We start from the raw sequence: 255,502 nt of genomic DNA on the forward strand, positions 1-255,502 counted from the left end.
GCATAAGGAGAGGGGTGTCCCTTTTCTTGCCCCTGTGCAGCAAGCATAAGCAGGGGTGCTTCTAAGAGTGTCAAGGGGTTTCTTCCCTCTCCCTGTGGCTCACTAGATCAGAAAAAGCTACAGGCAGCCAGAGCAGAGCACAAAAGAAAAAAGCATGTAGATGGCTGGTTTGAAGATAACAAGTTCTGCCCTAAAAAGGGCAAGGTTGGCAACTGAGAGAAGACAGACAAGAGGGAGAGAATAGAAGAAATAATAACCTGCAAAACAAGAAAGGCAAATTCTACATGCACTGAAAAGGCATGGTAGGAGTAACAAATGTAATTGTTAGGAATGGCCAAAGTAATCCTGGTACATCAGCTTCCCAATTTATGTTTGACATAAAAAAAGCAAACAAACACTGATGTGTAGGCATTACAAGGATTTCAGAAGGGTTCCCTTGAGAAGAATACACGTTTTAGAAGGGGAGAGTTGCAGCCAATTCAAAACATTGTTAGACCTGGGGAAAAGTGTGTGCAAGAAAAGAAATAGGATTTAAATACCAAAGGCAAATGCCCTGCACAACAAATCTTCAGAACTTTGGTTTTGAAGCATCAATTATCAGACAAGCTGAAAACCCTCAATAGACAGCATAAGAGCAAAGTATGTCACATTAAATGATCCACCTGGATTCTGTATAGTGGTAGGATGTATATGGGGAGGTGGGGATTTTAATGCAGCCAGAAAATTTGAAGGAAGTGGATTTGAAATCCATCTCTCCATTTGCAATCTTGATAAAACTGGTTCATTTATAAGTATGTTTTAGCTGGGGTCTTCCTGGGTGGCACCAAAGGTGATTGGAGTGGCTTCTGACAGTGCAGTGACAGGCCAGGGGGCACTTCCTTGCAGAGTTTTTAAGCTGGGACCATTAGCAGTTTTCAAAAGACCACGGCTGAAGTATTTGCAAACTTTAACATTTAAAACAAATGTGAATTGTTTAATGGGCAAAAGAAGATGCACCAGTGCCTAAAAATGTGTGACTGAGGCCTTTTATAGTTGGAAAAGCAGCTTCATGTCAGCTGCTAGTTCTGTGTACAGATCTGGGGTGGTACATGTGGGGAAGGATTAATATTGACTAGTGTAGCCGATAGAAGCTGGTAAGTAAATCAGCAGGTAAATAAATTAGGCAGATAGGTTGGACTCAGTCCTGGAGGTCTTTTCCGTACTGATTCTGTGATTCTATAAAAAGAAAAAATAGATTTTGTTGTAAAAAGGAGTAACAGTAAATCAATTAGTCTATATAATATTTATGTCCCAATTGAGGGGGATATTATAGCTAATAGCTTTTTAGTCAAAGTAGAAGCTGACAGCAGTTACATTAAGTATTTTAATTAATGATAGAGTGAGCTACTAAGCAGTCCAAAAGTGTCATCTTTAAATAAATAAACCTGTATATGATGACCAATGTCTGATAGTGGTTCCCTATTTGAAAATATCTTACTAAAGCATTGCAAACATAAAATTAACTAATTAGATTTGAAATTTAAGAGGTTTACTTTGAATAATAAGTATTCCTTGGGGCACTTTTTTTCATCAAAACAAGTCTAATTCAGTATTTAAGGAAAAAACCTACTTAGCAGTTGGTTACTAAAGCTTAAAGATTTAAAGATAAGAAAAAAATTCATAAATAAGTGCAATTTTACTGACAGCATAGTTCCAGTAATAGCATGAGGCTCCTGAAGCACATTGTGTCAGAGGTGTTATTTAATGCAAAGATTCTAAACCAAATAATCTGACAGTGAAATCTGGCTTCAAACTAAACGGACTAATGTTAAAGCTTATTTCAAAAGATTAGGAATGTGAAAATGCACTAGAAACAGCAAAATTATAGGTTTTAAGAAAATATTCTCCTATTGGGAGTAAATCTCTGAGTGGAGAGCCATTTAGCTAGAGATGGGCTTCTGAAGGTGCAGAACAGACCTTGAGAAAAAAAAAAGAGATAAAGTTCTAAAAGAAAGGGGAGCAGCAGTGTAGGTGTGTGTGTGTGTAATTGACTGAGCATCTCACAGTGGTGGCAACTACATTGACAGAGAAAATCAGGTCAGTGATAGACCACAAGGTCTGAAATAGTCATGCTAAATTAGAGTGAAAGGCACCAAGTGTCTTGATAAGGACAAAAAATTAGAGAAACATGCTGCTCATAAGTGTGTCAGATTGCTGAATTTCTGAAATAAAAAACTTACAGTTAACCTTCTATCCAACATCCTATATATATATATATATGCCATGTAAGCATTTTGAGTAGCTTTAAAAACCTTTTGGCATTTGTATAATCAGACTCAAAATGAGATGGAGAGGCAGAATGATGAGCTAGCTCATTTCAAGCAATTCTCAGTAGTAGCACAGAGACATAAGTCCCAGGGGGAATTCTAATGGGAATAACCCATTATGGATAGGATTGGACAAATAGGGAAACCTGTTTTTTAATGTAATTGTGTATTAGATCATATTCCAAAGCACTTCTGAAATACCACCTGCTATTAAAAGTGTTCTTAGTCAATTATAAATTTGGAAACACTAATAAAAATAACATATATTTATAAAATACAGAAAGAAATAATAGTAATTTCAGACTTGGAGCAGTTAAATGGAATATTTCAGTTTAAAGGAAAACGTGACACTTACTATAAATAGATTTATTCAGGGACATGCTTTAAAGTTTTGCACAGTTTTATTTTTATAAGTACCATGTGTCTTCTGTAGGGATGTAGTCCAACGGGAATACTGAAATCACAATAATACTTTGCAAGTGATACAAGAACCTTATATTTGTGGCAAATTTTAAAAGCCAAGGGTTAATACAAAATAGTCCATAAATTCTTGGGTTTAGGTATGCCTCCTCTATGTCTTCTGAGACTTTGCTCCCTTTTCTCAGAAATACTAGCTTTTCACTAAAGCACTTGAACAAAATGTATGAGTTAAATATTTCATATATCAAGTTTCAGCTGTGTTTAGTTTTTTGTAAAGAACAAAGAATAATGGTGTGACTTTGTACGATTAATAGCTTAAATATTATTGTGTAATAGGATGCATTGTTATATATTACAGATATTTTATTGCAATATCAATAAATAACATGTTTTCCTTTAAAAAAAAAAACAACTACAAAATAATGCTTAATATGTCTCCTTCACTGGACTGAATTTATAGTAGATATTTTGTGGAGTTTGTGGTTCAGCATCTTTAACCTACTTAAAATAGTATTAAAATAGTGGGTTTGGACTCACTGACCTACTAGTTTTAGCATAATGAATTATCTCATATCTATAAACACACATTTGCTTCGTAATTCTCTTAATCTCAGGCAAATTAATCAGAGCTATATTTACACCATAATTTAGCAATACAGTGTTTTAAGGTTATTGAATGGAATAATTATCATCTCATAGTCTGGCACAATGCATAATCCTCTGTCATATCGAATTCTAAAATGCAACCAAGATTTCCCAAGCAACTTCATTATGTCCTTTAGTTTTAAGACTGACTTTATTCAGGTGTTTTTTTTTTGTTTTTTTTTTTTTTTGGTTTGTTTTTTTTTTGCATCATTTTGTCTCTTTAGACCTATCAGAACAGTTTAACTGTGGTTGCTTTTTGCACCTTGTCCCTTGCTGCAGAGAGCAGGGATTTGCCAGCATTAAGCACCTCAGCCTCTCGGTTCAGAGCCTGCCCCTCTCTAGACCCTCTGTCTGATCTGAAAAAGCATGAGAAATCTGTTCTGTGGGGTTGCAGCTTCATGATTAAAATGAAGTGATGTGGGTGGCTTGTGACAGAAATGCACACATCCTAAATGAACAGCAGTTTCCATGGGGATGTCTGTACCTGTAATAGCAGACAGTCACGTGTCATTTTTATTGCTGGAAATTCCTGTTTCTCTACAGCATTCTTCATAATTTTGTCTCGTTTCTTTTTTCAGCCCAACACTGTAATTAAGTGATTTGACATGGAGTTCTGTGATAATCCACTGAGAAGCTGAAAGACATCTCAGTTCACAAAAGTGAGGTTCATCCACCTTGCTCCCAGGTAACTTCATACAAAAATATCTGCTGTGGTGCTATCAAGATACATCTTTTAAAAGCAAATTATCATAGAATCCTGTAATGGTTTAGGTAGGAAGGGACCCTAATAGTTTATCTATATTTATATTTATATAAATATATTTATATTTGTCCAAACCCCTGCAATGAGCAGGGACATCTTTAACTACATCAGGTTGCTCAGAGCCCTGTCCAACTTGAATGTTTCCAGGGTTGGGTGATGTACCACCTCTCTGAGCAACCTATGCCACCCTCATTGTAAAAATCAGATTAATCCTGGTTGGTATTAAAGTAGATATATTGCAACTGGTAATTTTAAAACTTGTATTTGAGAAGGACGAAATTAATATATCGTTGTAGAGGTATTTTATTTACAGACGTTTGCTTTCTTTGAAATAGAATATTTCTATTCTAGATGTTAAATCTTAGGAGTAAGATTATACCATAATAAAGGTGTTTGCTCTTTTAAGTAATTTAAAGTAAATAAGGAGTATCTGCCTGAGAGAAAAAAGAACTATGTCTAGCTTGTGTTTATAGGTTACGATTAAAAATCTGAAGTTGGGGAACATACACCACTAATGTTGAGAGCAAGGTAGACTAATCTGCTTGCTGCTGATGAAAAATGCATGTAAAATCTGTAGCTCCGTGTGTGGAAAGCAGGACAACCAAGACCACCAGTTCTGCCAATCGGTCATTCACATTTCCCACTGTTTTCCTCTATTGTAGCAAAATGTGAGAAGCTGCCCTCAGGCCACACAAACAATGCTCTTTATTGATCTTTACTGAGGCATGATCTGGCATCTATGCGGAGACTGCCAGCCTCAAAGAAGTGCTAGTGGATGACATCTGGCAGCCTGGCTTTGCTACAGATAGATTTATGAGCTGTGAAAGATGGTCAAATTAACATCTTCTGCATTCTTGATAGGATTAGGGTTTCTGGGACATGCAGCCATTTGCATATTGCCCTGACTTACCACATCAGTATTGTGTTTGTGGCTCATTTTAATAGATTAGGAGGCAGTGGGGGCTTTCTCCCTTTACATCCCATGCTTTTCCAGTCTTGGCAGTGGCATGGCTGTGCTGGTTTACCAGACTGAACAGAAATCATACTTCTCGTTCTGACTTCTTCCAGCTACAACCTTAATGCAGCTCAAGAGCAGCAGCAGTTGTAAAAGCTGTGTTGCTCAGAGAAGGATGCTCTTCACTGGGGTGAGCTCACACAGACACACACATGAAGTTGAATGACTATGCATTTCTATGAGAGTCCTCAAAAGTTGTCCCTAGATGTTAAAGAGAGAAGATCTGACAGAAGCTACCTTTCTACACCCTCCAGCAATTATTGAAGGCCTTGGAAAGGTTAATTTACCAATAGAAACATAGCTGAAAACTCTGTTAGCCTTAAATCTCTGTCCCTTCACCCTCTCCCCATACAAGACTTAGACCACTTTTTTTTTCGTATTTATTTTTATTTTATATTTATTTATAAATTATGATCATCCAGTGTTGGTAAAATACAGTTTGTGTCTGTCACTAGACTGGAGATGGCTTCAGTTTGCTGTGTGTGTTGAGTGACAATGGCCACACATCCATCACAATGTCCCCCAGCTTTGGGGTGCCTGTGTGGGATAACTGGTTTAACAGCACAAGCCTGTGCTGAACAGGATTCCTGAAGTGCCATGAAAAGAGAGGCTATCCAACAAACCACTGTTTTTATTTACAAAGAATATTTATATGTACTCACTCCTTACCTAGACTGTAGTAATAAAAATTAAAAAAAAAACCAAACCTATAATTTTTCAGGAAATTACAACTTTTTCAGCCTTATCTTCTGAGTTACCTATGTCAGTTTTTTACTCTCACTTTCACTGATTTAAAATTAGCTGGTACTTCCTCTCAAGCGCAAATGACTTCTACTGCAACTGATGTGTGATGGAAATATTTTCATTAGCCTCATTCAGGGGTTAGCTCCAAATTTCCCACAAAAAGTCTACTCCACATTGGCATGTTAGTTTGAACAATTTGAAAGGAACTAGCACTGTTGAGAGTCCCACCATTCCATCAGGTTGGGGGCAGAGGAACTACAGAGGTGGAGCATCAGAGTCTGATCTGAGGCAGCAAAGAGTGTGAGAAGGCAATGAAACATCTGCACAGCCACTGCAGGTGAGGAGGACCTGTGTAAAAGGCAGACCAAGCTGTCAGTGATTACATTGTGGTATCATATACACCTATTTGTGTGATGCTATTTCATTAGTAAGCCATGTTTACTACATGGGCACATTAGAAGGAAGAAGGCAACCAATGCCAGGTGCTTTGGGCTCTCCCCCCCATCCTGGTGCTGGCAGAAAGGGCCAGGTGGCTCCTCTTGGTGTCCCAGTCGTGTTTTCCCCATAGGTGCCCCCTGTACACGGCTGGCCCCCACCCCAGGGTTACCTTGCCTCCCAGAAATGAAAACAGCAGCTTTATCTCCCTTGGGTATATAATAACTTCCTTCTCAAACCAAACTACTTTTTGTTTTCCGCTGCTGTTTTCCTACATGACCACGATGCTCCCAGCTCAGAGATGCCCACTGGAAGGAGCCGTCCCGTTCCAGCGCTGTTCCAGTGCCCGATAAAGCTGCAGGGAGCCCCGGGGCCATTGGGATGCTGTGCCGTGTCCGTGCGGCGGGGCGGGGGCTGCGGGCGTTCATTGGCCCCGTGCTGGGTGGGATGACATCGGCCCCGCTTCCCATAGGGCCTCCAGCTTGCCCCCATGTCTGCTGAGGGGAGAAAAGCATCACACTACACCCTCTGGGCTCCAATGAGAACACAGACAGCTTCAGCCAGGGATAAAAGAACTTAAAAAAAAAAAAAAAAACCAAAAAAAAAACCAAAAAACCTGTAGTCTTGGAGCTGCTATTAACGGGAGATGAATTGCAAGAGACCATTTCATGCCAAGGGACTTCAGAGAACAGCATCCCCAAGAGCCATTAGCTCTCAGCGAGTCTGCTGAAGCCCTTTGCTGTCAGGACAGAAGCATGCATACAAATTTTATACCATTTGTCTTTGAGCAGAAACAAAAGATCAGCTCTAAATCCTCAACATCTTGTCCCGACTAACACAAAATAATACTGTCATGTGTGGCTGTCTTGTTACTCTTTTCCAATCAAAAGGATACTGGTGATAAATTTATTCATAATTTTGGAAGGTTTTGCTCTTAAAAATAAAAAAAGAAGCAGCAAACACATGGAGTTGAGGCTATATTTATTCCTGTTAGTGCAAATCATGCTGCTACTAAGGATAGTGACTTTGAGAAGTGCACAGTACTTTTTTAAATTGAGAAGAAACACAGCTTTAAAAGGTTAGCCACTACACTTTCTTCTGCTTTTCACTAAACTAATTATGAAGATGATACATCTCATGCATTTTCTAGTTACAACTGCAGTCTGAAAAAAAGAAATTACTGTAGGATTTTTTTTATTCTTTTTCAACCAAGAATTCAAGCCCTATAGACATTTTGGGACCTAAGACTTTAATTTACTCGAGAGAATATCTGCTGGGTCCAGTAATCAGATTGTATACAGGCTCTGGAGAAAATTATTTAAGACATTTTTTTATGAAATTAAGAATGTGTGCTGAAGTAGATATTGCATACCATTTTGTATTTTAGGATTTGGATCTCTATAATTGAACCAGATTTTATCTTATGGATGTCCTTTGTTAAATAGATGTTTTAGTACTTTGAGAATGTGTAATAAGAAATTGGTTCTGTGTTTTACCATGACACTTCCATCAAATATTTTCTCATTTTATGCCAGTCTAAATAGAAAATAATGTCATCAGGAATGCAGGTTGAGCTCGGGCTGCACCTGCCGCCCCTCCTGTCCCTCCCCTCCAAAAAATGTGCATAATTTACCTGCTGAGGGCTTGAAATAAATTAGGCAAAGTATGTGCCTTCTGAGAGGCAGTGCAGCCTGTCCACACTTCACAAGGCACAGCACAGACTGGATGAGGCTAAGCCCTAAAATTATTTCTGAAGCTGTAGATATTTTATTCATACTTGTACTTAACAGATCCCTTCCACACAAGGAAGGAGTGTGAGGGCTGGGAGAGTTAATCTAAACTCTGTAATACTGTACAGTTAAAAGCCTCTTTCATGTAGCTGTGTTCATGAACTGAGCTTGGAATTCTTAAAAATCCAGATTATTGCAGAGGAGGGGATTTGTTGTTTGGCAAATTGACAAAGCCATTCACTCACCTTGTGTGCTGCTTTGCTTTACAGTAAGTCTTAGATAGGGTTCACAGCACAAGGGAGGCCTGAAATATTTAAGGGACAATTAAAGAGAGATTCCCAAAGATTTCAGGTTCCATTATCAAGCTCCTACTTGAATAGTTGCTTTTTAAATTTTTTCTTTTTTTTTTTTCTTTTTATTCTTTCTGTGCCTCTCCCTTATTTGTTAATAATCTGACAACTTTTAAATTGCACCACAAACCTCCAAAAACATTGCATGCCTTTGCAGACTCCCCCAGCACAGGCTGGTCATAAACTCAAATAGGAGACATCAGTGTCAAAATTACATGTGGAAACATTAATATGCAAGTACAGCTGGTAGAGCTGGGGGTTGAATTATGACTGCCTGACCAGATTCCACTTATTGAACCTCTGAATTCAAAGGAATGAATGAAGACTGAGAGAGAAAATCAGAATTTTCTAGAAGGAAGTGCCTAGTGCAGAACTCAGGAAAGAGTAATTCCTGTTGTGGACTGAAAAGACTGAACGTGGACAAAGTCTGGGGTCTGCAACTCTAGACCCATTGTGGGAGACACCCTGTTCAGACAGTGATGGAAGAGTTATTCCATTCCATTTATTAATTTTTGATGTCACTATACAGGAAAGGATTGCTACACACAGCAAGACAACTTACTGCCTTCTTTAACCTTGCAAATTAGAGTAACATCTTCTAATTGTTCCTTCAAAATCAGAAGGTAGTGAAAGAGAGATTAGTGCTATTTAATAGGATCAAAGGCTTTCTACATATAAAGAGAGCAATTAAAGCCAGATGCACTACTTGCATGCCAGATTCAGCACCACTGATTTTTCTTCAAAGGAAAATGAAGAAATGGTAGTGCCAGCTTTCAAGATTCTGTTGGAACCTCCAGATACAGATATGAACTCAACAGCCAGAGGAAAGAAAACAATGCAGTGTGCAATATGGCACAAACATGATTTTTTCCCTGCTGAAAACTTCCTTAGTTAGAGTCCCAGAATTCAACTTCCAGAAGCTAAAATGTCAATCATTTGGTTTTGTTTTAAGGTAGTTTATGCTTTTTCTTGAAAAAACTGCACTTTACGTCCTGATATGTCAGCTAGCAGCACCCTTGTGATCATAATCCAAGCAGCAGCTGCCTGTGGGAAAGGTTAATTATGCCAGCACCACCTTCCTCTGGGAAGGAAGAGTTTATCAGGCCAAGGGGATAAACAGGGTCTGGGCCTGGCCGGTTGGCCACACTTGCTGAGGACAGTCAGGAGGTGCTGAGGAGGGAAGGATGGGATGACAGGAGCCAGCCAAGCCAGGAACCAGAGCAGTGGTGAAGGGTGCCACAGCTGCAGTGGGACAGCAGAGGTAAGGGCTGGCTGCAGAGGGGGTGCATGGGCAGATCTGGGGGGTTGAACTAAATCCAAGGGTGGGCAGTGTAATGAGTGCATCTTGTGGAGCTGCCACAGGACTAAAAGGAATAGCTTCTGTTGGAAGTTAAGATCTTGGCTGCAAAATGTTTCTGGTTTGGTTGCCTTAGCTGGTGGTGGCAGCTGTTATCCAGTCATGGGAGAGGATGAAAATTTTGAGATAGGAAGTAAAAAGCCGTGGTCTTCCCCCTTAAAGTCAAATCTGAGGATCTCTCTATGGTTTCCCAGCCTTTGGGATCTGCAGATCAGCTTTTCAGTACAAAAACTGTGTATTTGTTTGCTATTCAGCACTAGGCTTTGGTGTTATTAATCACAGTAAATGCAATTAATACAGTCTCTTGGGTTGTTGTATTTTATTAGTTAGTGGTGCTAAAAGGAAGACTGAACTATTTTGGAGACTCAGGGAAATACTGTGATTAAACACAGAGAAAGGGATCCTTTTCTTTCTTCTCCCTCTTGGGTAAACAATGCATTTGTTCAGAGCTTCTAGTTGGGTTTTTAAATGCAGAGTGATGTGGGTAATCAGCTTGGTTGCCATGGTGATCCACCTTTGCATCTGATGGTGAGAAATACAAGCTCTAGCAGTACTACACAAAGCTGCTGTGCCAGGGCCATGGAAGTAAAACAAAGCTGAGCATTATTGTGAGGTACTGTGCAATGCTCTGGCCATCAGTCCGCTCTGTGGCTGCTGGGGTGACAGGCACATGTAGGAAAAGTGAGCAGTCATTAAAAAAAAATAGTCATCCAAGTCACATGCAGTGATGATGAAGCTTTTACATAGTGCTGCTGAGCTTTATCTAGCTATTTGCTGTAAAGGAAATCATCTTAGCACTAAGAGCTGCATGCAACAGTCCAGATCCTTGTGAGAGCCACTGGGCAGATCCTGATTACTTCTTAGTGGCCTTCTCACAGCCATCCTTAAAACTGTACAGAAAGGGTCTGCAACTGTTCCTGGTCATAGGCAGATGTCCAGGGCTGTGTAGGACCCCAGGCAGCTGAAGAAAACTTTAGTTTCCCTTACCAAATGTACCCCATTTTGTATGGATAAAGTATCTCTCAAAATCTTCATCCCCCCCTGATAAAACAACTTCCTTACTTCAACACTATGCCATTAGCTGTATGAAATATCATTCATCTCCTAAATCCAGTTCATGTACCTGGATGCTCCTGAGTTTCTCAATCTTTCTTTTCACAGCTGATTTCTCACCCAGCCCTGTTGAAGCTTTTGTCTGGAGATAGTTGACCAGCTATTCTGTGGGAAATAGGGCTGGTTCATGTAGTTTGTGAAACCTCTGTCAAGTGAGGTCTCAGCAGTTTCTTATTCTGGAATAAGTGAATAAGTGTATGGTTTTCTACTTGGGTGATTCCAGTGTAACTTTAGGCTTATAAAAATCGATTTTGGGGAGGGAACAGCTGTTTATGTCCCTTGAAAAACGTTAATGTACTTGAGTGCACGAGCCGTGCCAAGATGCTCTCACCCGGGTCAGTTACACACTGACAGCGCTGCAGGTGTTACAGGGCTTTGGAGAGACAAAGAATTACGCGAGCTTCTTGTCCCAAAATAATTAAGGCTTTATTGAAGAGTAAAAGAGGAGAGCGGACAGCGTCGGGGGCATTGGCTGAGGGCAGGCGAGGCCGGGAGTATCCGGGTGCGGGCCGGAGCGGCTCAGCCCTCCCAGAAGCCGACGAAGAAGCTGCAGAGCGAGTGCCAGCGCTCGGCGCAGTATGTGTGCGCCGGGTCCGCGGTGGGCTGCGCGGAGGGGCCCGGGCCGGGCTCGGGCAGCAGGCGCAGCTGCGCCTCGGGCGGCGCTCGGCCGGGGCCGCACAGCCGGGCGCTGAGCGGCGCTCCCGGGGCGCAGGGGTCCCGCCGCCGCCGCAGCCGGGCCAGGATCTGCCGCCAGAACTGGCGGCTGCGGGCGCCGAAGGCCGGGCAGCGCCGCGGCTCCCCGCGGTAGGCGCAGCTCCGCGCCGCGCCGCCCGCCGCCCGGCAGCTCAGCCGCAGCTCGCTGGCCCCCGCCGCCGAGCGCAGCTCCCAGCGGCACCGCTGCTGCTCGGGCGTGGAGAACCGCCCCGCCCGCGCCTCCTCCGCCTCCTCCCGGTCCGAGCTGGCGGCCCCCAGGGCGGCCAGGGCCAGCAGCGCCAGCGGCAGCCTCATCCTCGGCGTGTCAGCGACGGGGCGTCCCTGCGCGGGGCGCGCCCTCCCGCCGCATCTCCCGCGCCCTGCGGACACACGGACCGTGGCGGGAGCTGCCCCGGCGGGATCGCAGCCCTGGGCTCGGCCAGCCCGACCCGCGCCGGAGCGGGCTTGTCCCTCCAGGCTCGCAATCCCCTTTTAGTTCGCGTCCATCCATCCTTCAGCTCCGTCCCGGGACCACCCCGGCCAGGAAGCCGTAGCTGGACAGCAGCTCGCACTCGCCGGCTGCGGCATCACAGCTGCGAGCGGCATCAGACCCGGCTAGGGGCAACCCCGTCCTTTCCCCGCGCCCCCCGGTGCTTTCCGCCCTGTCCCGGGGCACTCACGGTGCGCTGTGCGGTGCGGTGCGGTGCCGGGCAGGCGTGCGCGGCGGCTCCGCGCTCCCCGGCTGCCCGCGGCACGGGGTTATCGATGCTCGGGGACTGCCCCCGCGGCGGGCCCGGCACGGGTTATCGATGCTCGGGACTGCCCCCGCGGAGGGCCCGGCACGGGTTATCGATGCTCGGGGACTGCCCCCGCGGCGGGCCCGGCACGGGTTATCAATGCTCGGGACTGCCCCCGCGGAGGGCCCGGCACGGGTTATCAATGCTCGGGACTGCCCCCCCGACGCCCCTCCCCGGCCGCCGCCCGTGGGGACAGCGCGGGGACGCGCCGGGAGCGCCGTGCCCCGATGGCACCGGCCCGCAGGAAATCGCCCGACACGGTCGCTCTTTGTTCGAGGAAGACGCACGCCGTATCACAAAACCATCCCGCAGCCCCGGCCCCCTTCCGAGGTGGCGAGGGAGTCTGGGAGCCGAGCTGGCATCCTCCGGGGGCGCAGGGACAGTGGGTGTGTGCCTGGTGCATGGGAATCCGTCTATTTCTGTTCCTTTGCAATTGACGGAGTTAAAAGGGACTCTCGTTTCTGAAGCAGAATATCCTGTGGATTATTCAGGATGATTTTTTTTTTTTTTTTTTTTTTTTTTTTTTTTTTTTGTATTAATGTGGTAAGAGTCTTCTCTATAGTGTGTGTTTTTAAAAAATACCAGAAGTTTCAAAAGACTGTAGACATAACCTTTGTTACTGCACGTTTGGGGATGGCATATCAGGCACCAATTTCAGAAATCTCTTTTTAGAATTAGGATCTCAAAACCGACATGTACTTTTGTTTCACGGGTGGTGATGTACTTTGCACATCTGTTCCAAACTCCTTATTGTTCTGACCCTGTCACTCAATGATAACCAGCTCCCTAGTTACCAGCAGCTCCCTGCTGCTCTCGCAGTATCAGATCAAGAACAGCCCTGCCCAGAAGGACTTGGGAGTGCTGATGGGTGCAGGTCTGGATATCACACAGCAATGTGCACTGACAGCCCAGAAATCCAAATGTGTCCTGGGCTGTATCCAAAGCAGCGTGGCCAGTAGGGTGAGGGAGGGGATTCTGCCCCTCTGCCCTGCTCTGTGAGACCCCAGCTGGAGCACTGCATCCAGCTCTGGAGTCCCAGCACAGGACAGAAATGGACCTCTTGGAGTGGGTCTAGAGGAGGGCTATTAAAACAGTCAGAGGGCTGGAAGACTTCTCTGAATAAAGGAGAGAGATGGGGACAAATTTTAGAAAGGCTCGCTGTGATAGGACAAGGAATAATTAGTTTAAACTAAAAGAGAGCAGATTTCAATAGATATAAAAAAGCAAATTTTTACAATGAGTGTAGTGAGGCACCAGAATAGGTTTCCCTGGGAGGCTGTGGATGCCCCATCCCTGGGCAAAAACCGAGGCCAGGCTTGATGGGGCTCTGAACAATCTGATCTGGTTGAAGATGTACCCAGCTCATTGAAGGGGGTGAACTAGGAATTCCTTAAAAGTCCCTCACAACCCAAACCATTCTATGATACTACTCAATGGATGAGAGGAGTTGATATTGACTCATTGATCTTTCTGTGCTGTAAGTCCTAAAAATGAGAGACTTCTGTAGAGTCTGAGAGACTGAGAGAATGACTGCTGGAGAAGAGATGGGATTCTGAGTCCTTCCTCAGATTCAGGGGAGGGGGAAAATTTTCAGGTAGCTTTCCCACTTCCTAACCATGTTGCATAGTTAGAGCTCTCCCTAGATGGTTGTTTGGAGCAGGAGAGAAACAACAGAGGAGAAAGGACCATGGGAAGGAAATAAAATATCTTAGGCAACAAACCATAGGAGAGGGTTTAAAACCAAGAATCTCAAGAGGGATGTACATAACTACCTGTGAAGGACAAGGCTGACCTGACTGCCAGCTGTGTGGCTCCTTTCTCAGCATGCCACAATGTGTATTTCACTTTCATGGGTGCTGAGGACTTCCCATGGGCTGTAGGAAGAATCTGGCATTTGGCTGAGGGCTGTGGGTACCATGAGGCATCATAAAGGATTGCACTGTGACTTTTAAAATCTATGGCTCCAGTGAGCACATGGCACATCATGTGCCTTAGCTTATTAGTTCACCAAATGTAGAAGTTGCTTTCAAATTAAGTTCTGACCACCTGTAATTGTTATATATTATTATTGAGATCTGTCTATTTTTCACATTCTTGCTGCCATTTATGCAGTGTGAAATGGAGTTGTCTAATATATTTGAGATTTTTTTTTTATAGTAGTTTATCCTAAGTGTATCAGCCTTGGAGGAAAACAGTACTGTGTGTTTTAATGAGCACATTGCAGTTATATTTTTTGACAATTTACTTTAAATCTCATATAAGTCATAAATTTCAGGAACTAAGGAAAGAAAATAAACCATAATGAGATTTCTCTAGCCTACCCATAACAATAACTAATCTTCCTTAATATTCTCTGCCATGTTGTCCTACTCCTGATACCCATATGTGCACACACATTTCCTTCCATGATTGTAACTTATCTTTTGCAGTAAAGCCAGTGTTAGTCTTCGATGCTCATTGATTATATATCTGAATTTTCTTGCACAAGCTACAATTTTCTCTCTTGGATTTGAGGGGGATACAGTAGGGGAAAGTCTTTCTTACATGACTAAAACCACTGCATCCTGTTGTTCTGTGTTTGCAGTTTAAATCTAGTTGGTCTGTGTTGTTAGCTGGGTTTTGACTGCTCTTTCCCTACTGTCCCCCTGTGTTAGAATAACTTTTATAGCCTTGATAGTAGCTGGTTATGGAGTTATCTTTGAAAACATGATTAGTGTGCACTGTGGCAGAGATACTTCCCCTGCCTCTGCAGAAACAAACCCCTGGAGAGTTAATGGGCCTGTCCATCTCAGCAAATGGAATAAGGAGTGTGCTTTATCATGAGAGCTCTGCAATGAGACTAGGCTGGGAGCAGTTACAGATGTACCATCTGGGATGTAATCTGGATGTATCATTGTATCCAGTTTAAGCATTCCTCTTCAAAAAAAAGATGAAGATCAATGAACTGAGTCTGTAAAAGAGCAATGAGAGTATCACAGACATAGAAAACTTGATTTATGATGAGGCAATTTAAACAAGGGGCTTGTTAACCTAACAAAGAACTGAGAAGGCAAATGTTAAGAATTTAATCACTGATTAAAGCTGTCTCCTTATGCATCTTTTTATTTCAGAAGTACAGATCATAGCCTTAATGACACTTTTCATTGGTCAATGAATAAATTATGCTGCTAGATTTTAACTCTGAACTGAAAAACCTGTTTATATTCTGTTTATAGGCCACTTTGCTGGCTTGGAAGATACTGCACAGGAAACTGTGTTAGAGCTTTGACTTCAGGGTTTTGATCGTTGAAAATTCAGTTGTATCAATCATTTGTATCAAACATTTGTATTTTATGAAAACTCTAGTCACTATGAAGAAAAATACTTATTTCTCTTATTCTAACCTCTAGGATTGTAGCAACAACTACAATGATTTCAGAAGAGTTTTGCTTTACAAGTGGAAAGTAGTCACAGTTTCCAGCCCTGTCATTATAAATTCCTTTTCAGAGAAGTTGGTAATGTAAACATTGTTTATGGTTCATAAACTGAAATTGTTTTAAATATACAAGACCATAACTGTGTTTAACCTTCTTGTTTGAGCTATCAGTCTTCCAATTTCTTGGTACTGGCTCAAGAGAATAACATCATGTTTAATGTGTCTGCAGGGAGATAGACTGACCTTCTCAATTACCTTCTAGATCCTGTTTAAAGCACTTCTCTACAGTTGTTTAAAGCACTTCTCTACAGTCAGACTGATGCCTCTGTCCAGGTTTTTGACATGTTTTTATGATGCTTCTTTCTTTCCCTGACAATAAAGTGCCACTGAAATTCAACCCAACCCTTTGTTCAAGAGGTCGTAGTTTTTTGCAAAATTATAGAAAACTTAAAGAAACTGCATAGTATTGATCAGGAGATGTATAAATCAATTTTTTATGATGAAGAATTGATTTGAAATTATCCATATGCCCACCCTTCAGTCAACAGATCGTGCTGCTGCTGAGTTTCTCTTGGAAACAAGGGCATTGCAGTTCTTCAGAATTATCCCAGAATACATTTTCTCCTCAATTCATTTGCTTTAACAGAAAATGTCCTACATATGTTTCCACCATCTTTTCTGTCTTGCATTGCCTGCAGGTTTTTCCAAGAGCTGGTCTGAGTCATTTGCCTTGTGTTCTCCAAGGCTGTGCTTCCACCCAGGTCAGGAAATCTTAGAGAACTGAGTTTTTGGTAGTGGTTCCTTTGCTCCACAGGAACCACTTTGTTCTTTGCACCATGTATATATTCCTTTCTTTAGCTGACTTGTGCATTCTCAACTCAGACTGTTGTCTTTCTGATTAGACATGCATAACTATATGCTATTTTATAAAGCATGTTATTTTCATATTTAGGAGGCCACCTCTTAAATGTTCTCTTCTGCAGTGTTTTCCACTGTGAGTGTGCTGCCTTAAAGATTGCCATGCTAATTCTTTACCTTCATAAACAAACTTAGAAAGCTTTTTAATTTCTTCTTCTCAAATGTTTATCAAAGAGCCATTGTTGTCCCCATTAGCAGAGAACTCACATGACCACTATTTCCTACCTTCATTCTTCACAGTGCAATGAATGAACTGACCTCAGTGTTGACAATGGCCCTTGTTGAGCTGGGTATGGGAGCTGCAAGAGCACCCCTACAACTCCAGGCTTTCCTATCAGCTGATCAAAACTCTAAGTCTTGTGAAAGGCTGAACTTCAGCTTTACATTTTCTGTTCTTTAAGCACATTTAAAATAACAGTGAAGAAAATCACAGAAGGAATTTACTCAGCTAGTACTACACAGAGGACTCCATTAGAATGTCAAAAATGTTCATAGAACTTATGGCTGGTCAGCCTATGGTCAGTTTGAAGAAGTGAGAAATACATTAGTCTTTGTTGTAGCAACAAGCATAGTGTAAGTCAGCATATAATGCTAAAAAGTACCTGTTTAATTGCAAACACTTTTATAGCTGAGGCTCAGAGACAGCAATGAGCATTTCTTTAAAGGAAATTATGATTTTTCTAAGTAATGCAGAACCATTAGGGTCAATAATCAATGGAATTAAATTATGTGAAAATTTTCCCCTGTACTACTATTCTGCATCCAATGTGGGGTTTTTCCAGGTTTTGTTTGGTCTTGTTTGTTTGTTTGTTTGTTAGTTGGTTTGGTTTGGGTTTTTTGGTTTTTTTTTAATACTGGGTATAGATTTCCTTCATTTTCTGTCAATGTGTTTCCTAGGAATGACTCTCATGACTGGACTGCAGGGGAGCAGGAATGTTGGAGCAACACTTAAAGAGAAAATATATATTTGGAGACATATGACTTGAGGCATTGTTTGAGCTCAGCTTGCACCACCCCAAAATTACACATTTCAGCTTTATAAAGTAAGGCATACTGAACAACAGTCAAAGCCCAACAAAGAATTTGCAGTTCAAATTTTGTGCCTGTCTAGCTTGCCTGTCACTGAAAGTTAGGCTTAAATTCACAAAGGGGGTTATTCAGAAACAAAATAAAATGCTGCTCCTGTAAAAAATGTAGTATATATTCAGATAAGCAACTGTTGTGCAATATCTGGAACCAAAAGTGATGGTAGTAGTGAGTGCAGTGACCTGTGCTGCAAATAAAATCAGTTTGAATTGTCAGATATCAGCTCAGCACAAAAGGCATCATGTTTTATCTCTATTCCCCTGTCCCTGGACTCACCCCATCTGTGCTGAGGTGATGCCTCTAAGGACCATCAGAATAACTTTTAACACACTTCAAGGAAATGGCTTCCACTACAAACATCTTTCAAACTACTTTGTACTTCTTCAGTAGCACAAGCTGTCAGCAATACAGTGAAACTCTAACCCCTTTCTTGAAAGAAGCCAGTGAACTGCCAAGTCCCCAGAGCCCTGTTGTTCCCAGTAATAGGGAAATGCCCTGTATGTTACCTGTGATGGTAACAGGTGTTTGGGGCTTTAAACCCTTGAAGAGTTTAAAAACTGTAGGCACACCAAGGAAGTGTCAATCTGGTGAAACTGGTACTTGGATGCACTGGTACTACCAGATAAATATTCTGAGAGTGGAAATTAGGGTTATTAATCACCACTATATGTTAATTGATTGTCACAATGTGGTTTGGCAGTTCTAGTATTCTGCTATAACCCAAAACATAAGAGGCAGTGTCTAATTACCAATTTCATCTCTTGAAACTCAGGTCTTTTATGTATTTCTCTCCTTCTGTTAGCAAATGTGCACCAAGAACATGTCATGATGTCATCTCTGATGATTAGGTTATCAACTTGAGCATTAGTAAATATTCTATATTCTGTGTTATTTTATTCACTCATTGATTTAAAATCTCTAACTGGTTCAGCTTTGTTACCAACAGCAAAAAATTGCAACTAGTTTGTTTGCACACTGGATCTTGTAATTCCCTTTCTCATGCTATCCTGCATCACTGGCATTTCTCCCTGTCAGCTAGTCAGTCCAGCCAGTTTTCCTATCACCCTGAAGAAGGTATCTTCACTTGGTTCAGTGAATTGCTCTAGACACATTTGACTTTTTGGCCTAGACTTCCCCTGACTGTAATGGCAGCTCAGAATTTACTCACATGTCTCATGCAAAAGTCATCACAAGATGTGAGAACATGAAATAGTGTGTATAGATTCCATTCAGCCAGCTCAGATTTAAATATGAAAAGAGTAAAATGAAGTGATGTGTTCTCACTGAGGGTGGGAGAAAAGATGAATTTAATCAGTTAAAAATCTATTAAAATGTTGAACTGCAGAAAGCTCTATGAAAATTTTCTTTAAAGAAAAAAGGGAACCTAGCAACAGTTTCTGCAAATTTTACAAATGAGATCTCACTACCTAAAGTAAACTAAAACTGTCTCAAGATGAAATTCTCCTCTTGTTGGTGAAGATAAACCTACATTTTCTCTAGCATTTTCATTCATTTAATTATGTGGTGGGAGTCTACAACCATAGTGATGAAACCACTGAGGTACATCAGAGTCCAGGGGCACTGGACTGGTAGTGGGTAATGTCCAGAAAGGCACTTTAACCTCCCAAGTTAAAGGGAAAAAGCAGTTTATGGAGAATAAAGACTTTTTCATAAAGAATTATTACTGATATTCAAGTGATTGAAGTATGCTTAATATGGTGTGTGTAGGTGCCTCATTTGAAACAAGAGGCATGATTTTGGCAAAAGCAAAGCAGCAACAGATGCTTCTGACAACCAAGTTGTGAAACAGGTTTCTCTCTCTGCAACCTAGTTCAGCTGTTTCTCACAGAAAGTTTAACTGAAATGTTAAGGCATCTGATAGGGAAAAAATGGAGGTGTGATACAACTGAGGTGTGATTTTGTTTTCCTTACATTGATATTTCCACTGGATTCTTCATTTGCTGAAGTTGCACATAACCATAAATTCAGCTACTTAAACTTTTGTATGACCACAAGAATTTTGTATTTATCTCAATTATATCATAAAGAAACAAGACCTGCAGCTGGTTGAGAACTTTGTAGACTGACAGAAGGAAAGAGAATGGGAATTACTTGAACAGAAGAGGCATTTGGAACAGAAGAGGCATTTGGTATACATTGTAAACCCCACCACCTGCACTTTGCTGCACTGAACTGGGCTTTGATTCAGACATTTAGGCACAGGCTAATAAGAGTGTTTCAAAAAGGTATCTGTGAGGTTGCACTCTTTTGACACCAGGGCTATTTAAAAGCTATTTTTAGGTCACTGTGATGTTAATGGTATGGTAAATGAGGTGCCATCAGGTATGGAAGTGAACTGCTTCTAGTCAGTGAAATACTTCCCATATACTGTGGTGAACCCATAAAGAGATATCTGGATTTGGTGATCTGAGTTATAAAGAGTGCATTTAAGGAATAGTCATAGATCTCCCTAAAAAAAGTCAAAACTTTACTGTTTGTGATTTATTTTGCCCTGCCAAGTCAAGAAAGTGTGACACAGAAATAGATAGCAAAGCCCTACCAAGTTTTTGCTTTGAAAGATATTTCTTTTGAATGGCTGCAATAGTGTAAACAGGAAATAATTTTGCCTCTCAATTTCTTCTGAAGTAAACCTTGGGTTATTGTAATAATTTTAATGTCTCTTATCACACTTGAACCTAACAATATTAACTGAATTTTGTGTAATCTAAAACAGCAGTTTGCCCTGTCATGGGAAAAATGTCAGTCAGAAATCACAGTTAATCAGTTAATAGCAAAAAGTTACTAGGAAAAATAAGTCTTGCTCATCTATTATTCACAGAAGTGGTTGATCTGTAGAATGCTTCCCAGTCCAGGAAAATAAAACTACATGGAGTATCAATATTTGTGTTATTAAATCATCAATAGTAGATGTAGTCTGAATAGCTATGTGGTGTGGTTTCATATGAAGTACCTTCAATAATATGCTACTGAAAATGAAAATAAAGAGTTGATAACATGCAATTTCTGAAATTTATTGCAGTCTTGATCATTACACTACAGTTACTGCTGCAGACCTTACAACTGTAAACTACTGTAATGTGTATCATCTGCATATCAGTAATAACCATTAGCAATTAGCAACAAACAGTTATTTCCAGCATCACTTACAAAAACCAATTTCAAATTGTTACTTTAAAAAGCTGCAGTAAAGACCAGGAATTTTTCTTCAGGAAAATGTACATTTATTTTCAGGTACAATCTGACCTATTAATGAAGCATATTTAAACTATAGCCACAAGCACTGACACAAATAGCTTTTTCCATTTTCAACACAAATATAGGTTCATAGATTGAAGCTGCCTTGCATTTTTGATTGTTCTTAAGAGAAAACATTATTCAATTATATCCATTGTTTAATTTCTGCTACCCCCTCTGCCCTTCACCATTTTCATCATCACCCTAAATAGTAAATCCAGCCTAATTCATGGGCAAGACAGCCCCCATAGCAGGGCAAATCTTGTGAGAAGGTGAATATTTCTCTTCCATTAATTAATTTTATCATTAATAATGAGACTATACACATACTTAAAAAAATAGTAATCTCATGTTCATAATAATTTCATGTGTGGCCTCGAATTCCAGAAGATGCTGGCCCATGAGCTGGAAGATGTGTGGGCAGGGACAGTTCACTCTCTGAGGGATGGAGCCAGCTGAAGCTCGTGCAACAGAAACAGAAGGGCAGCAGGCAGTGGGGGAGTCACACTTCAGGGCAGTATTTTGTCAGATTTATCTGTATCTCACCAACATCTGAATCCATGTACAGTTCATATATGATCACCTAGAAACTAATCAATGGGAATCAAAACAAAAAAACACCTTATATCTTTCTTAAGGTAGCACCAGGTTTATTTCAGGGTTGCTCTCCAGAGGAGGCATTAATTATGCTGAATGATTGTTGTTAAATGCTCAGAAGCACGGATAATCACTAAAAGAAAGGAAGTATACCAATGGCATCTCAAAGTTCTTATCTGTATTTTTTTTTTGCCTTCAAGAAAATATCTAAGGGTAGTTGCATGAAAAAAAAACCCACAGCCAAACATCTTAAGTTCAATGCTTCTTAAGGAGATGTTGTCATAGTGGAGCAAGACTAGAGATTATCTCCAGACCATTACTCTGTGCCTCTGCCCCAAGACAGGATCAGCATTGTCACTGTCATATGTGACAGAAGCTTACAGTCATTTCACTAGAGAAATGTCACAATTTGCCTGGGCCATCTACTCCAGTGCTTAATTATCCTTATTCTTAGACAGTTTTTCCAAATTCTTGCCTTGGTCTGCCTTACAGCCTATTACCTCTTGTCCTGCCAGTGTAGCCCACGAACAGATTGCAGTCACACCCAAGTATTCCCCAAGGATATATTCCTGAAGAGAGCAGGACAGCAAGAGCATATTTTCTCATAAGAATTAATGATGGGGAAAATGCATACAGGGACTTAAGGACTACACACGGTTTAAAATCACAGGAAGCAGGATCACTGGGAGAAGAGTCTCTTTTCTGTTGCTGTCCTTTCAGCACAGATCACTGTTCTGAAAACTATCATCTGTGCCATCCATGAGACAATGCCCAAGAGAACTCTTCAGTTGTAAGCATTCTTAATGTCTCCTTCTGGACAGTTACATCTTCATCATCTTCCTGAGATAAATCAAAGCAAATCCATCATAGGTGAGGGACAGAAAAAATGGGGTAAGGATGGTGGTTAGTGGAGCACAGTATTAAACAGTCAGCAGCAGAAACTTTAAATAGTGGACAGAGAAACAGATGAGATGCCACTGTATTGCCTTAATATCTGCTGGACCCTTCTACACACACAGGAATCATCATAAAGTTTTCCCAGTATTGTCTTTCCTGCAAGCCATCCAACACCTATTTGCTCTGCCTTTTGTTGCTCTTCATGTTTGCAAGTAGTGAAATGGGTTGACAGAGACGACCTGGTCACATTATTTTGTGGATCATCATATATTTCTACTTTCTGGAGGGATAGGCTGCCTGAACTATGAGTTGTTTTTACTTTGATCTGATTACCTCACTATTCTTAATACATACCTCAAATGTGATTGCAGAATGGGGGTGAACAAATGCATGGAAGATGTATAATGACTGTGAGAGTAGGGGTGAAGGTGACAATAGGGAGAGGTTGATGTGTGGCTGCTATGTGCCTTTGGAATGGACTCCATATGCCTATCACCCTTCTGTGGCAAGAGCAGTGCTTTCCCATCCCTCTGGATTGGGACTTTTGTTGCTGGGGAACTTAGATGGAGACAGGGAGAACTCTCCCTGTGTGGTGGCTGTGTGTGAGAAGTGTTTAATCACTCATCCCTCTGAAACAAGACAGTGGGATCCCTCACACTGACCAAGTCCTGTCTGTAGAGCATGCAACAGCTTCCAGGGATGGCTTTGCCTTGCAATCCAATTGCAAGATAGCTGGCACTTGACAACTCTTGGGGCTGCTGCCAGGGGCAGTCTGTGTCTGAGAAGCCACAACCCTCTTCTCCATAGACATCTCCTCACTGCTGTCCTCTCCCTGGAGGCTTATGGCACGGGGCACGGGCTGCACCCAGGCAGTGATGGCAGCAGGAGGTACCAGTGATGGGACAGCTCCTTCCCTCTGGCAGGTGGTGTCACGGTGATAGGAAACCAGCTCATTGCTGAAGTTGACCCTCTCCACAGGGGATTTGGGTGTGCCACAGCAGCAGCACCGGCAGCCCAAGAGGTTGCTGAAAGCCCTCCTGAAGTCTGCATTGAAAGCATAGATGACTGGATTTACTGAAGAGTTGGCCCAGCCAAACCACACAAAGACGTTGAAGGTGGTTTGGCCAATGCAGAGTGACTGTCCCTCAGGGTGTCCCTCGAGGCTGGGCTGGCAGAAAGGCAGCAGGCAGTTCAGCAGGAAGAAGGGCAGCCAGCAGCAAACAAAGACTCCCATTATGATGGAAAGGGTCTGCAGCACCCTGGTCTCCTTGTGCAAGGAGCTCCGCAGAGAGGAGCTGGGCTCCCTGCCAGCAACTGGCCACTGCCCCCCTGCCCTCTCAAGGGTGGAGATGCGGCGGATCTGGGCCTGGGCAATTCTGCAGATCCTGCTATAGGTGATGATCATGATGGCCACGGGGATGTAGAAGCTGATAAGGGAGGAGGTGATGGCATAAGCACGGTTCAACCTGACATCACAGCGGGGTGTCCCAGGCAGCCAGGAGCCTGGATCTCTAGTGTCCTTGGCTTTATGCCAGCGTAGCTGCACCGGGATGAAGGAGATGAGGATGGAGAGAGCCCAGGCCAGGGCTATCATGGCACAAGCAAGGCGCTGCGTCATCCTGCGCTCGTAGCGGAAGGGGCTGGCGATAGCCCAGTACCGGTCCAGGCTGATGATGCAGAGGTGGAGGATGGAGGCGGTGGAGCACATGATGTCGAAGGCCACCCAGGTGTCACAAAAGTGGCTGCCGAAGAGCCAGGAGCCTCCAGCCACCTCAGTGACCGCCTTCCAGGGCATCACCAGGACGGCCACGCAGAGGTCCGAGACGGCCAGCGACAGCACGAACGAGTTGGTGACCTTGTTGCGGAGGTGGCGGAAGCGCAGGACGGCGAGGCACACAAGCGCATTGCCCAGCAGTGTGCCCAGCACCAGGGCGCCCAGCAGGCACCCGGTCAGTGCCCGCAGCCCCCGCGGGCCGCCCTCCAGCGCTGTGCTGCCCATCGGGGCCGCTGCCCCGGGCTCCCCCGGCCACTCCTGCCGGCGGGACAGCGCCCGAGGCGGCGGCGGGACCTTCCCGGGGCAGCGGCACCTTCCTGGGCCAGCGCCGCCCGCGGGGGCATCTCCGCCCGCCGCCCTCCGTGCGGCTCGGGCTGCCCCGGGCTACTCACCCGCCCATGGCCGGGGCCTCGCCGCTCGCCTCCCGGCTGCCGAGGGACGGCGGTGCCGCCGGCACAGCCCCGCGCTGGGTCCCCCGCGGCGCCGGGACGGGGCGGGAGCGGCGCCGGGCGGTGCCGAGAGCCCGCGGTGCGGCCCCGCGCAGGGACCGAGCTCTGCCCAGCCGCGCCCGGGGAGCGCTACCCCAGCATCGCCCCGGGATTCCCCCGCAGCATCGCCCCGGCATTCCCACGCAGCATCGCCCCGGCATTCCCCCGCAGCATCGCCCCGGGATTCCCCCGCAGCATCGCCCCGGGATTCCCCCGCAGCATCGCCCCGGGATTCCCCCCAGCATCGCCCCGGGATTCTCCCCCAGCATCGCCCCGGGATTCTCTCCCAGCATCGCCCCGGGATTCCCCGCAGCATCGCCCCGGGATTCTCCCCCAGCATCGCCCCGGGATTCTCCCCCAGCATCGCCCCGGGATTCTCTCCCAGCATCGCCCCGGGATTCCTCCGCAGCCCTTTCCCAGCCCTCAGCCTGCACGTGTCCAGTGCCACGGGCGGGGCAGGACCTGGCGCTTTCCAGGCGTCTCCTTTTGGGGACCGCGATCACATCTCAGCTTGGTCAGCGAGCAGGATGTCGCTTCATGTCTGTTTATGTACACTGGGAATGCGCTCAAATCTGGCTGACAGAGCCTGTTTTCACCAAAATAGTATTGATCTGTTAATTTTTTGTTTTGAAGTTTTATGTAATGAAACCAAGAGCACAGAAACCTGAGATCTCTAGTTTGGATCTGCTGCTTTTTGGCAATAAGTTGTTCACAGCACCTGCCTCTTTATTTTTCAGCCAAAGGTGTCTTCTGATGTATTTCAACAGTCAATATTTGTAATTATAATAATATGCATATCGTTATATAAGTGTATATAATTACTGCACATATTTACAGCCTACATTCAATAAAGTACCCTAATGCCAATACAGTATAAACCTTCATTTTCAAAGAATTTGTATGGTAAATGTTGTCATGAGAAAAAACAGATTAGGACATGAATAGACAATATTAATTAATGTATTAATTAACATGGAAAGCAGGTATTTATTTTTACATTATGTATTTTTTTTATTTCTTTGCCTCTTAATTAAAACTATTCCAGACACTAGTTCCAATACAAATAATTTCCAAGCAGTAAGTATCTGATTTCCATTGTACTCTTATGATATTTCTGGTAATTAGTAGAGAGAGAGAAAATTTTTAAAATAAATCTTCAACAGCATAGCTAGCAGCTTACCCTGTTAAAAAATCAGGATATTTAAACTAAACTAGCTGGGTTGTACCATTTCATAACAGATTGTTAACATTTGGTCCTGGTTTTTTTTTAAGATCCTATTTTCTTTGTGCCTTGAACATGAGAGTCTTCATTAAGCAGCCCACTGTGTTATTCCTGCTATGATAATGAAAATTGGGATACATTTCTTCTTAATCTGTTTATCTGTAAGACTAACTCATAATTCAAACCATTGCTAGAGAATCTTCTCTAATTAAATATATACTTTGCTAAAACAGTAGGAGCTATAAAAATAACATAGGCTGGCATGTAAGAACCAACTTCACTTTTGTCTTATTTGGAGCTATCTGTAGCTCCACACTGGTGGATTTTGCCAACATTTGCAAACCACAGTTGGTCTCTGATGTTCATTCCAATAGTAAGGACTAAATCTTAGTTTGTGAGAATTATCTACACGCTTGCTAATTTGACTTGATACATTTACTTTTATTTAGCAATCAATAAAATGACCACAAAGGACAGAATATATTTGTGAAGGATTGTAAGTGGGACAGTAGCTGGACTTAAGGCAATATAGTGCTGAAAAGGAAAGAGCAGTGCTTTTGCATGTTCAGCAGACAGTAGTGCTGCAGGGCTCTGCAGCACAAGGTAGCCAGCATTCTCCATATTAAAATAACCCCGTGTGTCTCCTGTTCCCAGGATCACATTATGCTCTGTGAATATCTCTGGATCCTTTTTAGCATGCTTTATAAAGGAGAGTGTATATGATGATGCTGTTTTATGTGCATATCTATGAGTGCCCTACCTCAAAATTTTGTGACTGTTGATTGAAGTAAAATCTGACTGATCAATCTCAAAAAATAAACTTCTCATTGTAATTAAAGCAGGGATCTAGGTTGAAGTCAGAGCCCTTACTAATATCCTCACTGATAGGAAGATTGTAGTGTGGACTCAACCCTCACTAAACACAGTAGAATCTGTGCAGAGACATTGTGAATGCTCTTACCATAAGGAAAACATCAACAGACACATTCCTCTTCTTAGATACCAGAGGATCCAAGTGGAATATGTAAATGCTTAAGAAACTATACAGTGAGTCAGTGGCAAAGACAGAAATAGAAGCATTGCCCTGCTTTTATTCCTATATTGGGCCTGAAAGAGTGAAGTGTAAGCTTATGGGAGAGGGAGGAAAGAAAAACACAGGGGAAAACACAACACTGTGAAAATCACTGTGTGAAGTGAGTTGCAAATGCTGTAAGCTTTGATCTTAACTCTTAATTAAGAAATTAATAAATTTCTTGAATTTATCTTACTTGGGATAGAATAGGAAAGTTCTGAGCAAAATAATGGAAAAAAAACCCCTGATAATGGAATGGATAAACCCTGGAATGGATAAATCAGCCTCTCAGTGACTTCAGAAAATTTGCAACCTTGTTCCATCTTTGAAAAATATAAACTTATCCAGAGATGTTAACACATGTATATAATGGCTTGATGTTGTATGTTTTTTAAATGCAATCACTGCATTTAAAATCTCTCTCTCTCCAAGAAGAAATTTAAATAAGAATCCAAATCAGTTTCCTTCTCCTTACCCTTTCTTTCTCCTTGTCTTTGTTCTTCCTTGTAAAATGATGTCATCCTAGACTAAGTGCTCACATGTTTTATATGATTAAGAAAAGATTAATAAATTAAAACTGAGCCTTTAACTGTTTACTATGAGTGCATTTGGAGCTCATGCCTCAATCCAGCCCACTGATGTGCCAGCTGGACAATTGAGGCAGGTTAAAACTCAGTGCTCAAACAGGACATGATAATCCAACCCAAGGCTCAAGGTGCCCCCTGGAAGGGCACTGCCATTGTCATGTCCTGTGCTGTGGTGTCACAGCTGGCTGGGGACAATGAGCCTGCAGCAGGTGAATGGCAGGGGCTGCTCTGTGCTGGGAGCTGTGAGCAGTGCCAGTGCCAAGTGCCACTGATGGTGTGTGCTCATACAGACAGTGGCTGGAGGTTGCAGCCACATTGATCCAGTGTCAGCATTTCTGCTTTGTTAAGTGGATGTAAGACCAACAGTGTTTAATTAAATAGTTAATTCAATTTCGAGATCTTGTCCAAAAGGGGGAGGATTATTATAACAAATTTTGGGAAGTGGTGTCAGTTTTTAGTATGTGGTCTCACTCTGTAAAATGTATTGAGGTACTGATAAAATGATGCTGTGGCTAAGTTGTCTTCCTTGCAGTCTGAAAAGCCATTGATAGCAGGTGAATCAGAATAAACTGGGGTTTGTGATTGGCTCTGGTGACTTTATAGCCCACTGGGAACTGATTTTAAAAGTCTTGGAAAAAAAAGTCATTGAAGGCAATAATGTTACATCTGAAACCAGTATGATTATCTGTCTATCCATCTATTCATCTCTGCATAGCTAAAGAATATTTTTGTACATATATGTGTGTTTGTACACTTATAATCTTGGCCTTATATATTATATTCATGCTTTCAATGCTATGTGAGTTTTGTGAACTTGATCATATACTGAGACTATGCTAGCCTATTTGTATAGGGGATCCAGCATTTACTGCTGAAAATGGTAGTTTATTACAGAGATAAGGATTAGCTGTATGAGTGAACTGGAAGCTGATGAATAGTTACTTGTTTTAGAGACTGTCTAGAGAAGTTAGAGGAAGAATAACTAAATTGACAGCTAAGTATCAGAAGCATATTTAGTCTGCTCAGACTTAAGAGAAATAATTTGAATTTATGTCATCCAACACAGAGTCCACTCTGTAGCTCTTCACATATTTTGAAGTTAATATGGTTCTTTCAATTGTTTAACCATGAATTTTAGCAAATCAGTTTTTGAGTTTGGAATACCTTTAAAGTTAAGTAAGGATGAATAAAAATTATGTAATATCCAACCAAATTACTCTTCTGGGAAAAGGGCCTGGCTTCTCTTCCAAATAGAAAGGCCAGAGATATCAAATTCACTTTTTGGGAAGCCAAGTATTACTGTATGAGAGCTTATGAATTCCAGTCTGTAGGGGTGCTGTGATGCTTTCTATGACCTAATTTGGAGAGACTGTCATTGCAATTAGGATTCCCTTGTAAGGGTATTAGGAGAACAAAAACTGTAGGTAAATGGCTTTCCCACAACACTAACTGGTGTCAGAGCACAAGGGGTACTCAGCTGTGAAGATGCCACCTCTTGCTGGCTGGACCATCAAGCAGCTGAACTGATTTCCTAGAGAGGTTAAGGGAAGTTGCACTGTTTTTACCCTTCAAGTCTCACATGAAAGCACATATGTTTTCTAGCACCTAAGTACTTAGTTTGTAAGTGCTTTCAGAGTTCTTTGGTATACCACCTGGATAACATGACTGTTACACTTTTAAAATTATAGGATTGCTCTGATTTTTCTTACAGATACTCGTCAATTTGAGAGAAAGCTTTGTTTTCATTACTGAAAAGATTAGAGCAAAAGTAGCTGTCTTCCCATCATGTCCTCCAGTTTACAATTGACATAAGGAAAATATTCCCCTTCCCAAGACTAAAGAGAAATGCAAAATACATGACATTGCTATAGTAATCCATACCTACATTATTTTAACTAATGTTTAACCTAGGTTAAGGTAACCAAGATGATGTGAATGGTGTTCACCATTTCAAAATACTATCTCTGTATACTTTTATAACTGACTGTTATTGCATTTATAAAACCAGCTTTAAAATTAAGATTAAAAGATCTGGTCCATCCCATGTTTCTAATAGAGGCATACACGGATCTTGAAGAATGAAAGATTCTTGAAATTCACTCTTACCAACTGTCTGAACTGGCAGAACTGTTTCCAAATTGTACTTAGATCCCTGTAGAAATTATTTTGTCTCTAGTTATGACGATATATTTCCAATATAGCAGAAAAATTATGTCTTTGCTTTGCTTCAGGGCATGTGAATTTTAATTAATTAAAAATAAATGTGCATTTTCCTTACTTTTTTGCCCATATCCCCACAATGTATAAATAATTTTTGAGAGATGATGTGCACTAGTTTCAAAGGACAGACTGCAAATGGATTTTCTGTCTACATCAGGCAGTGCCCAGCACTTAGAATTTAGAAGTCAAATTTAATCTCCAATCAACATGATTTGGCTTTAAAGAATTTCAGACAGCCACAGCACTGTTTCTTGTTTTGTGTTCATTTATTTCAGAGATTTAGTGACAGAGCCTATGAGCAAGCTGGCAAACTTTCTAGCACCTGGGTACTTGGTAGGCTGAATTTCAGTGCTTCATAAGGACTATTTCAGTGTCTCACCTTGTTATGAGTTATCAGAACTGGTTGGGCTGCACAGCCACACTACAGGGACATGAAGCACAATTGCTTCCTCAAGGGAAGATCCTGCCACTAGTAAGGCTTGGTGCTTGGAAAACTTGTGTTTGAGGATTAGCAGTGGTTCAGTACAGAGAATATCAGCAAGGCAGAAGTGATGCCAGGAGGCAGATAAAAGCCTTTTGAAGGCTTCACAACCCTATATTCGCTCCTCTTCCTCTGAAGATTCCACAACCCTATAATCTATCCAACACATATTTTAAAGCAATCTTTGGATTCTTCTCACTCATTTGACAGCACAAATTTTCTGTTACCAAAGTTAGGGTGTGAGCCCATAACGGCAAGCCTGATTTACCCACTTACTGCAAGCTCATGGCTGGACCACAGCATGCAAATTAACTGGGCATTGATGCTCAAGGATAATTCCAGACTTGTAGGCACAACAGCTAAGGTTCCACAGCCTACCCTTACTACTTTGGAAATTGATTCAAATTCAATTCTTGTTCTTAATATGCAAATTAATCTGGGTTTCCCCAGACTTCTTGCTGGTAAAGGCCACAGAAAATGCTCACAGTAAAGATCACTAAAAACTACTTGGAAATTATCCCTGGTCAGAAGCAAATCCAAATCTCTTGATTACAGTTTTGCCCCAGAAGTTCCAACAGCTCATACACTTTGCCACCTAGCGCCTCATGTTCCTTCTCTAGCAAAGGCTGAGCAAATTCATGTTTGAATAAAAACCAGATAAACAAAAGCCCTTGTCTGTAGTATATGCTTCTTTTCCTGTGGTAGAACGTGCCAAATATCAGTTGCACTGGCTATAGCTTGATTGCATGATAGGTACTTTCCTTGAGACACTCCTCTTTAGACTGTGGAAAGGTCTTTTTCAGTTCTTCCTTGATGCTCCATCTATGGAAACAATTACACAGAGAAATAGAGGTAGGATATATGATTGATTTTTAAGACTGAGTCAGGATAAAATAAATGATGCCCTTAGAAGTGAAAAATGGGAAGTGTCCCACTGTCACACTGCTCAGCCACAGCCATCTAATAGCTCCATTTACAGCAGTGCTGGTTGGGACACTTCACTGATGAGCATAACATGAGAAACTTTATAGAATAATTCAGCAACACAAGCTCTCAGCAGTGCTGCCTGGAAAATAGCTCAGGATATGTGTAGGATGCAACATTGCATAATTAGAAGGTGGTATTTCTGTGTAGTAAATACACGCCTCTTCGTTTTCTTCTCATTTCCCTCATTCCTGTCCATCCACAGTGGCAAATGTTGCATGTTGGTTTGTACAAATAGACAAATATTTCTCAGCAAATATAATTCACAAATGTCCTTAATAAATAATACACTTTAAAAGTTTCTCCCCTTTTGCACTGCCTGTGATTAGTTCTACTCCTACTGGCTGTGCCTGGCTGCGGCATTTCCTGAGGGATTGTCTGCCAGTTTAGTGCTGCTTAAACACACAGCAGCAAATTGAACCTTACCCTTTCCAACTTTCCAACCACTCCCTCTTATTCTGTTTGTCCAAGATAAGGGAAACTTGTTCTTTTAAGGATAAACTCCTTTTTATTATTATTTAGGGCCTGGTTCCACATTCCCAAGCAGTGCTTTGTAAATGGAGGTAGGCAGCTCTTGCTTTCAGATTCCTGTATCTGTATCTTCTAGCTTCATGTGCTGCGAAACCAATGGAATTGCTAGGACAGTAATGTCAAAAAAAAGTAAAAAAAAAATAAAAAATTAGGTTATTTTTCATCTGTGAGTAAGATCAATTCACACCAATATTGTCACCAAAATCTGTTCACTTAATTGCTCTTGTACATTCTGAGACAATTTCTTCAGCTTTCTACGAGAGGTTTGAATATTTCTATGCTGGTCATATCTCAAGAAAATAATTTATAATAAAATCCAGTTAAAAGCTTTCATCTGCAAATAGTCCTAAGCCTCTTTCCATTCTCACTCTGTTCAGGAGGAAAGACTCTTTCAAGTTTCATTTCAGTGGACTTTTTTTTCTCAGAGGACTTCTCTTGCCAATAAATTTATTTTCAAGAGTATCCAGGACCTGATATTCAGTCTTGGCAACATTTTAGAATCATGCTATATATTCTTATATAGCATCTGTAGGTTCAGGGCAGATTAAAATCAGATCAACTAGATTATTCCTAAATATTTAATGTGAACTCATCTTATGAAGAGAAGGTGTTTGGAGAATACAGAGATAGATTCCTGTTCTCACAGTCCCCAATGTGTATTACAATATTATTATTAAATTTATTACAGAATATAAATCAAATATGACTTGGCAAAAAAAAAAAAAAAATTCTCAAGAATCATCTTTTTTTTTTTCTGCTTTTGGTTTATCAGCCATAGAAGTGATTTTATTAGTATTAATGACACAGTAAGCAAACAGCGCAAGACCAAGACAGGAATTTGTTGTAATCACCATAGGTGAGGACTAACAAATCTTTATCAACAGCATATTAACTTTAGACAAGTAAACATTCTCATTGCAAGTGACTGTATAAGTTGATAGGAAAAGTGCAAAGTAAAATCCCTGCAGCTGAATGAGCTCTCACAAAAAATATGTCCTGCTCTAGGCTAAGAACCATGCTGCTATTCTGCCTAAAAATCAGAAAGTTTTTAAAACCTTCAAAACCAGTTGGGACTGAATATATGTGATTCAAAATTAGTGAATGGAATATGTAAGAGAATAATTGTTCTTAGTCCTCTAAACCCCCTATACAAACCCAAAAGAGATAGGTGGAGACCAAAATGTTCTCAGGGAAAGGAGAAAATGTCTCAGATCCCCTCCCCATTACAGTGAACCCCCCTTTCACTTCATCCCAAAAATATGCCTCCTCTAATAACACAGAACTACAGGCTGAGAAACATGAGGTCCTGTGTTGCCTGTTGACACTTGCTCCTCCTGCTTCATCTGTGTCTGTTCTCTGCCCATTTTGTTGCATCTCAGAGGGTGAATTTGTACAAAGAGAAAACTTGAAGTCTCTGTGAACACATCACGAGGTTTCTGGCAGACATAGAGACTGTGGATCAGGTAAGTGTCTAATTGGTTAACTGGATAGAAAGAGGAAAGCAGAAGACTTTTGGATCATAACAGAAGTGTATTTTAAATTTCTTTCATTCATTTCTTCTACACTGTTAAGAATCTGTGTGATTACAAATATGTTTTGGATGTGGTAATAAATATTTCTGTTTGTTTCTATTTTAACCTGGTTTCAGATGAGGGTGATTTCTAGGTAACTCTCTGCCCATATGGCTTTAATGACATTTAAACCAGGAGCATTTGGATACAATGGAGTCTTTGACTTTTCTGTATTTTGATGGTGATAACCAGAAGGAAACAGAAGTTATATATAGGTATGTCATCTAATTAGCCCCGTATGGCAGTGGGAAACATGGAAGGAGAGTCTTCCATTGACTGTCAATAACCTGGAAAGGCTCCTGGTGCCTAACAGAGCAATGACAAGTACAGCTTAGCCCACAGCAATGCTCAGGGTGGTTTTGGCACTGTTTGAACCACCACAAGCATAAACATACACAACTCTGAAGAGCTGAACTGCCTTAATACAGGTATAGTGTGTTTGCTCCACAAGCAGTGTAATTTAATTCTAGGACTGCAGCAGGACTGGGAATGTGCCAAGGAGAAGCTTTCAGTGTGCAGGAGTCTGCCAAACAACTTAATTAATTGTTAGTTACACTCTGCAATAAGATCTTGTCCAGAGGGCTTTGTATTAGAAGTGTAAACAGCTATTAGTGGGGTGCAAGATGTTCTTTCCAAAGCAGTATTTCCAAAGAATTGAAAGCCTTAGGAGTGAACTGCCAGAGATCCCAACTTTATGGCATATAGAAGAACATCTGAGGTTTTGGGAGCCCTAGAGTACAGCTCTTCCTATACAATGATTTGAGGAAGCCATTCCATATTTTAATTACAGAAGTAATGAAACTGCTCTGAGAAATCATCAGCTTCATATTGGTTATGGGTGTACCTGTTAAGTGGGTATTTCAATTAGCAGCATTGACTGGCACAAGAGTTAGACTAATATTTGAGTCCTTGTTATGTTGTTGTTTTGGTAATCAGAAGTTAGTGATGGATATTGGCTTACTAGTTATTGCATGTTTTTTACAGACTAGTATTGTTTCACAGTCTTTGGGAACAAATTATAAATTACAGTTTCCTCATTAATAATCTGCTATTTAGTCCCACTTCTTCTCTGTGGATTGCTCACAACATTCTGCAGACTACCTACTCATCCTTGCTCATTCAAATCAGACTGAGCTGAACTGGCTGAACACTTGTTGAAGATGGGAAGTGGTGAATAAATTCCTTGCTTTGTTTTGCTTGTGTGCACACCTTTTGGTTTACCTGTTAAACTGTCTTTATCTCAACCTATGGATTTCCTCATTTTTACACACCCCCATCCCACAGGGAGATTGAGTGAGTGGCTGTGTGGGCCTTAGCTGCTGTCTGGGATTAAACAACACCAGTCCTGGAGGTGGAAATCAATGCAAATCCAATGAACCTAATGGTGTTATTTTGTGAACACAATGTGCTTTGGACCCCTGGCATAATTGCCAACTATCCCTGCTGCACTGACTGAAATCAGTTCAGCATAAGCCAGCCCTGTGTTACACCTTCAGTGCCAGTCATTTTGCTTAACTTATTTAATATTTACTGCTTTGCTGCTGCTGCATTAATGAAACCACTGAAGTCTATTCAAGGGTGACATTGCCAAAGAGCATCCCAGGCAAACAATGGACACCTTGTTGAGAATGAACACAGACACTTTGGATCTGAGTGTTTCCTTAAACCTGAAATCCTCACTGGTAAAGGCAAGAGAGCCTCCACAGCATCCAGGATCTATGCTCACTCAGCAGGCAGAGTGACATGTGCCTGAGATGACCCAAATCACAGTGGAGAACAAAAAGCCTACCATCTTAGTTACAGCAAAAACCTTAATTAGAAAGCTCTAGCTAACAAAAAAAGCTTAATTAGTTAATCTTTGTTAATGGTTTCTTTTGACCAAAGTAGGACGCAAGTGTCTCCACAAGCAGTTCAGCTGCCATGTCCAAAGGATAGGCAATTCTGGAAATATTTATTGGCATTTTTGCAAGCAGCTGAGATCAATGGTCCCTCACTAGGCACAGCTGTAGCTGGATGAGGCTGCATGCCTGCTATCAAGATAGTAAAATCAGATTTGAGATCCCAGCCCTTTGCCAGTTACTCAAGTCAAAAGGAGTGAGATCAGACTTCCTTGTTGCATGTATAACACCAGTGTTGCACACCTGACCTCAAAAGCACAGTTACAAGATGAAAAGAAAAAAAACCACACTATTTTTTTTAACTTAAGCAAAGCCCAGGCTTTGTGTTACAAAGCGCTAACAAGAAGTCACAACACAATGAAATGCATCAGCTCTTTATTTAGGTGAAGAATCCCAATTTTTTGTTTTCCCAAGTGCGCACAATTTTTAGTGGAAAAAAAAAAGAAATGTAAAGAGAGGCTGTTCCTTGCCCGCGGAGGGTCACAGCTCCCTGGGCATGCCCCGCTTGGCTGCCTTTAAAAGCAAGGCCCTCCACCACCCACCTTAGCGGGTGGGGCTATGAAATGGAGAACTCCTTTGGCCGAGGATTTCCAGGAGTATGCCACTTCCCTTGTTACCAGCTGTGAGTATTTGCTGTTGGAATGCACAAGTGATCTGTTGGGTGTTTTGTGTTTGTCCAGGATGAGGGGTACCTTACGAAAACAAGCATGGGGCCTGCACTGTTATTGCTTTTCCAGGGACTTGAAGCCCTTTTGCCTCTTGTTTTGCGTGTCACTTGTGGCCTTGCTCCCGTGCTCTCCTGCCGGGCCGAAGGGACTGTAATAACTTGGTTTTTCTCTGAGAAACGTGGTGGGACCTGTAAATGTTAGCCTGAGGAGTTATGACATCCCATCCCCTGCTCAGGAGAGGATTCGCCCCAGGATTTCGAAGTGCCGGTCTCATTTTCCTTTTCTCCCTGTCCCGTTTCCCCAAAGCTCAGGTCGGTCCTGTCTCATCCAAAAATCGACGCCACCCTGCCTGTCCCGTCCCTGCCCTGCGCGTCCCCCGCGCCCACAGCTCCGCTCCCCGGGCCCTCCGCCGCCCTCCTCGGAGCGTGGGGTGTGCAGTGCGTGTGCCCGGCTCCCGGCGAGCCGGGACGGTTCCTCAATCCCGGCCCTAGCGGCTCTGGGGCAGGGACGGAGGGATGAGGCCGCCGGGCAGGGCTTTCGCAGCCGCGGCACATCGGCGGAATGCGGTACATGCTCCACACCGCGAGCCTTTAGGTGGAATACGGTAGCGGGGACGGGGCCGCGGGCTCCGCAGCGCCTCTGGCGGGGTAGGGGTGGCATCTCTGTGGTTCCGGGTGCGGCCCTGCCGGGAGGCCGAGCGGGCGGGTGCTTCCTGCCCGGCCTCTCTATGGTGACTTTCCGGGGGGAAGGGCCGGCGCCGGCGCCGCGCGCCTGCGTGTGCCGGGCCCGCCCGCCCCCGCCGAGGCCGCTGCCCGACGCGCAGAGCGGCGCCGGCTGCCAGCGCTCGCGGCGCCGCCGGTGCGGAGGAAGGCGCGCGCCCCGGCCCCCGCCGCGCCCCCGGGGCTCCGCGGCGGCAAATGGTGGGGCCGGACGATGCCGGAGCTCCGGGCGGCGCAGCCGTGCTTCCCGCGGGCCGGCAGGAGGCGGCGGCGGCGGAGGAGGCGGCAGAGGAGGAGGAGGACGGGGAGCGGGATGGGAGCCGGGGCTCGAGCCGGCGGAGCGGCGGGCCGGGGCAGGAGCGGCTGCTGCAGCGGTACCTGGCGGCGCTCGGCCCCGCCGCGGCGGCGGGTGGGAAGCGCTGCCCGGAGAAGCCCGCGAACGGAGCCGCCTGCGCCGTGGGCCCCTGCGGGAGGATGACCAACGGGGACGTCGGCTTCCTGCTGCCGCCGCCGCAGGAGCCGCCGCCGCCCCCTCGGGCGAGACGGGATGAGCCGAGGCCAGAGGAGGAGGAAGCGAAACTGCAGAACGGGGGCTTCCTCCCCTGCCCGGCGGGAGATGTCCCCTCGGGAACCGCCCTGGAAGAGCCGCTGAGGAGCTGCCGGCTGCGGGGCGAGGCGGAGCGGCGCGGGGGGGCGGCGGCCGAGAGCCCCTCGCCGCCCCGCAGCCCGGGGGGCGACGCCGGCAGCCGGACCCGCCGGGACCGGGCGGAGCCCGCCGTCCTGCCCCCGGCGCCCCTCGGCTTCACGGACGTGAACCTGAACTCCCGCAACACGTACGAGGTGAGCCGCCGCCGCAGCGCCCCGGAGCACCTGCCCCACGGAGGGAGCGCGCCCGCCGAGCCCGCCCCGCCGCCGCAGGAGCCCGCGGACAGGGCCCGGCACCGGCTGGGCATCGCCGGCGCCGGCAGCAGCTTCGCCGAGTTCTTCACCAGGTAAAGGAGGCGGCGGGGCCGTGGGGGGTCTGCAGGAGCGGGTCTCGGGCAGCGGGCTCGGACTGCGGCTCACACGAGAGCGGTGCCCACCCTGACGGGCCCTTTCGCTAGCGAGCCGGTACTTTTAGGGCAGGATAGAGGCTTTGGACGTGACAGTAAGGTGATAAAGGCCCTTTTACTCCTACGAACTACATGGACTTCAAACTGGAATTCGCTTCCTTTACCAGGGCATATCACTGAATGATCACAGTGGTACTCATTAAACTTCTTGGAGAAGAAAGTGAAAGTTGTCGGTCGTGGGAATTGCAAAGTGTTACATAGCGTTTGCTACTTGTTGAAGCTGTAGATAAGAGTTTGCTTATTTAGTTCTAAGTGTATTGTTGAAAACTTCAGGGACTCTGCTTTGTGCTTGAGTTGACTTCTGTTAAGTTTCTAGCACAAAACCAAAAGCTGTGTGACATCCAGCTTTGGCGCCTAGGATCTCTGCTGCATTACTCTCTTTTTAGCATACTGTACAGAAGGTGCAGCTGGACTATAATAATTTATAGCACACTCTGTATTACCTTTATTATGTTTGAAGTGAAGAGTTTAATTTCCAGTAGTTTTAAGTGTTCAAAACAGAGGGGTTTAGTTGTTGTTCAGGTCACTCTGATAGGACAGTAGGTCTATAAGTGTTTTAGGATGACAGAATAATATTAGTCTGTTAACTGAAGAATTGAGATGGGATAGGTTTGATCTCAAAGTGAGATCCCAAATTGAGAAATGGGCTCCCTCTGCCAGCTCTTAGGAAAGGAGGAGATGGATCCTTGAGGATAAGGATAGTAGCAGTTGAAGAATAAGTTTGGTGCACCCACTTTGTTTCTGGGAAGGACTGAGAGGTGTCCTGCTGTTCCTACTATTTCATATTAGTGTTCTTCCCTTCCATGCTTTTTTTCTTTTTCCCTGTGTTACGTGGACTGCAGTATATTGTATGAGAGTAGCTTGGTTGGAGCATGGTGCTAATAAGGCCAGGGTTGTGAATTCAATCCCTGCGTGGGCCAGTCACTTAGAGCTGGACTTGATGATCCTTGTGGGTCCCTTCCAAGTCAGAATATTCTGTGATATTATCTTCCTTTTGCCTCACTACTTGAACACATTGACCAATAACATTTGTATTGTTGCTTTTTGCCCCAAATCAATAATTTATTGAAATTCTGGAGCATTTTCCTCATAGATGCTATGCTTAACTCCATGTGGCAACTAAGCACCATGCAGCTTCTTGCTTAACATCCCTTCAACCCCCTTCACCCCTGGCCCCAGTGAAATGGGGAGGAGAATCAAAAGTAAAACTTGTTATAGTAGTAAAAATAATAATATAAAGAAAAGAAGTGATATACAGCACAATTGCTCACCAGCTGTTGATTAATGCCAGACCCTGTCCCCACACACTGATCAGCCCTTTCTGGGTAACTCTCCCAGTTTGTTCTGCACACTAGATTTTAGTGTGGAATCCTTTTGGCCATTTCAGATCACCTGTCCCAGCTCTGCTCCCTCCCAGCTTTTTGTGTACTTCCTCTCTGGCAGAGCATGAGACACAAAGTCCTTGACTTAGAATAAGCACAACTTAACAACAAACAAAACATCAATGTATTATCAACATTGTTCTGGTACTGAATCCAAAACAGTGCTCTGTACCAGCTTCTAAAAAGAAATTAACTCTATCCCAGATAAAACCAGGACAATAGAAAAGTCTGAACTTGGTGTGCAGTAGAAGTTGTCAATGTACACTGATATTTGCTGGTTCTAGTGAAGGCTTGGGTAATAGATGAGAAAGTTTAAGTGCTTCTATCCTGACAAAAGCTATAGTGCAGACACTCAGTGAAAGAGTGACTCTCAGCAAATCCTATTTCACAGTGCCTCATTGGCCCAGCTGGCTGCTTTGGTGCATTTGGCCTGGTGAGCAATACTGGCTACCTTCAGTTCTGCATATACATCCATAGAAGAGCCTTAGTTACAGCTGATTTAATCTCATCTGCCAAAATGAGATTGGCTAATGAAAACGTCCAATGATTTTACTGAAAAATTCAAGCTTGTCTTGCTTGGTAGATTCATCTCTAGATACATAAATACTAGAGTGGGTAATATTCATTCTTATGAGAAGTGGTAATAGAACTTTTATAACTTTTTCAGTATAATGTTCTTGTCTTCTGAGCTGATATTTCAAAAGCTTAGACTTCTCACTTTTATTTTAAGCTGCCCAGATTCATTCAAATCTGACAGTTGCCAATGTAAGTAGGTTATCCTGTAGTTCTTAAGAAGAGGATATCACTAATGAGAACTAAAATGGTATAAAAAAATTGTCCTGTGTTTGAATGTTTGTAGTAACTCTACTTTCTTGTGAAGTTCTGGGGAGAATTTTGCTTGTATTTTTGAATGTGCACAGACTTGTAATTGATGTTGCTTCCCAGAGTTTGAGTTGTACTGAGTGGCTGTGTACCCGAGAGAGAACAGTTCGTTTGTGTTTTGTCACTGTGTAGCTGCTCCAACAATGTAAAAAAAAAGAAAGGAAGGTACTGGATACACAGATACTGTGCTGCACAGATAGCCCAGCAACCTGGAGTATTTTATGTAGGATGTTTTGCTTGTAATGCTCTGTTGAGTTTGCAAACTGTCTAAAATTTGATATCTCCCATTGTGTTTTTCTAATAGCCATAATGATAAGGAAATTCTTCTAAAAGCTGAACATTTCTTGCAATTATTTAATTAAATAAAGAGAGAAGGCAAGGGGGAAGTCCTACTGCCTTCAGCTTTATTGTAATTGCTGTGACTGAACAGTTTGATCAGACAGATCTGGGTTAGGAGGCTGCTGTTTCCAGCTGTTCCAGCTTGTTCCCAGCTCTTCAGTTATCAGACTGACCTGCTTCATAGTTCTTTGAACTAATCCATGTTAATTGTCTGTCTTCATTCAGTGAACCAGAGATAAAACTGATGAGGTGAGGTGGGGGAAAAAGCAAGCAGATGTCATCAGATGCATCTTATCCAAACTCTGTGACAGGGAGAGTGGCTGTGCCCTTGAGATTGTCATTAATAATTACTTTAAGATCCTGGGAAAGTTTGCATTGGTGACTAGAATCTTTATTTCAGGTAAGTATTAGGTATGATATATGGCCCTGGGATCTTAAGTTGTATTTGTGCCAAATCATTAGGCCTGTCAAATCAATACTAACAACTTTTGACTGAAAAATAATCGGTTTTGCTCTGCTTCTTGTTTCTCTCCACATGTGAAGTGGTATGCCACAAGCAGATCAGTGTGTTGAGCCAAGTGTTATGGCAAGGAAAATTGCATGGCTGTGGTCACTTGTGTCCACTGTGCTACTGTTTTGGTCAGAGCAATAAATGGCTTTTTGAAAGTCACCTGTCACTGCTTTGTAGTCCTGTGTATGATTCATAATGCAGTCATATACAGGCGTTGTTCTTATGGTTTGTGGTCTTACACAGCACCTTGCAAAGGCAGTGCTCTGTCCTTGGGTTTTTGGCTCGCTTTTGAGTAGCCCCAGTGGGTCACTATTGGGTGCAGAATGGTTCAGTGAGCAGGAACATTGCATGGACAGTTGAATTAAAGCCATGGTGATTACCTTGACTGCAGTATGCTCTAAATGTGCTGCTTTGGGGAACAGAGCAGAACAGTAAACCAAAAAGGTCAAGCAGCTGAGATAAGGACTTGGTGTTTCTGAATCTCTTCTAGAGATGAGTTCTTCTTCACAGTTCTATAGGTAGGTACCAGGCATCTTTTCAGCTTGTGTAGATATTATACCTTTCTGAATTGTGTATTTGCTAGACAAATTTAGGTATCTGGTAGTTGGCAAAGTTTCTTATTCCTGGATTCAAAGCTTGCTGTTGACAACAGCAAGTAGTAGAGCACCATTTTCCCAAGTACTTGTGTTCCAGTATTCACCTAAGATTCACAATGAAATTAATTCATAACTGCCACTTGTAGGTCTTTGGGGTGTGCTGTGAGAAATAAGTGTAAGGGGTAATAAGCATGTATAGCTAGTTGGCACACATATTCTTATGGAAACTGTCTTTAGTCTCATACTTCCTTCACTGCCCAGAGTGGTTGTGTTTATTTTCCAGAAGTTTTGAAAAATATTCACTTGTGGAGATGTTGGAAAGTCAAAAGAAGTCAGTGTTTGTAGGCACAAAGCACTAAGAAATCAGTGAAGCTCACATCTTTGTCCCCCTCATTGTAAACACAGCCCTGTGATTCCAAGAGCAGGTAGTCCTTCAAAAGCTGCTAATCTTCTTGCCTTTACAAATGTCCTTGGCAGAGACTGTGGAGGGTTGCAGGGAGGTTCACTGAGTATTGTTGTTCAGTACACAGTAGTGTCTCTAGCTCTGTAGTTTATATTTCAATTTATTACTAAGTAGCACTTGCAGCTTTTTGCACTTGTGAAAGTTTTCTCTTAGAGAAAAGCTCTGTGTTTGTAAAGCATCGTGAAACTTCAGGGGATGTACTGTGCACCTGTAGTTTTCACATTGCTCAGATAAAAAAAAAACAAATGAAAAAAGTACAGATATACTGTCAATATGTTGGAAAGATAATTAGAGAGAAGAGTTAGGGGAATACATAAAAGCTGCCTGCCGAAACCATGAGGGCACCCTTCACCTTTCTGTTTTTGGATGCGTTGTTTTTGCTTTCTGTTTGTAATCTTGTAACCTAAGTGAACAAATGGATACATATAATTGAATGAAAGCTGACTGGAGAAAGAAAGCAGGAGTGCCTGGACCCAAATCTGTAGGTAACTTCAAACAGTTCTTTTTTCCTGGGTTAGAGACATAAGTAACTTGATAAAAATAGGAAATGGCATTTATATTATCATATTCAGAAGCTCCTCTGTAGATTCTTCCTTCATGTTTGTGAAGAATGATTTATTTTGTGAAGTTGTGTTGATGCGTTGGGCAGTTTCTGGCTTTCAATGAGTGTTTCACCATAGATAAGATGCACCCATAGAATCAATTTGGTTAGGATGTCTAGCAAATCAAAGTTAAATTTCAGGAGTTCAAGCAGTAGAATGTTATGATTTAATTCTGGATAGGTTTCAGAAGGCCACGTTACTCCAATTTCTGTCTGCAGGAAGTTTTTCTCCAGATATCCCCTCAAGGAAAAAAAGCTAACTGAGTAGATGTCAATTCTAAAACCTTGGAGCCATATGTATAGTCTTCATCAATCTATAATGCCTAATTATTAGCAATTTTTCTACTCTCCTTGTGGATAGTGTAATGGACAGTGTTATAGTCTATGTTGGTGCATTTATATCCACTAGGAGTTTTGTAATCCTAATGTGAGTTTTCATGAGGTATCTTCTCATTAAACGAGTGCTGTAGTTTTTTTGTGGAGGAGCTGTGCGGGTTTTTTCAAGGCAAACAGCTTAAATTGCTGTTTTGTGTGCAGCAAACTGTTGGCATCATAGCTTGTTTTGCTAAGGAGTGTTCTACAGAGGCATTTAAATTTAATCTGAAGGCATCTTCTCTCTTCCCCCAGCCCTTCATTTTGCAGAAGGTCTTTTCATTCCTTGGTCTCTTCTGCTTATTTGGGGTCACAGGGTTTCTTACAGAGTATATTAAAAGTATTGTGACAAAGTGAATGGGACCACTCTTCTGAATAGGCTATGCCTGAAAGAAGAATGTTTTACATGGGAAATAACACCCAAGGGAGATCACTTAAATCACAGCTGGCCTCTAAGAAAATGATAGTTTTATGCTTTTGCTCTCTTGGCTGTTCAGTTATTCATTAGGTTATTTTGTCCTGATTGCTTAAGAATAAAAATAGATTGTAAGGGTTTTTGGTCACATTTCTTTTGCGTGGATGCAAAAATTGTTACTCCTCAATTGTTACTCTTTTTCAATTCCTACTTTTCAGTTTTACTACTGATATGTTTATGATACAAAGTCTGTCCTTTTTTATCATAATTGCTCTTGTTTGTTGTTCAGCTGGGAAAGGACTAGGTTTATTCAACTGGGGGTTGGCATTGCTTTAAACATCTCTGTGTGTACATCTGTCTTTTTATTATTGCTTTCTAAAGAAGTGAGGCGTGATTTCTGCTTCATCTCTCTGGTACTGCAGCTTGTGTTGCCCAGGTTCAGTCAAACCTCTCAGTTTAAAAATCCTACAGATTTTTGAATGAAGTCTGAACACAAGGAGAGCCTGCAAAAGAGACTGATAATTTGGCCCTATATTTTCAGAAACCAGTCAGCTGTGCAAGCCACCTGCAGAGCATTTTGCTTCTGGCTCGATATTGGGGTTACAGTCTGAAGAAGAGTGTGGATGATGTGTGGCTGAACTTATGACTTCAATTAGTAGGAAACTAGTTTTCATGGTCATAGATGAGTTTATTCTTTCAGAACTTCTGAGAGCCAAACACTCAGACTGGTTTTCATCTAAATTCCTTTCCTGCTTTCTTATGGCCTGACTGAAAATAATAGCTGTAGCCTAGAGGAATACTTTCTTACAGTTTTTTCTCTCTTCTCCAAGGTACTCCTTTTTAAAGAAGAAGCTATGTTCAGTTTCCATTGTTGTATTGGGAAGTTTTATTTAATGTGCTCTTGGGTAAGTGAAAGAGTGTGTTTTGATCATGTAGCACAATAAAACCTTCCTTGTTGGCTCCCCCTTGCCCATGACATTCGTTGTTCTAAACTTGCTGAAGGCCAGCTGTAGGAATAGGCAATCTAAGCTTGGCTGTGGTCAGGCCTCAGACCTTGCAGAGCTCTGTCCTGTCTGTATTGCTTCCTGTGCCTAATGCATTCATTAATGTGGGATCTTGTCTGTCCTGCTGCTGGGCAGTAATGAAGCAGTTTGTATGCTGGATGCCAGAATGCTTTAAAACTCAAACAATCCAGTTGCTATCAAAGGTATTTGTGTGGTTGGCATCTGTCTACCTTAGGGAACTGGGGTAGCTTGGTCTGGACAACAGGAGACTGAAGGGAGACCTTGTCACTCTCTACAAATACCTGAGAGGAGATTGTAGTGATGTGGGTGTCAGTTTGTCTTTCCAGATATCATGGTAGGATAAGAGAAAACAGCCTCAAGTTGTGGCAAGGGAGGTTTAGGTTGGATATGAAGAAAAGCATCACTGAAAGGCTAGTCAGGCATTGGAACAGGCTGCCCAGGGGAGTAGTTGAACCACCATCCCTAGAGATGTTTAAAAGTCATGTAGGTGTGACACTCAGACATGATTTAGTGGTGATCCTAACAGAGCTGGGTTAATGGTTGGATTCTGTTATCTTTGAGGTCTTTTCCAACCTAAATTATTCTCTTATACTAGATTTTTTTTGTTGTAAACTGTGTTTTGCAAATTGCTCCCTGATCCTCAAATTCTCAAAGTAGTGGAGTGGTAGATTGGGAAATTTCTTCATCATTTTAAAAAGTTATCAGGCAAAACTGAATTAAATCAGTCCCCTGCCTTCTCATATCAGGTAATAGATCAATTCTTGAGTTTTGTAGTATTTCTGCAATTAATCATTGAAGCAACGACACAAAATATATTGTGAATTGCTAGTTGCAGCTGAAACCCAATGTGCTGAGTGATTGCAAAAGTACTACAGTAATACCTTGCTTGTAGCGCTACATTGTGCAATCATATAGTTGACAGGCACTCTGTCAGGCACCAGAATGGAAAAATATTAACTGAGGCTTAGCCAGCCTGGTCAGAGTTGCAATCACCCCTGGGAGAGTCTTCAAAACAAAATTCTGCCCTGTGTTTGAACTTACAGTTCACAGACTTGTAGGCCATGTCAAAGACTTTGTCTTGAAAGCATACAATGTATAGAAACATTTGAAGTATGGGTGTAGTGACTGGCCTGATAAAGCTGGTGAGTTTTGCCTTAACTGAGTCACTTCTAGAACAATTTCAGGTGGTTTGTTTAATTAAGTTGTACTTTGTGAGATATCTTGGTGAGCTGATTGAAGAATTTGCTATTGTCAGAAAACAAAGGAGCTGTTTCGTCCCTGCTTCTGGTATTTCTATGATCCTCTGTGAGCTGCTGTAGCTCATTAAGCTGGAGAGTGAAAAAATGTTGATGGTTTTCTGTGGGACTAGTGAGTTGGATTGACTTGGAAGGTGAAGAGGGAACTGATGCAGCAGAAGGGATTGTAGGACATGTGCAAGGAGGAGAAATGGGCTTCCCCATTATGTGGGTTTGTGGGAGGGAGGGGTCTTGTTTCTCTAGCACTGTTTTGCTTGGAGTATGTTGCTTGTAAACTGTGACTTTGCTGGAGTAGGTATTACTGGCCATACAAAAAATGCTAGAAAATACAGATACACAGAATATCTGTGGTCAACTGTTAAAAATTCTCTACTTCTCACACTGTGATCTAAAACCTTATTTTAAATACTGTGGGTAAGTGACATTTGATCATTATTAGAGGTGATTGACAGATTGACCATAGTGTTTGGTGTAGTGTCAAAATAGCTTTATAACTGGCTTACCAAATACCAAGATAATAGAACAGTTCTGGCGTGAAGCTCTGTTTTGCTACTTCACTCTGAAAAGTAAAGGCTAATTCTCTTCCTTTATTTGTATTAAACCATTCTGAAATTTAACCCTGTCAGTTACCTTGCTTATGTGTCTGCTTGTTTATGTGTGTTTTTGAATGCTTGAACTGCTTGTAAAGCTGACCTGTGCAAGGGCTCTTTGTTAGGACTATAATGTAGTCTGGTAAAACATGTGAGTGATCTGTACAAGGTGTTCTGTAATACTGCTAAACATTTCCAACTCTTAAAACTTCCCAAGTGTTTGTGTACCTGCAGTACTGCCAGCATTTTATAAAGCCACTTTGGGACTGGTATCCACTAGGAGCTTGATAAGAGAGTTGATCTGATTTTGTCTCATCAGTGCAGTTCCATGATAGATCTGTCAATCTTTCTGTCCTCTCCAAGACACCAGAAGCCACCTCCTTCTCAGCCTCTCACTCTTTAGCAGATAGTCCTTGATAGTTCATTAAATTTCAGGTATACCTAATTGTAGCCAAGGCTTTAGTTGACCACTAATATAAATGGAGACATCATACTTAATTTAAAAAAAAACCTACAAGCTTGGTCTTGCTGAAGGTGGTTGTTCTGGGTAGGATTCTTATGTTTCCTTGTTTTTTTTTTTTTGTTTTTTTTTTTTTTTTTTGTTTTTTTTTTTTTTGCAGGGTTGGGAGAGGAGAGAGGCCAAAAGCTTGTTGGTATAGCACTTAAGACTGCAGGTTTAGAGAATTACAAACATTGAAGCTCCTTTGGAGTGGGTAGTTTGGGATATTCATTGGGTTGTCTTGGTGCAGAGAGAAAGAGGAGATCTTTACATCTAGAAGGTGCTAAAACTGGAAACCTCCTGTTACAAATCTGTGGTTGGGGTAATAAAATTGAAAGAGAAGCTTGTATCTATCTGCTTCTTGTAGCAAAATGGTGGAAAATATAAACTGTAAAATTGGTTGGGTCACATTTCTTCAAATATAGGTCAGAACTTTGAAACTTGTGCTGAGAGCAATCATAAGTGTGTTGGATCAAAATGGGCTGACACTTGAAGCCACTGAAATTAAAAATGTAGAATGCCTGTTGCTCTGCAGGCTTTGTAAGTGGCTAACCAAGAAGGTTTTATTTCCTTTCAATGATTCATTATTTATGCTTAGAGTTAAGTTACCTTTGTTTGTGCATGTAAATTATTGAAAAGTCCTGTTTAAAGCAGAGGGGCTATTTCTGCTTAATAAAGCAATGTTTTTTTTGTCTGCTGTTATTTCCAAATTATTGCACATGAGACCTTAACAGAAAGGCCAAGACTTGAGTATGGAGAATTCTGCTATGTTCTTAAGCAGCTTTTGTATTTTATGCCTGGTAAAGAGATGCCAATATGAATGTAATAATTCTTGTTATGTACTTGGCTATAGTAATGACAGAATGTGGAATTGCAGACTTGTAGAGGTCTTCACAATTTGTTCTAAAAGTATGGTTTTAAGTAAAAATTACTCATTTTAGTGTTTTCTATCTGTAAAAATGTATCTATAGCAATTCCTGGAACATGCCTCTTCCAACTCCTTACTGATACAGCTCTCTGCTTAAAGATTGCTGGGTAAATAAGTAATTTCCTTATCAGCTTGTCTTTCAGCTAATTCAAATTTCAACAAGTTTCAAACATGCACCTATTTTGTATGCCTATGAATCTTATTAAAAATTAGCATGGGGTGGAGCAAGAGCAGGTTCCATGTACAAGCAGAACTCCATTCTTTGTGGAGATGCAAAGTAAGTTGTTTTGTAATACAAATTCAGTTTTTAATGAGTTTTGTTACTTCATTCCTTTTACACCTTCTGAGGTTTTCTTGGAATCAGTAGATTTTTAATGTTATTACGGAGAGATTTAACTTCAGGGCTTTTAACTACATTTTTGTAACTATTAAAAACACAGAAAATGTACTGGTTTTTTTTTTTTTTTTTTTGTCCAACTTGATCCTCATTTATAGCATTACTTCCACATTGGATTTCCTTTCTAAGCCTTTGTGATTCTGTGAGGAAAAGCTATATATGATAGAGTAAGGATGTTCTTGATGGGATGCTGATTCCTTCCTGTTTGTGCTTTGCTTCCCTGGATTTAAAATTATGCAGTTGTTTTATGCAGTGTTTACTAACAGGTACTAGATGCTTAATCAAAAGGAAAACCTAATCAGCCCTCACTTCCTCTGACAGTTCTCATGGCTTTCAAATGTTGTTTTCTCAGCATAACAACTTCCCTGTTATCAAAGCTCTTGAAAGATGGATGCAATGAGAAGAAATGATTGATGATGGAAAATGACAGTAAATCAGATTGTTGTGTGTAAAGTAAAAGTCAAAAATATTTTGACAGTTTTTTTATCTAAAAAAAGCAATTTTTACAATGCTAGTATAACTTGAGGTCTCTTGAGCTATTTTATTTGTAAATTAATGAGTAAACATTTTGAGTAAGCTCAAAGTTATCTTGTAAGGATGAGAAATCAGAGAATAGTAGTTTACCTTTCAGCATTGGGATATAAACATGGAATTAATTTATTTGTAAAATAATCTAAATTCTGACAATTTTATTTTGCAAGAAAATAATTCTATGGTGCCACACTGTGTTTACCAAGGATGCCCATAGTTTAGTGGTTTTGTTTTGTTTTCCCTCCCTGTTTTTTTTGTTTTATGGGTTTTTGTTTGAGTTGTTTTTCTGTGTGTGTGTTTTTTTTACTTTGGGTTTTTTGTTGTTTTTTTTTTTTTGTCCAACATAATGCAGTATTTCAAATTAAATTTAATTACACATTAAAGTGAACTGTAAGGAAGCATACTTTCCTCATGCATAGTAATGATGATCACATGGTTTATGCTCTCCTCTGAGACCACTTGAATTTTGCTGATTTTCTGTAGTGCAAAATGAATAAATTAGAGAAAAGTAGTCACATTTTTATTATGTTTTATACTGATGTTCATCCTAAAAAGCTCAGGTGTAGCATCCAACCCCCTTTTACACCTGAAACCTGCCTGTAGATTGCTGAAAGCATCAGAATATGTGAAGCTTGAGCCTGTGTATGGAGTTCTAATGATTGAATGATTGGCAAGGAAATCTACTTGAGGTGTTGCTGGGATGCAAAAAGCAGTGGAATAGTGATAGTTTGTGGCATGCAGTGGAGTTGTACAAAGGGAAGATCCATATATGTTATCTTTGAAAGAGCTGTAGCAAAATGATGTGTAGCTTGAAACTAGATTAGTTTAACATTTTTGATTAAACAAAAGATTCTTGTCAGACTCTTGTTCTTGTGGAGAGGTGACTCAATTATACCTAGAGGCAGAGTGCTGGAGGGATATCTACCCTGGAGCCTTTCCCACCTCCTGATGTTTGTGGTTGCTGCTGTTCAAAGCACTTCAGCTTTCTTTGAGTGGGTGTTGTGCAAATGTGGTTTTGGATAAAATTTAAGATCAAGGTTGAAGTAATTGTCTCATATTTTCCAGTAACTTCCTCTAAATCTTGGAAATCTGTCATACTCTTGAACTGACCTATAGTTAGTTTGGAAATCAGAATGAAGGTTTTTGTGTTGAGACTTTTTTTTTGGGGAGGAGGGGAATCTAAAACACCAAAGTAAATTTAAAAATTTGCTAAAGTATCAAGTTCCACCGATCCCCTTCTGAGACTTAAATCTAATTGCATTTAGGCTACACTAATTAATCTTAAATAGCAACAAAAAAGTGATTTAAGAAGCAAAAGTGGAGTGGAAACAATTCATTAGTAGAGCATAGTGTTAATGGCACCTTTAGAAATGGTTAATGTGTTTGAATTGCTGTACCACCAGTATGGTGAAACTTGCACAGACTATCCCGGGCACAGGCAGGAATAGTTGAAGCAAGTCTGTTAAAAATAAGGGAAAACCCAGCAGTCATAGCTGTCATTACAGCTGTTGTAGTTGTGTGATCACAGCCCATAGGTTTTTGTTTAACATAATCCAAACCATGTTAGCAATAGATGTCTCAGTCTGTGCCAATAACTTCTCATTCTGTGGCACTTCATTTGGCTTTCGAGCTCTTTAAGGCACCTACTGAAACATTTTGGAGTGTCATTTGAGAGTGTTAATATGTGTTATATAAAAGAAGCAGGGAAAAAAAATCATTGCAGCTTTCCCCTGGGCTTTTGTAAACCAGAGCTTAAATCAATGAACTAATTTAATACTTCTATCCCATGGGTCCCTGCAACAGAAAGAATTGTTCAGTTCTAAAGTGTAGGCTTTTTAAGGAATTTTGAGGTTTTCAAATGGATTTTGAGATTCTGTACCAAAATGCCATTGACTTTTCAGCCATTTCAATAGTTGACTCTTCCCAAGACCAGTGAGACTCATGAATATTCTAACCAGCAACAAATACATCAAATCTAGTGCACTTCCTGCAGTTCAGTGAATGCAACTTGTAAGCATTCACAGATGCTGTTCCTTAACAAGGCTTTTGTAAGGCTTTACTGCTGTCAAGAACACATCAGATGTGATACTGTTAGCTGCCAAAACAATGTATTAAAAAGTGTCCTTCCATTTTCAGCAAATTTATTTGTAATCTCTCGTTAATTTATTTTGGATTAGAATTCCTGTGTGAAGTTTATTCTGACATGATTCAAAGTTTTACCAGCTTTTTGCCTTCACAAGAAACAGACTTCATTGAATATGTGCTCAATAAAAATAAAGCTTCTTTCCTTCCAGACTACATTCTGGAAGGTTTGTTTTAATATTTTGTTTAAAAAAAAAAAATTAAATTTTGTGAAAGCCATGAGCATGCCTAAATTTTTTGTACGGAAATATTAACTAAAAATTTCTTTGTTACACATTTTTTCCCTTTTAAAGACCTACCAGTTTCCTGGTTAATAATGAACCAGCTTTGATACAGTGACAGATTGCCATCAATGTTAAATCATCTTTTCACTTCTGTGTAAGGTAGAAGCAACTACTAAGTTTCCAAGTAATCCTGGTGGTATTCCATAGTATACAGAGACTGGATGCTTATTGCTACCCATGAATTCAAGAAAGGTACTCCAGAATGCACCTTCCTGCATGCCTGCTTTTGGGGGGAAAAGTCTTCTCTAACCAAGTTCAAATACAGCTGTTACAGATTTAAGGGTAAGGCTGTGGGGTAGTGCAGAGTGAGTGTTGTCTTTAGAAAACTTGTGTTTTGTTGGTTCTTTGAATGCTCCTCCATCCCTCCTGAAGACAATGTAAAGCACTGTGAAAAGTGTCCTTATGAAATGAGCCTTTGTTATCCATGTAAGCACACTTTTTTTTTTGTCTTACTGGGTGGATCTCTTAATTTCACTGATGGTGTGCAGTCCTGGGATTGACTGAGGATGGTATTTTTTAAAGGCATAGGTACCATGGCTAGTCTTTTTCAGTGTTCCCTCTTTCCAGGCTATATATCAGAAACTTTGTTTGGAGCTGCTGAGTGCTTCCTTTGCTTCCACAGGGATGGACTAAGATAGTACAAATTTCTCTGATGGGGACAGAGTTGTGGGATGTGGGGATCCCAACCAATGCTTGCTAGAACAATTTGTATTAATTAAACTATTATTAATAGCAACGACTTGATTCCATTAATGGCAATCAGTTATTCCCAAATGTGCTTTCCCAGTAACTGGCTTGGAACATCTGGGAGACCTCTGCAGAAGTGGTACAGTGTACTGGGACACCAACAGATTCTATCTGGGCATTCAAAAAAATCTCTCATGGTGTTCTCTTTCATCAGGGGTATGTTTGTAATCCTGTGCTCCCTGCCTGCCTGTGGCAACTGCTGTTTTCTTGAATGCAGTCTTTTAAATTTTTTTTACAAGCTGTTGATGATGGTAGTTTGTGGCCTCAAATGGAGTGAAGAGAATTGGTGTTGTGAGTTTCTTGATTTTTCCTGGATTCCATAGAACCACAGTCTTAAGATTAGCAGTTTTTGGGAGGCTTCCATGCTCTATCAGCACCTACTTCTCCATCTCTCCAGTTTGCTGCTGGCAAAATCCTTGACTACACACAAGTTGACAGTCTGTAGAGTTCATTCATACAAACTTGCACTGAAGGGATTTTTGACAGGCATTTGCTTGTTTCCCAAATAATAAAAAAACATTCTGGAAACTAAAAAGATAGCTTGTGTTTGAAGACCATACAATGTCTTACAAACACTAACAGTTCCTAATTGTAAAACTATGCTGCCTGGCCAGAAACCCTGACAGCACTGGAATTTGAGAGCTCTGAGCACTTTTCAGACAGATTGTGGTTGTTGAAGCATGCTCCTTTTATCTGGGCAAAGCTGAGAGACGTTTGCTGTGCACAAATGCAACTGCTTTCAGTTGAAAAGGAATTGTATTTTAAAATACAGCAAATACTTTTAAGTGAAGAATAAATCTCTGTACAGAAGAGTGTGAAGTTAACTAGTACACTGTACAAAAACAGTGTACCAAAAGCACTCTGCTGTTCTGTTCCCTGAGGTCAGCTGGTAAGCTCCCTGAGAAATCACCTTACAGGCTACTGAGCTTTTAATCCCTTTGTGTTATGAGTTTCTGGAAAGTAACTTTCCAGTATTCAGAATAAATACATTTCTTTCAGGTTTAAAGCACTTGTAGTAAATGCTCTGTGGGAACTTGTGGTTGGAGTCAAATAGTACAGCTGAGTATCTGACAAGTGGTCACTGACAGGGTCTTGTGATGGTTGGCTTTCTAAGAAGTAAGAGCAGCACAGTCATCTGCCTCTGATTGTAATTGCTTTAGGCACTGGTAAAGGTTATCTGCTAAACTGAAGCTGTGTGATTGTTGCCTGGTTTTCTAGTCCATGCTATGAAAGTTGGAGGTATGAAGATAGGTAGAAGTAATAATTTACTTTTTTAAAAAATTCTCTTAAGTTACAGGGCGTTTTTAAGCTGTTGTCATTTCAGTCTCCAAATAAGTCAGGAAGAAACACTTAAAGCAAACCCCAAACAAAGGTTTGAGAGTCTGCTGCTGTTTATATTTAAGAAAGTGCCTGCTATTACTGAAAAAAGCTCTGATATTGCATAAAGTAGTTTAGAGGCAGAGTGTTAAATACAAATATTAGCATCAAAGCACCTGTAATGAAAGATGCTCCAGTTCAAATTAATTATTTGAAAGTAGAATGCACTGTGTTTGCTGAGTAGTAAATCTCTGAAGTTCACCCAAGTGGTAAACTGGTAGAGAGATGGAAGAAATGTAAGTAGGCACAATATATTCTGTTTATATGCTTATAATAAACAGAAAAAAACCCTCTTCCTGTCTTTTCAGAAACTTTTTCACTAAAAGGACAAAGGAACTCAAACCTGCTGTCCAAAGCGCTCCTGGTTGGAAGTTGTTTGGGAAAGTCCCACCCAGGGAAAACCTTCCAAAAGATTCCAAAATTATTCAGCAGGTGAGTAAACATCACACAACTCTAGGTAGGAAAATTGTATAAAATAACACACAGGTACTGCATTTCTCTGCTGTTATATCCACATTGGTGTTATATGACCACAGGGTGCTCTGAGAACACTCTTTTGTATAAATAACAATAGTTACTAAGGAATTTGAGTTTTATGATTATCTTGTACATTCTTCAGTACATCTCAGTACTTACAAAAAAATACTTACAAGAAGGTGGTATGTGTTCAAAAAGCATTTAAGCTGTTTTTGTCAAGATAGAGCCTGCATTAATTTGCCTTAAAATTTTGTCTTATTTAACATGGTATGCTTCAATCTGACTCATTTTTTCATTTTTGTCCTTGCCTGGAAGACTTCCTATGTAGGTAACTTGTGACAAATTGCTTAGAATTCTGAAACATGTCATCTTCTGTAAATTAAAGTTTTAATCTCAATCAAGATACCTTGTTGCAAAATAATACTGGAAATTAACTTTGATTTTGAGCTACTGGAATTCTTCACAAAGATTCCTCTGTCACAAAGTTGCACTTCACTATAATTGTTCCTGTGGAATCAGTCTTTGATAAAATAATGCAAAAATGTCAGTCTTCAAAGGTGAGCAGTTGATAATGTATCATTAATGTAATGTTAGCATGCAAACCTGAAGCTGAAAGATTTGTTGACATAAGAAATATGAATATCCCCTGGTTGGTTAAAACAGTAACTTGAATCTCTTGAGGGCTGCTTGCTCTGTCTCCTTTCTTAAATTCCAGATAAGCTGATGTGTTTGGCAGGTGCAAATGGCTGTGAATGAACAGTGTTCAGTTATCTCCTAGGAAGAGCTCTGTGGCAAAGAGGGCCTTTTGAGAGCAACCAAAGTGAAAAACGAGAGGATCTTTTTGAAGGACTTGAATGCAGGGGGACTCGTGACACAGTAAAATGTTGCAAGAAAATGATGAGATTACAGAACGTGCAGTCTTGTGGATTGAAACTATGTGACCTTTATAGGTCCCTTCCAACCCAAATTATTCTGTGGTTTGTACGGTGAAGTAAACTGAATGCTTCTTCTACATTTTCAAATAAAATTTCCTTATTTGAGTGGTTTTCCTCTTTGAGTGGGAGAGGGCAGGCATGGTAAATCCAGATGTCTCTTCCATCCTGAGAAATGGAAAACTGCATAATATTACCTGTCATCTGCTTACTGTTTTCTAGTAATGAAGATATTTGTTCTGGAGACCATGCTATGATAGAATGGTTTGGGTTGGAAGGGAGTCCTACTCTCCCTGCTATGGGCAGACACCTTCCAATAGACCAGGTTGCTCAAAGCCCTTTCCAACCTGACTTTTAACACTTTCAGGGATGGGGCATCCACAACTTTCCTGGGCAACCTGTTAAAGATGAGATCTGAAGAAACAGTCCTACTTTCTTATTCTGTTGTCCCTCAGTGATTGTATTTGTTTTAAACTATATTGTTCCCATTTTTTAACTCCTCCAAAGTATCAGAAAAGCAAATGTATTACAGCAATGTATTATCTTTAACCATGATTGAGTTGCTCCTAGTCACGTGATTTGTGCTATAATGTTTTCCAGATTAGAGTCACTGTTGGATTTACATAATCTTGAGTAAAGTATCAGTAATAGCTAATAGTTTTAGCTTTCTATTTCTAAAGCATGCATGCTCTTCAGATAAAGCCTCATGAGCTAAGAGATACAGTTACCAAAGGGGCAACCACCTTGACAGTATGCTCTGCACACAGTTAGAGCTACATACCTGAGGAAATTTGATCTGAAATTGAGAAATGACCCTAATGTCTCCATAATTAGCAGATGTCAAATGTCTTGCAGGTGTGTTTAAAATTTACTATCTAGCTCTTTGTGCATATGACTTTGAAGAAGAGCTGATGGTTTCTTTCTTGAAAAATGTTCAAATTTGCTAAGCTGGTGATGGGTTAGAATGAATATAGGCACACTTGGTATTGAAGATCAGTGGGGAACAGCATCTTCACCTCAAATGGCTGGCGGTAGTCTCTGGACTAATTCCTCACTACGCAGGAAATGTGAGTGTAAAGAGTATAAGGCCTTCAAGAAGTTGACAGAAATATGATTAAAGCTTGTTGTGGTTTGTTTGCATGCAATTCTGTGAACCTCTCAGGTTACTTCATAACCTACATGGAATGTCTCTCCAAACTTGCACTTTGACTTTCTAGATTGGATTGGAGGGATCAAATATGACTGAAACAAAAACCCCACATTTTTCCCTATTTTTTTTTTAGCTCTTGGTGGTCAGAACCATGGTTACTTCTTGTTAGCCAGCTTTTGTAAAATGAACTTTAGGTGTAAGACTACAAGAAGGTAGGAAATCTACCTGTGAGGGAGTTTATGGTAGTTTATTATTAGCCACAAACATTGCCATTCCTGAACATTATTTTTCATGGTTGGACACGGTCCTTTCACTTTACTGATGCCGGTGGCCAGCTTTGGGAGGGTGCAAATAAGCCCTTGATTAAGGAAACTCAGTAATGAGTCAGCATCCTGCATGTAAAATATAAGATCTTAAGAAGCTCTGTTGCAAGAAAAATTAACTCACAACAGGAAAAACTTTGCAATTAATAGGGGGAGGAAGTCTTTAGGATAAGGAAAATACTCACATCAATGTTTTATGGCAATATCATGTAGCATGAAGTACCTTCTTATTAGTAAAACTGAGAAAAATTGCATCATTTTAGATTTATAGCCAAAAGATTGGTAGGGCTTATGTGCCCCTTTTGGATCCTGGCTGAAGGAAGCCTCCTTTGTTCTTTTTGTTATGGTAAGGATGATGTAGTAAGTTGCTGATTACATTTAAATGAATGCTTATGTCCTAGTCACTGTCTATCAGCTAGACACTGCTATGTGTGCCTCTCCAGAGAAGTCAGGTAGCACTTGTAATATCTTGAATTTCCTCCAAGAAAATCTGGAAATTTAATTTGGGATACTATTTCAGACATTTTTTAGATGACTATGCCAGCCAGCTGTGCCTTCAGAGACTGCCTAATGAATGTTATTGTAAATGCTTTCCTTGCAAGCCTCTCAGCCCATGTAGAAGATGCTGAATGTTTTTTGTGGCACAGCAGCCTGCAGGATTTGCTGCTCAGTCCCTGCAGCTGCGCCGCCTTGGGCGAGATGCGCTCGCTCAAACTGGGTCAGAGGTTGAAAGTTCTTGGCAGCTGCATCTCCCCACTCGCAGCTGCTGGCACGCTCATCTCTCCTTGGATTTAGAGCTGCCCAAGCAGGATGTGATTGAGGCCAACTCCTTTGCTGGACATCTCCTTCCTCTGGGCTTCTTTCCTTCACTGTTTTTTTGAAAAGGGAAAACAGCTCCCCAGAACTGCAAATGTCAAATGCATTTGATGGTTTTAGGAAGTGCGCCTTTCTTCATGAACTGCAGCTAATAAAACTAGCTATTATAAGAAGTATGTTGTCATTAATGATCAGTTTGGTAAATTCTTTTCAGTCTGTACAGAAATCTGCTTTAAATTAGACTGTTGAAATACTTTGATGCAGAAGCATTTAAAGCAGAAACAGACTTGTGGGTTGATATATAACATTTTGGAATGTATTGACTAAAGTCCAAGTTCTGTTTAAAAATGCAAACTCAATTTCAGTTTTTATTCTTATTGTTAAAGGAAAGAGCTTTTAATCTACCATAAAAAAATTCTGAATATCAAGTCATTAAGTTTAGATTATTTTATTAAAGCAGACTTGCATACTTTTTATTGATGTGTTTAAAGCAGTATGGTGGGTTTTTTTCCTAATATGTCTGAATTGAACTTAAAATATGCAATTACACATTGCAAAAAAACCCCCAAGCAAAATATACAAGAAATTCACTTTATCAGCACTTTTAATAATGCTTCTCTCAGTGGCAGCCTTAAATGAAGTGGAAAAAAAGAGCTTCTTTTCTACTTAAATCTGCCACGCCATTAAAAGCTTGCAGTGATTTTAGAAATGACTGCTTATTCAGAAGTGAACCCATCTTTTCCAATAGCTGTCACCCTGTGTACAAAATGGAAGGTTTTAATCATAGACAGTCCATTAAATACTAGTTTTGACTGGGTCACTGTTGTACATCTAACCTCTGAAAATATGTTAGGGTGGCTTTGAAATCTTTTCTAAAAAGAATATTTGTGGGCTAAAAAACTCAAGTATCTTCACTTGCATATTTTTCCAATGTAGTTATCTCCAGTCTGAGATCTAATGGAGAAATTGCAGTCATTGATTCGGCTGAATTCCCGTGGTCTCCCAGGGACGAGGGTTTTCAGAGGCTTCTCTTCAGAGGAACAGATGTGTTTTGAATCAGTTTTTATATGACTCAAACCTTTTGGCTTGCAATATTAACTCTTCCCTCCAATCTTAGTTGTTAGAGTTTAAAAGTGCTCTTAATGCTTATAAAATGTGTAAGTGTGTTTGTAAACAAACTCAAGGACTGACTATCTCAGAGCAGTTCTGAATGCTTTTTTACAGGAGTGGTTCTTAAGCAGATTGTTATTTAGAGGTCATGTTGGCTCACCTTGCACTACTACTGGAGAATAAAGACAAGACTTTTGCCTGTTTGCCAGATACAGGGCAGAAATACATTGGTAATAAACTGCCTTGAAACAAGGACAGGTAACAAGTGGAGCTATTGGGTCTTACAAGGAATCTGTAACACCTGAATAACTATTTGCCCTACCAGAAGCAGTGAGAAGGCTGGGATGGTTAGATGCTCTAGCAGTTCAGGTTCTCAAGAAATGCCCCACATCATTCAATTATCATATGTGTGGTTAGTAAAATATTTGTTCTAGAGGACATTGACAGTCTCCAGTGTTTTAGATTTCTTCGGTGATTGTCTTGTCAGTAAAATGGTAGTGAAACTGGTAGGACCTCAGAGTGACAGATGCTTTTTTTTTGTTTTGCATAAAGGCCATAAAATACAGTTCAGTTCCTACTGTCAGGATATCCCAAGTTGCTTTGACAAGGGAAACTTGTTAAGGAGAACTTCTTACGATATGCGTTCTATGTTAGTGGCACAAATGCATCTTCAGGGGAGCACCTTACTCCCTGAAGAGGGATGGGATCAGTGTTTTTAAAATAACATGGAAGTATTGAATCTGCTGGTGTGAATTCTTCTGATTGCTGTTTTTTAAAAAAACAAAGTCTTTAAGGACAACTACAAAGAGTATTGAAGCAATTGTTCCAAGGCTTAAAAAAGAAAGCTTAGGCATACATGGGTATGCATTTTCATTTCTGTTCTTGAAAGTTGCTGGATTTGGAGGAAACAAATAATATAAATTGAGATAATAAAAATTACAGAACTTATTTTACTTTGATTTGGTGGGACACGGTATTTTATTTTTTGGTCTTCTGGATTCTCTCTTTGTGGGATCCCTCTCCTTCTATTGGGCCTTTGAATTTCTTTAGCCAAGCATGATACATAGGATTTTTTTTTTCTTCTCTCAAAGAACTGAGCATTTACAGGTTAAGCAGACATGCTGCTGAGCTTGAGGTGCTGAGAAAGCAAAATCTTCATCTAGGCAGGCTGTATTGAATTCCAAAAGGATAGGCTCAGGTGGTAAATCTGCTGGCTTTCATGGACATTTATTTAAAGTGTGAGATTGTGGGGGGTTTTTTGTTGGTTTGTTTTAATATAAATCTTATACTTCCAAGGCTGGCATGGTACTTCAGAACTGAAAAGGAAATATAGTATGGTAAGAGAGAAAAAATCCTTTAAAATGGTTTCTATTATTCTGAACACTGCAGATATGTTCTGTTGAATTCATTATAAAAACCTTGTTTTCCTTCTTCCAGGCACTGTAATTCAAGGCTTAAAAACAGTGAACTTTGTTATCTCCTCTACACCACCTCTTTTAGCTTGACTTATTTTTCCATTATAAAACCAACTTTGACTTTTGGTTGGAAATGTGCAGAACAGTGGTTGAACAGGGTCTCCTGTAGCTGGGCTTGCTTTTATACCTGGTTGCCTTGGCTGCTGAGTGGTGCTTAGAATCTTATTTAAAATGGACGTGACTGTTGCTCAAAGCATTACAAATGCATCTCTGTTCTCACCAGCAGAGCTGAGATATAGACCATTTTTGAGCTTTAGAAATACGAATGATAACATGGGGACAATGTTTTGTTTTTCCTTCTAACAGCATGTACCCTCCAAGGCTGTGGTTGTCAGTCTAATATCTGTGAGTGGTGTGTACTAGGGGGACACAGGATGTATCAGGGACTGCCTTTGTCATGCACCTGAGAAGCACCATGGAAAAAATCTCCCTTGGGCAAGGGGACTGATTACTGAAAATATAAAACATCAATTAAACCAGAAAAACAATCCAGTCGATGTCTGTACAGCTCTTGCACAAGTGGGAAGTCTTTGTATATGTGTCTGTTTTGAGGGCTGGAAAAGGAGGAGGAGCAGACTCATCCATGTTTTTTCAAACATACAAGATAAATACACGTAAATTTAAATTTGGACTTGCATGTTGCTATTTTGTAATGATCTTTTCCTTTGTATATTCACTAAGGCTCTGCTTCTGTTTTTCTTATTAGGATGACAGTTCTGGCAGTCTTGCATCAATATCTGCTCTCAGTCTATTAAACACAGGGGTATGAAATTTAATATATACTTTTTTTAGTTGTTTTTGATGCCATGCATGGGACTGTGTAGCACTCATTAAGATGGTACAAACATCACATTTTCACAGTAGCATGAATATTTTATGACACTAACCATCAATTCATTAAAAACCATTAGTAAAATAAACAAGTTTCACATGTGAATCTCACTAACATCTTGAAGTGATAGAGTATTATTGTTTATTGTTTATATTGCATGTTCTTGAAAAACAAGAAATAGGTAATCATAGAGCTTGACAGTAATTTAATTTCTATGTTTGCTGTGCCTCATTGCTTAATGGTGAAAGTTGCTGAAGGCTTAATTTGTAATATTTCTGAACACCTTATTAAATTTGAAAATTGATATACTAGAATCTTCTTTCTGTCACTGAGCCACACTAGCTATTAACAGTGTCTCTTCAGAACTCCTGATGCTTTTAGTCACTATTTCTGGTGTGAAATTGGAAAAGTAGAAAAGTGTAGCTATTGACACTTCTGTTATATTTTACATTATCTGTTTGCTGTGACTGGGATCCTTCTGAAATTGAGAGTGCCCATTACGCTGTAAACTTTTTATGTAATTCTGCACTCTGTGTTAAACATGAATGGCACAAATCAGTTTTTTTTGTTCTGTGGAACTGTGAAACAGAGGAGTCACATAACTGCTGGTTGATTCTGCTGCCTGTGGCTCACATTACATGGCCTGGCCACTCTCAGCATGTGTTTATAGGGCCCAGGGCTGGTGGCTTCTTGTAAACAAAAGAAGATGAAACTTGATGCACCTTATTAAATATTCAGCTGAGGAAAAAAATACAGCAAACAAAGAATTGAAGGTGGATGCTGTTAACTTTGGAAGACTGACCTAGAAACTCTTACGTGTCTGTTTGGTTGTCCTTTTGTACTGTGTGAAGACTAGTATTTTCTTCTCCATCAATACATCTGTTCTTCCTATTTCACCTGCAAATTAGGCAAGAATGTACTGTTCTGCCTGTCCTGACAGCATCTGGAATTCTTATTTTTAGGAAAATGTCTACTTTATGACTCACAGAATTTTTCAGTGACATCTACTCTTGCTATAGACACTTCTTTGTTTATAATCAAATTGTAGCCAGTGCTAGCTCAGCAATTGTAGCATTTATCCAGGAGGCAACATGCATGCTGATGTAGGACTATTCATTAGCAGAAATTCTTCTTATGTGAATAGAATCACTCCTAGGTGATTCTATTAATGCTTCTATTCTTGGATGACCAACCTTGATTCAAATGAAGGCATATAATATTTCTGATTATATGTCTAGTTAGCTGTGCAACATAATGAAAATAATTATATAGATGTTTCACAGACCCATCTGCTCCAGTCACATGTGTGTAGAAGGAAGAGATGTTTAAAACCATTTGCACAATAGATGGCAATCCCCATTCTGTTTCCTCAGCAGAAGTCACAGTTGATTGAATAAAATCTGTTTTAGTATCAGATTTAGCATTGGAGAGGATAAAGCATTTTAAAAGAAACTGTCATACACAGGATGTTAATTGGAGCATTAGTATGCCTTGACATCTTCTGATAATAGAGGCAATCCTTAAGATAGGGAAGTTTATTCAGTGTTGCATTCTTTAGTTGCATAAAGTCTCTACACATCAGATGCCTTTTTCCTCCAGCATACCTACAGCATAATTGGATGTGTGGTGTTTTGTCTGTATAATTGGTACTGTGAGAACTTCCATAGTCCTTGTAACCAAAGGCTTTTTCACTCATTCGCAGGAGTTCAGCTTTTGTTGTTGGATCATAAATAGATCAGACTTAATTCCAGATTCATGTTGAATTTTATGGTTGGTGTTTATTCCTTTACAGCTGTATAGTTTGGGCTCTGCAGATGCAAGTTTGTAACTAACACTGAATCCCTGTGTTCTCACTTAGCTAAATACTTATCCCCAGAAGCAATACTGGAGCATTTTTTTAGTGTTCTTTGCTGTGGTGGTAGGGGGTGGGGTTTTTTGGTTTTGAGTTTCTGGTTTTTGGGTGAGGTTTTTTGTTTTGTTTTAAGAAGATACTATTTGAGATATCTTTATCTTCTTAAGTAATGCGGTTTATAAGCAAAGGATGTTTTCCCAGCCCCAGTTACCTGTCTGTAGGTTAATAGGCTTATCTGTATCTCTGCAGGAATAAATACCAGAAATGCAAGTCCCTCCACATATCAAAGCACTCTTAAGTATATTGTCACAGTGTTTTTCAGGAAAAACATGCTTTAAGCTTATTACTAGGTTAATTATTAGCAGTGGATAACAGGATGCAGTTCCAGACTTAGTAAGAAGATAACTGGTTTTACTTTTTATTAAAGCTGAAATTAGTTTTTCTTTACTTTGGAATTATGCAGTGTTCTGGAATTTTCAATAGATGCCTGATATGTTGCAATAAAGATTTTTTAAAATAACCTTCTCTAAGCTTGTGAAGCCATTCATGTGACCCTTCCAAAATATTTTTATTTACATATACAGGTTTTACATAGTCTTGAATCTTAGCTGTCAACTGTTCTATCTTCTGACACATGCCCTGCATGTTAAGCATTTGACAAGACATTTGACTTTAAATAGAATTTTTACCTTGTTATGGGAGAGTATTAGCTCACATCTTTCAAAGTGAAATTTTATGTAAGCTCAAGCTTTTTAGATTCTGCATGAAATGTATAGTTAAGGCTATTGGATTCTTTACATGTAGTCATACAAAATATTCTAGAAAAAAAGATACTTTATTGAATGGCTGTGGGATCTAATCTTCAAATAAGTTTCCTAGAGCACAGGCTTCTTGAGGAAAAAGCCTCTTCCTTTGGAAAGTTCTGATACTTTGTAATGCATTTCAGTATGGGGAATGTGCAGCCATGGGAGCTTGAATCTGAGGCTGTTTTGGTCTCTGTTCTGCCCTTTTCTAGTAACATTTAGTTTTCTTTCTCTGCCCATGTGATCTCTTTTTACAAAACCCAACTCTTCATGTTGTGTACTTACTTTCAGAAATGGAGTTGTATGATGGGTTCTGCCTTTTGTGAAAATCTCTGTTGAAGAATTTTTGATTTTTTTCTTTCTCTGTTGCCTTGGAAATAGCGTATCAGTTCTTAGCACAGGTGATAGCTGGAAGCACTAGCATTGTTCCCATGTATTGCTTGTATTAGAAAAGGTAAGAGCAGCTTCTTTTCTGATGTATGTCTTGCAGTGCTTTTTAAAATATTTTTGTTCCTTTTTAAAAAAACTTGCATACAAGTTAGATATGTAGAGATGTTGAAAAGGTTGCTGATGTTTGAGCTTCCTCAGCTCTGACCACTAAATGAACTTGATTTGGTGACTCTTGTTACAAGGAAGAGTATGGAAGTAAGTCAGAACTTCTGCCAAGCATAGGAGGGTTGGCATTGCTTTTATACTGCAGCCTGGGTGCTGATCTCTGGGTGTTATCACAGGATACATTCTTAATTTATGAATGTGCTGGAGTGTCATGAGGTATACAGCATGACAGGAGTACTGATATTTCTGGTTTTAAGTAGAATGAAATAATTTTAGGCTTGAGAATATGTGTATTCATTCATGTGGTGAACACTGATTTTTTGTTTTTTCTCATGCTTGTGTAAATTACAACATAACTCTACCAATCCTGTGTCCAGTCATTCAAGATACTTGTTTCAATGTGCTGAATGATGTTGATGTATATTATTCCATTAACTTGGCAGTAAATTTGTATTTACAGTAGTGAAAAAGAAGGGAATTTGAGATTTGAGGTTTTCATCTGGCTCTGTTTAGCCTTTTTCTTAAGGATTGTGTCATATTTCTGTTCTATTAAGTTGCTGTTGTGATAAAAGGATTAGAATTCTTTCTTTCTCAGAATTGTGTGTATTGAAGGCAGTTAAATATTTCTTTCAAAGTAGGTTGCATGTTTTAACCTCAGAGGAAGGAAATTCTATGAAACAGATTTGTAAAGATAAATACTGGTGTATTGTCACTGAGTATAGTGTAGGTGGTTCTGGCTAATGTGGGTGTGATGGTGCTGTTGAAGGCCTCAGGAATGTGAGGTGTACTGGATCTTAAGGGTGGCTGGAATCAAGAGGAAGAAATGGAAAGAGACATTCTTGGTTAGTGGTCTTTGTAGTTATTTTTTTAGTGGTGGGATTTTTAATGTCAACTTTACATATTACTTAAATATACTTGTGCACTAGCTAGACTGGGTGGATTATGCAGATTTCTTTCCTGCCTGATCCTGGGATGCTCAGTTGAAGTATTGAACTAGAATAGATCAAAGCTGATACAAGGAACTGCTTTCTCATTCATCTTTACTTAGCAGTCCTGAAGAGCTGCACTGTTGCTATCAGCAATTTCAACTTGTAGTGTTTGCTTGTTGTTTTATTAAGTAATGTTAAAATATTTAATATGAAATTATTAGTGCATCAAGCAATATCACGCATACTAGTTTGGAGTGAGGCTGAAAGTTGAAATTTAATTTGTGTCAATAATGTTGTTTAGGAATATGAAGCACGGACAGGAAGAATGTATAAACCCCCACCCCCGTCAGCAAGACGTAAAAATATTGAGTTTGAACCACTTTCAACTACTGCTTTGATTCTGGAGGATCGACCAGCGTAAGTATGATTCTGCTGTAAACTGAAGCACTGAATTTTAGGTACATTTCTGATGAGCTAAAATTCACAAGTCTTATGTGAAAGAATCATTAGGTTGTTCTGTCCCACATAATAGCCTAACAAATATTTCCAGAAGAGCCTTTAAGTATATCACAGTCTATATGAGGAATCCTTTCTCACTGTAATGGAGCCACCAGTTATCTACTGGATCTCACAGCTCTCTGTGACCAGCTCTGGGCATCCTCAGAGTCTTCAGGAATTTTCTTGATTGATTTCTTCACTGCTTTCTCAGTGTGCACTTCCTTCTCCCTTATCCTCCTGTCCCCTGTTTTGGAAACTTAAAAACGTATTAGGTAGGCAATACCTAAAAGTGCAGCTGAAAGCAAGGAAACAGCAGATGAAGCTGTAACAAAACCCACATTTAGTACAAATAAGAATAGTAATGAAAAATGGGTAGTAAATTGGTCAGTAGTTTCAGTTATACAGTCTTCAGCAATTGGAAGGAAAGAGAAAGGAGCTGCTAAGGTCATGAGCTTGAGGAAAACAAATGGAGCAACGTTTTCAAATTGCATCATGGAAAAGCTTGTGATAGCACTGTTGAATATTTGCTCTAATTGCTTCCAATTAGGAAATGGAAAATAGAACATATGAGTGTTTCTTTGGATATTTTCTGTAGGAGTATAAAAGCTCATACTGAGCTAGAACAGAAATATCCTAATAGGAATTATGGATTACTATGAGTATTTGTTTTCATAAATGCATTATTTCTTTTACTGTGTGGTAGAAAGTAAGATGCAGTAACTGAATTGCTAATGTTTTTCTTTACTTTCATAGTATTGCAATTCACCAGCTAGGATAAATATGCTTTTACAAATCACACTTGTTTCAAATTGGAGTGCCATCCCAAGCATGTAGTACGTTTCCACAGTCTAACCTTTGAAAATATATTCTGCTCTCAATTTAATTGAAAAGATTAGTAAGTGATTTTTTCCTCCTTGTATGAGAGGAGACAAAACTTTTTATATATTAAAATGGCAAAACTGTTTTCTGTTTATTTTGGACCAAAGTAGACTAGAGATTAGGTAAGAGGCTGAGACCAAACACTGTTTTAATTTGCTTTCAAGTGAGTCTCCTTGGTCAAGAGGAAGTGTGTTTCGCTATTAGGGGTCCATTATGCAGCCAAAAACCAAACCCATTTTTATCTGGTGAACTTTTAGACTGCACCAAACTTCCTTAGCTTTAACTCTGACATCAGTGCTGATTTATCCTTTCTTCCTTAGGGAAATTTATCTTCTTTTGTAGGAGTTTTAAAGGGTTAACTACAATGAATAAAAACCTTTCCCATTTATTGAAAATCTATCATCATAGATTTCATATGAGCATATGATAAAAATACACATGGGCAGAAATGCATTGGAATAAATAACTATATGGTATATCAGCATTTCTCTTTTGTCACTCACTTGAGCATGATTCCAGGTCTTCAACAAATTTAATAACCTTACTTTGGGGGAAGCTCTAGGAGAACTGAAAAACAGGAGCAGCAAACATCTAGAAGTTCTCTACATCTGTTACTAGAACACTGGCAGTATATGGCAACCCCAAAGCTCACCTTAGAGAGAAACCAAATTTAATCCTGTTCTGAAATGGTGCAGAATGTCATTTGTGTGTATTGAATTCAGGAACAACTTGTTTTCAGAAATCTTCCTGCCAAGTCAGTGGAGGAGGCTTTACGTCATCGACAAGAATACGATGAGATGGTGGCAGAAGCAAAGAAACGAGGTATGTCAACTGCCAACAGTCACTGTAATTCCTCTCAACTCTGCTACAAAAATAAAGTAGGCGAGTGGGTACAGTAAAGAACCTCTTGTTTAATATCTGGGTTATTCTCTGGTGCATAGGGGCAGGCAGTTTAAAACAAAACTCAGTAATCAAATTGTTGTTCTGCTACAATGAATGTAGCTAGGTTCAGAATGCAACTTAACCTTTCATTTACTTTGTAACGAACAAGTTAATTTTTTAAAGATACTTGTGTAATGTGGTCACCTAGAAACTTTCTAGGTCTTGGACTCTTTTGTCCGGCTGTGTTGCTGTAGTTGCCACTATGAGCTGAAGTATAATAAAGCTGATTATTAAAGATCTGGTTTCTTAAGAATTTCAGATCAATTTCAGTGTGAAGAGAGATGAAAATTTTGGGGTTATTTTCCAATCTGCTGTACTTGTGTGAACCTTCTTACTCCCACTAGACACAATTAATTTAAAAAAACAGATCTGTAGCATCTGGTACTGTGTCAATCTATGAATAGTTGTTGAAAGGACTTTTGTAGTCTTGTGCCTAATATAAAGGGAATAAGCTATTTTAAGAATCTGTGCTGCATGTTTTACTTGGGCTGTTGTTAGAGATACAAGCTTCTGAACTGATTGATCCTCTTTGGATCCATGGCAGCTTACTTTGAAAGATGCAATAAGAAATCCAAGGCATTTGACCATGCATTTCACTCTGCTCTTGTGGTGTGTATCTTGTAAGTTGTGATCTGTGGTCTGTGTACTTGAGTAACAGCATCTTTGGAGGTTCAGCCATGTGTGGTGTTTTCATGTGTGTGCCCTGGTTTATTAACTGTTGTTACACACACAAAGCTTCAGTAAAAACTTGAAGCTGGTCAGCCATATCTGTTTATCAGGGAGGGCATGTTTACTCTCTTGATGTGTCCAATGCATGCTTAAATAGAAAATGTCTTGCAATTTCACAGTGGTTCTAAGTGGTGTAAGGAGAGCACTGCTCTGTCCTTCATTTAGCCTTTTTAACAAGAGGAATCTACAAATGATTTTTTTTTTTTTTTTAAAGAAGGCAGGACATTGTTCTCTTGTTCAGCATTGTGGCTTTGTCTTAGGTCTTTAGGTCCTGTTTCCAGAAAAGAAAATACAGACTCCTTTTAGATGGAAGCTTCATTAACATTTGAATAGTTTTGAAATTGATGTAGAATTGCACTTTTAAATAATAAAATTATCCATAAATATTGCTGCTTAGCTTAATAAATAAATTAAGCTCAGATAGAATATGGTATGAAAATCATAAGAGGAGAAACAGCGCTGATGATGTGCTTGCATATAAGTTATCCTGTGTACTGCAGAAGAGAACTGAGTTTTCTAGCCTGATTTTTGCTTGTCTGAATCACTGTATTTGAACAACTTAGCTTAAATTTAAAAATGTCCAGAGAAATACACTTGCAATCGACAGAAATAGTACATGCAACTGTAATTTGCCCTAGGTCTTTTAGACATCTAAATACTTGGGTAGCAGCTGAATAATTTACCTAATAATTTGTATACACTAATACAGAATTATTAACATGTTATGCCTAACAGAAATTAAAGAAGCACATAAAAGGAAAAAAATAATGAGAGAGCGTTTCAAGCAAGAAGAGAATATCGCTAGTGCTATGGTGATTTGGGTCAATGAAATACTACCTAACTGGGAAGGCATGTAAGTAAAGTTCTGCTGTGTAAATGAGGCAAGCGTGGCTTGTTTCTCCTCTGGAAACCGAGGACCCACATACCTTATTTTCCTTTTCTGTGTTGTCAAGAAGTCAGTTTTTGTTGCCGTGATGTAATGTGAGGTCATTACAGAGCAACATGAAATGTGCCTTCTGGGAGCTGAATGTTTTGGGGTTTTTAACATCAATAGAGATCTTTGAATATTGATTTGGTAAACAGTATGTTATTTTGCTTGCAAATTGCTCAGTGATTTTAGAAAACAAGATGTGCAATATGTGCCTTTTTTTCCCTTCTCCCTGCTTCTGTATATTAGGCGTGCTACCCGAAGAGTTCGAGAGCTGTGGTGGCAGGGATTGCCCCCAAGTGTACGTGGGAAGGTTTGGAGTCTGGCTGTGGGAAATGAATTAAACATCACTCCTGGTATGTTCCTAACAGATCACATGTTAATGCTAAGTTAAGTTGGTTATTTTCAAAGAAAAATGTAAACTTTCGTTAAAGAGAAAATAAATCAAGATATATTTCTTTCTGAAGAAATGTATTTTGGAAGGTTAGGAGCAATTGTGTTTACAATTAGGCATCATAGCCTCATAAATTATGGAAACAAGGTCCAAAACCTACTTGCAAAAACATTTAGTATTTTAAGAATTAAGGTTGTGAGCCACCCCCCAGAAAATAATTATGTTTAAAATTGAGAATTTGTAGATTTTCTTTCTTAAGGGGGTGAAAAGGTAATTGCTTTATTTTAAAACTAATGATGGATGAGTTGTAAGCATTCTATTCACAAAAATACAAATCTGAATTATTTAAAGTGTGATTTCCCTGACATAATTTGCATATTTACCACAGAATAAAGCACAATACAGTGCACACTGTAAAACTGTGTATAATGTGTATATCTAATAACCATCTCATATTCTCCTCTTGCCTCCAGTGATGAAACCAAGTAACCAAAGCTAAGAATGCTTAGCATGCTTTCATCTTGGATGGGTGCTTTTCTTACTACTACCTTGTTGGTTATTGGTTTTGTTTTTGTTTCGCTTTCTTGCAGAACTTTATGAAATCTTCTTGTCGAGAGCTAAGGAACGATGGAAAAGCTTCAGTGAGACAAGTTCTGAGAATGACATAGAAGGTGAGATCTCCTGAGTGCTCAAAAACCTCCTATTCACTTTTATAAACACATGAAGTCTCATAAGTTCCTCTGCAGTTTCAGCATCAAGAATACTTGTTAAAAGTTCTCAAAATCATTCCCTACTTAAATGTTTGCTGTCTTGTAAGAAGTCAGCAAGCGAGGGGCTTGGCCGTACTTACTGTGTCAATAAAAGATTAAAATATTGCATGTGCTATTTTCAAATTAATATTTCTTCTGAAATATCAAGACTTGGCTCTCATGAAACTATTAGATGAAATACAAAAAGAAGAAATAGAAAACTAAATTACAATACATGCTTTTGCTTAGCTCTTCTTAAATGGATTTTCCTTAATTGGTATCCCTTCTATCATTTTGGGAAAGAAAAAAGAATATCCTCTATTTTTTGGTTCTGAAACTGAGAGGTGAAAAATATGAAACATGACACATTTCAGATCCCACTTGTATTTCCTTGCCTGCCCATATGGCCTTTCCTCCCAAATTTATTAAGTGAGGATGTTAGCACTCTTTTGTAGGATGCAGTTTTTTCACTGGCATATTGCTGTCCCTTGTGGATGTTCTTTCTGTTAAAAATAGTATCAGTGATGTTTTTAATGTTGGATGTGTCCTTGTTATAAAGGTTAACTCTTTGTGTTGTTGACTGGTAATTTTTAAAATGTTGTCCTGTGATAGTGTCTTTTCCATTACTTTAGTTGTTTGCACTTGCCATACCCAGTCCTGACTAATTGCCTACTTTGACTCTAAATTATTTGGATCTTCCTTAGGGATAGCCCTGTGACTTATCTGAAGATTGTCTTGAGACAATTTATAAAATATTCTGTGTGTACGTGACTGTAAATATGCTTATCCTTGGAAAACATGTTTGCAGTGCTCCTTGGTCTGTGGAGTGGTGGTTTGCTTGTTTTGTTGTGGGAGTGTGGGCTCTCTCTGGAGGAAAGCTTAGATAATCTGTTTTTCTAAGAGGTAATTCCCTCAGTGGGATTGAAGGGAGAAGGAGCTGTTTCAATTGTGCCAGATGTCTTGGGAAATGTAGTAATAAGGGAAAACTTGAGTGATGGAATTTCCATCACTGAAAAGCAAGCAAGCTGACAGTGCTTTTTACTAATCTGTGGTAGCAAAGTCTGGAAGACCAACTATCATATTTTTGGAAGACTGGAATGAAATGCTGCTTTCCAAGCTTCAGCAGAGCAGGTTCTGTTTAGCCTGCTTTTCAAATTGCCATCTTCTGCTTTCCAGTTGGAAATCTTGTCTGATTTAAGCCCTCCAAAAGAGCCTTTTCCCCAAGTACTACCTGTCTTTATTTCCCACATTATCACTTTTTATCAGTTTTTATCATGTCCCTGTGGAGAGGATTGAACAGAGATAATTCAAAGTCTAGCAGAATTTCTTCTGGAGGTTCTTAGTTGAATGCTGCCTTCCTTGTCTTTATGTGCCTACAGGAGCTTTGTTCTGAAGTTTGTAGAATTTATCAGCTTTAATAAGTGTTGGTTTTGCTTGCAGATGCAGGTGCATCTGTTGCTGATCGTGAGGCCAGTCTGGAGCTAATTAAGTTGGATATATCACGCACATTTCCATCCCTGTATATTTTCCAGAAGGTGAGATGCCTTTGACTTTAGTTTGGACAGCTTTAAAATTCTGAATAGTTAAACAAGAATTACAACTGGCCAAATATGGAATAGTTTTTAGAAGTTGTTTGAACTTCTAAAATATATTTAAATGAGAATAAAGTAGAGACACTTAGTAATGCACTATGAGGTTCTTTTCTCCTTGAAAAATTGCATGAGATTCCTATTAATGATTATTGAACTACAGGGAGAAATGAGAGTGCTCTCACTGCTACAGAAATCTTGATGCATTCTGGTGCATCAGGCTTTATGATTTTTATAGAGCTATAAAATGTGCACCTACATGCATATAAAATAACATGCAATATCGTAATACAGTAACTTGTGCTACTACGAATTTAAAATGTCCATTGTCTCTGAAAAGGAAAGACCAACCTTGGATCTGTATCAGATATCCTTATTTTCTATTATGTATTGATTTCTGCTGAATTATTTTGTAGGATTATTGTTACCTTAAACATCTCAGAAGCATTTGTGGTAATGCTTGGAGTAAAGAAATGGTACTATTCTAGATATTAATAAACCAACAATTCACTGACTCTTGCATCTTAAAATATCAGTTTGCTCCTTTCCTATATTTTTTTGAAATTTTTTTTTTCTCTTTCTACCCTCTCTTCTTATTAGGGTGGTCCTTATCATGATCTCCTGCATAGTGTTTTAGGAGCATATACATGTTACAGACCAGATGTGGGATATGTAAGTATTTGCTGTGAAATGTTTATAGCATGACAAATAAGCTTAAGATGTCATGTATTAAAGTATATTAAATAAATAAGTATTCCAAACTGTATGCTACTAGCACTTAAAAAAAAAAAATTAAACTTTGGCAGTTACTTCATGGCAGTCACAATGATGTTCTTAGAGACAATTAAATAGTTGAAAATGTACTGAATGTCAGTGTTGAGTATCTGGATTGCATTGAAGATTTTAAATGGGTGTGTTCACAAGACATTATAGTTCTGATAGAGTGGCTACAGGAAAAAAACCTCTAAGATGTTAGCGGACTTGCAGTTAGCACCTCACTTGTTCTATCTTACTGTTGCTTCCCCTGTTGCCATTTCCATAGTGATGCTCCCTGCTTCACTACTGCACACCCTAAAACCACAAACTCCTTCTTAGTGTCTTGCTGACACAGAATAATCACTCTCTGTGAGTTCAGTGAAGATAGTTTTCAGCAAACATTACTGTGTTTAAATGCAAGCAAAAAAAAAACTCTATTAAAAAAACTGTCAAAAACCCCTGAACAAATCAACTAAATCTAACATCTTTCTGAATGGTCTTAGCTTAAAGAATCATTTAAATAATGAACAGTAATGAAGAGAAGGGATTTTTTCTTCTTGGTTCCTGGGGTATCTAAAAACATCTTCCACAAGCTCTAATACTTCGGGGCTCAAACACACTTGAAAAGTTTTAAGTCTCATGCAACAAAGCATTATTTAGTACAGGGTGTGTCTTCCTCTCTAAATCAGATATGCTTGGGACTCTGCATAAATAACTAGTTGGTTTTTCAAGTTCAAATGTTTTTAGGCCTGAATTCTGTCATCTGTGACCTCATTTTTGGAGACTCTCCCATGTTTTTTAAGTGAGATTACAAACTCTGCAGGTTCTGAGACTGCTTATTCCCAGGGTGGAGTTTCAAAAGCAAATAAGTAATTTTTCATGGATAAGTTTTCTCTTTTCCATTAGAAATGCAGCTAGCCTTGATATTTCTTAGCACATTTTTTTCATGTTCATATGGCAGTAAATGTAATGTAATCTTATTTCCACACCTATTTATCCCCCCAAAATGGAAAGCTGATAGACTGTTTCTGATGCATATTAATACTCTTTTCCCTAGTTGTTTAAAATACTGAGTGCGTAGGGTTTTTTTTAATGAGAATAGGCAGCATGAACGTTTAGAGACAGTGGAATAAAGATGATTGCAATTGGAATTGGCAAAATTATTGTTAGCATGATGGGTATTCAGGTCATCACTTAATTACAAGAATCTTGCTCTTCACTTTTATTGCAGGCTAAAGTGGTTTTGGGAGAGTAACGCTGGAAAAATGTAAACTTGCATTGCAGCTAACCACCTAGAAGTAATTTTATATATATGAAAAAATATGGTTTGGCAAGTGGAAAGATATGCATTGACTTTTCTGAAACAGAATTTTGTCTCGGTTCCAGTGTATCTGTCTGGGTCTAAACTGTCCCATATGTGAGGTCTTTCTCTGTGACTGCTTTTCCCATAGTTTAACAATGAACTTGAGGCCAGGTTTTGTTTCTCGTGAGCTCTGCATTCACCCTGTGGTTTTAACTTTCTTATATTTTGAGTCCTGAGGGCTTGTGATCATGAGACCTCCCAGAGTGCCTAAACAGCTGAAATCAAATTGATTGCATGCATAAAAATAATTTATCTACGTTGTTTCTATTCATCTGGAAATGTTATGCAATGGTACTTGATAAATTGCAAACTGTAAATGTTTCCATTTCCAAAGATGTAAGATGTACTGAACCTACTCACCTATATTTGCCCGATGCTTTTCCCACTTGAAGGTACAAGGGATGTCCTTCATTGCTGCTGTGCTCATTCTCAATCTGGAAGAGGCAGATGCTTTCATTGCCTTTGCTAACCTTCTAAACAAGCCATGCCAGCTGGCCTTTTTCCGTGTGGATCACAGCATGGTACGCACAGAGTTTTCTGGTTTTGGACCGCAATGTTCTTTTGACTTGAAGCATAGTTGTTTTATTGATGACTTCCTTTTGTTCTGTTGAATAATGGAGAACTTTAACCTGTGATTACAAAACTGAGAATACCAGGTACTAATCCATAAAACTCATTCTCATGTTTTGATTTCTGCTTTAGAAACATTTAATCGTTTTACCTATCCTAAGGAATCACATTGTGCTGTGTTGACATCCTCAGTTCTTGGTGGGGTTTGTGTTGGTTTACAGCCATTCTTTTGATGATTGCTTATGATGTGCTTTACTATCCCTACAGATGCTGAAATACTTTGCAGCCTTTGAAGTATTTTTCGAAGAAAATCTTCCTAAGTTGTTTCTTCATTTCAAGTCATACAGTCTTACTCCAGACATATATTTGATAGACTGGTGAGTTCATACAACATAGAAAACCTAACCTTAGAACTGTTGGAACATTTTCTGTTTTGCTATAGGTCTTTCAGCACTGGAAATAAAGCATAAAAAAGGCATTCAGTACATCTTGTGAAATCTGATGAACTGTTTTGTGTAACTGCAGTTCCTCTGGCAGGCTTCAAGCTTTATTAAAAGGCTTGTATTCAGTTCAAAAATGAGACAAACAGGAGTTCTGTGTGTTCATTTTCTTGTTGCTGCAGTTGTGTGACATACATAGGGGAGAGGAGAGGAGGTACTGTAGTAGTATGGTGTACTGTGATTGTGAATGACTTGATGGAATGAGCATAGTCAGCTACTGAAGGAAGTATGACTATAGGAATAGAGACTTTAAAGCAGTGGGAGGATGAAATTTAGGACCTGATTTGAAAAGGGTTAAACTTGAAAATACAGTGAACAATTTGAAATAACGAATGTTCAAAAGCAGAGAGTAGCAAGCTGTGTGTGTCTGTAATGGAAGGTAGTAGTGCAGGCACCCTTGAAGTGTGGTAGTGCTGTCAAATACAGAAATATCTGTGTGCATAAGGATGAGCTCCATCTAAATTTTTTTTATTTTAATGTGAACAAATTCGAAAATGTATCACAGAAATGTAGCTATTGATTTATCATTAGTATGTTAGTGGGATGTAGCACTCTATTGAGATGTGTCTTTAGATTTAGTTTAGGAAACAAATGATGAACAGAGCTGTATGGCTTAAATGGAAAGGTTAAGATCACAGTTGTGATCTTTGTGGCTGAAGTTCTTATGTGTGTATTATACTCTGTTCGAGTATGAAGAGATATGTCATGTCTTTAACCAGAGCTTTCTAAAGGAGATGGCATTCAAATGGAGGATTTTCTGTGGCATCAAAGAGATGGCTTTCAGAGTACAAGTTCTGGCTTTAAGAACTGGAGACTTGTGGATCATTGAAATAGGGGAAAAAATAAGAGTGTATAACATAACTTGTCATCTGCTTTCTCTGAACTAATGTAACTGAGATTTAAAGAAAGTTATCTTCTCATTTTTCTGAAATAAGTTATAACTCTTCTTTTTTGTTTGTTTTTGACTCATTGTAGGATTTTTACACTCTACAGCAAGTCATTACCACTTGATCTGGCCTGTCGTGTCTGGGATGTTTTCTGTAGAGATGGAGAAGAATTTTTGTTTAGGACAGGATTAGGAATCCTTCGGTTATATGAAGATATTCTTCTACAGATGGACTTTATTCATATAGCACAGTTTCTAACAAAACTTCCAGAAGATATTACATCAGAAAAGCTTTTTAGTTGTATTGCAGCTATTCAGATGCAGAATAGTAATAAAAAATGGGCACAGGTGAGTTTCTTGGAGATGTATATCAAATCTGACATGTCAGCACATGAATATATGGGGCACTTCTCTGCTTGTCTCTGCTAAGCTGTTTGTCTGACACCTGAGCAATGGGCACTTCCTTTCTAGTGTCTCATTCTAGAAATTGATCTCCATGCTAATATTGTGGTGGTTAATATTGCTATTATTACAACACTGGTAGTCTTCATATTCACTAAATAATTTACTTTTCCAGGTGTTTGCCTCACTGATGAAGGACAACAAAGAAGGGGACAAGAACCATAGCCCAGCACCGAAAAGCTAATGTTGAGGTCTACTGGAAACGTGGAAAACCACTTGATGACAAAGAAGTCTTCACATCACTTCTATGTGGAAAAAGCACTATAGAAAATGTGAAAATGAGATGGAAAAAAGACACAGCTCTCAGTGGAGTAACGAACTGATGAAATCTTCACCCTTTTGCCAGTATTAGTTTTTGCCATGGGAAGATCTGATTTCACACAGAATACTAAAATCTATGAAACTGAGAAGCGGGGAGTTCATACTTAATACTTTAAAAGAATCAGCTCAATGCAATAAACATTTGTAATAACTTCTGTTGGTACTTTAAACAAATTTTTGAGGCATAACTGTTTTTACAAATACCACAAAGGCACTTTTTGGAGGGGATGAGGGAAATGCTAAATCTTAAGGCCCCAAAACTGCTATCCAAACCAAATGCTTTGGTACAAACGTTACCTCCAAAATTAACAATTTGCAAGTATTGAGGACCAAATAAGGTGGTTTGGTATGTTTATGTGTAATGTGATTAAGATTTGGGAAGGGGTATTGTCTTATTTACTGGTTTGATTTTTGTTTTTTTAAGTTGCAGCTTCATTCTTCAGTATGGGCAAATGTAATTAACTCAGGAACTGTAGACATATTGTGCCCAAACCTAGAGCAAAAATAATCTGAATTTTAAACAGAGGTAAGAACAGGGCTGCTATTTTCACTGTACAGCTTTCAAAGCAAGTGGTGTTTAAGCATTTATTTTGGTGTATTGGTTGTGGAGTAAATGGAGTGGGTATTCTGTGAAAGGGTTTTGCCACCAGAAGTTCTATATTGCTGAGCCATTTCCAACTAAAAATACTTGTATGTGATGGTGAACACTAGAAAATGACAAGGCTATTGAAAGGCTTTTGTGTTCTCAAAGCAGCCACTTTTAACACTTGGAAATAATGCAAACACAGAATTGTTTTTGAAACTGTCTTTTTATTAGTGTGCAATACTGAAATCCAAAAATCATCTGGCTTAGTGATACTTAATTCTTTAACATCTTTTAACTGTGAGACAAGGTCATACTGTACGTGTCACAGCAAATATTTTCAAACATTTCCTGTTCTTGAAGATGTTGTACAACAACCTGTGGTTGTAGGGGACAGAAATTTAAAATGGATAGCACTGCAGGTGAGGAACACTTGCACTCTCTTGATCCGTTTTTGCTAATATTTAATGTAAATAAATTCCTTACATGTGGGTTTTTGTAACTGTTCCCTCTGGAAATCAAGTAAAAATTACCATTATGTATTTTTAAGTGCAGGAGGCTTCCGGTTGTCTGGTGTTTTAAAAGCAGAGTCTGCATAATCGGGGTAAAAATTTAGTGTGGTGTAACTTGCGTTGCTATCTGGTTTAAAAACTACATATATGCTACTCATAACATTACAATTTGAAATGTAAATGTCAGATTTTTCTTAACTTATGTATTCACTACTTTAATTGGATCCAATTTGTCTTATATTTTTGTGTTATCTTGTACAGTTTTCTTACTTTTCAACTATAAATCTGTATATAACTGTAAATAGAAGGATCAAGCCTTCCTTTAAGACCACTAGTACCGATTCCTGTGTAAATAAAACTGACAGCAGCCGCGGCCTGTGCTTCTTTCGCGTTGCTGCGGCCTGCGCGGGCCGCTCGCTCCGTGTGGGCGGGGCGGGGCGGCGCTGGCTCGGCGGGCGCGTCCGGCCTCCGCCGCCAGGGGCCGCTGTGGCCGCGCCGGCGGGGGGCGCTTCCGCCGCCCGCAGCACGCGCGCGCCGCCGCCATGAAGCCGGTAGGGGCCGTGAGGGGAGCGGGCCGGGCGGGCCGGGAGCGGAGGGGAGCCCGGGGCGGACGGGCGGGACGGGGAGCTGTGGCCGATCGCGGCCGTGCCTCCGCGGCTTTGGGGCTCCGGGAACGGCGGAGCAGTGCGGGGGCTGTGGGTGGGCACAGCGGCGCGGCGCAGGCTCGTCTCTCAGCCCGAGACGAGACCTTTCAGCGCCTTCCCGATAAACCAGCATAGAGAGGGAAGCTAAAGTTGAGCTGACAGATATTCCGGATTCACAGATTCACGGCATGTTCTCAGTTGGAAGGGGCCCGCAAGAGTCGTGGGGCCCAGCTAATTGGCTGGCCCATACAGCGAGTGATCGCACAATCTTGCTGTTATTCACACTGTGCTCCCGACAAACTGAGCTGAGGATTCGAGGAACCCCACACTGAGCCAGCCACTTTGTAAAGGGACACATCATCCCTAGCAGCCTTGCCTTCCCATACCCCTCGTAGGTGGTCCCTGCCCTGTCCGTCCCATCCCGAGCACCCTTGGTAAGTGTTGTGCAGGCTTGGCACGGGCCGCCCTCCGGGTTTTCTCCGAGCCCGGCTTCTCAGCCTACGGTGCTTCCCCGAGCTCTGGGCCCCGTAACTCTGTTCTGGTACAGCTGCTGGTAGGAGCCTTGCAGCGGGCAGCTTCGCCAGGTCCCTGCAGCTGCTGGGCAGGAGAAAGCCAAAGCTCATCTTGGGGAGGTGTCCTGCAGGAGGACATTTGCCCGAGGCTGTGGCCTTGGACATGAAAATTCCCTCAGGTATTTTATCATGTGCTGGAGAACAGCAGCTCCTTGCGAAGAGAACAGGGTTCTTGGGAGCACATAAGGAGCTGCACCCTAGCAAGCTGAGTGCCATACCTTGGGTGTCCATATGTCTAAAAGTGATGGACATAGGTTTTAATAAAAAAGTTGTCAGAGAATGTTTCTGTAAAACATTTGTCACAGTGCTCTCTTCTCAAAGATGTGACACAGTTGTGTAAATTTGAAGTTAACTGATGATACTGTTAACAAGAAACATATTGTTCAGTCCTGATAGAAATAGGAACTCAGATCTTAAACAGTGGAATAAATTTTGCAGACTGTTAACATGTCAGTGACTTGTAGCTTTCTGTTTGTTTTCTAGAGAAAAAACACAAAGCGAGTTCCAAGTTTTCGCAAGTTACTGAGAACTAGTCAAATAAAACTTGACAATAAATTAAAGAATAAACAGTACAAGCAGAAGAGTGCTGCTAAGAAGTATCGTAAAGAACAAAAGAAGCTAAGGGAGGCTGTCAGAGATGCTATTTCTAGGAAGCCTTTTCCATTGGAGGAATGCAAGAAGAAACAAGTTGGTAAGTGTTTGCTTAGGTATGGGAGTTACTGAATATCCTGCTGCTTCCTGTTGTAAAAGTCGAGAAAACAACACTTCATTTTCTGTCTACAAATAGTCACAGTTCCTGTTGAAAGAGTGGGAGACCTGTGGAAAATACAAAATCTGGCACCTAGAACTGTTGGTTAAAGATTGTAGAGATGTGTTTGCACTGATCATTATTGGATGTCATAGTAAAGGGGCAGTTTTCTGGGATTACCAAACCCACATGCATAAAGGTCAGTGAGCTCCAGGGAGAAGTAAGACATAAAATGGTCTCAAAAGTGTGGGCAGGGTTAGGTTTTCAAGGGTGACTATACGTATGGGATCTTAATCTGTAAACATCTTCTAAAATAGCTAGAAAATGGGAAGAAAAAGAGGAAGAAGATGCTCTTCCACTGGACATGATGGATGAAGATGACTTGAAATTAATGGAGGATCTGGCCCAAAGAGCATCCTTTTTAACCAGAGACCTTTCTTCTAAGTGAGTTGCAATGTCTCCTTTTCATACTAATTCAGCCTTGTGTGGTTAATATATAACTAATATGTAAAGTAAAGCATTTATCAGCAGGTCTCTTTCAGTCTGGGGTTTCTTTGCAGCTCCAGTTAAGTGTTTCCTCAGCCTGTCAGTACTTCAGTATTAATGTATTGTTGTGTAGTTGTGTATCAGTATATTCAGGTGCTCTGCCTGGCCTTCAGGATACTGTTTCTGCAGTGTTCCTTCCTAGGAGGTACCTGGCTGTGAGATGAGTAGCATCACTCACACTGAAAGAAGTACTTTATCTGTGAGCAGTCTTTTTTTCTATATAGAGTATACAGGACATTCCCTGGACTATGGACCACTATACATATTGCACTGCGAAGTGCTGGAAAAAGATAGAAAGGCTTACAGACATGTAAGCCATGTCTGTAAACACGTGCAACACCAAAACATTTGTTACCAGTTTTGTGGACCAAGGCATTGGGTTGAGTTCACAGTGATACAGGTAGAAAGTTCGTGCTCCTAGTTGTAGAGTAGTCTTTACAAATACACTTCTGCAGAGTTGTCTGGTTACATTGTTTAAATATCTTAGCTTGCCTTTTTGATGGATGTGAAAAGACTCTTTTTCTTAGCTGCTATAGGGTGGTTTTAATTAGTCAATACTGATTGTGCTTAGTAATTAATAATTTAGTTTAGTTTCAAAGGAAAGTAATAAATGGCTTTTATTTACAAAGTTGCAGTTGTGCTGCATGGTCTCTTGCTGCAAGTTCTTGAACTAGAAGAATTTTGCTTTAAACCTTCCCCTTTCTCCAAATTAACTGGGTTTGATATAAGATTAAAGTCTTGCAAAACTCAGAATTTATTGTGTGGTTTTATTTAGAGATATTTTGCAAAATGTAGTTCTTTGTGTGTTACCTTCATTATGCTAGAATGTTTTTAGAATGGTAGGAAAACAGTGGAAGTGGTTGCTCTTTTACCTGTTTTACTGTTACAGGCTTTTAGTTTCTTTCATAGTTTTCCCTTAAATTGGAGAACTTGTCTTTTCAATATGCTTTACTCTGCTCAGCTGCAATCTGTTTTAAAAACTTGTCAGATATTACACCACTTACAAATTGTGTATTCATATTAGCACAGACTAAATACCTACCCTCTTGTACACTTCTGTGTAGCTCAGGAGCATACCTGTGAAAGGGTGACACACCATGCTGTGTTACTGCTTTGTCATTGGAGAGAGGTGTGACACAGGCTTTGCCAGTGGGCAGAGCAGAACAGGGATTGTAATAGTGGTAAAAGCAGCCATGGAGTAGGATAGATAAAAATGGTCACTGACCCACTCATTGTCACATCTTGATTAAGCCTCACCTGGAAGGTCAAGACACAGTGAGGGAGAGAGAGGCCGTGGGACATGTTAAGGAAGGCTCTGGATCCAGTGAGAGGATCCTAGTCCTGCTGGTTGCTGGTGGAGTCCTCCATGGCAGGACTGCTTGAGGTGGTTCAATGGGTCTCATCCCTGCCAGGGCAGCTGCTCTGCTGTAAGGGAGCACAGAAGGGAGGAGGGACAAGTGGAGCAGCACCCTGACCTAGGTGAGAGACAGACACTTAATCCAGCTGGTCAGGCATGGCTCTTGTCTAATTACATGTCTGGTTCATTTAGTTTGCCTTGTGTTTTTCAGTGAACCTGTTCATGTCAAAAAACGAAAACATGAAAGTGTGATTGAAAAATATGAGAAGGTGCCAAGACGTTTGCAAACAGAGCCAGAAAAAGAACTCATCCATCTGCTCCCCATCAAAGACAAGAGTGGCATAATTCCTCAAGCTGTGGAAAAGCCAGGTAAGACACATATTTTGGAACTGGTATAGTAGCCAAGAAGTATATAATTTATTAGTTTAAAATTTCACAGTGTTTATTATGTGCTTGACACTAGGCACTCTGTTTTTGCAGTTCTCAATGTTGCACGTGATGAAGAAGAGGACAGAGAAGACATGGAGGAAGCAGAGGGTAACAAAACATTTTGTTTGTTTTTTTGTTTCTTTTTTTTCCAAATCACTGACATACCTGAAAAGTATTTTGCCATTCCCCAATACACTGAAGTGTATTTTGTTAAGGATGCTTTTGGGTATGTTCATTACCATGTTGCCACCAATACATAATCATTATACAAAGCTTGCACTGTTACCTGTTAGAATCTCAGGAATGGCTGGTTTCAAATTCTCTTTCTTCAAAATTATTTTGATTTTTCACTTAGAAGTGCTGCTTTGATTAAGTTCCTTTTATCCTTTGTGTCATATTTTCTAGTAAAGGAAATATTGGTCTTAGATAAAAAATTTTGATAACTCTGAGATCATTTTGAAATGCAGCTCAGGACACAGTCTTCTACAGGCTTTAAATGTCTATCTTTGTCTTTAAAATTTTTTATTTAAAACATCAATACCAGGAAACTGAGATTTTCATTTGCTGTTGGCTATCAAGTTAATGGTCATTTTCAAGTAACATTGTGACTTCTGATTCCTTACTGTCTAAATATAATCTGAAGTTGAGGAAGGAGTACTTGTAGCAAAAAAATACTCAGAAAATACAAATAAAACCAATTGTAGTTTTAAAAGAAAAAGTGAGTGGTGAATAATTTTATACAAATTGCAGAGCACTGCAGTTTCTTGGCATGGTTGGGGTAATACGTTGGGTTTATATGTTCCCACTATACTCAGAGAACACCGTGGGCAGATTCAAAAACATTTAGTCCACTTCTTTCTGCAAGCAAAAGATGTTGAAGTGGAGCCAAAATGAGTCTGTAGATTAATATAAAATCTAGCAAAGTCATTCTTAAAACTTCTTTGTCTGTGGAACTTCTTGTGTTACTCTCGTTTGGCCTTACCAGGGTACCTGTTTGGAATGCAGTGTCTGCAATATGGTGTTTAAGTGACTTTCCCTCTTTTCTAACTCTCACATCTGTGCCAGACTTAAATGAGGAACCCTTGCCTGTTCTCACTCCTGAGGAAATGGCTGCTCAAAGGAGACAAAAGCTGCAGGAGAGGAAGATGCACATAGCTGCCTTAGCATCTGCCATTCTCTCAGAGCCAGACAGTAATGTAGGTACATTTACTTAATCTGCATATACAGGTGTCTGTGTTGTGCACTGAGTCAAGAAACAAAGATCTGAATAAGCAAACAGTAGCAAAAGCACGAGAATTTATGAGTAGAACAAGGAAAAGGTCAGTGTTGTATCACTTTTGCTGTTTTCTGTACAAGCTACCTTGTTCCTTAATCATGACCCTTACGAAAGCTCTGATTTCAGGGTTGTGTCGGATAGTTCTCAATGCTTCAGGATATACTAATAAGTTTCTGTAATTTTGTCCAAGTTTGTAATAGCAGGATATTTTGCACATTCCTAAGACTGAAATTTTGTTGGGATATCTATCATTTTCTGGCTCTTCATGCAGTGCTAAGTAGAGTCTGAGTAACTGCTGAGTTAATGTACATTGTGCTTGTCCCTTGGTTTGCAGTTGATCTTCATCTGATGTCTGCCTATTTTCTTCAATCAGATTAAGAAGCTGAAGGAGCTGCGTGCCATGCTGATGGAACAGGATCCTAACGTGGCTGTGATTGTCAGGAAGCTGGTCATGGTGTCTTTGATGGAGATATTCAAAGATATTGCACCTTCGTACAAAATTCGACCTCTGACCGAAGCAGAAAAAGCCACCAAGGTGAAATATCAAATCTATTTATAGTGTATGTGAGTAGTTAAGGATGTTTTCAGCTGTGCCAGATACTAAGAATGATTTGTTTAATATGAATTTGTAGCTTTGAGCAAAGGGGACAAATGCATAACTACTTGTGGAAGCTTTGAAGCTGTGACACTTTCAGGAAGAGATGTTTTGTTTTTGAACCTTTAATTCTTACATACGTCCTTCAATAAGTAGGTGAAATGCAGATGGTAATGGAGGGGAAAGGTGGTGTCTGAAAATAGTATACCAAACCTGGGTGACTTTCCTCTTAAACCTTGGAATGTGGTCCTGCACTAAAGTAAGAAAGAAAGCAAATTATGCAATGTTGTCACCTAACTGGCATAGATTTCTATGAGATGTGTTCAACAATTTGATGAACAAATGCAGAGTAATTTATTTTCTGGATCTTGTTGTTAACCAACTTTTAGAAGGTTTTTTGAGTGTGGGTTTAGTGCAATTTAGAGTCATGGTTTTAAAATAACATCTAGTTGATAATGTTACTTCAAGCTCTATAAATGAGATAGGCCTAGGTGGAAAAAGCCTTTTGAACACATCCATAGAAAAATGCAGAAATATTTTATTTTTAATACATTTCTAGGAATATCTGTCTAGAAGAAAAAACTACTTAGATATCTGATATTTGTTTTAAAACTTTTTTTTCACCATTGGCTAATTTCAGTATTTAGCTCTCCAAATAAAATCTTATTTCAATTATGCTTACAGGTTAAAAAAGAAACACAGAAACTGAGAGAATTTGAAGAAGGCCTTGTAAGCCAGTATAAATTTTACTTGGAAAATCTAGAACAAACAATTAAAGGTAAAGTTAAGACTTCTCATTTTTTGTAGTAGAGGCAAAATTTTTTGCAGCAGTTTCCCTCCTCTGAATGAATGGTACCTTCTGTCTTTGAGGTAGCACTTGCATGAAGTACGCCTACAATCACTAAAAATTTAAATATTTATAAGATCACCATCATTCTGAAGAGTAATCCATAAAAATAATATTTTGTGCAGATTGGAAGCAAAGGAAGTTGAAGAAAAGTAATGTCATCTCGTTAAAGGCATATAAAGGTCTAGCAGAGGTAGCAGTGAAGTGTCTGTGTGAGCTCCTTGTGGCCCTACCCCACTTCAACTTCCACAATAATATTATTGTTCTCATTGTTCCACTCATGAATGATCCATCCAAAATGGTAAGTGATTTCCTGATTATTGTTTTGTGTGAAAAATAATTATTTCTGATCTTTATTGCACAATATCCAGATCTTTTGGCTGTATCTTTTCACTGTTTTACAGGCTGTGTACACTTTATAATCAGTAAATACCATGAGTATGTCTGTTACTACCTGTTGTTATAGATTTGGCTTTACAGAACAATTTCTGTGTTTTGCTTTTCAGATTTCTGAACTGTGTGTTGAGGCAGTTAAGAAGCTCTTTAAACAGGACAAGTTGGGCTATGCTTCACTTGGTGTAGTTAAAGTAATTTCTGGCCTTGTAAGGGGTAGAAACTACGATGTCAGACCTGAGGTGAGAATCTTTCTGTTGTACCTCACAATATTCTTCTGTCAAAAGTTACAAAAAATCCCAAATGTTAGAGTTACTGCAGCTGCTGGCTACAGACAAGTAGAATTTTCTCACTCTGTCAGACCACAGACAGTTCAAGATTAGGCTGAGACAGAGTGCTAGAGAGGTAGGGGGCAAAGGAAGGAGACTGGGAGGTGGAGATCAGATTCTGCCAGAGACATGGCTTAAGTCAGGAAGGGAGACTTGAAGTGAGAGGCAAATGGAGGAATGGATAGAAATGGACAGTGCTGGGGAAGGAATTGGGAGCAGGGATCATGAGATACAGATGTGGATGAACAGGAGGGGAGTAAACAGAAGAACCTTTGAACCAGCAAAGCCCACTAGCTGGAATGAAATTCAGGATTTCTTACCCTTAGTTACTCTCAGGTTGTCAATGACCTTTCATTGTATTTATTTCATTTAACAATAGGTATTAAAAGTATTTCTTCACTTAAGAATTAAGGAAGTAGAATTACAAAAAGATTCTGAAGACATTGCACCAAAGAAAAAATTCATGACTTACAAAGAGAAAAGAAAAAATCTTTCCAGAATGCAAAGAAAGGTACGACATCTGCTTTCTCATGCTCTATTTCTGTTGCTTTATGTAGCAATTTGTTCCAGCAGTGATTGCACATCTGCTGTTACCATTGTTAACTCTCAGCATCAGCTTTTGCATTGTACTTGAAAATTTATGAGGTTCTTCAGAGAATTTAATTATCTTCCTATTTTTTCTCTTTCCTGTGTTGATAATGCTTTTGATTGGTTGTTTCTGATAGGATGAAGGTTACCCTGTAGAATCACAAGGTGACTTAAGCAACTCACCAAACATGGAAAATTTGTTCTCTGGGTATCTTTTCAACCTGGATATTCAAACTGTTTGGAAACATTTAATCTGTTGTCTTAAAATGAACTGTATATTTTCAGTGGAGGAAAGCAGAAGAGAAACTGGAACGAGAACTCCTGGAAGCAGAAGCATCAGAAAGTAAAGAAAAGAAATTGAAGTTGGTAAGTAATTTGGAAACTATTTCCCTATATTAGCAGAGTGGCAGCTCTGAACCGTCTTCTAACTCTGTCTTCCTTCGATCCCAATATTCCACATTCAGCATTCCACATCTCTAGATCATGCTGTCAGCTAACAAACACTTTGCCTGTGACAGAGATCTAGGTTTTAGTAAACCACATTCTCAGATTAGCCAGGAAGGCCAGCGTAGCCATTCCTATTCCCTTCTGCTGTCTGCTCAAAGTGGTATTGAATCCATTGACAAATGTCCTCCAGGTGCCCTGTTCCATAGGACACTGTGTAGTGGTGTTACAGCCTCTCAGAGAGGCCTTTAGGCAAAGGAAGAGTGTGGCTGTAGCCAGGAGAGAGCCAGGGGCTGGAGAACACTGAGGTCTTGAGCTTTTCAGCATAAGAAGGGCGGAGATGGCAGTGCCAGGACTGATTTGGAAGGCCTGAGTGCAGACTTGGACAGAGAAAAGCCTTTCAGTTGAGTTTAAGTGAAGAAGAAATGTCTATTTTACATGATTAAGCATTTAATTTTGTTTTCTTTCCTTCAGCACACAGAGACCTTGAATATTGTATTTGTAACTTACTTCAGGATCTTGAAGAAAGCTCAGAAGTCTCCACTTTTGCCAGCTGTGCTAGAAGGTCTTGCAAAGTAAGAGCTGACTACCTTCTTTTGTGTGTGTTGGAAAAGACAGAAAGCACTAAAGAAATTTCTGTCTCTGAAAGGAATTTAAGCAGTGAGTCCCTGACAAACTCGCTGAAATTCTTTTATTTTTCTCTGCTGAAGTTTTCCACTATTTCCAAAACCATTTCAATGTGATTTGAAATTTCCCATGATAGAATTGATGTGGTGCAAATGCCACAGGGTGTGATGTGATTCCATTATTTTGTCTGATTATTTGCTCAAGGACACAAGCATATAGTTAATGATCTAGAAAAGCCATGGTTAGCATGTTGGGGGCTGAATTATTCTTTCCTGTGGAGATAGTAAATGTTCAGTATTTGATTTAGCCTGCTTTTATGGTGTGGACCTTGGCAATTCAGAACACTTTGAACTGGGTTTACAGATAATGTCTATATTTTAAAAATGAAAATCTCTTTGATTCAAGGTTTGCTCATCTCATAAATGTGGAATTTTTTGATGACCTCTTGATTGTCCTTCATTCTCTTATTGCATCTGGGGTAAGTTGAATTTTATTACAGTTTTTGTAAAATTACTTTCTCTTGGGTACTTAATCAGTTTTGTATTCTTAGGATTTAAGCTATCGTGAGAGTCTTCATTGCGTTCTCAGTGCTTTTCATATACTCTCTGGTCAAGGTAGGAGATTTTCAAAAACAAACTTTTGTTTAATATTGCCTGATAAATAAATGGAGTAAATGTGTTTATTTGGGATTATGTTTATAGGTGATGTTCTTAACATCGATCCAATGAAATTTTATACACATCTGTACAAGACACTGTTCAGCTTACATGCAGGTAATTCCAGATTCTTATTTTCACTCTTCACCTAGATAATATTTATTCTGTTTCTTTGCTATCAAAGCCTTTATGTAGCATAAATAAACTACACTTTTTAAAAGAGATCTGATTTCTGAGAAGATTATTGTCTGGTTTAACCTATGTTTTTTTTTCTCGAGTTGCACATTGCATTGCTGCAATACAAATACATGAATTGTTATTCCAGTGCATGGTAATAGGTTCTAATCATGTCATTTCATTAGGAAATGCCAAGTATTTGATCTTGGATAAGCATTTTATCCTGTCCTCAATTTCATTTTTTTTACTTCCTTATAATTATTTCTTTCAGTGGTGATTTAAAAATTATTATCTTTTTTCTCTAATTCTCTTTCCAATAAAGAAAAAACACTTGATTTTTCCAATATAATTCTAAAAATTATTTAAATTTAAATTCTGCTTTTTAAAATTTTCTAGTATATATTTCTGATTTTTATAACATTTTTATGTTCTAATTTAAATTAATTCTGAGAAGTTGAATAATTGTTGGCAAAAAGAGATTTCTAAAATTTGAAATTAATATAATTTTAATTAATTTCAAAAATGTGGATTCACTAGGAATGAACAATTAAGAATGAACATTCTGCAGTTCTGGATGGGTGAAAGACTAGATCTTTTCACTGTTTAATAATTTGTAGAGAATGATACAATGAATGCATTTTGGATTAAAACAGTAGTTGTATTTAATGATTAGATATTTTTGATGGAACAAGTATTTTCTTAGAAAAGAGCACAGAAACAATGGTACATTTTTTTCTGTTCAAAACTGGACTATTTTGACCAAAAAAGGCTGGATGCTTAGTGTCTGTATCACATGAGAGGTGTCTGAGGCTTCCAGCTTTCATGCTGTTCTCAGTTCCAGTGTCCAGCCCATAGCAGAGTATCCAGCTGTATGTCCATGGAGTGGTTCTTTATTCTTTGTATGAAATTCTGCTTTTGAGGTGGCACCAATGAGGACATAGGGATTGTGCTGCAGTGCCTGGATGTCATGTTTGCCAAGAGGAGAAAGCAAGTCTCCCAGCAACGAGCTCTTGCTTTCCTAAAGCGACTTTCCATCCTTGCTCTTCATGTACTTCCAAATTCCAGTGTCGGGATCTTGGCAACAAACAGGATATTCATGCAAGTAAGTTTGACTTGTTCAAATTTTTAGCTTACTGGCTAAAGGTTTTGGAATTTTTTGATAAAATGATTTTGTGCAGAATTTTTTAAAGCATCTTTAACAAGAATGATGAAAACAGAATATGCTTAAATGCTGCTGAAACTGAATGAAGTGGAATGAATCCTGAAACTAACTCAACCATGTTATAATTGGGTGAGTAATATAAACAACTCAGTTTCTGTTTTTTGTGTTGTAGACATTCCCAAGGATGGACCTCTTACTAGACAACGAATCTCAAGGCAGTGGAGTTTATCTCCCAGAATTAGATGAACCAGAGCATTGCAATGCCCAGAACACAGCACTGTGGGAGCTCCATCTTCTGCAGGTTTGTGAGTAACTCAGGGATTTGGGAAGTAGCAGCAGTAAATAGCTGCTCAATGTTTAGGTGCTTTATACAAGTGGAGAACAAAGGTCTTCAGGCTTATCTGTCAAATCTTGGCCCACATGATTGTATTCTAGCTGAGTGGAAGAGGAGAACCAACACAGTGGTATGGAAGGATAGGCTCAAAAGGGGATGTTGAACATCCCCTGTTATATTACCACACTGGTTCTAACTGCAGGTTGCCTTATTAGATTCCTTTGGAAACTTCTTAAATCTGTTCCCTTGCGGTCCAGTCCAAGAGGAACAGACATCTTGATCTGTCATTCCAGTCAGGGTTTGGAGGAGGCTTCCTCTGCCCTTTGGCCCTGTTTTCTGGAAGTAAGAATTACCTAACTGTGGAGAGTCATGCTCACAGCATGATAATGAGGAAATAAATGCATGACTGGGCATTCTCATTCACTTAATCCCACAAACTTACTGATTTTGAGGTACTCAGTTTCTAAAATAAAAGCAGATCTTCCATCTTATAGAAATGGAAAGAAAGATGAGATTCTTTACATAAATACAATATCCTTACTGTCTATCTACTGCTTTCATTCTTCCTTTCTTTCAGAGACATTATCATCCAACAGTGCAGAAATTTGCATCTCACCTTATTGCTGGAGCTCCAACTGAAGGCTCAGGAGCTCTTCCACTTGATTTGAGCCAAAGGTGAGTTATCAGAATTCCTTTTTTTCTAAATAGGCCCTGAAAGGAAGCTGCTGCTTATACTGTATTAAAAGAATTCCTAAAAATAATCTGTAAAAGTAAAGACTCTGATCTTCAAACTCTCTTTGTTCGTCTGCCAGTACAGAATGCAGAATGCTGGCTGCCTTTTTCTTTTTTTTTTTTTTCCCTTTTGAGACTTGTTGCCAGGGTGTGGCAAGGGTAAACATCTGAAAGTGCAGTGTGATTTCTTCCCTTGGGAGCAAAATATCTTCAGCAGCAGCTCTGATCTGAACGTGGATCAGGATCACTGAACAGTGGAAACTAGAGCCCAAGTTGCAATGTAAGGTCTGTAGTAGGTTAAAACATGAGGACAGCCATCAGACTAAGATCTAATTCAGCATCCTGTCTTTGTCAGTGCCTAGCAGCAGGTGTCTTGTGAAAAGTAAAACCAGGGCATACATGTAAAATATGGTTTGAGTAGGCCTCTGACAGGTTTCAGCCTGGTGGATTTCCTGAACCTGATACCATTTTCTGTTCATGGAGTTCTTTTCAAAACCGTTCAATGTCCCTTGAATCAGAGTACGCATTTTGCAAATACAGCATTGTCTGGTAAGGGTTCTGTGAGTCCACAGCCCCTTATGGCAAGATCTGCTTTCGTTTGTTTTGAACCTGGTGCCAGTTTGCTTCATTTAACAGCTCCTGGTTCTTGCTCTGGGAGCTGAAGTGCACAGCCTGCTCCATCACAGTCTTTCTTTGCCTCACAGGACTTGTCAGACCTCAATCATATCATACCTCCATCTGCTGTCTTTCCTGGATGGAGGGATCCACCTCACACAGGAGCTGTTCCATATTTTCCATACACTGTGTTCCTGAACTGTTGCAAATTTAAGCATTTCAAGGTGGAATTGGAGACTCAGTTGCAGTAATTGAGATGTGGATGATCTATGGATTTATACACTGATGTAATTAATTCCTATTGTGTTGATTCTTTCTGACTCCAAACAGCACTAAAGTCAAAATCCCATAAAGGTATCTGTCATAACACGGAGATATTTTTTCTCTAAGTGATAGTGGTCTGCTCAGAGCCTACTGTTTATATGCAGAGTTGCTTTTTCCAACACTAAATTTCATTTTACTGCTCATCTCCTACAGTCTGCAGTTCTCTGTCTGCAGAGTCTGTCTGCACTTCTCTACAGGTAGCTCATTCTTATTACTACAAATAACATAGTATTCCCCAGCTCTTTTTTGAGCATGGAAAGCATAGGTCCTGGAAAAAACCTTGTGGAAATATTTTTTGCCTTTGCAAAAAATAACCATAGACTCCTCTCCTTTGTTTCCTGTCTTTTAAGCAGTTTTTTCTGTGATGGTCCTCCCTGTTCTCCCATGGATGTTTTTTTCATAAAACCCTTTGGCAAGGAACTGTTGGAAATTCTGGCAGATTGTGTCAGCTAGACATCTTTACCTACCTTTTTTCCCCTTCCCTTTTTCTAAGGGGAGATATGTACAGATCAGAGCTCTGGGAAGACAACAGTTATCTTGTACGTATTTATACACATTTTACTTACTTTGACTTGCATTGTTTCCCAGCCCTTGCCTCCTGATCTTTTCCATCTGATGCTCATTACTCTGAGGAGTTCTCCTAAAGTGAGATGGAGGGGAAGGGTGGGTTTTGTGTGACACTGCTCTTGGGTTGATCTGTTTATCTAATGCCATGTTTCTTTTACTGTTTATTTACTATAGGTCTGCTACAGAACTTTTTGAGACATATTGTATGAAAGGAATGACCTTTAATCCTCCTGTTGCATCAGTAACACCCAGAAGAAAGGTGCTGTTCTCATCTCTCTGTGTCTTTTTTTAGCTATGTGACACACCAATATAACCTATATCTGCTGGCTCACTATGCAGTGTCCAGGCATTGGCACACTCAGTGTGGCTTTCTGCTTTCTATACTTTTTGCATCAAGTATATTTTTTTAACTGGCATAAGATAGGACTGAGTATAAGGAAGGAAAAAAGAGCTGTACAAATAGTCCTACCTCCCACAGCATCAGTTAACATAGCAAGATTAATATGGTAGCTGTTATTTTGCACTTTGCAGTGGTTCAGTGCAGATTTCTTGGCTCTTTTCTGTAATGATGAACTAATGTTTGTTCAAAAAGCAATAATAAAAAGCCAGCTCTTTCCCCAGGGTGGGCAGTTGCCAAGACAGCTGGATTTCCAGAGCATTTGATTTAGTGTGTGAGGGATACTGATCCCTGTTAGAGTCACTTCAGCTTTAAAGTGGAAATTTGAGGGGAACAAGAGTTAATGTAAAAAGAGGAGAAATGGGGGAAGTGTGTTTATATCCTCAGCACTGGATGTGTTCCAGATAACAGCCTCCATTAAATGTCCAGTGAGTGGTGTCCTTTAAAAAGTGGTAATTTTCCTTCTTTCTAATGCAAACATTATAACCTATTAACCTTGTCAATGCTCTACTTTGTAACTCAGTAGTCAGTTGAAGCCTTGAGAGCACAATTCTTTTTCCATTTTAGAGAAAGAACTTCTGAAAATGTATTTGTACTTAACCTATTCAGTTGATTTATAATGACTCCTTGATACGTGTGTCCTGCTAGGGAGTTACATAAGCAGCTCTGACAGAGCAAAGCTGAAAACAGCAGATGGGAGAGAAATTTGGGTAGAATAAGAAAATGCACAAGCTGATTTAGGGGAGCAGAAACAATGGAACAGCAAGATCACAAAGCATCCAATGATGGCTTTAATGGACCTAACTGGGAAAATTATCTTGGGGTCTTGCCTGCTCTGTGGTTGTTTGGTTCATTTAACAAATTTTCGCAGTATCTGAGTTTTACCCTCTGTGTCCTGCATGTCCTCTGTGTGCCAGGCTGCCAGTCCGTCAGCATCTCCCTGCTCTTGACAGAAGCTCCAAACTGGAGCCCTGTGCACCACTAAAGAGAGGCTGTCATTTCTCCATGAGTGCACAGAGTACTTGGCTCTGGGAATTTTAAGACTTTCACTGAGAAGTTTAGATCGTGCATGATCACCATCATCCTTCATTTGAGCACCAGGAAAATGCAGGGCTCCAGGTGTGGCTGGAGTTAGAAGGGTCAAGGGATTCCTTTCTGACTCACAACCTATGCTGTGAGCATTGTTGCTTTCATTGGCCTTCTGGTCAGAGATGCTTGATTTATAAATGTGTGCTGTCACCAGACTGTGCTTGGTCTGTATTTGTGAGGTGTGTTGAACAGGAGGCAGTGTGTGAACCCCCCAAGTTGGAAGCCATGGCTGGTGTGTAGCAGGTAATCTTAGGACTGTCTGACACAGCCAAGGGAGATTTCCTGCAGGCCAGGAGGAGTGAGCTGCCAATTGAACAAGTCCGATCTAGATGACTGGGGCCACGGGAGAGGAACAAGACTGCTAAACTAAGGTAGGCATGGAAAACATGTCCTATTTAATAATACAACTTGTATTTTGTAATTTTCAGGATACCTTCTTGCAAATGGATTCATTTGTAGATGAAGAACTAAACAAACAGCTTCAACAACACATCAGTGAGACTATTGCTCACAAACCCTTGGATTTTGCTAAGCACTTGAAATCATCCTTGGCATAAATGTAACTATCAATCAAGTTCACTTAGATTCTTAATTATGGAGAAAGATTGCCTGCAAGAAATCACCAGTCATCATAAAAGGAATACAAGTAGGCTTTTGTATGAATACAGAAACACATGAAAATGTAACAGCAGTTTTTCACAGTTATAGGCCTTTCCCCCTAACCACCAAGCCCCTGTTCAGGGAGCTGGAGAATCACATTGTTTGTACATTTAAAAATGTACAAACCCAGGTAATTTAAGAATTGTTTGTAACCATGCACAGTTGTATTTTTGTTCATGTATTTTTCTAATTTTTGTAACACAATATAGACGTACGTGTTTCTTCAAACACACTGGGTTGTATTGATAACTTAATAAATATTTTGAAAATGTTAACATAATATTGATTTTTTGATGTCTGAGTTACCTAGACACTTGAAATATGTATTGCATTTTTCCTGGTTTTCTTCAGATGTCTTTAACCATTTATCTCATCTTGAAATGATTTTGCATTTGGTGTTTTTTTCCCCTCTGATGAATCTTGATATTGGTAAATTAAGAATATTGAATTTCAGTTCTAAATTATCATCATGACTGAATGCTGTACTGCAGTGTCTTTAATAATGCATTGCTGTCAAGAATACTGGACAAATACAAGGTAAGAATGTTTCAGGATTTTGATAGGCAATTCTCTCCACATTCTTCAAATACTATTTATTGTCTGATTGTTTTAGAGTCCATTTTCAGCTACATGTTGGCTTTGCAAAGACCAGGTGAAATACATGAAGTAATTTAAAGGTGAGTAGTGTCTATGAATTCCATTGTACAGGGGAATGTAGTGGGCTGTCCCTGGCTGACAGCTAAACACTTAACACTTCTGTTGTGTTTAATCTACAATGTGATAATTAAGTTTTGCAAAGCTTTCCTTTAAGTTAGAAAATCTCTTTTTTTCTCTGGGGTATTTAGTCCTTTATCCTGATTTATGCTTCTTAGATAGTGTTACAATTAATTTATTTCTCTTGTAATACATGTTTTCAATATTGATCACACTAGTTTACCAACTTCCAAGTAATTAAATATAAATTTACAAACATTTTTAGAACAGACATCTGCATATTAAGATATTAGAAAATACCTATGTGTTTTATTATACATATAAAATACCTATGTATTATATTTACTATGGAGACTGCAAACCTGCATGCATAATACTGATGGTTATACACGTGTTTCTTTCTGCTTAGGCTGTTATTCCCATAGATTTTGAATAGCTCTTTTTAGTTTAGTTGTTAAGTGTTTGCAAATACAGATGTGATTTAAATTCTGCTGAATTCCAAGGGGGCCACTTGTCAATACCTTTGTCAGTTAAGGAAGGCAAAAACAAAGAATCAGCATCTTAAACCATTTATTTTTTTACAATATATACAAATACAGTTTATTCAAGTCAGCAGAGAGAAAACAGTCCAGGTGGAAAAGTCACTTTTAAAATTGTTCATTTTACATAGTTTCCAAACATATAAAGACTGGCACATAGTGATGTTGCATTGTCAGAATATTTTGACATGCTTGAAGAGGCAGAGGAAGACAACTGTACAAGTCATTGTGAAAGAGCTTATACATCTATTGGAGCAAAATCTATTTACTGCTATTTATTTTGTGTTTAATTTGCTAACTCTGCCAAATGTCTATCACTATTTAAGTTACAAAATATTTATCACAGACAGGAAAAGTTGCCACCATTGGTACATTTAGTGGGCTACCCTAAAAGTAAACTGAGTTTTATAGTGGAATAGTAACAGACAGTGATTAAAAACCAGATGTTAATTGAAGCATTTGAAGAGCAGAACACAGTTGCGTTTCAGAAGCTGCAGACTTAGCCTGTAAAGCTACCAGCAAGGTCTTCTCTTTTTGAAAATAAACTGTCAATGTAAGAGAAAGTGTTCTTGAAATATTTGGATATTTCCGTATTGAAGTGTTTCATTCTCTAAAGCCTCTGAGTTCTAGAAGCAGACACCTTTCTAAAAGTGGCTATTAATATTTGTAAGCAAGAAAAACAATCTCACTAGGCTTAAAAAACTGAGACAGTATTCTTCAGTGTTCTGGCTGCTCTTACTGGGGTCAGTAAGGCAGAACCAGGAAGCCCTTTGGGCGGCAGAGGAAGCAGCTCCTGCAGAGCCCCAGCTCCTACAGGCAGAGCAGCTCTGCACACACACAGGAGCTGGGACTGCCCAGCTTTTGGCTCTTACAGTCACACACTGCAAGCAACACGTGCTGCACAGGGAAAGGGTAAGAAATTGGCAGAAAAGTAGCAGTTTTTAAATAGTACAGAATAAAATACTTTTGTGGTTTTGCCAATAGGCAACAGAGCAGGAGAAACAAGAGATTTCTACCTGTGAAGTGTGCAGTGCAAGGCCTGCTACTGCTCAGAGGCTGCATGTTTCTGGAAGATGCTGATTATTTACATTCCTTTGTTTCAAACTTTCTCCTGGAAGCTTCTTCCTGTAAATAGTTTGTAATGTAAAAATGAATGTATTTTCCTAATTGATGTCCATACTCAGCCAAAAGCATGGAAAATGACAAAGCTATTTTGTCATTTTTGCCATAGGAATGTGTGGACAGATTCCTGCAGAAATAAAATCTGTGGCTAAACAGAATAAACATTCCTATTAGCATAATAACTTAGCACATGAAAGCTCTTTAACTGGACTTTCACAGAAGTTAACAACTCCCCATTGCTGTTTAATATTTCAAGTAGAATTTTATTTCCACTACCTGGAACTAGCAAGAGAAAGGGCACTGTATGCAATTCTTTCCTAAATTCACCCCGGAGTATCATGTTTCACCAAGAAAAGTTTACCTGGATATTTACCAATACCTCAACTTTAAATTGTGATGCCTGTACATTAATAAAAATACTGGAACAGGTTCATTAGCTTTACACAGTTCCAGATGTCTACAGGCCTAAAATTAAGGTTTTTAAATAAAATGCCAAATATTTTGCTGTTCCCTTTCACTGTGATAAACAGCAGCAAAAGAAAGTTTTGACTGTGATTGATGATGAAGATGCTTATATTAGTAAGCTATTCCCAAAGCTGGAAAAATTGTGTTAGCAGAAATAGTACAAAACTGCTGATTTTAAATGGCCACAGGACTTCAGGGTAGTGTCAGGCCTATGGTACACAATATGATATCACTACTGATGTCCCCTTTGCTTCCCCATGATTGTTTTTTTTTGTTGTTGTTATTTTTGTATCTGACAGAAAAGCACTAGTGGTGACAACATGGGTATAAGAACTTTCTTGTTGAATGCAATTCATTAGCAAGGGTGCCTGCCAGCCTACTGTGATACTACAGGTGATAAGAATTTTCAGAGCTGCTAAAGATAAAAAACCCACCCAATAAACCACACCAACAAAAACAAAAGAGCTAAACAAACAGGTAAGGGCAAACTGCAGGACATTAAGCATTGTTTTTAAAATGCCATAAAAACGACCAAAAGGAAAAAATTCTCAGTGGTGTCAAATTGCCCCATGCTAAAATAACAGAGAATGAAGCCAACATTTAAAAAAAATGGTTGTAGTCATTGAATTGTGCAGCAGGTTGATGTATTTCCCATAATTCCAAAGTATTCCAAAGCAAACTATGCATTTAAAACTATGTGTAGACTGTCACTTCTTAACATTTTCCTTGGGCAAGGAGAGGAGGGAGCACATGTCCCTCACAGGGGCTGCTCCTGTTGGAATTGGTAATGGGTGAGCTGAGCTGCCTGGGGGCTGGAGTTGGGTCATGTTGCTGATTTGCAAAATGCTGCTTTGGTACATAAGTTCTAGACTACTTTTGTGAAAGATGACTATGGAAGTGCATGGCCTCTGTGAGGATATGCCACTGAGAAGTTTGACTTTCTTCTATGTCTGTGGTTATTTTTCCTGAAAGCTGGAAGTGACCTCAAGAGGGCACTTTTTTACTTTGGTACTTTTTTGGCTACTTTAAATACTCTATTTTCTGTAGTGTATAGTGAAAGACTTCATAGTTTCTGATGACAGAATGCAGGTTCTGTCTGCTTGTTTATATGCCAGTTAATGACTTTTATTTCACTTTCTTATTCATAGTGAGGGCATTAGCTGTCATAAGACTATGCCTGTAACTTCTTTCCTGTGTTTGCTCTAGTGAAACAAAAACATGTGCAGAGCAGTTTGTTCCCCACAGACACATTTCTTGTGGGAGATCAAAGGGATGGCTGATTGCAGCAGTTGTTTAATTTGTGTCCCTGTAATGGATTATTTTAAATAACTAAACACATCAGTAACTCCCTTGGAGAGAAAAAAAAAAAGAGACTACCACAACTAACTTAACCCTCTGGGTTTAACAGACAAGTAAAAAGACAGTTCCTGACTACATGGAAAAATGTGGTTTGAATTCAAATTTTTGAAATGTTAATTACAATGCATTGTTTTGAATTTGGTCAGTACTGGGTATTAAACACCTTGTGCTAAAAAGAAACAATCAGAAAAGTTCTAATATTTTTTTCCTCTAAATCCAGAAAAAGATAAAAAAGTCTGAATTTTCTAAAAAGTAGTATATGATAAATATACTATACAATGGCATGTACTTTGAAACATGATAATAAATATTCTTTCTTTAAACACAAGCCTGGAAAACTAAAATTTATAAGAAGAAAATGTTGTTCCTTGCAAAGGTCTCACTACCAGTAAGGTGTATTCAGCTATTGTACATTATTTTGTTAATGTAGATAAACCATAAATAATTTCGAGTGTTTTGTGTATATTCTCCAAAGTTAAACAGATATGCAGAGGAAGTTACAGCATATTTAAATCTCTTTACAATCACTTAACACAGTGTAACAGTAATCATCAGGTCAAAGTGCGTTATTTTAATATAATACACATAAAAGAACACTCTGGTTCTTTGCCTTCAGATTCCTTAGAGGCAACAAGCTAAAATTATCTTTTGTTTAAAAAGGGGAGGGTGATGACACGTGTTTGTTTACAACACTCAGTCCAAGAAAACTTCTCCATCCGCCTATGGAGAATCTGCAGATGCGAAGATAGAGGAAGAGAGGAACCTTCCGAGAGCTGACAGGCATCTTTCCCATCTACAGCATCCCATCCCAGATTCTGGCCGTTAACCCAGCAGCATTGCCTGGGTTAAGCATGTGTAGCACAGGGCACACAATTGCTGACCAGTTCAGTCTGTAGCAGGATCCTTCAAATGCACTGCAGAAGGATTCAGTCATGTAAATTCCAGGTTTGGGTTTCAGAAAAAAAAGGAAATAAAAACCTAAACAACAAGAAGAAAGCCCAACAAAACAAACCCCAGCAAAACAAAAACCCAAACAAATGCAGAAGAGGGAAAGTGACTCTGATTTTCCCATAATTTACTTTGCTTTCCTTGAATTCAGATTGTTTAGAGGGTCTATAGCAGCGTGGAAATAAGCTATCAAATTCATCCCTTTCTATTTGAAATACCTTGCAAATGAAAACAGTGCTCGAACTCTGTTAATTTAGTGACTTAGCAGCAGCATTACAGTGCATGTCAAATAATGCTTAAATAATTAGATGTATATATTAAAAAAAAAAAAAAAAGTAATCTTAAATTTGCCATCTGTGGGGTGGAATTATCAACACTGAAAAAGATTTCTTCATTTGCAATGAGCTGCAGCTTCCCAGCTGCTGTCACAGTACTGTAGTAGCCCTGTGCAAGTGTCTGGTTAGTGTACAGTGCTGGGCAAGTGTGGCATTTGTTATCTCCATATAAATGGGACAGTCTTTGTAGTGTATTTCAGTTGTTTGAAGTCAAGCAAGATGGAAGAAATTGAAGAGATACAGAAAGGATAATGTAAATGTTTAAACATTTCTGGCAAAATTTCCACTGACAGAAATTAACGCTACAAACTTGTTCTAGCTAAAAAGAGATAACCAATCCTGATGATTTTATTATCGGGACATAAAAAAAAACAAAAAAGCTCTGCTGCTCACTTCCATTTGCCATGTCGCAGAGCAAAAGAGAAACAGAACATCACTATTTAAGAACAATTGTTGATAAAAATGAGTACTGCAAAATCAACCAGGATGCAACATTTTGGATTAAATGGACAGAGCAAGTGGGTAAAACTCCACCACTCTGATTCACTTGGAGACCTTCCTGATGCCACCGTGCCTGTGCACACCAGTGTGTGTGAGGCTTTTATGGATCATCCTGTCAGTCCCTGTACCTCACTTGGTTTGATCAGCTAAAGCTTGGAAGCAGGAATGCCCTGTGAGCAGTGCACTGGATGCCTCTCAGTGCTGTGTGTCATACCTGAGCAGCCTTGCTGTGGCAGCAGGGATGTCTGGACTATTCCATGATGTCACTGAAGGCCAAGGCGCAGGCGGCTCTCTCGTCCCTGCCCTGGGGACTGTCCTGCAGCGGGGGGGACACGAAGCCCCGGTACTGCTTACTCGACTTGGTCAGCTTCTTCAGTTCACTGGTGAAGGAGATGCCTTTTCTCTTGTCATCTCGTGCTGCCTGTAAAAATTTTAAAAGTTCATAGAGATGGTTTAATGGCTGCTTGTTTGCTGGGAAATAAGGAATGAATATGAAAACACCTAAAATACTGCTAAGCAGCCTCCCTTTAGGAACTCAGTGGCTGTGCTTTCATCCAGGCACTTCCTTCTGATTGTTCTGAATAAAATAATTACAAATTATGCATTGTTAAAGATATGTTTAGCAAATTTGGTAATCTGTGCTTATAATACCATTACTTTAAAGCAACAGCAGCTGTGGATTGGTGGTTTTCGCTGGAAAGGAGAACACGGCTCCTTCTCCCAGCAGGCATGTACTTCATTCCTGCCATTTTTTAAAGCCTGAGATAAAGCAACAGAACAACTTTTTCACTAGGCAGGAATAAAGGGGACTTTATTCCACTAGCTTTTAAATTCTGCCCATTTGAATGGTCCTTTATTATGACGGGGGACATGACATGCACAGCCAGAAGGTTTTGAGAAACAGAAATCTGTAGCAGATAAAGGTTGTTCTGGATTTGCAGGCTGTCAGGGAATCGTGTTGCTGGTTGTAACTGATGGAGTTTTGCAAAGGAAAAAGTAAGGGAGGTTCAGAGAAAAGAGGAAATCTGCTTTTTACTGTAGTCTGTCCTCTCCACCTGCACTCATACCAGTCATGTCTCCCTTGCATGGAAAACAGGTTCACACACCTGATCTGTAACACCTGCTGCAAAGTATTCTATCTTTTACCTGAACCTGCTCTTTGAGCTTAAGGATGAATTTTCCTGCTCCCTTCCACTTGCTTTGGGCTTGAAACACACACTCTTGATCAGAGAGAATCCTCTGAGATGGTTTAGATGTTGAAGACTTTTTGTTTGCTGGCTCTTTTGTCACCTCTTCCAAGAGCACATAATCACTTGGGTTTGGATTGCTCAAAATGCTGTAGGAGTATTTGGCTTTGCAGAGAGTCTGTTTAAAAGCAGAAAAACAAAACAAGAACCAAGACATTTTCTCAGATTCAGCTACTAAACAGATTCTTCAGCTATTGCTGAGAACAAACCCCAGCTTAGCTTGTTTAAAACCAACTTCCAGCCCCCATGTTGAGGTGGGCACGTGCCCTTACCTGCTGTATGACATCCTGAGCCGTGCTGAGGCGTGGAGCTTTGATCACGGTGCGTGGTTGCTCTGGGGAGACGTCGTGTACCTGAACAAAGAAGCTGTCATCCTCAGAGCTGATGGCTGCTTCTTCCTTTGCTTCTCGAAAGACATTTCTCTCATTTAAATTCTACAGAGGAAATGACAAATTCATTTACTTCAGAGAGGTGAATAACAGCTGGTGGTCACACAAGGGTTTTATTACATGGAAATTGGAGACTGCAGCTGCCTCAGCTCAATTTTTTTAAATGCACCATAAGAGAGTTTTGACAAGCCACTATTGCTAATAATAAATAATAATAATGCTAGCAAATACCCATGTTTTCCAAAACCTGTATCTGAAATTCCTTTCATAGTAGGAGAGGAATAGAGATGTTTGCAAAAATGGTCCCTTAAATCCTTCCCTTATGTATACAAAATGTTGTTTTGTCATGTAATGGTGCCAGTACAATGGGAGATGGTGGAAAGGGTTCTTTTCTTCCCTGTCCCTGAACTAAAGCCAAAAGAATTTAGAGAGCTAGAATCTGAGCGAACGTTTTCCTGTGGTGTGGAGCAAGGGGAAGGCTGCATGTTTCTCTCTCCCTTTTCAATGACTACTGCAGATTTTAAACAGAATTCCTCCTTGAAGCTTCTCTCAGAGAATGCATTTCTGTCCAATGCCTTGGAACTCTTGGAACACAGCTTGGATTCATAAGCTGTAAATATGGGCTCTGTATTGCACTCTGTCACTGGACCTTGTTTTTCCAGTCAGATTTGCAGCTTTTCTAGCTCCAAGCTCTGAGGTTCTGCTGCCTGCTGAAAGGCTCAAAATTATGGATAATGCTTTGAGGTACTCACATCACAGGACAGAACAGCATAATTGTCACCTATGGTAAGGCAGATTTTAGCCCATTTTCTGAAGGTATGGGGCTTGGCAGCGCACATGCGGCAGCACACACTGACAGAGGCAGTGCTGCAGTCAGTGGAATTCAGTAGGCTGCTATTTCCACAAATTTCTACCTTGTCATTTTTGTTCCAAATAGATATAAAGGAAACCAAAACGTGGACTTGAGTAATATAATAGCAATTTTTCAAATGGAAGCTTTATAAAAAGTTCTGTCAAAATAAGCAGAAATACATTTTTTTCAGTTCAAAGTATACCAGAGGACCTCTGTCACATATATATATATATATATATTTATATGTAAAATCTGTGTACTAAGCAAGCATTTTTATTTGCTGAACTGACTAAAGAAAGCACCTCTGAAAATGGGATCATTAAGTGCCTTTCTCCTGCTTCTTTTGTCTCTGTCTCACAAGCTTGGGCACTAGCATATTTTAAGCTGTAGATGCTTTGCTCATAGTGTAAACTGAAGTCATCTTCCTCCTTTAAATTAAAAGAAATCACCTATTTCAATATTTTAGCCTATAATTGATAATTTAATCATCCTTTGAGGCTTTTAGGCTTATTCTTTAATATTAAAGAAGTTGCTGCTATCTAAATTGATGGTGGTTTTCTGGTGTTCTGTTATCTGTGATCCTTTGGTATTATCTCTATATTAATTTCCTATCACGGCATAATCTAGATTTGCATTAAATTAGAACTATCACTCCAAACAGAGTCACTGTTTGACTGACTCATAATGAATAAACACCACACAGCTGATACTGGAGCTGAGATCCAGCTGCTGTCACACAGGTGTATAAAGTCCAGTTGTACTTCTCAAGAGTTAAGTTTGTTTTTAAATAATGCACACAGCATTGACAGTACTCACCAAGCAGTGAAACAAATACTGCACCCTTTTGTTTTGTGGTCCTAAGAGCTATTTTTTGCTACTTTGTAAATAATAATTTATCTAAAACAGACTTACTTCCTCTCGAGTTTTAAAGATAATTCTTCCAACATATCCTTCTTCTGGGAACCAACTGTTTAAAAGCTGCACTAGCCCTTCTTCAGGACCAATCACTCTCTGGAATGGTGGTTTCCTGCATTCACTCTTTTCTTTAGATATAAAACTTTTCTCTTCCATCAGAAAATAGTCTGCAGCGCATGACTCGGTGCCTTTTATGGTAGCTAAGAGCTAAGACAGACAACACACAACAATCAGAATGCTAAATATAAACACTGCATAATTAGTAGTTATAAATGAGAATGAATAAGGAAGCTTTAAGAATCAGACTATTCTGACAGTGCAGGCAGGATTTCTGATGTGCTATTTATTATTCAGCTATTTTACTCCAGGGTAATGTCCTGTTCTCTTTAGCCCAGCCAAGCAGTTCAGCTATTCCAGACAAGGCAGTACTATTTAAGATTATTTCGGTCCTTTTTGGCTGGCCAGAAAATTTATTCATAATCCCAGGACAGTACAGTCTTTTCCCACTGCTAGAATAACAATCCCTGCTGAGTTAACTGGTTTTTCTACTCATGAACTTAGCCCTCTAACTTTTACTCTCTGTTCCTATGGTGCCTCAGTTCAAAGAATTGTGCAGAAATGTTTGCCTTTGTTGTAAGGAGAACCCACTGCCCTTGTTGACTAGAAAGATTGTTTTTCTCATCTGCATATGCCCAAATATTAAAATAGTAATAGGGAATATGTTCTAAGATCATAAACCCATTCTCTGAAGTCAAGATTGGGAAAATTCCACGGATTATGTTCTATGTTCTGCATAATTAATGCCACAGCAATGCATTTCTAACAGCACTCCTTGCTATGACAAATGAACTGCAACAACCCTGTGTGTGAGAAGGAGAGGGAGACAGAGGTCCAGAAGGATGTTAGTGTGGATTCTGGCAATGGAGAGTCTGCAATTCAGCAGGAAGCTCACCTGATGGAGCAGCTGTGCAGCAGTGGTCCCTGCACTTACACTGAAAACAGTGAAAGGCTCCGGGCCTGGAATTCCATGAACTGTCACTTTGTAAGTCACAGCAGCTTTCCTTTCTCCCAGGCTAAACAACTGTTCAGACAACATTCAACAGGTTACTGGATGTTTTTACACAGTCATTTCTCAGTTGCTTAAAAGAAACTGTACACACAAGTCGTAAGGGCCTTGACAAAGCAAAGCTGTTCAGTTCATACATGGCTCTTTCTTACACTATGGATCAAGGCATCTAAAAACCCCCAACAAACCCTCCAAAAGCCTGCATTGTATCTTGAAGCTGAAGAGAAGGAAGAAAAAGGAAGTTTTCCAGTGGGAATACATAAACTACCACTGGACAAAGGGCCAGCCTCCATCACTCATTCCCCATTCTGAGCTCAGATATTTGGATTCAGCATACAGATTACTGAATTAAAAGCTATAGCTCTGTTTTAACCTCCAAACTATTTGTTCTTCCTTTCTATCCTAGTAATTCACCAAGATACAAGTTTGGCATGTATTCACAGGAGGTAATATCTGCAACACATCTGCTCTACACACAGGAGCTCAGAAGGTTTTATCTAACATTTTAGGAGTCAGCAAAATGATAAAATACGTGTTTAAAGTTGCCAAAACACAAGTCACCCAGGTAACCCAACAGTAAGGACTTTTAAACAAAAATTGCATCTATGCACACATATTTTTAGATATACAAATATCTGTATGTATGTATACATATTTGCACATATAAACATACAGATGTGCACACCCATATATAAATCTGTATGTATTTATGGAACTGCAGAGTTCATCTTTTCTTGTAATAGAAAACAATTTTACTCTCATTATTTCAAAGTTATTGGTAATTTGCATCTTCTTTTTTTTTAGTCTGAAATTCTTTGCTTACAATTCATGCACAAAGGAATGCATGAGTTGCATTCCTGAAACTGACTGCTCATCCACACTCACCCAGTTGTGAAGCACATTTCTTGTTCTATACCTAAATACAGCAGAGGAGCCAGACTTTGCAAAGATTTACCTTCCCACAGTTTTATCTAGGTGGGATAACCTTACTTCCACCAAAGCAAAAAGCCAAACCAGTAGGCATTAAGGTATGTCTGAAGAATGTTCAGGTTTGAGGGTTAACATCTCTGAATACTCTGGCCCTATAAATCTTCACATCATAGTTGTTAGTAAATCAAGAATACAGGTAATTCAGGCATACAAACAAAAATTAAATTACCACAGATGCAGGCAGAGTGTTTCCAGAGGGACTTTCTTCCATTCTCCGACTGTTTATGAACAAACTGGAAATTTCTAATGTTTCATTGTGTAGGTTATGGAGCTGGACATGTCTGTAGCCTAAAGAGGAAAAATCCTTCTGTAAATACTTTGCCACATCCTAGGACACAAGTCTCATAAATGGAAAACTCAAATTTGCTGTATTTATAGCTACATTTTGCTACACAGATAGGATTTGAAACACTGTAATAAAACTGCATATTAACACTCTGTACAGAAGTGTAACAAATCCTACTGCTGAGTGGCTCACAGAGCAACCTGTCTTTGTTTTACCATAATATTCAATATAGTCATACATGAAATACTTAAATATCAGAACATGAATAAAGCAAGGTCAAATTCTGATTGGAAAATGCATGTGTATGACCAAATCTCCTCGTATGGCAACACAGAAGTTGTGTGATGTTACAAACTCCCTCACCAAGGATCACACAATTAGTGATGTTTCCTGATCTATCATTCACCCTTTTTTCACCCCTTCTTCATTCACTTTTTTTCACCCTTTCTTCAACTCCCCTCCAGCCATGGCTGCGAGAAGTGCACTTCTCCTCTGCACAGTCATCAGCTGTTACAGCAGCTTCTTGGGCAAAGGACAAGGCAGGAGTGAAACCACTCCAAGCTCCCTAAGGGAGCAGCCAGTCCAGGTGAACATAGCCCCAGGAGCACCCTGAGGATCAGAGCAGGTGTGTTCCACATGCCCCTGCCCCACCAGCAGCACAGGATCGGACTTTTTACAAGTCACTGGGGTGGCTGCCAGCACCCAGGGAGTCTTAGATCAGCACTGTACTGCCAGGCCATGGTGTGCTGTCTGGTATTTGCTCCCTGTCTCCTCTAGAAAAATGCAACTGATTAAAAACTTCCCTCTGGAAGGATTCAGCCCAGGAATCTGCTGGACCGTCCTGGCTTAGGAGCTGCACCATACCTCTCTTGAGCGCTTTCAGGGGAATGATTCTCTGAGCCGTTACCGCCGAGCTGTTGTTCTCAACGACCGCGAACCGGAGGAAAACCAAATCCTCGAAGTGCACGCGGAAAAGGAACTGCTCGTTCCACATGGGGTTGAGCGTGTTGCGGTGGATGGGCTTGGTGCGGAAGTGGCAGCTGTCCAGGGGCATCCCCAGCACGTCGATCTCGATGCAGGGGCTGCCCGTGCTGTTGCTGGGGCAAACGTTCTGGCCAGACACGATCTGCAGCCGAGGAGCACAGAGAACCATCAGAGGAGTAATCCTTTTGCTGTCATGTTCTGAGCTAAATACTGCTCAGCACACCCCTAAGCACAGTTTGTTAACACGCTGAATTAATTACAACACTCACTTTTGTGATTGCCAGGGCAGTAAGTTCAAAAGCACAGCTCCCTCAACCCTCCCACCCCCAACACCACTGCTACGGAATCTTTCCTCTGAAAAAATACACAATACAACTGAACATTAATCTAGAATGAATGCACCAGCCATGTAGTCAAAAAGGATCCCATTTTCTTCTCCATTACTCTAGGGTGATGGCACTGAGCTCTGGCTTGCTTTGGCATACACAACACAAGAATTAAGGGTGCAATTACCACAGCTGGGAGAATTCTGATTCTTAAGAATCTCACTTTTGTGACACATTTCCTGGAAAGGGACTAGCTTCTGAGAGTACATTTTTTTGGCCACAAATCCATGAATTATGTATCTTGTTATATAACTTACAAAAATATTTTTTCAAGATTCAGTACAGCTTTTCATAATGGCTTTTTGTGCAGCTTTTCAAGTGTTCACAAATGTGTAAAACATCAAGGCACATGCATAATTTTACACGGTTGTGTAGTCCCAGGAAAAATGCTTTCAGGACTGAGTTTCAACAAATACTGTGAAGGAAACAGGGGAAGTAACTATGGATACAAATCAGCCAATACAATAAAGTAAAGACAAATCTTTGTTCCTTTCCTCTCCAATTTCTGTTAGTTAGGCTGACCTTTGGAAGCAACATTTGAAAATTCAATCTTTTCATTTAGAAGCATGACTGTAATGCTGGTTAAAGACCGCAGTTGCACATTGTCTACATCCATCTGTTTGCCTGTATGAAATTCCCTTTTCATGCACTTACTGTTAAAGAATATATAGCTGGCTCCTTATTATCAAGGTCTCTTTCCAATGGACAAAAATGCTGGTACATTGAACAGTTCTTATCCCACAGAACTGGAGGTTTCAAAACATATCCACAGCCACCGTTAGCCTCAAACATTGCTGCATTGAGTTGCAGAGGAAGATCTGTGAAATGAAAGCAGCCAAAACTGACAGAGAGCAATGGTACAATGGAAAAACTGTAACAGTGAAGACAAAGTCATGTTTGAAGTATCTTTTTAAAAATTATTTTAGTTGTGTACTATTTCTTGTTTTCAGAAGCAGCTGTGATTTATGTATCCAATCTATCCAGTTATTACACAAAACTCCCCAAACAGTTTATTCTTTTCCTTTCCATTGTCTTTTCGGAACTGTAGGGCTTCCCTACATCAGTTCTCTGAGAAGTTTCTAGGAATGTGCCCTGAACTGCAGAATGAAAGAGCATTGTATGGATCTCCCATTGAAAATGTGAAGGAACATAGAATAGGACAGCAAATATTCCAAATATGTTTTGATGAACTTTAAAACTGCATCCAAGGCAGCACTTCCAAGTGAAAAATAGTTCAATACCTTTTCATGATTGAAATTATCAGAAAGGGATAACAGTTACTTGAACCTGGGACAAAAAAACAACCTTCAGCAATAAAATAAATATAAAAATGGAGTGTTGGTGTCCAGGCAGTTCTGGGTTATCAGGGGATCTGGTGCATTGGCATAAAGCACCTGGACTCTGGGGCTGCTGCTGTCAAGGACCAGACTGCTGTGGTATGAACCTGCTTGTGCAGGTACAGGAAGGTCCCTCAGGAGAGCAGGGAAAAGTAAACAGGAAAAACACAAATTCACGACTTAAGACCTTCTATCACATTCCAAAATCATTAAGGCTGGGTTTGTGCAGCCTCACCATCCGTTTGGTAGTTGAGAGCCACAAGCTGCACCCCGTGGAGCCAGAAGATGAGGGGGTGGGGGTTGGAGGAGTCGATGCGCGTGGCGGCGGGGTAGGTCCTCAGCAGCTGGCAGGTGGTGTGCTGGATCAGCTTCTGGGAATAGCGCCTGCAGAGGCGCTTGGCAGCGTTCTCGTTCAGGGACGAGATGTGGTAGCACTTGGGCGTCCTTATGATGGCGCTGAGGGAAGCTGGGGAGCTGTAAGGACAGCAAGGGTCTTCCCACGGCTGCCGCATCGCATCAAAGGGACCTGCAAAACAAACAGTGCCCTCAAGCCACAGCTGCAGGGCCAGAGACTCCAAAACTTCAAAGTTTGCTAGTGGAGTATGTGTGTGTGCTCTGGTTATGGTAAAAGTGATCCTGGAAAATGACACTACTCGGGACAAGTGTCACAGTCCTTCTCACAGAGTAAGAACAATCCATGAGAGGAAACACAATGTTCAAGTATGAAATAATACCATGATTAGATGTGCTAACAACCACTTTCATAAATAAACACCTAACTGTCTTTGCCTTAATAAAATAAAGGAATAAAATTCCCTTCTTCTCATTTATACATTTTACATGAGGAAGAGAGGCAATGAAAGCCATCTGCTGATTTTCCAAACAGACGGTCTACAGAGACTTCAAAAATTAAGGGAAAAAGGCAGCAAAATACGTATATGCTTTAGAATTAGGCCCCACAATTCTTCAATTTTAGGACACTGGCCTCTAGAAGGAAATCTCTCCTGTCTGCTGCAGTCATGCCTTTAGGCTGTAAGAAATACAACCCACCCTGAGCCAGAAAATGAGTCCAAAATATCTGTTTATGGCAATCACTTGAAAGGAAGGGGATCTGGGCCTTATTCCTGCTCCAGAACCTCTCCTGTACTTTCTCTGTATTTCTTTACATCTGTTCATAGGCAGATGCACAATTTCCAGGCTCACAAACTGAATCACCTGCAGAGTCTAATTTGCACAATTACATGTTTGGACTTGGCTGAATTTTAGGCTGCTAAGTTCTATTTCAGACAATAAAAATTCTTTTCTGGACCAGCCCAACAGTCTACTGGCTTTCATTTGTACTTTGAAAATATTCACTTATATCTTTAAAAATATAAACTTTGAGATATATAAAATATACATTAGTTTTTAATTGTTTATGAATTAGGGTCATCATATTTCTGATCAAGTAATTCTAATATTTCACACTCATCACTTCAATTGTAATAGTGGCACCGTAATAGCTGCTGTGCTAATGAAAAACCATTCCAAAGTTTAATGTTTTACACATTGGAAAGTATTTGATCTTTAACAACTTGGTCTGGTACATGTGTTGGATTACAGTGTCATTCCAAATGACTGGTGAAAGAAGATGCTAACTTTACCTTTCCCAGATGCTTTGGCAAGAGCAGCTGACTCCCCAGGGCTCAGCCTGCCAGGATTGTTGCCAAAAATGGACTTCCTGCTTTTTCTTTCTTTTCCTCTGCTAGAGCCAGATGGGTTTAGAGTTGACAAGCCTGTTCCCATAAATGTAAAATAAATGAGCCAAAAAACATGACCAAGAGGGCATGTCATTTTCCACCATTTATTTTACATTATTTTTGAAGGCATGAATACTCCTGTTATAGAGCACACAGGACAAGCAGTGTATTTTTCTCCACAATTTCATTTTAACACCTTTACATATTACACACTTTTATATACATATATATTATGTATTGTTTTATATATAATGCATATGTGTATGCATTTATATAACATATATAGAAACTCATATAAAACAATACTATATATAATTCTCTTTCTGTGATATAATTTTTCTCCATTTTACTTTTTGGCTTGAGAAAGGTAAAGGCTTTCTCTCAAATTAATAAATGGTCCAAATTGATACTAAAAAAATCTGCAGTAAGAGTCCCAATGTATTCGTCCTATAAATAATTTTAAAAAATAAAAATATTTTCTACAGAAGTAATAAATCTGTACAGTAGTGAAGATCACGAGATTCATCTAGGTTACGATACCTACATAATTAAATGAATAGAATAGAATAGAATAGAATAGAATAGAATAGAATAGAATAGAATAGAATAGAATATGACATAATACAATATGTCCAAATGCTGTCGATTAAACTGTTTAACTTCAAAATGTTTTCAGAGTCATCTTCTGTTTATTTTTATTTCAGTGTTGGGAAATACAGTTAGGTGTGCAAAACCCATTACATATTTGATGGCCAATATGTACTAGGAGTGGAGCTAGAAAGCTCTAGTATAACTATTATTCAAACTTGTGCATTCTAGAAACATAATCATTAAAATCATGACCTGAATCCTGGTGAAGTAAACAGATTAATTCCACTTAAGGTTAATTTCTTTCTGTTGGCTTGGAGAGAGCACACAGCAGATCAAAATTAAAGTGCACAATAATTATTCTGACATCCACAGCAGTGAGATGTGGGATGCTCTCAGAGACCCAAGATGTATTTGTGATATAGAATGTAACAAAGCAAATACACCATTACATGCCTAACTGTGACTCCTAAAACATTCCACATTAATTCACATCAATTCACACCTGCCTAAAGACAGTTCTGGATTTAATACCAATATTTCAAATACAAATGTAAATCACAAAGAGGATACATTGGCCTCTTTCTGACTGAAGTCTGCCCACAGCTGCAAATTTTCAACTCTCAATCTTTATGGCATGTGTACATGTACTTACTAAAATTATGCACGCAGTTTCAATGGAACTGCTTGGGTTAGTAAAATCCAGAATACACATAAATGTTTTCCACGGTGGAGATGTATTATCTCTTTGGGCCAAGGCATACACATAAATCACAGAAGATGGTAGAAGCTGGGATCAAGGAATATGAATTGACTAGAAGAATGAGGAGCAAGGCACTGTGTACTTCCAGCACTACTTAAACCCAGTATTCAATGGATCAAATGGATTTGGCAAGTAAGATCTAGGTTTCAAAATCCAGTTGTGGAGACAGTCACTGAGGAAACAAACTAACCTTATAAATCACCAGAGGGTGCAGTGCAGAGCCCTAGGGGTGACTGAACCCACAGTGTGATGGCCACAGGGTAGGCTCACTGCAGCTGGGAGCTTCCTTTCAGTCCTTCCCATGTTATACATCTCTTCCCTCAGACAAGCTCCATTTTTCACTCCAATTTTAGCCTGACTTCAAAATACAGCTTTACCAATTCATAGAATCATCAATTCACAAAATAATAGAGGTTGATAAGGATATGGAAGTCATCTGGTCCAACTCTCTGCTCAAAGTAGGACTAGCTTAGATCCCACCATACTGTACATAAATCCTATTGTACTACTACAGGGTCAGAGGAAATGTTTTGTGTTTCCCTACAAGCCCTGTGCCATGTTCTTTGAGTTACAGAATTTAGTGCCCATCCCATGTGTTAGATAGAAGCACACTGCTTTACTGCTTCTAGACTTAGTCCAGGGAATTGAAAGCTTCCCTGCCCTTCTCCTTCTCACCACCCTAACATAGCAGGTCAAACTGTAACTGCCACCTTCTCACCATGTTTCAAACCAAAAGAAAGTTTGCAGGCTTGCAGACGTTAAAAGGGAATTTAGAGCATTTTTATCTGTAAAAAGGGTGCCCCTTTTTATGTTCACTTTAATTTCTTGAAAAGCGATACCATAGGGGCAGATAATCTGATATGATGGAGATGGTGACTGAATTTCATGCTGATGAGGTCAGGTGACTCCTGCTTCCTACATTTGATTGTGCAAATCCTGCTTTTATGTACTCAGTTTCTCTACTCATTGTGTAAGGATCTCAGCACCAAGGTGACAAGCCATGTAGCAGTGCTCAGGGGTGCTCCACAGCCCTCAGCTTGGGTGACCCCAAAGAATACACTTTCAGCCTCTCACATAACAGTGCAATGATACCCAACACACTGAAATTCAAGTTAAGCAAGGACTGTAAGGTCAAAGAGCTCAGAAACAACAAGAGCCATGGTGGGTTCCTTATTCCCAGAGGTTTTATAAACAAGAAATGTTATCTTCTCCACATGACAAATTCTGTTTTGACCACGGAACACTTAGGGAAGTCTGTGTTACCCAGTAGATTAGGGTAAGTGAACATTATGGTCCTTGTCCTTTTTTATAGTTACAAATCAGTGATTAACATTCAGGGACATAGGCAAGTGTAAACACAGAACAAAAATATATGAAGACAGGAGAAATAAAGTATTTACACCATTGATCAGACCCTGACATGAATTCTGCCCTCCCTATTTCCAAAACTCTTGCATTTTCTGAGTTGGTTAGGAGCACAGGCATTAGAGCAACACAGTAATGGATCTACCAGCCTTGTTCCCATCATTAATGGACAACACTGGGTAAGGCACTGCATCAGGTCTGTGCCTTCTGGCTGAGCAGAGGGATCCAGTCCCTGGCATGGTGGCCATGGAAGCCTACTTCACCTCAGAGGAGGCAGTATTTGTCTCAAAGGAGACAAAGTCTGTTGGAAAAGTAATTTCTACAGCTTTATGTGTTTATCTGTGAAAGGAGATAATTTTCTTAATTGTTCTATTCATGATCCTTTTAAAGCAAGAGGAAGAAATCTGAGAAGGAAAGGGGGTATTTCTTTAATAACCAGTATTACATTAAAAATTAAGTATTTCAAAGTTTTCCCAGAGCGTCAGAATTTTTTTAGGTGTCAAAATGCATGGAACAACCCAAACTATCCCTGTTTAATCTTTAATATCTTTCTTCGAAAGAAAATATTTTACTTGAAAGATATCTCACTACAGATTTCATTAAAAAGAGTATCAGATTCAAATTTTTAGAAGTCATTATTTTTAAAAGTGACACCTACAATTTTTAAAGTTATAAAAGATTATAAAAGAATGTCTGTCCGCTTTGCAGCATGTTTATCTTGCCTATTTGACACTATTTCATGTTTGGTTAGCTTTTCTAATCTGATTATAGTTCTGTTTGTATAAGATCATGATTTGGCAGAATTGTCAACTTTTCCATGGAGAACCATCCCACTAAAGAGCAGATTTTTCATTCAAAACATTAAACATATCAATAAACAATAAATTCTCAATTTACAAGTATTTATGTACATGGTATGAGCCAAAATATACCCAATCTCATATTTCAGTACTGAACAAGTGCCTATCAGTGATCTCTTCAGTTACCCCCTCTCATTTTCTCTACAAAAGTTATTCTTCCTACTGTACTGAAGAAAATTCTCCAATTTCCTAATTGCTTCCACAAAGACTGAGTGAGAGTGTGAAGCAGCTGCCCTCACCCACCCCATGAAAAGGTGCTTTACCCCTGAAAATGGATCCTCTCCTTCCACTTGGGAAAGAACAGAAAATGCAGCTGTAGGCAAAGGAGAAACACACTAAACAGAGGTCACTTAAAGAAATGTGACACATTCTACCTTCAAGATCTTAAGAATATTTTCCTTCTTAATTCAGTAAGTCCTTACATGGAAACTCAGAGCTCTTGATAAAGCTTTCTGTCATCTGGCATTTGGCAGTGAAGCAGTTGTCTAAGTTGTGAAGACTGGCAAATTTCACTTTTGTAAACATTTTAATATGATAAACAGTATGTATTCACATAATTTATGAACATTACTTCTCAGCCAGGAGCTGCTATTATGAAGACTACCAAATCATGAAGAACGAACCTCCTCGACTACTTCAAACTAATTCAAAACATAAACATAATGTCTCCAGGAATTAGAAAGCTGAAAGCAATAACACAGGGCAGGGTACTTACCCGGGAACTTTACAGCTTGACAATAAATGACAAGATCTGATAGCTCTGGGGCTATTTGTCTGCTTTCCTTCTTATTTTGTGGAAGATAGAATTCTTCACCCAGCTCCATGTCGTAAACCTGAGTGACAACACCAAGAACATTTAATAATGGTATCACTGAATGTGGAAGAACTCTTGCACATCTTACTCATGTCTTTGATATATTTTATCTCTTTCTTTCTATAAGATTTCTGTTCTCACCTAACAAATTTCCCTCCCATGTGCACATTTCTGATCAACATTTATTACTGATTCTGCAGTAGTGTATAAAGGCCTTACTCAGAGTCAGTTCTACAAACATTTAGACAAAACACATCCATGTTGAGAATAATCTACAGTACACTAAACAGCAATACACTGGTTCCTTTTTCAGATGATTTAATAACAGGTGCTGTGATTATCTGATATCATAATGCATTATTTTAAACTTATTTTGAAACACAAAGATGTTGAAGATTCAGATGAAATCTTCAGTTCCATCAATATTAATTTTCAGCCAAGCAGCCTATATATGCTATAACCTCTGGGGACCTTCCTTGAGCATTTGTTCTACTATTAGTTCTACTTAGGCTATTTTCCCTGGTGTCTTTCCATGCTTTCTATTGTTTCTCTTCATTAAAGTGCACTTGCTACCTGATGTTTCAGTTATATGAACTGTCCAAATCCTTTTGAACCTGGTTATATATCAAAGTGCAGCTGAGAAGAAAGGGGGGAAAAAGCAGCACTACCTTTCCTTTATTATTGTAAGTAGCACAATCAGCCTTCTTTAGTCGTTTGGCAGTCTCTTCATTATATTCAAACTGCAGTTTATCACTTGATAATTTATTCTCAGGTCGATCTTCAAGAATATTATCTAAAAATTAATGGGATTTTAATAAACATAAAGCTAAACAATTTCAACTGGAAATTTAATTTGAATTAACAATATTTGTGGACAGTGCTGTGAATCTTATATGAATAAGCAGATGCTAAAATAATGCATTTACTGGTCAAAGCATCATCCTCTAGTAGTAACCTTCTATTTAAAAATTTAATGCTTGGGTTTGGTTAAGACACTGCCCTTCCTTCAAAGCACATCCTTTTGTGCTCAGATCTTTAAAACCAAACCATCTAATGAATTAAGTTTGCCATGTGAAAACAACTGATAATCCTGAATGACAAAAAAATGCTGAAGTCCAAGCAAAATTAACCCCATCAAATATGTACACATTTTGTACAGCAAGTTTTGGCTTTCCTCTCCTTACTTTCACTATGCACAGGTATTTTTTACATGTATAGAAATACCTCTTCAAAACTACATATTTTTCAGAGAATAGTATGCCTAATAATGATGTGGTCTTTCTGGACCAAAATATCACAAAAGGAATGGTTTCAATTTATTCCTGATATTCCTGATGCTTTGACCATATTCTTTTAATGCATAACAAGTGTCACACATGCAGGCTTCTACCAGTTCTTGACCAGTTAACAATGCCATATAAGAATATCTGCTTGCAATTATAATATGAAGCAGAAACTATATATTCACACTGTCACATTGAACAGGCTGAAGATGCAGTGCTGATTTCATGCAGTTAAAATGCTCAACCAAGTGGCTTTTACCTTCCTGGCTGTTAGGAGCAGGAGAAGCATTAAGGACATCAGCTACAGGGAAATGAGTCAGAGAGGGAATAAGAGTAAAGGGAATTAAGATTTAGAGCCAGAGAAATGAAAAGTAAGTGTCAGTTGTAAAACTATTAGCCTTATGCAAAAAAATGTATTGGTAAGAAAAATAAAACTGAATCTCTTTTAGAAAGTTTACAGACTGTTATTTAGATTAGTTTTACCAAAATATTAACATAATTGAAGACTTAAAGAATAATCATTGTAATAAAGTAGTAAACCATGCTGCAGATTCCTCCATATACTCGAAGGTATGAACGTTTCTTGCTAGCTTCAGATTTCTCAAACTTTCTCTTAACTAGAACAGTGCTCAAAAGTCACTTATTGCAAACAGTTTGCAAAATTTCCTTGGCAAGTCTGTTAGCAAAGATTTGAGTTTTCATAGCAATTTACATCTGCACTATCTCCACCCCATTCCTCACAAAGAGTATGCTCAAGTAGCCAACCAGGCCAACTTTCAGTTAAAACACAGCTGAAGGCAGCATTGATATCAAACTCATAAAGAACATTGTTATTCCACAAACAGTGTCACGTCTTGAACTGCATTTGTTAATTTTGTGACTATTTTTTAAATCTCTCAACACAGAAGCAAGGAATGTAAACAAGAGACCACCTGGAAAGAAGTCCTGTGCTGCAGGACATGCTTGAGCCTTACACCTCCTGTCAACATGGCACCTAGAACTTAAACAGGTCTCCACCAGAATTAAAGGTACAGTAATTGAAGCACTTCACTGTCCACTCAGGTGAACATCCCCAGCTGTGTCAGACCAGCTGTCCATCTAGCCCAGTATTCTCTTTCTAACAGTGGCAACAGAGCAACCAGCCATTAACCACCATCCCAACAACCACATTCACTGAATAATAGGGATGTTGGACCAAACACTTCTACCTATAACATCTGCTTATAAATCTGTCCATGAATTTGTCCAATACTCATTTTTTTAATATGCTGATGCCTTTTGTCTCTGCAATTTCCCCTGGGAGCACATTCCAGAAGTTTACTGCCAGCTGTATAAACAAATATTTTGCCTGTTTTAGACAGATCTTCCACTTGTTTTACTGAGCACCTGCTAGATCTAACAAGTAACGCTCTGTGCTTCCCTTAATGCATCACTTCATGACTAAGTAAACCTGCTTCCAATTCACCCCTCATTCCACTTCCTTACAAGCTGAAGAATTTCAGCCTTTTCAGACACATGCACTGCCTACCCAGCTCGTTCCTGAACTAGAATATTCACGTCTTATTACTACAGTTCTAAAAAAAGTACTGTAATGAACAAACAAACAAGCAAACAAATAAATATAGTTACCATCAGAGAGAGATTCATAGTCATAGTCATATTCATCCTCTTCATCTTCTTCCTCTTCATTGGTAGGTGGGGGGTTGCTAGCACCATTGCTAGCCTGTGCTTGCAAATGTGCCAGCTGGTGAGCCTACAACAACAGAAACATTTACTACATTATTGCTAAGTACTGCTAAAAAGAAAAAGAGTTTTCATCACTGTTTGCATCTTGTTCTGTTTATATGAAAGCACTGAATATATTGAGAAACAAGTAAGATTGTTAAGATCAAGTTAAAATACCACTTTAGGGGTTTGAATGTAAAGAGAACTTGTTACAAGAAAAACACTTAATGACATATGAAACCTAATTGACTATGAGAAAATGCACAAGTTGCACGTCATCCAAGACTGCCTTTTTCCAGTCTGGGATATGCTGTTTCAGAAACAGTTAAATATTTTTCAAAATATGGAGAATATCCATATACTTGTATGATCTATTTGATTTACTCATCTGATAACAAGAATTTAAGTCTAATGCAATTGTGTTTACATTATGGGTAATGGCAATTAGTTTTCAAGGATTCAATCAAGCTGCTGACTAACCATAGACATTATTAGATTGAGGCTACTTGAGATGCAACCCTAATTTTTAGAAATAAAAAATTCTCACATGGGAATAAACACTATTTGAATAGCAGAGTCCCCCACAAAAAGTCAATAAAGAATTAAGTGTTTGCCTGGCGTGAATTTGAAAAAAGAAACAAAGCAGAACTCAGCCAAAAATTACTACATACTGTAAATAAACACATAATCAGTGCATATCACTACTTCTCAATAAACATGAATAGTAAATGTTACACTCAGAGAAAAAGATTCATTTATGTTTGTCACACAGGGCATGTGGTGTTAATCATAATATTATGAAGTTTTATAAAATTAATATACACTGAAATTTAGTTAAGCTGTAGCTATAATTTACTATATGTGTTGTCTACTTATTTGAAAGCACTGCAATCCACTGTGAGTTTTCCAAGTAGGAACGTGCATTAGATTATTCTGCTGTACATATGGGATTAGCAAAAACTTAAAACACAAATGAACTATTTCTAGCAAGAGTTGGGTTTCACTGATTGCTGTTAAGGAAGGACTTTACCTTTTGTTTCAATATATCCACTGGCGTTTGATGGGCTTTCAGCTTCTTGTTTTTAAGCAGGATTTTTCTTCTCAGCTGGCCCGGGGAAGGCAGCATGGGATCATCAGAAAAGTCACTCTCAAATAAAAACTTCGTCACCAACTTATCTCCAAATACATTCTGAAATACCAAGAACAGGTGATGTACTATGGAAAACCCCCAGCATGTGCTTGGGATGACTCACCCCCGCTGATGCTACCTTGAAAATCTCGGCCATCTTGCGCTGCTGGGGCAGCGAGCAGTGGTTCTCAATGGAGATGATGACGGGCATGTCGGAGGTGATGAACGCGTTGCGATCGATGGCTTCAACCACCTCCTGCAGAGAGAGAGCCTTTGAAAGGACATGGCAGCATCCTGCAGCTTTCAGATGGCCTCCTGCTAGCTCAGAGGGGAGACACCTGCTTTCCTCTGCAAGAACCAAGAGGCTACCTTGTGCTAAACAAGCTGGCATCTTGTTACAACACAAGTGGTAACACCTACTTCTGTTACTTATGTAACAACAAAAAGACAGGAAACCACACTACAGAAACTAATTTGAAAGCGTATTTACCACTGAGAATTTAGTCTCTGACATAATCTATAGCCTATACTCTATTAGAATTTCGCCCATTAGAATCTGTGTTTTTCTACTAGCCAATTATTTTTTCCCTTCATTACAGAAAAAATAACTTCTCATTTTTTTGTTTCTATGTGCAATTACCAGCGTACCTTAAAAGAGATCTTTGTAGTGAGAGTGTGCCCATGATAAATGATAGGCATGCCATCATCACCATCCCAGCAGTCCAATTCTACACTTCTGCAGCCTTGTAAAAGAACCTACAACACAATTGAACAGTGTAAGCACATCTAAGCCACAGTAGCATCAAAATAGAAGGCAGACATTGCAGAGATGAATGAAGGCCCAATGATTCAGCAAAACTGCTGCAAAGAGCAATCCCTGTGAAGTAAACGGCCCACAGAGGGGACAGTTCCCAGCTAACTGCATTCCCTAACTGAATTCCTTATTTCCCATTGAAAAAGAATGGGAAAATTAGGCAAAGCATGTATGTTCTTGGGAGAATTACCATAAAGCTTTGAAATTTATGGTATTGTACAGGACACACAGAATCTGTTTGCAGAAGGTGGTTCTGAATGTATAGCTTAATTTTCTGAGAGAGAGAAACATTCCCATATTTCTACCTGTAAAAACAGCTATAAAGCAACATGGCAATTTATTTCAGATTGCTCCCATGACAGCTTATGAGAAAAGCACCTGCAGTTTGTTTGCTGGGCTTTTTTATTATTGTTAGTTTAATAAATAAAAGATAGTCTGAAAACGAAGTCTTAAGAAACTTCTATGAGGATAGTTAAAATGGAAATGTGCCAGGGCATCTTATTAAGCTATTTACAGCCATCAATTCATTTATCAATTTTAAAATTATTCATGTATTTATTTTAGGAAGCCATTGCTAGAAAAAATAATGAAAGAAGCAAAGAGGAAGGATGAAGAAAGAGATGAGCTAACCCATCTTTTGGTAGTCCAGCTTATTATTGCTATCAGTATTTAGCATGCCCATCATCTGTACCACAATTTAATATTTTACTCAATAGAAAGATCTCAACAATCAAACTCATTTCCAGCAAAACCATTCATGAACAAAGAAAAAATTACTTCTAGTCCAAACCTGAATAATTTGATTTCAGACAGTTTTGTCCATAGCTGGCACTCCACCACTTCTGTGAGAGCCAGACACACTGAGCCAGAACAAAGTGCCCCTTCAGCTGGCAACTACTACTTGGGGGACAGGAAGAAGCTTTTCTTAATCATGCAAACTTTAAGGCAGTTGATCTCCATCTCACTTCCCATCTATTACCAGCACAATACTAAGATCACTGTGCAGTGCTGCTACAGGAACCTCTGCAACTGCTTTACTCAGTGCATTCATGTTTTTCAGGATTTCCTAACACAGCCTCATCTCTCTGTCTATAGCCCCAGGTGAAGAAGCACATGGGACACCAGATAAGTCCTTTCTCAATGGTGAGTCAGTAACTCTCAGCATAAGGAAAACACTACTGACAGGAAGTTTGATGCTTTCTCCAGCATTTTGTAAGTGCACAGACATACAAATATATATATATATATATACAAACAAACACAGAAAGCCCAAGGGAGAAATTGTTCCTTCCCTGATCCCCACCAATAAGGCATAAAGTCTAAAAACTGTAGAATATTCCTAGAAGTAATGTTTTTAGAAGTTATAGTTCTATTTGAAATTTGTCTTTGCAGTGCAATGTACAGTATTTCAGTAGTGTTTCTGACATCTGAATGAACTAAAATATTAGATCAGTCTTTCCTGTGGGAAAGTCTAATTTTAGTAGGTTGGGTCAGACCGACTGGTGTCTAAATGCTATGAATCTCAAACTAAACCCATTTTTTTGCCTTAGAAAAGGCATTTGAGCACAACTGTGCTTACAGGCAGCTTTCCCACACATCATGTTTTCCAATATTTTGCAAGCAGGGGTTTAGGACATTTAGATTTTCAAAGCAAAAAGGTCATGTTCCTCAAACTTGGCAGTAAAACAAACAAGTTCATGTTGAAAGCTACACAACAATCCAATCTTGCATACCTGGCTGTAGAGCTCCACTGAGGACTCCCCTTTAAGCTGATGGCCAGTAAGGTAAGTATTGTGTGAGGACTCTATGTAGTAATATGAGAGAGGAAAGTGCAAGTCCTCAGCATTCTCCTGTGATTCATCATTTTTGGAGGCAAAGTTGTCTTTATCCATCAAAAATCTAGAAGGGAGAACATGTGAGAAAATTTTATGCTGTGCTGAGCATTTTGTGAGTCATAATTAATACTATATGTGTGTGTATATATATATATATATATATATATAATAGCATGAAAGTAATTACCTTGCAAATCCTTCAAAAGATAGCAGCCCCTGCTGGCACATGTTCACACTAGGTTCAAATTTCTATAAGGAGGAAGAAATCAAAGATACATATAATTACAATTCTTGGAAATATGTTTTTATCATGTTTTTATATATAATCTGCCCATAGCACTAAACAGTTACTACGTAAACACAGTCTTTTTGTGGATAAAGTAACCAGGTGCCTGCAAACTGTGTTTTACAAATCACTACACAAGCATACTAAAATCATAAATCAAAGAACCGTTCAGGTTGAAAGGGATGTGGGGAGATTGCCTAATCCAACCTCCTGTTCAAACCTGAGACAGCAATTAAATTGAAATTTAGAAAGATTTATGATCAGGTGTCCTATCTAGTATGCTTAATTACAACATACCACCATGTCAATTAGAGTTGTGGTACTCCAACTTGAAGTTTCTTTAGAATTTCGTTTAAGTCTTTTAAACTCTGCAATTCTGTCTTATATGTTGACAGTTATATACTGTTGTTAGCCTTTGTTAATTGCTAAACAGGGGCTTCTTCTTGGAGTACATTAATTATGGAGGAATAAAAATTTTTCTACACATTTTCTAAAATCTTCAGCCATGATACATAAGGGAATAAAATATCCATGTCTGCTCTGTAAATTTTTTTTACAATAGAACAAAAATACGTGAAAACAGTGCTTTTTAAAGTTCCAAAGTAAGATTATGTTCAATCAAATGTGATCCCAGACAAAGAGAAATAAAATATTTGTCATGAACACTTTTCCTAAGTGGTGACATCCCTTCCCTGCTAAAGTACACATAGCTAATAAAATTATTCATTTGCATTTTTTAAATGGATATATTTATGGACAACCATACAATTTTCTAGCTCAAAATAAAGATGGTATTAAATTTTAATTTAAAGTAAACTGTTGAGACAGTGTGAAAGGAGATACCCACACAGATGCTGTTCTGAACAGCACACATTGTTAATGGGGAAAATGGAAGTAACAGGAGTTCTAGTATAAAGGAAATGCAAGATATTTGTATTACAGACCTGGATAATACTGAGGATTTCATCATAGGTGCAGTGCTCTCCTTGGCAATTCACTAGGAAGTCGTTCAGCTGCTGGATTCCTACTCCAAATACTCCCAGTGAGGTGCTTTCAACTCCAGTACCATTGGTTACAATGCTGGCAGCAGCAATTGCATCAGATATTTGCCTCTGGTTGTCTGATAGCTGCTGCCTGCTCTTAATGAATAAACCAAGGTCTGAAACATTTCTAGTCAACAAATCTTAAAAGAAAAATGAGGAAATAAAAGTATAAGCTAAACAATTATGTGTATTACATATCCTGTATAGAATATAATGTAGTATGCACAAGTATCTCACTGGGTGTTTTAGTACTGACACAGTAAATTAGAACAAAACCATCCACTAATAAAAGAGAGCATTAAGCAAGCATGTGAGTGGACTACAGGTGTCCAATTGCTCTGAACAAAATCCTGGAACCTTCAACATGGATCCACAGCCTACTACATACCCAGGACTCTCCTGCTCCCTCTCACCACCACAAACAGCCTCAAAGCATTTCCTTCTCTGTGTACAACCCCACACCCTTCCAATTCAATCACCCTTTATCTCCTTCCAGTTTCATATGCCAATTGTTCTGCACCCTCCCCACAAGCTGCTTGGCACAAAGACTGTTTTCTTTACATGTAGTCAAAGTCCCAGACTAAGATTATGGTAACTGAGGAATGTAGAGGGGGACAGAGGCTTCCTTCCCCTTTATCCCACACAAAGCAGATCCACTAGGAAACTAGATAAGAAAAAAACAGCCAAATGGGACACAGGGCACAGCCTCCTCATTTCTCCTCCCTATATTTGCTCAGCGTTTTAGTCCTTCCAGGGCTCAAACCTGTACAAATCCCTGGGCTCAGCCCATTCAGCAACAGGTTTTATTCCTCTGCTATTGCCAGTTACAAATATATCTGGCTAATGGAAAGCTGGAATACTTTTCCTTCCCTTCATTTTTGTCTTACATCCTGCTAACTACACATTAGTGGAGGCATGGCAGCAGTCCCCTGCTTAAACTTGTAACTGATAATGGGACTGACTGAGACACATTTTATTACGGCAAATAACTGAAGTTGCTCAGCAGTCTAATAGCTGCATTTTTCTCTTTAACAAACCTAAATCAGGCTGGAATCCACTGCTATTTTCATCAATCTTCAAATTAGTATAAAGTGGAGCAGGCTCTAAGCCAGACCGATTGCAAGGCACAGCATAAACATCAAAAAGGTCTTTCAGATCCTTGCGGCTACGGACACTGCAAAAAGAGCAGAAAAGTTCAATTTTTGCTCTTTCATAAACTTGAATGAATGAAATTAGTACAGAAAAAAAGCATCTTTTACCTGAAAGATTTGAAGAGCTCTACAAATTCCACAAAAGTCATGTTACTATCAGACACCATGAAGTTCTGAAATCCCTTCATTCCTCCTTTGACACGGCCATGCCAGCTACTGCTGCTCCATGTGCTGAAATAAAAAAAGACTGCTGTAGTTTAGTTACATTAAACTTCTATTTAATTGAAATATTATGTGTATTAACAGTTTATTTGTGCTCTCCTTAATGCATTTATTATCAATATCTGGAAGAAGGAAATAAAGCACCATCTTACAAGATGCATAATGATTCTTTTTTACCTTCTTGCTTTATAGCAGCTATTTTTTTTCTTCAAGACAACCGCAAACTTTATCAGAATTAATAATGCATATTATGAAATTTAAAATTTTCATGTGGAAAAAGGCCTGATGCACATGGCACAAACAAAAGCACTTCTTTTGCCTTTAAAGAAAACAATGCCAGTATTCTTGTAATGCAGGCTGTGTATAAGGTTTATTGAAGATGGAATAATAAAACAGATTTTTCTGTAACTGCAATCATTAATCTAGGTTGTGCAGCTGAACAAGGTTTTTAAAGTAGAACCAGCACATTTCCAAAAGTCACATTCCAAAATGTTCAGGCTTCTAGAGGGTTTACACTACTAAGTACAGTTAGGCCCTGACTTGAGCAGTATGAACAAGTCCTTAGTGAACTACATGGAGTAACTTGCAATAAGGGGCCAAGCTCTTGAGCCCCTTCCAGGGCCTAAACACCAATGAATACAGAGGAATGAGATCTGCCAGCAGTAGCACCCTAAAAAGGGCAGGATCTAAGCAACAAAAAAAAAATTCAAGAACTACGTAGTTTAAACCATAATTAAGTGCACTAGTTACAGTATTTCCTTCAAAATATCAGACCACATGTCAGATTTTATTGCTCTGTAATGTTCAAATACACACATCCACTCTTCTATGAATTTTGCCATCAGGTTCAGTACAAATAGTTCCGACAGCTGTGATGGAAAAACAGGACCAGCTTGTTGTCCAGTGTTCCTAAAGACATGCCTGCAAGCAGGTGACTTTCTACACAAATATGCTGGACCAGATTCCTGAGTTTACTCCTGGCATGGGGTGGATGCATGCAATTGAAAACAAAATATGATTTAAAAGTATTAAAAAATATCATTTACTTCAGTTGATAGTGTTCAATTTGTTTGACATCACTATGGCAAGTACTGACATACTGCATGTAACTTTTTTTAGCTAAAATAATTCCTAGCATTTTTATCAGACAGGAAAAATAAACCATGATGAGGAAAGTCTCTAGATTCCAGAAAACATATCGAAACTGCAGAGTACCAAATAAGAGACCAAGAGCAGAGGAAAATGCTCAGCATTTCACTCAATTTGATCACAAAAGATTATCTTCCAGAGTAATGGAAAATAAATACAAACAAAAGTTTTTCAAGAAAAAAAGCCAAAAACCCCAAGAAAACTCCACCATCACCAACAACCAAAATTGCAATCCAGTCTGGATTACACCTGTAGACAGTTAATGAGAAAGGAGGTTTACTCTCCCTTTCCAGAAAAGCCCCCATCTCTAGTTTCCATACACTGTGCTCTGTGTCCCAGTGGCCTTTTCAACCATCCTCCTGCCTCCTCCACCTTACAAGTGGCATTAGATTTCTAAGTAACTTGGAAATTCTTTGGATGTCCATCTGCTTTGCAGAAATGACAAAAGCAGCTGCAAGCTACCTGTGTTCAGAACAAATCTCTTTCCAGTGCTCTGAATTTCTTAGTGGCACATGAAAACTGGGCCAAGATAATGGGCAAAACACGTAAATCTGTTCTGAGGAAGACTTCTCAGGATAGATGAAACAGCCATAAACTACATCCTGAACAAGTTCCAGCAAGAAGGGTCAGAGCAAATTTGGGACTGCTCTGCAAAGTGATGCTGTGGAGGTGCCAGATAACTTTGCCAGGGAAAACCTGTGATAACTGAGGGTTAGCTACACCCAGATCCATGCAGAAACCCAGTCCTGAGAGGGTTTCCCTGTCCTTTTCCAGGGAATGTGAGTTCTCCATTGATGCCTTTTAATTTCATTTAGAGACAACAACTATTTTGGCATAAAAGCAAAAAGCAGATATGCAAAACACAGAATCATTTTCCAGAGATAGTAAAGCAATATTTCTTCAGTTCAATGTAAAAGAAAGTTGTTCTTACCCTTACAAAAAAAAAAAATTGCTTACCAAGACAAATCCAAGTTTGTGAGTGACAGTGAAAAACAAAAAATGACACAGAGGCTCACAAAGCAGTGTCAACCCAACCAACCACACATTCACAGATGGCTCTACTACTCACACCTGTTGCCAAATCCAACTATTTTAAGTATAAATACAATTCCCAAGAAATACACAACAGGAGCCATTGCACAAGACCTCTCTTCAAATGTTCTATCAGCAGCAGTAATCTCCCCCATTGTTTACTGCTGCTCTCCTGGAATCCCCAAGATTCATACTCATAACGATATTTCAGCATTCCTTCTCCAAAAAGGCACTGGAAAGCCTCTGTTGACACTGTCTTCTTGTATGTCATAAGGTACTGTCCACATTCCTGACATATTATTAATACTGTAATTACTACTACCATCACCATTATTATTTATAGAATTAATATAATAGTGAACAATGTGACTGCACATAATGCACCAGCATAACCTACACTGCCTAAGTAGCACAAAAAGCATAAATGCTCAAGAAACAGAGGCCTGTAAGAGAAAGATTCCAAATTGGTTCCTCCAATTCCCATGACAGTACTGCAGTCATCACCAGCAATGTCAGCAAAAGTTATTATTCCCCCAGGTAGAAATTATTTGTGCTGAGAAACCTCAGAACTTCAGTTCACACATCTGTAACATTTCTGTTGATTTTCACTATACAGAGAATGTCTATAACTATGTTTTGGAGAAGATCTGGAGAAAGAGTTAAACTCTTTATTTGTGCAGTTTTGGAACAGCATTCCAATCTGCTTCTGTAACAGATATAAACTGAAACATGCTGCTCAGGGACTTGCTACAAAGCCATCCTCAGATTCGTGGCATTTCAGTTTAAATATCTTGTGTTGTTCTACAATGTGCTTTAGATGCCTACAAAAAGGCTAATGACATTTCTGGCACTGTTTTCATCAGATTTTGCCAGTTTGGCACAAACCCACATTTGATAATAAATAAGTAATAACAGCTTCTTTTCTTTTTAAATCAAAGCATGGATTTTGCCCTTACCTAGACTGACTTTTGCTTGATGATATTACAGGAGAGGAGACTGGTCTTGCTGGTGAAGATGATGTAGCTCCTAAGCTGGGAGATCCAGATGCTGTCAGAGAGTGAGCTCTTCTTGATGGCAAGTTGTTAGATGGAGAAGCATTAATAATAATATTTTGATCTAAGGAGAAAACAAAAGTTTTCATCACAATTACAACATATGGCTCAATAAAAATGCTCCTGTCCAGGAGATCTATATGAAAATTCATTAAAACATAGTAAGACACTAGAGGATTCTAGTTTTGTCCCAAAACAGTCAAAAAAGTACGTCTTGAATAACACTTACAAATGTATTTTATCTGAATAGAAAGGGAATGCTACTGAAACTAAATGAAAGAACAGCATGAACCACTAAAGAAATTAATTTCAGGGTTCACAGATTTGGAATTTCAAATGCAAAAGTAGCTTTACAATGTTATTTTTAACACTACAAAAATGTCTGCATAAAAAGGCTTTGAGCCTGATAGACTTTTAAGCACCAAGGCAATATATTTACCTGGTTCTTCTTGTTCATCAATATCTTGAGGATCTGAACCACTTCTATTACGATATTCCTTACAGCTTTTTGCCTTCCGAGTCGCCATTTCATCATCAGTGGCCTCACCACTTTCACCCTAGAAATAATGAGCACCATAATAAACATCTCAAACCCACTCTTTCCACTTCATTTCAGTACAACCTGTAACAAAACCATGAGATAAATCAACTGTTCCTTATGAAACAGACTCCTGTGAGGCCAATCCCAGTAGAAAAGAGACAACTTAAACAGATACACAGTCAAGTGTGGGACCATTAGGTGTTACCTCAGTTTGACATCACACATCAGAAGATGACAATGATTGTGCCTCTCTAGAATGTTGCAGCTGGTTTTACACTATTTCACTGGTACACTGGAGCCCTAAAGAGGATGGATCTTGTCATGTGAGAATCTTTCTACCTGCCCACTAAAAATGTAGCATAGAGGTGCTAGTTCTGCATTTTCCTCTCTCCTGCCAACTGTTGGAAGCAATTTTGTCCAGGAAAAAAGAGAAGACTGCTAGACTAGGTCACGTTTCCATCACCTATACAAGTTAAAAAGGGTGCTAAAGCAATGTGGAATAACTATGTTACTGTTTTTCAAAACATGAAAACAAAAAGGATTACAAAAAATTATACCACCCTCCAGACACCACTTTGCATGTTAGGATTTTTATCATCGCCAGTATTTTATCTTTATAATGAGGTAGCACCTTAAGGTGGCAAGAAGATTCTGTCCCATTCTGCTAATATCTATATGTTCTAACAATGCTGCAAGCAAGAGAAAAGAACAAACTATTGGAAAACAATAATTCTCAAATCTGAAACTACAATGAAGTTTTAAAATCATTATCTAACTTCTTTTCTCTGGTTCAGAGCACAGCTACACAGTGACTGAAGAAGGAAACAAAACACAAGAATAACAAAACATTCTACCCTGATGAGTACTTTCTTCTTTTTCTTAGCTGTGCTAATTCCCAGGGTGTTGTTTCTCTGCACATTGGGTTTCTCAGTGGTTTTGGTGAGAGATCCTGTGCCTGTGCTTCTTGCACTCCATCGTCTGCCTCCGAACAGCTCAACAGCCTGAGCCAAGGTTGGGCCTTCAAACCTTCCATCCTCCTACAAAGATTCTCAGTGTTAACAAAACAAGGAGAATAAGGGCACATTTCTAAAGCAATAATATAGACATCTCTGAGGAAGCAATGAAAGAAACATCAAGAGGAGGCAAAATTTGATTACTGAGTGAATTCCCCAGGGCAATTTTGTTTGCTGCTTTGGGGATGTTTTTGGCCCTTTTGAGCCCTATCCTCATTATTTTAGTGCCCTTTTAAAGTACAGTCCTTGCTTTTTTCCTTAATAAAATACTTATTCCAAAACTCCAAATAAATGAAGAGCTTTGTAAGAAAAAAAAATTCAACCTCAGTGTATTTAAAAGTTGCAAGGTTTGACATAACCTTGTGTGGAGATCTTGCTGCTTAAGCCATGTTACAAAATTGGAGATTTAGTGTTAATCTTTAATCTAATCTTACTTATGATAGAAACTAATTGCATTACATTAAGCTCTTGACATCTTTGAACTTTTTTATAGAGAATCACAGCATCTTTTACCTGGTAAAGGCTGACATACTGTTTCCGTAGCCATTGTAGTCTTTGATCAGGGAATCTCCTCATTTTTCTTACAGCTTTAGTCAATTCCAGCAATCCATCATACAGCATTCTGGCAGTGTATTTTGGAGCAACAAAGTGCAGTAACTTATTATCAGTAGTCTGAAGTCCATAAAGGAGTGTTATACCATTTTCTTCAAGGGACATATTGCAAAGTTTATTCTGAACACACACAGTGTGCATATCAATGCCCGAGTGTCCCATATATACAGCCTTGGCTGAAAACAAGTCCAAAAAGCCTTCCACCAGCCCAGTATTACCAAGAAACTGGTATTTACCAAGCTCAGCAGTATTGCCCAGCACACTCAGCTTTGCCCTAGCATTTGCAGGGCAAACTGTTGTGGGTTTTGTCCAAGTCAAAGTACTATTGTCAGGCTGGAGCTGAAGAAAGCAGCGAGCTGAGAGATGTGTCTCCTGGTCATAATGAATGACGGTTGCCCCTTGTTGCATGAACTGATGGACATCAGCCCTGATGGACAACACGTACCAGGGAATGAGTTCTATCCCATGGCAGAAAGCCTTTTGTTGCTCTTCTGTTGAACTTGTGTCCCATTCTTTCAACTGCTCAAATATGTCACTTTCAGAATCTGAAAGATCTCCAATGAGAAATCTGCATGTGAACAAAGATGAGAGATTTATATTTAGTGATACATGTGCTGATTCTATGCTTGATGAATATTTTTTCTGCTGTAGTTCAAATAAATGGAATACTACAATCACTATATTGGGACTTACAGGAACTAGTGTAGTTTTTGAAGTATTACAATTTCTGTTATTGCAATTTTGCATCAATTAAGACATGCTGCTACAATTACTTGTAAGTCCTGAAACAGTATGATTATGTTTTCCTAGAACTTTCCAAACTTTGCATTAATAATAAAAAGTGTCTGATTGGTTCTTAAAGCCAAGTAATTCCAATTTCTAAATCGGCTGTGTAAGATTGCTTCAGCTGAAATATAAAGTGCCATATGTGGAAAATACCGGGTAAAATACATACCTTCCTCATAAGACTGCACTAAGAATTTTATCAGATACTTTCCATATGAAATTTTATTTTACTAAGGAAAACATTAACATAAAATTGTATGCAGCAACTAAAATTTCTGAAATATTTTGCCAGAATTAGAAACAGTAGACACAGAGCAACAATACTGAGCTAATGGAAGAGGTAGTTTAAATGGAATGTCTTCCCTGCAGAAGCTTCTAAAGTGTATGAATGCACAAATGTTCAATATTTGGGTACTTCAGTGAACATAAAAGGACACACTGTTCTGTGTATAACAGACCTAATGAAGCACATTTTCCTAAGGATATCCAGGCAATAAAATCCAAACCATCTTTCTCTACATATCCTTCAAGATATCTTGTCCTAATACTCTCTTTGCTTCCCCTTCCTATCATCACAGTACTCCCAGTTCCTGCCCTTTACCTACCAACTAAGCCAAAGATGACTCATGTTGTGTTTCCAAGTCCCATAAACCATCTCCCCCAGTGCCAAACAGCACAGATGACCAACAGCTTTTCCTCAAACTCTCCTCTACCTGCACGACAAATTAATCTGTATTTTTCCCTTATTCCATACAGCAATGATTCCTCTACAAATTTATTAATTGGTGAGATCTCTGTCTCTTCACCAAATTTATGAAAAAGTGGCAAATATGTTGAGGTTTTACTGCTTCTGGTGAAGAGACTGACAAAATAACTGCATCAGTCTTAAGTGTAGCTTTGTTCCTTTAAGAAATATTCCTACAAATAAAGGTCATGAATTTTAACTGAGCTGACATAAATTTTATGTCAGACACATAAATTGAGATATTTACCTGTATTATATAAAATTAACATTTTAAAATGAAGCAAACAACTGAAACAGCTCTTTCTCCCCTATGACCTCAAAACAATCAAACAAGTCTCTGTAAAAATGCTATAAAATGTATTTGGAGACCAGCTGTGGCTGGAGGAGTCTGTTATAGCAGAGACAGAAATGGCAGAGCTCTGTTCATGCCTTGTTGCACACTGCAGACTACAACGTACAAGAAGCAGTAAGCCAGCACACACACATAACCACACACAGAAATGGAGCCTCTGACACGAGCTGCCAAAAGCGACACCACTGCCAATTACTGAGAGCACTTACAGAGCCCGGGCTGGACCAGGGGCTTTCTTTACATGTGCTGCCCTGAGAGGTGAGGAAATGAAAAGGTAAAGGAAACAGTGACACAGATTGCAGTTTAGAGGAAAAAATTGCAAGGTATACAAAAAGAAAAAAAAAAAAAAAAAAAAAAGAGGTTTTCTCCTTTATTTTATATGTTATTTACTGTAATTGGAAAAGCTTAAAAGTGAAGATAAGATCAGGCTAATGAAGCAACGATTCAAAGTTAAGAGTATCTTCATAAATCACTCAACAATTAACAACTCCATAAAAACTCTATTTCAATTTTTTTTTCATTTTCCTACCTACCTTTATTTTTAAAAAAATTATTAATTGTCAGAATATAGTTCTAAGAAAGATTAATGTTTGATATTTATCTGGCATGTACAGAAATCCAGGGCAATTAGATGGGTCACTGACTACAAAGTGATAGAGCTTATTTGCTAACGCAACTAGGAAAGTAATTATACCCACTGCCCACTGATTCTATTAGATGCCTTTCATTTTCTTCAAATCAAATTAACCTACCAGCTTTGGTGCATTCATGTCCCACAATACTAATCCAAATCATCAAAAGAAAAACTAATTGAAAATCTTTCTTACAATTATAAACTAATGAGAAACATGTTACACAGTGTATTTTTCTGCCTTTATGACCACAATACTGTAATTATCAGATAACACATAATTATGATGTAATTTGGATTTTATAATACTGTATGCAAATATGACAGGTGCCACAAGAAAGAGAACTAAATTTCTTCCTTAGAATCTTTTAGCTGTTCATAGCAATAAAAATAAATCAAACACAGCCTCCATACAAATACAACAACATGGTCCTTTGGCCTCTGTAGCAATTTGCTCCTGTGCCTCACCCAGCTCTCTGCATGCCCAGGAAAGACATGGCAAGTGAATAAGGAATTTCCAAAGCCTGTGAGACACTTTCAGAGTATTCTCCTACAAGCATTTTACTGTTAAAATCAATATTTACTGCATCAGATACTCATAACTGAGTAGTTAGTAGTCTGAACCAGGAAACATAACTTTAATTACCTATCCATAGTTTTGTTCACTTAAATTTTAAATTTTCATTTCAGATTCACACTGGGCTTTTTAAAAAACTGAATTCCTACTTTAGGTTAGAATGCAACTTAGTAGATTATATTTATGAATAAAGCATAAGTAATTCACTAAGAAATTATTTCATAAACACTTAAAAAAAGGAACTCAGTTTGATTTCTGTTCATGCAAGTGAAATGTTTATATGCCAGCTTATTCGTAATTTGAACTGTGATTTGCAAGTTGATTTTAAAACATATTAATTAACAAAAAATAATTCCTGGAAGATAGTATTAGGACTGAAGTAAGTCAAGAGATAACATATGTGGGCAGAGAAGTGGGTCTGTCTTTCTTGGCTTAATCTAGTGCACCACTTCCCAGAAGCAACTAAAGCCAGATGTGAATAATTCTATTAGAAACCATTCTTTCAGGAAATAATGGTTATTTATTTGAAATGAAATTTAGAATTACATGTTAATGAAATAAATACATTTTAAACAGGAAGATAGTAGCTGCCTCTCAGGCAGTCACTTATTAGATTTTATGTTTAACAGCTGAAATAAGTTGGATAGTTCTGAACACATTGATATTTCTGACACACCTTATCAGTTAAATAACTCAAGCAGTGCCTTAAGCATGTTTTTTTTTTTTTTTATGCAAGCCCTCACATAATTTTACAGTGCTTCACCTCAGAGCAGTACAGTTCTGTTACTTAATTTAAAGTTAGTCTAACACAGTTACTCAGTGGAACCCACCTATGTCTACAAGGGCTTCCCAATGAAACTTCTCTGCAAAGCAACATTCTACATCATGTGATGTCCTAAACTTTGCATTTGCTGTATTTCCTGCTGGTGACTGGTAGAGTCTTCAAGAATGGTCTTCAAAGTGAAATCAGATTACTGAACACTTTTTTTACACAGGGCACAATGAAGTAAACTTCTGTGCAAAATAGCAGGACTACAGAAACCTGAAAACTCAAAATGTGTACTCACACATGAATATTTTCTGGACAAAACTGAAACCCCTCCAACTACATGCCCTTAAAAGAAGAAGTCTTTTGAAGGATAATAAATAATCTTTTTTTGAAGGAGCCAGAACACTGCCTGAGCATGCAGAATATAATGTTCTGAGCTCTGATAACAAATATGTCCTGGTGCTATTCCTGTCCCTAGAGATCAAAATTGTAATTGTAACTGTGGATTTTTAAAGCTCTCTGTGTAAGACAAAAAGGATTTACCCTTATCATGAGAGGAAGTAATTACATCATGAGGGAAAACATAGCTATACAGAGAGTTTCCAAGCAGTTGAGTATCAGGGGAGAAAAGTTCTGAATTGGAAATGGATAAATACAAGGCAAGATGTTAAAGTTGCTCTTATTTCTTGGTAAAAGAAAAGCAAAGACTAAACCCATGATATTTACATGTAATGATAGTAAATAAAATGAGACCTACTGGAACCTGGTTTTGTCCTTCAGAGAGTTTTTCCTTGAATCACTCCCTTCACTGACATTATCTTCACCATCTTCAGACTCCAAACTGCGATTGCAGCTCCGAATAGTTTGAAAGATATTGTTTGTTGTTGATTCTTTTTCTGGATTATTTAAACCATCTTGACCTACTCGTTGTAAGAAATTATCTTGTCCAGTGTAATCTGAAACAAACTACAGAGATATCAAAAAGATTAGCATAGTTACAAATATAACATTGTGTCATCTACTTCTCACTGCAGAAATTTTTACTATTAAGAATATTTATTGCATATTTCATACTTGCTTCCCATGGTATTTTGTACCTACTTGCAACCCAAAACAGACCAAATAATTTCATGAATCAAGTAACACAAGTTAAAGTAACTCCTGAAAACTTTTTAAAAGCCTCTGTCTTTACTTTTCATCTATCAGGGGCATTTTAATTTTAAAACTACGATAATAAAAACTCAAAATAATTGTTTCTTTCCATAGAGGAAAAGCTTGACCTGCTGGGCTTCTAAATTCTGTTTTTAAGGAACTGAAAAATTCCCAATGAATTAAGTGAAAGGTCAGAGTATTTAGCAGAAAATAATTATACATTTCAGGCTTTACATACTTAATCCAATGCAGAAACAAGATCCTTTGTTACAAATGCTGATTTCTCAGTACTTTGATAATGAACTAGGCAGAAACAACCACATCAAAATTACTAAGGAACTATGGGAATTAAATTGAGGTCCATGTAACTGACCAGTCTCATAACAGCCTAGTTTAGCAAACTTTGATTAGATGATGCCTTTGTGTAAGACTATATAAAATAAAGCACTGGCTAATAACATAACATTTGAGAATATTCGTCTCATTTACCTCTAGCGTTTCATCCTGGGAGTTATATCGTGGACAGAGTCTGATGAGGCTTGATGCCCCATCCAAAACTTCACAGAGCTCTTTTAAAAATACACCACAGAAAGGAACAACTTTGCAGCCTGGAATATTGAGCGCTCGGTTGACCACCTTCCTGTATTCAGATGATGACTCATGCTGTGCCATAGCATCCTTTAGACTTCGCATAGTTTCAATATCAGACTGGTCCATGAATTGCCACATTTTTAAAACTTTTCTTGACCTATTGCAAGAAGAGATCACAACATCTATTTTAAAAATTTAAACAATTTACCTTCAAGTTCAACACCTGCAGCATATATGTAATAGAGGAAATTACAACTCCTCAGAAATGAATGAATTAATGAAATCACGGTCATCATTTTAATGAAAATTCCCCCCATTAAACTATCAAAGAACAAAAATTAAAATGAGAAATTATCAGTCTGATCTACTGGAGCAGTATGTAACATTTTAATAAAAAACCAGCTGCACAAAACATATCAGCAGGCTTTCTAACATTTTTATTGTGTCATTGCCTAAAATTTCTAAGGCCCAAAAAGAAATTAGAAATGATTAAGGAAACAACATAAAGATAAACCAGAGTTACAAATTCCTTCAGCTGTATTATGCACAATCCATAAAAGTTGGGGGATTTTAATTACATTTATTTTAAAAAATTTACATTGATTTCTTCCCCAATTTGCTCACAAAATATATTATTTATTTTCATAGAAATAAGGAAGTCAGGACCATGTTCAAGCTCTGAGGCGCCAGTGCAGAGCTCTGGCTGAAACGAAATTCTGATTTCCAACAGAAATAGCTCCAAGGACTGCGAGCACCTCTGGGAGTTCTCTTACCTTCTGAGCTGATCTATGTAATCATGTGGCCTTTCTTCCCACCCCTGGCCTCAGACATACCAAAAGATCCAAAAATACACTCACAGTAGACTGCCCTTAACCCCACTTTCCATCCCTGTCCTGGAAATGCCCATCAGCACCAGCTTTACTCTCCTTTATCTCTTGTGCTGTGCAGATACATTAGAGACAAAATTAAGCCCTTAATTGGCTTTGAGTTTTCCCCCATAACTTAGAGATTGTGGATGTATTCTTCTGAAATATACTTCCCATGCCTATGAGTGCTCCAAAAGAGCTTTATATACCAAAACCATAAACAAATAGCTCAATGACATCCTTACTAAACCACAAAGAACATCAATGCAAACACTTCAGAGCTTTGTTACACAAACATGTTATAAAAGGAGGGCTAAAGCCAAGAGATGGGAAATTTGATCTTAACTCTTCCCTGTTCAGTCCCATTTGCTGCTCTCTGAACTGCCAGTGCTAAGGCACTGCTTTCCTGCTCCCCTGGCCCTACATGAACCTGTCATTCCAGAGGAAAGCACAAAGTGAGTTTTCTTTGAGCCCCTTTTCTCTTGAGATAATGCAGATCCTTCTACATAAGACCATGACAGAATGAGATCCCAACATTGGTCTGCATAAGTAAATCAGAGGGGTTAAAAACCAGGTTTGGCTGTTTGGTTTTGATGGGATTTTTTTTGTCATTTTGGGGTAGCTTCTTTCACACAGTTAAGACTGATCCTTTTAGAGCATCACCATGAATCTGTTTCACTTATGTTCTGGAGACTCCAGTTACAGTAGTCATAGCTCATTAGATAAACCATAACTGCTTTCCCATTTTCTTTTTATATTTTAAAAAATTTCTGTTTTAAAAAAAAAAAAGTTTTCTAATGCAAGATATTCAGCATGCACTAGGAAAACTGATGGAGTCTTCAGAGCATTTTGAGAAAAAAAGAAAGGGTTAGCATGCTTCATTTTTCCAAAAGGGATTACTAGAAAGTCACAGCATGAGATGATGTGGCTTAGCATGGATTTTTGTTTAGTTTCATTGTTCTCCAGAGACATCTGCTTAACAGAAGCTGCAATGTAATCTATCACTGAAAAGCCATTTAAAAAAAAAGAGTTGCCAGTACCTTAGCCCTGCCAGGAATTCCATTACAGCATTGTAGTTGCCCATATTCCAGCAGCATTTTGCCACATGAACTAAGTATGAGAAGACTTCCCGTTTCTCTTCCATAGAACCTGCAGTCAGGATCAGCCAGGTAACCCAGGAGCTCACCTTGTAAAACCAAACAGACAGTATGGTCAGCTAAAGCAATGCCACTTGGAGCACTCATGCATACTTGCCAGATAATGTCGGTTTGTTTGATTTCTTCCATCAAGAGGATATCAGTAAAAATTCCACTTACACACTCACAGCCAAATCACATATGCATTGCAAACACAGTGACATATTCACATTACAACAGTTAAATCAATAACCAGTTTAGAAGAACTTTTATTAAACAAGAAACTACTGCCTCTTAATGTGAGATATTCTGAATATGCACAGATGCCACAGAAGAAAATGGATGGCTTCAGCTAGGGCTGATTTCTAAAGCTGCTGGAGAGATCTGCAGTATAAATTCTCATTAACATGGCTTATAGATATCAGTCCCACAGTGCATAAATTCTTGCTAACAAAATGAACCATGAAAGTTGATAAATTGGAATTTTTTTTTTTGTTTTGGTTAATTTCATAAAATTAGACACATTAAATGCACAATTGTGCTAATCCCTGTATGCATCAAACATTTCAGATAACTTCCATTACCTGTTTGCAAGATCACAAATGAATTAAATAAAAAGAAATCCCATCTTCCAAAGTGTGCCCACACTTCCAACTTCTCTTTGGGAATTAATTAATGCTGGAATCAGAAATCAACTTAGTACATGATTCTTTATGTATTTAAACAAATAAAAAATCAACCCTTCATTTTATCAGTGTGCAGATTTTGTTTCCAGTTTATGTTCCCATAACATCCATAAAAAGTAGCTATATTTCACATGGAAACCTAATTTAAACCAACTGTTTCTTTTTACAATATGACTCCCTGGAGGCTTGTTTTTTGTCATTGTGTAAACACTTAGGAGGCAAGAAACGTGATTTGTTTACTGACACTGTGTTCCATTCTTTGGTCCTGAAGGACTCAAGTGTTTACAGATAATACCAGTGTGAGGAGAGGTTTATAAAAATCAGAAAATGCCATTTCACCCCTCAGGGGCCATAGACTTTTATTTTAAAAAAAGTTTTAAAAATTTAAAAGTTTTAGAAATTTTAAAGAATCATATAATTTTAAACAGTTATGTTTTAATCTAAGATAGTAAAGATCTAATGATTAAGAGAAAACAGTATCAAAATTGAGAAAGAATGTCTAAAAAGACAACTGACTTCAGACTCTCCATTAAGAGGAAACGTTTAAACTAGGGCAGCCACTTGCTGAAATTATATTTAATAGAGAGTTTAAGACTGCTATAAACAGCATGAGGAACTTTTACAATCTGTAAACACAAAGAAAAAATTATAAAGGGCAGCATGGGTGAGCCTTTGCAGCCTTGAGATACTGTATAGCATGTAAGAGCAAAAGAAGGGTACAAAAGGCACCATGAAGTTCATGTTCACTCCTCTTGCAGGACAATAGCGGAGTAGAAAACATTTTAAAAATCTTTCACTAAACTAATAAAATAAAATAATAATAAAAAAATAATAAAAATAATAAAAACTAGCAAAATAAAATGTCTGAATCTTTTTATTTTAAAATAGTATAGGCAAAGGCAGATCCATTGGGCAGAATCAGGGGACAGAAGTGAGCATCTAAAGATACAAACCACTCCTGAGAAATAATGAACATGCCTGCTTCAGAAATGTTGGTATTTTAACTTTTCCTGGACATCAGGTACAGATTATCAAATTTTCATTGAAATGGAAGTTCAGAAGTGGGTTTCCTCGGATGCTGTCTGTGTACAGCTGAGCCAGATGCACCTCACACTAAAGAAGAGAAGAACTCTTATAAGTACTTATTTCTTGGTGGCTATGAAATTCACCTGGAAGCTGAATTGAGAATCCTGCTTTTTCCACTTTGGCAAGCAAGTAGCACAGACTATTTTGATGTGGTACGATTTCTCTGTCACTAAACCCAGGGCTTTTCTAGTGGGGGAAGAGAGCAAAGAGAAGCTCCACCCTGGCAAGCCATGACTTCTGGACACTCCAGCTAAATGGATAGAGAACAGCACCTCCTCTTGCAGCACTTCCCTCTTGGTTGGCCGGCAGAGCCACCTCCCCAGCTGCACCACAGCCAAGGAACACCTGAGCTGAGCATGAAGCACCATCAGCTGCCATGACAGCAGCATGAGAGGTTCACGTCTCAGGTGGTGCCTGAGCACACACAGCACATCCCAGCCAAAGAGTGCACAGGAGCAGCCTTGCCAAGGAGATCAAAATACATTGCAAGTACTTGACAGAATGAGCAGTAAAGCTTTTTGGACTAAGTTTTTGTGTTGGACAGCACTTCAACATCAGATCACAATCTACATATAAACACAGTAATAATTTTTTCCTTAGTTTACTTTTTTTTTTTTTACACATGACTAGATAGTTCTGCTTATGTAACTCATTTTAAGCTCCCTTCAGAACAGAAATCATCACAGCAAACCTATAATTAGATTTCCGCTGCCCTGCTGATGAGTCTGAAAAGCATGAGAAAATGTATCCTGGCTTGGTTACGATAACCCACATGATTGCAAGACACAAGAAAAGTAATAAATTAACACACAATCCACTTAAACAAGTTGATAATAACATCAATCTTTTCATTCAGAAGGATAAAAATTAGTGTCTTTCAGGATTACTACTATTAAGTACTAAACAAGCAAAATTGAACATGTTTGCTTAAGATTGAAATATTTTCTGGTGCCCTCATAGAAGCATTAACAACATTGAGCCAGATTAAGTTCAGATATACAGAAAGTAGCCTCATTTGCAAAGTTTAAGAGATAACAGGAGTCTCCTTCAAATCTGAATCTGAGCACAGAGGACCTGCACCAGATGTCTTGGCAATGCAAGCTGTACTGAGCAATATGTACTACAATTTGTACAAAAAGATCTGTACAGTTTCAGGTTTTCTGAAATTATCTTTTTATATCACCTCCACTATTTTAAATTTACCAACATCTGTTTTATTAAATAACTAATTTTTTAGAAGTTTTTTGGCTTATCTTACTCTGATCAAAGACTTCAAGTAAATTCAGGTTAGCTATTATTATTGTATTTAGGAAAGGCATATTTTTACTCAGGGGTTTTTTGTTGTTGTTTTTGTTTTGGTTTTTTTTAACTTTTAAACATGAGAAATATATGTCAGTCACTAAAAATGTAAAATGAGCCTATGTTTTTGATTACCTAATTATTGAACTACCACTGATTTCAACTCAAATCCATATGCAGGCAAAAATCTCCCAATTTGTCAGGGGCAGGATATAGCTTATTACAGAGGCTCAGCTGCTTTTACTAATAAAACATGAAGGACATGAAAGAGACACCCCTGATGGAACTTGATCCTCAAGTTATGGTACATGACCTTAAATCTCTGTACAAGTGTAACCTACAGGACTGTTTATCATTCACTCTATGGGAACCTAGCTCCATGTAGTACACAACAGCATTTAATGCATGTTGAATTATAACTGTATCCCCAAATTTGCCATGGATTTTCTTCATTTATTCTCTTATTTCAGTCTTCTCATACTCAAGTTTATGATAATTCATATATATAAATGAGTATATAGTCATTTATATTGATACATATATATATATAAATTCTTTACTATCCTCTATATAGCTCCTAGAGAATGTATTATGTGATTTTTAAAAATGGGAATTAATTTATTTTTTATATTTTATGAGAATGCAAATGTAGTGGTGCTATTGAGGGAGGAAATAATTTCCACTTGCAATGTGCAGTGTTTTATCATCTGTAGTGTTTTACACTCATTTTGCCAGTGCTTCAGTCTGTAAAATTTTACTGCAGTTCCCAAGCTACATACTTCAGTGGGTGATGCTACATGGAAGAAATTATGTCTTCTATATTTATATTATATTTTTAGGAACTTCATAGTACTTGACAGATGCAGCTTTCAGAGGTGAAATTACCAAACACAGCTGCCTGCCTGAAGTTTAACAATTACTATCGCTAGCAAGTAAAACAAAATCTTCTGGTTTACCGCAAGGTAAGATTACAGTACATACCTTCTTTAACTCCTACCATAAATTAACCATGGATATCTTTCTATAACAAATTGTAGCAGATTTAAATACTGCCTACACTGGAGCAAGAAAGCAAGAAACTTTAATACTGACAAAATAAAGTATGTGTATAAAATGTCTCTGCATACAAAAGAAGATATTTTAAGGTATCCAAAGGATAAGCATGGCAATCTATAACCATTTAACCAAGCCATTCTGGTTTTAGTAATTTTGTTTGATAAAAATCAAGAAATTTGAATGAAACCTGAAGAACATGAAAAATAACCTTCATCAGATATCATATGGTAATTATGGCTTGAGGGAAAAACATTATTTTGTTTAAAAGCAGAATTCTTAGTGTACCAGGATAGTTCAATTTCTCCCTTTACAAACAATAATTAAAAAACACTATCAGTATGCAGCTTCAGCACTAATAGCTGGCTGCAGTGAGTTCCTCTGCACTGCTAACTGCACAAATCTGTCAGTGCATATTGATGAATATCTGTGTATATATACACAGTTCTGTGTATAGAACAGAACTGGATTTTTTTTACATGGGTTTCATTGAAGTTTAGTTATTAAATTTTTTTGGCTCCTGGTATAATATGCAAAATAATTTTCAGATGCATTTTTAAAATCTGAATATTTTAAATTGCATATCTTATGAACAGATGGTTTACTTTACATGCTTGTGTGAAATTATATAACCTTACAGAGAACATTTACCATTTTAAATCTGATTAAACACTATTCCAAACAAGGACTGGAAAGAGTTTGATATTTGTACAAACACAATCTTTTTAAAAGCATTATGCAAACCCATTTAGGCATTGCAAAAAAATGCTGAACTAAGAGACAGAGTACAATATTTATTTACATTCCATTATTTCAGTAAAATGATATGTCTCTGTTTTGCTAGAGAGGTTTAAATTTGTATTTTGAATGAACAATGAAAAAAATCTTCAAAATTTAACCATTAAAAATAAAACTAACATCACTAAGTGTCCTAAGTAACCATATTTTAATTAACTTTACTGATTTTAAGAATGATTTAGTGAGTGATGAACCCACTCCAGTAGCAGGGCCATAATAACACTGTTCAAACTTTTTTACCTTTTTAGCTTATTTTTTGGTAACCATATCTTTCAAAAAAATCACCTTATGCATTTGATTTCTTATTTTGTATTTTCAGTTTAGTAGTGGGACTACTTTCCGTCAGCTGTCTGAATGATCTTCTAATCTGGTGCAACTTTCAATCTAAGAACTCTCAATTGCTCTGTACACATATCTCAGCATGGAAAATTAAATGTTTTAGTTTTTTAAAGGTTTTATTGGTTCTCTTTTACTTGAAGCTTAAGCCAGAAAGATCGAGTTACAAAAGACTCTTGTCATGTTTATATAAAGCAATGACTGAAATTATTTTAAATGTTGACATAAACATAAACAACATGTACATTGTGCTTGTGTCTCTGTGGTTACTTCACTGGTGACAGGCAGAAGAGTGGCTGGGAGTCAGTCATAAAGGTGCAAGAGCCTGGGGGGGTAAAGAGACAGAAAAAGAAACAGAATCTCAGGAAGACTTTGGCATATGACACTGAGGAAGGAGCACATGTCACTCCACGTAAAGAAGCAGGGTGAATTCATGTCAAACAAGAATCAGACAAAAGAACTAAATGAAGAGAAAGGCACAGTAGGAAACAAAGAGAGACGGAAAAAGGTATGCTACAGTTGTTAGGATCCTAAAACACACTTAGGTACCATTTTCCTAACTTCCCAGCTGCCAGGGCTCTCCTAACTCTGCAGAATCTCAATAGTTTTTTCCTACAGTTTTACGTCCTTGAAAACTAAACTTCTTATGGCTAAAGCTCCATCAGAGCAAAAAAATATATTACTACTACTATTAAGTGCACAGTCTTAGAGACTTAGAGCCAATAGTTTTGTAAAGGTAGATGTTACTGTATTTCACTCGAATCCTCCCACACTAGCCATTAATTCAGAATCAGCTTTTAATTACATTTAGTAACAGGAAAGAATATCTGTCTTTAGCTTGGTCTACAGTCTTGCTCTGACAAGACTCTAAGATCAATTGGATATTATTAGTAGCAAATGAATATGAGCTGTGTCTCACCGATGAGTACGTGTTGTGCCCAAGGCTCCACTATTATGCAATTACATTTTTAATCAAACCTTAAAGACTACAGGCTTTATATATAGCTGGTGATACTGAATACATGTATCCCAAAATCTTCAGGATTGACTGTCATTTTACATAAAGTTCCTTCTTAATATGTATCGTCAGAAAAAAATACTAAAAAGTATACTGCTTTATGAAAAATACTCTAAATAATATAATTGTTATTTAACAGAACAATGACATGAAACTGTTTTTCCCCATCATGTATCAGAAGCCTGTCATCCTAAAAGTAATTTTGGCTCCCACATTATAAATACACTTCAGTATTTCTATAGGCAATGCCAAAAAAATCAGCAAGTGCTCACTGAGCTTTGCCAACAAAATCATGACTCTTCGTACAAGAATTTTCTTTCCATTTATAAACAAAGACGTTTTGAGAGCTCATGCTCATGATTGGCTATGGCAACTGATATACCCCACAATAAGATAAAGCATATAGCAAAACAGTGATTTATTACAAGCAGTAAATATTGTACTATAACTCCATTTAAACATATAGCATCTACGTTTTTAAAAAGTTATTCCAGATTATACTTCAAATAATCTATTGCACGAAATACCAAAGAATCTGTGCACTGAATATCTGGGAAATAATTCAAATTATATAAAAAACTATCCTGCACCATTACCAAACAAGGAACACTAGACAGCAAAAACTGTAGAGTCACAAACCTCTAAGATTAAAAGATAATGCTGACTGTTTTATCAAAAGGCAACTTTAATGCTAAAATTGTCATTGGTATGGAACAGACGCAGTCACTTCTGACAAGACTTCTTCAGGACCTACTAGCTTTTCAATCCTGTGACCCTTCAATGTCAGAACACAATCATGGTCAGTATAATTTGTACAGCTGATGACTACATGTCCTCAAGAATCTGCCCTGGCATTGTGCCTCACCAGGTTGTAATCCAGCTTGGCCAGTGCACCTCGTGTCCCCTGGCGTCATCCAGTGACTGCTGTAAGAGAAGCCCCAGAGGAAGGAGGGCCCCAGCTGGGTCAGCAGCTCTCCAGACACACCAGTGACAGCATGTTCTTGAGTACTGCTACTGCACCTAATTGAAACTATTTTTAGTCTCTTTTTAAAGACTGAATATTGTAGTTGCAACTTTTATGTATGTTCCCATAATTGAATGAGGTGAGAGAAGACAATATATTTACCCTATTTTAGTTGATAAATCTCAGTAACATGCAAGAATAATGAACATTTTGAAACATGCTAAATAGTCACTCAGTGATTCTTCTTTGCCCAGCACACAGGAAGTTCACTGGAGGTTAATACATATTCTTCTATATTTACTTAATTTTGGTTTGTTACCTGCAAGATTTTCATCTCACCCACCATAAGAATGCATTGGATAGCAAACTAAAAAAGCATTAAGTCAACTTTATCTTCACTTTATTCCACTTCTACAATTCTAGAAACTGCTAACACTGCAAATAGTTCACCCTCCCAAAAGAAGAAACAGCTGTTCCATATTTCTGCAGCTAAAACATGAGTTTTTATTTAAGTGGTTTGATTTTGATTTGAGTAGGGATTTTGGATGGATTTTTTTTATTCTTTTCTCAATCCTTAATCAATTTTCTATTAAATTCATCAGAAGACCACCTTCCTAAAAACAAAATAAAATCTCAATAAAGAACTCAATATTTGGCTTGTGAAGATGTCATGCTGAGTGACACTTTATATAACAATGCTCAAGACACACACAGTGATTAAATAAATACATAATATAGATTAGTGTAGTTATATTACAGAAAATACAGAAAATTCTAGTTTGTAATACTTCTGTGCTGACTCCTAAGATCACGCATGGTCTACAAAAATCCAATACAAAGGAATAGAACTCCCACACCTAAACAAAATAATAAATTGACTGAAACTGTGCCCCATACTGTCAGTATAAATACAAAGAATTAGAAGTCTGTAGTTTTTTTTCTTCATCTTTACTTTACAATATGCAAGAAAAAGTTAGGCCATTGTTTCCCAACCTCACTGAGAAAATTAGTCACATAGCTTCTATTAAGTTCAGTACAAGTTATTTAGCTAAACCCCTGGTCATCTTAACTCATATTTTAAAAATCTGTTGTTATAGCTAAATTCAGCTCTTAGAGTTAAAGGAAAGTAACCCACACATCAGGTAATAACCCTTATGAAAAGCAATTTAAAAGTTTTATTTTACCTCATTAAACCTTGTCACAAGATCTTCTACAGCATTATGTTCACCATTGGGAGAAGAAAGAATAGTAGCGGATATGGATGCCTTGATAGATGGCAGCTTGCTTTGACACTCAGCATTACCCAAATCCCTGGTCAGAAAGCAGAGGTAGTCGATGGGTAAGACTCTGCGGTAGAGCTCCTGCTCCTGCTCAGTCAGAATGCTGGCAACCTCCTCCGGGAACTGGATGAGGTGCTGCAGCTCGATCAGCTCCTTGCTGATACCGGCCACGCTGGAGGCAAGGACGCTGGAGCCAGCCATAGCTGTGCACGCTTGGCGTTCTAAAACAAAACAAATACAAAAGTCATTGGCCTTTGCCTTTAATTCTTGGACTGTGCTGTGCAAAAGCAAGATGACTTGGTATTTTGGTTTTGCTGAACTGTTCATTCATTTATGCAGCAATGCACTATATTCTAAATACTTTCTATTTAAACAACCTAGTATGTTCTTTACGTGGGGTTTTTCTGCTTGTCTTTATAACTTGTGTTGGCTAGATGGAGGGCAACTAGAGTTAGGAGATCATAAAGCCACCAAAACACACTTGCTTCCAGAAACACCCAAACACCTTCCAGCACCCTTGGCCTTGTCACAGCCTCAAATAAAAGGGTCATCTGGCAGAGTGTGCCTCTGCTTTGCCTCCATATAACAGTGACAGTGCAAAGCAGTTTGAGGCCTTGACTGGGTCACTGAGACCCTATTCCTACAAAAAATAATGTATAATGATAATTTAAAATCCATGTGCATCGGCATTTTTCTTCATAATCCACTTGCTACAAAATAAATTGTAGCTCAGCTTGCTGCATCGTGAAACCAAATGTCCAAGGCTACAAAATATTTTTCATTCCTCTCAGAAAATGCATATATTTGGGAGTATGCATGTTTTATCTGTTGACACAAAACATTCATGGTAGTTTTATAATATTCCAGCAGTGATATCTCTGGAAAAATAAAACTTTTCCTAAGAAGGAAGAAGGCAAGCTTTCTAAGATCGTGTGGGAAGCATGAAACATCAAAACAATGATTCCAAAATAGTGAGTGAGTCTTCTTACTAGATAAGTTTAGAATGGGTTCTCTGAAAAATTTTTCAAGAATTACTAAAATGTAAAAACATCCATAGCCTCATATTACATACTCTTCCTCATTCTCAGAAAAAGGAGCTTATTTTTTTTTGCATTGTTTCATGAAATATCTTCTGAGATTTTTTTCCACACATAATGGAAGTACACCCTGGATCTATCTCTTACCCAATTTTTTTAATATATGTATAAGCTCTCACTTGACAAATGGTGCAAATGTAGTTTCTTTTCTCTAAAAAAGAAAAAAACCCAAGTTCATAATGACTAATTAAAATTCAGTCACTTATAAGAAACATAAAATATGCTACATGAGTTTTCCACTCAGTCATTTTGTGCAAACTATTCAGAGGGAAACTGAAAAGACAGAAAATTGGCTTTTCTGAATACTCTTAATTCTACTGAAAGTCAAATGATAAATCACTGTAGCCCAAAATAAAGTCTTTGGGCTAACAGAATCTATTGAGAAATGTTCAAATACAGAAGAGACTTCTAAAAGAACGAAGACAAATTGTTTCCGTCTAGACTAGCAAGCAAAAAACGTAATGGGATTAATTTGCAACAAGCAGTATCTTGGTTATATAGTGGGGAACATATTTAACTTCAGTGATAATGAAGAAGTAATGCACAGTATCTGCAGATATTGAGAAACCTCTGTCATTGAACACCTGCAGGAAAGACTGAAGCAGAAAAGTCAGTTAAGAACACCACTGACTTGTCACTGCTGGTTTGGGCAACAGGTGGAGTGCAGTGAGCTTCTGGGCTCTCTTTCAGTCATGTTTGCTTCAATTCTTTGTAAGACTTCAATTCTGTTTCCTGCTTCAGTCTGCACAGAGAGGTTTTGTAATAAAAAGCACTAAAAGCTCGTGTGCACTGTTCTTGACTTTGCAACAGAACACAAGCTTATGCCAAAATGAAAACAATGCAATATACAATGTTCATTTTATATTAGAAGGATTATATATTTACACATGCTTTACATATATGGACTGAACTGTCACTCTCACAACAAGCATTATCTCAGTAAGAGGATGATATGGAAGGCATCTCACAAACACCCACCAACACCTATTTGCTCCCTAGATGTCAAAGTGCCTCACTGACTCCACATGCATGACAGCTCTTCCCACTCAAGGAAGAGAAAGCACAGCCTGCACCAGCCTCCCCTGTGTCTCACCACTGAAACTGAGGGTGTTTGGTTGTGTCTGTATTGCACATTTATTTTAGATCACAAATGGACTTCTGAAGCGAATCTCTAAAACATCCTCACTTACTGTGCTTTAGTTTAGTCTTAGTGCAAAAAAAGTGAATCCTTTTCAGACAAAACTGCACCAGAGGATGCACTCCCAGAAGGCAACTAGCACATCCCAACTGGTAAAAAACTGTAGCTGTCAGAAGCATCCAGTCTTTGGAACAAGCACTGAGGTCAAGAAAGGACAGTTGGCCCAGACAGCTCATATCATGGCTTGGCTGCAGGTGACCACGTACCACAAGAGACAGAGCAAGACTACGGACAATGTCATATGTGCAACACCACAGCGATACTGGTACTTTGCACATGCAACATCTTTTGGTAAGTACAGTTGTAAATACCTTATAGCTGTCAATATGGCAGGAAAGGAAGATATAACTCTGTAAGGAGTGCCTATTGACTATGAAAGAGAGACAACATAAGAGTGAAGATGAGCTGTTCTGCAGCACATTGCTTGCTGATGAGGTTTAAAGGTGCATTCTTAATAATTCACCATCTCCATCACAGTATCAACAACACTAGGCACAAAGACCTCAAAACATGGCAAAAGTTGACACTGAATTTGCAACAGGCTAGATCACTGATCCTGATCTTTTACACATTACATTGCTTAAGTATAATCACCCTTCAGACTCCACTTGGTACAACCTCTCAGACCTAAGAACAAAGCTCAACACTACAAAGTGATTGTAGCTAAGGCTGGCTCTAAAGCAAGTCTCTATACTGCCAGAAACCACTAGGAATAAATATCTCATTAGAACTGGATTTCACTAGACTGCCTATTGATCAAATCCAGCAGAAAGCTAGTGCAGGGCTTTTGAATACCTTTAGCATAACTACTTTTAATGAAACTATCATCTTTCACAATTAAATCTTCACAAACCAGCTTCACTGTAACAGAAAAAATGAAGCTGTCAAAAAGAAAATCTTTTCATGGAACCTAAGCCAAGATGATTCAAGAGCAGTCACTAGTATTTCTGGATTTGAAAGAAGACTGAAAATAAATAAAACACTTCCTGATTCAAAACACTGAATTTCAAACTAGCATTTCTCAATTCTTCAGTAAACTGGAAGAAATTTATGTAAATTCTCTCTGTAAAGAGAGAGCCCATGGAACAGGCTGCTGCAGCAAAAATGCAGCTGACACCCAAGGAGTGAAACACATGCTGAACAGAAATTTTAAGGCACACAGCTCATGGTTAAAGTATGGCTATAAATACTGAAGAAGTAGAAATAACTTATCTAAGTAAGTAGAATAACTTTTTTCTGTTGACTTTTTCTACACCTATAAATATTTAATTCTTCCATAATTCACATCTTTGCAAGTCGTGGTTGTTGGCATAATTTACCTCTCCAGATTCAGATATTTTATGTTTCCTCATTCCAGTCTTCTGCGTTTTATCATAGAAAATCCAGGATCCTTATTCTCAACTTCACCACCTTCCATGATTTACACTCTGCATGAAAGTCCATTCCTTTTTCTGTCTCTTTGCCTGTGTTAAACTAGTTATTTTCCCTGAACTATCTTTTCAGTTTTTTGTGTATGTATGCTTCAGATTTCTACCATTTTTCACTCCAGGAACAGATCTGCTTCTGCTATAAAACTCCTTATCCAGTCTAATACACAAATCCTCGAGCTTTGTGTTGTCAGTTTATGTTCTTCAGGAAACCCATAGTATCTTTCTGCACTTCAAAGAACAGCCAGGTCCTTATAGTAACTTGCAAAATTGAACTTCTTTCAGGCCAAAAGCACAGTAGTTTTTTTAACAGTTAAAGCAAGATACAATCCTCACTAAAATTAGCTACTGTTGCTGCACTAAATGAAACTGGGTTTTTGTGTTCTATCACATCAAGTTAATGCTAAAAATACTACAAAAAAATGAGGACCCAGACTATTCACTTGGAGTTACCTAAAGCCTAAATTGGTAGCTTTGCTTATCCTGCTGATAAACAGCTGAAGCAGATAATCTCTAACATAGCAAGTATTCCTTTTATTAATCAAAACAAGATAACCTCTGCTTAGCTTTAACAAACGACTTGTGGACTGACTTAATCATTGCTGATGCCCACAGGAACAAAGAGGTCTCTTCTCTAACAAAAGAATCTTTTTAAGAATGGGAGAAAAATACAGAGTGCCAGGGAAAAGTCACTGCTTTTTTTAAATGAATGCAATCTCAAAAGAGTAAGCCTGCCTAGAATATGAAAATCTACTTTCAACGAGGTTTGATGAACTGAAAGAATCAATAACTGGATTTCTGTCTTGTTTTTATTTTTAGGTCCTTTTCTTTCTACATTTACTTTGATTTAAAAAAAAAAAAAAGTATTCTCTCTCTACATTCAAAAAACAGTTTTAAAGCAGTAAAGTGAAAATTACAATCACTAACAACATGCTCACTGTCTAGAAGGCTACTGGCAAAGGTCTTGTGATTATGACAAATTTCTAAAGCAAAAAAAAGGTTTCAATACCTGTAAGAATAAAAGTAATTATTCGACCTATTATAATATCTTTTAACTTAGACAGTTTTTTGATGATAGACTTCGCTTCCATGACATTATACTAATGTAACTGAAAGTATAGAAAAATCTTGAAGGAATAATTTTTTCTGCTGGTATTAAAATGTGTGCAATAAATGGATTATAATAGAAGCCTTTTTAGTAAGCTATGCTACAGAAATCCTCCAAATTGTTCACACGCTTTAAGAGAACACATGGATTATGTGTACAGTGAGAAAATAAAAACTGACCACAGAAAAATAATTAAGAAATAGACACAAGTGAACAGCTGGCAATATATAAAATGTAGATCTGTTCAGTTCAAAAAAAAGGAAAAATACAATAAAAGCTCCCCTAAGCAGAAGACATCTATGCAATATTTGGCAGTGTAATTGAACACCAGCTCCAAGGACAGATCAGCCTAACTGGGATAGCATTATTTTGCTGTCTCTTGGATGCAACATATCTTGGTACCGTAATAACCAAACCAACCAGCTTTTGTTAATTTCCTGTTTCTGTTCTATCTAATTAAAAATACCTCTCTCTCTCCCTTAATGAACATGAATTCACCGTTATCTATTCTGATTGCAAATATCTCAGTCCACTATTAAAGAGCTTGATATTTAACTTAGTGGAAAGCTTGACACAGAACAGGATCAATTTCAAGTTTAATTTCACTGTAGAAACCGCTGAAATCAATAGATCCGATTTGTCTTCAAATTTGCTTTTGAGTCGAGTAACCAGAGAATGAGAAGATGCACAAGTTCTCTCTCTATATACCTAAATCTAGCAATATGGGTTACCTCTTAAAACTGCCTATCAGCACACATTGGAAATTATTATTAGCAGGGGAGCTTTGATCTACAGGGTACTTACACTAAATAAAACTGGAGTTCATTATAACCTAAGCATCAGCAAGCAGAACACACAGAGATAACCTGAAGAAAAGCAGATGAACTAGAGTCTATAAAAATTTATTTATTTTTTTATTAGACCAAGTAATATTACTGATGCACTCTGATGGCACAGGTTTCTTTTCAGGTTTGGAATAGAAACAGCAAACTTCACAGCTAGTTCAAGAAAGCCTGCTTTGAGTTTAATTCAATCATAGTAATAGCAAGACATTGGAGAAGGTGATCTTCTCTTGGGGAGCAGCAGCAAGTTACCACACTGGACCAGGTAAAAGAAGCAATAGTTTCTATAGCACAAAGAGAAAAGAAAAAGGGTAGAAATCACCTGTAGAAAAGAATTTTGCTGGAACTAGAACACCCTGAAACACACAGATAATTCTACTGAGGCTGAGATTTTATTGCTGAACAGATTTATGAAACCCCTGGAGAGGATTTTTTTTAAAAGGCAACTAGCATGTTGAAGTATAAATGAATTAAATTATGTTATATACCACAAAATCCTGACTCATGAACTGACTGCATAGTGGAATTCAGCAAAAAGAAAGATAGGGAGTGATTGTAACAACAGTCACTTACTCCTAAAATCACTTCTTGCTTTAGGAACTGGCAAAGAGTTCAGTTTTGAAAACCAGACTCTGAACACACTTTTAAAATTTCACAATTATAGCCTCAATCACATGAAATCTCATAAATAAAAAGGTGAAAGTATTGTATGGTTAGACATACAACCTGCCTATACAATTTCTGACTTGAAACAAATTTAAGTTGTCCAAAAAAGTGACATAATTATTAGGACAGTTTAGATTCACATGCATGGGAAATAATTTTTTTTTCTTTAACCACGAAAAAAGTTGAGTAAACATTTTTACAGAGTAAAACCTATGCACATCAAAACATTAATTCAGACTGTAAAGTAGATTTAAAGATGATCAGCATGAACTATTTATTAATTACATAGCAGCCCTTACATTTTTCAGAAGTTCCTACCCGTAAGTATGAGCTTGAAAACCTATTCTGTTTATGGCTGAATTAGAAGATCCTGGTTCTAAGCTAGATATACTGATATTAGCTCAGTTGGCTGGAGCATGTGCTAATAACACCAAAGTCACGTGTGCAATCCCTGTATGGCCCACTCACTTCAGAGCTGGACTCAATGATCTTTCCAGGTCCCTTCCAACTCAGAATATCCTGTGAAATCCGAACACTGACATAAGATATGAAAGGATTACCATGATTTCACCACACCTCAACTGCCATGGCTGGCTCCCATCATCCCTAGTGTACATCTACACTGCCCTGTGTAATTACATCCACACTGCTGCTCAGATTTCTGGAAGTGTATCCAAGGGCTTTTACCACTCCACTAGACTGAGTCATTCATGGAAATATTTTGCAGCATACAAGAGAACTTGGCTGCTTGTCTCTGAATTACCATATACTGCCAACACATTTAACCAACCATTTCCTCTCTGTATGCGGGTTGGCTGGTACTGGCTACAACTGATAAAAACAATGACAGGCCTGTCCATAATAAATAGATCCACTGGGTTTTCTTCTGGCTGTAAATTCCCAAGAAAAAAGATATAATGAGTAGCAGCATAACATTAATTTTGACTTTGCAAAATCAGAAGATATCAGGACAAAATTTATCCAATTTGATGCTGATTTTCCAATTCCTTTCCATTTTCGAGGCAGCTAGCAAAGAGCTGAGACTGCATCCTCATGCAGAAAAGTACAACTAGGAATGGCTCCAGAATATCTGCATAAGAATCAATGTGGTTTTTGCATGTTAACCCCAGCCAGTAAACATTTCTTCTGCACCAGAAATAATAGGCTTTGAAGGTCGTGATGTAACAAACGACCTCGAGACTAACAGGATAGCAAATGGACACCTCTGATACAAAGGGCACCCTGTGTTACACAGGGTTTGGCTGAACACAGACATACTTACATTATGGAGAGATGAATCAGCAGTGGTGCCAGAAGTCTGAGGAGATCCATCTACACCATCTACATGTTTAGTCAGAAAGCAGCTTTATTGCTTCAAGTCTACATGTATGGCAATGGGCCACCTGCGCCCTGCTATTTTAGGGGACCTTCACCTACTGCTGTAACTCATGAAACCGTATCCTGATTTCAGAAGACCTGCCAGAAGAAGGTTTAATTATAATTTGGTAGATAGACTGTGAATGTCTGGTTGGCTGGCTGAAATTTAGCTGCCAAAAGCTGTTTGATACCAGCATGCCATCTGTCTTGCTGTGGCATGCTGCAGCACGCACTGTGCAAGACCAATCACAAGATTCCATTCCTTCAGAGGCAACTATCATCAGGAAGGCTGGGTGAAGGGATTCTGGGCCATAATGACTGATCTTCTAAATCTACACCTTTATATCACAGTGTAACAGATATGTGAAAAGGCTGGAAAGAGACTGTTTAAGTGTTTTCGGGTTTTTCATTATTTTCCTGCAATGAAATCCCATCTAATGAATCCCCTCCTTTGCAAAACTCCTGAGTGATTTCAGAAATATTCCACTTTCAAACATATTTCATAACTCTTTCTCCTAAAGGCTGTCACAGTGGTAGACTAGTAGGATTTTGATTTGAGCAACACACCAGCAGAAGGACTCCCTTGCAGCATCTGTATTTGAGACCTTTTAAGATCTGAATATAAATACAGCATAGCATATGGAATGTTAAGTTCAAATGCTAAACAAATGTACATGTAAATTGCCAGATAAATTCCAGCCCATAAGAACAAAATGGTCAAAAGGGAGGATTTATGAGTTTACTTTGGAAGAAAAGAGTGTTGTAGAAAAAGAACTGTACAGTTCTTGCTGCAAAATGAATTTGTTACTGCTTGAGTTAAAGCAGAACTCAAGGTTTAACCTCACCTCCCAAAACTGATACAAACCATGTCCAAAATCAAAGCAGGAGCTCCTGTTCAAAATTAAATTAAAATGCATACAACTTTGAGTTAATGCTGAAATGGAGAAATTTCCAGTGATTAGACAGAATGCAAGAATCTCAAGTAGGTTCCAGTATTTGAGTATTTTGATCAGGACACTAAAAATTAATCTTATTTCTATTTTTTCCATTTATGTAATACAGAAGCTTTTCAATTTTAAAAATGAACTCTTACGAATCAGTGAGTATGGGAGAAAATACAAGCAAAAACGTAACTTGAGAATATATATACACACACCTATGGATGTTCAAAATAAGATGTATATAAAGCTAGGTACCCTTTAAACCCAGGGTTTATGACCCTGATTTTCTATATTTTCTTTTTTGTTGTTGTTTTAGGAACTTTTTAATTTTCAAAGACTATACAAACTGTAGCTGCAGAAAAATAAAGCATTGATAATGTTAATCATTGTAAAAATGAACAAGAGGCATTTTCAGTGTTTCAGAGCCTTAGCCTTGAGGCATTTCTTCTAGCCTGAGTGCTCTGGACTTGGACATCAACAATCCCTGCATTTAATTAATGATCTCTTGAAGTTTGCACCTTGCTGCACAACCTTTAAAAATTGCCACAAGCAGAAATTAAAACTCTTTTTTGGCTTTAAGAGCCTCAGAAATACATTTTGTAAAAAGCATCATCTTCCTTACTTTGGTCTTATCCTGAAGACCAGATTATATATGACAGTGACTCTTCAAGGATAGGTGGGAAAGAGGAGTTATCGGCTCCCATCTGGTCCAGTTTCCCAAATACCGCACAGGAATGGCACAAGTTCAAATAACTATTCAAATGAAAAGTGCTTCAATTAGGGAAACAATCATTAAATATAGTCCTTCAAGGTAAAAATAGTAAGAATGTTTCCTATGGCTTCAGTGTCATACGAAGTGAAGCAAATACCAAAACTGCCACTTGTGTTACTGTACAAGATGAACAATGCCAATCTGAGAACTTAATTTTAAGTATAATTATATCAAAGAATAACATGAGAATTAAGTAAGATCTGGTAAGTATACAACACTTAAGGCTCCTTTTTCTTGCCTTTTGAATCTTCAAAAGAAAGACAAACGGGTGCATGAGACACACTACCAGATTTTCCACACAGACCAAAGAGCAGGCAAATCTGCTGCATAAGTGTTTTGGTTATTATTCTTACTGATTATTGGAACAAAATTAATCCAAGTCACATCCAGTAAAAACAACACTTGATTACATGTTCCCAATTTAAGCCCTGAAGCTTAGCAATGAAAGAATTTTAAAGGAATGGAATACACTTGGAAAATGTTCAATCAGCTCAGAGTTTTCATCATTCTGGCTTGCTTTCTGCAGTTACCTAAACAGAATCTGTTCCTAACACTAGTTTGTTTGAGAGCTGTCCTCTACATATTTCACAGAAAATGGATACATACTTTACATATACTTCACAGGAAATGGATAGAGAACAGAACCACTAACAGCAGATACTGTTATTTGTACACCTGTGTACAAAATACCTTTGTATAATCTGCTAAGCAACATTTTTCACTTATTTTATATTACATTTGGAATAATATAAATACAACCTCTACAGAATCCACACCTTCGCCACTTCATTTTGGTGAGGATTTGATTACTGACTCTACTGTGTGCACTGAATATTCCCTGATGATGAGAACATTCTGTGAATAGGAAATTTATTGTAGCAGCTATAATTTAATTTAATTTGATATCCAAGGTTTTTAGATTTCTAACAAAAACAAAATCCAGGAATATACCTGTATTTAAACAAAAACTTCCACATAGAAATGCCCTAAGACACATCAGAGAAAACTGCATGACTTATTAAGGCATCAGTCAAAAACCTGCAATGGAACACCACAAAACTATTGTGATAATAGTTTTGTGTCAGCAGTATACAGCAGGAAGAACCTAAAAAGAACAATATGGCCTTTCAAAGTACTGTTAAAGACAGTACTACAATTTATAAAGATACTTAACAAAGAATTAATAAGAACAGTGAGTTCTATGCTGCTAAAAAAAATACTGTAGTAATTATACCTCCTAGTTCAAAATTCACAATGTGAATGAGGAAAAAATGAAAAGATTCTCTCACACAAGAATAAATGAGTGAACCAAGGACACTAATTGAAGAAGATGCTAAAAATAGAGAAAAATTATGAACTGGAAATAAATTGATGGATTACGTAAAAGGGTGAAGGGCAAAGCTAACACTCATAATTCACAACCATTCAGCACTCGCACTTCATTATTAAAGAAATGGCTTTAAAGTATTTTAAGACATACTAAAAAAGTATTCACTGAAACTGGTCAAAAAGAGAGGGAGATGTTGAAGATGTGAAAATGAATTTGCCATTAACTGATGATGACCTGCAGCCACTGGGAATGCTGTGCAGCAAATCCATGGCTCTTCTGGCATGTCCTGAAGGGCACTGGCACAGTGGTCAGCTATCTCCACTCTACCCCAACACAGCCAGAGCTGTGCTACTCCTCCTTAGGTGTCTGCCTATAAAACACCATTTGGTCTGTGTCCTGTTTACACTACACAGAAACAGAGAGGTAAAATCACAGCTGATGCCCTTGCTGTAATCCTTATGTGTATTTCTAGATAAAAACAAGCATAATCTTTTTAGTTTAAAAGAATTATGGCTAGCTACTGCAGTTGGACTAGATAATATGTAGGACCCTGCCAACTAGACTATTTGGGACTACTGTATTCTACATATTATTTACTTTTTTTCCCTTGTGGTTGGAACTAAAAGTGGACTATATTCAAAGCTGGTATTAATAGCCATTTCTCAGAAATACAGTATTATGGGCTGTATATGGATATGATATCTATATCTATATATGGATACTTATATCCTTGGTTGAGTGTCCCCAGGACAAAAGGTATGTTACTTAACAGATAGTTTAAAGGAAGGAAAAAAAAAATTGTAGTATCATAAGATGTTTCTTCCACATAGATTCTGCAATATCAAAGAAACAAGCAGATGGAGATACACAGCAGATAAAAGCTGTGGGAACCTCCAGAGGAGTCTGCCAATGCAGTTAGTCAAATTCACCTGGAAAGCACTCCATGTAGAATGCACAAAACGCAAAGGGATCCACACAGGTAAAACACAGATGGCCTTCCTAATACATGTTTATTGTTTATTTTAGCATGGATTAGTTTATGTTCTTTTTCTCTTCCCCAGACACAGTCCTTCCTCAAGCTCATTGGCAAATATGTATTGTAAATATACAATATGTCAAATTAGTATTTTTTTCTGTAGGATAAAAATACAACTGAGGAAACCAGCCTAAAAATGGAAAATCTGTAACTACAGAGGAATAACGTAAAATTATTGCCACACAGTTGTTTTTTCTCTTTTTTCAGAAAGGAAGCAGTTCAGCTGTTTTCTTTCGTAAACTACTTCCTCTCATAATTCAGGAAGAGTAAAATCAATCTCTCTGCCTAGAATAGTAGCAATCCTCTTAGTCTCACATTTTTTCCTTATTTGCAATTTCAATGCAAGTTTCCAGTGTAGTACAATACCTGGCAAAGTCCAACTACCATGGGTAAATTTACTGAGTGAAAAAAGTATTCTGTAATGAGTTTACTTACTCTAGAATGGAATTTCCAAATTTTAAAAGGTAATTTTGAAAGCTGTCTTTCAATGCAAGCATCTAATTATGCCAATTACCAGAAAATTTTCAAAAGCATTGTAACAGACCGCATCCTTAAAAAGCTGATTTTTCTCATCAGGAAGCTGATGGGAAACTAAGGAAAATTTATATGCTGTTTTTATAAAGGATTAACATGAATTTACAACTTCCCATCATAGTAAGTCACATTCATGATGTTATATAAGTATTATATCATGCCAGTTTTTCTTTTAAGAAAGTATTGCTACTAGCCAGCTATTCTTAGCAAGCTTTCTGGAATCACAATGGCTGTGCCAGAAGCACAACTCAAAGGATGCTGAGAGGCATTTTAAAGCCCAAAAAAGAAATACACAGCAAAACTCAGGTCAATATAATCATGGTCCTTCTACAGACATACAGAACACATCAAATGCACAGTCACATACATTCAGTGGCTATATCAAGAACTAAAGGACCAATGGCACCGTGGGCTACCTCACCACTTCAGAGAGAGCCATGACTGCCAGGCAGTAGAGACATGGCCAGGTGAGCTACCAGTGGAAATGCTGATATGCTTAATAAAACTCTGAAGTCCAAGAAAGAATCTGTAGCACTGAGACATCAAAAATATTATGTAGCTTAATGAAAAAAGTCATCGCAATAACAAGAATTGCCAAAAAGTCAAAGCTGAAAATATTTTGATTCTTTCTTTCATATGTTTTTAAATTACAGATTTGAGGAGCCTGTGTGATTAAGATTTAGAACTGAAATCTGTTCTACGATGCAGGAGTTTAAGCCAGAGAGGGATTAGTGGAATACAGCAGACAGCAAAGAACAGGGCAGGCACATGTCTGAGCCAAAAGAAGTAAAACAATAGACTACACAAAGTATTACATCAACTTTAACTTCATAATAGAGGTCTAAACAATCTCAACATCTATGACTTGCCTCAATATTACTTACTTCTTCTTACCTCAAATATAAATGCTCTAAGTACTTACTTATCCTTGCAAGCTTTTTTACTTAGCTAGTAAATTGCTATAGCTCTCCTTAGACTAAGCCCTGCTATAAACAGCTAAATAAGCAATTGTTTTCTATAATTGTTTTTGTTTAGTTTATTTCATTCAGGCATCATAAGGTAAATTAATAAAGAGACATTTATACAAGATTGTGTTCAAACAGACTATAGCTATATATATTATACTGTTGAAACTAGCTGTCTTGTAAAAAAAATGAAAGTATTTATTACATGTGGCTTTCACAGGATTAATACACTTGCTACATAAAAGCTGTTCTAAACAGTCACAAGACTCCTTAATGAATTGTGTCTTTGTCATTAAGCTTTAGCAGATTATACTAGAAAGGGTGTTTGCAGTCCTTTCCTAACAGGCAAACTTTGAAAGCTAGTGATTTTACCATCTGAAAACGAACTCAAAACTAGTACCTTCCTCAGATTTTAAGAAATCTCCCTTAACCTAAAGACCTCAAATGCAATTCATTCCTTCCATAAAAGTATATAGCAAAAATGAACACTTTCTTCCCTGTGGTGCTATTGCTACCTGTATTTCAGTTAAGGCTTTAAATGGAGTTAGAGCCAACAACAATATTGTTTATGCAGCAAGAAAATAAAACAACTAGGGAAATAAGACACATTTGTCTTTATGGCCAGCACAGTCCCTTCCAACTCGAATTATTCCAGGACTATTCCATGGCAGTTAAGCATTTTACCTGACTTCAACAGAAAAGCAAGTAGTCAAGTTATTGTACACATAGGTCTGTTGGAAATAGGAAGTATTCTTGTCATAAGAACTGCAAATCCTCTGTATGAAAAGGAGTTTCGCTTTCCTAAAGTTAACGGCTCTGAAGGAATAAGATGGGACTCTAAAACCAATTTTTTTCTATGAACTTCTAGGAGGTGGGGCTGTAAAAAACAGGTCCCCCTGCATAGATCAAGGATGATACCAATAATACACAGTTATCTTTTCTGTATTTTTTAAAGACACAAACTACAGAGTATGCAAAGAGAGCTATAAAATTATTCCAGGCTTGAATAGTGAGACCCAGAGAAAGAGATTTAGATCAGAAATGCGTAACTTCAGTTCAATAAAGTGAAAGAGGAAACTCAACTGTAGTAGATATTTAAGCACTTTTCAACAGGGGAAATAAATCAGATTTTAAATAATTAAATCCAGCAGAAAAAATGCATAGCAAGAACAAATGGTTGTCCTTGACAGACAAACTCAAACCAAAAGTGCCATCCCTCTTTATCTTGGAATGCCAATGACCACTGTGAAAGCTGGGCATGTGGATGGATGGTAGTTCTCAGGCTTCTTCAGAAGGCTGTACAGTAGCACAGTTGTCTTTCAACTACTGAGCTTAAAACAGAGACAACTAAGAAAGATGTCAGACCAGCTAAATGTCTCCATTGACATCAGGCTTTGTAATTCTATGAGCTTTCTTAGTTTCCCAAACAACATGCTGTTACTGCCCTCCTGCCTTCAAATCTGATGTACCATCATCCATGCAATCACTAAACCTTTTCTTCCTGCTCAAGATTTCTGAAATATTTTCCAGTATTTCATGTTCAAAAAAAGTTTTGGTTTTTGAAGGATCTGTCATTTTCTTTTTTCCTCTTAAACAAAAGAAAGTATAATATTTTGGGTGTTTGGAAGTAAACAGAAATCCTAGTTACTGGCACCATTTTAGTTCTATTTTGCAAACAAGAATTCAAAATATATTTTCATTTTTCATTGATGTCTTTTTTAGAGAAATTCATTCTATATGGTTATGGAAATTACCTGAAGTCTTCTCCCAAAGACCGACCTTGTACGCAAATCCTACCACCACCTTCAAGCAGTACCTGAAGCAGCACCTCTTCCTTTTTGTGCTCAATCCATATTTAAAAGGTTTGTTAGTAGCTACTAGGAGCTATTTTATATCCACAAATACTGTAGCTATGAGGTAGACATTAACTATGCAATTTAATTTGATTCCTTCTACTTCACGGCAATTACAGAACTGCATATTATGAACACCTAAAAGCTAGAAAGAAGAAAATTCTAAGATTCTTTTTTTTTATTTTTCTCCAAATTTAAGACACTTCAACTTAAATAAAAACAAAACTATTTCATGGTGCTTTAAATTATGATACCACAAATAAGCTCCTAAAATGTTAATTACATTTTATCAACCAAGTGCCTATGTCAACTTAAGAACAGAACTACCTCTCCACAGCAAATACGGGCAAAAGATTTCTTTTTAGCTATACCTATTTTCAGAATAAAGTCCCAAAGATTAATGATGCTTCAAATCTGAATTCTTCTGAATTCCAACTTGAAAATTCTAGAAACTCATAAGAAAAGGAATTTATTTGAAAAAATTGTATAATAATTTTTAGAATAAGTTACACTTTTGAAATGAAATATCTATGTTAAAGAAATTTTTCCACAGAATCACAGAACATGCTGAGTTGGAAAGGACTACAAGGATCATCTAGTCCATGTCCTGGTCCTCCACAAGACCATTTTGCTGTGTTTCTCTGCTGAGCTTTGCAATTTAAATTTGAACAAGCAAATACAGGTGAACAACTCCAGATCGAATCTTCTCTAAAGCTAACAGTAACATAATAAAAGGCATTTGAAGCAATAGCTTTTCCAGACTGAGAATTCTTTTTCACCCTCAAAGAAAAATGCTCTCAGAAGACACCATTCCAGCCCATGGATGGGGGCAAGGAGAGGAGATCTAATGCAACAGCATCAGATCTATCCGTTTGCTAGAAGATGTCAACACTTACAAAGAAAGCTGAAAATGTGCAGGAAATCTGCCTCACTAAGACCATGAGAAATGTAGACAAAAAAATGCAATTACTGTAGAGTTGTGCAAAGCCCTTACAATTAAGCTCAATAAAAAATTAAAGGTACTTTTAGCATCAAATTGTATCCTAGTTCTTCTACTGTTGCTTTGAAACATTTTCAATTTGTGCTTGATAAATCTTCCTGGCAAATTACTTATTCAGAATTACTAAAATATGTAGCAATGCTTTAGGTACATAACTAGTATTTCAAAAGCAAATACTTAACCATTTGAAAACTATGTCAATATGAATCCTCTTAAATAAAAGTTAAACCAATCATGCCCAAAGAAAAATCCTCATATCAGCTTAATTTTTAGAAAAATGCTTACACTATTCTGCCTCAAATCAAAGCTAAAAACATTACAAAAGGCACAGTCTGAGTTGAAATTAACTAAAATAAATTTCACTACTTTTCTTGTAATACTTCTAGGTATCTCAATTTGTTATCATTGACTGAATAGAGACATCAAAACTACCATTGTTTTGCAATTAATACAGACACACTCGGTATCAGGGTGCTTTTTTTCTGTGCTGTCTAAATCCCTGAGGTGAGAATAACAGTGTTGACAACCAAGACAACCTTCCTATTGCAATGGGGTACTATCACTTTGAATGGTGAATGTTTGTCATAGCCTTTAACTAACAGCCAGATTAGGGAAATGGGAGAGTTAAGCACATAAAAGACATTCCTTTCACAGAGTAAAATATTATGAACCTTCATTCAAGTTACAGATGCCACTTTAAAATGCCATGGAAATAGAGGTGTTTCCTTATGACCAGTTAGGAGCAAAACATTGCTTTTACATGCTGCTATACATGCATGTCATTCGGAAAGGTAGAAAAAAGTAAACTCCCTTAAGCAACCGTGAAACAAAAACTGGTAGCAAGTTATAAACTTGTACAATGAAGATCCAGGAAGAAAAGCTCACTAATGAAAAAAGCAGCAACAGCAACATTCAAAAACATGTTACTAAGTTGTAACATTTGAGTAATTTATATACTTAGGAAAAATATACTTACTTTTTTCTAGTACTTTTTAAAGTACTGAAATTCATATTTTGTCCAGCAATTTTGTAACAGACACTTCCTTTGTGTAGAATAAGAAACAAAGGAATGTTCCACATCATAATTTAATATCAAAATAGCGGCAATGTGAAACAAATAAATGCAAAGTAATTTGCCTAAATTACTCAAAATATTGCATTCCATTTCAAACAAGCTGAAATACAAAATATTACAACAGTAATATTACAACAGTTACAACATTATTTCATATTGCTTATATTAAATCCTTACTTCATTTTCCACCTAGAAACAGTTTTGTGCCCTTACAGTACTATTATTGAATGCAGCCATTACAGATCTAACGTAAGATTAGAAAATTGTCACGCATTTTACTTCTCTGGAAATAAAGCTATCACTTGGATTTAACTCCCTGCATGTAATCAGAACTGGGTACTACGATCCACAGAAGGGCAATCTTACCAGCAAATGTGCCTTCCATTGAATCTTAGATTCCTCCTGAAATGCCAGAAGAGCAGGTACTTCCACAAAAAGTCTCCACGCTGCACTTGTCCAAACTAACAGTCAGGCAACAGCTGCTCAGTTTAAAGCTACAAACTGTGGCAAAATGCATAACTGACATGCCTTGTGTAAGCCATGAAGAAGACATGCATTTGGCTGGCTCACAGAAAGGTCAGGTTTCCCACCTCCCCAGATAAAAGCTGAAACACTAGGATTCAAATGGAAGGAAGTTTAGAAATTAAGGATGAGTATACATCCTGCTAAGACTAAAAGCATTTGATTTTGACAGCAGCGTTATAAACAAAAGTGATTTTAATTCTGCTGGATTTTTGTCTTTAAATATATTAAGAAATAAGTTACCCTACACTCAGGCTTTTGTACAAGTTATATTTATATCAATGTTGTTTAAACAGGCCAAAAGTAATAAATGGAATTACTTTTGTTTTAGGAAACTTCATCTGAAGCATTACAAAAACCACAAATTTGGTTTCTTTATTAGCAAAATCACTACCTTTACAGCTATTATGCTCCCTGCACTAACAACTCTAGTAAAAGGCAATAGCATTAGCTTTAATGGGACAAAGGGCTATGACTTAGGCAACCATCCAAAAAAGTTTCTTTGAGAGGCAAAGTAGAGGAAAACTTCCCTGAGGCTTCCAGAATGTTATTAACCATGAAGAAATTACAAACAGGAGGAATTAAAAAGACAGTATAGCCCTCAGATTGCATCTGTGTTCAGAAAGTAAGTTGAAACCATAGTCAGTACCTGGCTCTGGCACTTCTATCACTTCTTCATTCTAACCTTACCCTTGTCTACACAGAGTTTACACCACTTTTACAAGCAGCAGGACTACATCACCGAAAAGTTAGTTATGAAATTTGCTAGAGTACACACGAAAGAAAACCAATATGCTGCCACAAGAAAGCTTTCTCCATTTCCCCAGGAAGTCTGAGAGAGGTCTGTGCAGAACTGGAATGCGAGCAGTACACTCAGAGACACTTTGTTTATACGGTGAATATACGTCTTGTCTGAAAAATCTCTACAGAAGGAATGACCATGGGACCTGGCCAGCACACCATTATTTTTTCATTGACAACACAGACATATTCTTTCTTAATTGGAAGAATTACAATTTAGTGTTGTTTCCAACTTCTAGCTGGAAATCAGGAACTTAAGACTTTCATGAAATTCATGTTAAATATGATAACATAAGGATGCCCAAGGAGATGCAATAGAAAACTTTAAAATCAATCTTATTTTTAAATATAAATTTTATTAATTATATATCTCACTATAAATATACAAAATGAACCATCAAATGAAACATTTCTCATCATTATAGGATCAATACTAAAGTATTTTTCACTAGTTATAAAAGCAAATACCTGAAAACCCAAATAACAAAACCAGAATCTTTGATATGCTATGTAACCTGTACAGTATTTCTTTGAATTTATCCAAAAAATTTTGTCTGGAAAGAAATAAAACAGCATCATCCTACAAAACTTTATTCTCTCTCTACTTTGTTTCCTAAAACCAAAGCTTTAAGAGATGACTTTTGAGTCATCTTGTTGCTTGAGTCCTTGGGGTTTTCTGCTCATGATTGACATGCTAACATAAACATACCGAAAAAGTTCCATTCTACATTTCAAAAGTTCCCATGGACACTACTTTTACAAGGTCCATTCAAACAAATGTTCAGACCTTTGAAATAATAAACAATACTAAGCAGTTCAGGAATTAACTATCTGCACTTAGAATCCCATTTCATTCTCTTCTGAAGAGTAGCCATCATAAAAAAATAATAAATTTTATTTTAAAACTAACATCACTTTGCACAAACTTCTGCTCTCTCAGCCTTCATCCACAGATATCAGCATGATCTTTATTACCTTCCTTACAACAAACCTCTAACAACACAGACTCATTCTATGTATTTGATCTCTTTTTTTTTTTTGTGGTGGAATTAATGGCTATAGACCCCCAACAAAAATACTGCTATAAGCTGAGACTCAGATACACAGGTTAAAGGATCAACAGTGTACCAAAACTGTCACACAGTGTTACTGGAACCAAAATCTACATAACTCAGTTCTGCTTCTTAATGGCTTAGCCCTGTACACAGGTTAGGACATCCAGACCCATACAGACATATACCTGAAGTATGATACCTATTACAGCCAAAGGTGCAATTTTATAGAAGAAAATATTTAAAATTGCTTTAATAAGATTACTTACACTGGTTAACTTCAATCTTCTATCTATTTCAATTATGTGTCTATCTTGCAGTACTATGACTTACTGACCCTGGAAAGAGGACTGCAAGGACAAGACAAGCTATGCTGGCAGTATTTAAATCTTTGTGCCTATAATGTATTAAACATGTTGGATTGAGGAAAGTTTTTGTTAAATTAATGTTGTCAAGGACAACAAGGACTTCTTATGTCTTTCTCCCACTACCCTTAGTGACCAATTTGGCTGCAATCAGGCCTGGCCAGAGGGTGGCAGGTCCAGGAGATTGACCTCAGTGATCATTCCCTTCTGCCAGTTTGCAGGGACAATCATTGTAGTCATCTCTGGACGGTCCCACGTGTCCCTAGACTTACAGCTGTCCTCCAAAATCTTTCGCCTCCTTCCTGATGTCTCAGCCTTCATCTGTGCTTCCTGACATGTCACTCTTCTCTCTCTGTTCCTAACCAGATGACCTGCACTTGCTCCTGCTCTTCTTGACCTACATCTTGGAGGCAACACATCAGGCATGAAATCCTTGTTTCCTGACTCACACTCTTGCCTCAGGCCACACTATCTACATACAGACTGACCTGTCTCCAGTATATGATTTCTTCACCTATAGTACACTGCCTGAAGCATCTCTCACTGTCAGCCTAAGACCCATTTGGTTTTTCCAGGTCTTCATTTCAGCTCGTTTGGCTTTATGTCTCATTCTAGATGGTCTTAACCTTTTGGCACATACATACACATACACACACACAACCTACTAGCTAAATTATGCTGGCCTTTCTAAATCTATGTATATCAAGCTTGTTATCACCCATGACTCTGACATACAGCTATAAGACTGCTCCAACTTGGCATCCTGGAATTTTCCCAATATTTTAACAATACACTTTGTGCAAAGGGTGCAAGAAATAGCAGTGGGAAAAGCCACAGAGACTGGGGCACCCGTAAGCAGGGCAGTACAAACATTTTCACATACTCTAATTCCTTCTTTAAAAAAGACACAACTTTTTTTCACTCTCTGCATAAAAACGTCAACACCATATGAACTGTGACAATGATTGGCCTTTCAAATATGGTTCTAGTGAAAGTTCTGGCCCATTCACAACTATGAGCAAACTTCTGTAGCAATCAATTTGTAAGAAACAGAACAGGCTGAGAAGCAGGATTTCCTTTCTACAGGCAAAAAACACGGCTTCAATCCAAATCCCATTGAAAGACACACTTAAAATTTTTTCTAACCAAAAACTCTGAGTTACATACAGCAGTATTAAAACTGTGCAGCTAAATGTCTTCAGTGTTCATATGTGAAAATTGTGCTCTCTGTAGCAACAAAGATGCTGAAAAGGATGTGAATGTCACTGACCTCACAGCTGTGGGAACTTCAGGCATCTGTGGTTCCCGGGAGTCCACTCTCAGACTGTCCCTGAGCTACGGGGAGCAGAGGGGCAGCCCCTCAGTAGGGAGCCTGACAGCTCTGTGAGCCATCTGAGAGCAGGGCTTGCAGGCACCCTGCTCCAGGCCCAAGGCATGACTCTCCTACACAGCAGGCCCTACATGAGTTTTGGAAAACTCTCAGTCTCAGATCCACGTGACTGGGAATTCTGGCTTAGAAGGTCTGGTATGTTTGGAAGCTTTCTGTGGAACTAACAACACTGGCTGATCTGCCCACAAAACCATCCTAGCCCTAGGGACTCAGAGCACTTAAGGTCCTTAGCTACCAAGCAAAACCTTAGAAAGTATTCCCTGGAGTTGGACTGCTCAGGATTGCAAGGTTCATTGCTCAGGTCACTAAGTAACCCCTGAAGGACTGAACACAAAGAACTTACAAAGTGTTTGGTACTAGGGAGAGCAAACCCAGAAGGCTATCCCGGTTTTAGGGACTTGCTGTTTGCAGGATCCCTGTTTCCTGAGCAGATTTCACATAAAAGCCCTAAATAAAGAGAGTAGTAATTTTTTGAGAAGTCTTCATTTTGAATCATGAAGGCACTCCCCATTAAAGTAATGGGCTCCTCTTTAACACACTCTGCAAGAGAGTGCTGAACTTTGTCTCCAAAAATTGCAAACATTTTGAAAGAAAAGTAGTGCAATGCCGTCTAGTCCAGAAAGGGTTCTCCAAACAAAAATTCCAAGCCCTTGTGTTCTTTTCATGCTATTTCATGCTATAGACCATCCTATTAAACAAATTTACTTCTGCTTTGGAAGCTTTTTAATAACTGTCTTGAAAATCATGTGAAGTGTGGTAATATTTACTCTTTAGTTGAGAACCGATTTGGAGTTACAGTGCCTGTCTTCTCAAGAAGTCATTATATGTGACAGAGCCCTACTTTCATGGAAAGGGCTAAACGCCTGCTGACTGCAGATATTGAATTAATTTATTTTGCTTTGCTTGCACACACAGCTTTTACTTTATCTATTAAACTCTCTTCAACTGAATTTTTCAATAAATTTTTGCACTTACCTTTCTGATTCTCTTTGCATCTCATTGTAGGGGAGTGAGTGGCAGCAAGGTGCTACATACCAGGGTTAAATAGCAGCTATTAAAGCACAACAGGATCAATAAATTCCCTTTTCAATGCCTTCAAACAACTACTGAGTGAAGTGTTCCCATGACATTCTGTATCCTATGATAAATCCTCCATTGCATTTGATGACAGAGTTATTGATGTGAATTAAAATTTCTCAGGTTTAGATAAGGTTAGCTTATTGAAATTAAATCCAGACATACAGAGGATGCTGGACAGATGAAATAACCTTTTCAATCTGTATAGACAGGACAATTTTTCAAAAGGTACACACCCATGAATGACGACCAGAGCTCTGAATTCAGAATACAATTGGGTTCCTTACTAATGCAAATGACTTTGTCACATCACCAGGTAACACTTCATATAAATGTTTTTAGAGAGGACTCTTATAATTTCTCAGATACATCATCACAATATAAATGAAAGCTTCCACATCCAGAAAATTTCAATATCCTAAAGCTGGGGCACGCCTTTTCCTCACCAGAGACCAGCACAGTAAATCATGCCTAGACCACTATAATACATTCAATCTCTACTATCCCCACAGGCTATCAGTGGAATTGCAAACTGAATTCAAAATCTTGGCTTTTTAAAAAAGTCTTGCTTCCTTTGCCTCAGAATCCAACAACATACACCACAATAATATTGTCACCATAGATACCTCCAAGCCAGTGCAAAGTGTGCTGGTACATGGAGTACACAGAGACACATGTGCACGCACTAGCTCAGACTCCATAAAAAGATGGAGCAGCATCAGCAGCTCAGTGAGCCTGAGCTAATAACTATTGCTGCTGCTTCAGTTTCAGAACTCAGTTCTGAAACACATGGCTCAGTTCTTCTAACCTTGCTTTCTGAGCTCTTGCAGGAATGTCCCTGTTTATTTTTCTAAAGTGCTCATCTCCCCAGAACAAATAAAAACCAACCAAAATAAAATGGAAAACCCTACCAAAACTGAGCACTATACTGAAAATATCTGTCTCTCACAGACAGTGATGGTATATGAAGCTTAGTAATGTTGCCCAAGGTACTACTGAAATTCATACACATGCTACAAGTTCGTCATCTGTGCCTGTTATTCTTAGAATATTTTAGTGCCTCTCTCTGCCCTTTGATTCACCTAGAGAGAAATGATTAAAAAAAGAAAGGGCCACTTTTTGGGATAAAAAGAAGACAGCCATATATGAGCATAAACCATACCATTATCTGTCTGTTAAAAATGAAGTCAGTATCTGTGCTAGTTAAGGAACCACAGTGATTTTGCACTTATTTTGTCCTATTCCTGTAAAATTTTGGGCAAGTCATAGTATCCACATGCATCACTTCTACCATGGTATGACTGAGATACTACATCCTTCTGTTATGGTTTATCAGATGATGATAAATCTCCAAATGCTTGAGTACTTATGAAATATTCTAGGCATAAATTAAAAATTAATAAATAATGTCAGCACTGTTCTGTAAAAAACCATACTTTAAAGCACAAAATTTGTACAAAGAAGGCTTTGTTTTACTTCCAAAACTGACTAAACTAAACCACATTAAGGATATTATTACATATGAAGATGATCAGCATGGAAGTGTAGTACACAACAGCCATTTTCCAAAAGGCACCTTCCATATAGACAACACCCATGTTATTTGAAGTGATCTAATACTATAAAGATGATGGACTCAGGAGAAGACCAATACCAATAAATCAATAATGAAGTGTACATGCTTTACAACACAGTGCTATGCTATGTATAATGACAACAATAATAACCAAGCAGAGCATACACTTTCTCTAGTTCTGAACTAAATCAGCCCAAGAGCAGAAGCACTTTGTAAATGAGAAACACTACACATAGGAACACTCTAAAAACAACAGCTTTGGCATTAAATTTGGATGCAGGCAGAAAAGATTCTAACAAGAAAAACCTGAAAAGGTGTTTGTTTTGTAATAGGATTCTTTTTCAGTTTAGCTGCATTTTTACTTTATTAAACTAAGACAGCTATTCATTATGGCACATAATGACTGCAAAGGAAAATATTTGAAAACATAAACCTTTTTTATCTGTTAACTTCATGGATGAGTATATAAACTACAGAGTATTAGATAGTATTAATAATTTTGCAATGCATTCTATACTTTAAGTGGACAGAGATTAAAAAAAAAAAAAGTCCATTACCTTTAAGCATAGTTCTTCCAGTTGACCCTCCGAAGATATTTAAAAGACCACTTCTTGCTCCTAATGATGTAGTTGCTTCTAGTAAAGCACCAGTTATATAATTAGAGAGTGCAGTCCTCTGTAAAGTGGCACGATATTGACAGTAAGCACCTGTTACACATGGTTTTACACAAAAACCATCTCCTTTGTATATACAGTCTGTAACAGATGTTGGGAGCTTTCTCAGAAGATGAGGAATATATTCAAAAATAACTTCTGTTCCTTCCTCTTCTTCTCTCACTGTACTGAAGATCTGTGGAGAATACAAAAGCACGGACTGTTATTTCATTTGCTTAGGATAACACACTGAATATAAAACAATTCCAAATGACCACAGCTTCTTCTGAAGTTCAATGACCTGCAATATCTACTTATTCAAAACTGGTTTGTTAGGATTTTGGGTTAGGCTCCCAAACAGGATATTTAAGTAAGAAGTTATTCTGGCTTTCAATCTAAAGATAACCATCAGACTAAAAAAAACCCACCTCAATATACCTCATCAACATTTAAAATAGAGAATATGCACAAAATTGTTTATAATACTATTAGATCTGCTGAAATTCCAGAAAAATCTTAGAGATACCAGTAGCAGAAAAAACAGATCAACTCCGAGTTGGTACTTTTTCTTGCTGAGTGGGTGGGGTTTTGCAAACAGAAATGGTTTTAATCACTCTGAACCCTGTCTCAAAATGTTCCGGTGTCACATTTATTGCATTACTTCCAGCCTACGCACAGGTCCTCTATCTTATATTGGTTTAGTACTCTTTTTCCAATATTTGTGATAACACACTAATGAACTTCAGCCTGTGGCTTAGCAACTAAGTAATGTTTGCTTATTTAAAAGAGTCTAATGATCAAAGCAAGAATCTGGAAGAAATCTCTTCATTTAGTATACAAGGGGAGACCTAATTCTTTGCATTCTTGTATGCTGACTTACTGATTAACATTAATAATTTGTTTCAATGATCTGTGCTTCTTAATTACAAAGTGTAAACTAAAAATTAACACGGGAAAACGTCAGTATAACTGTCACCAGGACAGGTGCTGAAACAATTTTCATGAGGTTGTGCCCCCCTAGATGTGCAGTCTTAGATGATGGCTTCATGAGAGTTTTTTTAAATTAACTACTTGCGTCTTGTTGCCATCCTTTCCCACATATAAACAAAACACAGCTCTCCACCAACATGGCAGAAGCTGTAGCCAGTCCTACAAAGCAAGCACACATGTGCTCAGTCAAATGGTAAGAAACTGTTTGCACAGCCCGTGCAGGCCACATGTCAGAGGTACCAGCACCCTGCCCACAGCACACACACGTGCCCCAGCCACGGATCCAGGGAGGGAAGCGGCTCCCAGTACAGGGATCTCACTTCTCTGCACTTCTGCCCTGACACTGCCAGGTAAGGGAGGAGGGATCCAACTCCCTGCTCTATGAGGAATCTGACCCTCCACTGACAGACAAGGTGAGCAATGACGTGGTTCTTTCATCCATGTAAACAAATTGCAGAAAATCAAATACAATCCAATACATTAAGCAGATATTTGTTACCTTAGCTTTCATTTTTGTAATAACCAGATTTGGGGGAAAACAGTAAAATTTTAGATTAAAAATATAATAATTCATTAACTAGTAGTGTAATTCAATGATCTGAAAAAGAACACTGACATATTTATGAACATAAAAAAAAAAGGAACTTTCACATGTTGACTATGGTTATATATAGCTCAATTCCATTAAAAGACAGTGATGTACTACACCACGATACATTACACTATTCATGCACTACACTACAGCATGAAACGCTGTGGCATCTATATTTTTCCCCCTCCCTTCAGATTTTCCAAAATTTGCTTGGTCTGAAGTTTCTAGAAATATTACACCTGCATCTTTATCTTATTTTCTTTGCTATCTGGCAGCTTTATGGACTTTTAGACTGTCAGTACAGACACACCATCACCTTAATTCGGAAAGAAAACATGCTCTTGAGGCATGCTTTACCTGTATGGGATGTGTGTAGACCTTTTATTCAGCTAACAGTCTGCAAGTACCTTTTCAAAAGGTGTACTGTGAAATAATAAACCTTTGGACTACAAGTGTATCACACATAGCAGACATAATTAGTCTTTTTAGCTTGTTTAAGAAATATTTAGTTAATGAATATAATTTAACTTCTTAAAACTGCAGTTACCATCCAAAATATTTTTAAAATTGGGTTCTGCAACTTATAAAGGGCAAGTTCTGTTGCCTACACAACTAAAATTTCTTTCAGCTGCCAAAGCAAAGAAACCATTTGTTGACAGAAATAGGCGACAGTGTTTTGCTGGAGAGATTATACATAGCATAATAGTGTTAATCTCTTCTGTGTAAAGTAGACTTTGGGGCACTAGCTGTCTCCAAAGACTCTGCACATCACATAACATTTTCAAATTCAGTTTGTTTTGATGTGTTAAAGTTCTGAGTGTGCTACCTCTGCTGCACACAGATGAGGTTACAAAAAAATAAAGACTTACAATGTGTACACTTATCAGCCCCTGAAAAGAACTGAAACAATCAGAATAGAAACAAATCCTTCAGGTAACTGATAGGAGAAACCACCTTCCAGAGAGACTGCATCAGACAATTGGGGAAACTTAATCTTGCCCAGGAGACAAAGAAGTTTATTCCAAGCCAGGGTTTTCAGTTAATCCTGGCAGAATCCAGATCCTATTGATCTGTACCACTACCAAACAATGACTAATGTAATTAAAAATTAATGTGAACCAAAAAGAGTAAAATGCAGCACTAAACTGAAAGCTACTCATCAAAAAACAAAGGATCACTTTCACCTTACATATCAAATTAAAGATTTCAAAACCATAAGCAGTCTGATGTTGCCATGTCTCACTTACTGCATATAAAGAAGTAACTCACAAGAAACTCAGGACAGTATCTGACTCGAAAAGTGCTGCAATATTAAACATTCCGTAATGAACACACAACACTTTTAAAATAAGAAACGAGACAAAACAGGAAACTCCATATACTAATACACCAGTATTCCAATAAAAGTACACTACAGCTTGAATAGATTTTTACTTTCTTCTCTTTTTTAAGGAGATTTTAATGATAAGTAAAAGGAAAATAAAAATTACTTGCAACATACAATATTTCTGATTTCTACAGGAGAAAATTGTCCTCCAACTCAAAACTGAAAATTAGCATTAAAATAAAGATTAAATTCAGACAGAAATCAATTCTTGCAGCTTTAGAACCAAGTCCATATTTGGAAAATGCATGGAAGCAAAATAGATTATTCAGCTCTTAATAATGTATGCAATAAATCATCAAATTTTACTTTTAAAAGCCCCTCAGTTTTGCTTCTAGTAACTTAAAACGGTATTTGCAAGTTAACTTATTGATAACCTTCAGGCAGTAAAACTTTCTTACAGTGACAGCAGGCGTATTTTGTCAAGATATTAAAAATATCCTTAAAAACAACTATAAGAACAAGCAACTTGTGCTAGCCTTGAAACTATTCCTTATTTTTCTCTTTTTTTTCTGTTTAATCATCATGCAAACTGCAATATGTCCTTTTCTCCACAACATTACTACAGCTTTACTGTGTAGAAATGGTGGAAACCTAAACACCACAGCCATTTATTGCCCAGTTTATGATACATATTCCCCCAAAATGAAGCTGGAGTTTATGGGTGCTGCTGTACTGGAAATATCAGATATAGCAGCTTATAAAAAAAAATTGTGATTTCTTACTTAAACTTACATGTCTTACTGTAGCCTTTTTTTGTTTCCTTTTTATATTTTTTCTGCCTCAGGTATTTAGGTTAGAACTTGGAGGCAGCATGTTATCATATTGCCAAACATCTAGTGGCTGCTGTGCTTTTGATACCCAGAAACTGGAATTATGAACAGACTAAAAATGTCTCATTATTAGGCAGCTGGTTTAATTTCTCTGCCTTTATTAAAATGAAAAGAATATGTGTGCCCAAGAATTTCACTGCAAAGAATGAAAATTATGCTTATTGCTACTACATCATAAAAATGTGAGGAAATAGGGTGTAATGAGGTTTTAATACTTCACTGCATCTGTCCAAACACTCTCTAAACACATCTATCAAGATATCCTGAATGATCAAGGTGAGATACTGAAATGTAGGTGTGTGCCTATGTTCAGTTGGTACGACACATTTCAGTCTGGTTTCCTGACTGTTCACCTACAGAGCATTTCTGTGATGGAGGGCTGCTTACAGCAGCCTGCCTTCATTTGCTGCGTGCTTTTAAAGCATTTTTAAATGCCTGTAAGCCATAATGGCGTATTAACGAGTAATAACTCTCAGGACAGTATGTGTTGAAGACCATTTAAATATCTCCTTTGAAAACACAAATGTTTTACAAAACAAGCCTAAACACAATTAACAGCACAGGAAATGCTGCTCTTTTCAAATTTGTTCTGTTCCAAGAAAAATTACATTAAAATGAGGAAATTCTGCTGGTGATTTTTCATTTTGGCCCTGCAGACTTTTCAGAAGAAAACCCTTTACTAATATTGATCAAATGAAGCTAACCATGATCTCTTGGAAGTCATGACCAAGGACCATTCCAATTGCTTTTACATGTATTTACTCTACCATTTAATTCAGATATCTATAGCACAGAACACAAGCACAGTCTGCTATGATAAAAAACCCAGCCTTTGGCAAAAACTAATATGCAACGTGAATTTCAGTGAATCAGGCATTAATGCATAATTTTTCAATATTTTGGTTTTATGTCTTCCAAAATGGTACTCCAGCATAACACTTTGGAGCATGTATTAGTACAAAATGTAAAAATAGGTAATGCTGATAGTTAATTTTCTGAAGTACACTGGATTTTCTCAGCTTTATTTCATTCAGGTTATTACCATACCCCCACTGATTAGTTCATAACATTTCAAGATCACTGCTAATGTGAAAATCTTTAATTCAAGGTCTTCCTAAAATACAAATGTCTTGTAATAATTTCTGATTATTCAATTATAAGAACTGATATACAATAAACACTGAATGCATTTTTTGTTATCCCTAGAACAGTGTATATGTTTGTCGTTCTTTCCACTGTGTATGTGACATTCTCAAGAGGGCATGCCAGAACCCACATTTCAAACAGTTGTGCAGGTTGTTCAAAGCCAAGGGATTTTACTGTGTTTGACAAAGAGGATGCTGTGAACAGTTGAAATGTCTGTTCTGTCAGGACTATTTCTTATCTCTTTTCACTGGCAAGTTTTGTTCACTTCAGCAATCGAATAGGTGAGGTCTTCAGAATTCCTTTCAAGAAACTGGACATTTTGATAAGTGTTTTTTAAGTGTTTGGACTATAAAAAGCCAGACATTTGGACTGTTAGAACATTATCTTCTTGGTGGTACTCAGCAGCCTGTAACCAAATAAGCACACACCAGAACAGCTAGTGAAATTTTTGGCTGTGTGTCTTACTGAGTTCTGGTATTTTACAAGAACAAGTAGGTCAAGGTTTATAATAAAATCTGTGATCAATTAAATTCTATTCCCAACTTACTATTCCAGATGATGTGGATGAATACAAATACTCAACCATAAGCTTTTCTAAATTGTAGCACCACTGAAACTTCTGAGAGACTGATGACTATCCAGCCCAGCAGGAGATGAAACCATTCTCCAAAACAGCACTCCAACAGCTACTAAGAAGAAAGCTCTACTCTACCTGAAACCAGGACAACTACCTCTCCCAAGCTTCTCTGTTCTGTTGTTTGTCATGACACTCTATTGCAGTTTCTCCCAGGTAAACAACTATCTGGCAGTTTTGCAAGCTGGCATCATACACAAATTCCCACAGATCCTCTCCCAGCATCTCATGATCCAACAATTTTGGCTAACAGGCAACATTCTCAAAGTACAAACAGCCATCCAGATTAAAATAAAATAAAATACAATCAAATACAGGGTTATATATTATGATGCCTTTCTTCATACTCAACAGGTTTTGGAGATGCATTTGAATATCACCCTTCAGGTGGCTTTGCCCCACCAAGCAGAACTGACAGCAGATTCAGCAATGGCACTTGCCACCTGGCCTGCTTGCAGCTTTACCAACAGAACAAGAACTACCACCACCTGAAGATATTGCTGAAAAACAGCCATTTGGTGCAGGTTTGCATTTGAGTTCAAGAAATAGCAGTAAAGAGCTGTTTTAATAACTAATCAGCAAGAAAGAAGAAGCTATAAACACATATTCACAGTGAAATATATGCAATTCAGCAAAAACTGAAAGAATGGCAGGGATTAATAGTGTTGTCTATATCTTGCTCATATCTTGCTCTCTATGTATTTTCACATGGTACTTAAACATAATAACTTGCCTGCTGAGATGATAGTTTTTGTAATGGAAAAGTTCCTTAAAATACCCCTAGACTGCCCAAACACTGTTCTGCATTTAAAAAAAACTGCCTAGAAAATAAGAGGATACAATTCCATGGTATAATCTGAAGTGTATTTCGTAACATATGAGGAATGCTGTGCTGTCTTGGGGAATGGGGGGCAGAGGCAGGAGAAAATGTTCCTCAAAATATGCATGCACAGTAATCATTACCACTACAGTTTCACCCAGCACTTGACAAACGTGCTATTTACTATAAGGCATGTGCAGGGTGGTGTTGCTCACAGGTGTTGCTCATCTTTTGTCTGGAACACTATAAAGAAGAAAAACAGGAACTGTTTTGAGAATGCAAAAACAGCAAGGTTTGTTTACTGCAGCAGCACCCTGCATCATCTGCAATTGCAGAAGTGAGTAAAAGAAAACACCATACTTTTTGCCCTCACTGCCCAGGAACTGGTGAGGGGTGGGAGGAGTGGACATGAGGCCAAGATACAGCCTAGCATATACTAACACTTTCTCCTTGCAGTAGGAATAAATCTCCTAGCTCAAACAAAAGTTGCCCTCCCTGGGGTAGGGTGTATACAACTGGCAGAGGAGGCGCATGCATTGGAACCTGTCCAGTCCCCTTACACATCTGAAGGAAAGAACACATCACAGGAAAGAAATAAAGATCTTCAGGCATCTCTTCATCATATGAGTCAATGCTTACTCCAGCATATTCACATACCTTTTCTAATGTCCAGTGATACAGTCACTGTGGGAGATGCAGATATTTTCCTTTTCTGCAAATGATTTTCAGGTTCTAGCAATTTAGAAGAAACACTGTGGTGACCTGTCCACTCTGGATACCCTCCCAGCACCTATCTTGCCAGTATCCTTTTTGCAATGTCTGCTCTAAAAAACCTTTCTCAAAAACTTTTGTGCACTCTTCAAGGATGAGGAAGATGAAGCTAGAATGTCAGGACAGAGCACAAGACAACACTGTGCTCCAGAGCAACAATGCTCACTCACTCAACAGCGAGTTTTGTTGAGTATTCAGTTCTACACAGTAAGTTGTAACTGAGCAACGTGGCACAGAGCAGCAGAGGACACAGAGAAAACAGATGAGTTGACCCTGGGAACATGGAAATCAGTGTCAATGGCAGCTGGAAGGCTGCCAAAAGAGAGATCAAGCACAGATGTGCCCAAACACTAATATTCATTAAGTGATTTTCTGTGAACTTTCTACAGCTTCAACTGCAACTACACCATTACTTTACCAGCCAATATTTCTTATGAATTGCATCCTGTTAAGGATGAGATAATTTCAAGAACAGAAACAGAATTGAATGAGGATCAAACTATGTTGCACAGGCAAACCTTAAATACAGTTGAACATTCTTCAGAAATACTATTAGCCATTCCTGTTTAGTTATGCTATCTGACAAGTGTTTTTAGTGGAGAATTTTTTTCATCTGTTATCATCAGGAAATGATGATGCACTGCTTAAAAAATTTATAGATTTGGATTTGTGACCAAAAATTGTAACAGCAGGTCCAAACTTCCAACAAGTCATCCTTTTTACTTTTGATAAAACTTGGTTGCTATCACTTATTTTCCATTTCTGTAAGGTAACAGTATTAAATAGCCCTTTTCAAAGCAGAGATGGACTTCACAGATTTAGAAGACAGAAAAAGCAGTGTGATCTAATTGGGTACAGATTTAAAGCAGTATCTCCACAAGAGAAAGGCCTGCTTTTCATGGCAGGTATTATACTTTAGATTCAAATAACTACTAAGAAAAAAGTTATAAAACAGAGGCTGATAAAAGGCATTAATTAACTGCCATTTTAAAGTTTTCTCATAAACACTTGAAATTTCACGTTGATTATGGAGAAAATGAAAGGATGACACCAAACACAACACAGGAGTTCTTCACATCACTTTTCAGCAATGTGCCTTTGCCAGTGAGAGAAACCTCTGTAATCTTAGCCAGAAAAGGCCAAAAATATCACATTCAGCTGGGTCAGTTATTTATACCTCTGTTGGTACAAATGTGAAAAAATATATTGTTATTAATTATTTTATTACTAAGTTCACTTGCTAACTTCTTAGTTTTAAATATTTTTAAATCTTTTTCTAGTACCTTGCAACTTATAAGTTTTAACTATTTACTGTTCTACCCTTGTCAGTTTTACATGCAGCCAGAATTCTTTCTATTTCCTGAGTGATTATTTACTTCCTCCCAACTTTCACCAACAATATAATTTACAAACTATATGCTGCCTTAGTAATGAAATAAACTAAATTACTCTTTTAAATAAACATCTGTGTAATCTCCATCTAACTAATGTGCACCTTGAGTTTTTTTACTGAAAAGCTGCTAGTTTTACTAGTCTGAAATGGGTCATGTCTTTGAACACCTGATCTCAGGTTATCAGCTTTCAAAATTACCTACTATGTTTTTAACATAGAAGTATATGCACCACATACATAATCACTTTTCAAAAAATTATTTTAATAACAACTTTTGATATACCTTACTGATAAAAAAAATCCTTCATATGGAACTTCACAGGTGTGTTATAAAAAGCATTTAAAACAAGAAGATGACTATCAGGTTGAATTTTTGATTCAGTATTTGATTCAGAAGTTTTAATGTAGCTAAGTATGTTATCTAAAATGGGCTAATTAGGCTTAAAACTGTCAGAAAGACAAATCATTCACTCAAACCATTTAGATGTTAGAATATTAAATGTGTCATGATTAAATAATTTCAGTTCAAGAGAGATGAACATTTTCATTTTAATTCTCTTAGGAGAAAGGTCTTTGGAACATCAAACTGTAAAGGGATGCTACTATTACAATGGATTGCTGAATCTTCCAAATGCAAGTCAGAAATGGTAAGAAATTCTAACAGAAGCCACTGACAGCTCTATTTAATATGCCCTTGAAAGCTTGCTTTCTTCAAAGGTAGAAAAAAAAATTAATTCAATTAGTTCACTGAAGGTTTCAAACAGGCACCATGTTTATATTTTTCATTTCCAAAATACTGACATGTGACAAGTGCATTCAAAACAGGTGAATACTGAGCACTCAAAGCAGAGGAACCCAACAGCCCCCTTCTCACGCCTTTTTTTACCTATTATTCTGTATAGCAATAACAAGCCTAGATTTTCTCTAAAAAACAAAACAAAACAAAAAGAAAAACCAGCCTCCAGACATGCATCAGATACAGGCAGAAATCTGTATGGGTTTGTACCTTACTGTCAAGTGTATTCTTCCTGTTTGAGGAAAGGCTTCCACAGAACTCACACATTTAAAAATAGCTGTATTCCCACTCATGTGAACTGATTATTTAAACAACTTTGAAAGATGAGCTTAGTTGTATATTCCTGAACTATAAACTGACAATAAGGTTTAGGGGCAACATACAGTACAGAAAAAAAAAACAAACACTTGAGAGATGTCCTGTCAACATGAACCAAACAGAAAAACTTAAAAATTATGGCTGTTGAAGACCATGTCCCACTACCCTTACATGTTTGGTTTCCCATCCCCTTTCTACAATCTTATCTTTTTGTCAAAGTTCACTATAGCTGCTTATGCCAAACTGAGGCCTTACATGTTCTTTAAAAACATGATGTTAATATGCATACTTATATAACTGATTCAGAAAGCACACACATTCCCATGTCTCTCATATTAAAATTCATAAGATAGCCAGTGGTAAGGCTTAAAGGTCCTAGAACTGGCTAATTCTGTTTTTACACAGTGTGATGCTGCATCCCTGTGAGTAGAGAAACTGCTCAGAATTGCTTAAGAAGGTCTCAAGCTCAGAGTAAATGTGCCAAAGCTCAGATATAAAGTACATGTAATAAAACTGTCTTTGTAATTATACAGTCACTATTTTTATTTGTATCAGAAAAGGCTCATAATGGGATTTTATTGTACTTTACATTCTGGACTTATATTGAAAGCTGTTATCTTTTCAAACCTATCAGAAACAGTTTATAGTTCAGATCTGCAATCAGAAACCTAAGAATTAAATAAATGCAAAGTGCAACAGAACGCTGCATCCTGAAATATTTTCATTTATAACCAATTTCAACTGATATTACAGTAAAAGACTGGTAGGCAGATTACTACAGCTGTAACATTTATGTATCCTACCCATGGCATACAGCTAATAAAAGAGCAAGTTTTCCTTAGCACAGGAAATCTAGTTCTCATTTCTAATTTTATAGACACTGAATCCATGCCTATTTGTTTGCTTGTACTTCAGCTGTTGGGTTCATAGGGTCACATGAATAATTATAAGATTATTTTGGATAGTACTTAGGGGCCAGGAAATTCTCAGAGTTTTCATGACTGAATTGTTTGATAGACTTTTAGGTCAGGATACAGAACATGATTTCATGAAACAAAATAACTTTGTTCTATAAAGAGGCATTTTCCACTTTAAGGGTTTTTTTAAAATTACCCAGAAATAGAAAAAGCACAATTCCTTGCCCAAAGTCACAAAAGAATATTGATACTTCAAGTTTGCTTTTAAATTACATGTTTAATCATAATTTACAATAAAAAGTGAGTCTTCATTCATCACTGTTCATGATGGACATTAAATATCAACCTTACAAAAAGATAAGAATAAAAAGGGCTATCTTGTAAATTTTTAGAATAAAAAATTTTGGCTAAAATTAAGCAACCACAATAATCCATCACGACACAATGAAGCAATTTTACTTATGTTGATTTCTTGGACCAAGAGCATAGTACCTTCAACACTATTCATCTTCCCTGGTCATTAGCTGCTAAGGAAGACTGTGCTGCATTGGTAAGTGCAGAAAAGCTAAACATGAGAAGACATTGTGAACAACAATGCAGTAACCTAAAGAAATAACTTCCTGATTTCCTTGTTTCCAACTGGGGTGTTCAGCTGTTGCCTGTAAATAACTGTCCTGCAGAACACTCAACGCTCAATATTCACATCATATTTTTATTTTATGGCACAACTTCAATGATAGACAGCTAATATACACTAACAGCCATACTTACATTAAGATAACTGTACACTGGAATAAAACTGAATCTATGGAAGAAATTGTCACTGAGAGAATTTTTGATTATCATCTGAATCTGCTAAAATGATGATAGGATGGTAACATTATGATTAAGTTAAAATTGATGCTGTTTCCAAATGGAGCTTTGGAAGCCAAGTCTGAGATCTAAACACGGGACATTGATTAATTAATTATATTTACAGTTCAGTTTAACTTGACTGAGAATCACAAAATAGATAATCTAATGTTTTGCAATTTTCAAAAGTAATTCCTTCATCACATTTAAAACATGTTTTTTCAGGTAAATATGTTTGTTTTAAGAGAATGAGTATGAGTGAAAAAGTAGAGTGACTGAACAAGGCAGAAGGAATAAGAGCACATTAGTTCAGTATTTAAATTACACTTTTTAATTGCTGATGAAGTAAGTTTCTGCAGGACCAGAGTATATGTTCTCCTTTCTTTTCCCACTGGAGTGGAATGTCACTGGAGGCTTGATTTTCAGAATTTAAGGAATCTGGCTAAAGACCAGATGAACAAAAATATTTTAAATCAACTTTCCTTATTCTCTGGGGATTGTTACAGACCCAGGGACCAGAGTTTAGTCATCCATGAGATTTATTTTGCTTTAGCATTAGTTTCAACTAAACTCTGTATATATAACAGCTTCCTTACCAAAATTCATAGCCACTCTGCTCAGTGTAATCATTTTTATAAATTGCAATTATATTACACTGAATTACATGCATAAGTGAGCTGTGTGTATTCTTAGCCTCACAAAATGAAGGATAAAACCTAGATTTCTATTACAAGCTTCTCTTTCATACTATCACACCAGTTCTGGAAATGCTTTCACTTATTTATCTGTTAGTAAATGTGCCAAATTTAGGATTCTTTAAACTTCAAAAGCTTCACCTTAGTGAGAAAAAGTGCTCTTCAACAGCTTGGGGAGAGCTGAGTACAGATTTGTTTTTAATTAATTGCAGCAAGTTTTCATGCACATAACAAACTATTCACGTAGTTGAGGGAGAAAAATTTGTAATGGATGTTTCAGTTAACTATTAAGCAAAAATGGTTGTTTGCTCTTGTTTTAAATAATTATCATAGAAAGACGAAAAAATGTTGAAAGCATTGTATGTTTCCATGAAACTCTAGCAGTAGCTTAACATTTTACTCAAGTCCCAAATACTTCCAATTTGACAAGTACATTCTTAAGATCTTTAGAGGGCAGTTTTGTCACAGCATCATCATTCTGAGAATAAGCAGGAAGACTTGTTCAAACAATGCTACGATAAAAACTTGAGGCAACACCAGGGACAAAAAAAAACCAGAAAAGTAGTACTTTATAAAGATTATATACATCTAATGGCTCTTTACTGAAGTACAGAATATACAAGCAAAGATAATTTCCAGGCCCTTATTTTCTCAGAGTCACATCAAGGACAATCTACTCTGTTGAGCGTGAAGTTTACACATGCTTTTTGTAACAGAAATCTCATCAAATGTCAAATCTACATTAAATATACATACTTCTAAAACCTATTTTAAAACTGAGCCTTTGTATTCCATGAGTTACTCTACAAACTATACTAATACATTCTTCTACAATGAAATCTGCTTGTGAAGATGTAAAGATGATGGAAGTTTAGCTGCTTATGAAAATATAAGACATAAAGCTTGGGCACTAGTTTGGTTTTATCAATACAAAAAAGACACTGGCTGAGAGTCACAACCCTTCTCTAAATTAATAGAAAAGTAAGAACAAATACAATTCCGTAAACCAAGAATGGTTTTGCTAACTGCACCCTCAATATGTGCTTGGCAAACGTGTGACGGTAATTCACCATTTTGTCTAGTCAGTCTTTTTTTTAATCCTCTGACTGCTGTGTATTTTATTTATTTACAGGGCAATAATGGACTTATTAATATATCAGCAACAGCCCATATTCACATGCTACTTAGCTGTACAGTTATTTAGTAAAATGTCATTAACTGTATAACCCACAACTCACCTTTTTTACCACTATGTACACACTTTAAAACAGGAACTTTTATCTTCCTATGCATTTATTCTGCTTCTTGGAGAGTAAGTCCCACAACCTAATGCTGCCAGACATTATCACAGTATATATGACTTAACATTATTTGTAATGTATCAACCTTTAGTTCCCCTTTGCGTTATGATTGTGTAGCAGCACAATCCTTTACTGGAAACTCCAAAGCTTTGTCATAATGTTCCCAGGTCATTTGCTTTGAACATAATAAAGCTAACCAAACTACCAAAGTATCAGAGAGGTAAAACTCCTGCTATTTAAATGAAAGTAAGGCAAGTTGTCACAGATATACAGAGTTTGTGTTCATGAAGTGTAACCATCACAACTTATTCTTACTAATCATCAGAGCTTATGCATAAAAAGAACAGCATTGTGTTATTTTTTACAAGTAGGTACTCAGATCCCTCATTAACCAAACTACATAATAAATTGCTTGTGCCAAGTCAAAAGCACTGTTCAGTTTAAATTCCTGAAACATATTGCTTTACTTGAAGACTAGTCCAGTACATTTAAACATTAGACAATTTCCAAGTATTTTAGACTATTTAAAAGTACAACATATGTTTGAGAAAAGGAAACAATTCTCTATCGTCACTGGGGGGTAGTGTAATTTTAGCTTCACATGCACACAATGGGAAAATAAGAGAAAACTGTATTTTTAGCATTTATAAAAATATACATAATAATCAAATGTCATCCTGACTCCATTTCTACTGAACAGTTTTGTATTGATTACACTGGGTGAAGCGATAGCTACAGAAGTTTTTTTTCTTTTAAATTCTACTGTATATTCAAAAAAACAAGTCTTACATATTTCATTTATTATTTCAATATACTTCACTAAAAAATATCAAGTGTTTTCTATAAATCCTTGCTGTACATGCAATATTTCTTCATCAAGTCACAGTAAGAGTCAGAAATTCATTGGGGGGGGTTTAATATCAAATTCATTACCTGCATCTAAGTATTTTATCAAAATAATAAAATAAAAAAGTCTGTGATTAGTAATTACATTACTTTATTTACAGAGTTAGAACCCAATACTAATCAAAAAAGTAGACTTTTATATCTTTATGTACTAAAATCCTGTAAGTGGCTTTACAATCATTTAAACACAATAAGCTAGTAAACATTCAATGCAGTATGCCTATTCTAAATAAAAAAGGAAACAACACAGACTTTTCAAAATTACTAATTGTTTACATCTCCAGGGTAAGTATTGACTGAAAATAAAGTTGTTCCAAAAAGAAATATCTTACTTAATAGAGCAAGAATATATTTTTCTCCAGCACTACATTCTTCTTTCTGACGAAGGAAAGCTTTCCTATTATCCTGCAGTAAGAAAAACTTTTAAGCATTTTATATTACATGAACCATACCTTTTTCCCTTGTGTTTCACCATATCCACATCCTATCAACTGGCAGGGAAAATGACAAAACTGTATAGCTATTGATACAAGCCAACACAAGCAGAAAGTGCAGGTTGGCTTTCAGCAACACGAGATGAGTCTGCTCCGTCTACAGAGACTGCCTGAGAGCCTGCAGAGAAATGTGTTGCCAAATCTTAATCCCATCGCTGCATTTCACATGGTGCTGCCTCACCTCTGCAGCTCCAACTCTGCCTCCCAACAGCCTGTTGAAATTCATTCCTTGTAAAAACTCCAAAAGCATTTCAATGTGATCACAGACACACAGATAATAAAATCTGATACATTTAATGTTTCATTTTGCCGACCTACTGGAGTTTGTGTTTACATTACAGCAAATGAAATGATGCAATGCTAAATTTATCTGAAAGCACCGCCTTAGACTCATGGTATTGTATGAATTTATAGAAAAAAATAACACACAATGCCAGCTTAAGCAATTTCTAAAATGTATTTATAAATACAGAAAGGTCACTAGCATGATGTAAACTCACTGTAAGTAAAAGTAAAATAATTCTTCCCACATTAGGTTTCTCATCTTTAAGCTGCTAATACAATTATATTACTGCAGAAAATAAACAGATTAATAGGAAAAAACTTCGAGACAAATTATATAAACAGAAGAGGATTATTACTGATTACAGTCTTCTTGAACCAGTTCCCAAGCACACTGCTGAGGCTGCCACACACTGCTCTGCTCTCATGCTACAGTGTCCCTTCCTCCTGACCCACCATATTTCTTCACAAGGGGGCACAATTTAGAAAGGCAAGGCCTGGTTCACAAGTAATTTCTGAAGCCTAAAAATTCCAAGGACAACGGTATGCTACTTTAAGAGGGTCACAGAGTAACACAAAGTGGACGAAGGAGAATTTTTGCTAGTGCAGGAACTGAAATAAGCAGCTTTACAAATCCTTGTTTTTTTTTTGAAGAATAAAGATTCATGATGGAGCCAACATGAAAAGTACTGCAGCACACTGGGAATTTTGTGGCTTTCCTCAGAAAGGGTCCTTAAAGTGGGTCACACTTCAAATAAACATAAATAATTCCGTATCTGGTAACCTGGGTAACTTTATCTCAGAAATGGGCCGTGTTACTATTTAGTTAACTCTCAAATACTGCTCTTCAGTAACTTGATCTGTGGACAAACACTGATTGAAAAAAAAGATTATAGGTGAGAATAACAAGTTATGGAAGGGAAAAAAAAAGAAATATGTGATAAAGGTAATGATGACAAAGGTAAAAGTAGGAAAGACACTGAGCAGCAGGCGTTTTGAAGAACCAGTGAGTAGCAGAAGTTGTGAAGTAAATGTGAGAGTTGCATATCTTCTGAATTATTTTTAAATAACATCACACAACACTTACTGTCTAAGATATCTTCCTTTACAGTTACAGAAACACACAGAAGAGAAACTAAAATATATGCTACAGTTGTATGCAAGGATGCTGGGAAAGTAAAAAATATCCAACTATTAGTGAAAAGTGATAGCATCATTCAGTATTCTCTTACAATAATTAGCAACAAGTACATAAAAAAGGCACATGGCACAGAGCATTATAGTCAAAGAAAACAGATATAATGATTTCTGAAAAAAAACCCTATAGTGTTTTAATATTATTGTATTTATCAGGACTATCAATTTTAAATATAACATCTAGGCAACAACAACTACATGTGAAGGACTTTTCTTCACAAAAAAATAATTTGTCTAACTCTAATAACTGATCTTCCAGTATTGCCTTGATATTTTAACACGTATTTTAGTATCCAAATTCCCTAATACCAATTTGCAGTTTATTTTCTCAAGTGCTGGAGGCCAGAAGAAATATTTTAGTGATTATATTTAGGGAAAATGTACTTTTGATTGACAAGGCATGATGACCTTAGGATCTTCTAAAATTTGGTTCATTGTTCCCATACAGATCTATGTCTAGAAGACAACCCCTTGGAATTCCCAAGCATGAAAAGAACAGGGCAAACATCTCTTCCATATATACCAATTTCATTACATCTTTTGGAAAGAGATCGATCAGTTACCTTTGAGCAAAAGGGCAGCAGTAAAACAATGCTGGAAGGAGAGTCCATTTGGGTAATGAGTGAGAGGGATAGCTGTAGTCTCTTCTTGCCTATTTTATGCCCAATAATGAGTGTGTTTCTACACAGAACAACAACATAGGAGGTACACACTCAGCTTTCTGCTTTCTTGCTCATGATTAACTCTTGTTGAAATGCATCTGACAAAATCTAGAGTCTTTGATAGAGACATATCATATAAATATTTAAAGATACCTCTGCTACAGAAAACATGTTGGCTACACTTCTAACCATGATGAGGTCTGCAACACAGGTTAGCTCCTCAAAAAAATCCCCTACTATTATTACACATGTTTTGAAACCACAAGTCACAAAACCCAGAGCTTTCCAAATACTGGAAAGAGAGAGAAACATCAACAGATGTTCTACCTGCTAATATTTTTTAAAATGGACATCTCAAATGACAAGCCTGTCCCTTCATTTCAACAAAACCACTTTCTGTATAATCGGTGGTGCTACTTTTACTGAGAGATTATCAATTAAAAGATGTTCATATTTACTATATTCATTGCAGTCTCAGTGGCAGCTTCTACTTTCACTGCAAAGCAGGGGAACAATTATTATTCTGAATGAAAAAAACTTAATATAATGAATGAATATGATAAATTTCAGACAAACAGTTGTAATTGTTTTTCTTAATTACAACGACCTTTATTCCAAGATAAACTTGAAGGTTGCTCGAAGGAATCTATGGGCTTTTAGTTCAAAATGTATTGACATATTCAAATGTAAGGACATTTTAAAGGAGACAATGATTTCTTAGCAAAATGGTTTTGAAAGAAGGTAACTGAAAAAAAAATTTAAAAATATGCAATGGATTTAGCTAACTAGCTCTAAATCTGTAGCTTTACCTGAATATACTGCTGCTAAGGTTCACAGTCTTTCATAGCTACTACTCCAGAAATACTGCAGAAATGTTCTTAAGAGAATTCAGAACAAATCACCTGAGCAAAAGATGTAATTTGAACTGAAAATTCCTAACTCCTGGTGTCCATAATAGAGTCATTCTGAGTGCCTACGACCACATCATTATCCAAAGTGTGAACCCTGATACCATCTAGCACAGAAACTGCTTTCTTCTTTTAAGCTTCTTTAACATGCAGCATGATCCACTATGTGAAGAAATACTTCAAAACAGCCAATCCGTTCTTGGCAGTCCCAACAAAACAAAAATCTAACAGATTTATTCAAATACAATTTAAGTGCACTTCTGGCAGATAAACAATGGAATTCTCTCTCCTCTTTGGAGACTTAGGGTTTGTGTAGAAAAACATAACACTATCTAAATTCTATGTATAGTCTGGTAATGCTCTCTATCAGTAGAATTTAAGAGCATCATGTCCCCATAGTCTGGAACATATTCTTTTTTACACGAGTAGGCTTGTCAATCAACTTAACTGACAGCACTCTGAAACGTGTTCCTGCACATACCTACACACACAAGCACAAAAAAATGTAGGAAGACAGAGGAGGCATTCTACACTCATTTAAGTTGTCAGTTCTGAGTTGTTTCTAAGCTTTCATCAGGAACTTCAGTATCATGTGAAGGACATGAGGTAAGTATTGACATGACAGCACCCAGGCACAGTAAGACATCCTTGCTGTCTTCATCTTAGCACAGGGTCAGCAAGAAAACCAAACACTTCTCCTGTCAAATACACTTTTCATGTGTTTTTCAGTGTCATAACATTTGTACCTAATAGCAGTTACAAGAGGTTCCATTCATCATCCAACATATGAACAACACTGTTCTCTCCAACCCACATCAACAGCTTTTTTGGGGTTTGTTATTCTTTCAGTCCAAGGAAGAAAAGCAATGTTTTCTCAATAATGTCAAGGAATTTTAGGTAAACAACCCACTACAAAATGCCTGAGGGATGAGAGTTTAGAGTTTATTGTGCCAGCACGAGTCACAAATGGTGTGATATGTTTTCAGAGAAGGTGACATTTTCCCCAGCTGTGGGATTTTCTGGACAAAAAGGTGAAGGTGCTCTACTATTCAGCTTTTTTTTTTTTTCCTTCCACAGAGAACAATCCATCTTTGCAGAAGACTGATTATATGACCTCTTAATTAAGAGCTGTCAATTCTAAAATAGCTTTAATTTCACAGTGACCTTCTTCAACATTGCAGATAGCAGAAACTTTGTGCTACAAAAACAGAGGCAAACTCTGTATTTCCTACAAATCTTTAAATACATGACTTTTTAGCTTTCTGCTTCTCTATCTGAATGGAACTGAAGAGACCGCATATCTGCAAGGAATTGTACTACAGTATACAGCTGGGAAAGAAAAAAAAAAAAAGACAACAGACATCATATTCCCTTTGGTCTGCTTGCCAAGTCTGTCTCAAAGCCGAAAACCCCAGATGCAGAACTCTGGTGTTACAAGTTCTCCCACATACCTCTCATGAATTTGTCTGTGTAGGTTTGTCCCAAAGAGCTTTAGTTTTTCAAATATTTTGGAACCTGTGTCCATACCAAGACATGCATTTGCCATACATTTTAAACACCCCAGTCCTTTCACTGAGAAAGTGTGAGCTGCATTTTGAGCTCCAGTAAATTACACTTTTCATCACAAATATTCTGTATGATTTGGTCCAAACTATCCCTGGAAAGCTTCTCCTCAGTGAAAGGAGAAAAACATTCCCATGAAAAATTATTTCCTTCAGGAACATACATGGGAACTCTCCAGCACATAAAATTACAGCAGCAAAGAAGGACGAAAGGCAAGAATGCAGGAGACCATTTTAGCTGAATTTAAAAAAAACAGACTGAAGCCTAACTTGCACTTTTTATACCCACCAAAGGCCAGCTGGAAAATCTGCATTGTCCATCACTAAAGACCATAACATATTCTTTCCTGTATAATTCCTAATTTCTGAAGTTTATTGTAAAGTTTTACAAGTACTGAGTGGGTGAATATTTTCACTTACTTTCCAAAACACCAAAACTATACTCCAAAATCAGTACATAATACTACTATAGGTTTACAAATAAAGAACTCATGGAAAAAATAAGTATGTAAATAACATTTCCAATGTGCAAACTACTCAGAGAAAGAATCAGAAGGAAACTGCGCACAAATTCAGATTTTTTTTAGAAGAGATATACGTGACAACCCTGTTACCTTAATTGCTTGTAAAACTAAGAATTAACACTGCCAAAATTTCATACATACTATGCAAACCAGGAAACCTTTATTTCCTCTTTTCTTCTGAATGCTAGTAAGATATATAAAAGAAACTATACTTCCAACTTCCTTTACAAGAAAAAATCTAGTACAAAATAATTACAAAGATGATCAGAATTATTTTCTAAAATAGTGTCCATAAAAACCCAGATAAAAGTTTATGGTACCATATTCTTATTGTATCATATATCTGTATTTGTAATTTGAATATTTTAATTCTAATGTTTTATTAAAAAGTTGCTCGGAAGATTAACTGCCTATTGAACAGCTATAGATATTAACTGATAAAAGAATTTTCTTTCACACATTTTTAACCTATCCAGGAATAGTCTTCAAAAGTGTGTGTAAGGAATCAGTGTCAAAGTCATACTATTCTTAAATATAAATAATAACTTTCTATTAATCTAATTTGTAATCTTATGAGCTAAATATTTTTTAGGAACCTGCTATTATTTCTGAACTTCAAAACTGGAGCTACTCAGACTACTTCTTTTGGCTGGATCAGAAAATACAGCTACACGCTGTGTTTAATAATTAAGATTTTCATCTGATTCCACCTACTGGTAGAAAAATTGCTTTCCATAGCCTCGACAATGATATAAACAAAAGATTAAAAAAAAAAACCAACCAAACAAAAAAACCTTTGTCCACAATGCTATTCAAGTAATAGGGAATAAAATGGACAATTGTTTTTTCCAGCAAGGAATCTAATTTTAAAAAGTGCTAATAAAGAGTTGAAGGAGAGACATTCCATTTTTTTTTAATTCACAGGCTGAATTGAGGCTTGACTAACTTTGAAGCCTAAACTTATTTGAAATACATAGCATTGAAGACTGAAAAAAAAAAAATGTAAATTGTTCTTTTATAAATCTATTCTATTTAATGTTTGCACAGTTCTTTACATGAAAAAATGTTTCTTTTCATCATTTTGCCAAGAGCAACATTTTACTAGACACAGATTTTTAAATGTTTTAAAATGCATATATGAACACAAAGAACATTGTAAACAACAATATAAAAGATTTATTCAGTTTGCTTTGTGTTAAGATAATTTGCTCAAAATAAAATTATTTTTGTTTATATCCATATAAATGTAAATGTCATGGCATAAGACTATCAAAGATAAAATACCATCTCTGTTCAAGCCATATAAGAACAAAAAGCCAGAAAGGTTGGCTCTATGATGGGCAAATTAATCTCAAGAAAAGATTATTTTGTCTGGTTTGTAGAAGAAAGTCACAAAACACCGAAACTAAACCTTAACCATTTTCTGAGGACTCCGAAGCTGGTAAAGGTATGGATCTCAGAAAACTATGGTTTGACATATACATCATAGACCTAACTGTCCTAAGTAAAACATGGGATCTAGGCAAACTGATCTATATGACATCACAAAGCCTGTGAAAAGACCTGACTCTTCTACTTGATCCCACAGGATGGAAGAAGACCTTATTCTTAAGTTAGAAGAATGGAAGAAGGCCTTAGTTCAAAACTCCACAAATTGCCTGAAGGAATCCTTGAATACCCTCTAAATATCATAAAAACACTCCCCCCAACAATCATTAGGAAAATATACCTACATGCCCTTTTTTTAAATTACCTGTTTTGGGCTCCTTCTTTGGCTGGCCAGGATGGGAAGAATACTTTTTATTTAAAAATATAATAGAACTAATTCCGAATTTCAGGGGGAGAAAACAGGAGCACGTGGAAAATGCTTAAAAATTTATGGGGGAAGGATCTTTTCAAAGCAACTTTTGACACCAGTGCTTGTTGAACCTCTTGAAGTGCTGTGGCCTTTCTGAGGGTAAATACTCATACAAAACATTTTAGACACAGTAAGATACATAGCACAAACCAAAGAATTTACTCCCAATATAGCATACATATGTTTCTGCAAGAGTGCAGACCACGTGAAGTATAAACCTGCAAACATTTTAGCAGTGTTCCACTGAGTATGTGTTTCCTGACCAGTGAAACAGTTAAAAAGTGGGTAAGATCATTAATGTTCTTTCTTCACTAAATATTCAACTCAAGAATGTGCCAAAGCAGCTTAGTTCAGAAAGAAGCTCTTATATACCACAGTGTAAATAACATTTCAACTCTAATTTTTGCAAACAAGCTGAACACTTCTTCTCCTGTGTTTTTAAACATTATTTATCTTTGAATGTTGAACTAAATAAATTAGTTTCAAAAAGAATAACAGAGCCATGAAGTTTGGAGTCACGTATAGTAAGTCTGTTGAGTCTACTCTAAGCAAGTTTACTGTCAAGAAGAATTTTTTAAAATATTTCTAAAGTAGTCAGTTACTTCCAGTAATAAAACAAACCATGAATGCTTCCACGTGCAATTAAATCTTCCTTTTGTTTGTGCACCATGACTGCACTAATAAACCTCCAGAACTGGGAATGTGGTGCAGCACAGTGCAGACACCTGAACTAGTGTGAATTAGGGAAATCAGGAGCATGTGGAAGCAATAGCATTACTTGTTTTTTCCACTGTATTGTATTTCAGCTCTTTCCTTGCCTTTTCATTAGCTAGTGGAACAATGACATAACATGGTCATGACAATTCCATTTCACACATGTATCAATTACAATGTATTTGAATAATTTGTTCCTTTTCAGACTGTATGCACAAACTTGCTTTCGTTAGATCAAATATGTAGCAAATCACAGTATGAAAGACATTATGAAGTACTTCTTGCATTATTTTCTAATATCCTAATAGTAAGTTTCTAAAAAAATTAATTTTAGATATTTGGTCAGTCTGAAGAAAAAACAAGGAAGCTGTACTATCAGTCTTCTAGTAGATAACAGGATGTTAGATTCCTTCATGTCCATAAAAGTGCAAAGAACAAAAACTATTCACCAACATAACAGAAATTCCCTATCAACTGACACTGATTGCTCCACTTGTTATCCCATGCTATGTCTACTCCATAAACCTTCCTGAGATGTGTATCATGAAGCTTTGTCTCCATGTAGCATTGTGTACAAAGAGAAAGATTTAGTATTGGGCACGCTCTTTACTGTGTCTGCCTACTCTAGGCTTTTAAAATAGTTAAGTCACCTCTGCATTCCTACCAACTAGCAATCCAACATTTTTAGAAGCACAGCTTGCTGCAGAAAATGGTATTTAATGAAACTGTGCTCCAAATGGATGGCAAAATGGAATTCTGACCTGCAGGCAAAGGCACCTGAGTGCTGCTGCAGGACATAGGCTCAGAGAGGCTGCCCTAGCCTCACTTGCTGTGTCACTGCAGACACAGAGCAACAGCCAATCTGTCTGCAAAGATCATGGCAAACACCTCATAATCTGCAATAAATCAGAGGCTGGAAAGAGGCCTATCAGGTATGATCTTTGACTAGCTGGCACACAATTTTACACCTTTAGAATTCACATCTGAAGTGGGGGAAAATGGTTTCATTACCATTTGGGCTTTGGGATTTTTCTTCCAAGCATCCAGTTCTCTAATCAAACACCGGCACTAAGTTTGGACTTCCATTTTGCCTCAAATTCAGTTTTCAGATTTTTTTTCCCTTAACTTCTGAATAAAGAAGTACCCTCCAATGCCAATTAAAAGTGATAAGGCAGCAGAGAAAATATATTCAGATTAGCAATAAAACTGTATGAATTATTCTATCCACCAGATGGCATATGCCTCACATTTTACTTCAAATATAGTACAGTTTCAATGGCAGGTGCAAAGATCAGATTTTTCCTATTTCTTTTTCTTCTAATGTACAAATTTCAATTATATTTTAGCATTTATACAGTTTCAACAAATGAAAATACATGTTCTGTAACCACAGTATAGAAAAATGAGATAATTTCCACACTAAAAATACACACAGTCCATCTATGAGCTTTTTGAAACCTTAGCCTTTGCTCTCCTAGCAAGGAGATGCTAACACAGTTCTATTAGGAAAGTTACACCTGTAAAACTATCCTTGCAGAGATCTGGGTCAGCATAAATATAGTATAAGGATTCTTATCTAATGAAGTCTTATTGTCAAAAGGACTGCAGAATAACAAAGGTTTTATCATCATGGGTATCATACCACATACTCATAGTTACTCCTGATTATATATGTATGTGCATGTATATATACCTGCAAACCAGGCTCAAGTGGAAATCAGTGATGACAGTGATACAGCAGCCCTGTCAATACTTTCAAAGAGCATTTCAGTGGAACTCAAGCCCAAATTTTCAAACTGGGCTCCTAAAAATCAAACTTGTAAATCCCTATGACTTCTAACTGTTGCTGGTCTGATTATGAGGAACACAGGGCATTCAGAATCTTCGAAATCACAGTAGTTTTATCCAGTAGACTTATCAGGAAATTTGTATGTCTAATTTAAACACACGATTTTGGCTGCAATTTTTCTGAATAGCACCAAAGTGTGAATTCTAACTTCAGAAAAGTATAATGAGAATTGCTGTATAGACGAAGCTTTGTCAGATCATTTCCCTCTTGTTTTCAGGACTCAATTGTCACAAATAGTTCAAACCTTCATGCTTTCACTGGCTGATGTCAGTCAGACCAATTGCATCTGTCCATGGTATTAGGCTAAGTTAAAAGCACTATGTTGGACAACATGACAACAGTTGGCTGAGCAGGAGCAACTTGAAACAGTTAGCAAAATGCAAATAGCCTTTGAACCAAGGATGTACAAAGTCTAATGGTCCTAGAGCCATCTGATCCGGACAAATCCTATGATCAAACTTGATACATGCAGGAAACACAAAATATAACTCCTTTTATGCCCCTCATTCTTTCCCAAGACATATGTTAATAAATGCACAAGATCAGCAGCTGGACCATATGTTAACAGATGTACTAATAAGGAGATCCTCTAATTACTGATCATATAGAAGAGAAAATTAGGTAAAATATTTTAATAAGTACTTCTCTCCTGTGCTAGAGAAAAAACTGGTACCAGTGACTTGTCTATAGGCTTGCTTGCATAAAGAAGTTAAAAATCAGAAAAGTACAAAAATTAAAACTGCAGAATTCTCAGTGGCAACAATACCGCCATCTTTCAAAAACAGTGAACCACAGTGTAGTTTCAAATTTCCAGTTAATATTTTGTCAATGTTTAATCAATGTTATGAATGTTTCTTAATGAAAAAAAATCAGAATGAGGCAAATATCTAGAAGAAAATATAATACTGTTTTCCACGTTACAAAATGATGAATAATCTATTCTAGAAAAACATGCCCCAAGCACTTTGTTATCCTACAATGGTGATCTTGACAAGTTAAGAAGTTTATTCCCCAGCCTTAATTGGTCTTGAAGACTTTAATATCTTTACATCTTGGCCTAACTACGTGGCAAGGTTTTTATAAAAAATATCTGTAAACCTTGAAACTTGTTCTACAATCCTGCAGACATGCTGTGCTATCCAGCCCCTGCTCACCTAGCAGCTGCTCCAGGTCCCTGGTACAGCTGTGGGATTCCCTCCCAAGCAGCTGGAACTGACACAGGCACAAAGAGAAGCTCTATGAAGTTACTCAGGACAAGCCTAAGAGATAAGGTATGGCAATAAAAGGAGCAGTGTTCTCTTCATTTAAATGTGAACATTAAATAGTGAATGCAGAGGGTGTGCAAGGAAGGCCCTGCAGTAACTCCCCAGCTCAGCAAGGTTTCAGTAAACCACTGGTTTAGTGGCGTTAGACCCTGGCTTTCAGGCCACTCACAGTGTTAAAAGCAGTCATCGTGCCTGACAAAAAATCATAGCTAAGACAGCAGCAGTTTAAAATCTGAAACTGGAAAGTACCCATGTTGAAGATCATAGTGCAGAGGAGATATGGATATGCCTTGGGTAGAGGCATAAGTTAGACTACAGAATGATGATAAAATGATGAAGGGGGATTTTAATTGTAATTTCTTTTGAAAATTTCTTTTAATGTCAGCTTTTCGTCTGTTCTTCAAACATGAAAGCAACTTATGGTCTAGACTGTCTTTATGGGGCCCAACATAGTATTTATCAATAGAACATACAGCAAACAATGTTATCTCAGTCAAAAACTACAAAATTTGATCCAACAAAGTCATGGACTCAGTCACGGGTTTCCAAGCTGTGGTCTACATACTACTAATGACACACAAATATCAGCTAAGCAACCAAAATCCTCTTCTTGTATGTGCATGAGTACTGCTGCTACTGTGGCAATGGTAATACATGAGCAAGGAAAGTTGGAAGCTCTGCTCCTTGTCTCTGGGAGAAAGGTGGAAGTCTGCAAGTCCCTGGAAAGCAGAGAGACTCAAACTAGCAGCAGCAGTGTTAAATTTCCTGATGCCTCATCTTAGTCTTCTAAGAAACTTCTAAGCTTTCCAAAATTATGTGCCATTCTATTTCATTATTTAATTTCATTTGTTGACCAGGCAAGAACTTGAAACCAATTTTCATCAAATTCAAGACTCTAACTCTTCTTGAAGATCTGGTTTTTTTTAAACAATCATTTTTTAAAAAGCATGCCAGTTTTATCAAATACTTTCCATAGCAGAAATGTTGTTGAGAAAAACGTCCTATAAAATATCATCTAATTAAAAAACCCAAGAAGGTAGTAAAATTCCCCAACTACTGAGCCTTGCTACATATGCTTGGCCTTGTCACATTATGTCTTGCCAATGTTTCTCAATTCACAATGATTTAAAAATCAAATTATGACTGATAATCTCTCATCAAATTCTATTAATTTTCTTTATAATTCTACTTGAAAGTAACATAACTCTGTACATAACTATCATGACAGCACTAGCACTGGTCTTAGTTCCATAGAAAACTAGCAAATCTCTCAGTTCTGGTTAGGCTTGAAAACAAGATTTTGTTGGTTTTTGCTCTCTACATTTTTCAAATCCCAAAACTCAAAGGACGCTTTGTCAACTATCTCTTTTATTTTCCTTCCAAGTTTTTCATAGCACACTGGCTTCTTTTCATTAGTTCTTTCAGTTAACTACCTTTCACAACCCATTAGCAAGTTCACCCACTACTGTTAAATCAATTTTCATGTCTTTTACTTAATGAAAAAGAGGGGTTTTAAAGTTTTTGTTCTCTTAGATCCACTGAGTCACAACCACATGGGTATGTTCTGTCAATCTGCTTTCATCTTGGCTGTTGTTTTCCTTGCGGTTTTTTGCAGACTGGAGAAATTTAAATTCAGCAAGGATCAGAGGAATCTGGTCATCAGTACCTAATATAAATATTAATTAGCAAATGCTTCTTATTTCCTGATAAGTACAATAGGAAAAAAAACCCTTACAAATGTACTATGCTCTATTATAGCTTGATTTAACTTTGGCCAAAAATACCATCTCTTTCGGACAGCAAATTGCATCTAAAAGTGTAATACAACAATTTGCATATCAATCAAGCAATATAAAGTTTGAATGCTGTTTACTAACCTTCACATTAAAAAAAATCCCTAAAAATAATATGGAAAGAAAGAGTACAAAAGAAAAGTTTAAACGGAAATATAATAGTTAAAAATGTGGCAGATGCCACACGGGAATTTGAACTCCCCAAAGTTGGACTTATGTAAGTAGTAATGCCCATTAAGACCAAGTAATTGCATGAAAAAGAAATTTCAGCCTTAAGTACTACACTTGGCTGAACATAGACTGTGAATATTATAAAAAAGTACTATCTAATAGCAGAAAATTAAAGGAAAATATATTGGGAAGTTCTTTCTATAAAAAAAAGAAAAATAAAGGAGACTCCATAAAGACCACCAGTGTAGCGAATAGTAAGCGTGTCGAGTGTAAGCTCAAGAATGGCACTAGAAGACAGGATCAGACAGCTACTTGACAGGCTTGAAGTAAAAGCAGCAAAGCTACTTAGAAGGAGTTATAAATAACTAGAATTTTCAAGGGAGAGAGGAAAATGCTTCCCCCTTCCTATGACTGCATTTAATGAGAATTCCCATGGAGACTTCCAAGGTCAGGAAGTCCTGAGAGGGCAGATCTTGCAGTCAGCCACCAAAAGGGAGAAGGAGCCTGGAAAAGTCATAGAGAAATGAAGAGAGTGCAAGCTGCAGCAGTGAATCTTCTCCAAATGGCACGAGCTGGACTATATTCTGAGGTAAATACTATTAAGGCTGGCATGTGTAGATTGCAGAGCCCCTAAAATGGTATGGAATAAGGCCTACAAATGGGTAAATAAAATAGCTGAGATACCTTGTCAAGGGGAGCAAATGCATGCTCTGAGGTTCTGGAGCTGGGACCTTCACTACAGACCCAGCTCTTCCTCTGCTGCTCACTGTTAAGAAACTCTCTGACCTAACAGGTAAGGAATATTTAAAGCCCTCAGTCTAGGAGACTGACCATGGAAGAAGACATGCAACCAACTGTCTCTGTGTACTTTTCTATTGTGACAAAGTGTGCAGATTAAATAAAATCTGACCACTCAGCTTTCCAGGAAGGACTAAACCAGTGCAAGGGACGGGTGCAGCTGGATGCCACAGAACAACCTGCTACACTAGAACAAAAAAATCCAGGGCAACAGGTGATGCTTCCACAATCCTACACAGAAATTACCTCAAATCTGAAGATAGGGGGCAATATTTTCATTATTATCTATATAAACACCTTTTGTGTTAATAACTAAGTAATTTAAAGGTCCTGAAGAAAGACATCTGAAGCAAGGACAAAATACAGCTGCTTTCTATGTGGATATGGAGTCAGTTCATGAACAAAACAGAAACAAAGTGTACTGCACAAGCCAGTCCTAATAGACAGGTAACATACCAACTATTCCCTGTCTTTCCTTATACACCAACCCTGCTTTATTCTAAAATTAAACTCAGTTCTAAAATTTCAAAGTAATTTGCATGATTACAGAAATGAACATATAATCTATCCAAAGCCGTCCAAAACTTGGAGGGTGGCAGAATAGGACAAATATGATGTAATGGTCAGGTAATTATGTAGATTATATATCAGATAAATCAAAATATCCTCATGCAAACACAAAAACTTGGAACTGCTTGAAAAATTCCATCAGGTGTACCCAAATTCCCCACACAGAGCTTCACCCTGGTGTTTCCAATGCTGGATTAATTCTTCTTTATCAAGTGAGTTCCTGGTGTAGCAAAAGCTCTGTAGTGTATGAAGCATCTAGGTATAGCAAACAGTACCTCATCTCTTAAATTTCAACATAACTTCACACTTGTAATGGTGTCCAACATATTTCTCGTACTCTTCCATCATTTTATAAAAGTAATTTAATTCTGAAACAAACCATTGATGCATTTATCTCCTCAGCAGCTGAACCACTGGGAGGAAAAACAGGAAACAGCTGGTCAAAACCAACGTGTGATGAGAAATTTATTCAAAACTAGAAAAAATATGAGTCAAAAGTGATCATCATTTACAAAGGCTAGATTTGCAGTTTTTACAAACCAATTGCAAAGAAACACTGTGCAAGCTAAATTACATATGCAGTGATTCACAAATGCTTGCTAAATATAAAAGAACTTTGTTGGTCAAATGAATTCAAACTATAATAAATGTCCATCCACAATTTGCTGGTTAAGGAAAACAATAAAAAAGAAAGAAACAAAATTCCTCTGTTTCTGGACTTACAGAAAATAAAGAAATTCATACACTGCCATTAAATATGGTTTATGTTATACTTCATGCTTATAGATAACCTCTATCTTTTCTGCAGCCCCAACCCTGTTGGGTGACTTGGTGTGGGTAGACCAAAGCTTCCTTTATGCTGACAGTAAATCACTACATCTCAATGAAATGTTCACATAGCAAAAGGTTTTGCACTCCTGTAGCTCTCCCTGACTGTATTTTAAGTAAGGTAAGTTTCAAAAGGACACATAAGCAAGCCAGAATACAAGTTACTTTCCTAAAGGGGAAATATTCTGAATGCTTATGAAATAACATGTTTTCCCTTACATTGACATACACAAGCCACCAGTGCAATCCCAAGATTGCAAACAACAGACAGGAAGTCCAATGTTACAGCTCCCATGACAACAGTAATGTGCTTATATAAAGTAAAAAATCTCACATATGCAAGGGTCAGAACTATAATGGCCTCAAGCATGCTGCAGGATGCTTTAAGTCTGCAAAGTTACTCAAGATAAATTCGTAACTTAAAACAGGAGATTGAGGACAATTTGCTCTCAGGAGTATTGTTCTTGATCCAACACAAAACTGCATTTAGAACAATTCTCCAGGCCTCAGATACATTCTTATATTTTTGTTGAAAGACAAACCATTCAGAATTATCATTCAGAACTTTATTCAGCCTAGAAGTAGTTCATAGTAGATAGTAGATTGGTTATATACATTTTTATTAAAAACTTGTTTTTTTCTTTGCTCTTATGCTTGTAACTCTAAAATTCCTTCATATTAATATTTGGAACTGATAGGTAAATTTGAAACTGGGTTTCCATCCCCTCCCCTTCACTGGAAACTTACAGGATATGTCTCTTCTGCAGACTACAATGCAGCACAGGGCTACTGAGCTTGCTGAGGATAAAAAGAAATCTAGCCACAGCATATGGAGAGTGTTTGGGAGAAGTTTATCTTCTTCAAACTCTGAATGAGCTCACTAACAACTAACTGCCTCTAAGTCTAGAGAACAGATGAGATCATCACTTGTTTGTAAAACAGCTAGGACACAGATTCGAGTCCAGAAGCAGGGCTTCTAAGCAGTGTGATAACATGAACAGTAAAAAACAGCATAAGCAACTGATGGGGACCGAGGAAAATTTTATTTATTAAGTTAATGATCCCACCTGAGTTATGCATTACACATATTTATATAGGGACTTTTTTTAAATTTCAAACTTTAGTTTTAAAAGTGTTTAATCTAAATTTGGCATGTCTATCTCTTAAAACATTTGACATAAAACTATGGCTCACATGAACCCAATAGCTTCATTCTGCACATGCCTCCTTTTCTCCCTCTACGTAACATTATCCCAAGAGGAGATTTTAAACAGATTACAGTATGACCAGGATTTCACCCATTCTCTAATACTTGAAGGGAATTCCTAAACACCCTAAGACTATGGCTGCTGTAACATGAAACTAGAGCAGCTAATAATACATCCTTTGTTTTGCCCACAATTTACTAATGACGGCCGGTATCCATTCTGATTACTTGAAAACAATTTTTACAGTGTTGAGAGACTTGCATGAAAATAACCAATACATAAAAATCACTTTTAATCACCTTAAAAGAAGCTCACATTATTTTACTGTGGATTCAAAGTCCAAATGGTAGCAACACTCAACAGGCATTACAGTAACTGGAAAAGCTAAGAGAAAAAAACCCCTACTTTCACAAGTTCATCAGAATATTCAGAGTCCTTCAACAAGTGCAGGTGCTGATTTCAATACAAAAATATACTTTTTCATTGCTGTTACATGCTACTGTGCTATTACAGCAACCTTCTCTTAGGTATTCATCTTCCAGTATTTTCTATAGTAAAGGCAAGTCTTCAATCTCAGTTCAAAAATTAATGTATCTGGTTACAGCTGAAGGCATTAAACAAATTTTTACTTTCATATGATTTGCTGGACAATAGAAGCACTGTCTGACATGTGTTCTGCAGGTAAGTAATAGCATCTAACTATAACATTGCTTAGTGAAATTATTAGGAGAACAAAAATTTTTTAAAAAAGAAAATAAAGTGGCTACAAATGCCAGGGCTAAATGCTTGTTTCCAGCACTGTCCCACTTACGACATTCCTGATGAAGGCTGTGTGCTGTCACACTGCCCTGAGTCACACGGGTTCCACTGCTGCACTGGTGTCATTTGCTTTGATTGGTGTAGGAGCACCCTTGGAGAACCCCTGTCATTTGATAGCTCATACATACTTGGACAGCACTTAATGGCTGTATTATGTTCAATTGTTATTTTGATTTTTAGGTTTTCACCAGTCCATATTTTCAAGAAAATGCCATGACCAGTGGGCTCGTAAATGCACATTATCCAAACACTTTTCACACATAGACAAACTAAATAGCCTCATATCTCATGAAGGATGCCTTAGATACTGTGGCAAGTAAAATTTTCCAGTAGACATTTTTCCTCTAAGTTGTTCTTGAAATATCATACTAGTAAGGTATATGTCTACCAATTACTGTCAAGCCAAGCTTATTTTATTTTAGAAAAATTTCTTTTTAAAAGATTCTGAAAGACTGTAGAAAAGCAAGATAAACTAAAATGAATATGAAATCTCATAAATTCAGATTTTAGCTATTCACTCACCAACAGAGTGATCTTTATATGACACAGTTTTTATTAACTTACACCAGAGTAAACAACCCAGCTTTTCAACAGTTCATACAGGTAATGGAGATAACTTAGTTTCAACTGAGAAAGAATTTAGAAAAGTGTCCAACTCTAACACTCTAAAATGAACCCTTTAATGTGCTACAGGGAGATTTTCTAAACCAGACCTTCATGCTTCTTTACAGTTAATGAACAGTCACTAGAAGGAAAGTCAGAAAATGTGGAAAAACTGAAAGCATAATATAATGCTCTTGCCAAGACTCCCACACTATTGGCTCTAAATACCTAAGTGTGCTCACAGCTAAAACTTATTGTTCATAATTTGGCCCAATGTTGTTAAAGGTATAAGGCAACTGTAAAATAATACAAAGTATTAAGTGATTTAGCTCAAACTCTATCACATTATGGTAGTAAAATGATTTCTACAGAGAGAGGGTAAATTTTCTGGTTTTAAAGCTAGCCTTTAAAACTGGAGAAACTCAGCCCAAAGCAAATATAAGTATAGAGCTTCATTTTTAAAAGTTCAATTTATTTTTACAGCACTTACTGAAGGGAAAACATAATTTCATGCCTATTTGGCTTCTCTCCTGCTTCCCTGATTTTTTTCCAAATAGTCAATTCTGCTCATTAACTTTTTTATTCAAACAAAGAAACAAGAAATACAGGGTCCAGGTAGAATAAAAACCTGCTTGTCCTTACCTACCAACTACTTTACCATAAGTAAATAAACCTTTACGTCTAAAAAGCACAATGGCATTTTAACAGGCAAAATACTCATGCAGAGTCAGATAAAAAAATACTGTTAGAGTGGAGAAACACTCCAACCACTTGCAAATTATTTGCTTTATGTCATTATTTCCTGTAAATTCCTTTCAGCATGCTAGACTAGAAATTTTATTTCAAAATGGAAAGCCGAAAAATCTCAAATCCGCCCGTAGCCCACACCAGAGACTCACAAAGTAGCCTTTTTTTGTTAAATAGAAATACAAGTACAGCACAAACTGAAGAGCAGTGTTAGATTTTAGGTATCCAGGGAAAACTGTGAGGGAAGAGTGTAAAAGTCCATTTAAAGAAATCCATCTTTTAAAATGTGTAGCAAGAAGTAAAAAACTGTGGGGAAGTTTCTAACAGAAAGATGGTATGGCAGCAAACCCAGACCTGAAATTCCTACAGAAACAATTCAAAACAAACCCCAGAAGTTAAAGTCAGTACTAATTTAATTTCTTTCAGGCTACTTTGTGGGTTGTCAATCTCATAGAGTTTGGCAGAATAACTTTACCCATAGGACTCTTATGTCCAGGTGATTTCATGTGGATACTCCGTAAGTTTCTTGTCTAATAAATCAGACCAGTCATTTGAATGAAACAGCACCTACACAGGAGCTCTTATGCTGCTTCTTACTACCAGCACAGAGAGTAGTCAGATGCTTTCAAGATTTTCTTTCACTTCATAACAATCAACATGGGCCTCTTCATTATACAAATTTTGTTTTGAATAAATTCGAAAAGTGTATCTTCCAAGTTACTACTAGATATAAGAGGGTTACACTCTTCATTTTCACAAAATATTGACAATTAAAGGTTACAATTAACACCTGAGGAAAAACAACCAAAAAATGTTCTTATACACACACAGGATTACTAACCCTTCCTTTGTTCATAATGTGTTAGCATTTGCAGTAACAAGCTCCTGTATTTGGTTAGTGCAACTGTTGAAACAGGCTAAGCAGACATTATTTCCGTGACTGATAGTGAAATACTCAATCTGTCTGTATTTTCAGAAATGACTCAAAAGCATGCACTGACTAGAATTGCTGATACAGCTCTGGAAGGGAGGAGGGCAACAGAGGGAGGGAACTGAGGTCTCTACAGGTTCAAAATTAAAATCAATATTTATATTAATTACATAATATTTATTGTAGTTAAGAATATATAAAGAATTAAAAATCAATTATAAACAACAAAAATTTAAAATACTATCTATTAAACAGAAAAAAACTTGTGCTTAGTTCTATTTTTTTAAAATATTATCCAAGATGACCATTTTGGATTCCACATCAATAAAAATTTAAAAATATAAATGTTTATAAAATTTTCATAAAAATATAAAAAAATTTTGCCTCCAAATCCTCTTTCTCTCCTTAACTTTTTGTTAACAGACATCACCAACTGACTATAGCTCAACTTTATGGAAATAAAGAAATCTTAACACAGAACTCCTTAAATTAGCCATGCATATCACAAATCCTTGCATTACATTCATTTAACATAGGAGTCATGAAAACACCATGGACTGAACTATTATACCAAATCATTATATGAATTATGAAACACTCCCACAAGATAAATCCATTCTAGAATCACTATTCTACCTGGGAACAGATGTGGGGCAATTAATATTTTCTTTAATTGTTGCCTAATTAGTATTTGGCATTTTAGTAGTGCCTTAGCAACTATGAAGAATGTCAGATATATTAGAGTGCTAACTTCTTTCTGAGCAGAGTTGAGCAAGGCAGCAGAGTTCTTGCTTCTTAAAGCTCAAACTACTGGCACCAGGAATGTAATGACACAGCAAAGATAGTACTGACGCCTACAAAATAAGCTTAACTAAAGAATTTAGCTATTATACACAACTATGTTGTTGCAGCTGTCATCTGCAGATCTTCAGGTCACTTACATGGTTGAGAGAATTACTCTGTGAAAGTCTAGTGAGCTGCCCAAATTTCATATCTTAGTCAAGGTGGGACAGGGTTACTTTTGCCACAGTACTTTACCACAAAGGCAAAACCACCATCATATCAGGAGAAAACAAAGTCTATTTCAGCTCTATGAACCTCACATCTCACAGATCCCAGTAACTCTAACCTGGGAACTAGTCAGATTGCTAACAAAGTGCAGCTGAGCTGAACCCAAGCAGTGGATACCTGCTCAAGCAAAGCCAACACCAGAGCTTGCACTCTCATCATCTGTTTCTATGGCAAATTCTTTGCACTTGTGACTTCCTTAATACGTAGTAATCTGAGGGGCTTGCACTGTTCCAACACAGAAAAGTAAATGTATCCTGAACAGATATTACATATTACACACATCCATCTGATAAGGGTAAATGCTGCATTGTATTTAGCTACAAAAACTAAGTGCAAAATTAGAAAAGTATTCAAAAAAAAGATCTTCTCTCTTCATACAAACATATACATTAAATCCAGAAGAGTCTAAATCTGCATATGAAATACCTATCAACAGTAATAATATGCTACATGAATAAAAATGTAACATCATGTATTTTCTATATAGTGCAAATCCTTAGTCCCACCTCCTGATGCAGAGGAAGAAAAGCAAAAAAAATCACTCAACAAGATGACAGTTCAGTGCCTTTCCTTTATTAGCACTAGAATTTTTATGTAAGGGATATGCACAAATGAGACCCACATTTTCCTACTTTAAAACATAAAGGTCTCTATTGTTCCATGTTACACCAGTACTGCTATGAAAACTTAATTTCTCCAACTTTTTTTTCCCCTTGAAGAACAGAACTACTGTTCACTTAGCTGTTCCAAACAGAATGCATGCTCAAAGGGTGAGATAAGGGGAAAGGAAGAACAAATTACCACATTCATTTACTACTTTTTCCTTCTTCCTTTGGTTATTAGCATGAAAGATTCCTACAAATACCCATAATTCATTTAATTATTTTAACCCAGTGCATACATTCAACACGCCCATATATTTGTCACATCCATTAAGCTAATTTCTATGTTTATGTAAATCCATCTATAATGCTAATAATATAAGCCATAAACGCATACAAATATTACTGCAGAAACAATATTTGACACTAAAACAAGAAAACAATGCTAAGAAAACTTGATGCATGTTATGAATAAGGAGATTATATACTGAGGTTGATAAGAGGAAAAACAGTTTTAGAGTCCATTTGGATGAAGAAAAACTTAGAAACATGTGGTTTTAAGCTTTTTCTGACCATGAGGAAAACATTGTGTGCATTGTATTTATGCAAAGTTTTATAATGCCCGTTTATCTTTTGCCAACTTGTAGATAGAACTTTTTCTCTTTAAAAATTATTCCATGAATACTTATTACTTTTGTTTCTGAGTTCACTTACACAGACTACCAAAAAAAAAAATCTTCAAATTAAAGCTCTCCCACCTCAAAATGCTGTATGTTCAGTATTATACAGTGGTGGTGGGAAGTGGTTAAACACGCAAGCACGATAAAAGCTAAGGAACTCATGTCAAATTGGAAATGTCCAATGAAGAAATATAAACACATACTTCAGCTATCTCAGCTACAAAACATTGTCCCATCTCTCCCCCATAAAACTAATAATGATACAATGATACTTAAATGTACCACGCATTCACCATGTTAAGTAAACCCACACAATTATATTCACCCCTTCGTGGGAGAATGATCATGCACTCCGCACTGCATCTGCTGTCCCAGCAAGTTTGTACTTCCACTGGCCAGTGTAGTGAATTTCACAATAATCAACAGCACCACAAAGCTCTGCAGCCTGGTAAAAAACCTGACATATACATTTATAGAACTCTTCAATTAACTATTTAAATGGAAAAATACTAATCTCTAGAATGTCATGACATTACAGGAGGGCACAACTTTCTTGGAGTCACAGAGTCCTCTCTTCCCTTCTCTCACTGACAAATTTCGTATTTGTTTGATCAGTTTTACCGTATTCTGTATTTTACATGAATGTAAATGATAGATGATTTTATGATTCCATATAAGTACGTTTTCCTCCATTTCAGTCCTACTGAAAGTTGTTGAAGACTCTGAGCAATAAGTGCTAGAAATTTCTTCGAGCAGAAGAGATTTCCATTGATTCAGGACCAATTTATTAGCATAGCTTGTATGACAACAAACTCCTTTACCTTGGTTATTTTCCCCTCCCTAGAGCTTATCTATACATTTTAATGGAAAAACTACAGCTCCTTTTTATGCTAAGCTCAGTAATCAGAGGTCAAATATTTTATAGATTACATCAACAACTATTTAAATTCTACCAGCACAGAAAATCTTTTACTACTTAAAATAATATATTAAGAATGTGCTATGTAATTTCTATAATAATAATTTATGCATTCATGATTTGATTCTAAACTTCAAATTCCTTGTATTATGTAACTTAAGAGAACACAAATCAGGGCCGTATCAGCACATAAACATAAATTATCCAAGTATTACTTCTTTTATTATTGTAAAATTGGTGTAAAAGAATATGAGGAAATACTGCACTTTCTTTTCCTGAGAAACAATTTTTTCACTGTAATCAAATGCTCCCACATATAATGTTATTCTATGTGTATTATATTTATGGAAATAATGACTATATCATTAATATCCATCAAATGTTTATACATACATATATGCTATATATATTCAAATGTATACCGCTATAAAATATATTTATATACCTATCATATATAGGGAAAAATACAAATGTATATAATATTCATTTTCTATTTAAAATACAAATATCTATAAAATGCATACATATTTTTAATCTGTATACATGTGTTATATTTTCATATGCAAAGAATATTTATCAATAAATAAATATACATAAATCAAAGTATAAATATTTACCTATACATATTTTATACAGATATATATGTATACACATATATATGTATAAATCTTACACACATATAGTTATAGACATATTTATGATGTGTCTATTTTAAAACAAAAGAATTTTAGAGGATGACAATATATTTTTCTAAAAAGCACTGTTCAGCATAAGGTTGTTCAACATAGGTAAGTGAAATATCCCATGCAGTGGTTTTTTAAAATTGTATTTACTAGTTGAAGGCACTTTTTGAATGGAAAGGTCATCACATTATCAAAACAAACAAGAAACAAATAAAAAAAAACAACAAAAAAAGACTATGGAAAGCTTACCTCATACCATAAAGACTTCTCAAGACAGGAATTAAATTTCCATTTTATTAGGGACTGAATTATAGTTAGCTGTTCTGTTGTAATCCTAGAAAGCTTCATGCCACTGTTGTTTCTCCTTTGCTCAATGTAATTCCAAGCAACAGTTCCTATGTGCCCTGATGGTAAAGTCCTAAAAATTGCTCTCGTTCCAGTATAAACGGATTTTTTAACCTCTTTATCGTTTTTACAGAAACGTCTTATTAATAGAGTAGAACGTTCCTTTTTGTTTCTAAAAAAATCCTCTTCCAACTCTTCTTCACAGCTATCATTACAGTCCTCAAAATGGCTCAGAAAGGGTTTTGAGGGCATTCTCCCAGTAAAGTTATTTCCACAGAAGTTGTGACCTGAGCACGTCACTTTAACCTTTCGTGGTGCTCTTTCCAGACATAAGTACTTATCCCTTAAAGCATCTTCATACAACTGCTGCCCATTTTGATTCTCACAATTATTTGTCAACTGCATTATGCTGCAAGTGCAGGCTGGGGAACCAGTGGTGTTACCATCACCATCACTCACGGGCTGCAAGCAGTCATCCAAAATGAAACTGTTGTGTAAACCACACAAAGCCTTTGATATATTCCTTTCACTAGCACAATGTAAGTGAAAAAAGGCCACTTTATCAGGATCACTGCTGTCATTCTTATTTACTGCTGTCTGGCTTCTTAATGAAGGTCCATTCATTTTCAACTGAATTTCAGCAAGCATGGCTCTTTCCAGCGAAACAGGAATTCCAGTTTCCAGGCATGCCTCTTCCCCTGCTAAAGGAGCACAAGATTGATACAACTGGCTGCACGGGATATTGCTCTTGTAGTTCTTCTGTACAATGTTACAGTTAATGTTAAGAAATTCCACTGAATCAGAGATGGAGCTGTTCCTCTCCCAGAAGTTTTCATTACTCTTGTCGTTAGTCAGTTGTTCTGTGGCCAGAGGGAATATTTTGGGCACTGAGCCCTGAAGACTTTCTTCTTCGAGTCTGTGTAAGTAAGACAGATTGTGTGTGGTTTGCCTTCCCGAACTGGCAGTATGTCTTCTTATAACATTGGTGTCCAAAGCATGTTCAGTATTTTCATCTCCAGCTGACTGGGCAGCTATCACTTTACCCTGTACTACAGAGAGCAGAACAGACGCTGTCATCTCCTCAGAGGTCATTTTGACACAGTCTTTAGCTGCTGGATGTGTACTGGGGATGGGGGGAGGACCTTCTCCACCAATCCTCATACCATGATTTCAGTGTAATGAAAGATTCAGTGCTAAAGAATCAGGGAATACATGGTAAAGTATATAACAACTGTTCATTCTTTTTGAACCAGCTTTTACAAGAAAGTAGGTTTTTTCACTGTTGGGTTTCTAGGCTTTCCCAAACTTGGATCACTGGCATGAGATACTGACATTTTAAACCAGTTCCTTATTATGACATAGCCATTCAGCTGGACTCTCTCCACAATTAATTCTTCTGTCATATATAGAACACAAACTGTTGCATCAGATTGTAGATGATCAAACACATACTCCGTGTCACAGATGTATCTCCCCACAGAGCATCCCAAAAGTTGGTTTTCTGTAAAGAAAAGACATATATAGATATATTGAACAGCAACCATGGCACAAATCCACCGTCACAACTACAAACACAACAATGCAAGTTAATTGTACTGAGATCTAGAGAATTCCAAAGTACACATTTAAATCTGTCTTAGAATTTCACAGAAGAATTTTAGAACTCACAGTGTTTTACATATTTAAATAGCTTTCTCCACTATGGAAAGCCACATGACTCCAGAAAACTAATTATTCTGAAGCTATAACAATGAAATTGAACACATAAATAAAAAGGAAAAAATTAAAATGCTTTTTCCATGTTTTTTCTGACTCCTATCCAGGATAAAACATTTTGAAGAATAAAGTCAATTTTAAATCTACACTGTCTTTTTAAGCAATTATTTTCCTGTTCAGAACTACAGCTACAATTGTATTGGTGTTCCATGGTTTTTGCTTTCCTTGAACTGTATGCTGTTACCATGAAATCATGAAGAAAACACAGTATTTTTGCCACAAGTTTACAACTGAAAAATCATGAAGACAGATTAGTGTAAGAATGAAACATAAATAATATTCTGACTCATTTACTTTTATGCCTTACGCTAAAAAGTTAACCTGCCTTTCAACAATGTCATTAAATCTCAGCTTCTTTCCTGCAAGCAGCATGGTAGAAGTAAATCTTGGAATCAGAAAATACAAGGTTACAGCCAGCTCAACAAAGGAAACAGAAGACTAAGACACACCTACATAAATCATGGTGAATTAAATGAATGCGCTTATACTTCAATTTATCACATTTACCACTGAAAAACAAAGCATGTTATAAAAAATATGGAAAAGGTACATTTATTAGAACAGTCTAAATTCAATAGAAACAAGGGAAAAAAAAAACAAACCCACAAACAAAAAAGCCAAAAACCTTTAAAGCTTCAACAGCAAAATGTAGCAGAAAACTAAGGCAAATATTGATATCGCTTTTTCAGCTACAGATAACAATTAAATCATCTATAGTGGATAGAATTAGAAAATATGGGAGGGATAAAAAGCAGGAAAGCTCAATAATTAATTTGAAGTGTAAAATCTATTTTGGTACTCTTCTCAAGTAACTGTGATTAACAATTTTATTTTAATCCAGTTTAGAGTGTGGCTTTCATTTTCATTAATTACTAACCTTCATCCAAAAGCAGCCTGGCACAAATCAAAAGGTGAACACATTCATTACTTCACAAGATATTTGACGTGCTATTTTCCCACACAATTAAATTCATAAGTGTAACTAAATGTATCATTTTGTCAAAGTGGGGGGAGGGTCACCAAAAAAAAAAAAAAAAAAAGGAAAAATAAATTTAAGGGAAGTTACATTTTGCTACAAATCTGTGGCTTAAAAGATAGCTAAACCAGGAACCTACCATTTCTTCATACAGTGGCTCCCACAAATGCAAGGGAAAAAAAATTGCAGTTTCATACTTCAATCAAGATTTCAATTTTACTGATTTAACAACAGGGAGGGTCACAAATGAAAGTGACAGAGAGAACAAAGAGCCACAAGTTTTACATTCCCCACCCATTACAAAATGCATGCGCATGCCAGATCAGCCAGAGCAGAGTCCAGGTGGTAAACTCAGATCCTGTACTAGAGAGATTTAGCACCAGAAAGGAAAATAACAGCTCCAGTTCATATAAAAGTTGTGTAGAAGGAGATAGCAGTAGTTCAATGGAGCGGTGAGCTTGGGTCTTAAAACAGAGTCATGTTACCAACACAGCACACAGGGCACCCTATGACATACTGCAACAGCTCAGCTGTACAGCACATATAATGAAAAGGCAACACTCAAGCCATTTTTTAAGTCTACATTCTCTGGTAGTACTTCTACCTTTAAATTGTACCCTGAAATTGATTTTAATCCTCTTTCTTCAACCTCACCTATTTCATTTTAAAAAGAACAAAAAAAACCACACGGCCAACAACACACACACAAAAAAAAAGGAAAACACTTCAGCAATTTTCTTATTCTACCATTTCCTATCCCTCTTCCCTGTCCTTCCTCTTCAAATCCACAGATGACAGCTTACATAACTTTTTGACACTACACACTTGATGGATCCTATCTTATTTTTTCTGGCAATCACTGGCCTTTCAGTCCAAATCTACATATAATGATGCTGATTAAAGGAGAAAGATTTAGGAAGGAGAAACAGCTTATTTTTTCTTAATCTCTTTAGTTTCTTTCTTGCTATATCAAGTAACAATAATTCTTTTTAAAAGGTATAAAACATGTATATATATTAGTTGTATTCAGTACTTATTTTTCAAGGAATTTTGTGATCTATCAAAATGCCTTAATCTAGTGATTTATCTTTCCTGCCACCATGATATATTCATAAATGTACTCCCTGTATTATTGGTAAGTCAAGAATAAAAATTTATAGATCAGATTGTCACTGCAAATATCATACCTCTTTTTACACCTGTTACTAAATGAAACTCTCATAAAATATCACTCTACTGTGCAAAAAGACAACATTACTATGCAACTTTAACATCTCACAATGATTTTAAGATCATGAAATTGACCATGTGTGTTAACTTATATTGTTTTTTTATGAAGAAACTTTAAAAAAAGAAAAATAATCACATCATTGATTTGCTTCTGTATGTAGAAATTTGCTAAAAGCAGAAGCCTGACTACTACATAATTTTCCCATCTCTTTCTTACACCAAAGTGTTTCCACACATCCTCCCCAAACAGCTTCTTTCAGATCTTTTTCTTATCATCTCAAATCTCCCCCAACACTGGTTCTGTTAGACACCTCTCTCCTCAGCTGAGGCCATACACCTGCCCATTTATCTCTACCAATATCACTCTTCCCTATCTGTGCCTGTTTGAAATCCAATTCACCAAGAATAATGTCTGCATAAGAAGCTCTCACTGCATGTCCAGCTGTTCCCATCCTCTTGTGATCACTGCAATGTGACTGCAATGCAAATGTGATCCATCTCAAGAATCTTTTTACTCAAGTTACTTCACAGCTAAAATATTTTCCCAATCCAGCTTGTAGTATGGTTGTACTAATGTGCTACAACAGCACAAGGGAGAAAATGAGCAGCACAGGGAAGAAGATGCTTCCTAATGTGGTTTACACATTTCTGTAATTTGCAAACATAATTTGACATTTCAGCTATGTCAATCTAGCAGGTAACTGCCACTAAAACTGGTAGATCTACTCCTTTCCTCATTCTTCTCTTTTTGTCCCCATCACCTCCACCTCACTCATCTGGAGATCATGAGTTGACAGAAAACTCATTCACTTGATTGATAAGTCACAAAACTATTCTTTTCATCCAAAAAGACTTACTTTGTGGTCACATGATCACTATATTCTATGAAAAGAAAATATTAGGCATGCCTGCTAGGGACCACACATCTCAATAGAAGCTTCAGTTTAGATCATGTTTGCTAGGATATCTAAATGCACCCTGAAATTTCTCTTAGTCTGGTATGTCCAGTGTATGATGCAAAACCTCATGAGATAGCAAGTAAAAAACACGATGATAGAGCCTCTGATCTACAGACAACTGCAAAAAGTATCTGAAGCTGTGGCTCTGCTGAACAGATGACAAGGGTTTCAAGTGTCCCAAGTTATACTCTTCTCAGTTTCTGCTTTCCACTGTGATCAACAGATTTTAATTCAGTGTGCCCAGCAAATTCCTGAAACTGATGGAATTCATTACACATGCTATGAAGTCTATAACACAGTGTTATAAATGCTATCAAGTTTAAAACTCACAAGCTCAACCAATAAAACTGTATTTTGTATCTTACTGTAGAACTGCAGAATTATCACTCCCTGTAGCTTCCTTTACTTGCCTGTCTGCATATGGGTGGCCAAAGCCTAGATCTTCATATAAAATCCTCACACAAAAATATACATGCACTTGCATATAAAAATGCTGTAATTATTCAAAAGCATACTCTTCCCATTGCACACACACACTGATTTAGGCTTACAGTTAAATCTGAACATAAAAGCACATGAAGTAGATAGCAAAGCCTGTACTGTATTCAACACATGCTGGCATTTTCTAAAGCCACTAGATTAGCTGATGAAATCCATTAATAACTATACTGGCTCATTTTACAAGGCCTAGCTTATGTCAGAAATGTAATGTGCTCCTTCTATCAGTAAAGGAAAGTAAAAATATAAGAAACTAGATCCACCGTTAGTGAATCATCGTGGATGCAGAGGTCAGCCAACAAAGACAAATGAGTAATTAAAATAAACAACCTGGCAACCATTCAGCACACACATTCACAGAATGTATTAAGTCTGAAAACATGTGACACAAAAGTAATTTGTCTACTTTTTTTTTTCATTTACACTGACTGCATACACTTTTTAAGACTTCAAGTACAAGCTGGTTCTAATTAGCATTACCAACAATTAACATCAACAATTAATGAATTCTTATACCCTAGATACCTGGAATTGAAGTCTACAGCAGTCTAGGTAAAGCATCCAACATAGTAAATAAATAGTAAATAAATACAGTTTTGTAGTCTTTGATTATCAGTTTAACCTATAACTCATTACTCAAGCTAATTTCCTTCTGAAGTCAGCCAGAATTCTGCTTCAGTGAAAACAAAATACAGTATGTTGAGCTTAGAGCATTATTCAGTGTTAGGAGAGGCACATGAAGGACCAGAACCATCACACAATGTGGTAAGTGAGAAAGACTTTCAATTCTAGGCTGTCAAAGGAAAAGATATCATGTAAGTATTTGAGGATGCTGTTTGGACTGTGGGAACAAGTAGCAACTGCATGAGGGGCAAGTAAGTGATAGGTGTCAATGTGAAGATTATTTAGAGAAGTTGGGTGCTGACAGTGATGCCAAATACAATTCCGTATGTACGGTGCTGTGAGAGCTGCACAGGAAATTCAGTGAATGCTTGGTAGGGGCAGGATTATGAATGCAGAGAATAAGGGGGACTGGAACAGGTATGACATTACTAAACATTAACTGTGGTTTCCATGGGCTAACTGCTATTGCACCGGGACAGACAGTAATTTAAAACAGCTAAAGGACAAATGCAAGCAGCCTGACAAGCCTCCCTTCTACCCTGGCCACACTGGGACATTTATAACTATTTCTTCAACATTCATCCTATATGCTATGTATTCAAGGTAACTATCCATCCTAATCAAAAGACATTTCAGCACACAAAAAACCCCTGCCAACAAACAAATAATTTCATTAATTACTTCAAATTACTACGTGTTTACATAGTCTCTAAGTCATAAGTAATCAGTTAGTGAGAGATTCTTGGGAAATAACAAATAACAGAAATAATTTGGCATGGTAAGTGGATATAAAACTATTGATCATCTTTGTCACATCACCCCAACAACTATGCTTGACAACTATAATTCCAGTTCAAACTCTTAAGGAGAAAACTGATTCATAAGGAAAATGTTTTGTATATTAGAACTATCCATTTACAATTAAAAAAGAATAGAGCTTTATTTTTTAGTAGATAAGTTATAGTTTGTTCCAGACCAATTCCTTGAACAGAATAAGAAACCATTTTTATTAAGTCCTTTTTAATTTATCCTGTATCATGCACACTATTAGTTTTTCATTACAGTGTTTTATGTCAGAAACAAACAGGAGATACTAGTACAAGAACAGGGCACCAACATGTCATCACCATTTTCTAAACCTCACTTCTCCCTAGGGAGCCACGGGCAAACAGTTAGGAGGAAATAGCTAGACTCTTAAGAATCACTCAAGATGTGCACAAATCCTATTTGAACAGTTGGAAGCAAGTTATAACAACATTTGATTTGGCATAGAGCATCATGCAGAACCTCAGATTTACCACCAGCATCTGTGTTTCAACAACAAAAAATATCTCAAAGAACTACAGTATTTATATGTCCTGTCAAGTTAGAGTCTTTTTTTCTAATTTCTAGAATACTTATCTAAACATGATTGTGTATTAGATGTCTCAAACTATGCTAATGTCTGCCAGATGGTGAACCCTCTCAATTGCCTCATCATTCATCACTCCATCAGGCAGAATGTGAAGTTTCTGCCAGATACCAGCTCCACTCTTCATTTCTTTACAGAAATTCCTTTCCTGCACAAGGAGATGCACAGAGAGAAACCAAAACTGCATTTACCTTACTGTCAGGATCAGTTCTGTATTTCTTTCTAGGTCTGACCTGCAAAAAGCTGTTTAAATAAACTTTCTGTTTAGTGGTTATTTGAATTTCATGCTAAGTGACCTTATCTGGAAGCTGTAATTCCATCATCAACACTTGAACGAACAAGTCCTTCTACCTGAGATGCCCAACAACTGCAGCCCTTAAAGGCAGAATAATTCTTCTCCATCTTTGAACAAGTACTTCTGGAATAACTTTTCTTAATTTTTTGAGGAACGTGAAAACAGTCGTAAATACTTAAAAATTATTTTCAAGCACTGAGTCACTCACAGGAAGACAAAGTGTAGCACAATTAAAAACAAAAATCTTCAAGGCACAGAATTCAGACTTGTCACTGGTAAGTAGATCTCTTAGAAAGATTAGACAAAATATAAAGGAAAAGAAAATGGCAATTAATAAACTATTTTATACAAAAGACAAGGATAAATAATGCTTATACAGAAGAAAAATAAGAAATACAGTGAGAAATAAACTTTTTTTAAAAGCATGTAAAAAGCAAATGCACTACTGCATCAGGATTTATTTTAATATCTGAGAATTTCAAAAGTAATCATACAAGCCACACAAAAAAATAAACACAACTAAAAATGAGGTTTGAGGTCTAAGCCAACCTACTGGCAGGCTCTAGCCAAAATAGCTGATCCCTTGGTCCTCGTCACTCTCAATGAGGTGTCTCCTGAATGGGAGCTCCTGCAGGGAGGAGAATCAACTAATTCAGAGGACAACTAATCAAGAATAGAACAGAGTCTTCAGGCAGAATTACCTGATGCTGCTCATGATTCAGTCGTGTAAATTGACAGAGATAGCATAAACATAAAGCAGGGTCAAGACTAAGGGAGAATCCAAGGCCAAAGTAGAAATGCATCTGCAGCATCTTACATTGACACAGCTTAAATAAGTCATCAGATGCATTCTAAAGACTGATCTATAGGATTATAGGCATGTAAATATAAAAATCTGAGAGATTCAGGCAGCACAAGCTACAACTAAAAAATAAGACAAACCAAAACAAATCAAAGACCATAAGGCAAGTTCCATCACTTCAATGTAGTAAGAAACAGTAAGATTGGTACCAGCTGAAATGATCAACTATTTTTCAAAATTCAGATGTCATCCTCTGCTTCACTGGAATTATTCACATAATCTGCAGTGAATAACAAAAAACACATTCGCAGCACTGCCCAGACATTGAGTGTGTGTTTGAGTACGAACAATCAGTCATTCAGATCCTCTGAAACACCTAGAGCTTTAGACTTGAAAATAATTCAGCCATCATCCCATTTCAAGGCTTTGTCCACCTTTGAAAACTTTATAGCTCCCATGAACTCAATGCCATCATTCATATCTTCATTTTACCCTTTAAAAAATTTTCAAGTTCTATACACACACACCCGTCTTCATTTGTGTGGTTTCATTTTAGTCAAATTATGCCATTTCTCCTCAGTTGATAAAGCACAATAAGTCCCTTCATTAAGGCCACTCAACACTAAATATGAAAAATAACAGGAGACTTTTCTACTTTTCAAGGCTTTAAGTCCATCAAATGGAAGTGAAAAATAATTTTTAAAATACTGCAAATTGTATTCCTGTTGAAATATTAATGAAAATAATTGTTGTCATCAAAATACAATTAATAGATATGGGGGAAATTATAGTATGGACTTATTTACCAATCATTTCTGTGGCCTTAAAACATTAATACAGAATGGAAGGCTTACTGTACTGAGAAACTGGTTATCACATTCAAAACCTGCCACTTGGAACTATGAACTGTTTATGACTCTGAAGAGTCAACAGTAACTTGGGACTACATACTAATACAGTAATAATTTGTAAACATGGTATACCACATCCATCCTAATTTTTATCAAACTCTCTCCTCAAAGAGTCATTAGTACATGCAAACTAAGTATATGAGCAGGAAAAAATACAGAAAGCCAGATGAAAGCCAGGTGAGTTCTTAAATGCAAAGGGAAAGTAAGTAGGAAATACTGCTGGCCTCCACTTGAAAAAAACATCCAATCACAGATTCATAATGGCACACCAGTGACAGAATTCAGTGTTTCATGTTCTGATCCCATTCTCTTCCTACCACACCTGTGAAAAATGCTTTTGGAGATGCTGCCTTAACCAGAGGATACCATTTGTCTGAGTCAGTTGCTCCAAGCCTTCAGAGGTCAGTCAGCCATTGACCAAGCCCTACAGCAGGCTGACCCTTTTGGAGTAGTGGACAAGGTTCAGGTACCACAGCGTGCCAGCCACGCTCCACACCCTGCCTGCAGTACCATCTATGCCTCCCAGCAAAGTTTCACCCCCTGAACTGGGATTCACACTTCAGCAGTGATAGAAACCAGCCCAGCACATCAGTTTCTACAGCAGTAGGTTTATTTGCCTGGACACTGGTAACACAGTGACAGTGCAGCCTTGAGGTACAAAACCATTTACCAAGTATCCAAACAACATTATCTCTCATTGACCATTTTCCTAAAGTGATACCTGAGAGCTTCATATCACAAAGCAAAACCCCATGTCCAGCAGGAACCTCTAGCCCTGGCAATCCTCTTTCTTATCTAGTTCTGCCTAACAGCAAAGTGCCACTGATAGTACTCTTCCCATGTGAGCTCACTAGCATTTCTATCCAAGGCATCTCTATGCCTTCAAGGGACTCAATGTGTCACGTTGACATATATTTCAATAAACAGCAACTTCACTTCGTCATAAGAAACTGTCACCCTGCTGAAGTTTTAAAATTGCTCCAATCCACCATGACAATAAGCAACAAGAACACTTCAGTTTCCTTGTCTTGTTTGTTCTTCCTTTCAGCATTTTTCTCGTGTGAAACCCAAGTGTTCTCTCATTTCCCTCTCTCCCGCTGTCCTGTATTAGCTGTAATTCAAGCCACACTGGTGAGAACAGAACAAACCTGTAATAAAAATGTTTCTGAGCACTAAAATGTCTGAGGATAAGTTAAAAGCACATATATCACTACAGTTTATCTTCTGTAAACCCAAGCTAACACTTTTACTCACAGTATGCTAAGCCACAGTAGTCCTATTTAAAACATTACTTGAGGAATAACTTTTATGTTATTGTTCAGTTGTCGTAACTGCAACAAGACTGAGTTTGAAACCCTGGTATGTGTTTCAAATAAAAATTAAATGCTAATCTGTAGGAAGACAAAAGTTCAGTCATTTCTCAATTTATGCATTTACACTTTAGTTAAAGAAAAACAAAGAAAAATATTTCAAATGCTGAAAGCTGACATTATTAAATTAATGCACTACTATTCCCTTTTCTCAAAATACATTTTATTTGCATACCACTCCTGATCTATTCATGCCATTAAGGAATCTTAATATTTAACTTCTTATTCTTTCTCTTTTGAACATCTGCTATATGCTTTGCATCTGATTATGCCTAAAAGAGAATATAAGAGTAAAACATAGGATAAGAGCAAACAAAACAAGGCAAGAACAAACAACCTGTTTGCTTAGATTGTAATTAATTCTCTGCTTTAAAAAGGTGGAATTTTCAGAAGACTATTGATTCAGCAGCCCTGAAAATACATAAAACGATTTCTATACTACTATTACCGTTCTAACATTTCTAGATATTAAGCACTGTAACACTGAAAACAGCACTACTGAAATATAGCAAATAATATTTGCTCAGCAGATCAGACTACATTAAATTTCGTTTTCCTGATGGTTTTATCAGTCAATTGTCTGGGAGAAAGCCACCCTGCCATTTAATTAAACCCATGAAGCAATTTCTAAGATGTTGGCTCTTGACAAAATTAAATGTGCAAGCAGCAAGTCACCCGACAACTGCAAGTTATGTTTTTTGGGACGTTGCAAGATGTTCATTATGTTAAGATAAAATTGATTATGTTGGGAAAGACCCCTTCATTGATCATTTTAAACTAAATGTTTTAATATTTTAAGTCTCTGTAGGCCTCATTGTAATTCAAATTATAAATACTATTTATCAATCCCACTCAAAAAATAAATAGGACAGAAACATACCCATAATCAAAATGACAAAGTTTCTTTCATAATATACTGTCATATCTTTCAAGATAAATGGAGTCAAACACAGAAAATACATAACAAATTCCATGCTCTTTGAGCTTCAGTTGCATTCCTTTAACTACTTAACCTGTTTGAAGGAGAAACATGCTTGAAGATTAATATAGCATGTCTTCAGTAACGATTGTGACATATTTAGGTGATCTTTCATTTGAGAACTTTTAATATCATTATAATGAACACCTACATCCTTGCTGAGGAGATATTTATTTGTTTTCCTGGTTATCTTACAGACACTCTAAGAAAGTAGCCTGTTAATTATTTCGGACTACTTGTACTTATAATCTGTGGCTTATAAATGTGCATTTGTACTTCACCCATTGTTTTAGTAAAAAAAATACAACCTTCACCAAGTATTCAAGTATTTAAGTTCAGTCATCATAAAACAGGTCACTCATGGGTAGCACAGTCAAGCTCCTTCCTTCAAGAATAGTAAGAATATAGAATTCTAAATATGAAAATCTGCTCCTTTGATGAGGTGGGATTTTACGCCGGATTTAGTCTACTTCAGTCTGCACAATATAGTTAATTAGGATAAGAATACGTGGCAAAAGCTAACTGTATTATCTAACACAAACAATCACTCGTTCAAAGCTTCTTAAGTTTTTTAAAAGTTCTTGTACTTTCATCTGGATAGATGGAATTTTAATCCAAGTTTAAATTGATGCTGGTAAAATCAATGGACAAGTATCTCAGAGGATATTCAAGGTTCATGTAGAATAGGTAAAGATATAACCTAAAACAGAAGAATGCATGATAATCAAGCATTACATACCTTAGTTACTACTAGAAGTAATGATTTTGAAATAATAGTGATGCCACTTACAACTAAAGCTTTTCTTAGAACTGAGGTTTTAGTACTACTAAGGACTTTCCCCTGTATGGACCCTCCACTAATGTGCAACTTCTTCACAGCCAAAATGATTTACAGAACTCTTCTGTACCTGAGTAACATCTGCATGAAATTTATTGAGTCTAGCATTTTTGAGATCTGCACTTTGTAATAAACACAATTGCTACAGGCCAAGTTAAAAGTTGGAAGAAAATATGTAGAGACACACAGCGTGCCTTTGCAAAGTCATTTCCATAAGAAACTAGGCTAAAAACTGCAGTCATAATTTGGAAAATGACACTTCCTTCTCCAGAACACCTTTTTTTCTATTTTGACTTTACTGGCAATATGTGCCAGAGAGTCTGCTAGTATCCAAACAAAACTGTTTCATTAAAACCTGAAAATGCTGCTAGGAAATCATCTTGGTTCTTTTACCTTAGGATACATTTTTATATTCATATGCCTCTGTAATAACATATTACGTAAAAATGGGTGTTACATATATACTTTCTCAGTCAAGCAGAAAGATTTTTTTGCATCCATTTGATTGTGCATCCCTGTTGCTAGCACATTAACACAACTCCACTCCTTGTATTTAGGTCAAAATGGTCCTAGAAGAGAGGAGGCGTGCACATATGCCTGATCCATGTTCTAAACTTGAGCAGAGAAGGGACAGCACCACAGAAGAAGCAGCTGATGCCACAATTAAACAAGCCGAAGAACACAACCACAAAAGGACTGTAAAAGATAACGAGGCAGCACATGCATGTTGAAATGCTCAAGGTTATTTCTGCTGTAACAGTTTAAGATCAAACCACTCTGTTTTCTGTAACGTACTTGGGCATGATAACGATGAACAAACGCTGCAACCAGCACAGCACTCCATGATGTTAACCCAGGATAGGATCAATGTGGGTATTTATCAAAGGCATTGTCAGGGCTGTGAGAACACCAAGTCCTTCAATGCCATAACCAGCCCCACCTGCAACCCCTAAGCAGGCCCAGGAGCCATTTCAACTCAGGACTGTCCCCAGTTCTGACTGAGTGATGTTTACATCTCTGGGCTCAGGCCCTGCACTCTCCTGCTCCTGACCATTTGATCAGATTGGTCAGATCAGAATCAGGACCCAGCTCACCCACTGGTGCCTCTCTTGACCCAGGGGGACTGCAGCAAAGTCTCAGCCCTTGGCTTGTCCTCCCACTGACCCCTCCTGCAACTCCCCAGCACGAGAGGTCATTGGTCTCACCATCAGGCACAACTACAAATGATAAGAAGTTGAAAGAAATTAATTATCAAGTAACACTTGAACAGCACTATGAATATGGACTTTTCGATGTCGCCAAGAGGGATGAGGTTACTCTGAAATGCTGAATCAAACACTATCAGGCCAGTACTGAAGCAGCAAACTGAAAGATAAGGAGCAGTCCAAGGCCTTGTAATCAGACTTCTCTTGGGCAAGATGACAACAGTGACTTCATCCTGCTGAGGGGAAAACCCTGCAGAGCAGTGGAGGAGGCTCACCTGCAGGACAGACCGTTCAAACCAGCGATGACCCCAGCAGGCGGCTGAGTGCGTTATGAAGTAATAACTGGCACGAAAAAAGATCCCTGAAGGGAGGCAAAGCAGCAAGGAAAACTAATGGTCTGGGCAGTCTACACAGCTCTGAACAAAACAATGGCTGATGCTGGCAACAGTGCTCTGCTTGCAACAAAAACTATGTAATGTTTCAAAAAGGTGCAAAACCAAAACTCTGCTCCAAGACAGCTTGCAAGGTGATGCCTATCAGTGACTTGCCAAAACTGGTCAAGTTCATTGATGATAAGAAGAGAAAGTGTTTCCAAATGGTAGCTCACTGAGGGTGCCACCTGTACCAGAACTCACTAGGTGCAACAGGTAGACTGCATCTCTCCCTTTTCCCAATGAATATTTTGCATACTGTATGGAGATGTTTGTTCAAATAGTAACAGTTTCTAATGTGGATGGCATTGCTTTCATCTCTGGTACCTTCTGGTTGATAGAAAGCCAACAAGGAAAAGCCAGTTTCTCACAAGTTTGTGTGAGAAATGTGGTGATGAGGTATAAAGATATAGTACCTGTACATCTAGAATAAAGTTCATGAATAACAGTAGATGACCTCTGAAGAAAGAGCATATAAAACCAGCATACATAAATGAATGCAGACTAACCTGTCCTGTGAGATTTTAAATTAAATATTGTTCATTCATCTTCTTAGGTATGATACTGCCGCACCTCAAAACAGTTGGCTGCTCCTGTAGATCCTTTTCATTTCCATCTTTTCCTTCAGGTTCTAGACCTTTTTCTTTCTTTATCCTTAAATTTTTTATCAGTCGTCCTCTTATTTTATTATGAGCTTATCTTGCAATCTCATAAGGACCTCCTAATAGACCTGCTCCTGTTAATTTAGTGGGGACTGTGTCATACTCAGACACACTGTATTCATGATACCTTCTTACTGATTTCCAAAACTATCTGCTTTCTCTTTTTACCCACCTTTAAGAAAAATAAAATCAGTAGAATGAAATTTAGTTTAGGAAAGGCAAGCTCTACCTTCATACCTAAAATCTACCACAGACCTCTCAAAGTGTTTGATGAACTTCGAACAGTTCATGAGAGTAATTTGAGAACAAATATTAGAAACACACAGCACACTACTCACGCTGAAGAGTCAAGGATTCTGTATATTTTTCTGGTGTATTACTTGTTCATTAGTGCTGGTTGCTTTATTTAAATGTTCTAATTCTTTTATAAAAGCAGAAACAGCTATGGAAGTAATAAGGCTAGTAGTACTACAACATTTCAACATTTTTTTGAAAATACAATGTATGCATTTCAGCACTTCTGATCTTACATGTGACCTCTCTGAAAAATAAAAATTACACCCACTACAGCTATGTTGTAACTATAGAGAAAAAGCCAGCAGTTTGGGTGTACACTGTTTATATAACTGAATAATAGTTGTACATATTCCAGGTGTGAATAATTATTGTCTATAATAACCATAAAAACCAAAGCACCTGCTTAGTTCTCATGATTCACTCACCAGAAAAAAATTACACGCCAACATTTACATAATTTTAGGTACAGTTATGGTAAAAAGTATGTGCAAGAGATATAATTATGTATTAATTCTAAACCCCATATTCTGACTTTTAATACTTTGACTTTAAATATTTGACAATCATTAATTAAATATTTTTGAACCATACCAGAACACATTTAAATAAGTCTAAATTTTATGGATAATCTCTTTCATAACTTAGTATTCTTATTTCATATAGTCATACATCATTCAAGGGATTGTCAGATTATCTGAACACTGAAAGTTTTAAAGCTCTGAATAGGAGGAAACCAAGTACTAAAAGTGTCTACACACAAACATGCAATAAATAGTACAATATCTATGTTTTTTTAATTACACATTCATATGGACATCAAAACTTGAAAAAGTAAGCAATCGGGTCCTTGGATTTAGTAGCATGAGAGACAAGCCACATGCACAAAAACTGTAATTCTGTAGATATGGAATTAATTGTTGATATTTAGGACTGCAACTAGAGGGGGGGAAAAAAGAACCACCAAACTGATAATTAGAGCAAGAAGCCCAGGTTAATCTATATAAGTTCATTGCAGATGAGAGGTCTTTTCTAGGGGGTTTTGGGCCACATCTAGCAAGCAAGAGACAGACAAGTCATACAAGAATATGTCAAGGACTCAATACTTCCAAAAATCTGTATGCAGAAAGATCAGAGCTTCTTTTTTTCTCTGACAGAGGAGGGGCCCCAGCTTTCATGCTTTTCTGGCAAATAGAGGGAACATGGCCAACTTTCTTTGCATTTGCTGGCCAAAATCTGAGACAGACTCTGTCTCAACTCAAACCTTAAAATCTTTATTGGGATGCATATGCTTGCTCACAGAATAGAGCTTTATTGTAAGCAAAATGGGTAAGGCAGGAAAACCAGGACAAAAAGGCTTTTTTTTTTTTAATTATCCACTGATATCTTTGACTCAAATGCACAGAAAACATATGTGAGAGTTTTACTAAATGTAAATACAAGCAAGAACAAGCAAGTGAAGGTTGGTTTTTTCTTTTGTCCAGGGCTTTCTGTTCTTCTCAACAGCAACCTCAGAGCTCCAATGCTGTCATACCAAACAATTTTCTTTGCTTTAAATCTGTGCACACACCTTCCTCAAATATTTTTACGGCACTCCCACTAACTCAGAAGTCAATTCTATGCAGCTTTCTGTAAAGTACTATGGTTAAAATGAAGTTCAGGGGTGCACTGAAGCTGTTATGCAGGAGAATACTATGCTGTACTGTTGCAATTGTGGTTAAAATCTGAAATTTTAGCCTCAAAACCAGCTTTCTGTACCTAGCCAACAAGACAACTGACTGTTAAGGATAAACATTTTCATTATCAACTTGCATAGCAGATTAAGGATTATGTGAACAAAATGAGGGGTTGACACATGAAGTTAAGCTTTGGGCAAAGTAGAATGGTATTCGCACATTTTAAGAGAATACACAAACTTGCCTCTTCTGGGAAGGTGGCAGTGAAGACTTCCAGAAGACTCATCAGTGCATCTCTACCATTCCAACACCTATCAGGTAACAAAACTCCAAACATATCTGAATCCTGAAAGAGAATTCAGGCAGGCATAGTAGTCTAACACTATACAGACATTTGAAAGATGTTACTGCATATTTTAACACTGACCTGTTTTATAGCCTGCTGTCTAGGGAACTGTTTATTTCTACACAGCACTACTGAACCTGGCTTGCAAATCTAGAATCACAGTTCACAAAGTATAAAGAATTAATTTCTGAAGAGGATTCCCAGTATTGCAAATTCTTACAGCCATGTAAGAATCAGAGAGGCACCGTTTATCCAGACGTCCTACTTGTACTATTATATAATTACTAGTTGTACTGGTAATATAATTATTCATAATCTGAACCTTAAAAACAGAATCTTTATTTATAAAAATGAAATGAAAATGGGAACAATAATGGTTTAATAATTCTAAGACAAAAAGGAAGGTTCCATGGAAGGAAAATGAGGTTTTGGAATTTGATACTCTAAACGCTGCTGACAACATATTTTTCATAATAAAATCAGTTGTTGGCATGTCCCCAGAAAGGATTGGAATAACTAGAAAAAATAGTGAAAATTTTATTATTTTAGTTATTTATTAATATCATAAATGAGCCCATTATTTTTCTAATTCCCCCAAACTTAATCTAAAATTTTAGTATCTCCTTATCTTGGTAAAGCAGAAGGACCATTTACAACCCAAAATGTTGCTGACTTCTAAGGTGTTCATATTGCTTTATACAAATGAATCTACAAAATTTTAAACAAGACTATTTTCCCTGATCCCTCAAGTCCTTATATCTCCTACTATACAGAAATAAGAAGTTTTAAGACAGAGTTCCTGAATTTGCTGCACAAACATAATGAGAGCAAGCAAAACATTCTTCCAAAGTGTTCATAATTGAATGACACAGGGATCCAGCAAAAAACATTTGCCATAGCTCAGAATTTGCTGTAACAAGAAAAAATTCAGCTGACCACTAAGAACAAAAAAAAAAAGGCATTGAATAATTTAAGAGACTCATAAATGCCTTCTTAGTCATGGGCCTAAACTAACATTTTACAAGAATATTCTTTCTTTATAGCAAATCCAAAATGTTTCCGTAAGTATATTTAAGCAAATTAAATCTGCACAAATAAATTGGTAGTTGACAATATCTGCTTAACACAAACAAGAAAGAGTAGTATTAATATTATACTCTTTCTCCACAGTGAAACTGGCTGCTAAAGCTAGATTTTTAATGATCACAGCATTCCTATACCAGGATGCCACATATACACTTAACTTTTATTTTCTTCTAGAAAAGTTAGGTGAGAATGGAAACAACTGAACAGTGCATTTGGGGGTTCAGCTACATTTCCAAACAAGTTTCATCTTTAGACCTTTATCTACAAATGTTTTCTGCTGAAGTACCAAGAAGGCTAGTTTGGTAAATAAAAACACCTTCTTCTTCAACCTGACACATCTTTAAAAGAATAATTAAAGAATTAATAAACAATTCTGTTTCATACTGAAAGTTGGTTTAACCATGTATTGGAATCTGAAATCTTTTTAACTAGGGGGACAAAGGCAGAACAAGTACCACAATGAAAACAACAGCACCCAATGCCACATGGACTTGGCCTAAACTACTATAATTTCACAAGGTGATGGAATACTGATAGCTACTTTCTAAATGCATCCAACCAAAAAAAAAAAAAAACAAACAAACTTAAAAACCATATAATTGTACTTAAATACTTAAATGATCCAGACTAATGATATAAGGAATGCCTTTAAGTGGGATTATCATGGAGGTTTTAGTAAATGACACACATACAAAACCATCTATTTTTATGTTGTTTCTCCCTATTTCATGTCTAAGTCTACTGACTGAACACCATCGCTGAAGTTGAAGTTCTTGCTTATACTTTTATGAATAAAAGCACAGAATGAGAAGACATGTATATTCAAATCAATAATCACAGCAATATTCTGATTGGCTCTTAAGGCAAAAATGCTTCCAACAGGTGCCCAACCGTTTAATTTTATTGTTTCTATTTTTGTTGTCTATTCCATAAATTGACCATAAAGAAAAATACAAAAAATGTGAAATCACAACAAAACAAAGGTAATTTTGTCATTTGGGGGTAAAAATTCAAACAACAGACTATTCATGCTACACTGAAAATCTTCAAGGGCTCTAAAGAAGCCATATTAAGAAATATTCTTCGTCTAAAAAAATGCAGAAGTACCATAACACAAAGATTTCAAGAAGCATTATCTGCCTGGTCTTCTTTGACACCACTGCCGCTGAATATATTCCAAAACCGTGGCCTGTGGCACAGCTAAGGAGTGCCAGAATCAAGCAGGGATTCAGCCTGTCTGCCAGTCAGAAATCCAGGGGCTTCCAGCCTTGCAGAGATACTTCTCTATGTTTAATGTTTTCCATAAATGTGCTGAACCAAAATGGGTACACACTGAGTGATCAGAAACTTAAAGCTCTCACAAGAAATATCTGCAATGAGGTTGTTTTCTCACAGCTTTCAGCAGAACAATGCACGTAGTCACAGAACACCTGATACACTTGAAAGTCACCAGAAGACTGACTTTTGTCTAGAAAAAGTTAGAAAAATACTAACAAATTATTAGAAATCTCTGCCCACCAATGCAACAATCTGATTAAAAATGCATTTTAACATACTTGTCCAAACTGAACAATAACTGGTTGAAAATACATCTTTGAAAAATGTCAGAACACGAGAATTACCTAAAATTAGAACAGAAGCACAATGCCATCTTCAAAATGCAAACCAGCCTAGATATTACAACACTAGGTTTTCTTTTTCCCTTGCAATTTGGTACATACTAAAAATCCAAAACCCTAAAGGAATTAAAAAGGAGGCATTCATATCAAGAAAGTTCCTCAAGAAGAAATCTACAGGTTGTTCTTCGATGTGAACTGTTAGTAGTACACAAAGCAGTAGCTGGTCTGGTATGACCCCTTTTTATCTTGCTACATTCCAAAGGGAAACCAAGTTGGTTTTCCCCAAAACACTGCTGAAAGGTATTTGTACCGCTACAGAAAGAAATTAACCTAATCCAAGCAACAGAGTTTTGTATTCGAGTAAAGGAATGCATTATGAAAATGTTTGAAAGAAGATGCAGTGTAACAAAAACCTCAAATACCAAAGATCACTGCAGTAGCATTCTTGCTGTATGCTGTAGCACAGACAGAGAAAAATACTGTGGGAGGAGAGATCTCACATCAGAGCATTGTCTGAAACAGCAGACAGCAAGGTCCTACTACACAAGGCAAGGTCAATGCAACTGGAGAGTCATCTGTTTAAGAAAACACACTATTATTAGATGCAAGTTATGCAGCACTTGTGCATACTAATAGAATAAAACCATTACCCCAAAAATAAATATTTTCAAATGGTAGCTTCAACTTCACTCTCAGCGTTTCTACTTTTTGTGTCTCATTTAAAACATTGAAATAAGTAACATAAAGAACACTGAAAATGCCTGAGAATTTAATTTTTTAATTACTAATTAAATGTTACAACTGACAAATACAACAGTATACTAAATTTTCTTTTAATAAGGAGTCCTCACTGAAAATATTGTAACAAGTTATTAAATATTTCTTACTTATAACAATGTAGAATAAAAAGTATCCCACAGTGGACAGCCTATTTAAACTGTTATGATATGCCTGGGACTACTGTGAGTAAAATGTCACAATATATACACAGGCCCACAGAATACCTTTCCTTGTACAAGACTCAAGCCTGCACTGTCTCTACACCCAATGCTAAGCCAAGTAAACACGAGTTTCGGATGTAAAGAATGCAGGAGGCAGCTCCATGGGGCACATCACATACTCCACAAGTTTGTGTCCCTGCTGCTCTAAATCATCTTCTGAAAGAGCTGGTACTATCTGTGGCACTGTCACTGACACTTGATAAATTGGAGCAATGTAGCAGGCTCTGGAAGAAGGATAATTCTGGTGGGGAGTTGAGCTCGTTCCTCTTAGCTCTTGTTACCAGGTTTCAGTAAGTGCTGCCACATCAAGTTCCTGCTTCAACATGTTGGATTATTTATGAATGATTGGGCAGTTAAGAAGAAAGTATTGTGGATGGCCTAGTTTAAAATCAGTGACATTAATTATGTCTTGAACAGAGATGTCAGCATGACAGAGTATGCGAAACCAGAGGTCAGACTTGGATCCCACATTGACATACTTACAAATTAACTTCTTTGTTTCAAGTAAAACCAAAATTCTGTGCCTTGAAACAGAATAAAAACATTAGAGACCTCCCAGTATTGGAAATTCATAGAAAGTCTGTCAGCACTTTAATCTCAGCTCTTAAACACAAGTCTTGTTTCAGCATATATGTTTTGCTCACAAAAATCAAGGAGTGAAATATGATCAATATCTGGCAGTACCATGACTAAGACCCCACCCAAAGCAGATATATACATATATATACACATATAGGTTTGCCAAGAAAAATAAAGCAGTATGCAGAGTAAGCGGAACTGCTCTCACATAATAAGTATTCACTCATGTAAGTCCTCAAGTACACAAGCAACACCTCTCTAAATGATTAAGAAGGTTCAGGAAGGAACAAAATTAAGGAAAAACCCGGATTTCATGCTAGCATGCTAACAGCTTTCTAAAACAGAGACATGATGAAAAACGTTATTTACAAATGAATCAGACTGCATATTAAAGGTACAGACAGCTGTTAACCTGCTGTCTGCACAATCAAATGATAGCCACTGCTCAATAAAACCATCAATGGCTGCATTGTGAACAGGCATGAGAGTAAGCCTGTCCACACTGGAGCTGCATATTTCTATCCAACATCTCAGTTACTGCTATTTTCAAGAAGTATATAAAACAAAACAAAACATGAATTATTGCTAATAACACGTATCATTGTAATTTATAAAATTTAAGAATCACAGCCGTGACCCAAAATCCATTTGGCATTAAAATGCTGTAGAAACAGGAGACAAAAGGACAAACTGTGTTATGAAGTGCAGTCATCAGCATCTTATAAGAAAACACTCCTAAAGAAATGCTTTTGTAAATATGCACATAAAGTAAAATGTCCACTAAAAAACCCCTTAGTTTAATGTTTAATAAAAAAATCCCTACACAAACCACGGGCTTCTAATGAAATAATATATTAATTACTTCTTGCCTCCTTAATAACTGAAGTTTTCCTTTAACTATTTCTCATTTCAAATTCAAGAACTATTGCTAAATTATACCTGCTCTTCTCAAAAAAAAAAAAAAAAAAAAAGAAGGAAGAGCTGCTAACTTAAGCAAAATGTTTCCAGTGGTTATAAATCTACAGTCTTTTATGAACAGTCACGACTGTCACTTTTCAATATGCACCTTGTTCCCATATTGGATTTCTGTGCAGGTTCTAGTCACTAGTGGATCTTAGCACTCATATTTCTCTTAAATAAAATAGCCCTTTGATACAAGAAATACTCACTTCTACAAATACTTACAAATAGTGCTCAAATTGTTTCATTATATTCTCTTGGATAACCTAAGCACAAAGAATTTATTTTACTCATATTACAAATCTCCTAAATCTCGACTAACCTTATCATTTTCATGAACTTGCTCTATCTTGCTCTCCAGTAAACAGAATTTTGAGAGTTTTTTTATTCTGCAGTAGGGCTTTCACATTTCTTGATCTAAAAGTTTTACCTTGTGGCATTTCTTTCCCGTCTTAACGTCTTGGAACGCTGGTTTGAACATCACACTTTTTATTGCACAAGATGTATCCCATGAAATTAGCATTAACTGAAAGGACAGGAACTGCACTGCATCGTCTATAGCCATGAAGTCTTAATAATAAATGTTTTGCCTTGTATGAAAACACAAATGAACTCATCACAGTATCTGAGATTCCCACCTCAATATGTTAAGAATTAATTCTATTTAGATGACTAAGAAAGCAAGACTTTCAGTAACCCTCTGCAATTTATGCAGACTGGACATACTCTTTATGTCTCGCCAATTTCTCTTGAGCACTTCCAAAGACACGAAACATAGTGTCTGTTTCTGGTTTCACCTTGCATGTTTCACTGCTCACATATTTGTAATGATCACAAACATTGGTTGTTTGCCGTTGACTTTTTAAGGGATGTGATACCACAGATCAAAGATGATTATTTGTAGCTGGAGAAACATGACTTCTTAAACTACATAATAGTCATGGCTCTGCAATGATTACTAAGTAACTGCTTCACAATTGGCAGGTTCTCTGATCTTCTGTCAAATACACAAATGTAAAGGACAGAAATATTTAGCAAACTGTCATACAAACATAGAGGATGGAAATATTTGGAAAACTTTATCAAACTTTTTACCATAATAAATACAAGAAGAAGGCCAATTCTGCTCCTTAAACAAATGCTTCACTGTAAAACAACATTTTACTGTTTCTTGAAGTACAGCTGATTCTTCAGGCATTTCTACCACTCTTAATCCAGCTCTTTCGTTTCCTTTATCAGAAGAAGCCCAGTTCACAGTCACCTGTACAGGCTCTTCCCTTTATCACCTGTGCTGGTGGCATCCCAAGAGGGTGCAGCAGAACAGATAAGCATCACACCTAGACACTTTGGTCCTGATCCTACAAACACTTCAGCGAAACTACTTCTGTAAGTATTTGCAGACTTTGAGTCTTTCTAACTCAACAACACTTCAGCAAGTGGGGCAAAGAGAAGTCTGGAGCTGGGAGGAATGCACTGCCCCTTCACGCCCGGGTGTCAGGGCCTGCAGCACCCCAAAGAGCAGAGGCCCGCTGAGGGGGGAGAGGGGCAGCACCCCTGTCACTTACAGCCACAGGCTCCTTCCAACGCCACATCTCCGATGCACTGCACCAATCTTGGACTGAACTTGGCCAGACTTTAACGTAAAAATTACAACTGATTGTACAATCGCAGTGGAAGAGAGAGAAGGATGAATTTAGAACAATTTCTAGCACGTGGGATAAGGCCAGCCCACCCCAACCCGCAAGCCGAAGGTCAGGCGGGCAGGGCGCGGGCAGCAGGGGCTGCGAACATGGCCGAAAGCGGAGCCCCCGCCCGCCCCGGGGCACGGCCGCGGCGGGCAGCCCTCGGCAACCCCCAGGGGCCACGAGAGCCGTGGGGGCCGAGACCCGCCCCATAGAGCCCCCAGGGGAGAGCCAGCCACTCTCGGGAGTCAGGGAAAGCGCCCGTGAGAGCGGGCGGGGGTGGGCAGGGGACGCACCTTTCAGCGTACCCCGGCATCTTGTCCTCCTCCTCGACTGGCGGTGGCTCCAGCGGCGGCGGGGCCGCGGCGGCGGAGCGCTCTGCGGGACGGGGCCGCCCCCGCCTCGCCAGGGCTCCACGGCCGCCGCTGCCCGGGGCGGCGGAGCGAGCGAGGCGCCTTCCCCGGCGGGCCGGGGGCGGGGGCTGCGGGCGCGCACCGCCCCGCCGGGCCCGGGAGGGACGGGAGAGCTGGGGAGGGGCCGCGGGACAGCGCCGCCGGCTCGCTCAGCCGCGGACAGAGGGCGCGGGGCCGCCCGGGAGGGTTGCCCTGGGCCCGCCCCTCCACGGTGGTGGAGAGCGGGTTTCTCCCGCGGGACGGGTGGCTAGGAACATCCCCCGTACACGAGGCAGACGGGATGCGGCAGCTCCTCCTCGTCGTGCCCCGGGCAGCCCCGCGCTCCCACAGGCTCGGCGCGCTGCGGGCGGCGTGTGGAGCGCTCCACGTCCCTCAAGTGCGGCGCCCGCTGAGGGGACTCCTGGAGCCCGAGAGCGGCCCCGGGTCCGTCCCGCCGCTGGGAGCTGCCAGCTGGAGCCGCCCGCGCAGGAGCGTCCTCCTACCTCCCGCGCACGGGCGCCGTCGGCCAAGCGCCCCAGCCCCGCGCCCCCGCACCGCCGGGTAGCGGCGCCGTCCCGCGCGGCTGGACGCGGTCCAGCGCCATCGCCGTGCGCGCCCTGCGAGCGGGGCCGGGGCCGGGGCGGGGGCGGGCCGGGCCGCGGCTGCCTCACCGCATCGGAATGTGGGCCCGCGCCCCCCGCCCGCAGCGCCCCGCGAAGCGCGGCCGCGCAGCATCTCCGCGGACAGCGCAGGGCAGGGAACGCGGCGCGGTTTCATCGGCGCCGCGGGACAGCGCGGTTCGGGAAAGGCACCAGTGCACCTCTGCCTGCGATTTTTTCCATAGGAAGTACAAGAAGGAAAAGTGTTTCGTAAAGTTCCAGTTTAAAGGAACTATTCTCAATTTTTAAGCTGGCGAGAGTTTGCTATAGATAACACGGTTTTGTTTAGTACGTTTTTATGTGAAGGGCACCGATTCTCATAACAAAGGTATGAGGGGATTGTGTCCCACTGTGGAGCTATGAAACTTACAGCTCGTTTATTTCATTCTCTTTGAGAGCAAGGAACTCGTCGTACTACTTTACATTATACTATTTACGTTACACTTGAAAATCAGATCTATCCCTACGTATTCTACTTTGTTACCTGAGCAAACACTCATCACCTCATTGCAATAATTATGAGCATAATACAAGAGTATTGATGTCCTGTAGATAGTAATAACAATGGAGAAAGTCTGTTAGCGAGTGCTCTATTCAACAAATACATCAACAAAGCCAGTGAAATTACCCACTGGTAAGTTACGTATTTTCAAACAATTTTTATGTTGTTATTTGGATTTTTAAAACAAATTAGGTCAGGTATAGTGTTTTATATATTTATTCACTTATTAATTCCTGGCTTTACATTTATTATCTATTCTGAATTTTTCCATGGCTTACAGGTTCTGATTATTAGAACAGAGACGAAAATACATCCACCATAGTAAAGCACCTTGATCTTCTTAGCAGAATACCATCTAAATAATTTATTGTTTAGGAGACATGAGACATGGTCAGTCTGAACTAATTTAGATAATTAACTTGTAATATTGATCATTCTATACTAAAATACAGTATATATTGGATAAAATCCAGGTCCTGTGGAAAATTTAACATTCCCTTTGCCTCCAGCATGGCCTGGATTTCATTCATTGAACATTGTATCCAAAAAATGCCATAAGACAATATTTTACAAAAACTGAAATTTGAGTAGTGAATCTTTTTCCAACTTATGTTTTGTGTGACCTCTGTATTTTTCAGTACTTTCATATATTTAGAGAGTGAATATTGGCTCAAAATACATTCAAATAAAAATATTATAGTGTACACTACAAATTGTGTCAGTTCCTTCATAAAAAGTCAGGCAATGGGTTTTGAGCTTTACAATAGTGACAATGAATTATCTTCCAAACACACAGGCAACACCAACCTTTCCACAGAAGCTTTTTCCAGTTTCTCTGCTTTTCCATTTGTTGCAGGAAAGTTGCTATCACATTATTCCAGGGGAAAATATATATAACTGTTCCTTTACAATGTGTTTGCACTTTTTTTCAACTTCCAAAACTCCAACAATAAAAGATATCTGATACTGAAAAGGAAGTGTTGCATTTTACTGAATGGAAAATTTGGAGAAATCACCTTGACTTGCCAAAAAGGCATGTCTTCAGGCACATATCAATGGGCCAACTTAGCAAACCAAGAATTAATGACAAGCTCGAGCAATTTGTTGCATTAAGGATTTTATTCTTGAGATCCACTTCCTCACCTGTAAATTGAAGACTTCATGTTTCATCAGGATGCTGAACAATTATTTAATAACAGTAAGATTTTTGAACACTGTGAAAGCTACACATCAAATAAAACAGTGAGATGTGCTCTCTACAAAATAATTAGATGCTCATTTTCTCTGGGATGGCATTTGCTTCTCTGAAACTGTAGGAAAGAAGAAATTATGAATATCAAAAAGGTGCAGGACTGCTCTTTTCCTGAAATGTATTTATGCAATTAGCAGTTCAGAAATTGCATCCCTGCTACTAAGCATTGCAGGATGAGAAGAATTTGAATATGAAGAAATAATGGTGTCTAATAAAGTTGCTGCAATCAGACCTACTTAGGAAGAAGCTCCTTGGTGACAAGTTGGAAAGCTGCTGTTAGGATTGTTAGCTAGGACACCTCTCCCTGCTTGTACACACAATGGAAGTGACTCCTCTCAAAAAAAGTCACCTCCCTTTCTTTAAATTTGTTCATAAGGTGGGAGAACTCTACAGGCAGCCAGAATTCTGCCTCCTCTGGGGGATTCCCACAGCTATGCAGAAGTGAATTTTGAGCTGCCTGGCAACCTCAGCATTATACAGATGAAGAAAGTATTTTTTTGCTGGACTTAAATCACGGGTCATGGTTTCTTTTTAACATTCTCAGCCAAGCAGAGAGTGCCTTGAGAATGCTTCAGTTTTCTCTCTCATTGTACATCAGTGTCCACCCTGTTCTCATGAGAACTCTCTGTTAGTCATCACATTATACCCTACTGCTCCATCAGGCTTGATGATACAGAAAGACAATACATCCAGCTCAAATACAGTATTTATAAGTATAGAAAAATACAGTACTTCCAGAAAGTATCAATGTGTCACAGTCTTCTACCAACCATGCATTTTGGAGTTTGGATTACAGAACTGATTTAGAGATGAACTTCAAAATGATGCATAAATACTAAATTCCACACATTCCCATTAGATGGTAAGTATTATTCACATTATACAGATGGGGAAACTAAAGCAATGTGAGTTTACTTGGGCAGTTTCCCCATCAGCAAAAAAAGTACAGTGGTAGCATCAGTACTCAAGGATATCTGACTTTTTTTCTGCACTCAGTCTGAACTATGTATCACTTGCCTAAACCCTTCAGTATAATGTATAAAGGAATATTTTGTTTTTAATTGTGGTATTATACAGCAATATTTTCAAACTATTTATTTAACAAATTACATAAAACACCTCAAATATGCTTTTAATTTAAAAAAAATAGCCAAAAGGTTTTTTCCTTGGGCTATGCTCCAAAATTCACCCTTTCAGCTAAGACTAAAGAAAAGAATGCACACTTGCACAAATGCAAACAGAAATTCTAAAAGAAAATTAGAAACATATGAAAGTAAGGACTGAGAATGTTTTCTTAACTGCTCTCTGGTTTCAGTACAGCAAAATTTTCATTTACTAATGGATAGCCAGTTTTCTTGTGAAGAAACACACAGGCTTTAACTGCAAATAATTCCTTGCTTCCAAGAAACCAATTATTATTCTACAGAAGTACAATCCACGGAGGCAGGGTGGCGGCTGCTCTGTCAGGGCATCCCAGCTCTGTAAAGCACAACCCTGCTTCAGTCATAAAGGGATTCTGCCCCATGAAAACACTTCTTACAAAAAGGCAGTTTCACTTAAGACAATTATTTTACTAAGAGACCTATTTTGAGGCTATTTGTGATTGCTAGATAAATAGTCTCAACCAGGACAACTTCTATACTGATTCAAAATAATAAATGAATAATAAATAAGACAAACTACTTGAATTTCGGAAATTGTTTTTAAATTATTAACTCTAGACCAGAGGTTTCTTATGAAGTCTGCAATCCTACAAATGTTCCAGAAACTTTGTAACTATACTTCAAACTTAATGTTACTATATGTGATGTGAGGTCAGTTTTGCCTGACTATTATAACCATCAGCAGCCATGGAGGCAATTCTGAAAGTCTAATGAACTTGCTCAAAGACTTTCTGACATTTCAATTAGGAAAAAAATATGTAGCTAGATTTTAAAAAATAACAGTTTTTTTTATAACAGAATATTAAAGCAACAGAGTGCTGTCCTAAATATCTCAACAATAAAGCCTGATTTATCTAATCTATTGCATCTATTTGTTTAATGCCATTAACTGTTGAAGTTCACCCGATTAATCATGCTGAACACTATTTCTGGGCTTGTTTTTCCTGAGTGACATTTTCAAGGGAGCTTCACCAAAAAGGTAATTCTTCTATTGCCTCATGATTGTCTTTGGTTTGAATACTAAATTATCACTGCATTCACAGATTCCCTTCATGTGCAAAGCAACAAATTGCCTGACTCACCCATGCTCTGCCATCCCTCTAAACAAGCAGCCAAGACAATGAGTTATTCATGTAATGAATTATAAAATCTGTATTGTCTTTAATGCTCATGCCTAAACAACAACCAGCCTACAGGTTAATTCCACTCCATTCAGTTCCTTCACTGGCAACCTGCCATAGTATACATTTGACCAAATTCAATAACCAACACAAGAATTTGTTTGGGTAACCAACCAGAACATTTAAAGCCATAAGATATTTTAACTGGTTTTCTTTTAATAGTTGAAAAATATGGGTGTCAACAGAACAGGCAATCATATTAGAAAACAGGTAATTAGCCAGTATGTTAGTATTTTTCTCTTCTTAGTGTTAAGGTAGTTCATGTTGGGTGATTCCAAGTACTCTCTACATAAAAAGTGTAACTCAAAATCTTGTAGTGTAATTCAGTGCAGTTTTAATGCAGCATTACTTTAACAGAATAATTGAAAAGGAAAATAAAGTGAGTAAAATATTTTAGCACTGTAACAGCATCCATGTTTTAGCCTGGTAAACACATCAATGCTTTGCTGAAATCTATAATAGGTAAGTAAATAATAATCTAGTGTTTTCTACAATGTCAGGCTGACTGATTAGGTGTTGAAAATATGAGAGCATGGGAATGCTTGTGGTTAATAGCTCTTCAGAAATGAGCATTTATGACCAGGACTTTCCACAGAAGAAGCCAGACAATCAGACTGCAAAAAGGGTAATCACTATTTTGCTCTTTGCTCATGAAATTACAAAAAGGATATTAACTTTGCAATATCTATTACAGCCTTATCCCCCAAAAAGGAACATTATTAAATTTACTGTAAATTCTAAATATACGTATTTTACAATCCATTTGTAAAGTTCTAGTATTAAGTATTAAAAGGAAAAAAATTGCCTTGTTCCATTGTAACATCAGTGCACATAGTTTCACAGCTAGTCCTGAACAACACAATTTTATGTAACCTTAAATACAACAGAGCTTTAGTAAAATGTTTTTTTCTTTTATAATAAAACCAAAATAAACTTCAGCTTCTGTTTTATATGCCAGTTGAGATTCTTTGCAGTAATTCCTTCCACATCTGCTCTGCAGCTTTCAGGTTTATAAAAGCAGCATCTCCCAATTTCCTTTCATCAAGATATCCATATGCTGTGTTTTATAGACATGTTGGTATAGTTTAACACAGAGTCACTAATTACAACTTGGATTCATATTTGTGCTAAGGCTAAGAAAATACATGTGGTTATGAGGTATTTAATACTGAAAATCCCAGACAATCTAGTAAAAAATTCTTCGAAGTGTGATAACATAGCAATAAATACCTCAAATTATCACAAAAGTCATAAAAACAAAATTGAGACTTAAATTCAAAAGAGTAAATAATAAAACTATACATAAGCACCATCAGATTCTAAACTAATGACCTACAATCATGTGCAGAAAAATTACCAAGAAGATTGTGACAGCAAAACTGCTGCTAAAGAAACAAATGGTTTGTGAATGGGGCTGATATGGAAACATCTTCATAAAACATTTGTCCAAAACAAATTTCTAGGATTTCTGAAGACAGTACAGTGTTGATATCTCCTGGTTTCAAGTTCCTCAGCTGCCAGTGTATTGTAAATGTGACCGGCTTTCCAGTGAACAGTCCATCGATGGCAGCATTTGAGGGGACAGAGAGCACAAGATGACCTCAAACCACATTCATCTTCACCATACGCAGGATTAGAGTTCTGCAGTGTCCTGACTTATCTCTGGTGCTGTATTCCCTCTTCTGAGCACCCTCACTGCACACCCAAAATTCCTGTCCCCCTGAGAGCCCAACCATGATAGCTCCCATTGATTCCACCTCTGAGAGTTCACAGTGTAAGCACAACTGAAAGTAGCTGCTGTTCTTTACAGCAAATTGTACATAAGCATTGTAATGATCTATATAAAAATTTGGGGGCCTAAACATACCCTTTAAGCTCCAGAGAAAGAGATCTAGGCTGCAGTTTTAAAAAGTGCAGTGCAAAACTTTGTGCTTCTGTCTAGAAGTTCCTAATGCTTTAAAAATATTTAAATGGGAGAAATGAAATGTGAATAAAGCTTTTTCATTAATTACCTACCTGGAACGTATTTCCAACTCTGCATATGAAAGAGGAAATCTGTCTTGTCACCAAAAAAAAAAAAAAATCTGTAAAGACCAAAAAAATGCTTTCAATCCTGAAATGAAGTTCTAAATATCCAAGGAGACAAAAGGCAAATTAGAAAAACATGCTAAAAAAATACCTTTGGGCATCAGAGAATTTGGAAAGACCTGAATCCTCCAGAAAATTTTAAAGAGCAGAATCAAATTTGCCAATACATTTTTCTTGAGGAAAACAGTATTTTAAGTTTCCTGATCAAAACTGACATCAAGAGAACTACAGGCTAAAATAAAGAAGTGTCCATTACCTTAAACCCAAGGTTTCCAGAATTAAAAAAAGGCATAGTAAAGAAATAGAAATTTGGGTATAACTCTAATTTTCCTATTTTTTTCCATGCTAATTGTGGGATACAGGCTGTAATCTGAAGCAAGCAACATGCTGTCAAGGGTACTCTTATATAATCAGCAGAGAACAAACTGTTCCTTCTCTTCCTTAAATCTGTACCCAATCACACAGACAGGCTTCAGTGGGACAGCTTTGCTACAGAGAACTTGCCAGTGAGAGAACAAAGATTTTCCCCCAGACTTTTCCTTTTCTCCCTCTTCCCTCCCCCTCCTAAGAGAACAGGAGATACAAGAGTCTGTTCTGTAAAGCTGTCTCAAGATGATTTATGATAGACATTGAAATTAAAATTTACAAGTCTTAATGATGCAAAAAAAGGTTAATTTGTAAAGTTTATAGCATGTCTTAATATATGTATATGTATATGTATATGTATATGTATATGTATATGTATATGTGTATATTTCACAGCTTCCTTCCTTCCTTGAAAAAACATCACTGTGCTGATAACATCAGAAATTGAAATTAGCCACCTTTTGTGCAAATTAAGAAGTAACAACCTGACAAGGAAATACAGCTACACGTTTCTGGCAGGTAAAGCAGAAAAGGGAGATATATCACACAAGCAAATGAGGCTTCTGGAAGAAAAGGCTGTCTTGCTACTTGCAGTCCTCCCATGCGAGATTTCAGATTGTAGTATTTTGTTATCACTCTCCACTTTTAATAATGGAAAAAATGTTTTGTCATATGGCAAGAATAAAGAACATCAGCTAAGTGTTTTCATATGGACTCCCTACAAACGTTACTCCAAATAGCAGAACATAGGGTCTTATTCATATTACACAAAGATGATATTTAATGAAGAAATTCAACACACATCTTTTACAAGGCATGGATAATTCTGGCAAAGTGAAAAAAAACCCAGTAGAATCAGGTTTACTCTTTAAAAGCAAACAGCTTTTTCCTTTACTTCCTGATCAAAACTCAATAGTGGCTGAACAATTTTTATGGTAATATAAAGGAATACTTGTTTTATGTAAGTACTAATGGGAAAACAAGAAAGTAAATATTAATATCTGATTTACAGTGCACTGTATTTTTATAAAATAAAACAGATTTGCCACGTAGCCTTTCCAAATAATATTAAGGTTTTTCTCTTCTCTAGCATTATTCAGTTTCCCAAAAACTGTCCAGTACTTCCTATGAAGTTGAACAACACATAACAGTGCCAGTTAACACTAGTAAAAAATACTCCAGCCAACCTTCCAATGGAAAACATGTTGACAAGTATTTTTTCTAGCTCACTGTAGTACCTAGCTATGTCACCTCCTCCCTTTCTAACATTTTTCTTCCTTAATTTTAGTACAACCTTTCCCAACTCTACAAGGCTTTAGGCACCTATGTTCAAAAGCTTGCACAGCTTCCTTATTTAATCAGCTGCCCTGCCTGAAGAGGTTCTTCCAGCACACCTGCTCCTGTCCATAGCCCTGTGCTGTGGTGACCAGAGCAACAGTTACTGGGAAACCCTGGCATTGGAAATATTTGGCAATAGAGCCTGGGGATGAGGTACTAGATGACATATAAGGCCTCCCTGCATCAGCACTTGCACCAAGAACCTGCTCAAGAACTATGTAGGGGTCTCACCCCAGCCTCAAAATAAAAATTAAGACTGGAACAGAAATATTTTTAAATCCCCCAGCCAAGCAGGAGAAAAACAGAGAGCAACAAGGTCAACTGCTCAGACAGCATATGTGTTCTGTTTCTGTGCAACATTAGAACCAGTAACCTAAATTCATCCTAGCCCACCACAACTTGCCACAAAGAATTTAACAGTAAGAATGTACTTGTTATCCCTCCTTTTTTAGTTTTTTTTTTTTTTTTTTTGTTTTTGTTTTTTTTTTTTTTTAATAAAAATGATTAGGACATTGGTACGTATCCAGACTGCATCATACCAAGTATGAGATTATTCAAGGGTCTGCTGAGCAGTATTCTGTGTAGTCAATAAAATGCTTCAATAGCATTAGGAATCCCACTTAATATTTACACTGAGTACATCATTGTCTCAAACTTTTAATGTCTAGATCTCTGGATTTGGATTTTTAAGAGGATTTACTCTTACGCCCTAAGGAAAAAATTAAGAAAGACAGCCCCACCTGCTGACAGAACAGTCACAGTACAGAGGGAAAATGAACTTATTGGCCAGAAAACAAGTTTGCTTTCCATCTCTTTCATACAGACCCCAAAAACACTTAATTCCAGCACTGCAAGAACTCAATTCTCTTTTTCCCCTTGCTCAGCATCTAAACTCAGCTGATAAATCAGTTATCCTTCCTAAAATTCACTGCTCCTTGACAGGGTAATGTATGAACTATGTCCAGTAGTGTCAGAAAATACAGTTCCATAAAAGCTAATTGAAGAAAAATAAACAGAAACCTATTTGAAGAATTAATCTGCATATTTTATCTCATGCACTACTTCCTGTGCTCAGGACTGTAAGAATACTTTATCAAATCAATAAAGTGCAGAGCCCATAGGTATTTTGCAACTTCAGTGAAGTTTGTTTTCCAATAATGGGAATGCTTTTTAATTTGAATCTCTTGGATCTCTTTTCCTTTTGGTTTTCTTTGGGTTTTTTTGGGGGGTTTTTTTGGATTGCTGTTCTTGTTTTTTGGTTTTGTTATTGTTGTTGTTGTTTAGGTTTTTATTCTGTATGTGTGCGAATAGCATCATTCTGCAATTTTGTTTCAAGAGTTTTATTACCTAGTAATAGCCTTTGTCTCTTATGCTATGTCACTAATAATTTCTAAATAAAAATTTTAATACTATCCAAAAAGCTCTTTTCCCCCTCTCTTTCCCTCGAAGCTTAAATTTCTATCTATTAGATCAGCTGTTCCAAAGAACACACAGAACTGCCAAGGGAAAGTGGCAAAGTTTCTTTCACAAATAATCTTCCTTTGCCAATGCCTGGAAGTACCTTGCTTTTCCTTTACTTTAAAGCATGTGAAACAAACAGTGGCGAGTTGTCCTGCAATGAGTTAATTTTTGAGCATACAAAGTGAGGACAATACTGGATAGACAGGCCAACACTGCCAGTAATTCCCCACAATGTAACTTATAGTTCCTCAGCTATTTTTCCCTAAGTTACACCCAGAAAAAAACATCTGTCACTTCCTCTCAAAGTTCTCAAGTACAAGCTTGAGAAGTCCACTTCTGCTATCTTCTGCTCTTCTAAGAACTGACACCATTGTAGGAAGCAGCAGTGCTGTAAGGATAATAAAAATCAGCAATTTTTCTGTAATACTTAGTAAACACGAACTTTTTTCCTCTTTGGTAAAAAATTAATTATTTACACAGTAGATAATGGGAAGCATGAGAATTAATTAAGTATCACCTTGTGACAAGTAGGGTGGGAGTTGAATTCCAATCATGATATATAGTAATAAAATAGAACAAAAAAATCCACAGAAACAGACTGCCACTTGGACACAGAAAAATTTAACTTTACTAATCTGTCAATGCTACAGTGATTCCAGTTAAGAAATTAATGTACGGAAGTTGATGAAGCTTCATTTTGTCACTATCTTGTTGCAAGGTATAAAAAGTGATGCAGCATGATAATACTAGCAGAAGGCCTATGTTCATATTTATCAGGGACTGTTTGATTAACAGTTCTTTCATTAAGTTTTACAAACAATGCTTTCAGTTATATTCCACTAATCAATGCAAAAACAGAGATTAATTCATCAGGATCATTTTATTAGCAATGAAGAATATAAATCTCTTACGAAAATATTCTTAACATTTCAATATATAAGAATTGTCTATAAAAATATACTACTACATAACAAAGCCAGTAACTTCTACAAAACACATAATTCAACACATATTTAACAATATATAGGACATAGCAAAAATCCTTTAATTAATGCTGAGGGTATTTTTACCCCCTTTTTGTCAAACAATAATTCACACAACATAGGAAATTATTTATTCTGATATACAGAAGTTATCACCATAGAACTCTATGTGTGTTCCCCCTTGAAGTCACCTGCATCTGCAGGAACATAAAGCACAACTTTTCTTTGGATGGACAGGCAGCAATGACCCGAAAAACATTCTGCTGGTAGCTGCAATGTCCTGCTGAAGTCAGTGTTCACATCTGCTGTCAGCACTGCCAACACTGAATCCATGCAGGGACAGAGACAATGTTTTTATTACCCTTGTGGGGCTGATGCCACAGATGAGCCTGACATGGTAATCATGGTTAGAGAACTAAAAAACAGACTCTTCCTGGGTAACTACTGCTAGTTACAAGGAAATAACTTTGACAGAGGCTGTCTCCCTAGAAATAAACCTTTCAACAGACAGCTCTCAAACAAAAGCTCAAAGAAGAGAAAATACCATGGAAATAGTTGTTTATTTTAAATTATCATCAAGGGAAGTATGATCCATTTTGAAATTACTAATTACAGGAAGGACCATCTTGGACTACTTCTTGGAACTGGGAATCTGTCTTCAGAATAAAAATTACACAATTCATTAGTAGTATCACCAATGTTGTTATATTGAGGTTACTTTATGCCTGGTGTTAAGACAAATGCTGGAAATTCATTTTAATTATATAGACCACCCTTGTCTACACAATGAGCTTGTCAAATTCTTAGTGCAGACTTATTTAAAAGCCCTTATTTAAAGGGCTTTTAGAGCATCCTTTAAACAACTAACTTAACCTGAAAGAAACTGGCTGCTGCACAGTGACAGTACAAAGCCATCAGCTTTCTACAGAAGAGTTGGGCAAATAAGGCTTTAAGGCTACAAAGTTTCACTGAAGACCAGCAATTAGTGTCTTGCATAGTAAAGAACACAGGAACCAAACTTATGATACATCAGTAACAACTAAATCTTTTTATCCTTATGTTTCTGTGCAAAGTAACCAGTAACTAATTATTACTCCTTCTATTGAGAATCCACTGAAATCAGAACATTGAATGAATACATTGAAATTCAAGAGAAACTTAACATTATAACAAAAGCAATTGCAATGAAACAATATTCCATCATATTACACAGGAAGGAGTTTCTATTAGAATAATATATTTATCCAACTTTACTTTAAAGATCACAATAGGACACTACAGACAATGAACATCAATATATTCCTGACTCAAAGCTCAGAAAAATAACTTTTGACCCTGAGAAACTTGCTGTATTAAAAAGCTAAAAAAGATCAGAATCTGAAAGAATCAAGGCTCAGCCAGTTTCATTTCAGATTCTCAAACTGTTAAGCTTTGAAGAAAAGATTTACACTTCTAACATAAATTTTAAGAAATATTTTCAGCTAAAAAAACCCAGCATTTCATGCTACCCACACTTCTGTAGTTTAATTATATTTAAGGCTTGCAACTAATATTTAGGTTTTCAGCCTGTATTTGACAGGAAGAAAAATTTTAAAATTGAGGTGGTTGAAGAACTTAAAGCTTAAATGTCTTTCATTCCCAACATCACCTAGAAAAACCAATTACAGAAACTAGCTTGTCATACTTTATGGATAGAGAAGCCCCAGTCAAGTCCTTAATTCTCATTCCAGTTAAACAGTTCCCTAAAAGATCGATCAAAATCAAAACAATGTTCCAAAACATACATCCTCCAACATAGGATCTGGTTTAGATTATTATTTTAACAACTTAAATATTTAGCAAGGTTTAAGAACAGCAAGAGGAAATAAGCAGATGAAGCCATAAGGAAACCCTGTATGTTTGAACAAAGAAAAAAACCAATCATCTGGGGGTTTTGGCACAAGCAATATTTTGAAAGAGTTTCTGCTAGAACTTGAGACAAAAATTACAAACCACTATAACTAGATGTTGATTTCTGGTCATGTAGCAGTTTTCTACTTTTACTTATGTGTTAAGGGCAAGAAAACAATCCTTTCTTCAGTAAGCTGCTCTTCTCTATTAAGTCTAAACAAGATTCATTGAAATCATACAAACTAAAGATGTTTTTAAATGTAAGCTTCCACATAATTTTTATTCTGTACTGACAAGGCAGCATTCATAGGCTGTAATTTAAACTATCACCTAATTCAACTTCCTAATGTTTTTATACTGTCATCAAGTTTAGGCTACACTGCTTTTGCCCTCTCCAACAACCTTACTAAAAAGATATGTACTGGATCAGCTCCCAGGGGTAGCTCATCATCACATAACCACATAAGCATTGAGCCAAGAGGAGACAGCAGGGCTAGCTGACAATCCAAGTTTGCATCAATCTGAACTGCTTTGGAACCACACCTTTGTAAGTGGCAATTCAAACACATGCATATTACATGAACTGAAGCAGTAAAAAATGCAGTAAAAAAATGAAGCAGTCTGTTTTCCTTCCTTCTCCTGAAAACTGTTCTCAATGGCAGTGATGGCTCAGGAGCAGAAAAACAATCCCAGTTCACAGTTTCAAGTATTAAGCAATAAAGGTGCCAAACTGGAATTTTATTATTATGTGAGGCATTTAAGAGATAGTAAAGCAGTTTCCTGACCTTGTCAGCAGTAGCTGAGCTGCAGCATTCAGGAAAAGCAGAGAACAGACAGCTGTGAGCAGGAACCGATTCTAACACTCAAGTGGAATCTTCTCATATCCATAAACACATTCAGATTCAGGGTGCAGGTTTTACCTACAGAAACTTGGACAAAGACAGCTCGTCATATCCAGATACATAGAAAAGGTTTTTCTGTGAGGTAATGAAAAACACCTGGAGGACAATTCAGTCATTGGTCCCAGCCAGCATGGCTTCATGAACGGCAAATCTTGATTGTCAAACCTGATTTCCTTCCACTACAGGGTAGCCCACCTAGTCAATCTAGGAAAGCCAGCACACAATCTTTTTGGACTTCAGCAGAGCTTTTGTCAGAGCATCCTTCTGGACAAAACGCCCAGCACACAGCTGGATAACTGTGTTACACAATGGGTGAGCAACTGGCTCACGGGTCAGGCACAAAGAGAATGGGGTGACATTAGACTGGCATCCAGCCTCTAATGGGCTCTAACCTCACCCCAGCTATCTTCAACATCCTCATTAATGACTTGGACACAGGACTCCAAGGAATACCAAGAATGACACTAAACTGGCAGGAGCTGTTGACTCCCTCAAATGGAGGGAGGCCCTGCAGATACCTTGGTAAATTAGAGGGCTGGGCAATCACCAAATATATGAAGTTTAACAAAGTCAAGTGACAGATTCTGCAGCTGGGGTGGGGCAACAGACAGACTGGGGAATGGAGAGCAGCACACAGAAAGGGATCTGAGGGTGCTGGTGAATGGAAAGGTGAACAAGAGTCAGCAGTGCCCTGGCAGCCTGGGGGACACCAGGCACAGCATCCAGCCGGGCAAGGGAGGGGATTATCCCACAACTGGGTGTTGCACTGAGTGCTGGGGGCACTTCTGAGTGCCATAATGTAAGAAAAAGACATTAGCTGTTAAGAGAGATTAATAGAGGACCATGAAGATGTTGAAGGGTCTGAAGGGGAAGGCTTAGGAGGAGTTGCTAAGGTCACTTGGCTTGTTTTGCCCTGGAGAAGAAGAAACTGAGGGGAGACCTCACTGAAGTCTTCAATATCCTCATAAGAGAAAGTGGAGGGGCAAGTGCTGATCTCTTCTCCCTGTGCTCAGTGACAGAACTCAAGTAAACAGCCTGAAGTTGAGTCAGGAGAGGTTTAGACTGGAACAGGAACAGGTTCACCAAGAGGACTGGAACAAGGTGCCCAGGGAAGCAGTCAGAGCACCAAGCCCATCTGATTCAAGGAATGTTTGGAGAATGTTCTCAGGCACATGGTGTGACTCTTGGAGTGTCCAGTGCAGAACCAGGAGTTGGACTCAATGATCCTGACAGGCCCTTTCCAACTCAATGTATCATATGATACTCTGACCCTGAAATAATATTTGCATTTTGTGCCTTTGGGATTGAAGTCCTGAGATCTGCCCTGACAGTATGCAATGCGTATTGGCAAAAGAAAAGACATGTGACCAAACATCTATAAATCAAAATAAGAAAATGAACACCACCTTCAGTGATTTAGAAAAATAAATCTATCAAGTGTACAGAACATGGCATCGTCTTTTAGAAAAACACTAGAGTGAGTAAGTAACTGAAAGCCTCCTCAAGATACAAAGATTCAAGTTAAAATTTTCTTTAAACTTTACTGAGACAAGACCCAAAAGTATGTAATGTTCAACTTGGGAAAATCCTACTTCCTGATACTAAACATTTAGTCTTCCTGAAATGTGAAGGACACCAAGGTCAGTAATAAAAGTATTTTCTTTAGTATTTGTTGCATTCAAAAAAAAGCCTACAAAAGTGAGATGTGCAAGAGAAGTGACAAAGACTTAAGAAGGACAGGGTGAGAAGTGGGACTGAAGCTGCCCACTAGCACTGTCTGATGTCATGTGCATGCCTGAATGTGATGTGTATGCACAGCATCATCCTTCCACCAAGCTTTCCTCAAACCTCTTCTGTAGAACCCTTGTATGACCTTGGCCAACCTGCATCTTCTGTGAAACTGCAATTACATTGCACTCTTGTACATTCTTACGAAATAAGCAAAAGCTTTAATGTAAATCATCCTAAGTTTATGAAGGTAAAGGAGACTCAAACTTGGTCTCATAAAGAACTTTAGTATAGAGGAATCTAGAAAGGGTCATAAGCAGCATTAAATAACCTATATTAAATACCTAAAAAATATAATCTTTTGCATAGAATAAAGAAAAGTGCAGCTACAGCGCAGCAGTCCATACCAGAAGAAAGGGCTAATTTATGGATGGCATAGAATTAACTGTTGCCTCTCATCACTGAGACTGCAGCAACTAAAGACATGTTTATAGGGAAAATCACTTCTGAAAAAAAAAGGTGATTAGATTGGTTCACCATGCCTGTGAGGTAAGTACAAACACTTAAAATTCTTTTTTTGAAAAAGCAAAACTGATAGGTAATTTTCACAAGGTAATTTTCTCTTGATATTACTTGGAAAAATGAAATCACTTTTGTTCTTTTAGAATCCAAATTAAAATTAAACCCATATTTGGCATCTGTTTTGTGCAAAATAATAATCACAAAGCTTATAGAAGTACAAGCTTTATCTGTTCTATAAAAGCTGGTTGTTTAAGTATTATCAACTCTTCATGCCCTTCTAACTTTTGTACTGCAATCCCTGTGGCAATCAAGCACAGAATAGCATTAAGCCCGGCAGACTTATTTCCACTGCTCTATAAAATAAAGAAAGAGTCTAAGTGGAGAGTCAGGAGCCCTACAAAAATAAATATTGTCCACTTTTGAAAGGAAGCAACAATTTTTAAGTATCTTTCTACTGCCCATATTAGCGTGCCTAAGAAATTAAAGTATATACCTCATCAGTTGCTAAAACATCTTCAATTTTGGTAAAAAGTCAACTTATTTTACTGGATATAATTTGGTACTACAATTTGGTAAATGGGATACTTAAAATAAATAAAAATAAATATTGTATTTATATATCTTTCAAGATTGCTTGTTTCTGTAATGAATTAGTGTCTATATTGTTAGATTTTCCTCTGTTTAGCTTTTTTCACACTATGTCTCCACTTACGAATGGCAGTTCCACAACTACTGGCTACTACACAAAGGGCACCACCCACAGTCCACCAAGTTGGTATGTGATTGAGAAAGAGAACTTGTAAAATAAAAGCAAACACCACATCCATTGTCCTCATTATTGATACAGGTCCAGCTTTCTCTATCTGTAATGCTTTTGTGAGAAATATCTGACCCCCCAACCCTAACAAGCCTATTAATATTAGAAAAACCCTATCTCTACCACAGTGTGGTAAACGCCATTCATTCAAAACAAATAATGCTATAATACATCCAACCAATCCAATGACGGCGTAATACCAAATTGACAAAAAGTAGTGCACAGATTTCCCCACCTTCCTCAGTATAACAATAGTTGAAGCTGCGGATAACGTGCTTGCAATGGCTGCTATAGTTCCTTTAAGGTGATCTGAGTAACTTCCTTCAATGCCTGTAACACGTGAGCCAAACAGAAATGGTGGTCTGGCAATAAGAATCACTCCAGTGACTGCAAAGAGAGTAAACAGGAGATCCCAAAGGCTGTATTTCTCTTTGAGAAAGATCCATGCCAGCAACGATGTAAAAACAGGACTGGTGAAAGTTATAACAGTGGCATCAGCCAGTGGCATGACTTGGAAAGCGTAGTAGAGAAGAACCATTGCGGTAGACCCAAGGAATCCTCGGAAGAAAAGAAAAATTCTTTTACCTTTTGGTCCCAAAAACCCTGTTCTGAAAAACAGAAATGTTACATTAATGTCACTGTCTTGCTTATTTCACGACTAACATCCAAATATATTTAAGTATGGCACACACTTTTCTAGACAAGGGAGTTTAACACCCAAATACTCTTAACTGTCTGATCACAGACCAACTTGCTTCCATCAAGACCTCCAATCACTTTCGGAGTACGAACCTGTTCTTCTAATGATTGATTTTTTGCTTGCAAAATAATCCAAGAGCATCTACAAATTACCTTCTGTCTTTTTAAGACCACCCCGTTGTGGAAATCAAAGCATTTGATACAATAATCTTAGTAGAAGCCTCTACCATTCAGGGAGTCAAAGATTTTCAGTTTTTTGAATCATATTAAGAAACTATCAACTAAACTAAAATAATGCAACTGAAGTCCAAACTAAAATAACATTGCAACCATATTTAAGGAGTGAAATTCTAGATCTAGTTTTAAGAAATAACTTTAAATTTAAACTTTTTTTTATACTTACTTGTAGTATATTAAACCAGGAAGAACAAATGCCATTTGGAAAACACACCGAAATGCACTCACTTCCACTGAATGCACATCTTCTATTTTTTTAAGAAGTAAAGAGGCCAATGAGAAAAGGAAGGCAGACAGGATGGTATAAAATAGACCAAGTCCTGGGCACTTAGCTTTCTTCTTTGTCCCTGCAACAGATAAACTGCAGTTAATAAGGATCTATTAGAAGACTTCTCTGATCTGTAGTGATTTTCGTGATGGAGAACAGGGGGAACCAAAGAAACAAATGCAAATATTATGTTTATTTACCAGACCTACCTTGAAAATACTTTTCACTGACCATCATGGACCCTCTTTTTTTTTTTTTTTTTTTTTTTAAACAGAGTGTAAGAGATGAACTCTAACACCTGGGATACAAAACATCACAGTTCTACACGAATTAGTAGACTCAACTTCTTGTAGGTATGACTAGTATGGGTGATTTACTATAGGGACTATTCACAATTCGACCCAGAAACCAATAAACATAGTACGCTACAAAACAGTCCATGGTCAGATTCTCAAACTATTATTTGGGAATCAGCTGATTAGTTAACTAAGGTTCCCAAGCAAAAATATTATTTCCTTTCTCACAAATACACAATGCAAAATTTGTGTACAGAACATCATTTTTGTTATACCTCATGTTTATTTTGCAGCTAAATCACCCTAAATTTGACCTAGACTGATAACATTTTAATCTTGCTGTAAGAATCCAAATATTTTCTTCAAATAAGCATCAAATAAGTAACTAATGTTAAAACATCAAAGGTCTGATATCTATCATTCCATGAAGACCTCCCCTTCCTGAAAGTTTCTCAAGTCTAATGCTTCTATTCAAGTTTCCTCATTTCCTCAGGCTCTCTTCAACAACTCTTCCTCGTTCTACTCATTTTCTCCACTCTGAACTATTAAAAAAAAAAAAAAAAAAAAAGAAAGAAAAAAAAGCAAGGAGAGGGAGAACTGTGAGACAGAGAACTGCAAGGAAATCAGCCGTTTTGGTTATTGCTTTATTGCATAAAAGGAACAGCATTTCCACTGAACCTAGAGGTGAACATCAGGGAAAACAGAGCCCATCTAAAAATCTGAGTGGGACATCACCTCACTATCTCTTTCTTTTCCTCTACCTTTATAAAAGACTGGGAGATACCTTTTCTTCTGTGCCTCCCTCTAAAGATAGGAGCAAGAACTCCACGTCCCAGAAGCAGTGTTTTGATAAAAGAGTGCCTCATCTCACATTAGTGTGGCAGCCTGTGAGCCTTAAGGATCCTCTAAAACATAATCAGCCGGGTACTGCTGCGAGTTGCTTAGCAACTAAGTGTGGTTTTGGGAGGGTTGGTTTTTTTTTTTTTAACAAAACTTGTCAAAACCATTTTGATCCTCCTTGAGATCAGCACTCAAGGCTGAGAAACTGCATCTTATTGCCTCAGAGGGGAGACTGCAGGCTGACAGTCCTAGAGACCCAGACTTTACAACAACAGCAACCACAACCTGAAGTAGGCAAAAGGTTTGCTTTTCAAGGAATCCTGCCACATTGCAGCTGAAAATGAGTTACAGCTTCTACTTGAAATACTTCTGTTTAGCAACAGCCTCTTACATAAAACTGACTATAAAAACTACCATCAACCAACACTGGACCAGGGCATCTACCAACTATGAAACAAAGTGAATTTTAAAAATGTTCATGAACTATGTAATGCCTTAATCCACATAGTCACATAACAGAACTACAAAATCAACAGTCTCTAATACTGAAAAAAGAGGAATCAGACTGGCCTATAACTGAAATGGGAAATCCAAACCCAGGCTGGCTTATGGATGAACAAGAACAAACAGAACTATTAACTTTTATTTCAGGCATGATAGCTTCTCTGATTATTACAGAATGAAGCCAACCTAAATAAAGGAAGTGTTGAAATGGAAAACCAATCAAATTAAAGCAAAATACACTAAAAGGATCTTACACCCAGAAATAAGCTTTGGATTGTAAGGAACAAACAAAAATCAGAAGGAACTAATTTCTGTAAGCTGCCCAATATACCAAGCCTACCAGAAACAGAATCTTCAGAACCTTGTAACACTAGAATTTAAACCATCAACACATTGAATTGCCAAAGCATGTACTCAGTGCAATGAGAAAGTGTTTTATTTCCTTTTAAAAACAAGATGGTCCAAGTTCTTCTACCAAAAACAAGAACTGCAGTTCTGAAGAGTACTTATTTCAAAGTAAGTTTTAGGGAGAAGTTAGATTAAGATAACATTCCCACCCCGTGAAATATTAAGCCTCGAAATACTAGCCTAACACCACCAAAGCACTCATGCTTTTCTCAAAGAATGTAGCAGCCTGAAAATCAAAGGGTTTCAAGCAGCACTCAAGTTCTCTTTTTTGAGTGGCTACAGATTTGGTTTTCCAGTTTTATTCCCTGGCCATCTCCACACATAATGCTTTCAAACAATTTTCCACTCCTGTTTTAAGTCACAGGTAAATGCCTCCTCGTGCACCTTGTTTTATGTATAAATTCTAATTGTGTTTTTAATGGTGTACTTCATTTCAAACAGTTTTTATACTTGCAAAATGCAAGCAATGAAGAAAATCCCACTTCTCACATACAAGCACCTCAAGAATAGTAGCAGAGAGAGAAAAGTACTAGCTATAGGAAAGATGGTCAGTGAGAAGATGATTCTCCCAGACCTTCAGGAAAGGCAGAAGAGTCACCACATTATAAAAAGCAGAAGAGCTCTCTTTGACGTCTGTGAAGTGCCAGGAGCAGAACAGCCTGCATTGGAACTAATCATGGTCATGCAGACAAGATCTAAGCGTGATTCATAGGCAGTCATAGACTCAGTCAACAATTTTGCCAGACAACCCAAAACCAAAGTACTCTTTTTGGTTAATTAATGAAAGTTTCTCAGGGTTTCAAACACTGGTTTTTTTCCCCTTAAGTTTTGCTTTAGAAGTGACACTAATGTGAATTTCACTGGTAAAGAACTCTAGCCCCTCTACAGCTCACCAACAAATCTATTTGCAGCTAGAAAGTCAATTTTGGCTAGAAAGTCAATTTTAGTCTATTTTATGACAAACACATTTTCAGTGAAGTCGTTTTAAAGAAAAGTACTCCAGATAACTTGAGAAATTATTTTAAGATGGCATTTATGTTTAAAGCGATCTCCATGTTCCATATTTCACAATACACTTGTGGCTTTATCAATTGAAAATTATCAAGAAGTGATGCATGGACTCGAGTTAGGACAAAATTATTACACTCAGACTAAAGCAATGTAAGAATTGCCCAAGAAGTCACAAAGTCACAGTCCCAAGTACGTGGACTAACTGAAGTGCATTCTCAAATGCATTTATAGTGCCAGAAGTTCATATAGGCAGAAGGCACCTCTATTCACCCAAACCTGTCAAGTCTTGCTTTAAAACTTTAAAAACAGGAAGTACTGTTTTCCCGAGGAACACTCGCTCCCGAGGCTCTCTCAGAGCCGCCCTGCCCCGGGGATGAGCGGTCCCGGCGCTCTGCCCGCTCCCGGGGCGTGCGGGGCACCGGGCCCGAGCCGCGCCCGCCACACCGGCGCAGGGTACAAGGGCACGGAGCACGCCGTGCCGGCCGGCCCGCTGACTCCTCCACCGGGGCTGGCTTGTCAAGAGAAAGGGGAAGAAAAGGGGGAGGCCGAACCCGCTCGCAGGTGACCCGAGGGCACCAGGTGCGAGCCGCCGCCGCCCGGGACGGCTCGGAAGCGGCTCCTGCCGGCGGCGGGGTGGGCACCGATGCCGGGCGCCCTCTGCAGCCGCCCGAGCCGCTCCCCGCCCCGCCGCCACGTGCGGACGGCCCGGTGCCCTCGGGCCGCTTCTAGTGCCCCGCAGCCCGGCAATGTCACCCCGAGAGCGGGCAGCCCAGCCGGGACGGCGCTGCCCCCTGCCCCACTCCCCCTCCTCACCGGGTGCCTCACAGCAGAAGGGCCAGGACATGCCCGAGCAGCAGCCACAAGCGCGGCGCTCCTCAGCGCCCGCCGCCTCGACGCCGGGCGCCGGGCACACGCGCGGCTGCACCGCATCCGGCCCGTCCTCCCGGCCCGGCGGCACCTCCGGCTCCTGCCCGCCCGCTGCCGGGGCAGCGTCGCCCTCTCCGCCCTGACCCGGCACCATGGGGACGCGCGGCTGCCACGATGCTGCCGGCGGCTCCTCGGCTGCCGGCGACACCTGCCCTCCTGCGCATGCGGTGCGGCCGCCCAGCGCCGCCCGCCGCCTCCCCTCCGCCCGCCCGCAGAGCCGAGCACCCGCGGTGGCGGCTGCCCCGGGTCCCGGCCCCGCCACCCCCCGCCAGGCCCCGCCTGGAGCCGGCCGGGCGGCCCGTCCCTCCCGCGGCCGGTACCTGCCTGCGAGCCAGGCGGAGCCCAGCGGCCCTGCCGGGACAGGAGCAGCGCCCGCCGCTTCCTTCCTGGCGTCCCCCGGAGCGGGACCCGGCGAGGGCAGCGGGAGCGGCGCGGGGAGCAGCGAGGCCGCGGTGCCTCGGGAGGGGGAGCTCTGACCCCGCCGGAGAGCGAGGGGCTGGCAGGCCGCGGCTGTTCGTAGCAGGGGAGATAAAACGCTAGGAAAAGGTGGCTCGAAGTTATTTTAGGGGCGTTGTTGCGTCATCCGCGCGCCCGAAATGAAAGCAGCGCTGTGTGTCCGTGTGTCCGCGGCTCTGACCCCGCGCCGCTCAGCCGGGCCGGGCTCTCCTCCCGCACTTGCAGAGCCGCGATGGCCCCGCTGGGCCCCGCTGCCGCCGTGTCAGCGAGCAGGGCCAGAGCATCGCTCCCTGCGAGAGCTGCTGCCTGCCCCGCCTGCACTCTGCGGCCAAAATGGACATGGGAGCCTGGTGGGCAACTCGGTCAGGATTGTTAGTAGGCTACAGAAATCATTTAGCCACCTTCCCTAAGAAAACAATGCTGTCTATGCCTCTTGGCAGCGGAATCGAGAGTAGCCCTTTTTCCTAACCCATGGAAAAGTGCAGAGCAAAAGAAGCAGAATAAATTTAAAGTG

General features: G+C 38.1%; 6 protein-coding genes across 7 annotated transcripts; 2 read left to right on the forward strand and 4 right to left on the reverse strand.

Moving 5' to 3' along the window:
• Positions 1-11,308: 11,308 nt before the first annotated feature.
• Positions 11,309-12,613, reverse strand: FGFBP3 (fibroblast growth factor binding protein 3). Its single transcript, XM_056494598.1, has 2 exons — positions 12,252-12,613; positions 11,309-11,951 (listed from the first exon to the last, which is right to left on the reverse strand). Exon 2 carries the CDS (start codon positions 11,884-11,886, stop codon positions 11,398-11,400), a length of 489 nt encoding a protein of 162 aa, XP_056350573.1. The 5' UTR covers positions 11,887-11,951; positions 12,252-12,613; the 3' UTR covers positions 11,309-11,397.
• A 9,169-nt stretch (positions 12,614-21,782) lies between these two features.
• On the reverse strand, positions 21,783-24,548 carry LOC130254872 (D(1) dopamine receptor-like). Its single transcript, XM_056494922.1, has one exon. The coding sequence runs from the start codon at positions 24,533-24,535 to the stop codon at positions 23,189-23,191; it is 1,347 nt and encodes a 448-aa protein (XP_056350897.1). The 5' UTR covers positions 24,536-24,548; the 3' UTR covers positions 21,783-23,188.
• Positions 24,549-36,866: 12,318 nt separating this feature from the next.
• TBC1D12 (TBC1 domain family member 12) lies at positions 36,867-77,488 on the forward strand. 2 transcript variants are annotated; one of them, XM_056495072.1, is made up of 14 exons: positions 36,867-37,743; positions 53,509-53,632; positions 60,190-60,246; positions 64,756-64,871; positions 66,571-66,653; positions 68,238-68,355; positions 68,680-68,786; positions 69,415-69,495; positions 71,014-71,108; positions 71,763-71,834; positions 73,674-73,802; positions 74,119-74,228; positions 75,327-75,585; positions 75,815-77,488. In XM_056495072.1, exons 1-14 carry the CDS (start codon positions 36,950-36,952, stop codon positions 75,881-75,883), a joined length of 2,214 nt encoding a protein of 737 aa, XP_056351047.1. In that variant the 5' UTR covers positions 36,867-36,949; the 3' UTR covers positions 75,884-77,488. The 2 variants fall into 2 exon arrangements, with proteins under 2 accessions (XP_056351047.1, XP_056351048.1); XM_056495073.1 differs by lacking the exon at positions 60,190-60,246.
• A 103-nt stretch (positions 77,489-77,591) lies between these two features.
• NOC3L (NOC3 like DNA replication regulator) lies at positions 77,592-93,503 on the forward strand. The gene is made up of 21 exons (XM_056494714.1): positions 77,592-77,666; positions 78,815-79,022; positions 79,397-79,523; positions 81,194-81,351; positions 81,463-81,519; positions 82,477-82,607; positions 83,061-83,222; positions 83,967-84,060; positions 84,255-84,430; positions 84,636-84,764; positions 85,231-85,362; positions 85,725-85,805; positions 86,358-86,458; positions 86,916-86,988; positions 87,061-87,124; positions 87,212-87,283; positions 88,264-88,445; positions 88,678-88,806; positions 89,417-89,514; positions 91,252-91,336; positions 92,992-93,503. The coding sequence occupies exons 1-21, from the start codon at positions 77,658-77,660 to the stop codon at positions 93,118-93,120; spliced, it is 2,397 nt and encodes a 798-aa protein (XP_056350689.1). The 5' UTR covers positions 77,592-77,657; the 3' UTR covers positions 93,121-93,503.
• A 987-nt stretch (positions 93,504-94,490) lies between these two features.
• Positions 94,491-232,527, reverse strand: PLCE1 (phospholipase C epsilon 1). The gene is made up of 33 exons (XM_056494713.1): positions 232,395-232,527; positions 207,793-209,389; positions 169,362-169,653; positions 144,705-145,021; positions 136,185-136,330; positions 134,177-134,435; positions 133,293-133,501; positions 128,577-129,243; positions 127,905-128,087; positions 126,949-127,066; positions 126,414-126,573; positions 123,163-123,285; positions 122,941-123,077; positions 121,805-122,043; positions 120,762-120,823; positions 120,473-120,638; positions 118,574-118,681; positions 118,065-118,181; positions 117,827-117,985; positions 116,701-116,824; positions 114,457-114,581; positions 113,690-113,807; positions 109,303-109,434; positions 107,895-108,185; positions 106,977-107,140; positions 105,817-106,078; positions 104,836-104,954; positions 103,563-103,691; positions 102,608-102,817; positions 100,726-100,887; positions 100,353-100,571; positions 99,421-99,627; positions 94,491-98,336 (listed from the first exon to the last, which is right to left on the reverse strand). The coding sequence occupies exons 2-32, from the start codon at positions 209,047-209,049 to the stop codon at positions 99,457-99,459; spliced, it is 6,945 nt and encodes a 2,314-aa protein (XP_056350688.1). The 5' UTR covers positions 209,050-209,389; positions 232,395-232,527; the 3' UTR covers positions 94,491-98,336; positions 99,421-99,456.
• An 11,497-nt stretch (positions 232,528-244,024) lies between these two features.
• Positions 244,025-254,785, reverse strand: SLC35G1 (solute carrier family 35 member G1). Its single transcript, XM_056495194.1, is given in 4 exon segments — positions 244,025-249,950; positions 250,445-250,625; positions 254,419-254,660; positions 254,662-254,785. Coding segments are annotated over 4 exon segments (1,218 nt in total). The 5' UTR covers positions 254,697-254,785; the 3' UTR covers positions 244,025-249,190.
• Between the last annotated feature and the right edge of the window lie 717 nt (positions 254,786-255,502).

This window comes from Oenanthe melanoleuca, chromosome 6 (assembly GCF_029582105.1).
Source record: "Oenanthe melanoleuca isolate GR-GAL-2019-014 chromosome 6, OMel1.0, whole genome shotgun sequence".
NCBI classification, from domain to species: domain Eukaryota; kingdom Metazoa; phylum Chordata; class Aves; order Passeriformes; family Muscicapidae; genus Oenanthe; species Oenanthe melanoleuca.

Coding starts and splice junctions, on each gene's coding strand:
- FGFBP3 (XM_056494598.1), bottom strand. CDS start 11,886: ATGAGGCTGCCGCTGGCGCTGCTGGCCCTGGCCGCCCTGGGGGCCGCC.
- LOC130254872 (XM_056494922.1), bottom strand. CDS start 24,535: ATGGGCAGCACAGCGCTGGAGGGCGGCCCGCGGGGGCTGCGGGCACTG.
- TBC1D12 (XM_056495072.1), top strand. CDS start 36,950: ATGGTGGGGCCGGACGATGCCGGAGCTCCGGGCGGCGCAGCCGTGCTT. Junction 53,633..60,189: donor ATTCCAAAATTATTCAGCAG/GTGAGTAAACAT, acceptor TTTTCTTATTAG/GATGACAGTTCTGGCAGTCT. Junction 60,247..64,755: donor TCAGTCTATTAAACACAGGG/GTATGAAATTTA, acceptor AATGTTGTTTAG/GAATATGAAGCACGGACAGG.
- NOC3L (XM_056494714.1), top strand. Junction 81,352..81,462: donor TCAAGCTGTGGAAAAGCCAG/GTAAGACACATA, acceptor CTGTTTTTGCAG/TTCTCAATGTTGCACGTGAT. Junction 87,125..87,211: donor TCATATACTCTCTGGTCAAG/GTAGGAGATTTT, acceptor TTATGTTTATAG/GTGATGTTCTTAACATCGAT.
- PLCE1 (XM_056494713.1), bottom strand. CDS start 209,049: ATGAGGATTGGTGGAGAAGGTCCTCCCCCCATCCCCAGTACACATCCA. Junction 122,044..122,940: donor TGGATTCCAGCCTGATTTAG/GTTTGTTAAAGA, acceptor TTTTCTTTTAAG/ATTTGTTGACTAGAAATGTT. Junction 120,639..120,761: donor TCTTTTGAAGGATTTGCAAG/GTAATTACTTTC, acceptor TCTCCCTTCTAG/ATTTTTGATGGATAAAGACA.